At 45.0% G+C, this 246,939-nt stretch overlaps 1 protein-coding gene across 9 annotated transcripts; it reads left to right on the top strand.

Annotated features, from left to right (window-relative positions):
• The first annotated feature begins 12,198 nt into the window (after nucleotides 1-12,198).
• TIAM1 (TIAM Rac1 associated GEF 1) lies at nucleotides 12,199-206,221 on the top strand. Of its 9 annotated transcripts, XM_041124807.1 has the most exons (29): nucleotides 12,199-12,303; nucleotides 49,695-50,036; nucleotides 53,948-54,020; nucleotides 70,992-71,051; nucleotides 122,197-123,176; nucleotides 138,367-138,814; nucleotides 141,154-141,326; nucleotides 144,862-145,086; nucleotides 146,540-146,725; nucleotides 149,174-149,320; nucleotides 151,404-151,478; nucleotides 152,519-152,689; nucleotides 158,585-158,689; nucleotides 162,505-162,586; nucleotides 167,732-167,818; nucleotides 171,383-171,607; nucleotides 181,681-181,787; nucleotides 189,901-190,080; nucleotides 190,521-190,589; nucleotides 190,890-191,015; nucleotides 192,707-192,815; nucleotides 194,966-195,145; nucleotides 195,273-195,391; nucleotides 197,175-197,283; nucleotides 198,838-198,896; nucleotides 199,861-199,963; nucleotides 200,705-200,792; nucleotides 201,652-201,824; nucleotides 203,805-206,221. In XM_041124807.1, the coding sequence occupies exons 5-29, from the start codon at nucleotides 122,208-122,210 to the stop codon at nucleotides 204,287-204,289; spliced, it is 4,800 nt and encodes a 1,599-aa protein (XP_040980741.1). In that variant the 5' UTR covers nucleotides 12,199-12,303; nucleotides 49,695-50,036; nucleotides 53,948-54,020; nucleotides 70,992-71,051; nucleotides 122,197-122,207; the 3' UTR covers nucleotides 204,290-206,221. The 9 variants fall into 9 exon arrangements, with proteins under 9 accessions (XP_040980741.1, XP_029875969.1, XP_029875971.1 ...); XM_030020109.2 differs by lacking the exon at nucleotides 53,948-54,020; XM_030020107.2 differs by lacking the exons at nucleotides 12,199-12,303; nucleotides 49,695-50,036; nucleotides 53,948-54,020; nucleotides 70,992-71,051 and adding exons at nucleotides 86,853-86,966; nucleotides 116,100-116,279.
• Nucleotides 206,222-246,939: the final 40,718 nt, after the last annotated feature.

The following is a 246,939-nucleotide window of genomic DNA, read 5'->3' as shown; positions in this document are numbered from 1 at the left end:
AATGCCAATTGCAGGACCAGCAGTCTTGCAGAGTCACTTGAACCAAGTACTCCTCGAGTTTTTCCTGTGACTCCAGTCACTGCAGGAGGAATGACTTACCTAGAGGAGAAGAAGGAGTGGTGGGGAGAAGAAAAAGAGGTAGGAAGGTTATGAGGAGGATGTAATGGAGTAACGGAGGATGCAGAAATTAAAGGTGCTGAAGGGGTAATTTTTCCCTGCTGCTACCACCAGATGATGCTGCAGAGCAAGCCGTCAGAAGCACTGAAGCCTACGTCTGTAGGAGCCCACATACTTACAAGCTGAGTAATACCATTTTCGAGATAAAATGACTTTTTAAAATCCATTCTTATTATTCATACAGGTATTTCTTAGACGTCATCCTGCAGAACATCAGTGCCTCTCCTGAATTACTCAGCTGAGCTCTTCCCTAGGCCTGCCTGTAAGAGGGATTACTGCACAGCACTGGCTGCAAAACTTGCCATCACACATCCACAACCACCAAAGCAGTCAGGGGCGCAGCATGCACACGCACGAGAAGGATGTCCACGCCACTCACTGCACCCCTGCCCTTGAAGAAATAACATGGGGGAACCAGGCAACCACTAGTCACCAGAATTATCTCCTACAAACAGCCCACAGAGAAAGATGTCCCAAATTGAAAATGGGGGAGGGGGACATTTTGCATAAAACGGACACTCACAGGAACAGAACACTTTCAAAAGGTGAATCTGGAATTAATGACCTTAGTGGCTAAAAAGACATCTCAGCTATAAAGAAGGTACTAACTTTTAAGATACATTACAGATGGTCCCCTCCTATTAGCACCTCAGTATCCCACAAGCAGTATTACCTACCTCTCCTACCACCTTGCCCTTGTACTGACTAAACTTGTTCTCAAATTGTCCAGCTGATTAACATAATTCAGTTAAACCCAGAACAACTCATCTCAATCTGTTCTTAACATGAAGATTGCTGCTTCTGTTTCAGAAGTCCAGAAGGGCTTGTGTGCCTGAAAGCTGCTCTTTCTCAACAGTATCAATGGATCTAGTGAAGAAACCCAACAACCACCCAACACCAAACCAAAGTGCCTGTCCCTGCAAACACCTGATCTGTGGGCTTAGGCTATGCTTTTCTCAATGGCAATGGCACCTTGAGTGTCTTCTGGCTCCTGTCTACTTTGCCCACCCAGTCCTGCCTCCACCATCTCCTTTTGCTGCACTGACACCACGGTTCATGGTGCTACTTGCTGTACTCTTTACATTATAGTTAATAGCTATCTGCTAAGGGAAGGTTCTCCTTTCCTTTTTGCTTGTACCAGCACCCACCTGTCCATCCTTCCAGCCTGCTCAGGGAGCTAGACCAAGAGAAAGCTGATGTCTTGGTTTTGAAGAGTTAATTTTTGGGTGACTGAGCTTGCACATTGCATGGTCTGATTGTGCAAGGCAAGCAGTGAGGGAGCAGGACCAACACTGCCCTTTTGCATTGTCATTTGCTGCCAAGGGTGGCTTAGATGTAGTATCAAGCTGCATGTCAAGAGAAGAAGTAAGATTGGGTAACCTGCCTAGAGTGCCACAGAAATCCATGTTCTCAGCCTGTGTCTCCTGATGGCAAAGCGCACTGTCTGTCTGGTAGGCTGTCTTTCTTGTTCTGCCATTTATAAGGGGTATCTTTCATGTAAGTACTCCCCTTGCATCTAGTTTTCAAAATTTTGGTTATTTCTATCCTCTTAAAGTGCATCCTTGAGGTTTCATACAATGCTTGGTGCTCCTTATGAAATCGTCACTCGCGCACTCAACACACCAGTTTCTTGCTGGTTTATCCCACGCTTCTGTGTTTATGTGTTTGCAGACGGAAGGGTAGAAGAAGAAAATGCTGCCACAAAGCATGCCATCGCTGTCCTTTCCTCTGCCGACCTTCGTGAGTTCCTTGTGGTTGCTTTCACAAAGGCAAAAGCCAGACCAAAGCCTGCTGGCATTTTAGTGAGGTGGTCACAAGGACAAATGTCCCCTTTGGGTTTTAGTTAAGGACAGTGAATGATCTTCTGTCTGTGACCTACATCAGGGCTGAGGCGAGGTTTCCAGTAGTAAAAGGCTAATGCAATAACACAGATTTTGCTTAGGTTCACATGTGTGGGTTAGGCTAATCCAACAAGAGACAAATATTTTCAATGATGGTCCTTTTTTTTTTTTCCCCTCCTCATATAGGCTTTTTAGTAATGCCTTCTTTACCCATAAAGTGATGTCAGTGATCAGCTGAAATGTGATCTACTGGGGCTGATGGGGTCCATTTGTCGGAGAAAGGGAAGGTCATAGGCTTGCCAAGCTGGTGAAGAAGGCTTTCAACTGAAGTTGCTGGGGGAGGGGAACCTCAATCCATCCCACTCCTACCAGTTTGATGCCAGTGCCAGCAATAGATGCCCAGAGCCTGGAGAGGGATCACAGGTCAACAGGAGAAAACCTGAAGAGCAGCATAAAGGAATTCCAGCCACTCCAGCCAGTAAGTCAGCTTCATCGGCGGCCCAACTTAAATGCCCCTATGCCAATGCATGTAGCATGGGGAATAAACACGAGGAGTTAGAGACGTGCACATGCCTACAGGGCTATGATCTTATTGGCATCTCGGAGACATGGTGGGATGGCTCCTATGACTGGAGTGTTGGAATGGAGGGAGACAGGCTGTTTAGGAAGGACAGGCAGGGCAGATGAGGAGGGGATGTTGTCCTCTATGTCAATGACCAGCTGGAGTGCACAGAGCTCTGCCTGGGGATGGATGAGGAGCTGACGGACAGCTTATGGGTCAGGATTAAAGAGAGGGAAGGGACAGGTGACATTACAGTGGGGGTCTGCTGCAGGCCACCCGACCAGGAAGACTGAGCGGATGAGGCCCTCTATAGACAGATAGGAGCAGCCTCATGTTCACAAGTCCTGGCCCTCATGGGGGACTGCAACCACCCCGATATCTGTTGGAGGAACAACACAGCGGGGCATAAGCAATCCAGGAGGTTCCTGGAATGTGTTGATGATAAATCCCTTCTCCAAGTGATAGAGGAGTCAATGAGGAGAGGTGCTATGCCGGAACTTGTTCTCACCACCAAGGAGGGGCTGGTGGGGAATGTGAAGCTCAAGGGCAGCCTTGGCTGCAGTGACCATGAAATGGTGGAGTTCAAGATCCTTGGGGCAGCAAGGAGGGTGCACAGCAAGCCCTACCCTGGACTTCAGGAGAGCAGATTTTGGCCTCTTCAGGGATCTGCTTGGTAAAGTACCATGGGATACAGCCCTGGAGGGAAGAGGGGCCCAAGAAAGCTGGTTAATATTCAAGGATCACCTCCTTCAAGCTCAGGAGCAATGCATCCCAACAAAGAGGAAGTCAGAAAATGCCAGGAGGCCTGCACAGATGAACAAGGAGCTCCTGGACAAACTCAAACACAAAAAATCATATTTGAGAAGTTGTGGCAGTCCGGTGAAGTTCTCACTGACTGGAAAAGGGGAAACATAACCCCCATTTTTAAAAAAGGAAAAAAGGAAGACCTGGGGAACTACAGGCCAATCAGTCTCACCTCTATTCCAGGCAAGATCATGGAGAAGATCCTCCTGGAAACTATGTTAAGGCACATGGAAAATAAGGAGGTGATAGGCGACAGCCAACATGGCTTCACTAAGGGCAAATCGTGCCTGACAAATTTGGTGGCCTTCTATGACAGCGTTACAACATTGGTGGATAAAGGAAGAGTAACTGATATCATCTACCTGGACTTGTGCAAAACATTTGACACTGTCCCACATGACATTCCTGTCTCTAAATTGGAGAGGCATGGATTTGATGGATGGACCACTCAGTGGATAAGGAATTGGCTTGGTGGTCACACTCAAAGAGTTGTGGTCAACAGCTCAATGTCTGAGTGAAGAGCAGTGACAAGTGGCGTTCCTCAGGGGTCAGTATTGGGACTGATGCTGTTTAACAGCTTTGTCGGCGACATGGACAGTGGGATTGAGTGCACCCTCAGCAAGTTTGCCGATGACACCAAGCTGTGTGGTGCAGTTGACATGCTGGAGGGAAGGGATGCCATCTAGAGGGACCTTGACAGACTTGAGAGGTGGGCCCATGTGAACCTCATGAAGTTCAACAAGGCCAAGTGTAAGGTCCTGCACATGGGCTGGGGCAATCCCAAGCACAAATACAAGCTGGGTGATGAGTGGATTGAGAGCAGCCCTGCAAAGAAGGACTTGGGGGTGTTGGTTGATGAGTAGCTCAACGTGACCCAGCAATGTGTGTTTGCAGCCCAAAAGGCCAACTGTATCCTGGGCTGCATCAAAAGAAACGTGACCAGCAGGTCGAGGGAGGTGATCCTGCCCCTCTACTCTGCTCTGGTGAGACCCCACCTGCAGTCCTGCATTCAGCTCTGGGACCCCCAACATAAGAAGGACATGGACCTGTTGGAGATAGTCCAGCAGAGGGCCACAAAGATGATCAAAGGGCTGGAACACCTCTCCTATGAAGACAGGCTGAGAAACTCAGGGTTGTTCAGCCTGGAGAAGCAAAGGCTCCGGGGAGACCTTATAGCAGCCTTCCAGTACATAAAAAGAGCCTACAAGAAAGCTGGAGAGGGACTTTTTACAAGGGCTTGTAGTGATAGGACAAGGAGTAGTGGCTTTAAACTGAAAAAGGGTAGATTTAGATTAGATGTAAGGAAGAAATTCTTCACTATGTGGGTGGTGAGGCACTGGAACAGGTTGCCCAGAGAGGTTGTGGATGCCCCGTTCCTGGCAGTGTTCAAGGCCAGGTTGGATGGGGCTTTGAGCAACCTAGTCGAATGGAAGGTGTCCCTGCCTATGGCAGGGTGGTTGGAACTAGATGATCTTTAAGGTCCTTTCCAACCCAAATCATTCTATGTTTCTATGAAATTAGCAATGACATTGAAAGAAACCCTTTAATACTATAAACTGACAACAAAATGGGGACTGGAAGCAAGGGCTATTGCCTTCCCCATATGTGTCCTTATGACATGAGCAATCATACCCCCGGGAAAGCTCAGACTTTGCCATTATCCAAAAAGTACTCTGATTTTACATATCACTTCACTTGCAACCGGCAGTGAACACAGATAACAGCATTTTTCAAAACAAGAGGCTAAGGTGGGCAATAATTCATCAAACGCATCTCCTCTTTTACATAATCCTAGATGTGCGAGGATGTGATCCTACTATTAGCCTTGCTGCAGCCTGAACATTATTCAGACAAATACTGGCTGAAAAAAAGGGAAGGCATTATTAGTATTTTTGAAGCATGCAAAGGCCTGGGAGAGCTTCTTCAAGGGACTATAAGGGGTAATAGAGATTTTGCACTCATGGAAGCAGACTGTCCCTGCTAAAAGAGATACTAAGCAGGTATAGTTACTTTCTGTGTATGGAGTTCAGGGTCTTGGAAGCAGTCTGAGTTACATATACTTAAAAGCCAGAAAGAAACCTCCATTATTACATTGTTGTTCCTGTTTTCAAAGAAAAAAGAAGGCAACAACTTCTGGGTTGTGGTGAATATCTTTTTTAAGCTATGGGCAAAGCTGACAGGAAAATAAGTAGAAGGCATGAAGTTCGCCAGTACAGAACAAGTCCTAATTCAATCCAGTTTTGACGGCCTGGTTAGGACTTTGGTGGTAAGCAAACCTTCTGCTAACTGTGTGTAGGACATAAAATGTCAGCTTACATGCATGCAGCAGCACATCAGGATGTACTGGTAACAGTCTACAACTATTTTTCAAAGAACAATTTCCCTGATTTTTTTAACCCCTTTTTTCGACTTGAAATGTCCTCTGCCATTCCTGTCTCTCAGGTACATGAGTGCATTGCTCAGGAACAAGAGCATTCTTTTCTGTAGAGGAGAAATATCAAAACATGCATTACAAAGAGAAAAATGCTTTATTTACAGATAATTAATTTTACAAATGGACAAGGAATGTCTGGCATAGAGACAGAACTTTGCTTTTAAGCTTTCCTCATCCATACAAATTTTTTGATAAGCAAATGCTATTTCATGTTTTCAGTCATGGAATTACCAGCCTTGCAGTAAGTTATACTCTGTTCATTGTGTATTGCCAAGTTGTTTTTTTCTGAGTAAGCTACTCCTGTATGCCCCTGTCAAAAATGACTATCTTTTTTGCAACTCAATCATTCATAAACTCAGATAGAATCTTCATAGGAAGATGCTTTACTTCTGCTACATTACCTGAAAATAAGGTTTGCTGATGGTGGGCAAATGGTGTTTATCAAGGGCAGTTTTTTGCTCAGTCCCGCGTTCTGCTTCCTTTTAAAATTTTTTTGGAGGAGACCGAACTTTTTATGCACACAATCACTGCAAGCCAAAAATAACAACTCTGAAATTAGTACTGAGTAGGTGGAGGGGTACAACTAGCACACCAGCTTGCCATAACAGTCTGGATATATAAATGAAGAGATAGGACTTGACATGCAGAATAACTAGAACTGTCAGATGACTAATGGATTTCACTCATTATATGCTGAGGCCCTGGAAAAGTAGCTAATGAAGTGGGATTACTTAAAAATATGCCTATATTAGCTGGCATAAGACCCAGTTGCACGGTCAGGTCTGCTGAGATGCAGCCACCTGCCTACATGTGCCTGACCGCGGGAGCCGTGTTCGGTGTGTGTTTGGGAAGGGGGGCGGCTGCACTGAGGAAGGGGTGACAGTTCTCCTAACTGTTGTTTGAAGTGCACCTGAGCCTGCACCGCAGCAGAGAAAAGCAGTCCCTGCAGGGGCTTCAGCCTCTGGCCCCATTTTTCCCTGCCAGTGCTGACATGGGTGTCTGTAGAGCAGAGCGGTGAATGGGATGCAGGAGGTGGTCTGGGTGAGCGGCAGCCCCCTCCTCCCTCAGACACCTGGAGTCTTCCACGGGAACAGAAATATTGCCCGATTGAGTGTGATGGTAGACGTCACCTACAGGTCAATACCCCTGACCCTTTCATTTTCCCCCTGTGCTGGGGCAGCTGCTGAAAATCACACCAGTGTTTAAGCAGGGCCGTGCCAGTGTCGTGCACCGTGGCGGCGGGAGGCGACAGCACGTCTCTGGCGTCGGACTCTCGTACACCACCGGATGTGTCTTGCTACCGTTTTGCTTTACAAACTGCTAGAAAATGTCCCGGCCTTTCTTCACCGTTAGCTCTTCTTTACCATTCTTCTCCAGGTACTGCAGAGGACCTATAGGACAGAGTAGATACTGGGTGTGAGAGAAGCCTGGGGGCTATACAATACTCTGCTGTACGGTGCTCTGCAGGAGCCATACGCTGAGAAATGGAGGATACAGGGTGCAACAGGACCTGCTGGACGATTGCCTGACTTATTGCCTTGTGTTTGTCTCAAACCATGCTGACAGCTGCAGGATTTCTCTTTTGGACACATATGAAGGCCCCTGTACCAGAGGGAGACTGGCAGACTGGAGAGTGTCTGGTGGAAGGACACAGAGTTAAGGGCTAGAGCTCATGGTGTGCCAGGAGCACAGGCTGCCCAGAAGCTGTGAAACCTCCAGCTTTGAAGATATTCAAACCTTGATGAGGCAAGTCCATGCACAACCTCTCCGACTGAAATTAGTCTTGCTTTGAGCAGGAGATTGTTCTAGAGGCTCCCAGAGGTCCCTTCCGATTTCACTTTCCTGTGATTTACAGTCCCACTGATGCCAACGGTGCTCCACGTAATAAAGAAGATCATCTCCACCATATTGCCTTCCTCAGCCCTCCCTAAAATACCTCAACTCTCCGCTCTGTTTTTCTTTGCAGAATCACGTGAAGTAGGAGTGTTTGGCTCCTTGTCCTGTTTTTGCTCTGTGAGGACAGCTCATCATCAAAGCAGTCTGCTGCTGGATGGTATTGGCCAAACCTTGGAAGTGATACAGCCTTCCTCAACCGCAGCTTGGGCAAAGCAGCCATGCTGCATGGAGGATCTTCTGCTGTCTTTGGCAGCTTCACCTTGGTTGAGAATTGAAATGATATTCTCCATCTTTTTTTTTTACTATGTCTTTTCCTTTCCCTTTCACTAGAAGTTTTCCAAAATGGCAAATCATATCAGAGTTACAAGTCTTATTAACCATACAACTAATAGCCAGGCTGTGAGACCTTAAAGACTCACAAGTCATTGTTATAAAGGAACGTGTATCAAGTATGCCTAAACATTGGCTGAGGAGCCAAGCATAGCCTACTAACCAAGGGGACAGGTTTTCCTTGGGCTGTGTGGAGCTGCCTGCAACATGGAAGAAGTTGATCCTGGGCTGCAGGATATACAGAAATAAAGCAGTACTGTGCCAGGCACACCTGCCTGGTGGGACAGCAGATAACCAGACTTAGCTGGCATGTGATAACAAAGCAGCATTGCCTGGTCCCACTTGGCTGAGCCAGTGACTTGCACCTGCTCAGTGGCGAGGTTGCACTTGTGGCCAAAGGTGCAAATAAGGCATGCATCAGACATAAAGAGCCCAAAGTGGATGAGGTGCATATAATTGCAGGAGGGGAGGGAGGCCAGGGTAATTAGGATTTGGCCACAGAATCACAGAATGGCTGATGTTGGAAGGGAACTCTGGAGGGCATCTGGTCCAACCCCTCTCTGAAGTAGGGCCACCCAGAGCCAGTTGCCCAGATGGCTTTTGAATATCTCCAAGGTGGGTGTCGTGGTTTAACCCCAGCCAGCAACTAAGCACCACGCAGCCGCTCACTCACTCCCCGCCTGCCCAGTGGGATGGGGAGAAAATCGTAAAAGTAAAACTCGTGGGTTGAGATAAGAACGGTTTAATAGAACAGAAAAGAAGAAACTAATCATGATAATGATAACACTAATAAAATGACAACAGTAATAATAAAAGGATTGGAATGTACAAATGATGCGCAGTGCAATTGCTCACCACCCGCTGATCGACACCCAGCTAGTCCCCGAGTGGCGATCTCCTGCCCCCACTCCCCCCAGTTTATATACTGGGCATGACGTCATATGGTATGGAATACCCTGTTGGCCAGTTTGGGTCAGCTGCCCTGGCTCTGTCCTGTGCCAACTTCTTGTGCCCCTCCAGCTTTCTTGCTGGCTGGGCATGAGAAGCTGAAAAATCCTTGACTTTAGACTAAACACTACTTAGCAACAACTGAAAACATCAGTGTTATCAACATTCTTCGCATACTGAACTCAAAACATAGCACCGTACCAGCTACTAGGAAGACAATTAACTCTATTCCAGCTGAAACCAGGACAGTGGGGCACTCCACAGTCTCTCTCGGCAACTTGTGCCAGTGCTTGGTCACCCACATAGAGAAAGTTGTTCCTGATATTCAGAGAGAACCTCCTGTGTTTCGATGTGTGCCCATTGCCTCTGGTCCTGTCACTGGGCACCACTGAAAAGAGCCTGGCTGCGTCCTCTTTGCACCCTCCCTTTGGGTATTTATATACGTGGATGAGATCCCCCTGAGCCTTCTCCTCTCCAGGCTGAACAGTCCCAGCTCTCCCAGCCTTTCCTCACAGGACCGATGCTCCAGTCCCTTCACCATCTTCATGGCCCTTCACTGGTCTCTCTGCAGCGTGTCCATGTCTCTCTTGTGCTGGGGAGCCCAGAACTGGACACAGCACTCCAGGTGTGGCCTCGCCAGCACTGAGTAGAGGGGAAGGATCACCTCCCTCGATCTGCTGGCAATGCTTTGTCTCATGCAGCCCAGGGTACCATCTGCCACTTTTGTTGCAAGGGCACAAGGTCCTTTTCTGCCAAGCTGCTTTCCAGCTGGGTGGCTCCCAGCATGTATTGGTGCATGAGGTTGTTCTTCCCCAGGTGCAACAGTTTGTGCTTCTCCTTGCTGAACACCATGAAGTTCCTGTCAGCCCATTTCTCCAGCCTGTCTAGGTCCCTCTGGATGGCAGCACGACTCTCTGTTTTGTGTCACTCTTCCCAGCTTTGTGTCATCAGCAAACTTGCTGAGGGCACACTCTGCCCCATCATTCAGATCATTAATGAAGATGTTGAACAAGACTGGACCCAGTATTGACCCCTGGGGTACACTGCTAGTTACTGGCCTCCGACTAGACTTTGTACCACTGACCACCACCCTCTGGGCCCGGCTGTTCAGCCAATTTTCACTCCACCTCTCTGCTCATCCAGCCCATACTTCATCATCTTGTCTATGAATATCTTATGGGAAAGAGTGTCAAAAGCCACACTGAAGTCATGGTAGAAAATACCCACTTGCTCTCTTCTCACCTACGGAGCCAGAATTTTCTTTGTAGAAGATTATCAGGTTGGTCAAGCATGACTTCCCTTTGTGGTCCTAGTTGTGACTGAAGGGCTGAGGTGGCTGAGGGCCAGGGCTGTCCTCCTGGTCTGGGATGTTGTAGGAGGTGCAGCAGCCCTACCCAGGGCTGGGATGGCTCCTGGGCACATGGAGATTTTGACGTGCAACCCATAGTCTTATGAGATACATTTGTTTATAGCTGATGGATGCCCTGAAGATCTGGTTTTAAGTTACACTACTGATTGTGAGCTATAAAACAAACTGCACACCTGGGGTAGCTTGGGTTTGTATGATTATTCTGAGTGACCACTTGACTAGCTGAACTTTCCTAATCTGGGGCCGCAGCACACTATCAAATTTTCATAAGGCCTCCTGGCTGAATCAGTGGGGAATTTTACCTAAAAATCAATGTCAGGAAAGGACCTGCATTTAATCTTGCTGATTAAATGCTTTGGCTAAAGTGCTTCGTGTGGTAATGCCATTTAAAACCTGCCATTAATTGATCAGTGGTTTGATGAAGAAAACTGATCTTTTATATTTGGATTTGATTTGCAAACAAAATAGTGATTAGTGAGTAGATAGTTGAGATTTTTAAAGGTAGAACAAATACATAGTATTTGAAAATAAATATTCTTTATTCAATACACATCCAAGCATTAACAATGACGATTGATTTGGATTTCCCTATCTTGACTTTCAAAGTTGATGAGGTGCTTCCACCTTCTTGTGTTTAAAAATCAGCTTGTGTAGTTTGGCAGGTTTTGTTAAACACTTTCAGTTAAGACACAGCTCATGTTTTTTTATTAAAGCATTTTAAAATGTACTTATCCAGATTTGAGCTGAGTCATTACTGAAAAAAAAAAACCCCAACACTTTGGCAGCCAGGGCAATGCTTGTGACAAGGTGCTCTCTGGCTTCCCTGTGTCCCATTGAATGGAGCCTGCGTGTGTGATGCACAGCTAAAGCACTGGCTTAAATTCCCTCAAAATCTTTAGCTGCAGAAATAGCACAGGAGCAGGCTGGCACACGGGAAAAGCCGTCGCTCCTTGTTTGCATCTCTGAGCCATGTAGATAGCCGTTGGCACTTGGGGGTCTCCGGTAAACAGCAGAGAAGGAACATGGTGTGGGATGGTGCCCGCAGCGAGGGAAGCAAGCGTGGACAAGGCCCGGGTGAAAGATCTGGTACCACCAACGCGTGCCGGGCAATGGCTCCTTGTAAGTGTCTGGTGGCGAACATGAAGGAGGGAGAGACGAGGAAAGCTCAGCCCTGCTCCAGGGGACTTCGAGGGGGTCAGGAGCCATGAGAGGAAGGTGTGGCCATGCAGCGGCCAGGCACCTTCCTCTCATGGCTCCCGACCCCCTCGCAGTGGTCTGGAACCTTCTTCCCCGAACGGGTCGCTGCGGCCGGAGACACGGCGGAGGGGGTCGGGACCCGCGAGAGGACGGTTCCGAACCGCCTCACAAGTCGGTTCGACTTCGAAGTCGAGCTCTCCCTGCCCGCAGCCAATCCCGCTCGCCGCCGCCGCGCGCGCCAACTTCGCCCGTCGCCCCCCAGCCCCGGCCCGGATTGGCCGGGCTCCCCCGCGCGGCGGGCGGCCCGCACGCCCCATTGGCCGCTTTTGTTGCGGGATCCGCGGTGCGGAGGGGTGCGTGGGGGGTGGTCCGCACGCGGCGCCGCCCGCCCCCGCCGCCCCCCGGGGAGCGGCCCCTCCCCTCCCTCCTGGAAGCCGCGTGGGCCATTGTCACACAACATTCCAACTCCGAACGCCCCGCTGTTGGCCGCCGCCGCCGCCTATTGGCTCTCCCGGCCCGGATTGACGCATCGAGCAGCCAATGGCCACCGGTTTCCAAGGCGGCCGCCGGCGCCGCCCCTCGCAGCGCCGGCAGTAACAATATGGCAGCGGCGCCTATTGGTGGCGGCGCGCTGTGAGCGGCGGCGGCGGCGGCCGCGGGCGCCCGGCTAGCGGCGACGACGGGGAGCAGCTCCCTGGGCGGGTTGGCGGCGGCGACCCCCGGTTGCCGAGCCCAGCTGCGGCAGGTGAGTGGCCGGCGGATCGCGTCCCCGTCGCCCGCGCACGGCATCCCGCCTCACGCCGGTGCGCCCTGGCGGAGCGCCCCGCGCCGGGGGCGTTGCGCGGCGCCGGGGCCCGGCTCGCAGCCCCTCCGCCGCTGCCGCCGCCCGCACCGGGGGGTGGCCTGGGCGGGGTGTGGAGGGGGGGGCCGCGGCCGCGCTGCTCCGCTGCGGGCGGGTGGGCGCCCGGCCCGCCGGGGCCCGCTTTATTGTTCGCAGTGTGGGCCGTCGGCGGCCGCCGCCGCCGCCGCCGCTCCCCCCGCCGGTGCGGCGGCGCGGGGATGGCCCCGGCGGGATGCCCGGGTCTTCGCCGGGGTCCGGCCCCGCCGCCGCGCGGCTCCGGAGCCGGCCCTGTGGCTGCCGGCCTCCGGGAGCGCCGCTCCTGCGCCTAAAATGTCACCACCACCGCCCCCCCGGGAGGGCTGCGCGGGGTCCGTGCGGGGGCCGTCGGGCCCCCCCCCCCGCCGGAGAGCCCCAGCAGCCGGCGCTGGCCCCGCGCGGCGGCGGCCACCGGGTCCCTTCCCCGCCGGGTGATGCTGCTGCTGCTGCTGTGGGGGAGCCGTACCGGCCACGGTGCGGGGGCGCAGCCGGGGTGTCACTTAGGGACCGTAGGCTTAACGAGCGTGTAGCAGGTCAGGGTGGCGTGTTCCCGCCTGCGGGTCACTGCTGAAGGCAGGGAGGGCACAACCTGCCCGCGCTGCCCTTGCTGAAGTTGGGGACTCTTGACTGATGCACGCAGCCCTTGGCTTGACGGGAAGCGCTGGCACAAATGCGGTCTTTAATAGAGTTTCAGGAACGGGTGCGTAATTCCAGCGCGCAGCTCAGTACTAGCACTTTGGATTGGGAAGCGCTGGGAGAAATTGATTCTGTTCCTCCTCGGTCCTTCATCCCACTTCTCCCTCTTCGTGGCAGCCAGAGCACTCTGGGCTAGTGAAAGCTGGCTGGAGCTAGGAAATAGGTAGTACTCGTGACTTGTTAGTCATTTTGCTATGTATGAAATTCTGATTAAAAAATGTATTGGAATAAATTAGGGGAGGCTGAGCTCTATGGAGTGATTGCTTGGGTGCCTAATCTGTGATTAGAGCATCTTTTCCCCTTCCTGTATTATTAAAACGCTTCTGTCAATTTCAATGACACTTCAATGCTGTGATATAAATTATTGAACAAGGGCAAATGAGACGTCCTTCACCTTAGCTAGGGCCCTTAGTAAGGGCCCGATCCCACAGAGAACAACGTCCTTCCACCCCTCCTGCTTCGGCAGCTGTTGGAGCCCCTCTGCCGAGTCCTTGCTCCTGTCCCTGCGCAATCCCTGGCTGCCTTTCCCCTGGCAAAAGCTGCCTTCTTCAGGCAGAGTATTGCTTATTGGATTGCATGTAACGGTTGTCCTTGCTGCTTCCTGATGAGCCCACGTGGATGGGACAGTCCTGTGGGATTTTGAAGGTGCGAGTGACCTTGGAAAGTGCTGTGGTTTTCTCTCCTGGCGTTTGCCTTGATTGCCCTTGTATGCCACGAGCTCTTTGATTTGGGGACCACTGTGTGCAGAAGTCCTGGGAGGTGTCTTAAAACCTGATCATCACCCCTGTGGTAGTTTTTGTGTATATTTGGTAGTGGCAATGAATGTGCTATGCTAGCACCTCCATACTACTTGAGGTAAAACATGATTTAGGAGTGGGTGGGGAACGGGACTGCTTCTTCCCTTCTGGGCCCTGGAATGGTGGAGGTGGAAGAGGAATGTGACATACCTGTGGGGACTTGGCTCACCTCTGCTTTGGTTACAGGCAAATTAGTCCTGCTCCCATTTAGGCTGTGGGAACACTTGCTGCCCCAGAATCACGTTTCCCATGGATGAAAAAGCTGTTTCCTTCTTGAACAGCAAAGCAACTAAAAAATGAATTTTTTTAAAGTGATTCTCCTGACAGGACTTTAATCTTTAGCCTTTTTGTTATTGTTATTCTTGCATTAATGATCCAGTTATGCTTTCCAGTATATTAAAGACAATATTCTGGAGTCCTTAAAAAAATGCTTGTCACCTTTAATGATAACTGACTTTGGGATCTGGCCCTCCATAATCTCATGCAGTGCTGAATCTAATTTGCCTTAAGGGAAACAAGACAGACTGCTGTTTTAAATGGCCTTTTTGGCTTCTCTGGTTGCTCTTGACTGAAGTAGAATTCAGTGAATCCTACCCGATGTCTGTCCAGTGATTCATCTGGTCTTGCTTGGAAGAGGAAAGACAGTGGTTTATTTTTTTTTTCTGTCAGAGGTGATTACGCTGTGTAGTCATTCAGGGGCCAGGAACATCGGAAAAACCTTGTGAGGCATCGTTTGAAAGGATCACTGTGTGTAACGGGGCGAAAAAACACGTTCGTCTGGTACCAGAGCTCTCCGTTTCTCAGACGAAGTTCTTGTGCTGTAGCGAGGAGCACAGTATAAATAGCAATGCTAGGTTTTAGCCACTGAATTCAAAGTTATGGTTTCCACAGCAACCAGCACTCAGGCTGTCGTTTACGTGTGTAATATTTCCCCCTTTTTAAAAAAAATAAATGTATCTGGCTTCTGGTGTTGTGCTGTGTCCAGTCTTCCTCCGTGAACCCCCCCCCACTCATTCCTCCTACTCTGCTTTTGAGCATCCCCCTCTGCTTTCCTTCTCCTGATGGCCGTCGTCTTGCTCCATTCCCAGGTCCAGGCTTCCTGCTGCCTTCTCCTGGGCCAGGGGCTGAGGGCTTTGTGTACCAGATCCCGGCCTGTCCACCATGTTCATTTGTCTTCTAAGTCCTCCTTTTGGTACCAGTGTTTGCTTCCAGCTGTGCCTGCAGTGTGATAGGCACCACGCAAACACAGGAAGAAACAGCCCTGCTTTGAATCCTTGGCATATCCCTCAAATACCTACCTGTGTTTCCCATCTCGCCCTTATCTGGAGGGTCATTGTCTTGATGGTACGTCCGCATGCTCTCCTGGCTCTTGCTCAGTCATTTCTCTTGAGGCTTAAAGGAAATGCAGTCAGAGAACTGTGCCCTCTACATCAGAACTGTGCCTTCTGAAGATCAGGATGCAATGCTTGTTTTTAAAAATGTTTGTCACACATGTGCAGCGTTGCTAAAGTGTTTTCATTTATAGCCATGGGATTGATGTATCTACATGGTGGTGTCCAAGTTACAGTTTCCAGAGCAACTGGAGCTTTGTGTCTTGGAAGACTGTTAACTAAAGCATGAAACATCACATCAAATTTTCCTTTCTTAAATTCTGTAATTTTAGCTACTGTTAAAAATGCAGCTGTGCTTATCTAAGAACTTGTTCAAAAACCTTAAATGACCAAGTAGATCATCATCAGATATGTACCTCTGTGATGAGAACAGGAATGGGAAATTTCAGCCCCCAAAGTAATTATCCTTACAATTACAGTGTAAGGCACTTCAGGAGAAAAAATAAAAGAAAAAAAAAAAGGAAGTGCCATCTCATCTGTATCTCTAACCAGAACTAATGACAAAAGTGCAGTCTGGCAAAACTGAGTAAAAAGGCTGATGTCAGCTGAAAGCAAACATCAAATGAAGGATTCTCATGGCTGGAGAATTGATCCTAAGAAGGAAGGGGACTCAGGTTCCTCTGTACCTGGGGGCAGTTGGGCAGGCCATGGTGCCGGAGGCTGGTCTGATTTTTTTTTTTTTTTTTTTTTTATTTCCTTCTCTTTCCCCTTTCATTTGGCTGCTGCTCCTTGTGAAACTGGGTCCCTCTTGCAGTGTTTCACAGATGCTTTTCCTCTGGGCAGTAATGCCAAGGACCTTTGCATCAAAACAGGTCATTTTCCCATTATAATTCCATTTGAGCCAATGTTACTTTCAAAAAAAGTTGATGTATCTGTGTTGTAGGTTTTCTCCTTGCTCTGTGAAGAGTTTTGTCAATAACAGGCATGTCATTCCATTATAAATTACCCTACTGGATACTCAGATTGGTTTGAGCAATGGTGCTATAAAATGGTTTGCAGGTTACCTGGGGAATCTCAGCCAGGAGGCTTTAAGTGTTGGTTTGTGTAAAAAGGAATTACAAAGAGAATGTCTCAGGGGTTTTCCTTTCTATTTTTGTTAGTAACCTTCCAGCTCAATGTTTTTCTTTTTATATATTTTATATATATGTATATTTATGTGTAATGTTCCATTGATGTTGCCGCCTATAATAGCATTGTCAGCAGCCTCTGGTTTTTGCTTAATAAAATGGAGGAATGATTCTTCTCCTGCGAGATGGTTTTTAAATGAAACTTAAACCCAAACCTTGTGATCTTTGGTGTGCTGCCCAGATTATAGAAACAAAATGATCGAAACAGCAGCTGGCAATGGCTTGAAGTGAGTTGAAATACCTTGAACTTCTCTCTGAGTCTCTTTGAGAAAAGGTAGGGGTTTTGTTTTCTCTGTAGTCTCTTTGTGATACAGCACAGACCAAGAATGGATTTTAGCTTGTTCGCATAGGAGCAGGCTGTTGCTCAGTAGCCATAACCCACCTCCGTGGCAGGCGATGTTGCATGCCGGGTCGTGAGGCAGAGAAAGCTGGGAACAAGCTGGGAGAAGAGCCAGATTCTTTGCTGGAATAAGAACTGCTTGTTTATTTTCCTGCATGCTCAGAAAGTGCCAGTGTGTGCCATGCTATCAACTTCATTGTCTAAGTCTTTCTAAGTGAAGGTACCACTGCTGGGGTTCAGCGTTGTGTAAATGTATCCATCTTGGCAGCAGGACACCTAGTCTTTACTTTTACAGGACACCTTTACTTTTCTCCAGTGCACAGTATACATACAGCTCTTTCTTGACCTTCTCCATTAATTTCAGTGGATAAAGCCAAGTCTTCTGAGGGACCAGGCATTTGAGAGTTGGAACAAGATGCCTAATCCATTAACATTAAAGCAGACTTACTTTAAGAAGCTCTTCTCTTGAAAGAGCAGGCAGTAAGGGTGGTGGGAAGGTCTTGTATTCTTAACCAGGTGTCCTGGTGCATCACCACAGTCCTTCGATCCACCTGGGGACCTAATTTTGTAGTGCCTGACCAGCTGCTTCTGTGGTAACCATTGCTGGGGGAGTGATGTAACAAGGCTGCAGTGGGCTGGAGTGTCACTCCCGCCCTGTGTATCTTCCACCTGGGAGGTCTCCCTTGCAGCTAGGGTAGACCCTTGGCTTTGAAAAGCGAGATGGAGGAGGAGAAGGTTAAGATCAAAGAAGAAAGGCAAGAGGTTATTGTCTATGCCTAAGTGATGAGGAGGGACAGTCTGGTCCAGAGCATTGGATGTCACAATTATGGAAGAATAGTTCATGAAGTACTCTGTTTTTCCCGCGACACTGTTTTTGTTTTTGAAAAAACATTTAAAAAGTTCTGCTCTTTTAAACTAGGTAAGTACTAACTTTTGACTGGGGCTTTGTGCTTGTTGAAAACAATCGTTTTGCCTCACAGTTGGGAAACACGTCTTCTAGTAGCAGCAAATCTCTGTATTTTGAGTTTTGCAGCCCAGGCTGCAATAACAAATACTTGGAACACCCTTGGTCACAGTTATCCTGTGCATGAGAGGATTCTTTACTGCGTCACATTATTCAGCATGTCTTTATGTCTAATTGTTTTCCCCCTTCATATGCTCTGTTCCTAAGATTAGTACAGTTTTCCTCCTTGTGGATAAATAATTTAAACACCTGAACTGATTAAATGCATGCATCTGAGCTCAGAACAATCACGACTTTTTTTTTTTTTTTTTGTGTGTTTTGGATTCAAAGACTGACTTTTCTGAAGAAGATTAAAAGCAACTGAAAATAGCTTCATCACGGAAACATCAACCATAACTTGAAAATTATCGCTATCATGTCATAGGTTCTGGCAGTGTACATTTGCCTTCCCATTAGCAACATCTTATTGAACAATCAAGGGTTTATTGACAACTCATTTACTTTGCCTAATTGTATGACTTACTGGAGGGCAGGACTGTCCTTCCCTTTGCGGAATGATGGCAAAGACGTTGATGCAAAGTGGGTCTGTGTTGTGCAGTAACTTGATTGCTCTGTTGGAGGGTGTTTTGTGAAGACAAAGTTGACTGCAGAAGGTTTGAGGCAACCTCCAGCGTTGGATTTGACTGTGCATTACCTGCAATGTGCCCCTTACCTGGCATGGCATGGGAAGATACCAGGGTCCTTTGGGCCAAATGTGATGCCCCTGTGAAGTGGCAGGGCTCATGGGGGGTGGGTGGCTGCACCAGAAGGTCAGGGCTTGGCTCAGTGGTGCCAGGAGCAGCTGCTCAGGGGTGGCAACAGTCTGTATTGGTGTGAAGAGAGCTGTTGGAGATGTTTAGGAGCCAGGAGCTGTCAAGTTCCCTCTCTGCCATTGCCATTTCTGCTGCTGTGGGCTCATGTGAGGGCTCATACAAAACCCTTGCACTGGTGGGGGCAGATGTGCCTCTCGCTGGGGAGGGTGAAGGAGCTGCAGCAGTGCCTCCCTTCTGGAAGAAGTCCTTTCTGCTAATTTTCTTTCCAAAATGTCTTTTCAAAGAGGAACAGTTCTTCTGCTTTCCCCATGTAAAGCCATACATGCTCCACAGCCACCTCTGGAGAACTGCAAGCCAAACCAACTACCTAAGGAAAGAAGTATTTTTCCTTAATGTGAGAGCCATCTCATCCTGCATCCGTTATCAGTCAGTGCTCTGCCGTTTCATCTCAGACTGGCTGACAATAGCACTCTCAGATGACTGGAGTTTCCTCTCCCTTTGTTGTAAAAAATACTCTTAGGAACTACCTTTATAGAGCAACTGCATATCTCTAGGCTAAAGTTGGAAAACATTTCTCGTCTCTCACTCAAAACATCTTCTATCTAGAGATTTAAAACCTCATGCCAGAAAGCTGTGGCCTAATACTTTGCTTGTGATTTTCTTGTATACCAGTGCTACTCTACAAGAACATGAATACCTTGATTGCCTGTATCTTGTCCATCTTACTTGCAGAAGAAAGCATGGAGAAAACTAGTGATGTTATGAAAGTTTCACTTTGCATTTTGATTCCCCCCTCCCTTTTTTTTTGTGTGTGTGTGTGCAGTAACCTGGCCTATTTGTCATCACATTAGCCCTCTGTCTGGCTTTCCACCCTCTCTGATAAGCAGTGCTCAGTCAGGCACCAGGCTTTCAGCAAGGCAGGGCAATTCCTGCTTGGATCCAGTTACTGCTTGTCAGTCAGACCCAGGCATTATCGTAGCAGCAGGCGGTTTTTGTTGTTTTGAGTTATCTCTTACTCTAGTCCATCACAGTTAGTTCTCTTTGCTTCTCCTAAAGCAAATCCTATGCCTGCCTTTATCTTTTGGCATGGTTTGGGGAGAGATGTGGGTTTCCTCATTAACACCAGGCAGGCTTCCTGAGTGCTTTCCGTCTGACTTCAGCTCTTACCATCCTGATCTCAAAACAGGCCTTCTCTCCTGTTTGCCACCTCCTCCCACTCCAGCATTGCTTTGATCTCCTGGGCTGTGGAAACCCCCTGAGCTTTGAAAGCTTACTGTCCTGCTGCCAGTCATTCCTTCATGATGAATGGCCTCGCAACCGGGCCAGGCTCTCTGTGCTGTGCCCCACCGCTTGTTCCTGCCGCTCTCCTCTCTGTTGGCACTTTCCCTGGGACTTGCTGCTCTTAGTCCCCGGTGAAGCCTTGGGCAAAAGGTATTTCCCTCTGCATCCCAGCCAGCGCTCCAGCAGTGCTCTGTTCAGTTGCATCAGCTCCTCAGCTCAGTTTGCTTATCGAAAGCACGTCTTAAAACCTTAAGACTACTGCTTCCTAACCACCCAACGAGTTCCTGCAGAGTTTTTGTGCTGTTTGAAACTTTTATGAAAGCCTTAATTCAAGCCCTATCTGCATTTCTATCTGCACCTGCATAACTTGTAGGAGGCCTCCATTTGTAGCTTGCTTCTTCATCATGGACCTTCCCTAGAGTTTGGGTAGGTGCCTGTGCAACACGATTGCAGAGGCACTTTTAAAACTGTTCTCCACTGGCTATGTGACAGGTGAACCTGAGAAACACAGTAAAAAAAAATGCAGAGAGAACTGGCTTCAGTTAATTTTTCCACTTACTATCATGTTCTTTTATCATCATGCTTTTAAGAGATAACAGTGGGTTTTGATCCAGAGGGTCTGATACCTGCTGTGCTGGGAGACGGAGAGCTGTGACGGTGATGAAGCAGCATGACAGCTAGCGATACTTAACTTGTTCCAACTCGGGAGCAAAAAAAGATTAAGCATCTTCCCTAAAGAGACTTGGCTTCCCTGCGGTATTAGCCAAGACCAAGTGAGGGAGGAAAAATGCAAAACAATGCAGAAAGTGCAGAAACTGGATGATGTGAGAAACATTTTGAGCTGAGGCTGTTGCATCCCCACCTTGTTACTGGTTCTGCTTGAGTCACTTCTTGGCTGCTCAGATACAGCTGAAGCAAAAGAGCCCCGAAAGGATCTGTGCCACTGTTACTGCCTCTGGTGCCTGAGCTATCTCCTTCCAGATGAACCAAAGGTTTTCAGCCTGGCTCTGTCTTATGTTGTTGTGCATCGCCTGTGTCTGTGGGAGCTGGGACAGGTGAGACATGAGCTAGCTGTGGTGATTTCGGAGGCAGGAGGAAACCCCAGGAGCAGTCGAGGCTAGGCAGATGTTGTGCTTGTTGTTTAGCCCCTGGGAAAGAAAGCCTTCCGAGAGCCTGACTGGTACTGACCCCCATTTGTCCCTGGGGCAAGGGGCGCAGGATGTTTTAGGGAGGCACCGATTGATTGGGGCCATGTAGTTCTAAGTTACTTACCATTTTGGCAAGCCATTTTGGCAGGATTGTCTCTGTAGAAAGAAGAAAGACTGTCCGCATTAAGTGACTAATTTTTTTAAAGCTATTTGTCTTGTTTTGCTTGTAGACATTGATGGACCTGTGTACAAAATTTTCAAGACCTGTTAATGGGGTGGTGGTGTTGAAGTATAGTGTGGTTATACGGACTGCAGAAAGGGAAAGCCTCTTCTGAAGACTCAGCATGTGATGGTGGGAAAACCTGTTGCACTCCTACAGCAGAGGAGGACAAATGTAGCTTCTGTTTACTCTGTGCTCTCTGTATGGCACATGTTAAAAATGTATGTGTTGCATTTAAGAAAAATTGAATGTAAATCCTGCTACGTTTGCTCGTAAAATACATTTCCTCACTTGGTTATCATTGTCTCCCGGGAAAGTTGCACCAGTTGTATTAACTTAATGGCAGATCTGCTAATGAAGTCAGTGGGTTCAGGATTTCACCCCATGACTCAGAAAACTTTGTTTATTCTGTTGCTATAGGCTGTGGGGTTATAAAAACGTGATTGCTTCGTGCTCTCAGTTTGCAGAAGGGTAGTTGTGAGGAAGGAGACTTGAGCTGACAGAATTACCTGCCAAAATAATTAAGTACGTAGCTAAATGGATATAAAAAGACCAGACAAGTAAATTGCTTTTGTACAAATAGCCTTTTTTCTTTCTTTTTTTTTTTTTTAGGCTTGCTGAAGTGTGAAGATCCGTCTGTGAAAATAAGGTGAGCAATTAGTATTAATTGATTTGGTTTTTAATATCGGTTGGGATGAACTTGCTGAGGATTAGTGTGGAAATGTATGCAATTTCAGGAGAAATTGATTGCATTTCATCTCTTCCATGTGTAGCTTTCCCTTAAACTGCTAATGGAAGTTCAATAACTAATGAACAGAATGTTTCGTTAAATGTGCGTTCAGCTGAGAATAGTTAACAAGTGTCTTTTTGGGATTGCTTTTCCTTGCTAGCCCCTTCCTTTGCTGGGTATACAGTCTTGGATTTTTTTCTTTGTTTTTTTAAAGGTGTTAGTGGAGATAATAAGACTTTTGTGTCTATTCCTATATTCCTCTTTGGAGAGTATTTTGCATGGAAAGGCTGGGTTTTTTTTGTGTGTTTTGCCTTTGGTAGCAATTACTGCTGCTTGCAGTTGTGGCTTCCAGTTCAGAACAAAGCTGTTCTGTGTGCCTAGCCAGTAATAATTGTTGACAGTTGATAATGTTGGAGACTTCTTATTGTGGCTGCGATCTGAATTATACCAACTGCTACTGAACCCAAATTATAGTTTTTTTTAATTTTAGCTTCAGGGCTACCGTGCTGGAATATTCTCTTTCCTCTGGTAATAAACCAAATAAAAGTTGGTGTTAGAGGTCTTTCCTAAACCTACCAAGCGAGACGCAGAACTGAAGTGTCACAGAGACTGCCTAAATTTCTATTCTTACTCTTGTCTGCTCTCAGACTTTCTTGGTAACACCTAGTTATCGCATCCCATGGGGTGGTTAAACTCGTTCACTGCATGTTTAAATCTGCAATATATATGTTAGGTGGAATATATTGAGTAAGAGGGGAACCGCTGTGGGACTCTGTGTATGCAGTTCCTGATGCAGCTCATGGACCACAAGCCACTTAAAACCCAGCCCGAGCAGCTGGAAATGGAGGGTGGCTGCTGCGGCAGCAGGGGCGGCTCAGTGATGAGACCCCCGGCATGGGGGAGCTCTTGGTGCCTGCGCCAGTGACGGAGAGTTGCCGCTGCGGATGAGGCCTTGGCTGCGAATCTTTCTTGCTTGTAGCTTTGAATGAGGTAACTGGTGTTACCTGGGCATTTTTCAATTTGTTTTCTTGGTTAAATTTTCATGAGTAGGATGGTATGAAAATGAATGTGTCATTAACAAATGTCCGGGAATGCTGCTTGCTCAGAAGTGATTAGGAGATTAAGTAATGGATTAATTGTAATTATTCCACCGGAACCATCCTAATGTGTGTAGACACAAGGCATGTGTCCTCTCTGAAAGGGTTGTGTCTGGGGCTTGCTCACATGGGGGTGTGAGAGGGTGTGTGTGCATTGGTTTACTTTGGAGAATTATTCGTTGGCAATTCACATTTCATCCTTGTTTCGCAGATTAAAACTGTTTAGCTTTCAGCTTTGAATTGGTCTGAAACTTTTACTTTTCCTATTCATGTGGATGTTGTCTGTTGGCAAAATGTGATTTCAGGGAAATGTTCTTTTTGCATCACAGCAAGGCTTGAGAAGCTTGTGAGAATGATAAAACACTTTTTCTTTGGTCACTTGTGAGTGTCTGGAGGTACCTGCTGAGGCATGAGTTGAAGGTAAGCTCAAACCAGATGAACAAGGCGGTTCTTCATGCAGCCTCTTCTTCCTGTGGGGTCTTGTGAATATACTCTCACCATTGTATTTGATTTTTTTCTTCAATGAAATATGTCTGTGGAAAGCTGCTAAATAGTGCCAGACCCTTCTCTCCTTGGGATGGGTATAAGACCAGGGCAGATGCTACTGACACTTCTCTGAAGTGCTCTCCCAGCTTCCAGCACTGTGCAAGTTGGGGATTTCACAGGCCAGAAGCAGCCTCTTTGTGTTGAATAGCTTTTTCCAGAGGAGCCAAGCAATGTGTTATTTTGCCCTTCCTGTGAGTGGCAGTGGCCATGAGATCTTTGGGTGCTGTGGGTCCCAAAGGTGGCCCTGACTGGCATGGCCGTGGAGCTCACCTAGCTGGACCATTGGTCAGGTGCCACCTGGCCACTGCTATCCATCTCCAGTGCAACCACAGCTTAAGAATGGGGAAAAAATTATGGTTTAGATACGAGCGAAGGTTTACGTCACTACTACCTTGGGCTTTTATGTTTCAACTAGTTGTGTGAGCAGTGGTGCTTGAGTTAAACGTCTGCATAGCAGCTTGTGGTGGCATTGGCATGAAATCCCTTACGCCGGAGCATCTTTGTGGATGTCATGTCCTTGTGAGCATGTTTCAGGGCATCAGAGACTGTGTCCTCCAATTTAGAGGTACCCAAATGCTGATTCTCCTCTCTCACTTGATTTCTGATGGTCTGCACCAGTTTTTGTGATGACTGCATGCATTTGTCTCTGGATAGTGTGAACTCAAAATTTGGCAGTGTTGTCATCATATATATCACCTGTATTGGGTGTATGTGGTGTGTGAGGCTTGTGATGGGTCAAGGAAAGGCTTGGATGGTATTGACCAGCAGTTTTAGTTGATGACCAAATCCATGGTGTGGGTGGGTTTTTTTTTGTGTACTTCAGGTCAAGGATGAATTAATTTTGATGTTAAAAGCTCGGGCATAGCTGCGGTGGGCCATTCACAGCTTTCTGAAGACAGTCATTGAAGCATGTGACTGTGGAGGTACTTAGTGGTTCACTAATTACATTACTCACTTCAGCTTCCTTGGGCCATCTGTGGTTAATGCGCTGCTGGCTCTGTAGATGGCATTAAGGTCTGATGGCTGTAGATGTTGCTCACTCAGTTCTCCCATAGCAATGCTCAGAAAAAGAGCTGGGCTTCAGCTGTCTGCCTGGCCCCTACAAACAGACATCCTTCGACAGGGAGGTGTGGGACAAGTCTCCAAACATAGGGTGCTCCAAGCTTGTAGGAAGAAGCTGGGTATGAAAAAAATTTGCAAAATGCTTACGACTTGTTAAGACTTCAGACAAAGACTGGTGGTTTACTGAGGAAACTCAGTATCTTTTCTGTATTTGTTTGTCTGCTGGCAGACAGTCACTCTGTCTTGTATGCAGGTGTTGCTGGCCCGTGCCAGCTGTGGAAAAGTAGAGGGACTGAAGGACAGGGAACAAAATCCAGCAAAGAAACATGGGAAAGCTGCTATGGGAGCCCTCTGGTAAAAATGGCCCTGAGCAAGTGCAATTAGTGGCAGCTGGGGTATGTGTATGTGGTAGGTGAGCTTCTTGGAAGTTCTGGATGTATAATATATTAATAAGGTCTTCTGAAATGACAAAAACATCTCTTGCTGTACCTTCATTTCTATCTGTGTTAAATTAGAAAACGCACTCTGTTTTTAACAAAGCAGACCTTGTTAAAACAAAAGCTGTGAGTATGGGCACCCTTGAATTAAACAAAGCAGAAAAACCTACACGTTTGGTGTTTGGATGCAGTTGTGAAGCCAAATACTTGACTTAACTGAAGGATCCCACACGTCATCCCCTTCCCTCACCTTTTCTCCCTGTTGTGGGGTGGGATCTGCCCTGATGTCCTCCACCTGTGGCCTTGTCCAGGGGGTGAAAGAGGCTAGGGGACAGTGAGGAGGCATCTGGAGAATGTGATAAAACGATGGGGGATGAAAAAGTGCTTGTAGGTTTGGCCAACAGACAGTAGGTTTCCTTGTTTTGGTTTTGTGTTTTTTGTTTTGTTTTTTTTTTCTTTTTTTTTTTTCTTAACTAAGAGTGCCAAAAGGCACTCCCCCCTCCTTTCCCTTCCTGGAAAAGAATTAAAAACAGACCTCAGAAGGGACCCCCCCAGGGTATGATAGATAAGCTGTCTGCATTTTTGTGGCGAGGAATGGTCGTCTTCCCTTAGCCCATACCCCACACAGGCACTTATCCTGCATCTGAGCCCTGGTGCTCTCTGGTTTTACTGACACTTTTAAAGAGAACTAAACTGTTGGTCAAGTCCCACAAGCCTCCTCGGGCAGATGGACATGACTGTGGCTGCTGTGAGTGGGGTCCCAAAGTGCTGGAGGGCTTCTCCTGTCTTCGCTGGTTTTGCACAGGTCTGTGTAGGGCAGGTGTGTCAGGACAAGCACAGACCACTGCTGGAAGGAAAAGCAAGTCCTCTGCAAGTGCTCTTCTTCTTGCTGGACACCTGAAACACCAGCTAGTTTCACACAAGTGAGCTTGTGTGCTTGATTACTTGTTGCTGAGCTTCTGTGAGCTGGCCCTGGCCCCTGTAGTTTATTTTCTTGATGTGGCCTTCTGTTTGTGTCGAGCTCAGACATGAAATACAGGCTTGCCAGGGTAATATTTACTCTCTCTTTGCCTAGGATTGTTCCATTCAAATGGAGTAGTCTTACAAGTTTAATGACTCTTTTTGTAAGCCCTTTGCCTGTTGCCTCCTTTTGTCCTGCAGTGGGAGCAGGAGAGGCAGTAGCAGCAAAGATGACTGAATCCTGTGCTCAAAACCAAAACTTTCAGTGTGGTGTGGCTGTAGAAGGAAATCCATAATTTTTCTGCAGACTACCAGAATCATCTTGAAATATGGGAGGAGAGGAAGAAAAGTTATGCTTCAGTTTGCTCTGTTCCCCACCTTGTCCTGGAAGTGTGGGAGGTTGTCCTTGGGCTTGGGTCTTGCCTGACCTGTTTGCTCCATCCTGGGGTGGGAGGAAAAAAAAAAAAAAGGGTATCGATGAAACTCTGTACCAGAAACATAAAAGACCGTTTTTCCAGAACAATTTGAGCTGTGCCCTGTTGGCATGCTTAAGGGTTGGCAGCAGGAGTAAGAGGCACAGTTTTGCTCCCGGTGGAGAGAGCCCTCAGGATCCATGCCAGCTGAAACCCTAACCGAGGTCTGTGGAGGAGGTGGGGACACCCTAATGGGAGTCATCATGTGGCAAGATTGGGAATGGCAGCACATGAAATGCCTGAGAATTGCCTGCTGCAGATGCTTGAGGTCTCTGGAGTCAGTGAACAACTGAATCTCAGTCTGCTGGGAGGTAACTTATTCCTTCTTTTGATGGACAGGAGAGGGAAGAGCTCATCATGCATGGTGTCTCTTGGCAGGTGCAAGAGGGAGTGAGCAGCAGTGTAATGCAAGCATCTTGGGCTGGGGATCCTGCTCAGCGACTTGCACAGCCCAAGGGCCATGGTCCATGACAGCCAGCAAAAGCAGCAGCCCCGGGGGGAGCTCCCGAGGCTTCCATTTGATGCTGGGGAGCTGTGGCCAGCAATGCGAAGCAGGCTACCCATGTAACACCAGGTGGGGTAACAGCACTGGTCCAGGTGGATCACCAGGTGTGTGTGAGGGGGAAGGAGGCCACTCAAGGAAGTGTACAGACCTGCTCTAGAATGAGATTTCCTGACTCTGCCAATCAGCCAGAGAAAAAAGATGGATGGCGAACTGGGGCTGCTGGTGCAGGCAGAGCTGGGTGTGGGGTGGGAGGTCAGAGGGATGCGTGGTCTCTGAGCTATGCAGCCTGTAGGCCAAGACCAGGCTTGTTTATGTCAGCAGAGTCCAACACATCTTCAGGGGCTTTCACTCATGACCGATAGTAGTAAATGTTGCTTTCTTAGATCTGCCCAAATCCTTGTTGACAGAAGGAATGTGCAGATTTCTTGCTTTATGCCTCCTCTGCACCAGCACACCCTGCGTGTACATACAGAGCGGGACCCATTTATCCAGCTTTCCTCTGGACCACTGCTAATCTTTAGGTTTTGGGGCTGGGAAGCCTCCTGCTGGGTTTCAGTTCCTCTCTTGAATGAGAAAAGCTCATTTGGAGAGGTATTTCAGCATCCAGCTGCAAACATGGGGAGTCTTGCAGTGTTGTTGCTGGGTGGGGATCTTCTGAAGACATCTGTATTATGTGACCTTATTCTACACAGGCATGGTTTTCAGCTGCAAGGATGCTATCTACTGAAGCTGCTGAGAGCATGCCCTGTGTTGGAACGAGGGGAAAAAATGATGGAAATTATGAGGATTCAACATCATGTCTGTGATGGACAAAAGTCTCTCTTTAGGGCTGGTGGCTGTCCTTAAAAGAATATACACCTTTTCTCAAGCTGAAGCTGGAAATTGCTTTATTTTTTGTACTTTTGAAGGGTTTCCAAGGAAACAATAAGAGTCGTCAAGTGTTTTGAAAGTTACCCACGAGTGTTGCCCTGCCTGAAATCTGCATATGGCTTTTCCAGCACCAGTGTGCTTAGCTGATCTGCTAAGCTAAGCATCTCTTTTCATGTCACTAAACTATTTTCTTGGTCTTGGCTGTCAGTTGTACCTCAGTGGTGAAACTGCTTCCTTTAGAGAGCTGTGCCAGAAATTGCTTGGAGCTGAATCTGCAGTAAGAGAGGACTGGGTATAGTCTGTAGGAGTTAGTGAGAGAAGACTGATACCTTGATTGTACAATTACGGCAAGCGACAAACAACAGAAGAGTAAGATTGAGAAGGCCGAACTGCATGAAGGAAATCGGCCAGCACCAGCAGGTTGCAATGTGGGCATATGCGTGTTTCTGAGATGGGGAGAAAATCTGTGCCTGACTTGTTTTGTTTCTAGGCCTGCTTTGGTCTTTGTGAAAAGGAATAATTTAATCACCGTTGCCTTAGTGTTAGCTTTAAATGTATTGTTAGTCAGGTTTTCAGGTGTTAAGATGACCTTTGTTTCTGAAGTGATTATGAAAATACATAAGCTTGTCTTCCCAAGAGTAGTTAGAAGTGTCTTCGCCCAGCTTGGGCTGGCAACTCTGGATTTCTCCTCATTGTAGATAGAAAGAACAAGTTGTCCCAAGGTGATGACTGAGTCTCAATTTTTACAGAAAATAAGAAAAAACTTTTTTTTGTCTCTAGTATGTCTGTGCACTGAGTCATCACTTCATGTTACCTGGGTATTTATTGAAGTGCGGTCTTAACCTGAATAATATCAGAGGCAGGTATTTTACCATGTTTCTGTATGCCAGTTTCCCAGCGTTAGAGCAGTGCATGTGTGAAGCTGTAGAAGACCTTCCCTCACACAGGAGCTCTGGAGTCCCAAGTCCTCCGCCACCGCCCATGTTGTGTGCTGTGTTTGGTGAGGCCTGTTTGTTTTCACTCATGCATGGTAGTCCTAATTGTCTCTTTTAATAAATGTGAGTACGCAGAAGTGTTTATACCATCAAAGTGTCTGATGCAAATGTACAGTCTTCTCTCAGCACATCATTCCTTCCTTCCTTCCCCCGAGTATTTTAAAGCCTCCTGGAGATGGTGGGAGGAATTGTATGTGAAATGCTCTTTATCTTTCTAAGAGGTGTCTGAACCTGTTTGTACTTCAGGGGCAGGTACTATACCTCCTTCTCTTATCCCCATGAAAGACCAGCTTTTCTTCTTCTGTTTGCAGGATGCTTTGGGCTTTCTCTTTGCTTGGTGGTGTCGCAAGCCACACAAAATAGGAAGATGCCAGAAATGTGGGAAAGGATAGGCAATTGTCTGCATGTGTGGGTTGTTGTTTTCTTCTTCCCTGCAGTTGACTGTGGCAAGTAAAGGAATCCCTGATCCATAGCAGTATCTGGCCACTAAATGCTTGCCTAATGAATTTTAACCAGTGTGAAATTTGGAGATAACATGTGTTGAGAAACGTCACTTGCTTCTCACCCTCCCATCCTGTGGCTTAAGGGTGGGGGATGCCCAGGAGTGTCCCTGGAGCATGGGTGCAGTACCATGCACTCTGGGCTTTGGGAAGGCTGTGGGGTACCTGGACCTGCTGCTTGCCAGTTGCAGTGGCTGACACTGTAAGAAGAAAGCACCAACACATACAGGACAGGTTTTGTTGAGGGAGGGATGTTTTTGCTGTAATTCACTATTATGCCATTTCCAGTCTTGTCTTTGCAGGAGGTGCTCTCTTCCCTCCACACTGTACCTCATCTGCTAACTGCTTTCCTTCCAGGGATTCTTGGTGCATGTTCCCTTCCATCCCAGTCTTTAGATACCTGTTGAAGAAAATTGATACTTTTTTCTTTTCTCTCCCCAAGTGCTGATAGCTAAATGTTGCTGGAATGGCCTCTTTTTTGAGACATTAAAGGTGACTGCATTTCTGAAGGAATTAAGAAGTGCCAGGATCTGATCTGTCTGCGAGATCAAGTGGAGCATATTTCTTGCATGTGCTATTGCGTATTACAAGACCAGGACGATAATTGTTCCTGGTTTGACTTGGTGGCATATTGAGATGGAAGATTTGGCTGAGTCCATAGACTTTAATGCTTCAGTGGGACACACTGTTCCTAGCTAATACAAGCTCAAAACTGAGGTCATGTTGTGCAGCACCATAAAACAAGTCCTGGCTTCACGTAAGTGGGTAGGACAGTTGATATTGATGGAGTTCCTCTGGCTTGCCAGGAAAACTTAATCTAGGCTTAAATCTTGTCTTTCAACTTAGATATAGCAGTGTCACTCGTTAGTGGATGCTTTCCTTTAATATTGCTTCGGTAGTGCTTGGTGGAAGAAGATAATTTCTACCCTACTAAGCTTTTGAAGAGATTGAATCAATTTGTCTTTTGTTAACCTGTGCCAATGTTTTTTGTATTTGAAATACTGTTTCTTCCAGCTGAGATTAAAATGTTGAATTTCCCATTCTCATTTAACTTAAAAACATTCTAAATTTCAGGGGCTGAAAATGTGTGGCATTGCCAGAGGAGACTGAAGTAACTGTAGACTTTGTTGCAGAGAAAACAGCAAAGTAGAGTCATTTTGTGTAACTTCTTTTCACAGAATAAGATAAAACTTGGAGAAATCCTCAAGATAATTTAAATGCTGATACCTATCTGTCCATCTATATAGCTAAAGCTGCAATGATGTGAAAGTGATTGTCAGACCCTGGGTTTCTCCCTTCAGATTCCTCAAAGGTTTGTTCTGATGTTTGGGTCTGTTTAATCTCCCTGTCTTGTTATCAGAGTCCTGCTGCCACTTACGACTCTCTTTGTACTTGGGTTGTAATACCTGCTTCCACTCCAGATGCCTAAAGTAAACCTGCTGCTACTTTTGTTCAAGTAGCCTCTTTAGTTGTTTTTTTGGAGGTGAATATAACCTGGCATACTCTCAGTATTTATTTGTGTTAAAGTGGTGTCAGGCTAGTGACCCGAAGGCCCAGTGTGCTTAAGTATTTTACGTAAAATAGACCCTGTCTCATAAAGAAAACACTAATAAATGAAATAAATCAAAGTCTAAGCATGAAGTTGTGAGGATCGCAAGATGCTGCTGCCCCATGGTTCAGTTTCACTGCTTGTGGTACTAGGTAATGACACTGACAGGGGCTGCAAGATCACTGTTATACTGTATAATGAGAATAAGGCAGTCAGCTGCTTATACTGGGTACTTTTGTTATCTGCCATGGTGAGTGAAACTTCTAGTGGTACTTGGAATGTGGCTGCCGCTCCAGGTGTCGCAGCCAGCCCCAGCAAGGGCACGGGGGACTAAAGGCAGCTTCTTGCCTTGCCTGGAGCTGATGGGGGTTTGCATGGCTGCCATGGCTGTCAAGGGGATTTGGTGCAGACGAGAGTCGGGTGCCCTGCAGTCTTGGTGGGGCCTTTTCTACAGAAGGAAATGTTTTTTGTTTTTTTTCCCTGCTGTCTTTTGAAAATGCAGCTGGTGGTCACTTCAGTTCTGGAAAGGTGGTCTTAGAGACTACTGAGCTTTCTTAAAATAGCTAATTAAGTATGAATTTAAGCTTGTCTGTGTGAGAAACTAGCCAGCCTAGCTGTAATAGGATTGTTCCGGCTCGTTTTAATTGTGCTGATCTAACTTGTGTGGATGCTTTATTACAAGGTAACATTTGGGAGCAGGCTTCTCTCTGAAACCTGCCGTCAGACCAACCTGTTGTGACTATTTGAACCCTTCTTTGATGCCCGGCAGCTTTGAGACCTACCAGCAGTTATGGGTGATCCAGGTAGCAAAGAACATTTCTGATGCTCATTCTTACTAGTCCTTGCTGCTTGTGCTGTGGATCTGAATGTCTTCGCACTGCAGATGACCCACGTCAGGGGTAATGATAATAGTCTTTCATAAATATTTTAAGTCAGGAGTTACTCATGCATACAGTATTCAATTTTACTTATTTATTTTATTCAGTGTTAAGAGCAGAAGAGTTGAACACGCAGAAGTTCAGGGGAAACTCTGCCTGAAGACTGCCTGTGTGGATTCATCACAGTGGTCTTAAGTAAATGGTATGCAACTGTGTAATGAGTTTATTATTTTTTTTCTTCCTAGGACCTTCATTCAGGATGTTTCCTTTTAGCAAAGAATTTATAGGTTGGTTTTTTTTTTTTGAAACTTCCCTTATGTAACCTCCAAAGAATATTTTAGAAGCAGTTTGCTTTTTTTCCTTTTTCCTTATAAAAGTAGTTTGTGCAGAAATAGCAGGACATATCTTTGATGGGTTGTTGTTGCTCTGTTTTGCATCTCTCTTGTGGCTTTATGGAATTGCTCTTGCTCTCCCTTCTTGGCTGTGGGAATTCCCTTTAGAAATTATTTAGATGCTGGAGGAATTTGGGTTGTGCTTCATGTCAAATCTTTGTTGGGCTAAAGAGCAGGTTGTCCTTCTAACTGTTAAATTCCTGCGCTATGGGCAAGGAGATCAGTACTAACCCCTAAGTCTTAAAGCAAGGAGTGCTCGTGTGAGCACCTCACAGAAGAAGCTTTCTTTCGGCTTCTTCCCTGGGGAAGCAGCCTGGCTCTGTGGCTGGGACTACTGCCTGATGGAGTGGTCCAAAAATCTCCTTCTGCAGCTTAAACAGGGCCTCTATTGGTATTTTCCCCATTGGGGTTTAGATCAAGCTTTTGATATAACTGTGTTATAAACTGGGGAGAAAAAAGAATAAAAATGTAAAAAACCCCAAACTACCTCTGAACACTTCACTGCAAAAGTATTTGACTTCAGTGGCTTGTTTTAAGCCTTGGCTTCTGATCTCCTTTCAAATCAGGTGTATTGCTGAAACCGCTTTGCAATATTTATAGAGTTTTGCCACTGAATTTGCTGTGTTGGAGGGAATCCCTTTCTTTTTCCACTGCAAATGAATTGCTATCCGGTCGGTTCTCCTTTTTATGGAAGAAGGTTCGCTTCAAAAGTCTAAAAGTATAAATTCTCTATCTGATATTTGACTTGAGTGGGTAGCACTGCTAAAAAATTAATGGAATGAAATAGCCTGGATGATGATTTCTCTAATGATATGAAGAAATCTTATATTCTTCTTTTCTTTTTAATTGCCTGGTGAGCTTTCTTCTTAACTATCCATATATCTATCTATCTCATTTCTCTTTTTCCTTTGCATCCAATTCCCTCAAATCCTCGTGCTTGTAGTTGGGTTAGCAACTTACTCTGCCAGCACTGGCATTGCTTTTAGAGATCTGACTGGGCCAGCTGCTGACGTGTTTAATACGGCTCTGTACGTTTGATGTTTGTGCTGATAACCTCAGGCAGTTTGGGATGCTTCAACTATATAGAAATGGAGCTAAAATAAAAAGTTTTTATACTTGAAGACAGTTTTCTGCACAGGAGGTAACAGCGATTTCCGATCTTTTTTTTTCCTGGTGTGTTGGTGTGTCTTGGTTGCCCACTGCCACACCACAAGCAGCTGTGTTGGCTTTGCTGCCGGTCCCCACCGGAATTGAAGCGGACCCATGCCGGGTGTCCGAAAGCCATCCAAGGCAGCCCCGGGTACCTCTGTGACAGGCGGCATGGACTGGGATGGCCACAGCATTGCTGCTGCCCTCAGCCCACCCCTGGGTGCCCTGGCATGAAGGGTGGCAGGCAGTACTCCCATGGGGAGCAAGGGGCAGTGTGGCCCCTTGTGGGTGCTCCTGGAGAGGGGTGGTACTCAGCCCAGAAAGGGGAGAAGAGGCAACATCTCTGCCTTTATGAGGTTACCCACTTCCTTCTACTCATGTGCATGCACAGATTTTTTTCCAAGGAGTAATGAGGACAGGGCAGAGGCAGATTTTACTCTGGAACAGTGTTTTATATCACTTTGCAACAGCGTTTATTTCCCGTGGGCAAAACCAAATGGTAAATACCTTTTAGATTGCAAAGAAACATTAATTACTGTAGCATATTCTTCTCTGGCTCAACTCTTGCTGTTTTAAAAGCCTAGGTACAGCATTTTCCATAGCTTGGATTTGTTTGTGTGTGAAGTCAGAATTGTATAAATAAAACAAAAATGTTTTCCGGCAAAATGTTTTCCCTTAAATAAGTACTGTCTGTAGCTGGGTAAAAATAAGTAGTGTCTTTGTTGAATTTCTTTTTCTTCTTTGAAGTTTTTTTTCATATACTACACCTAATTGGCAATTTCCAATATTATTCTTTGTAATTGTTTTGTGGTCATTATCTGCTCTGGTTTGGAAAGGCTCATTAGGAAGGAAAGCATTTGATCCCCAGCTGAAGAGTGGTATTTATGATGTGTTATGTGTTCTTGGTTTGGTGAGGGTGGTTTGCAGAAGGTGTTTTTGCTGCTTCAGGTCCTGTCACTACCAAAAGTGGTACTGATGACAAAATTGCTTTTTCCCTGTCTACTGTGCTTGAGCAGTTTGTGTATGTGCTGCTTGTGAATGGTGGACTGTCTTGGATTTTGGCTTTCTGAGTTGGAAGGCAGGTGGCTCTGCTGCACCTCCCTTTCTTCTGGAGGACCTGACCCAAGGCTTGGGGCAGAAATTAGGATGGCAGCGCTATTACTGTGTTTGGACCAAACAGGGAGCTCAGTGGGTCCCTGAGCAAATGGGAGTCCACGTGGTTGGGATTATCTGGTATTAAATGAAATGACAAACATGCAAACAAAATCCGGGTGTTCTGCCTGTCACTTACTACTTGCACATCTTAAAGGCTTATGCTGTGCCATGGCAGGTCTGAGGACTGTATGGCATATCCATGTGTGGCCATGTTTGTAAGTAGTCCTATTAGGTTGTTAGGTTTGCGCACCGGGAATGAGGTGAGGATGTGTTTTGCAGGAGTGGGGTCTGATTTAAACCAGGCTTCACAAAACAGTGCTTTGCAGAAAGAGCTGTATTGACAAGGGAGCGTGGAAACATCTCACTTCTTCCCCGCTGCCTCCTGGGAGCAGGCAGATACCCAGCAAGCAGACTGGTTTGGTGTCTCTGGCTGAGGAAGAGGCTAAGGAAGGAGCTGAGGCAGTCCTTGCAAGAGGGCTGCTTGGAAGGCATGCCCTGGCCCTGCTGCGGTGGGGATCTGCCTGCGTGGCTAGGGGACAGGGCCAGCACTTGCCTAGAGTGGCTCTCTGGAGACAGGGGCTGGGGTCTGTGTTTGTGCAATGTGGGCACCTGGGATGTGGCTGCAACTCTTGGAGTCTTCAAGAGGAGGTATGCCTACAAATAATAATAGGGCTGCCTTTGGAGGGGCTTTTCGCTTTCCTCAGTGTTGCAGTGACCTTTATATGCAGTACACCTTTCGAGGTATGCCTCAGTTTTTCACTTTTCACACTTGTGTCCTTATTGTATAGCATCTTTTTGCTGGCATCAATTTGCGCCACCTCTTGTATAAAATTACGGAGTTCATTCCAACCAAAAACCAAGAGCTTCATTCAGCTCCACTGTGGTCAGCCAGGTCGCTGGAGCCATGTCATATTGGAGATACAGAGATAAGCTCCTTTGGGTATGGCACTGAAATACCAACTGCAGTCATGCTGAGATTTGGGCATCTGCTTAACTCTTACGCTTGTGGTGTGTAAATATAGACCATGCATAAATATGTAAAGCCAAGCAATGCCTTGGCCTCTGCAGGACTTAAACCATCAAACGCGATCTGGAATAGCCTGAACTGAAATGGGAAAAGTAACTATGTTTTCATTGTATCTAATGGATATGTTGCAAGAAACAAACTGTGGGATTTAAAAACTGGCTATTCCACAACATTTGCATTTCTTTTGGCGCTCAGTTACATACCTCTGCATGTGTGACTGTAGGCATTTTGGAAACGCTAGCCTCTGAACTGTGTTTATGGAGCAGCTACCCATCAGGAATTGACCCAGGGTCCTAGAGAGCTAAAGGCATGAATTACGACAGCCTGTGAGACGTGGATCCTTAATTGAGGTTCTGCATCCTTCATGCGTCAGTGGCAGAAGGGGACTTACCAGTTGGTTAGATTCACAAAGACAGCGGGTTCATGGAGATGGGTGCACGAGGAATAGAGACCAGACGGAGCAGTTCTTCTCGTTCCTGCTATCCACATTCTCAATCTTTTCAGAGCCTGCTTTTTCAGCAACAAACATGCCCATGCTGTTAGTTGGCTTGGTGGTTTTTGTCTTGCCAAGTGAAGAAGTGATCCTGAAAGGCTCCTGTGGGGTACTGCGAGGAGCTTCCCCCTGTTCCCTCTGTAAGGAAAAGTGCATACTGTTAACACAGGCATCAACTCAGCCCCCGCTGATTTCAGCAAGATGTGAGGGTGCTCGGGGTAGGGGGCAAATCTAGCCTTAAAACTTCCCTGTAGTTTGTGCATTGTTATTTTTGGCTGCACAGAATCGGAAAGGTCACATATATTAACCTTTTCTTCTTTGCTTAATTTTGACATGGCTATTACCCTTTCTGCAATCTGGCTGCCTGGCTGAGTATGCTAATGTCTCGGGACACATCTGTTTTCTGGTCTCCTTGAGTAACTGTATACAGACCGTCTTCCTGCCATCGTCTCAGCCTAAATATCCCTTTGCAACTGGGCAAACCAGTAGCTGAATATAAGGAGAAAAAGATCTTTTTACTCTCGTAATGGATTCTGATACTAACTGCATCGGTGGGCTATCGGGGATGGGAGGAATTTGCCTTTGAAACTGTCATCATCATCCCCATCACTGATTCAGGTGCTGCTTTGCCATTGCAACAAGAAGCAAAAAAACTTTCCAGAATCTTCCCCTTCTGAGTTAATGAGAAAATGTTCATGGTGTAGTATGCGTTACAGTATTTACAGCAGGGCTTTGCTGTAAATACAAGGCTGAATTCAATGGTGGCGTTGATCTGCAGCTTGCTCATCCCATCTCCCTCCCTGACTCTCAGCCCCTCAAGTGAATTATGCCTTGTGTTCAGTGCAGGGCCATCTGTTTCCCTGTATGTTCTCTCTTTTGCTGCAGCCTGATTTGAATGGAAAGGTGAGTCTAAATACATATGACGAGGAGCAGCTCTTTTGTTCTTCAGACAGCTTGTTTTCTAGCAGAGGAACCAAGTGATAAACGCTGGATTTTTAGCTGTCTTGCAAATGTGCTCCTAATGCAAGAGTCCAGGGGATTATTGGGAGCAGTACTGAGGGGCACCCGAGTTTTGGGATTAATTTGGCACCTCAGACATAAAAGTCTCTTGTGACTGGGCCTGAGCAGCTTTTCAAAGATGCTGAAATCTGTGTTATGACCTAAAGCTACTGCCAGATAGCCCCCACCCACACGTCTTCCTGATTCACGCAGCGGAGAGAGCTGTTGCTGCTATCTAGGTTTTTCTGTGCTATCTCCTTTTACACTCTAAGTGGTAATTTAATTTCCACATTTAGAGACCTTAATTAATTATGAATAAAATAATTTGTATGAATTTTAGAGCTGAAGGGTGATGGATTAATGGCTCTCTGCTGACGTGAGGCTGCTTTACCAGAAGGGATTCAGCACAGGAGTGGCTGCGCCAGCTCTGCCCCATTCTGCCCCATGTGCATCCCTGCAACATGGGGTGGGAGGAAAGGAGGAGGATTTCCATACCCTGGCATCCTGCGGAGGCTGGCACTAGGGAGTGGACAAGGAAAATGCTAGCGACCATGTGGTGAGATGTTCAGGGAGCCAGACTGCTTGAAACCACTCTTGGTAGGGTTGATTCTCACGAAGGGTTCATTTCCACCTGCGCACCCTGAGTTGTGTGGGTGCAGGAGCATCCAGGACTACAGAAGGCAGGGTCTGGCACACAGGGTGCAGATGAAAGGAGGAGTTGTTATCTCTGGCAACAGCGTGGGCTTTGACTGGCCCGAGACACCTGGAGCAGCATGCATCTCCGTCTCTGCCATGCTATAGAAGTGGTCTTGTGCACTCCTGTTTATTTTCTGCTCTCTTTTGTGGGTCCTCCTGCCTGCCTCCTCTGCTGCCTCAAGCCCCCGGCAGACTCAATCACCTGGTGCTTGCTCGTGTCGAGTAGGTCAAGGGTCCCCTTGATGGTTGGTTTTAATAGATCTGATGAAGAAGGAATTTGGTTCCAAATGCATATTGTCATATTTTATGCATGGTCCTTCCTGTCCAATGGAGTAGAGCACTGTGCAGATCAGCTCTGGTTGTTTCTCTTTGTGCTTTTTTTCTTTTTTTCTTTTTTCTTCTTTCTTTTGGGATCGCGGAGTTTGCTGAAACTTTTAGGCTTGGTCCCCAGGTCTCCGTACAGGCAAAACTTCCGGTGATCTTAGCAGTCACCTCTGCTTTTGGCTCGATGCCACTTGCTTGATGCCTGTGAACATCAATCATTTAACAACTGCAGCATTTATCAGGTGCTACTCAAATAGCTGTCTTCCTCCAAGAAGTGCTCTGCATTTTGGAGCTCTGTACAGTTCTGTCTTTCTTTTGTTACCTTTCTGCAGAGGCCAGTGGGCCTAAAATTACTTCTGCTGTCTGTCTCCTGGCTCCCGAGCAGCAGTGCCTGTTTGATGCCTGCATGCACACACATATTGCACTGTCCTGCTCTCCCTGCCCAGTCCTTTTTATTCTCGGGGACAGGCAGGGTAGAGCTGAGTCCAGGTTTTGTACTCCAGGCACTCCTAGGACCGAAAGGGGTTGTTTTCTTTTCCTAGAAGCTTTGCTTGCAAAAGTGAACAACGAGCAATCCAACTCCTAGCAGTTTTATTTGGCAAAGTTTCCTACTCTGGGTCATCTCTAGCTCTTCCTCTGCAGAACCAGTGGAAACATTATTGTTTAATCCCAGCAGCCTTCCCGAAGTCACTGGTTTTGTGTTTCTGGCTCGTCACCTTCCCATGTGCTGTGGGTCTTTATCTCCAGTTAAAGATATGTCCTGCTGGGTGATGCCTTGGCTTTGGATGCAGGTCGGGTGTTGCGCAAGGTCTGTCTGTCTGGAGGGCAGATTGCCATAAACAAGCTTCAGTATTTTTTCATGAAACAATACTTAAACTTCCAGGGGTCAGCTGGAGGTGATGGTATCATGTTGCTTGGAGTGACTGACAAGGCAGTGACAAAGCTTTATGCTGCATAACTTGTTCTAGTATTCTAGTATCACCAAGTGCGATAAACAACTTGCTCGGACCCTGAGAGCAGCAGCGAAAGCAAGCTGGGTTAAGGTTTTAAGTCCGTTGTAATGAGCTATCAAAAAATAGTCTAAACAGAAGTGGTCAAATCACTCATGGGGCCCCCTGGTTTTGTATGACTTCTTCATGCTTAATCATTTATTTTCTAAGCTAATAATTTCATAGCATTTCTTTCACAAGGTTATAGAACAGAGGCTAAGTGAAACAAATGCCAAGTGTTTGCTGAGCGTGTGGGTGAATGTGGTGGTGTAGGCTGATGTACTACACATCCCTGCCTGTAGGCTTCAGCTGGTGCTCAGGGGGGTGAAAATCCACCTATGGTGAAGATGGGGCCAGTCATAGGACTTCCCCATCAGTCTCCCCACTGCCCTGGCCCACCCAGCAGGAGGGGGGACACTTGTCAGGGGGAAGACTCAGCAATGGGGAGCCCTTTTTCTGTCCCACTGCCCTGTTGTGTGTCTGGCCAGAGCCTCACTGGGCGATGCCCACCAGCTCTGTTGGGTGGGTGCTCTGCTCAGGGTCCCTTTCTGTTTTATTGCTCTGACCTCTTGATCCTCATACCTCTGCTTTTTTTGCATGTGTTGTCCCTGGCAATCATCTGGTTGCCCAAATATTTATCTCCTCCTTTACAAAATACAACTTACATTGTTCTTTAACCCATCTCTGTTATTCCTAAAACCTTGGTATTTCAGCCCAGGCTACTTTTAATGAGAAGAAGATTCCTGATAGTAGAGAGAGGCACAAGCTGGAAACCTTTACTGTTTTTGTGTGTATTTACCCCAGTACTTGTTGGGCTAGGCTGATCTTAAAGTTTTCTTCAAGGTTTAAAGAAAAAAAAAGGCACGTTTGCATAAATATATTGAACTGATACACAGTCTATTCTGAAAACGAGACACGTTCAGCTACTTGAGTATCCACTGGCATATAGCCACAGCCTCTCTTACTGAATTGCTCTGCTGCATTGTGAACCTGATCATAAAGGTCTAATTTACAGTAGTTACACTAGTAACTATATTTACTACTGTAAACTACACTAGTAGGTTATATTTGAAAAAAAAAAAAACAAACAAAAAAACCCCAGAACTTCAGAGCTTTCCTGTCTGCATGTTCCTCCTGAATCCTGCAACTTTTCCAGTTCCTTCTTGACAATTAATGCAGTTGCTCAGTCTTGCTTCTATTTAAATCTGTAACATTTTAACCACTGGTTTCTATAGGACAAAAATCAAGTGTCTTTAACTAATAATGACATACCATAGTGGTTGTTAATGAGATGGTGATACATGAGTAAAATACCAAGATGAGAAGGTTGCGTTTCTCTGAGACGACATAACACAGTAAGTGTTGCTCTTCTTTTTCAGGGTGTTTTTTCAAAAAAGAAAAAGGGAGGAAAAAAATAGAGATGGGGCAGCATTCACAGTCCTCCCTGTGCCATCCATGTCCCATCCAACCTAGTTTGCCAGAAAGAGAAAAGTCCTGGAGTTACGAGGTCCCTCCTGATACATCCCAAGGAGTGCGGCAGCCTTGTGGGTGCGAGAGCCCCAGCCTGCCGAAGGGAGCAGCAGAAATAATTTGGCTGTGTGATGCGCTGCTCGTCAGGCCCACAATTGGGTGCTGGCAGGGTGTGTGTGCCAGTGTACTTGCTGGTGGGGGAGCTGGGAAGGGAAGCTTGCGGGGCAGCACAGACTCAGAAACACAGGCTGGGTGATTTCTACCCTCTACTTGATTAATTCTACCTGATTATTTGTAATCATTGGTCTATAGAAAGTCCCCGCTCTCCTGGCTGGGAGAGTGAAAGCTAATGGGAATATAATTAAAGAACAGCGTGGTTTTCCCTAATAAAACCCCGTGTGTGTTTCTGAAGGCTGTTCTTGTTCAGCGTGGTCCTTCGGGTGCCTGCAAGCGCTGGTCTGGAGGATGTCACCTGTCACCCGTGGGCTCCGTTTGAGCTGCGGATGTTCGGGCTCACCACCCCCGTGGGGCTGGTAGGTGGGCACAGCAGAGTGTCTGCTCTCATCCATGCTGGGTTGCAGCCCTTGCACCTCCCAGACGCGGGTGCGACTCCCCAGCAGGGCGAGGGTCTGGCTCCTCATCTTTATCTTCTTGTGCTGGCGATTGCACGGGAGTTTGTTCAGAAGCAGAAGGCAATTAATGTTGCAGGTCAGGAGGTGTTAAGAGCTGTGTTGAGGCTGCAGCAAGGCTTCTTTAAGGGGTTTTCATATGTAGCAAAGGGGCGCTGAATATTATTACGCTTTTGATAGAGGCGCGGGTTAGTCTCGCTTCCTACACTTCCACATGCACCTCGAATCTGTCCGCAATGGTCTCAATACTCACTTTGTTGACTTTTGGCCATTTCTAAACTAGCTTTAAAAAGTATCTGGAGCAAAAATGGGTCGCTTAGCAACCCGCTCCTGCCGAGGGCTGCTGGAGAATGGGTCAGCGATTAACAATTATGTACAATTGAGGTTAAAAATGCAGGGCAGTCTGCAACATCGCTGCTCTGATGGCTGGAATATTTCAGCGTTACGATGTTGGGATTTATGGTGGTGGTAAGTAAATTTGTGCCAGTTGTAGTTCTGACCTCATGAACATGATGATTAAAGACTTTAGTGTTAAGAAATTGGACTGAATTCTCTTTTCTTTACCGGTATATTACAAAAAAGCATTAAATAACCATCGGATGAGTAACATAGGCATGATCTATGTTTTACATATATTTTTTTTTCCCAAGGCTCTGGGCCTTCCCCTGGCCATGTGACTTCCCAGATGAACAGAAATAGAGCTGCACGGGAGAGTGGAAAATGCAGAGTCTAGCTATAGAGCAGAAATGTGGAGGGAAGGTGGGTTTCTGGTTTTGGTCATGTACCTGAATGTTGATGCACTGTTCTTCCAAGCAAGGAAACAACAAATGCCACATGAGCTTGATGAATATATTTTTCTGAGCCTTATTTTGGCAACATCATCGTTTTCCTAAGTCCTTGGTGGTTTTTTGGTTTCTGGATGAAGAGATCCTTGGCAGCTTTTTCTCCTTTCACAGAGTAGAAAAGGAGGTGGCTTGGTTGTGATTTCATTTACCCCAATAAATGTCCCAGTACTTATCATTTCTGCAGGAACATACAGTGAAAATATCAATCATTAAAACAGCACTCCATCTCTTCAATGTTTTTATAACTCTGGCAGTAAAATCAAGGTTGTTTTGCCAAGTCATTTACTTTCATTGTCTAATCAATTTCTAAAGGCTCTTGCCTATTTGCTTCTTAGTTTAATTAACCCTTCTTTTCAGCCTTATCCCACCTTAGTTGTCATCCCAAACTTGAGAAATAAGGATCAGCTGACAGCGCCTCTTCAGCAGTTACGGAAAGCGCTGAATTCCAGGAGCCCTGACTGGAGGTGATTTATATTCCTAAAAACTAATCTTCCATCACTGTCCGAAGCTGACAATGTCATGGGCAACTGAGCAGCTCTTTTTTCCTACACTCCCTTGACCTTTTTTTTTTCTTTTTTTTTTTTTTACCCCTGCTTCCACTGAACAGGCTTATTCCCTGCCAACTTGAAAAATACATATTTATTTTTAAAAGAGCCCTTTCAGGCTAATATTACTTATCACCTTACCTGCTACCACTGGTCCAGGAGAAAAATGATCTTAATGCCCCTTTCCACAAGACTAAGAGGATGTCTTAATGAATGCTTTCCTTTCTTGGTTTTGATCATTAAACATACTTTACCATTGTCGGCTCTTTATGGCTTCGGACTAAGTGGCAAAATCCATACTTGAGACTTTGCAGATGCTTTTAAGTGTCATTAAGGATCATTAATATGCAGAGCAATGCCACACAACAGAGGCTGCTAGGGTAGGAAATGAGACCCATCATCTGTTGTTAGAGCTGCAGGATGACTTTAGGTCAGTTACTGGGACTGGATGTGGGCAAGGGTTCCTCGTTGGTATACTGAGAGTGTGGGGGTGGAATGGGCATGGAAGAAGGCAAACCTGAACAGCTTTAGGGTTCCTCCCATCCTTGTACTGCAGTGTTGATTTGGAGCATCTTTTGAATCCCGTAGCTCTTGCAGTCATTCCAATGTCTCCTAACTACAGAAAGACTATGCCCAAACTTGATAGCTTGGACTACATTTGTATAAATTGAATTAACACACGGTTTCAAGCTATGTACCGCCTGCTTCCACAGGCCAAAGATTTTTTTTCCTTCCTTCCTGGCTTCTTGATTAGTGTCTTAATTTCTGTCTTCTGAGGCTTTTCCTGGTTTTGCTTGTTTGTTTGCCACTAGCGATTAGTTTCTACACCCACCTACCTGAGGCAGGCGGTTGCATGGGCAGTGCTTGCACTTGTTTGTGCTGGTATCGGTACACTCGGGCAATTTTGCTGCCGGATTGAATTGGCAGTGACCACTGCTCACTGCCCCATGCCCATGCATGGCAGCCAGTTGTGTGCTCAGCCTCATCCTAGGATGAGATGGGAGTTTTAATCCAACAAAATCCCTCTGTATTGGAAGGAAATTGAATGCTGCCACTGCTGCCTGCCATGTTTCCTGCTTGCTTTCAGTGGTACATCATAGTTTATGAAGGCTTTCCATCTTCTGCAGTACAGGCCCAGTTTTTTGTCAGGCAAGGACTTTGTGGCTTGCAGCTTAGGCTCCCTGGGGGTGCTTGCGATGAAAGGTCTGCTGCCCATTTACCTGTAGCTATAAGATGCTTGCTTGATAGCTGGCATGAGCTTTCTGCCTTTCTTCCCTTGCACTGAAAGGCCTGGGAGTATCAGGGCTGGGGGTGGCAGGGAGCAGGAGTGTTTCCTGTGGTCTGTTGTGGCTTGGCAAGGAAGGCAGACCAGCTGAACAGCGAATTATATATTTCTTCTTTATTTACTTAAAGAGCGTTTCTCCACCTTGGAAAGTTCAAAAGATTATTCTGTGTGCTGGTTTCTGATACCGAACAAGCTGGAAATGTTAGTGGTTATGATAATGTTGCTTCTGGCTCTCATGGCGTTCACTTTTGAGAAATAAAAACGGTTTTAATGTGCTTGGCGTGGGAGCTTTGGTTTGAAATGAATACTGTCAGCCATATTAAAAAGATGATAAATTACACTGGAAAAACGTGTGTTCGTTTCTAGTAGCAGCACTAGGGTTATGCCGCAAATAGAGTAAAAGCAGAATTATTTAAAATGCAGGTGTTTGCCCCTCCTGGCTCTTACCATGCTGTGCTGTACTGCTCTTTGCATGTGTTGTCCCATGGTTGCTTTTTGCTGGTGGTGAAGCCAGCTCACTGTGCGGTGGCTCCTGCTCACGTGGGGCACTGCCATGCGTGGCAGCAGGGGTTGCCATGCTATCCCGTGTGGCCTTTCCCCAGGCTCCCTGCTCTCTGCTGTGCTGTGGGGGGTTCCCCAGGCATCCTCAGCACATGGGCCCTCTTGGCGTTGCCACGTCGGACTTGGCTTTGCACCTGCAGTGGCAAAAGCCCTGCCTCCAGGCAGAGGGATGCCTCTGAGAAGGCCGCACCCGGGCTACTGGCTGCTGCCCTGGAGTCCTGCTTTTTGGGCTACTCTTGCCTGTTGCTGGTTGCTTTATGTGCTCATTAAAAGCAGTGGGAATTCGCAGGTAAAAGGGAAGATAGAAAATGTAACCCAGGGTAAGCTCTAATAGATTTGTAGATGAAAACCAACTTGACATATTTCTGTATTTGGGATTTATAATCTAATCATTCCTTCACTTGCACAGCAGGGACTGAAACAGCATGTAGTTATTTACATATAGGGAACATTAAACAGCCACCTCTTTAAACCATATGTGAACATAAAATCCAACAACCACTGCTGAGTAATGGGTATCTGTGAAAGATGAGAATAAGAATAAAGCAGAAACAAACATAATGAAAAGGTATTATTGCAAGAAGTAGCTGTGACAGCGGCATATTATATCCCTATACTGAAGTGAAAATGGGACCCTGTAAATCTGTATCCTCTTGCCTTTTGAATTAACACTATATACATTGAACACGTGCAGATGGTTTGCCTTGTATTCCTCTGTAGTTGTAGTGAGCTGGTGTGGGGGCTTGTGATGTCTTACCACTTTGCCATAAGGAACTAGAGAATGGCATGCCCATCGGTCCAGGCTGCTCGGACTTGTTGTCATTGCTCCTTTGGGGCAGTTGTGATCCCTCAGAAGCCTGAAACCTTTTTTTAATTTACCGTCAGCTAACTTAGGGGCTGACTTGGTTGCTCAGGGTACTAACCTCCCAGCCAGTGTAATGCCTGCCTGTCCTTTGAGATTGTCATGGTTTAACCCCAGCCAGCAGCTAAGCACCATGCAGCCGCTCACTCACTTCCCCCCCCCCCCCCCCCCCCCAGTGGGATGGGGGAGAAAATTGGGAAAAGAAGTAAAACTTGTGGGTTGAGATAAGAACGGTTTAATAGAACAGAAAAGAAGAAACTAATCATGATAATGATAACACTTATAAAATGACAACAGCAATAATAAAAGGATTGGAATGTACAAATGATGCGCAGTGCAATTGCTCACCACCCGCTGATCGACACCCAGCTAGTCCCCGAGTGGCGATCCCCTGCCCCCACTCCCCCCAGTTTATATACTGGGCATGATGTCACATGGTATGGAATACCCTGTTGGCCGGTTTGGGTCAGCTGCCCTGGCTCTGTCCTGTGCCAACTTCTTGTGCCCCCCCAGCTTTCTTGCTGGCTGGGCATGAGAAGCTGAAAAATCCTTGACTTTAGACTAAACACTACTTAGCAACAACTGAAAACATCAGTGTTATCAACATTCTTCTCATACTGAACTCAAAACATAGCACCTACCAGCTACTAGGAAGACAATTAACTCTATCCCAGCTGAAACCAGGACAGAGATACAGTGCCAGGTAGCTGGCTCCCGAAACAGCTGTGGTCCTGCAGGAATTAGGATTAATTCGTTCAGGTGCTGAGACACACTCCCGTGACTGTATTGCCTGGACTGTGATGCTGCCCGAAGTGCTGACATGGGCACCTTGGCTTTACCATAGTTACTGTGGATACTTGACAACTCCCGTGGCTATTGTCAGGTTGCTGCAATGTAAGGGTATGTGCTTTGGATGTTTTAGTTTTGAGATTGGCAAAAGGGATTAGGGGCTGTTAGTGGTCTTTCCTTCCTCTTTTGGAGAAAAATGTATGGAGGGGCATCCTCTTTGGAGAAATCATGGCTGTCTGTATCATATGAAATAAATACATGTAGAGGCTTTCCCTAAAATACTATGTTTTTATGCATTCTTTCCATTGGTTGCATAGTTTCTTGACATATACTGCCTACTCTCCTGTCCTTTTCCAGTTCTAATGCTAATTAGGAACAGGAACTTGAAAATAATTCCCCCATAAAGAGGAGGCATCCCCAAATGGGTGCAACTGTATCCTGCAGAAGCCATGCTTATCCCATAGGCATGTTTTGATGGTAGGTCTAGATACTGGGGTCTCAGCATGCGGGTTAGATACAGAGAGCTGTTAGTTCTAAGTGAGAAATGCGTTCCCTCCTGATCGATAAATGCGCATCTGAATTTCCTCATTGCTGAAGTCCTCTGCAGTACTGGTGATGGTGATCCTCGGAAGAGTAACTTTTGTTGGTTTTTAGAATAAAAGGAGAAGCTAATTTCTGTGATACGGGGGGATAAGACAGTAGGTTTCTGTCACAGAACTAAACCACTGCTTCCTACTACTAAAATACTGTTTCTATGGCATTTTAACAAAATACTGTCCTTTGCATCTCCCTTGTCTTTTAACCTTCTGCATTCCTGTGCCTTGAAGGGAGGGTGATGAAAAATGTGGATAGCGGGAGGCTTAAGAAATTTTTTGTTCGCAAATCCCCACTATTTTTAAGTAGGGTTTTAGAAATTGCAACTGTATTTTAATTTGGTTTGTCAAAGTATAATTACCGCGAATGAGGTAAGAAACTAATTTAAACACAGCAAGTATAGTGGAGAATCCAATTTTCAAAAATCAGTGAAAATGTAATTGGAGTCATTAAGTGCTGACTTCATTAATTAAGAGTCGGTTTTTGACGTTTCAAGCTTGCATTGCTAATTGTCCGTGGAGAGGGTAGAAAAATATTTTGTTCGCTGCAAAATTGGTCACTCCCTAGACCTGCGTAGCCGATGGCGTGAACACTGCCTGGTGGCTTGGGCGAAGCCACAGCGTTCAAGATTTGCTTCCTCAGGTCCCAAGCCCCTTGTCCCTCCCTGCCTGCTGCTGCGCACAGCGAGGGACATGTGGGAGCACGTTTTGGGGCCGCCCTGTGTGCTGGGGCCCGTGCTCCCTGCTGTGTGGGAGGCTGGCGCTGCCTCTGCTATTAGCTGGGCAACCCCTCATGCTGGGGCTCGGAGGAGCCCCTGGGGGCTGTACCCTGTGCTGGGGCACTGTTGGGGTGGAAGAACCTGTCTGTGGCTGGGCAGCCATGGGCTTCAGCTGCTCCTTGTCTGGTCTCGGCCAGGGAGGGCAATTCGGCTGCCCCTGGGTCTTCTCTGGCCCAGAGGAGCCCCTGGCGTAGGAGCTGGACCAGTGCAGGATCTGCTCTGTCTCAAAACGGGGCCTGGCCACGCTCAGCCAAGGTTTTGGTAGCTTGGCGAACGGCTACCAAGAGGCATTGCTTCATTGCCAGATGATGCCGTGCAGTGTCGTGTCACAGAATACAGAGCAAAAGTGAGTCCTTTATGATAGTTTTCAGGAGAAGGATTTTACTGAGTCAGAGATGGATGCCCAGCTCCTTAACCTATCTTGCTTTCAAACTTTGATCTTGGATTGCAGGTCCATCTTGATAAAATAAGTGGATCTCTCTGCAGACTTAAGGTGCTGTTAAAGTTATTAATAAAAGAAATCAGTCATAGAACTGTATCCTCGTCACTTCTTGTTTGCAAAATTGTCTCTAAGTAGTCAGGATGTTATGCATTTTTAACTCCCGCAGTTCAACCAAGATGCTCAGCACGCTTTTGTTATGATAATGGAGAAACCATAAAAAAACCTGACATGCTGATAGTTATCATCATATAAAACAAGCCTTATGTTTACTTTCCTATTAAAAATGCTAATTTATAATTAAGCAATGGCATTTGCAAGGCTTTTTTTCTTTCATTTTGTTGTTTTCCAAAACCCCAGATAATGCTGCTGTTTGGGCCTCCAGCATGGAAGCTGATGTGATAGTTTTTGTGCTTTTGAGCTTTCACACCCACAAACAAATCCATCGGCAGCTGCGATCTCTTGCACTGTGTTTGAGTTTATAATTATCTTACAGCCCAGCGGAAGCCAGAACTCGGCTAGGAAGTTGCTTAAAACATGTTTTTAAAACTTTGGCTGTGCTCATTTCTTAGGTGTGTGAAAACCACCAGCAGTTAAACATTTGTTTTAAACAGAAAGCCCCTTTTTGCAGTTGTAGTGTTTTTCACAGTGCCTTGCAAAATTGCGTTTCCCTTCTCTTCCCAGGGGTTCTGACCTTTAAAGCTGAATGGGTGGTTTCTCTTGTACTTGTTCATGTTTGTGCTAGATGTGGGGCATCCTCTGAAAAGCACGCGATACTCTTTGCCGTTGGGCACCTGGTGGGTTGGGCAGCTGGGGGTGGGCACCTCAAGGGAGCACTCGTGGGAGTAGCCTCTGCCACCCAGCTGTGTTCAGAAGGCATCATCTTCGTGTCCCTCCCCTGTCCCTTTGCAGCCATGTGGTTTTCTGGATGACGCGCTTGGAGTACCTGGCAATGGCTGAATGCAGTGCTACAAAAGCCAGAGAAGTGCCTTAAATAGCTAGAACAGGTTGGAGAAATCACGCCAAGCTTTATTGACTAGGCTGGCTAGAGACGACTGTCTCCGCTGCCTGGTCTTCCATACACCCAGCGAGCAGCTCTTGTGTTTAGTGACGGGGGATTTCCAGGCTGGAATGTGAGCTGGGCTTTCGGTAGGTTGTTCTCCCCCTCTCCCAGGCGCTGGGCACCCAGCTAAGCTCCTGCTCGCAGCTGCGGATTAGGGGAGTAATGAGGATATGCTTTGCTTTAGGCATAATTTCTTTCCTGTTACTTTTCCCTTCCCCATTTCCTTTTGTTTTATTTCTTTAGACAGCCTGTGTTGCTGCCTAATTGGATTACTAGGTCACTTACTGACTAACTGTGGGCTGTACATGATTGGGACCGGTCCCTGAGGCTTAGCAGTTTGGGGGGCTGATGTAGGCTGGCAGCCTGCTAAGCCGCTACTGTCCTGTGGGGCCTCAGTGGAAAATGGTATTTCCTGCCAAACCCTGTAATGGCCGCATAAAGGAGTGGATCCTTTCCTTCATTTCACCTGGCTTTTTAGCTTTAGGGAGGAAAAATTTTAAAATTCTTTGTTTTAAAGTGTGCCGTGCGGTGCATAGTCTCCAAGTAGGACTGGCCGTCTTCTGGGAATCTAAATGTAAAACCTTGAATGCAGTTAAGATGTTTGCATATTAGAGATGAACAGCTCTTACTTAAAAAGTGTGCTCTGTATCTTAAACAAAATACCTCCTTGCAGTTTCCATGGTAAGCTCTCCTTCATAATTGAATAACAGTCATAAATGGTTACATAAAACACAAGCAAAACGCCGCACCGTAGCTGAAGGCTGCACTTGTCAGCTCTGTGTTTGCTCTTCGCGCAGGGGAGCGTGCTGGTACCTGACGGCGAGGCTCGACCCGGGGTGCAGCCATTTGGTGCATCAGCCCTGCACCACCCGATTGCCGGAGCCCAGCTCCCTGGAGAGGCTTCTTGTGTTTGTCCCAGAGCTGCCCAGCAACTCATCTCCAGACCCTTCTGCTAAGGAGAAGCCAACTGGAGGAACCGTGATGCTGAAATCTGTTAATGGGTCTACACAGAGAAAAACTCAGACCCTCTGCTTTCAAGGTATCTCTCTGCAGATAGTACTGTCAAACTCTCTCTTTCTGGAGCTGCTATATTCACCCAGAAGCTGTTAGACCTTTGAAAAATAAGAGATCTTGCCAAGGTGAGTACAAATGTTGTGTCAGACCATGTTTTTAAAACTTCATTCTTTTTTTTTTTTCTTTCTTCAGTGACTGAGGTGTTTTCAAGAAAGAAAAAAATAAAGCTTTGCTACTTCTGGGACAAGAACTTATGTGCTGTTCCACCTCTTAAGTTTTTACAGTTTAAGTGTGTGGGTGTCTGTTGTGTCGTCGTGTTGTGTGTTGTCGTCCCATGCCCCCAACCCCCACCCACCCCATTTCTGTGCCTCTTTAATTATGAGGATTTAAATCTTGCTTGCATAAAATTTGTCACGTGGACCCAGCAGCTGTTAAAACAAACAAACAAAAAACCTGCCTTGGAAAACCCCAGGTGTGAAGTAGACATCAAGGTTTTGATGCCTGAAGCTTGGCAACGCTGTATTCCCACTGGTGGAGCTCCTTGCAGGGAGGCGGTTTCTCCTCCCAGGCAAGAGGATGCTCATCTCTTGCACCTGGTGTGTGCATCGCCGACCCCTGCTGAGGGCTGTTCTGCCTGCACCCTGCTCTCCTGCCTGGTGCAGGTCCCTTTCAGTGGCAATCCTGGAAACGTGCCAATGGGTTTCCCAGCCAGAGGCAGAGATCCCAGGGGTATGGCTGTAGGCTGGGGGGACGAGGCAGAGCCGCCGGGTTCGGTTGGGTGCATGGCACGCAACCAGCCATGTGTGCGGTGCCCTTGGGTCTGCTGCCCAGACCCTGCCTGTCACCATGTGGGATGATGGCCCCCCAAACCCCTGCCTGTGGGCCGTGTGGTGGTGGATGCTGCATTCTGGGTTTATCACCGCCAGCAGCACTGCACACGCAGGCAGGTGATGCCAAAGCGTGCCCTGTGTCCACACGCCTTTCATGTTGGACTGGGAGCGTGTCCAGGGGCATTATGTCACCTTGGAAAGACTGTGTGTGACAGATTACTTGTGGATGTTGTTTTGCTGCTTCTCCCTCCCCATAACACCGCTGATTTGCAGGCAGTGGCTGCTCCTCCAGCTCTCTGCTCTCGGTGCTTCCCAATTGCCGCACATATGGCGTGTGAAATTACCCGGCACTCGGCGGCCCACGTGGCACTGGCAGTGGCGGTGCCAGCTAGCAGCGGAGTGGCAGACCGAACTCTGAATTTTCCTCTCTTCTCCGGAGGGAGGGGGCGAGAGTTTTTGTTCTTTTGTTCATCTGAGTTTGTATCGCAAAGCATGTTGGAAATAAGCCTGCTGCCTGCATGTGGAGGGGAGAGAAAGGGATGCAGGGGATGTGACAACAAAGCCGTCATCTTGCTTTGCTCCATCCGGGGAGCAAGATGTGGTGGTTTCCTACTTCCTGCTTCTGCAGTGGGTGCAAATTGCCCCTGTGCTGATGGGTTGGACCGGAGCATCTCAGCGGGAAGCCTGTGACACTGGCATCTCCGTGCAGTGTGTCCCTGTGCCTTGGGCCGGTGGTGAGCTTGCCCTCTGGCAGAGGATTTGTGATTTTCCTATGGCTGTCACTGGTTCCATTTCCCCATGCCCGTTCCGGTGCCTATGCTTGGGCCCGCTCCTGCACTCCGGGAAGGCGAAGGTGGCTCTTGATGGTCTCCACTTTTTAAGGTGGCTGGTCCCTACATGTGGTGCCAGGGGCTGGGTAGGGAGGGGGTGCAAAGCAAGAGGTTTGCAGCCTTGGATTTGCTGCGTAACCCTCACCCCTCCTTTTTGGGGGGGGGAAGAAGAGGAGGGAGGTGCGAAGGAGGATGGATGGTGTTACCTCCATCCATCTTGTGGCTGTTGTGGTCTCTCTGCAGTTCTGTGTGCCCCTGGGGCACAAGCCCTGCCAGCCTACCCCAGTGGCAGAGAGGGGGTCTGGGGGCTCTGGAGGACATCACTGTGTCAGCTCACTCTGTGGAGTTTTCTGCACAGCCTGAAAGCGTGGAGGCCTCGTTTGTTTCTGATGAAAGCTGAAGCCCTGCTGAAAAGGGAGCATCCTCTGAGGATGCTCCTGGCCCTGGACATGTCTGAGAGGGGCTGCTTTCTTCTCCCGCTCCATTCCCCCCTTTTCTGGTTTTCCCTCGTGTTTTTGCTAACTGTGAAGCTGCTAATGTAAAATGAAGGCATGGAAATTTCATATTGTAGCAATTAATCAGCCCTCCCTAATACTTTCCAGTTGTAAATTGCCAGCGCTAACAGATGCGTGCTGTTGCAGCCGAGCAGCTGATCCTGCCAGGAGCCGATGGTGGGTTATGTTTGGTTGGTTACCGCATCCTAGGAAGCTGTAGCACGCCCCTACCCAAGCGTAGTGCTCTGATTAGTTTAACAGAAAGTTTCCAGTTATTAGTTAGACACGTTTTTACTAATTTTTTTTTTCTCTCCTGTACTTAAGTGAAGCTAAAATAGAAGAGGTGTTATATTGTCACGAGAAAGCCAGTGCAAATGTCTAGGCTTTGGCTTGGTCCCTGCAGCACGTGAGAGCTGGTCAGTAAATTCGTGTTTGATTTTGATAGACGTAGGATTATTCTGCTGTGGGCCATACACACACAGATCTCCTTGTCAAGGATTTAGGAAAAAAAAAAAAAAAACCTGAGGAATTTTCCCTTTAACAATGTCTTGTTGCACAGAAGCAGGATTTCTTGCCCTCTGGCATCCTCAAGTCAGAGACCTCCAAGTAGCAGAGGTCAGGATTTGGGGAGGGAGGGGGGTATTGGTTCAGGCTGCAGCCTGCTGATGTGACTTGTCGAGCGCAATCCGCACAAAGCGGTGCTGTTCCTATCCGCCCCGTGTCTGCTGGATGTAGCTGGCTTGCACGTTTTGATTAAAACATTGCAGGGAGGGGAAAATAAGGAAGAAACTAAGCGCATTTCCTATCTTAGATTTTTAGGAGACACTTAAGGGAGTACACTTGGATGAGTAAGGGCAAAGGCGAATTGCAAAAAGCACTTACTAAACTTGTCTGGGGATTTCAGCCCTGTAGTTTGTAGCGTGAAAGCTGGACTTTTCTTTATTAAACGGCAATAAAAGCCGACAAGCCTAAAGACCCAGATTAATTTAGAAACTCTGCAGTTGGGGGAGGAGGGGTGGAAACAGAAGTGCAGCGACTCAGACTGTCCTTTCCATCAACTCCACAGCTCTTCCAAAAAAACGCATGTGGCATCCGAGCTGTGGTCGAACTGCAGGGTCCCCTGGACAGCACAGGACAGGCTGTATCTCAGACACTGGGGTACCACCTTGCTCCCCAAATGGCACCGGACCTCCGTGTGTGGGGCTCTGTGGCCGGCGTGGGCTGAGGCTGTCCGTCAGTCTGGCCGGTTGGCATGGTATGGCGCTGCTGAAGTAGCGGCGCCAGAATCTGTCCGGAAAGCGCCGAGCAAGGCGCAGAGGTGATTTTGCAATACGTAGCAGCTCTTTTGTGCAACTTAGAGAAGTTGGCTCGCAGTTATACGCGCTGTCTGACGCGGATCGGTGGCTATTATAAAGGATTTAATTATCCTGATGACCCAAAGTAACAAAAGAAACAGGCCTGTTCATGTCAAGCCGTGATGCTGAGTGTGGTTACTTTACTTCCCTCTTTCCTTCTCCTCCCTCCTCTCCAACATAAAGCTACAAAGTGAAAGATGATACCAGTATTCCTCTTTCCCAGGGTGCTATATACAATTGTTTCTATGATCTTTGTTTATATAGGTCTAAGGCACATTAAAGCGCCTTTTAAAATCAGAGTACTTGTCAGGAGACTGGGTGAGCCTGTGTATGTATCTCACCAAAAATATTTCAGACCTCCTGGTACCTTCCATCCTCCTTCCCTAATCTTACATTTGTGCAGCTGTGCATTTTGTGTCCTCCCCACAAGCTTCCTGCTGCTCTAGGAATATTTTAACCATTTATGTAGTCTAGTAAAGCTACAGGCAGATTCCCTCCCAATATTTATCAACCTGTATTCCTTTCAGCGGGAAGCAGAGAAGAGAAGCCAGCTTATCTGTCTGCGGGGCCCTTTGGAGGGAGATGAGGACCTTAATGCAGGTAAAAGCTCACACTCATAGCAAAGATAAGCCCTTTCCATAAATAAGCTGTCAGCCTGCCTGTAAGACAGTGACTGAAGGAGCGGCAGAGGCTTGGGGAGTTGTAGTGGGGCTGCCCAGAAGGAAACAGTGGTGCACGAAATAAAAGCTTGGTCTCCTCATTCCCTGTCTGGTCTTTGTTAATAGGATGGGTCTCCTGACTGTGGTGGATTTCACTTGGATTAGAGATTATCTTTCCCTTTAGTCTTTTCTGTACAGGTAGGTCATCGTATGAACAAACACTCTCCTGAAGTTGTTTAAAAAAACCTGTACATTGTGTTACATTTATATGTTCAGATACAAATATCACATGTGCATACATATTGTAATTTATAATGGCATTTTATCAGCTTAGGAAGTTATTAGATTACTTTTGTGCCAATGTTTTTACCTGTGTAGGATGGGAGTATTTACTGGCAAATTTGTTGAAGTCTTTCTACTGCTCTTCAGTTGATGATGGTTTATGTAAAAAAGCTTTCTTTAGGAGCATGTCAGAAAAATCCTGTTTTGAAAAGCTGTTTGGTTTCTTAGGAGCATGTGCACATGTGTTTTTCTCTTTATGATCTTAGGTTTCAATGGTATTTAAGCCCCATTTTTCAAAACTGAGTTATTTAGAAGCATTAGCCTCTTTAACAGTTCCTAAAGTGAACACAACCATTTCTTAAACGGCTGCATGTGTGTACCCACGTGCACAGTATGGTCCTTACAGGGCCTGAGTAGCATCTTTGGATCACTGCAGAAACTCGGGAGCGCCTTACTCTTGCTTGTGCTTTGCCTCCAAGTGGTGCAGGTCACTCAGCTGGAGCTCACACAGCAGAATGCACTGCGGATATGGAGAATTGCCAGGTTTTTGTCACTGGCTATGGAAATCCCACATGCAAAGCAGTCCCATTTGAAGAGGTTTTCGGGAGGCAGCTGGAAGAGTACAAAACCTTGTGTTTGGTGTTATGGTTGATAAGGGTTTGAAGGCAGTTGTAGTTTGAGCTCTGAATAGTTCAGCCATGTCCTTATCTTTACTTGCCCAAACGCTTCATCAAGTAAGAGTTGATTTGTTTCCTGAGCAGAGGAGCAAAAGGAGGGCAGGTGCTGCAGCTCTGAGTGGCATTGAAGATCTGCATGTTCAGTAGAAATGGGGAGGGCTTGCTGCCTGGTTTGGTGTGCTGGCCTGTCCCTTGGAGCCCTGTGTCCATACCTTCTGCTGGGGCTGTGCCACCCTATGGGCAGGAACAACCCTTGCAGGGCATCCCTATGTCACACGCATGTTCGTGAGGAATCTGCAGCCCAAAGGTAAATAAGTCAGATGGACCTTCATCTGAAAACTGCTCTTTCGTAAAGGCAGGGGGCTGGGGGTGCACTGTGTTGGCACAGAAGAACGAATTGGTGTCTTTTGCGTTGCCTGGTTCGTGGTTATTCTGGCGAAGAGAGGTGCAACCCCTGCTGACCAGAGGCCTGTGAAATCTGCCCAGGACTGTGGTGGAGGTGTCTGCCCCGCTGGATGTCCATCCATCACCTGTGGCACAGGTTTCTGCTTCAGTCTTGGTGGTCATTCTGCTCTTAGTATCACTCCTGCAGATTACAGCAGTAATCTTTAAATCTGGTGGCTCTACTTAGTTCGTGGTCTCTGCAGTGTTGAAATTTCTCATTGATTTGAACCTTTTTATTTCAGAAGTCAAAATGGAGGAAGAGAGCATACTAATTCAGTTTTAATGCCAGGTTGTGTTGGGAGTACTTTCTGTTACCAGCGAGGTACGCGTAAGTTTGACTAAGTCTTGGTAGGCACTGTTCATCTCACTGTGAGGCCTAAGTGAGATTATTATATAAGCCTCTCCTCAACAGTTTAAAGTCTAACTAAATATTCTCTGTTCTTAGTTGTAAAGGAGATACTATTTTAATTACAGAAGCTTTCCTCTGACACACAAAGTGCTCAGCTACCAAGAAGAGTATGGTGGTTTCCTAAACTTGATCTGCACACTTTCTTATAATTTCAGTTGAGTTCAGCGCAAAGCTGACCAAAAGATATGGTGGTAAGATATAAATTATACAACGTTTTCCAGTTTGCGTCATCCAAAGCTGGTGTTTTTGAACATTAGCGTGCAGTTTCCATTCTTTGCTGTTCGTGGAGAAAATGGAAAATAGTTTATAATCCCTCCCTCCTCACTTTGTCCTTTCTTTACCATCTTTGTCCTGTTAACTTTCAAAAGACATTTTTTGAGCTGAAAGCTTGGAATTTGGATAGAAAAACTGCCATGGTCTTTTAGAAAATATGTAAGACTGTCCAGATGTGTAACAGGTTGAAGTGAATTGAGGCTCCAGTAATTTTGAAAATGAGAAGATATCCATGCATACAGCTCCTAGGAAACTGATTCATCAGTTATTTGTGGGTTTTTGAACATCCGGAATGATTTCCTAATTTTGCATGAGACTTAGTGTGCAATTGAGGGCTAACTGCTTCACTTCTGTCTGCCTCATTTACTCCCTTGTGTAAAAGACAAATAATATTGATACAAGAGGGCTGTATGAACAAATGCTTATGATTCAGTAGTGGTATGCCCTGCATAAGGTACTGTTTAGATATAGTTAATCCTGCCTTGGAGGCAGCAGGATGCCTTGTACAACCTTTCAAAATTTCTTTCAAGCCTGTGATCCAGGCTCTGTTGGCTCAAAACAACCAGGTGTATTTCACGTAGGAGTTCAGCTGAGTCTTGATGGAAGTTGTAACCATATTTCTGGATAGCATGGCATTTCATTTGGTTTCTCACATTACCCTGGTTAGTCATCTCTCATCTTCATTTTTCCTCCTCTCCTGACTTGCAAACCAGATTCTGCTTGGTGGATGGTGCATATCGTTAAAAGAATTTGCCCTAGCAACCAGATAGATTTCCAAAAATAGCTTCTCCCGTCGTTGCAGAGCATCTCTGAACCTCAGGATGTTGTACTGCAGTCTCTCTGAGCGGTTAAAGGCTGTTGTTTTGTTTCTGATAGTCGGACGAAAATAAACTGTGCCATGAGTGGACTTGACTTTGTGCACAGAGTAATGCTATTTGAGACATAAGAGAAATTCCTGCAATGTTTACGTGCTAAAGAAAAATGCCTTTGAAGCCAAAGTATTTCTTCTGTGTATCCATGTGTGTGATTTTGTTTGCAGCTTGTTATCTGAACAGTCATCTGCTCAGTGGGCACCTGATCTTGAAAGATGTTTAGTGCCTGGGTTGGCCATGCCAGGTTTGAAGTTACCTACTTAAGTAGCTGCTCTTGGACCTTTTGCCCCTGGTACCTGGAGCAGCTTGGCAGCACGCTTCCTAGGCTGAGGAGTGGGATGGCCAATTAATGAGATCTTTCCCTGCTGTGAACGTGACATGAGTCTCTGCTACTATTTGTTTTTTTTGTGCTACTCAACACAGGAAATATTTTAAGATGCTTCTGGAGTGTGGCCATTTTCTTTTCCCTGTCTCTCCAGTCTAAGAAAATTCCAGTATTTGGGATAGCATTGCATTTCCATAGCACTGTAGGAGCATGAGAATTTATAGAGATGTGTTCAGCTGCTGATTATCTTCTGCTGTGGCAGTGCTTTTTGCAATGATTATCTTTTCATTGCTTTTGGAGGGCATTCTGCAGTCTGGTGTGTTGTTACATTCCCCTTTTCTGACTATCAGCTTCAGTTCTCCTCCAAATCCTTTCCTCTAGCCATCTCCTTTTTTGCTATATTTAAAACTATCCCTTACAACTTGTATATTTTTTAAAAAAATCTTTCCCTATATGTTTTTTCTCCTAATGCGAAGTCGAAATGAGGAATTTTAAATAACTTGACATCACCCCTACGTTTTATGCATAACTTTTAATTTCAGTTACATTGAAGATGTAAATGCTTTCCTATAAAGCTTCAAGAAATCAGAAATGTTCTCACTATGCTTGGGTTTAAAACTGGATTTGAATCAGAGAGGGAGTAAAGAGGCTGCTCTGGACTTGAATGATGAGCATTGCCTTGGCAGTGATCAGGGGGCTCGGCTGGAAAGTGGGAGCCTGGGTTCAGGTTCCTGTTCTTCTTCCCAAGACACATCTGATCCTCCCGGGTAAATGGCCATGGGATGGATGGGTCTTTTGGGATCTCTCTTCTCCTTTGAAAAGAAACTTTCATCCCTCAACTGGAAGACTTTTCATATAAAAATTTTTTTGTAGCTCTTGTTTTCCAGTATCATTTTTGACAGTCACCTTCTGGTTTGCCTGGAGGGGTGGAGGGGTGCAGCAACTTGAACCTGCAGCTGCAGCTCAGTCTGTGAGCAAAAAAGCCAAACCGATGAGAGTTTGATGGTGGAACCCATTGCAATGTGCATCTTTGCGGGGGAAGCGATCATGGAATATACTGTACTGAAACGCCAAGTGTGAGGCTCTTTGTGAAGTCAGAGAGCATATTTACTCTACAAATTTTGCCCTGCACTGTCTCTGGGAAGCAGCCGTGTTTTGGAGGAATGGTTTCTCTTGCCTGGGCTTGCTTGTATGCTAAGGGAAATAGCTCACAAAGTAACTTGGCTGTTTAAATAGCTTAGCCCTCATCTTGAATGAGAACAACAGGTGTGTTCAATGAAAAAATAAAATAAGGGCAAGATGTGCTAGATACCAGCTTCTATTTAGTGTCATATAAACCAGCTTTATACTAAATCCTTTTTTGATCATGCCCATATGCCTTTTTTTATGGTAGACTTTGCCGAAGAGTCAGCTGGTTCTCTGGACATTTTGCTGAGAGGCCTCTTTGGCTTTATCTGATGTGAATTGTGGACATGAATTTCATGGTGCAAAAGGATGTCAGTGAGAAATGACATTACAGGCTTGGGCCAAAGCCAAGTGATGTCCATGGAAAAATTGTTAAACTTGTGTTGGTGGGCTCTCTGTTGTGTCCAAATCGGTTTAATTTGTTTCATGTTGACCACTGTAAATAGCTTTTAGATGATACAAAGAATGATGAGTTTATGCTCATTTTTCTCTTCAGTGTGATAGGTCTGGGACAGAAGAGCATCTGCTGTTAGGAACTGAGAAAGGGAGACAAATGTGTAGTACCTGAGGGCTTTGCTTCTGATTTGATCAAGCTGTACCATGCAAGCTTTTCTCATTCTTTTTTTTGCAAAACTAAAAATGTTCCTTTAATACCATATGCTTATTTATCTATGTATATTCCTTTATAGTACAGCTGTGACCTGTTTAAAAAAAACACAGCCCAAAACTCCAAAGTGAATTAAAACAGTGGCAGGTAATTCAGTTTGAATGTGTGATGACATGCAAGGTCATAGGTTCTCAGGGGCCAGAAGTTATGTAGATTGTTAGCATAGAAGATGGAGTACTCCTCACATTAAAGTGGGGTGCCAGACATTGATTTGCTTGTATGCATGTGGGAGAGAAGAGACAATCAGATGCAATATTTACACTGAATTACATAGAGAGGATTTTTTTATTATTTGCATTCTCTAGAGTATTCTATATTCTCTAGTGTATTCTTGCCATATGTGTTTTAGTTTCCAGAAGTTTATACACAGTATCTGCTTTTCGTTCCAAACAATATAACATCTATTACTAGTTTCATGAGTTGTTGTTTCAAGAGGGAAAAATCTGTACAAAGCTGCCTTTGAATTCTGCTCTGGCACCATACCATACACAGTATATGCCATCTGTGTCAAAGAGGGTGATAAAAAAAGCCCCACATATCGACCAAGTCCCTGTATAGTTGTCTTAAAGTTATTCACGGTCATGAAAATCTTTTTGAGTAGCATTCCTGATGCTTTGCTGTTGGTTGGTAAGATGGCTTTTAACCCTTAATCCCTCCCCACACTGCAGCAAGAAAACAAGGCTCATGTTTTCGAAGTGCACACTTGCTCTGCAAGTGGTTACGGTGACAGTCAGCCCGGGTGCTGTTTTGGGGACTGTCATGGTTTAAGCCCAGCCAGCAACTAGACACCATGCAGCCACTTGCTCACTCCCCCCTCCCAGTGGGATGGGGAGGAGAATTAAAAGACGAGATAAGAACGAATTAATAACTAAAGTAAAATAAAATATAACATAACATAACATAACACTATAATAAAATACAATAATAATTGTAATGAAAAGGAATACAATTAAAAAAAAAAACCCCAAACCCAAGAAAAGACAAGTGGTGCACAATGCAATTGCTCACCACCTGCTGACCGATGCCTGAGCAGTGATCGGCCCCTCCCAGCCAACTCCTCCCAGTTTATATACTGTGCATGACATCCTATAGTATGGAATATCCCTTTGGCTAGTTTGGGTCAGCTGTCCTGGCCGTGCTCCCTCCCAGCTTCTTGTACACCTGCTTGCTGGCAGAGCATGGAAACTGAAAAATCCTTGACTTAGGATAAGCGCTACTTAGCAACAACTAAAGCATCAGCGTGTTATCAACATTATTCTCACACTAAATCCAAACCACAGTTACCAGCTACCAAGAAGAAAGTTAACTCTATCCCAGCTGAAACCAGGCCAAGGACCTATCTCTCCCTGCCCCTCCTAGAAAGCCCCCGTGCTCTGCTACCTGACAACCAGTGCCGGAGGTGGGATTCAGCCCTGGCAAGAATCTATAGAGAGCCAGGGTCGGGTTGTCCCTGAGGGGGTCCTGCGGAGCTGCACCATCCCCTCCCTTAGCACCGCACAGACGGGTCCTGAGCGAGGAAGGGTGGAGAGGGCAGCGGTGCCGAGGTCACTTGTCTGCAGAAACAGGGGCAAGGAAAAGGGGGTGTGTGCACGCGTACGTGAAGCAGCCCAAGAGGGGCTGGGTAAAGCTGGGGTGTGAGGAGATGGAGGAGGGCATCTTCTGCACTGGGGAGTTTGTAGGGTCCCTTCCCAGCCTCCTTCCCCAAGATGGGGAGAGAGTGTCAAAAATGAAACGACAAGGAAATGTTCTGGGGCATCGCAGAAGGAAGCTTCTTGTTGAGAAATTACTCTGCTTATGGGTTGTGTGCTTGCAGCCTTATGAACGATGGATAGAAAGACTGTACTGGACATAATTATAAATAAATAGAGGAACCACTGCAGTGCCGTAACATTGCTTTTCATGCTCACTTTTTTTTTTAATTACTTACACTTGATTGTTGCAATTGATTGCAATTGTGAGAGCTAATTTTAGTGCATAAATTTTATAATGGAAGCCTGCCAAGTGTTTGTGTAATGGAGGATAACAACTGCACAGAATTTGGTACAGGATATGCTTGTCTTCCTTTCTCTACCAAATGTTGGTGACTGTTTCATGGGCTGATATAGTTGTATATAGCCAGTTTCTCAAAGAAGAATATTCAACCAAACCCCGCTGTGAAAACAGAAGAGCAATTTAGAGAACTGTGATGAGTTTTAAGAACAAGCTGATGATAAAGTGATCATTGCCTTAGTTTTAGGATGAAGAGCAAAACCAATTGAGTTCACTTCTAAACTTTGCATGATGGAACAGAGGGTAAATAATGTTATTTCAACCTTAAGAAACAAATCCAATATGTTTAGCTGATGAAGTTAAAGACCAGCATATGGGTGTATAGATCTGGGCCCTTAGAAAATGTCACGGCAGTTTTTCTAGCAGCCTAGTCCAATTTCCATGAAGTTCAATGTCAGGACTTGCAGGGAGAGGAGATTTAGTTGCCACAGGATAAAAATCAAAGATTTATTTCTGAGCGAAGTGTTAACTCAGGAATAAATTTTCTTTCCACATCCATATTTCTATATATCCTGGATTCAAGATACAGTAAATCTGGGGCTGTTTTTTAGGGTTTCCTCTTCTTTTAGGTGCATTTGTCCAAAGAGGAGGAAAAAGTTTGGAGGGGTAGAGAGGATGTGAAGAATTCAGGTGGGTTTGTGATGTTTGAGGGACAGTTTTTATATGGATTGAAAATTGATACTAAAAAACCCCAACAAATCAGCTCATCTAATAGATTAGTTTTGGTACTCAAATTATTAGGTGAGCTCACTTGTAAGATAAGGTACCAAAACTGACTGGAACTCATGTCATCTTTCTCCCACAGGTTTTTGGTGTCTCCTCTCACTTGTTTTTTATACTGTCATTCCAGTTGTGATTTGTCTTACATGCTTGTTTAAACACAAGTTACATTTTCAAGCTCCCGTTATACAAACATTCGTCTGGGTCACCCTTCCAGAGTTATTCACAGATGTATGTTTTGGCAAAGTCAGGGCCAAGTATGATGGCAGGTGGAGGATCCACCTTCCTGAAACATCAGCTTGCTCTTTTGTGTTGGTTTTGGGCATTTTTAGTTTAGCTCTGTGCCATATGTGTTTTACTTAAGGAGATAGCTTGTCCCTGCAAAAGCATCCTTAAAAAGGATAGAACAGTTTAAATATGTTCAAGAGAATTAATTAAAATGCCTTTTAATTGAAAGGGAATGAGAGGTGGTTTTTTTTTTTTTTTCCAAAATAAAACTCCAGCCTTGTGAAATATTTTGCATCAATTACAAAAGGAACTTCAGTACAATTTTCTAAAATGAGGAATGAGCCAACTGCATCTGCTAGGTGTGGGAGTGACATTTCAAAATCCCACTGACAGTCACATTATCAAACTAAACATCATCGCTCTCTTACTGGTGCTAACTGAAGAGCTGTCTACTTTCTAGGGGCAAAATTGTCCTTTCGGAAAATGCTGGTGGAACGCACCAGGCCTGAAACAAGACAAAGCCTGCAATTGCCTACCATGGTAAAATTTGCTTTCTCCATGAAAGTGAACTTCAGAGCTTATTGTCCTTAACTACACCTCAGCCAGTGCCAAGAGGGGTTCCTGAATTTTGTTTGCCAGGTCAGTTTGGTAAAGACACCTTTGTCTTCCCAGCACCGAAGAGGCAGCTGTGGCGCTCGGTACTGCCGTGTTGCTGGTGGACCCGGTAGCTGCAGTTGGCCTTTCTGCTCCCACTGCCTGCGGCTGCATGCTGGGACGGGGCCGAGGGGCTCAGCCTCCAGCCCACGTGCCTGTCTCCGGTTTCTGCGCTAGTCATGGCCAGCTCCAGTCTCTCCAGGAGGCTGCTGAAATGGCTGTCAAAACTGCCTAATTCAGATAGCATATTCACATAAGTCAGCCCTCCTTACCCTATCAAAGAGGACTGAAGAAAGGGAAAAGTATGAAATATTTTTTTCAGCAGTGAGGGCTTTCACTGTTGGTTTATATTTACAAGTTTTTTCAGGTGATACAATAATAATATGTTATACTGTAGTGATGTTCCTCAGTTTTAAGCATAGTAGCAATTATCTACTTATTTACATCACAGTTTTTCATTGGTAGATTACTAGGTGCACTGCAAAAGACCTTTGATGTCATATTTTCATTAGTGGGAATGAATTGTGATTTTTTGAGAAGTGAAATGTCACAGCAAAGGTCACACTGTGGCCCTATGGTGGAGCTGGGAAGAAGACCTCTGCTGTATGCTGTCAAGTGAGCAGTGCCGTTTCCAGTTCTAGTCTTTATTGTTTTCCTTGCAAAAAAATGACTGAATCGTAGAATCGTGTAGGTTAGAAGAGATCTCTGGTCCCACCTCCCTCTCAAAAAGCATTTACAAGTATTTTTATGTATGTGTATGTGTATAAACAGTGATCTGGTGCAGGAACATCATGCATATTGCCACCTTGTTTGATGCTGTTGCACCTGTTCTGAGAGGATTTATTTGTGACATTGGTCTGGAACGGATGTGCTCAGTCCTGTAAAAACTCAGATCTCGCAGCCCTATCATAAAGAAAGCAATAACATGAACTGGAAGATGGTGTCTTTGGAGAAACTGGTGCAAAGAGTGAGTTTGAAGGAAGAGAAAGGCTGGGTGGACACAGAGAAAATAATATTGGCAATGTAGCAAACAGCGTAATAGAACTCCAGAGCCTTGGACAGGACCAGTACACAAAAAGAGCAGTAAAGAAGGAGAAGCAGTAACATTGCAGAGGCTGATTTGAAGGCAAAGCTGGAAATGCAAGCAGAGGGGAGGTTGCCCTCTGATCTATTTGATACGTAGATTCATAGAAACTTGAGGATAGAACAAGGGTGGTGATCATCTGCACCTGGTGATGATCATCTGCCCCTGTGGCTCTTTGTCCAGGAATCCTTGGGAATGTCTTTTGAGAGGGGATCTTCCAGAGGTACCTGTGAAAGCAAGTTCATGTTGCTGTGAGCATAGATGAGCTTGTTCAGCCAGGAGGCATTTCTGCAAGGGCTGCTCTTGCTCTGTAGAATCGCTTGCAGAACAGAAACCAAAGGTGAAGACCTCGATCCAGTCTGGTCTTCTGCATGACAGCTATCACGGCACATCACGTACTTTCTCCCCGAGGCTTGCGAGGCTTCAGTTCAAGTCACGGCATATCTTTTCAGATGTTTGGCTTCTTTCACCAGGGCCTTGTTTGATGACAGTCTGCTGTGCCCCTGGGTGAGCTCCTCCGGCACCATGTCACTTCTGTTCTGGAAACGCATACTCGGTTTGGCATGCATGGCGTGCCTGCAGTAACGCCAGAGCTGGCTGGAGGAGCTGCTGTTTCGATGTGGTAACAAGGCAGGAATCCGGCAAAAGGGTTTGTGGCTGCTGCTGTCGCTGTCTTGTTGCCCAATGCCTGTGCTGCAGTACTGCCCAGAGGCCCTCTTGGAGTTGGGGCCGTGCACGCATATGGCTGCCGGAGGAATGATGTTGGGATGGGTGATGGCTGGTGGGAGCCATGAGGAAGGCAGGCAGCGTGGGGCGCGCTGGGCGATAGGTGAAGCAGATGGCGAAGAGCTGGTACCCTGGGGAGGTGTAGAGGAGGGCATGAGGAAAGCAGACATAGTGGTGGCAGGTGGCCAGCAGCCAGGTGAGGGGAGAAGGACTGTATCTGCAATTGCTGGTGTCTAGATTCAGGTATAAGCTGTGTTTTAAATAAAACCGCTCGGCATACGCGCAATGGCTGTTCCACCCTCCCACCCCCCCAACTTTTATATGGTCCTAAACTTACAGTGTTTGAATACCACAGTGCAGTTAATAGCCCCGGGTGACGGGGGGAGCAGGGGTGGGGAGAGGGCATGGGGATCAGTGCTGCTCTGAGGAGAAGACAAAGGCTGGGTTTGTAGGCTGGTGGGAATGTGCCAGATAAGAGAGGGAGGGAGAGGAAGAGGATGAGAAACAGATGTCGGAAGCAGTGGGTCAGGGGTGAGGGGCTGCAAAAGCCATACCTCGGGGTCCAGCTGCAGGGGCAGAGCAAAACAGCATGATTAAAGGAGTTCACGATGCTCCAAGGGTAGAGAGAAGATGCAGCTCAGCAGAATAGTCTGGGATTATTCCTAGGCACCTTGTAGCCTTTTTTTTTTTAATTTTTATTTTTGGTAGGGCAATGTCATTAGTGAAACTCTGGCTTGGTTAATGGAAATGGCTCATTGTGGGGTGGGATGCTGTGCTCGCAGGACAAGATCGGATGTTCCCCACAGGTGCTGAAGCCAAACCAGCAATCTGCCTTAGAGGCTGGTTGGGAAAAACACAGAAGAAACTGTTCTGAGCAGCGTTGGTGGTGTTGAGGCAGCATGGCTGGGGCTGACTGCAGCCTGCTCCCTGTTTCTCTTGGCTGACTTTTCAGGAAAAAAAATTAAATTACTTTCTTGAACATCTGGGTGATTTTTTTTTTTTTTTTAATTTTTTTTTTTTTAGTGCTCCAGGACTGAGTTGCTGTTGAAGGGGACGGTATTATCTCACCTCTTCCTTTGCTGGGCCCCATGTTCCTACTGCCTTGCTTGTGTCAGTAGCAGCACTCCTAGGCCGCATGGCTGAAAAATGACCTGGTTTTGTCAGATGTGGTTTTGGGCAGCTTGATTTGACTGACACGTGGGTGCAGCCATGCTCGGGTGGTGTGAAGGAGCCAGTGGGAATGTGCAGCCCTGGGTCGTGCTGTCCCTTTCATGGTCTTGGTTTGAACTAATGGTGAAAATGTACTCTAAGTGACATCTCCTGCCCTTCAGTTTTAGTATTAATGTCAATATTTAGTTGGTGGGGTGATCAGTGCAGACAAACCCACCTTGCAGATCCCATTTGTCTTAATCCTTCCTTTCCTCTCATTATACGTTCCAGTTAGCGCTCCCCGAGTGTAGCTGCTGCAAGATCAGTCAAAAGCATCTGTAAGTGCCACTGTTACATTAATACTTGTACATAAAGGGCAAGTTTCTCGAGAGCGCTGCCTGCTCCGTGGGCTGTCCCTGGGCTGCAGCGTCAGACCTGCTGAGAGCTGTGTATTTAAAAAGCCGGGCTGATGTTCTCACGGAGATAGAGCTGTCTTGCTGGCAAATGCTGCATAGCCGGGGTTTAGACTTGCTAATGGTGACTAAACTATGCGTTGTCAAGAATGTGTTGGAGGCGTGATAGGAGGAAAAAAATGGGATGAGGTAAGAGACAGGTCTTGGGCAAGAGCACAGAAGCGGGTACCGCAGTGAAAGAGAGAGAATATCCCTAGCAGGTGAATGGCAAAACAGCATTAAAACAGGGTTTCAGTATTAGATGTAGGAGATGATGATTCAAGAAATGTCTACGCTTATCATGGAGGATAGGCCTGTAGGAACAGTGCATTTGAAATAAATGAAACAGAAGTGTTTTAGCTCTAAATTTTTTTTATGCAAGAGGTGGGTGTGTTGCTGAGACATGGAGACAGCTCGATGGTGGCTCAGTTTGCTGATAAAAGCAGTGAGTTGGCATGAATAGTGTTGGGCACGGGAAGGGCCATGGGCAGCTGGCAGTGGCTGTGAGGTAAGACGTATGTGCAGGTTGGGGGTATCAGAGCCAGAAAAGAGCAGGACAGGGTGATTTCCCCCTGCCAGCAGCGTGGTATGCTGGTGTGGTTTTACCCTAACAGCCCAGCCCCAGGCTTTAGGGCAAGTCACTGAAATATAGAAGGTGTTTTTTTCCATCTGTGCACGTGTCTGTGTTTCTTGTTTTCCCCTCATTTTGTTCTTTTGCCATGTGTGCTCTTGGGAGCTCCCCTTCTGACTGCTCTGGTCTAGACAGGCTCTTTGCCCTTTAGCTTGTTAGACTCGTACTGCCATCACTTCTGAAGTGACTCCAGTCCTTACGAGCGTGACACAGGTTCCCTCTGCCCTGCACTCCTTGGGAGAGGATTGAACAGACCCTTTGATTGCACAAGTTGTCTTTTTGATAGCATCGCTTAGAGACGGGATGCTAGGGAGATAGCATAACCGGCTCTTTCCACTGCACTTCAGAGGGGTGGCTATTAAAAGCTGAGCTAGGAAGCTTGACAGGGTAGTGCAAGCTACGTGACGGTAGGTTTTTTTTTCCAGATTTGCAGGAAGATAGGAGAGGCATTTGGACATGACCTGTCTATAGCCCGAGATAATTTCTGTACTGGCAAACACGGAAAGAGATAAAGCAATGGAAAGCTAAGAGCTAAATCTCTTCTGTACAAATGCTAGGAGCATATGTAATAGGATTGTTGAATTGGAGTTACATGTTTTCAAGGATAAGTACTGTATGATGATACTATACTGTTGCAGCCATTCTTAAATCAGAAAAAAGGACTGGGGATTTACAGGAGTTGTTCAGGATGTTTGGGTTTCACTACGAGCTTCTAGAATAGCGAAAGAGAAGAAAAGGCGTTTGCAGATAAGACAAAATGGATCCCTAAGAAGGCTGGAGCTCCGATTGAGGGGAGTTCTGAGTGGAGAAAACAGGAGTGTGCTGACCTTGGTGTAGTCAGGTATCACAGATTTTTCTTACACAAAATACAGAGGTAAGGAAACTGTTTGTAGATATTCTAGCCAAACTTTGGTTAATTTACATGGAAAAATTTAAATTAAAAAAAATAATTTCATTTGGTTTTCTGTGGACCTTTCAAAAGATGTTAAAAACTGTGTGCATCCCAACCTCTATGTTAAATACATATTATTGAAGCTACAGTTGTAAGCAAGCTAAACTGAGAAGATGCCAGAACTGAGGTTGTCTGCCTAATCTTAACTTGTCCTCTTTACACGTGAGCGTTTCGATGCAGTGTTTAATTACAGGATGCCTCCCACCTCTCCCACAGCACATTTGCTTCCCGGCGTGGCTGGTGGCGATGCGCACAAAGTGAGGGCTGCCTCCAACCCTGGTTTTGTTGCAAGAGGGACTCGAGGATGAGGAAGAGGGGCAGGCTTTTTGTTGCTGTTGCTCTCTAGTTTGGGAAACCTGGGGTCAGCTTCTCCTGGGGACTTGCTTGCCTGGATGGATAAAAGTCTGGTTGGGCTCAGTCTGGTTCATGGTCTGTGTGTGCTCTTCAGCCCCTAGCCAAGGTGAGGGAGGGAAATGCCTTATGTCAGAGGGAGCTGCTTTTGGGGCAGCCTTCTGTGGTAGGGCAGGGGCTGGCTTTTGTGGGGCAGGAGAAGGATTTTGGCACACGTGCTCCATGAGAGCAGCTGGTGTTTGGTGTGAGCGTGCTCGAGGAGCCAGTCTGCAGGGAGCACATGGCGATGGCAGCTCTCCGAAGCTGCTGCCGGCCTGAGCGCTGCACTGAGGCCAGTGCAGCCTCTCTCTGGGGCTTTCTGCACCTCTCCCGAGGTGGTGGGAAAGGGGGGAAGCACCTGGCCTGGCCCTGGGTATCGATGCCGATTTTAATCGTAGCGGAGTGACAGTTCTGCCCATCATTAGCATTCATGCTAGCATGTTTTAAGACTTCCAAGCTGATATCCTTCGTGCACATGTGGTAATGCAGATAAAATTTCCCAGAAAGGTTGCTGATCTACTGCTGGTCCTGCCTGAACTCCTTATAGACACAGTCCCTCTCCTGCCAAGTCCTTGCTCCATGAGGTGTGTGGGGACCCTATTTTTAGCTGAGTTTCTGCCTGTTTACAGGGAAAGCATTTCTTTCTTGAAAACCTGTCTGTGCTGAGAGAAAGCGACAACCAACACAAGGTAAACAAGACTTTTTGGTAAATGGCTGAGTGACTTTGTCCTGGCCCAGCAACTGGTGGGAGCCTCTCTTAGCTGGCGTGAAGGTGGATCAGGACCTGGGTTGAATATTTGAAGCTGCTGTCTAATGCCTGATGAGGGTCCTGCTCCAGCCTCTGCTCCAGCCTTGCCTCCTTTCTCCCTGGGTGGCATGGTGGCAAGCAGGCTGCGATGAGAAGCCTGCCTGCTTTATTTCTAGTTCGGCAAAGGGAATTGCTACAGTTTCTTGCTTTTTTGTTGTTGCGGTTGCTAATCCTGCAGGGAAGCTGATCATTCCCATGTGTTCTTGGCTTTTGTTTTTGTTTACTTTTTGATGAAAATCCCCTTTTTCTGTTTTTTGTTTTGGTTTTCCCCTCCCCATCCCTGCCTGCTGGTGTGAATAAATGGGAAGATGCCTTATCTTACTGCAGCATACTGAAGCCTTACTTTACCTGCTGTATAGTGAAGGGAGATGCTTTTATTTCTGTGACTGGGTTGCTGGGAGAGGGGAGGTGTAGCTGTGCATCTGAGATGTGGATCTGGGCCCCAAATCTACCGCTGGGGTGAACTGGTGTCCCTCCAGCGTTGTTGGTGGAGCTTGTGCAGAGTTTGGTGGATCCTTGCGGAGCAACCCCAGCTCAGAAGTTTTTGACTGAGAGCTACTGCATGGGACAATGCTGCGGGATTCAGGCCGTTTGCTCTTGGCAGCTCCCTCCTCTCTTTTCAGCTGCGTTGCTCTTTGACCGTAGCTGATATATTGTCAACTAGTGAAAGATCGTTCATGTTGAATTATGGATGCATAAAACAGCGACAGGCTTTTAATTGGGTGGCTATTCAGAAAGCAGGTGCTTCCTCTTGGGGTTTAAGTTACCAAATTCATCAGGGCATTTCAACTTCTTGCATTTTAAATTCCCTGATCCTAAAGACAAAGTCATTTTCTCAGCTTTGGAGGCTGACATCTGCTTATGGGGATTAAGCGTGTTCCTGTAGCAGCGGGCACAGATTTTCTTTGTGGAAGGGGATATAGTGAAGAGAGTATTAAAGCCCGGTACAAGTTCCCGTACTGGGATGGAAATTGCTTTGCAGGTTTGGAGGGAGGCATGTTGGAGCTTGCTTATTTATTTGGCAGGTGTCTGATGATGTTACATCATCTACAGCACTTAGAGCCTGGGAGGGTTTTGAAAGGACTCAGTGCGTTGTGGTGGGTCGAATGGCAATGGGAAGCTCTCCTCTTCCCATTTTCTTGTTGTGGGAAAACAACCATTTTAAATGATGAGCCATCAGCAAGCTCTCCCTCCCACAAACCGGTGTTCTGAGGTGATGTGAAGATGATTGGTCAGGAAGAAGGGCTGTAGAAAATCTCAGTTGGATGGTGCTCAGGGAGTTGTCAATCAACTCACATTTCCAATCTGAACAGCGTGTGGTGATGATATTTGCTCCGGATAAGTGACCTTTTACTACTTTAGTTGGACAGGCATTGTAGAGATTTATTTTTTAAATGCATTCTGTTTTACTACCTTAAACCTACGTCAGTGCTTCCCATTTATTGGTTTGTGAGATCCAGACTAAACCAATTTGGCCCCCAAGAGTAATTTTGCTGACAGCATGCAATCGGGAGCCAAGCTTTTTATAAAACTCAAGATCAATAGAAATGGTACAATTAGCTAAACCCAAGTCCAGTGGAAAGAGTTGCTTTTAAAGAAGTAAATGTTCCCTGCTGGACTGGCAGCCCCAGATACTTCAGCCCTGAATGCCTGGAGCTGACCGACTGCAAACCAAAGGGAAACCAACCTAATTGGGTTTTGTGGCTCTGGCAAGATATAAACAGTAACAAATAGTGAGAAGGAATTTAGATTTATTTTCCCCCTTGCATTAATAGGTCGAGGTGATGTTAGTGATAAAAACCTGGCCAGCTCTTTGGCTGCCATAGTTTGGCAGAGGTCTGTTGCAGATAATGAGGGTCATGCAGATTAACACCAGCTGTGTGCATCTGGCTTGATGTTTGAAGTTGACCTGTTAATCTTTCTCTTCCATTCCAGAAGCTACGCGGGACAACAAATGTTTCCCTTCCTTCCTACTTACTTCTGTAACGCCCTCATATGAATAATGACCAGCGTGGTTTTGGTAAAGACTTTTACTGTTGTATCTGTTTGCAGCTCCTGCCCACCCTCCTTCTGCTCTGCTAACTTGTCCCTTCCTTTCTCTGTCCTAGGGCGATGCTCTATAGCCCGCAGAGGAGAATGTCTCTTAGAAATAAAAATGTTAAGGCTTCTTTGAAATACGCAATGTAATACATAGTGAAATGTTTATATGAAAAATCATGTCAGCAGCTGCATGTTTTATCAAAGAAAGTATGTTCAGAAATGTTTACAGAAACATGACAGCACTAAATCTGGATCATTGGTCACTAATCTTTGCAAAGATACAAAACTGATTAAATAAAAAAATTCCCCTGAGGCACCCTGTAACTTGCAATATATGTATGACCCAGGCTTTTAAAGGCTCCTCTCCTGCCCTTATTCTTCTCCACACTTCCTCCATGTGGTCACTCCAAATTGCTGCCAGCTGGCCTATTTGTCATGTGTGTTTGCTTGTGCTGCTTCTAATTTTTGACCTTTCAAAGAGACAGACAAAATCTGTGGCTTATGCAAATCTTTGAATCTGCAGTCAGCCTAATAGTGGGAAGGAAAAATACAGGGAGTTTAAGCTGCAGAAGGGAACAGATTCTGTTCTCTAGTGCCTCAGTATTGACCCTAGACCCTAGCGTGCCTATAAATGAGTCAAAGTCTTGCCTGTTGTGTTTGAGGTTTTCTTACCTCCATGTTGCCTTCTACCCTTATTTCAGATGTCAGGTCAGGTTCCTTCTGGTGTGTTTTCAGCTTGACAAATATGATCCATTTTGTTTGTTCCAGGGTAAGTTTTTTTTCAACTGAGTGGTTTTGTAGTGTGGTACCTTCACAGAGACAAAAACAGAACAAAAAAATTGATTTAAAAAAATGTCAGCATTGTAGAGAAAGAAAAATGAAACTAGAAGACTGATATATCATCAAACTGAATATGCTGGTGTGCGAATACGTGGCAGAACAGTCAGTTAACAGAAAATGATAGTGAAATTGGGTGATATTTCCAGTTTCCCTAGAGTGAAAGCACATGCAGTTTACAATGGATAATGAAATGTTATGGTTTTTATGTCTAATACGTTAATTCTGCCAGTGCAGTAATCCCGAGGTTCCAATCCACTGCAAGGCTGACATTTACATTATAAAGAGATGCACAGACATTTATTGAGGATATAGACTGACAGTGCATCTTAAAAAAAAAAATAAAAGAGAAAAATGTAAAAGGTCTCCTTTTCATTCTCTCTTCCTTTCTCTCCCATTCCACCATATCAAATATTGACTAATGTCAAAGGGGCTGCTGCTCTTAATGCTGTTGCACCTTTCACAGCAAACCCAAAAGTTAATTCCTTTTTTTTTTTTGTGTGTGTGTGTGGAAAGGGAATATCACGTGTGACATTTTCATGCTTGTGTATGGGCTTGGGTTTTGTAAGAGCAAATCTTCGGCACTTCCAGCTTGGGGCATCCTGCCCTGTCACACAGCTGCATTGCCAGGGTGGTTGTGAATCAGACCAAGGTACTGATCCAGTATATAAGCCGTGTATTTTTCACCTGGTTAGCCATAAGCTGGCCCCGTTTCCCTTCTATACCTCATTGCCGAGTGGTGGAGGCACGGCTCTGAGCTTGAGCTATCCTTTTAATCAGGGCCATGTGTTCCTGCTCCCCTCCTTGCACTGGTACTGGTGCTTTCCTCATTGCACAACAAGCAAGTTCAGGAGGCCAAAATGGCCAGAAAATAAGAATGTGGTTTTTTGACCAGCTGTGTTTTGTGAGCCAGGGTGCTAGAAGAGGGCTGGTGGGTGGCTGGAGGTGGAAACGCGTAGGCAGGACGTGGCAGCCCTGATGTGGAGTAGTTTAAGAGGGGCGAGGAGGGGCAGGGATGGGGGGCAGGTGGCTGCCTGGGGGTGCTGTTGGCCAACAGTGCACATCCCTCCTCTCTTTTGGTGCCTGCTTGAGTAAAGACATGTCACCATTCACTCGTAGGCAGAAAAACCTTTAAGCATGATGATCAGCTTTAAGCAGGTACCAGAACTCTGGTTAAAATCAAGGGTGTTTTTAATGAGTCTAAAAACAATCCCATGGCTAAGTCTTTTGCTGAGGAATGACGGACAGTTTCCGAGGCTGCCTGAAAGGCTTTGCTGCACCTTGCTGAACGAGAGCAAAAAGGAGAAGTGGAGGTGATGGGCAACCCACAGAGCACAACTTCAACAGGATTTCCTCTTGTGCAGTGCCACTTTTTCCTTAGTTCATCAGCGATGTCCCTTGGAAGCTTTGACATAGAGGGGGAAAAAGCAATGTCCCTTGGAAGCTTTGACATAGAGGGGAAAACTCTTGCAGCCTGGTGCTTCCTACCACTGTCTGCAATCTCTCCTTGCCAGTGCATTGGGACAATTTATCCTAGTGCTGGGAAGCCAGCCACTTCCCAGTGCTTTTGGACTCTGCTGAAGGCTGATTGAAGAGAGGGAAACAGTTTAGTGAAACATTTTGCAAAGCTTTGACCTCTCCACAATGTACTTTGGACCAGTCCTTCTTGATTCTCCTGGTATTGCCTGGAGGTCTGAGGCACTGAGCTGCTGTGGAGAGGGCTCCTGGTTGTAAGGGGCTGCTACTTGTTCTGCAGCACTCGTATCCTCTGCTTGCAGCACCCTGCTTCTGACACGGGTGTCTCTCTGAATGCTGTAGTGCATCTCGCTTCTGAACTGTGCATCTGTATGCTGCCTGCAATAAATAATTTCTCAAGTGTTGTTACTGCATAAATATGCAACCACTCGCAGGTCTGCCCCTCCTTTTCCCTGTTCTAGGGCACGTACAGCTGGGGCTTCCTGCTCTTTGGTCTCTGCCCTTCTGCATCATTTGGCTGTGTCATTTTTGAGGAGGTTTGAGGAGAAAGGAGGTGTCTTGGAACCTGTTTAACATTCCCATGGCCTCAGCAATCTGTGTTATTAGGATCCTTCACTCCAAAGCCCAGTGATAGATGGACATCCTTGATTAACCCTTCCTTGCCAGCTATGGGCTTGTGCTTTTTTGCTGTGGATTTTAGAGCTTCGTCACTTGTGTCCTGCAAGATGATATCACAGGAGATACCTGCTTTAAGGAATAGCCAGAGATCCATGCTGGGATTGCAGTGGAGAGTGAAAAAGAGGAGGCATCTCCCTGGAGAGGCTCTGGATCACTTGTGCTGCAGGATCAACTGATGTGAAGAGTGCAGGAGACCTGAGGACTTCGGTGCTTTTTATTCTGCTTTTGCAGGGGTCTCCGCAGGACTTTCATCCATGGCTGATGTAGGAGGCTCCCTTTTCCTGCAGCCGACTGTCATTTAAATGGGTGAGAAGGTTGGTGCTCACACCCTCTGTTCTGGCTCAACTTCATCTGGCCTGACCTCAGCTGGCCTCCACATAGCTCAGCTGGTTTTTGCAGAACCCCTAAATGTGCAACATGGTCATTTAAGTTCGAAGAGTTGAAGAGTTTCCTGATCTGCTGAATGCGGCTACAGTGGGGGAAGTGGGACAAGTTATAAAAGTAATTTCTTCAAGTTACTGAGTGCAGCGTTCTTGACGTACTTAAGCATCCAGTCTCTGATTACTGCTTTTGTGCAATTAATGCAGCTGATGAAAATGAACTATTTTATTTCTCTGCAATGTATTTCTATGTTGTCCCTGCCTTTGCCCTATTTATTGCCACTTTAATACATACCCACTACTATTCATACCATGCAGCTATCCCAGTGTGTATTAATCACATTTTTGGGGGTGGGGAATAGAATAGGAAAGAAATAACTTTGGTCACACAGACTTATGCAGAGAAGGATCTGCCCTGATACGCTGATATCTCCCAGAGCTTCTTACAGTTGGAACAGTGACAGCAGGCAGCATTGGAGTCCGCCTCTCAAATGTTGTGTTTAATCACAAATGAGGCTTTAACATTCAAGTAACAGACAAATACTGAAAAGCCTCATAAGAAATAAAAGGAACAGGCAGGTGTGGCGGTTTGACCCTGGCTGAATGCCAGGTGCCCACCAAAGCTGTTCTATCACTCCCCCTCCTCAGCTGGACAGGGGAGAGAAAATATAACAAAGGGCTCATGGGTCGAGATAAGCACAGGGAGAGATCACTCACCAATTACTGTCATGGGCAAAACAGACTCAACTTGGGGAGAATTAACTCAATTTATTACCAATCAACCTGAGTAGGGTAATGAGAAATAAAACCAAATCTAAGAACACCTTCCCTCCACTCAGCGGTGCAGGGGGACGGGGAATGGGGTTTACGGTCAGTTCATCACACGTTATCTCTGCTGCTTCATCCTCCTCAGGGGCAGGACTCATTGCACTCTTCCCCTGCTCCAGCGTGGGGTCCCTCCCACGGGAGACAGTCCTCCATGAACTTCTCCAACGTGGGTCCTTCCCACGGGCTACAGTTCTTCACAAGCTGCTCCAGCATGGGTCCCTTCCACGGCATGCAGTCCTTCAGGAGCACACTGCTCCAGCACGGGCTTCCCACGGGGTCACAAGTCCTGCCAGAAAACCTGCTCCGTGGGCTCCTCTCTCCACAGATCCGCAGGTCCTGCCAGGAGCCTGCTCCAGCGCGGGCTTCCCGTGGGGTCACAGCCTCCTTTGGGCATCCACCTGCTCCAGTGTGGAGTCTTCCATGGGCTGCAGGGGGATATCTGCTCCCCCGTGGACCTCCCTGGGCTGCAGGGGGACAGCCTGCCTCACCATGGTCTTCCCCACGGGCTGCAGGGGAATCTCTGCTCTGGCGCCTGGAGCATCTCCTCCCCCTCCTTCTTCACTGACCTGGGGGTCTGCAGGGTTGTTTCTCTTATGTGTTCTTACTCCTCTCTCCGGCTGCTGTTTCTGTCTGTCCCAGAAACTTTTTTTTCCTTCTTAAATCTGTTATCCCAGAGGCGCTACTACCATCGCTGATGGACTCGGCCTTGGCCGGCAGCAGGTCCGTCTTGGAGCCGGCTGGTATTGGCTCTGTTGGACACGGGGGAAGCTTCCAGCAGCTTCTCACAGAAGCTACCCCTGTAACCCCCCCGCCACTACCAAAACCTTGCCACACAAACCCAATACAGCAGGACTTTAAAAGAGGGGAAAAAGAGTGCAAATGAGGAAAATTAATCAGCAGTTCTAGAACAATTATGATTTTCAGAGTATGAGGCTTTTGCCAGTGAAACAGACCAGGTCTCTGCCCTTGAGCTTGCTTAAGCAGTTAATCTGTATATGAACTCTTAGTCTTAGGGATCACTGAGAGAAATGATGCATCTCTGAACATTCAAAAACACATTTGGGCAAGTATAAAGGCAAGGTCACGTGGCAGTGGCGTTAGAAGCTGCAGGCTCAGGTCAAACCTTAATGCGGGTCTTCCAAAGGTGAGCATGTAACACCATGAATGTATACTATGTATGTATTGTCAGTCAGTGTTGCCACTGGTTTGCAAATACTCAAGAGTGGGCTTGCAGGAGCAGGGCCGTTGTTTGAGTATCACAAACCATATATTCTTTGCCTGCTTTGTCTGTGGCCTTCTTCCAAATAGTAGTTTGGAACAAGATTTGGAGACTCTATTTTCTTTTAAATTTACTGGTATCAAAAGAAAGCCAAAGACTTTGGACTGCAATTCAGAGAAGACACTTCCAGTTGCTTCATGCTTTTCTCCTGCTCTTGTTCTGCACCTCCTTACCTTGCCTGCTAACCGTGAAAAAGAGCCAACTTTTAAACAGTGTTTCCTGATCATGATTCGCAGTTTCTTGTTTTGTTAATAAAGGGAGTCTGAACATTTTCCTGTAATTTTGATGCTTTTCAAAGCAAAATGCACCATGGCATTTCTCAATACTATCCTATTGTAGCATGCCTCTGCCATGCTTTGCTCTTGGCTTCCAAGCTACGTACAGAAATCCCCCAATTTGCTCTGCTGTGGGTTGGGAACGAGAGTGTAGACAGAGGTGTGCTTTGCAGACTGCTAGGGACTCAACAAGAGGTTACCATCCTGCTGCCACCAAGTAGTACTATAGAACTCTGTTGGAAGTCAGTGGCTTTCAGGTTTGCTGGTGAAAGTGTTTTTGTGAGTGCTCGTGGTATTTCGGCACTTGCTGTCGTCCAGTTGAGCAGGGACCTGTTTGCTTAAGTGTGTCCTCAGCTCCGTTGGACTGAAATGGGTTGGGGGTGCTGTGGCTGGCCCTAGAGCTAAGTTGGTAGGCATGTTTGGCAGCTGGTGTGGAAGGAGGAGGATCTAGCTGTCACGGTCATAGGCATGGTTTGACTGGATCAAACCCTTCCACAAGCTGTGAGGAAACTTCAAGGCAGCATAGCTGGGTGGACCCAACGCTGATGAAAGGCTTATCTCCCCTTGATGTGGAGTTTTACCCTGTCTGCCAGGCATGGTCTTGGGCATTTGATTGATGATTGTTTGGGAAGGTGCCCCTGAGCCTGGGGTCAATGAGTCTTTGGCACTGGGAAGGGACATGTGGGGGTCTCCGCTCCAACCCCCTGCCCAAAGCAGGGCCAGCTCTGGGACCACACTCAACTGCTCAGGGCTCTTTTCCAGGCAGGTCTTGAAAACCTCCAAGGATGGAGCCTGCACAACCTCTCTGGAAAACATGGTCCCACTTCACTTTTCACCTCCAGCATCTTCGTGGTGAAGATCTCTGTATATCCAGACAAAACTGTCAGTGATTCACACTTCATGACCACTGTAATATGGCATACCCAGACTTGGCATGGGCAACACCAATATGGATGCTTGACAGAGACTGTAGATGGACACAAACTATGCCTTGAAATTAAAGATTTGTTCATTATGAGGAGCACAGTACTGGCAAACAAGTAGACGGTAATATAGTTATATGAGCTGTTGTGTCCTGGCAGTGGATGAGGGGAGTATAAATAGGAAAAGTAGAAAAATAGCATGTACTTTCTGATAAAATTGTGTTTGTCTTTCAGTGTAATAACTTGATGTGGGTTTTTAAAAGGGAAAAAGACCTCTAAAGTAGCTAGAACAAGTTAATGGAAAAGGAGAAAAAGGGAAAGCACTAAGACATAAACCAGAGGGCCATATCTCCTTAAATCTCTCTGAGACCTCTGGGCAATGGCAAGTCCAGTTGTGCCAGCCCTGCCTGCCAGTTATAGTGTTTATAACCTTGAGTCATCCTGTGAAAGTCAGTGGTGGTAGCCCTCTGGGCAGAACCTGAAGTCAAGATCTCTGCTCGTGTCAGAGGGCTTGGTCAGGTTGCAAGTGAGGGCTGTCAGGTCGGGGCCCCCTGGGAGAGAGGTATTAACTGAATGGTGTGATTCCTGTGTTGTGCACTGGTCCGGGGAGGTTGAAACCAGGTTGGGGCTTCTTTTCGTTGTGGTGACATTGAGGGAAATGTGTTTACTGTCTGGCTGTAAAGATCTGCAAAAAAAGAGAGGAAATAAATTGGAGCTTGTTTTCTAAAAACAAGAACACGCACAGTCAACCAGCATTTTATTTTTATGCAGCACGTCTGAAATAGATGCAGGTCTGCCTACTTTCTTAACATGCATCCAGCAGACAGTAACAGCAGCAGTTTATGTTTCTGTACTGTTTCTTTCTCTGAGGATCTCGGAGTACTTCATGGGGAGGACCAGCCGATGGGAAACCGTGCCTTTAGCCTGGATCTGCCCAGTGGTCTGGTCTGCAGCATAGCTGGTGGTGGGAAGGTGGTGTAAGGGCTTGCAGCAGGAGCTTTCTGCGCCAGTCTCATTCCCAAAGCCTGCTTTGGGCTGTGCAGGCAGTTGTGCAAGAGCATCCTCGATTTCGCTGCATGCTTTCATGGAGAGTTTGAAGAAGCAGAGTGCATGCCTCTGCCTCCATAACTGTTTGCTCTCCTGCCCGTCCTGTCGGCCGGATTGTTCCCTTCCCTGACTTGCCTGTTCCCACTGCTTGAGAATAGTGAGCTGTTGAGAAAGTGATGTGGCTTTGGATGTGTCAGTCACCCCTGCACTGTGAGGGTGGAAGTGTCAGTGACAGGAGGGGATGTGTGCAGATGGCATTGATGCTGCCGTAGTCTTCTCCTTCAATATAAAGCTCAGTGTGGGAGGCAGGGAGCAAGGACACTTGTGCTAGCCTGCTTGCTCCAGTGAAAGGTGAGAGTTGGATGCACAGGGAAGTGCAGCACAGACAGAAGAATTACTGGAAGGGTGCTTTCTGTTGTGCCGGTGGAGTTAGCAGATACTTATAGTCCATGCTTGAAGCTGCATGCTCAATTTGCTAAGTCTGGAAAGGGGCAGTCGCTCAGAGTTTTTTCCTTTGGTTCTGCTGGGGGTGGAGGGACTTTTCCCCCGGTTCCTGCCTCCAACACATTAGGAGCCCACGGGGACTCACCTGCACATGATTGCAGTCAGCCTTTCTCCACCCAATGGGCAGGTGAGCGCTGGAGAGAGTGGGCAGCACTGTCCCTTCCAGTGGTGCGCCTCTGGCTCTAGAGGAAGGATGGCAGAGCCATGGGCTGCAGTCTCTGCGGGCAGGGTGGGAGGGATGGATGGGGATGGTGAGGTCCGTCTGTGGCTGGTGCAGTCTCTGCTGCCCGGCCTCCCCCGGCTCTGTGCCTGTGAAGCAGTTTCTCCATGAGCTGTGAGAAGATGCCTCCTCTGGGAAGAGCAGGGGGAGACTGAGCCATTGAATAAACTTCAGGCTTTGGTGTGTTGTCTGCCGCACTCCTCCTGAGAGCAGGGGAAGAGGCTGAGTCTTGGTCTCGCGCTGGTGTAAGCTGGAATTTATCCCTAGAGTGAAAGGAGTCATGCCCGTTTGGGCCAGCTGCTCAGTCAGCCCTGAATTCAGCCCCCAAGTTCATGGCTGTGAGTGCATTTCATCCTAGTGGCAAGGAATAGGAAAACACAGCCCGGGCCAGTACATGGAGATGCGCGGGTCTGGGGTGATAACCGAGGAGCCCCTGCTTGGTGGCTGGAGCAGAGGTCTAGGAGAGAGGAGCAGCGTGGCTCACGGTCTGACGGCATGGGAGATGTAACCAGTGGGCTCCCAGTTCCCTCTTCCTCTTTGATGTCCCATCCCTGTGCTCAGGCAGCCGTGTGCTTGGTGAGTGCAGGGGACCCATCTCTGCCCAAAATCTGCCTTTTTTTTTTCCAGCAGGGCCAGTTTTCACCTCAAGCTGTCCCCTGAACCAGCAAGCCACTGGCCTGCCGTGAGCACCAGTACATGTGTCGAGAGGGGAGCTTGTGGCTGTAGGGTGAGGTCTCTCCTTAAGGCAGCAGCATGGACTTCAGTAGGTTTAAGCCAACTGTGCCACCGTGCTTTTTTCGGTACTCGTGGGCTTTATGCTGGGACAGGTATCTTCTGTCCTCTCACCATTGGCATAAAAACATAGATGGCAGGTCAGGTGCTCTGGCTAAATTAACATGAGCATGTTTTGAGTCAGGTTTTCACTGTGGGTGATTGGGCCATGCCTGGATCAGGTGTTAGTGACAGGGAACCAGGGCATCAGTTGTAATCCCACCTCTGCTCAAGGACTGTGGCCATGACCAAATCACTCACTCTCCGCTTGGCTGTGCAGAAGATGGGGATAATACATGCCTCACAGGGGTATTGTAAAAGTTAATTTGCTAATTATTTATAAAGTACATTGGAGTGCTGCTCCACACTTCTACACAGTATTATGATAACATCTAATTAGTAATTCCTTATGATGCTTCATTTTCTTTCTGCTATAAATATTGGCCTAATATAGGGACAACTCTGCCTGTGCTAGTCATCTCAGTGACTCAGAGGGAATAAGCAAGCTGGATTTGGTTTGTAAATGGTCTGTCTTTCCCCCCCTGCCTCCTGTGCCATCTGACCCCTAAAAACAACGTCCCCTTTGGCAGCCTGCTGCCTGGCCGGTGTCCATCAGCGGGTCGCTGCTTGGGGAGAAGTCATCCCTTGAATGGAAATGTCAGCCCTGAAGCAACCTACTTGCTTTTCCTGGACTTTCCCAGAATTCCCCAGCCTTGCGGCTCTGGGCCCTTTCTTGTTGGGCTGGGGCAGGCAAGGGATGGCCGGAGTGTTGTTTTTTCTTCTCAAAATAAATAATGCTCAGAGACCTCTGCTGTACGTCACACCTTGCTGGTTTTACCTGGCTTTGAGCTCTTTTGAAGCTATGAATAACCTGTATGTTTAATACTTCAATGCAGTGAATCCAAAAGCTTGTGATACTTATTTTTAGTGTTGAAAAATTTTGACAACTAATGTAAACCTACGTTATCCATCACTTGACGGCATCATCACCAGCGTACAGCTTGTCACTCTCATTTTGAGCTGATTTTTTCCAACGAAATTAAAACTATTGGCAGGGATGTGGTGGAAGTGTGTCAGAGTACAGCATGAAAATGACAGCAGCTACCGCCTATTTCTTTCAAAGAAATGAGAGGAGGTGTTTAGATTAGAGGTCTTGAATAAAATGTTCCTCCTTGAGCCTTCCCATCGAAAAAGGGAACAGTCCCTGTTTTGTTAAACTCTGGCTCATCATTGCACCATGCGGCGGTTGCGGTAAGGACCAAATGGGCTCGCGGGTGCTGCTGCAAGGCTTGTGCAATGCGGGGTGTTGCAGTGGTACCCACTTCCCTGCTCGGGGGCAGCTGGGTTGGAGCCACCATGTGCAGCCAGATGGTGTTGGGCACCCTATAAAACCATCCCAGTGCTGAGGAGGTGCAGAAGCTTGTGGTGACTTCGGGTACGTCTGTGCGTGCGTGCTTGCGTCTGTGTCCAGAAGAGCTTCACCATTGCAGGTATTTTCTTGAGGCTAGATGACTAGAAGCAAGCCTCTTCTATAGATATTAATGCTGTATACACAGAGGTGTGTATTTTACCTGCACGTACCTGGAGGGTCCCGGTAAAGAGAGATGGAGCCCTACCTTTGCTTGTGAAGTTATGCATGGCGAGTGTCTGTGAGCAAAGTGCCCGTGTACACGCTGCAAAGTCAGTGTGAGAACTGCCAGCCACAAGCAGCACGATGAAATGCAAACCTTGAATTTTAACTTGTACTTGCTCCAGAGGTAGCTCATGCCTCTTGTCATTTGTCTTGGTTTTGCAGGCAAGGGTGCTGGCTCATCGCCAGCATCCACTCCCCGTAGCTCATTAGAAACCTTTTTCAACTACCCTTGCAGTGTAAGAATGGGGATCAGTTTTCCCATGAGTTGATATATCTGCTGACCTCTCCAAAGGGAAAAAAAACACCCTGTAGTTCATTACCTTACTTTTGTAGAGGCTGAAAGGGAACTATTTGTGGCTGAACAATACTTGCCTTTCACAGCTCCCTTCCTAATCCCAAATAGAAACATGAGGCTGAGAAAATCTTTCTGATAACAGGGACTATGGATACATTCAATCTAGTATAATTTTTCATGGTGTTAATGTTCTTTAATTGTCAAGGGTTGGTTTGCAGGTTTTTATTGGACAAAGTGAAGGCAGGTAGCATTAAATGTCAGTTTGAGGGGGTAGAAGTGATTCTCATGGTGGTGTGATAGTTTTCCACCAGTGCCCTCTTGTGAGCTTCTACATCACAGAGATCCAGTTTGAAAGCTGATGCTTTAAAAAAAAATAATAAATGCAGGCTAAGTTGACTTTCTTCCTCAGTTTATTATTGAATATAAGATGGCTTGAGCCAAACTGTGTCCCCACCTACACAGAGACAACCCTTTGCTTTAGCAGTACTCTCGGTCACAGCCCCTCCTGCGAGATGCATGAGACTGCACAGGCACAAGCGTGGGTGTTGCTCCCAGGGGAGGGGGGTTACCAGGGTGAAAGCCAGTGCATAGCTTGGCCACATCATCCACAGTGATGTGCAAGAGCTGGCTTGAACTCTGAAGCCCAGGTCACGTTTGTAGGGCTGCAGTGTTATGTGAAAAAGGGGCGTAATGTCGCAGTAACATGTGCTGGGGTACCTGCCTGTGCCGACAGATTGGTCTGTGGTTACGGGATGTTTGGAGTAGCACCAAAACTGGTGTTGGCATCAGCACCTTCGTGTTCCCCTGGGGTCATTCCTGGCAGATAAGTGCCTGGTGGGCCCTGGGTCATGTCCTGAAACATGCTTGACCAAAGCAGGCAATAATCACAGTGGCTGGGACCATTAGAAACTCCACCATGGCTATAATGACTTGAAGAAAGACCTGAGTGGCTCCAGTTGTCTGGAGGATGGAGACAGGACGCTTCTCCAAGGCCACCTGTTTGTGCAGGTGGAAAATAAGACAGATACAATCATGAATTTTTGAAGCACCTTGTCTTTGTAAAGTAAGCCATAGTTAAAGAGATATGGTCTGCGTAGCCCTGTGCAAGCGGCGGCCGATGCTCTTTGTATCTCACCTTGCTGCTGTGCTCGGGGTGAGTCACTGTACTGAAGTGACTCCCATTTTTCTGCCCAAAGTGATAATCCATTGTTAAAATGATATTAACTCATGTGTGCTAATTAGCAGGTGTGCCAGGGTGTGAGAAGATGGGGATGTTAATTAGGGTTGATAAATACACCTTCATGCAGGATACAGACTTGGCTTGTGTCTGATGGGAGTCCCTCTCCCTTCCTTTCACCACTGGGAAGGTGCTGTCCTGCAGTGGACTGTGCTACGCTGGGGGGACCTTTCTCCTTTGGGCTCTGTGGTGGGGTCTCTGTGTCTCAGCTGGATACTTGGGAGAGCCTGTGGACTCCCTGGAGGGTTGCTGGGATTCGTCCTGCTGACGCTGGAAGAAAAAGGGAATTTTCCCAGTGGTGTTATCTTTACTCAACTGAGAAGGGGGGGGTAAATGCGTGCCCTCATCCAGCCACAGGGGTTAGCTGATGGCCATTTCTTCAAGCTCCTGGAGGCAACGGCCCCTCCAGTCATCCAGCTCAGTGGCTCGCCTGGTTGTCTCCAGCCCGTTTCGGGCAGAATATGCTAGGTTGTCTTAAAACACGTTTCAGTAGGTCTTCGCTAATCGCTTAGCGCAGGAGAGCATTAAGATTTATATAAGTTGGCTCGCACGCCTTCAGAGGAAGCCCACATCAAAAGGCGTGTATCCAAATGCGTCAGCCGAGCTGGGGTGACGGGGCCGGGGCCTGGAAATGCCTGTTCTCCCGCAGCGGGCAGGCGTGAGCTGACAAGCCGCAGCGCTGCCCGGGAGGGCTCTCGGCGAGGCTGTTGTCAGCCGGCCGCTCCACACCTTCCCCGAGCGGCCGGGGCCATCTGCTCCCTGCAGCCCGGACCCTGGCGGCTCGCTCGCCCCAGCCAGGCTTCCCTGAAGGCCCATCGCCTCGTTTCTCAGCAAAGCTTTGGAGGAGGGCAGGTTGGCTGGTATGTGGCTGGGGAGAAGGCTTCCCTTGCCTCTTCCTCCAGTCCCCCCTGAGGATTGCAGCCACAACCAGATCGAGCGAATCAAGTGCTGTATCTGCAAAAACCCCAGATCTTAGCTACGTGATGGCACCTGTAATTCTTCCGTGCGTCTCTCTCTCCATATGTCAGTCTTGCTATTTTTTACTTGCTGTTTCTTATTCTGGTGCTATGGGTCACGACAGGAAGGGGAAATCACTGCTTTTCTTTCATCCGTCTACACTGATTTAAAATCCACTGGTAGGCAGATCGACTTGGGACTTGCTGACTTATGACTTGGTTGTCTGAAGCTTTCTGAAAGGAGCTCTTACAGAGAGGGGGGCACACATACTTCATGTTTTCCTGGGAGTCCTGGCCGTGCCAAGGATTTGCTATAGGTAGCAGCAAACCAGCAGGAAAAGATGCCCCAAACTGCTGTGGCAGAATGCAATCGACCTGATGCTGGCGGCAAAAGGGTGTGCCTCCTTTAGTCCTCTTAAGCTGAAAAATGCTTCAGACAATCACTTGTGATCTGTTGTAGTAAGCATATATGTTCCTCCTTTAGGACTGGAGCGTAATTGCTTTGTATCTATGGGAGCTTGTGTGCATGCACGCCTGTGTATACGTACACATCGGTTTCCGTGTAAAGGCGAAGCTGTTTTGATGGGAGCGATTAAGGGTGGGTGGCATCGGAGCTCTGAACGCAGCTTTGCGGGCTGTTCGAATGGGCTGAAGATGGCGAGTGCTGGCCGTGCCCGAGTGAACCCGAAGGCAGGTAGCAGCAGCCCCCGTCGCCTTCTGAGTCACTCGCGGCTTGCCAAACCTGCTTGCCTGCTCCGGGATTTGCTAGTTACCGGTGCGAAAACTTCGGGAGGAGGCGGTCCGCTCCTCTGGGCTTTTTCCTGTTTGTTTCTCTTGCCTGGCCCGCAGATAGGAGCTGTTGGCTTTGCTCATTTGGTGTTTACATTAACTAAGGCTAAGGTTCGATTGTTTCAGTGCTTTCTAGTCCAGACAGTACATCTGATGCCATCCCGCCTTCAGCCCTTTTCTATTGTCGAGGTGGAGGACTCCGGTGCTTATCAGGAGTGCCTGTGGTCATGGGGGGACCTGGTGTTTTCTAAGCGTGGGCAGATAAATCGGAAACATCTGACGCTGCAAGTACTCAGATGTAAAGATAAACCAAACCTGCTGTTTGAAGTGGGCTAAAACTAACTGCTGTACCAGGAAGCTTGGCTTGCGTGCCTGTTTCTGATAATGGGGTATGTAAGAATGATTGTGCTGCATCAAATCACTTCTCCAACTGTCTTGTCTCTGGCTGCCCCAAAATAGACTCATCTCCTCCCATCCTCTCCTCCAGCATCCGTAGCACCCGGGTATGTGGAGCCACATAGCCTCACTACAGCTATTTAGTCACTGCAGTCGCACAAAAGTGTGTATAAACCTGTGGGAGAACTGGGCTTCTGCACATACCTTTTGCCTTTTTATTTTTTTTGTTTCCTAATGTTTTTGTCCTTTTTCCAATTCGTGGTCATTGCTGGGTTGCAGAGGGCAGAACTGCAAGGATATGGTTATTGCTTAATACTCTGTATTTTTGAAGTATCACACAGAGTTGTAAATGTTAATTTGTTAATTAATTTGTTTTCTGTGTGTAAAAAGTATTTCTTGTGTTGTCTGCTGCATTCCCCACATAGTCTGATACCTGTTTTTCTTCTCCCATATAAACGGTGCAGAGTCAAGGTGGGGGAAGTTGGGGGATAAACACAGATGCTTTAGGTTTTGTATTGGTATTTCTTATTTATAGCAACCATTAACCAACCTTGGTCTTGAAGATGATGCTGCTCAAATCCTAATCCAGAGACAGTTACATGGAAGCAGCGAATTAAGTAAAAACAGATCCATGAGTAATTTTTAAATCTCTGTGGTTCTTGATCTTGCCATCACTTCTGCACCTGTGGACAGCTTAGTGGGAGGCAATTGCCTGTGCGTTTTGAACATGCGTCCTCTACAGAAGCACCGTCAGATGCGTACCCAGGGAGAAATCCTCTGGGACGTAAGGGAGTTGAGGGCAGTGGCAAAATGTGCAGAGTAGGTCAGAATTTTCTTATTTTATGTCTTGCTGGTGAATTGCTCCCTGAAAATACAATGAAATGCCAAGGACGATGCAGTTTAGCAGCGTGAGGAAGGGGACCACGTGGCTGGTTCACATGTAGCTGATACGCAAGTCACTTCTGTGGGTTGACTGGCTATTTTAGTTTCTGGCTCCTCTCACAGCGCGCCAGGCTGGTGAGTTAAAGTCAGCCCGGAGGGGTGTCCTTAGGAATTCAGATTTTGGGAGCCAGTGGGGCTGAGTGGCAGCTCGTTTGAAGCCTGCGACGGGAGGAATTAATCAGGAGAGGGAGGGAGGGAAGGAGGGAGGGAGGGAAACATGGCAAAACCCCAAACCTTCAAACACACCCAATTGACCCATCTCATCTTAGCATGAAACTTAACGAGTTACACCCACTCTGAAGCAGAAGGGGAATGAAACGCTGGTGCTTCCTCCTCTCTGTTACAGGCAGCTGGGGCTTGGGAAATACACCAGGCAAAGATGTTTGTGCTGTTGATGATGAGCGGTAAGCTACTTCACAAATGACATTAACTTTTGCTTGTGTTTTACGTGCCGGCCTGGGGGAATGAGAGCAGCTGAAGCTCAGCTAAAGCTGGGAAAATATGTTTGTGGGGTATAGCATTGTTGTGTTGTCTAAGATGCCATGTGTCCAGGAAGCCCTGTAAGGCTTTCTTCTCCTAACTTTTGTCATTCCCCAGTGTGGATGGGGGTGTTGCTTTCTCTGAGTTGCATTTAATCAGGTCGTGAAGTGTTGTTTGCTTTTCCAGGGTTTGTGCTGCTCGCAGGTAGCAGAAGTACACCGGGTTCATTGCAGACACCGAGAGTTCAAACTGATTGAATGGGAGCTGGGGACTTAATAGCTAAATTCCCTAAGAGGGAAAATGTAGTATCAAGTTACTTATTAAAGATGCTTCCCTTCTCCAGCTGTCTGGCTTTATTTTCCGTAATTACAGGTTGCCATGTTCTTTAATTGTTGAAAATGAGCCCCGTGAAAGGTTTCAACTTGAATTGAGCTCTGTTAGGTGTTTCTGCGGGTTGGGGAAAGCTGAAATGTTGTGAAGGGCAATGCTGCTGTGCTTTTCAGTAAGGGTGGGAAGGCTGGGTTTGGTGGGGTCTCGCACTTGCCGAACATCTGATAATGCTGCAGAAGCAGGGGCTGGGGGAAGCTTTTCCATATCGGGTTGCTCATTTTTCTCCTAGTTACTTCTGCGATCTCTTACCAAGTTATTTTATATACCGGTTACTATCTTTCAATCTAAATTGCCTAATTCTTGGGTTGGTGACAGGAAATGTGAGTACAGAGCCCTGGCCCTGCAATTACTGTGACTAAGCATTAGGGCTAATAACCAAGCCGGCAGAGTTATCTCCCAGCCCTGCTCTTCCCCCAGCAGCTGGCTGCTGCCGAGGGGCCAGCTCACCATCCTCTCCCAGCTCGCCATCCCGGCCCGCTGTCTTCAAGGCTGCTGTAGAAATGTCGGATATGGCTTCTGCTTCCTGAGGGGCACGGGCTTGCTTTCTGATGGGCAGGGTTCAGGCCTGATTCAGAGCTGCGCTGCAGCCCATCAGCCATGAGTAATCGTCCCGTGCAGAGGCAAAGTATAATGCGTACTTTTTTGGGGGCATTAAGCCACGCTGTAGCTGTTGGAAATGTTAGTGCTTTAATCGTTTCATTTAATGTACCAGAAACCCATTGTCAAGGTGACTATTAATTCCTTTGATGGCATTTTCATATTGCGGGAGTGATTCAAATTTTCACATGTGATTAGTGCAGTGGAACGAAGGAAGCAGGTTTTGTGGGTGTTGGTGGGTTGCTTGTTTTTCCCCAATCCTTTCAGAGTTAAAAGTGATCTGCGCATTACGGAAAATGTGTGGAAAATTGCTGTGTTAATCACGACAAATGGAGCTAAGGAATCAAGTGCCGGAGTGTGGTGTGCCTGGTTATGCTTCCTAGGGGAATTTGCTCTTTAAAGGGTGCACTTCTGTTTTTAAGAGGTTTCCAACTTGTTTTGAGGCAGAAACACTTTATTTTTCCAGAATGCCTGTTGGAAAAAAATTTGCCAAACTGCAAATTTGCATCATTTAAGCGTTTGCTTGAGCTTTATGCTTTTGCTCTGGGACATCAGTGGCAGGATTCCTGCTGGTGTCGGCAGCGAGGAGAGGCGTTGGTTTTGCACCACTGCAGCAGTGGGAGCAAGCCTATTAGATATCAGTCTTCGGAGCAGACTCATTTACCTTTAAATGAAGTTACACATTATGGCTTGAGTTGTAGGAAATGGCTGTTTGAAAATGAACCCCGAGGAAAATCTGGATAGTTTCCTGCAGGATCAGTGATCTGGACTGGCCCAGCACAGGGTCCAGTGAATGCCTGGGCATCCTCCTGCCAGAAGCTGGGCCAGGAGGATCGGGGGCAGAAATGGGAGCTCCCCACTTGGGGCAACAGATTGGCTGGGGTCTAAAGCATGGCTCACCGTGTGTGTCGAGGCCTAGTGGTGAATGGCAGCAGCGAGCCCTTTACTGCTCCCCCTTCAGTTTGGCTCTGATTAGTTAGCCGGTGCTGGTCTTTTGCCATGCTGTGAGGATTAATAGCACAAAAAAAATAAAGGGTCTTTGGTGGGTGGAAAAAAGAGGTCACTAAAATAAAACACCGGCTCCTAAACAATTTATTAAAAAAGAAAAATCCAATGCAAGAGTAATGGTGGTGTCAAATCTTTAAAAGAATTCGGCAAGAAAGAGGACGACTCTCTACTGATGGTCTTTCTTAGTATTATTTTGTTAAACTGGTTACTGTGTGGTGTGTTCCAGTGAGTTTTATGGCCCAGTAATCCATTGCTGGATGAGGGGAATACATTATTTATAGATTAGAGTGTTTTAACATCCTAGCATGGGGTTGTTTAAGGAGGTCAGAATACAGAGCAGTGGAAATGGGATTAGCCCAGCTGTGCTGCTAACAGTGCAGAAGCAGAGGAAAAAAAGGGAAATTATCATGTAGATATTTTTATTTTTACTGTGCCTCACAAGGCATAGGTCACAGAAGATTTAGGCGTTTCTAGAACCAGAATGTAGTTTTTCTCTTTATTGGTTGCGACATCTCAAATTTTAATTTAATTGTAAACAAACATGAACATCTTTTTTCCCTGGCTCAGCAGGCTTGCTGTCTGCTGCTTGTTTGCTTTCCCAGTGGGATGGTGTCAAAGGACTTGACGAAGGGGGAGTGTTTGTGATAGCTAACAAACCCCTCTTCCTTCCAGGGGGAAGCTGTTGTGTTGTTCCCGTGCACGAAGCCTTCCTCTGTGCTTAGCTCCGTGCACGCGTCCTGAAAGTACAGCCCCATCGGCGGGTGCTGCGGCTGGTGCGAGAGGCTTGTGGGCAAACGGGTAGTTAGTTGATTCACTGCAGAGTGCTTTTAATGTAATTGCTTCTTGAGACTTCCAATTACGCTTTCAATAAGAGTTGGAATGCAGTGTTCTCAGGTAGCTTAAAAAGCCTTCGTAAAGCAAAGCAAATAAATGATCCCAGCAGCGGCCAGTGGTGTAGCGGGGTGCCCATTAGGCAGTGCATGCATCTGGGTGCATGCAGACTGAGGGGTCCCGTGTAGCTGCAGTCCTGTGAAGGGTCTCTGCGCCCAGCCCTTGCCTTGGTTCAAACGCAGCCCACACAGGAGGCTTGGTGGTCTCACTGCTGCCAGCGCCCACAGCAGTTCCTGCTCTCCTTCTCTGCCTTTGGTGGTCTTCCCAGCAGCGAGGTCTGGGGTGGTGGATTGGAGGTTAGCTCGTGGGAGACCAGCAGTGGTTTAAACTCTTGCATTTTCTATTATTGTCTAGAGTTGGTCTAGATTACGGGGTAATTAAGAGCTCAAACTCACAGTGATGTTGACGGAGTTTAACAAATTGCCAAGCATTAGCTGGGCTTCAGGAACTGTGTGCGTGCTCTTAGGAGCAGCACAGCAAATGTGCCATGGTGCAACTTCACCAGGAGTGGTATAAGATAAATTGCATTACCTTGCATTGCCATAGGCGTATCTGAGTTACAGCTAATGAGCAGTACCTCTGTAAGCTGACTTGGGCCTGGCTGCAAATCACCTTGCATATACGTGCACGCCACTGTAATGGCATGAGTGTTTGCAGTCAGGGACATTTCAAGAACAGTTTGCATCTGTCCAAAGATCAGGCATATGGATTACTTGTGGACATACGAATGTGTGAAAGTCACGGTAGGTGTGCTTTTCTGCAGACGTAAGGGGATAGAGATGATGCTGGTGGTGGGAATGGTTGTGTTTGTTTCTGAAGAGGCAGAAACATTTTTTCTTGTGCAAGTTGCTCTGCATTTCTATTTTCTCTTGCAAACAATTTGGAACTGGTGGGCTCCGTTTCATATGACTAGTGCAAAGGAACGCTTCACTTGTTTGGGGGATTTTATATTGAATAATAAGCACAGAAACAGCACTTGAATAGCATTGTCTTTATGAAGCAGTCTTTTTTTTTCTTTTTCTTTTTTTTTCTCTGTATCAATACTTGCAGCACTAGTATGGTTGCCTAGATGCATTTCAGCTTATAGGGATGGCCATAGGGGGCTGCACAGCTGCCGGCAGGACAGGCAGGGGCTTAGGACCATGGCAGCTGCTTGGTAGAGGTGGGTTGGTTCTGCTACGCTGGCCTCTTGCTCCATAGAGCCAAAGCCTCCTGTGTGCTCAGGGAAATGTCTCTTTCCCATAGTGCTGGAGCTATCAAGGCAGTTGTCCTGGGTGCTGAGGGTGACCTCTCTGAAGATAAGGCTCTCTGAAGTAGGCAGCGTAGGGCAGCAGCGAGTCATAGCTGCAGATGGATGAATCAGGGGAGTTGCCAGACCTTGTCTGTAGCACTTTGTTGGAAGCCGGAAAGCGGTGCTTGGAAGCCTATAAAATAGCAGAGGTGGGAGGGAAAAAAGAAAGCGTGTAGATTTTGCATTAATACCTGCCTCCACCATTTTTGGAGGGTGGACAGAGCCGCTAGTGCCGGTCTCTCCTTCCATACACTACATTGCTGTGTGGCTGCCGAAAATACCCTAGCAGCAGTTGGGCTTTTGGTGAGAGGGGGCTTCACAGATCATATTAGAAACTGCTGTAGCAAACTCTGAAAACCTGATGACATGACTTTCCCAGGTGAGCAAACAGCACTGTGCGGTCCTGCAGCCAAGTCCCTCTAATCCTCAAGTCAGAGGGAAAACAAATAAGCCTTCTGCTGTCTGCTTCCCAGCTGAAAATTGCTTTGTTATTCATTTGCATTAACCTGGGTGGGGAAGGTATATTCAGAGTGTGCTCCAGGCCCTTAGACGTTGAAATGGAGACAAAGACTCCCCATTGCGCAAGGCCACCGCCAGGAAGGGAGGTGGGAGGCTGCTGGGTGCAGCCACCTCCCTGTTCCTGGGCAGGAAATGGGACCAAATCCTGGTCGGGACAGGGCGGCTTTTGGTCAAGGTCTGGGATGTTCAGGAGAAGGAGTATGTAATAGTTACTAGAAAACAAAATTCACTTGAAGAGCACTGATTGATAGGCACATTTCTTGCACGTTAACTGATGGGCCTAGCTGGAAGAAGCTAAAATGATTTTAACAGCCTGCATGTGATTATGCTAAATATTGCCAAACCCCCCAAATCCAGTGTGTCAAAGGGCATTAACCGTGTGGTATAAACTTCCCAACCTGAAACTAGTGAACACAAGTGATCAATCTGAGTTTTAAAAAATGCAGCCATATGATTGCGGCTCGCCAGCTCCGTGCCCGCGGCGAGTGTCTGAGAAGACGATTTTTGGGTTATCCCAGTCATGGGAAAGCTGCGTCTCGACGCTGAAGTCTTGTCTCCAAAGGGATCAGGCACGTCCTTGCCCGTGCCCAGGTTTTGCATGAACACTAGCAAAACTTGGAAGACCCAAACCAGAGGTTGTCTGCTGCTCCTTGGCTGCAGGGAGGCTGCTCACCTGCCTTTGCGAGTTGCTTTCCACCTCGCTTGGTGAGGGGGACCCACATGTGTGAGGCCCCTCTGCAGCTGGAGGGATGCTGCGGCACAATGTGGCATGGCTGCAGCCTGGGGGTTGCTGGAAGAAACCTGCAGATGAAGCGCCACGGGATTTGAAGCGTTAAATACTCCCAGGTTTCCTGGGGGAGGTATTATTAAGTGATCACTACAGGTTTATGCAGTGAATTAAAGTGGTTACTGAAAACCTTTGCCAAGCATCTGATGACTTTCACTGTAAGTGATGTGTAATACATGCCAAAGGTTGTTTTGGTTAAAAATGACTAATATGCTTTTTTTAACAGTAACAAAGGACTCCTTTTTTTTTTTTCCTTTGCACAACTGCAACAATGAAAATGCCTTTTTATATTTTTTTCCTTAAGTGGGAGGAAAGTTGCATTTTTGTTGACTTTTATGGCATCCCAGAGTGGAGTTAGTGAGGCGCTGCTGTAAGAGGTGTGAGCATAGGCAGCACCAAGCACCAGAAATGCACATAGCCTTGGTGTAAGACTCGAGGCAGAATACAGAAGTCAATTCAGTTAGAAGTTGCAAGATGGAACTTATGACAAAAAAAGCCAGCAGGAGTAATTTCCTCACTGCTTTTATTTTTCTAAGCAAATTAATCTTAATACTTTAGTAACATTTGGATGATTTCTTGGTAATCTTTTTCTGGGAAGCAATTTTTTTGTGTGTGTACTTTGTTGCGGAATGATAAATCACTGTAATTTACCAGCCTGTTTTTTAAAAATTTGGAAAGTCATGCTATTTGATATGTTCCTTCAAGCTGTCATTGCTGGAGGCATATGAATGAATACATGACATTTCAGCTTCTGTTTACTGTTTAAAACAGGTCTTTATGCTTGACATGGTTACCTGAGCATACCTTCAAGTTTGGAATTTATGGGGTTTTTTTAAAGGGAAATTAAATGGAACAGAAGATTTTTGAGGAGGAAGTAAATGCAGTCAGTTGTTTTGGGCCACCTGGACTTGGTAAAACTGTATAAATATCCAGAGCTCCATGAAGACTTTGGACCCATTTGCAGTGTCTCTGGGAGCCCCTTGTCTTTCCTTGGCTGCAGCAGCTGGCAGCACGGGCTGTCCCCCCAGCCAGGGGACAGCCGGTGCCTCTCTGCTGAAATGTGGCCTCCAGCCTTTTTGCAGCAGGTGGTTGAGGCCAGAGGAGGGCAAATTTGCACATCTGCATAGGTACTCAAACAGCTGGAGTCTGTATTTCGAAATAACGTTAAGTAATGTGGGGAATAAGCAGAACACGACTGTCTGGGAGTATGAGAAAACTGCGGTACCTACCATAGTCAGCTTTTGATTCATGCTTCTGGGCAAGCAAAAAGAAAGAAATTGAGGCTTTTTTGGGACCATGGCTTTGAGAGTAAAAACGTCTGCAGGGCTGAGGGTGCGTCTTTGGGAGAAGGGGGCAGGATTATTTGGAAATAGAGGCTTTGTGGGGAAGGTCTACCTGCAGCCACATTTGGGCTCATGGGGCTTCACAGGTAATGAAGAAACCTCATGTTTCCAAGGACCTTAGAGCTGTCCTTGCTGGGATCTTCTTTTCCAGGGAAAGGTATTTGGTAAGGAGGCAGGGAGAAGCTGGCCGTGAACAGACTGTGGGGAAGGGCAAGGATTTGGGATGGGATGGGGCTGGAGGCGAGAGGGCTAGAATTAGGGGTTGGTCTCTCTGCATCGGGCATACTGGCCAATGCTGCAGGGGCTGGAGTCTCATCAGGTGTCCGTTGGTTAGTCCTCCTGGAAAACAGGAGGCTGAGCCACTTTATGCCTGCTGATAGCCTGGTCTCCATTGTCAAATGGTGTGGGCTGGTTCCCCCAAAGTATTAAGTGCCATGTGAAAGGGGAGCTGGGACTGGACTATTGCATAGCTTCCCCTGCCAACACCAAATAAATGGCAACGAAATAATTGACAAGCCTGAGTCTACAACGATACAGAAAACAGCTACAGCTTTGCGTGAGCTCCTGGACCAAGGATCACATATCCTTGTGTGACTGTAAAGCAGCTGGGAGCTCCGGTTTCAGTCCACACTGGAGCTTTCAGATACAACTGTGGTATAAATACAGCAGGGTCCATGATCACTTCTCAGAAGGTGATTGGGGTGGATGGTGTCTCAGAAGAAAAACGTTTCAAGAGAACATGCCCCTTGTGTGTATAAAACATAGATAATAACAACTTGTAAACCGTATAGGAAGTATGTCAGTGGAGTATGCTATTTTTGCATAATTCAGCAATATAGAACATCAGAGAAATGTGTCTTGTTAAAGTAAACAGTGAAGTGCTCTAACAAATGTTTGTTTGGTGCCAAGTATAAATGTGCAGGGGAAAAAAGGTTGGTGTCTTTAAAGGTTAATTGAAGGAGCCCAGTAAAACCATAGCTCCCAGACAGTGAGTGGTCAGGCAGGCAAAACTGCAAATAAATCTATTAAGAGAAAAAATAACATCCTATATACTGAAGTACGCAGAGCTATAGAAATGGCACGATAATAAAAGGCTGAGAACATTGTAGTAAGTGGTTGATGTAGAATAGTAAAGAGCTATGAAGTTGCTATCCAGGGATGGCATCTTACTCCTAGGAGACTGGCTTTCCTTCTGGAGGTGCCAGTGGAGGCTGTTGTTAGCTCAAGGGTTGGGGGGGTCACTTTTCAGCTGTAGTGTTTTTTGGGGAGGTAGAGCCTTGTCCTCATGAGACAAGCACATAACACTAACTTAAATGTACTAAGTGAGGTTATGCAAGTAAACCTTCAGGTTCCTGATCTGCATTTGGGGCTTTGCTGGATTCCTTTCCTTCAGCAAAAGCTTTATGTTTAAGTTGGTTTCAGTGTTGATTTTCTGAAGAGATGAAAGGGGGCTGCCTCTAGCAGGGAGCATAGTCTGGTGGTTGGAGTAGGAGAACGGTTCCTGCCACTGGCGACTTGCCCACAGTTCAGGCATGGTTGCTTGGTGCCGCAGTGCCTCTGTAAAGGAAGATGGCTCCTTACACATAAATTTTGTGGATTAAGGAACATTTACAAAGTTTTTCTGATGTTTATTGAATATAGTTTGCACATTTCCAGTGCATTTTACCCTAAGTTGTTTTAGCCTAGAGCTGTTGTCTACAAGAGGAACAAGAAGTCTGAGGAATTGCCTTTGGAGTTGGTTTTGGATTCAGCTGACCTCATTTCCAGGACGTAGACCTGCCTGCCAGCCCCTGTAAATACATGCACCCTTGAAGTGGTATGGGGTCCTACTCTGAGCTCCAGGGCTTCCTGGGATTAGGGGGCCAGATCCTGCTTGCCACCAGAACCGGCTCCAAATTTGTGGTGCTTATCACAAGCCTGCGAGTTGACCATCCTGTCTTTGAAATGGTTCCCCAGCCCGTGTTGCCTGAGATGACTGGATACCCCCCATCTGACTGGGATTTTCCTCCACACAGCAGGTTTAGGAGAAGCACAGCTGGCCATTCTTAGCTTGCCTGTAATTTAGACAAGATTACAGGCAAGCTGCAGATAGCCAGCTTTTTAAGAGCAATCTCAACCTGCTTATCAAGAGTGTGCATCTCACTTTAAACTTACTGAGACCAGCCAGCTGTGGAGAGCTATTTCTGTACAGGAATCCCTTTAAAGTTTAATGCACTTTTTGCTCACTGAAACCCAAAATAAGTCACTTAAGGGAGCGGCATCAGATTTTCAAAACCTCTGCCCACCTGTTGCTTCCACTGACTTTTCTGTAACACACTTTGGTCCTAGATTTTTCAGAGAGAGAAGTAAAACAAATCCAACAGAGGACAGGTTTTGGCACCATATAATACTGATGAAAAGGAATTAAGGATTAAAGCATTTTCAGCAGGTATTTAGAGTTACACTTTTACCAAATTATTTTAAAAAAATGTATATTTGAATATGGGAAGAGAAAAGCTTTTAGAAGGTTTTGTTCCTCCCAGAGCTACTGATTCATTCTCCAAATGGCAATAAAATTTCTTGCCTTGCTGCAATCTGAAGAAAGGTGTTACTCACATCTTAACGTTACTCAGAATTTGGTACAGAAGGGAGAGACAGCAACTTCATGCATTCCTGGTGATGCTTGCTTTTTCGCTACCCTCTTTGCACCAGAAGGTACCAAAACTTCTTGCTGTGAGTTTTTTAGCAAAATTCTCCGGAGGTCTCAGAAAGGAATATATATGTGCAGAGGCCTGTCCAGCCTCTCTGCTCACCTGCTTTCTCAGCTCCCCACTCAAAGGGCTTTCAAAAGCTGCGAGGGTTGGCTGGGTCAAGCTGGCGGGTGCTCAAGGCTGGATCTACCCCACCGCTGCCTCCATGATGCTGTGGGTGCTCCTGGAGCTCAGTGAGGCTCCCAGCTGCAGCTCTTGGGAGGCAGAGGTTTGGGATGTTGGCAAATGAAACTAATTTTTTTATTGCTAAAGCTGGACCAAATTTCACATTTAGAGTCTCTACTAGTAAAACTGATAGAGCAATAAGAGGATTATCTTCTTCTGACCTCTCTTTTTAAACCTAATAGATGAATGCTGGAGGCCAGGGATTCATATTCCACCATGCCTGACCTACAATTTATTGCAGTATTATCTTAAAGTAACTGAGAGAGTCCTACAAGTCTGTATATCAGACTAATTCTGGTTGTCTCTTAAGGAGGTGCATATGATTCCTTTCACTTCATTTTAGAGAGGCCTTTTATGTGAAGCAAAGTGACGTGTTTTTGGTGCTCTGATGAAATTATGCAGTGTTGAGCACAGTCCACTCTGTCCAACTAGAGATATTTGTCACCACCACGTCACCTGCTTGAGCACCTCACCTATATAAATGGATTTATTCTGACTTTATTTCAGTGATATAGGAAAGTAATTTCTCTATCTGTAAAAGGAGATTTAAGATACTTGCCTGTGAATCTGTGGAATTAAGTTTGAGAGTGGAGCCCTAATCTAGTACCTTCGATATAAGATACAGCCTTGCTTAAGCTTCACAACTGAATAAACTAATAAACCTGTCAGAAAGCCTGGGTGCTACACGCCAAAATTCTTGGCTTGCAATTGAACAGAATCCTCTAGAATTTAAAAATTTAGAAAAAAAGGGGCCTCAGCTCTAAAGGCATGTGCCCTTCTTTGAAAAACATCCCCCATGCGGCTGATCTGACTGTTCACTAAAATCTTGTTGAATATGTGAAAATAAGCGATGGTGGTAAGTGTGAAGAAAACAACAGTAACATGAACATGCCCAGTGTAAGTACTGCAGGTTATTTCATCAGGCTAATAACAGAAAATAGGTCTACCCGATAGGACAGCATTGTATAATGTTGTCAAATTTATTCAGTAGTATAGAACGTGATTTGAAATGCTACCTGTTAGCATTAGCTGTTTCACTGTAAATTGTGGATTTGAGGACTTGGGCTTTCTGATTGTTTCTGTCTGAACATGATTATCTCAATAGCTACGCTTGAAAGCTGTTATTTTGTTTTCATTAGGACATTGTAATAGTGCTCAAAGGATTAAACATAAATGTATGTGAAGAGCTTGATCCCTAAGAGCGTGAGGCATACAGATCACGTGCCTGGGCCAGGTTATCAAGATTTCGTATAGAAATTGAGTGGGGTTTTTTGACTAAATGACCATTTATACTTCCAGCTTCTCACAGACCAGTGCAGATAGCCATTTTCTTTGGGTTGTCATCAGGGATGCGTATGCACATTGGACTGTGCCATTGGAGTTGGGCAGCCAACTTCTGAAGTCATAAGGATGCTCAGAGGGCTGAGCCAGTGCTGCATCCCCCTGGAAATGCCTGGAGGTCCGTAGGCTCTCCAGATGAGTGTTTCCTTGCTTTCGGTGAGGTTTCCCTTGCCTCCTTCAGCATGGTCGGTTTTGGTGGTACCAAGAACACCAGTGGAGTTAATTTTCCTGTGCAAAGAGGATTCAGCTGCAGCAGCAGGTCATCTGTACATTTTTATCACCGCATCTGTCTCTCTACCAAATCACAGTAGAACTGACGTTTTTTGGTTTTGTTGCCAAAAAGGTTGCATGGGGACCAGAGTTTAGATTTCTTCATGCCTCTAAAGCTCCCACTAGCTGAGAAGAGTTTGGGGTGTGCACCGGAGTAGCCACAGGGCCACAGGATCCAGCTGGTGCAACAGCCATGCGTGGAGCGCTCAGTCCTGAAAGCGCAGGACTAAAGATAGCTAAGGGTGTTGTCTTCTGTAATACCAAATTAAACTGGGCACTGAGTCACTGAGTGCCTGCAGCCGTCCATACCAGTCCTCTATTAGAAGTTACCTTCCCTGCAGCAGCGATGGTGAAATACGGCATTAAGCCATATGGCTCAGCCTGTATGTCCGAGTTAAAATCAGAGCAGTGCACTTGGGTACACCCATGGGGATGGTTTTAGCTGCCCCACCCTAACCAGCCCTCCTGTTGCTGTTTATGATCCCTTGCTAATAGGTGAAAAGATTAAGACAATGCAATGAAATCACAAAATGTAAGAGGGACGAGAAAGGAGAAAATACTGCATTATCTAAATTCCATACTAGTAAAATTTTATATTTGTAGTATTTTGAACTTCATTTGAATGATGTGATGAAGTTGTTTTAGATGTTCTTGATGGAGCGAACACTATCACGTTTTTTCTTTGCAACAGAGTAATCCATAAAGCTGTACCAGGTTTTTCTTCCAAGTCCTGTAGGTTATTCTTTTAATTAAAAATGCAGTAAATTTAAGTGCTTTTTAAAGTAAGAGAGCGTTGAAAATATTCTAAATACAACTCTTTGTTAGTCCAATGCAAGACCATTTAAATTTAAAATCAACAGATGTTTCAGCTGGGTTTCCATAATGATTATTAGTTTTTAATTATTTCTGCCATTTTTCCCCGATTAAAAGTGGAATTGCTACTCTTCTAATTCTAAATCTACTTCTGTTTACTGACTTGGCATGTAGAATTGCTTCCCGGCTTCTTTCATGAAAGGCACTGTAATCTGCTTGGAAAAGATGGATGGCTGTTTCATCAATGTTTCTTTATCTAAATGGCTTTGGGAAACATTGGTAGAATTTTGAGGTTTTACTTAAGGCTGGTCTAACTAACAATATGTTAATGTATTTAAGCCTGATGCTGAAGCATCAAGTTAGTTTGTGCGACATCAATCACAACTTTGTAGTCAATCTAGTCGAGGATGTCATGTTTGGTATCACATCAGCTAAATTAAAATTTATAGTTAGCTGTCATGAAATTGAACGTGATTTATCCTGATTTATTCTTCTCTATATGCAAATTCACACCCATTCCAGTGTGCATAGCCTGTACTTTCGTGCAGTGGCTTTCAACATCTTTTGGTCAGTACATCCCAAAAAAACGTTCCAGCAGAGGTGTGAATCCCTTAGAAGAAGTCAGTGGGCAGCGTGCTGCGTACTGTAGCAGCTGTGGCCATGCTCTCCTGGTCCCCTGGATTCCCATGGGCCACTGCAGAGACCACAGCTCAAAACCCACCAGACAGGCTGCCATGGCGTTTGAACACACGGGCTTGAGATACCACTCCTGTGCCATGGGCTAGGCTGGCTTTAGTGTTTCAGATTGTCGCTTGCATACCTCCAGGTAGTGCAAGAATGTTCCTTGTGAATTATATCCTTTCTGTAGGAATTTATCCACCTGTTACACTTGGCACAGCAAAGTAATCAACAAAATTAACAACATTTTTGGTTTTTAATTTTATTTTAGTACTAAGAACGGTGTTCACTGTTGTTCAGTTTTGTTATTTAATGCTTCCCGTAAATACAGGCTAAGTTAGAAAATATGTCCAGTGGGACATCTTATTTATCTGTTCACACCATGTGGCATTCTGCTGAATATTTACCTCAAACTCCATTAATGAATTAATTGGGCAAAATCACCATGGCAAACAAAAAATTCTTTTGTTTCATTTTGATGGATAGCATCTTAAGTGATGTATACTGCAAGAAAACATCTAAGTAGTGTTCTTAGGGGATCAACAATTCATAATTCAATTTAGTCCGAAGTCACTGGCTGACAGTTAAACTGCGAGCTGTCCTCATGTCTCCATTAATCTTCATCTGAAAGTTCACTGGAAAAAATGCTAGCCCAGGGATGGCTTCATTGCCAATAGGCGTGCTAGCAATCCTTGCTTCGCATTGATCCGTGCTTCAAGCTGCTCACTTGAATTATGGGCTAATTCTGTCTGGAATTCTGCATAATTTTTTAATCTTGTTTCTTTTAATAAAGTTACTCGTCAGGGTGATATCTGAAATAATGACCTTGGTGTAGCACTGCGGGACAATACTTAACTTCAGTCATGTGAGTGTTCATATAAAAACATCCTTTGAGTCTGGTGGGAGCCAACTTCCATTGCAGCAGTGCTGAGCTTTGCTCAGGTCTCATATTATAACGTTTAAATATCTTCCTTGTGAGTGGACATCAGATTTCAGTGGGGGAAAAGAAGATGGATTCTGGATATCTTGCATAAACAAATTACACTTGGCAAGCGGGATGCTGCTGTGTTTTCCCTGCTTGTTAAAAGTTCCAGTAAAAAGGTCTCTTGATGATACAGAAATATCCCAGAATATAGGCTGGGTCAGAAGAAACTGGGAGCCAAAGCAGGGCCGTACCTTTTCCTTTTGAAGCACCATTCTGCCTGTGTTTGTATTTTCTGCATTTTTCATGATGTATTGACAGAAAACTGTCAGGATAAGCTTCCTGGAAACAAAGGAGTGAATGAATAAAGTCTTTTTCTTTCTTATTCCTCAAACTAGTTATAGGCCTTTTTTTTTCCCTAAGCCTGTTAGGTTAGGCTTTAAAAAACAAAACCCAAACAATACAGTAAAACCAAAGCGCTGGAGCAGGTGTTGTCCACTTGTTAAGACAAGTATAGAACTCGTTTCCTTTTCAAAACGCAGTTGGAAGCCAGGCTTTAAGGAGGAAGATCAAAATGGAACTATTGAGCATAAACTTACAAAGTTGGCCCTGTGCCCTAAAATTGCATATTTACGTGTGGCATTGTATGAAAAGCAGGTTATTAACCTTGCTGAGCTCCTGTGAGCGCGTATAAGTCCCCACACAAAACCTTCCTTGAGTGTTCCCAGTCTTTTTGCTCGTTAGGAAGATTAACTGCAATCCCTTTCCTTTCCTCTCCCATTCTGATATTCCAGATCGTGTTAGCTGCCTCATGATCTGGGTTTTTCTCAATGCTTTGCGCCTCAAATTAAGCACCAGCTTTCATGAATGGCTCTGGAAGATGCACTTGTATTACTCGGCAGAGAGTTGGCATGGCTTTCTGCCTGCCCACAGCTAAACTGTTCTCGTGAAGATTCTTCCCCACCAGTGTATGCACCTCCATGTTGCAGTATTGGTTAGAGCCATCCAGGTAGGTTTTCTTGGCATTTCAGTACATGCTAAAAATGCAGCACTTTATGTGTGTCCTTCCTCCACGTGCTGCAAGAGTTGTTTGACTGAAAGCCTGAACTCAGCAGCCTAGGATGCACTTGGATGCATGTTTGGCTGGACCTTCCTGCATCTCCTGTGTAAACAAACACTTTTTTTTAATTTCACGACCATATTCAGATTTCACCAGGGCGTTTTTCCTTGTCGGTATGGGAGCCGTCAGCAAAAGCCTCTGCCTAATTTGCCGGTGGGGCTAGGGGAAGTTGTTTCCCTTGAAAAGTTCGAGGTGCCCATTGTGTAAAATGTTTTGCATGTCATGTTGCGCTGGGAAGAGTACATGGCGGGGCAGACTCTGCAAGCTGGAGCGGAAAGGTACCCTGCAAAACCGATTATACGTTCCTTTTCATGTTTTTTTTTTTTTTTTTTTTTTTTTTTTTTTTTTTTTTTTTTTTTTAAGAGGCAGAGAATATGTTCAGGCATGTTAAAACCTGTGTGAGAAGTGATAATCGAGTGCCTCCCTCCTTTCCCACAGCTGGGCGTAGATAAGACATGCCAAACCTTGTGTCTGGCTTCTTTTGTTCGCAGCCCTCTCCTGCGGGGGCTGCTGCATGGCCTCTGTTTTGAGATGGAGAGGGGTGAGGTGGTTGAGGGGCAGTTTACCTCTTTTCCTCTGCCTGTGGCACACACACAGCGCTGGTACCCATGAGCAGTGCCGGTGCCTGTCCCTGTCCCTGTCCCCATTCCAGGGGTCTGCACTCTCCTCTCACCATGGTGCTTGCTGTTGACTCCTAAATTGCCAGGCTGACGGTGCATGGGTCCCTTTCCCCACCCCATCACCCCATCCCAAGGAATGAGGTCTGTGCCAAAAGCCACCTTCTTCCCCCTGTTCCTCTGTCCGGTGAATCACTCAGACTTTTCAGGGTAAAGCAGAGCTCCCAGCAAATGGAGGTGGTAGAAACTGGCCTCAAACCACGTTTCCAGCCATCGCTATAGTAGTTTGTTTCATTTCAAAACTGTTGCAGACACGGCTGGTTTAAATTACTTTTCCCTTGCAACCTGCTGTGCTGATAAGTGGTCAGGCTAAACAATATCCCGCATATTAATTGGTGCAGTGGGATTTTGGGTGATGCATAGAGGAGTGTGACTTTTGTTTTTAACATTAAGTTACTCTTCAAATGTTTTTATTACCTTCAAAAGGGATTTATTGCCAGTGTACATGATTATTAATCTAATAATTAAACCTGAAATGAACCCTGAAAGTTGGTGAATCTGTCTGAAACACTGCAAACAAAGGCAGCCTGTCAGGTTTCTCTATATTCTATAAATATAAGCCTCTGGAACAAACGAACCGACAGCAATCCCACAAAAATGTCACAGTTAATGGATTTACTGTTTGCTACACTATATAAGGCTACAGAAATACTGGTAGCTAATTGCAGCCTTACAGATGTCACCAGTAGGATGGTATATTGGATGCTACAGCCTGTGAGATCCTGAAAGGAGGGATGATTTTTCTCCAGCCTGTGCTGTCTTTGTTTGGCTCTCAAAAGTTTAAAGCACTGAACACTTTTTGCAGAGGAACAAGAGTGTTTGGTCACTTTTTGGGTACCCTGCCTGAAAGTAGCTGCTGTGAGAATTTCAGGTATTTTAAAAAAAAATATATATATATAAGATGTTAACAAGGGTGTTTTCAAAATGCTTACTGCGAGTTTCCTTTGAAGGACACTTTTTTTTTCCAAATGGGAAAGTGAGATGTGCTGCCCTGGGACTGCTACCTGGGGCGATGCTGGGAGCCAGCAGCTGGGGAGAGTGGCAGCACTGCCTGCCACTGCCTTTGCTTCCTCCTCCTCCTCCTCACTAGGGCTGTTGGATCTCCTGGGCCAGAGCAGGGAGAAGAGGAGGAGGAGGAGAAGGAGCCTTTCTCGAAGCCAAACCCTGGTAGGACAGCCCCTGAGAGAGGAGTGAGTGGAACCGGCTTTAGAGGCTCATGCACAGCCCAGCTGGTGAGGGGACAGTGGGCCAAAGAAAAGGGCGCTAAAAATGGCTGCTGAAGAAATGGTTTTTAGAAAAGCCAGAGAAATAGCATCTTGTTTCTCCGAGGTTTTTTCCCTTCTGTTCTTTGCTCCCTTGTGCCTTTTCCTTTTTGGTGTGAAAGTTACATGCATGAGGCACAGAATTTCCCATTGCAATTCAGAAACGGTGGAAGCTGGGCTAAGGTTTTTGGTTTTGTGTGCAACTCTCCAAACCTCATCACTTCTTCAGGGGCCTGATCCAAAGCCCATTGAATTAATTTTCCACTGATTTCACTAAGGCTTTTGGGCAAGGTGTTTAAGAGAGCTGTTATTTCTGCAGGCGGGAGGCTTGCTGGATCACTCGTGTGGCGGCTTGTTCTGAGTGAGGCCGATATGCATAAGCTTGACAGCTTCCTTTTGAAGAAAAGGATGGTGTCAGCACTGTGGAGGGAGACGCTTTCTCTTCCCCTGACAGACCTGAGGTTTCTGCCCACCCTTGGTGCAGCCAGAAGCTGGCAGCCTCACAGATGAGAAGCAATTGGCTGCAGTATCACCAAAAGGAGAGCATTTGTGTTGCTGTGTGTTGCAACGACCTGCGGCTGCTCGGAGCAGCCCAGGTTTTGCGTGACAGGGACCGGTGCAGAAAAGAATGACTTTCCCCTCCTAGCAAGGTGAGAGCAGCAGGGCTGGTGGAGGAATGAAGAAAGGCATCACATCGCCGAGGGCAGGTGCAGGACTGGGGTGCAGCAAGGCCAGATACGTGTTAATGGCACATCGCTGGTGTGCTGCACCAGCACAGCCTCTTTGCAGTGGTACAAAGCCTTCATGCGGCTGGCACTTATGCCTGCAAAACAGTGCTTTTGCTGGAAGAGCTTATTCTAAGCTTGTTTTTCTTTGGGGAAAAAAAAGTGTTACTATAAGTCATGTCACAGTTTTGCTCCTATAACTGTATTGCAGTGGCCTCTGCAGGCATAATCAGAGGTCATGCTCCATCCCATTTGTGACTGACATAGCTGTGCTGGCAAATATTTGTAACGTAGATCTGGCCTCAATTTTGAGACTGTGCTTAGATTCCTGCACTGCACAGAGCTGTCTTTCCTCCTTTAATGTACAGGGGGTAACTTTTTGAGAAAGATCTTGTAGGAGTTGGTTGAAAACTGTAAATGATAAAGTGCAAAATACTGGCTTTTTTTTCCCCTCCTCATCTTTTCATGTAGGTGTGTCGACACTGAAAAGTGGTGGAAAAAAACAAGTAAACAAGTGGAGGAGGGAATTGCATTTGAAATGTTTTGATTTCACTCTTGGGTGACTTGAAAGGATGTGCAGCCCATCAATGCTGAGTGATAAAGTGATCTTTTAAGATGGGAAGACTGTCTCTGATGGCAAAACATCCAGAGGTTGCCAGAGCATCTGTAGGGCAGACTTTGTACTAGCGATCTGAAAACTTCAACGGTAAAGACCTCTGAACCAGCACAAAGAATAGTCTTCCAAAAAGAAGTGCAAAGGCTGGTGCAGCACTGCAAAATCAAGGAGTCTTTGTTTATCTCAGTTGTAAAGGTGTCCTTTGCTTCTCTCTTTTGGGCCCTCTTTAAAGGGCTTGCCTTTAAAATTCCCCTTTAAAATGGCAGTAGTCTTTAATTTGTCTTTGAGGTATATCCACCTGCTGCAAAAAATAAGTTACTCCTTGTGCCCTACGTCTGTAGGATCAGTGTGGAGATATGGTGAGGCTGTGGCTGCTGGTGGAGTGGAAGGCACGGGAGAGTCACCTCTCCTGGTGGCTTTGGCACAGAAGGGAGGAAACGTGGCTTTCAAGAGGACTGAAATTCTGGCTCCCTGATATTATTTTTAACACCTGTTTCAGTAAAAATTACTTTATCCAGTAACACAGTGGGGGCTGTGTGCATATGGACAAAAACAGTGCTGGCAAATTATTGGGAAAGTGTGGTCTTTCCTGCAGCTTGGAGATCATTCCATTTGTCAGACAGATGCCATTCACGTGAATTCAGGAACTGTTGTGAGCTCAGGTGGGCTGAATAATTCACTTGTAATGTGGGCATAGGTGAATATGGTCAGTGTGTCCACAAATATACCGTGTGTACATTTAGTGCAATTTTTATTTTCATTTGGGCTGGGAATGATGCCACAGAAAATATCAGGAGCTTTCTCAGCTACTAAAATCATATACCACTCTTTAAATTTAAAGAGGAAACTGGTTATTTTCTTTTAGGACTATTTTGGGCCACATACCAACATCAAGCATTGAAATGATGGAATGACACTTACTACTGCTGAAAATATCAAGTGCTGTGTAGATTTACTGTGTCTTTGTTTGATGGGGTGGCTGATATTTCACCAACCCAGCATTTTTGAAGAGGTACAGCTATTGTTTTGTGAGAAGTTTGCATTTCTAATGCATACTTTAGAATTCCTAAAAAAACTCCACATAATACTTTAGCACCATATAATGTTTCGTTTATGTGACTATATCCCACAGTAACTGCTACAGGTAAGGAAAATATTCTTCCTATAAATATTAAGGCAGAACATTTTATTAGTGACCTTCTTTTATAAAAAAGGCATTGAACCAGAGCTGACAGTAAGCAGTTTTCCACCAACGCTCTGGTTGTGCTTCAGTCAGGCGGCATCTGTAGCGCTCTCTCTAATAAATAGCTCTACTGGGTGACTTTCCAGTAATGTTTCACTTCTGGCTAGGCAATCAATTTTTCTTTTCTGGTGAATGGTTTATTCACTGAAATGCGGTTTGTGAGTTTGGGACAGCTAAGAAACTCTGGAGCCGGTTATAAGCTGTGGAGGGCCACAGTCAAGTGATACTGCGTCATTGGAGATCCAGGCAGGATTAGGCAGATGCGCGGCAGGATCTGAGGCTCTGAGCGATTGCTGCAACTATGGATTTGTCTCAGTATTTTCAACTGAAAACTGAATTTTCCAGATAGACTAATAAAATAGAGAAAGAGTGGCTTCCCCATCCTCACTCCTGCACTTGTGCACGCACCCGCATGCTGCTTACCATCCTGTACCCAAGAGTATGTCACTCCTCCAAAACCAGGGAGGTCCAGATGAAAGTCCTCTGTCTGATGAGCCTAAAGGCTCCATATTTCACTTCTCCTGTGGGAGGCACCTTTGCAAGAGGCTTTCTTGAGTTACTACATTATCGGATGTTCCTGGAACAGTTGTCCTCAGTTTGTCTCGTGATTAGTTGCTTATGCTTTTTATATAATATTTAAATACTGAGGCACTAAGAGAAAGTGAGAGCCTGGTGCTGGAAAATTCCCATCTAGGATTTGGAACACATCTCCTTGCTCCTACTCTGGTGATACTTTTTGAGTCATTTTCAAAAGAAGAAGAAAATTAAAGCTCTTTTTGGCAGTCTGCTCTGTAGGATGTTAGGAGCTCAAAGGTACAAGACCCACAGCTGGTCATCTGGCAGTGCTGGCTTTGCACTAATTACAGGTAGTTTATGTGTGCCAGGAGCAACATTTTACCTTTATTGACCATAGTTTGCAAAGTCAGAGAAGAACTTGAACCAAATATTGTGCCTGCCAAACTATGGAGGATTAGTCCAGCAGAATCAATATGTTACTTTTTTCATGTTGCTCAGGAAGGGCTTGAGTTTCACATCTTTTGAAAGGACGACCTCTATCCCTTGATGCGGCTGCGGTCCATGGATCCCACCAAGGTTGGTCAGTTCATGAAATCCAGGGCAGTAATCATCTCCTGAACAAGCCAGCTGGATCCACTGGGGTTGCTCGGTGCAGAAAGCTGCCTGTTTGCTACATGCTTGTGTCCCATTTGACAACAGTTTTGTTATTCTAGAGGCAAAGTTTAATCTGTCTAAAGAGAAATTATTGTGCAAAACTTGTATAGTCTTCAATCCTTGCCCATTGAAATGCGTCTAAGAGAGAGATCACCCTGGCTTGCTCCCGCAGCTCCTGGGGCCAGCACCAGTCACACTGGGATGGTGGGGACCTGCCTGCTGTGCATCTCTCTTGTCCTAGAGATCCCATGCACACACTGGGGGCTGGCTGTTTTTAGGCAGGTCTCGCTGCTTGAGCTGAGTACCAGCGACCACTGCCTGACTTGAGGCCATTTGCGAAGGGGAGAGGGAGTGGGAGGAAGGCACAGTCTATTTTAACCTTGCCTTGCTTGTTTTGTCAGGATGAAATTACTATGAATACAACTATTTGAATTTATTATTTTTTTAACCTACCCTTTTCTGCCTGTGAACATAAATCATGTCCTTTTGCAGCCTCTCGTTTTGCCACATGAGACAGTCCTGTTGTTTTCACCTTTCAGAGTGAAGCTCTTTGCTTCATTGTGTCTGCCTTGCTTTTCTTGAAGGTAGTCTGGCCCGTATTAACCTTTGCCAGGGATGATGAGGATTGCGCATGTTATTCCAGATGAGGTCAATATGTTCTGTGGCAGCATTCACTCCTGTTTCTGCTGGGCAAGTCTTGCTTGGTGTATCTTTTGATTACATTTGCTTTTTTGTCATTTTTATGACATCAGGAGCTTATGGTCCTCTGGAATCAATATGAGACAAAAGGTCTCTTCTGTATTGTGACTTTTTCTAGCTTTGTGTCATCAGCACAAGTCACTGGTACATTTTTTTCTTTGTGTTTCATCACTGAAAACATTAAAAAAGCCTGGTCCCTTGAACCAGATAATTGTCCTTTCAGCACAACCTCTTTGCAAAGTTTCTTATGTATATCATAATTCCTATGCCAGTTTTTGTCATCTTCAGCTTAACTAGTAGTTTCCTGGAAAGATAACTTCTGCCCTTTCCTCCCCTGGAGAATGGGTCATCTTGTTGGAGAAAGCAATCAGAGTAGCGTGCCACAATCTGTATTGCATTTTATTGAATTTCCCATTTCTTCCCGTGTCGTTCCCTGTTCCATCTCTCAGATGTGCTCCCCAGCCTTGTGTGCTGTTGAGGCCAGATGGATGGGTATGTCATTGCTGGGATCTCTTGTTCTCCAGTCCCAGGCAGGATCCTGATCCGCAGGTTTTAATATAAAAAATTTTGTCTATATCCCTGTGGTTTGTTGCCCCATTTCTCTCATAGTTTGGGGATGCAGATTCAAAATGCCTGCTGACTGGCACATTTTAAACTCTTTGAATTTTGCTCCTCAGATACCTCAGACGTGGTGATTCACATGCCTTGCTCCCCCGTGCCCTTACTGAAAATGACAGTAAAGCATTCATTTTATTTTGAGGCCATGCTCAGAGCTGACGGGTTTCAGCTTTCCATCACAAAGCTACCTTAGCCTGACTTTTGGTAGTTTTGGCTTTTCCTCTCAAAAAACATTTGCTGATTGGTCCTTTTCCCCACTCCGTGGCAGAGCTGTGTGCTCCCTGCCTGCTTCTTCCCAGGGTGGAGGCTCACCCCCTGAGTCCCGAGGGTGTCTTCCCCCAGGATTACCATCTCTCATGGGTTTTGCCCCCTCTTAATTAAAGAAGCAACACCCAACGTGCGGCCTTTGGTGTTGTGTGTTCCTCCCGTGGGGAAGAGCTATCAGCAGGAGCTGTGTCAGGAGATGTGATGTACGAGTTGTGACTAAAACCGGTAAACCGAGATAAACTTAACTGTGGTGCGGATACATCTCTGTGACGGTGTTTGAGTGATCGGGTTCTGTCAGGACGTGCAAGATAAAATCTGAATGCTTAATTTAACTTTGACAGTGCCAAGCTGGTATAGACCAGCTGAGTTTTGCATGAATGTTTTCCTTTTTATTGCGTGCTGGAGAAATGGTGAGGGCTAATACTATGGTAATGCCAGGCTGAGAAACCTGCTCTGTTGCAGTCGATATCATCACACTAAGTGAAAACAGCAGTCGTTTGGTCATATGCTTGCTTGCCTCTCCTCCCAGGCTCTGAATAAACAGTAGTTGTAATTCCCAGGGTCGGTTTTGTGAAGCAGGGCTGCCTGTTCACCTGGGGCTCCTTTTTGTTTCTCCCGTCCTCTCCGGCAGCCCCGGCGGGAGCGCTCTATGCAGGCTGAGGCTGGTAGTCCTTTGGTAGTCCTATTTTTTGGCCTGGGAGAACTGCTGTCTCAAGCATCTCCACCCAGCCCCGTCCCACCAGAGCAACCTGGCCATGGCATCGCCGACATATCAGGCAAGAAGCTTTCTTATTTTCAGGCAGCATGGGATGTTTAACGTGTGCTTTCTGCTGGTTCAATGTGGGGCTCCTCTTTGGAGTCACCCAGTGCCCTTTTAAATTGGGGATATGGCCATCTGGGGTCTTTCTGCAGTTGATGAGAGCGCTATATTCATGCTTCACAGAGAGGAAGAGGAGCTATGGGGAGTCTCCCCAGGGTGCACAGGAGACAGGCTGCCAGGGAGGAATCGAGCGCTGCTCTGCAGTGCTGCAGCTGCTGGCCTCTCTGTCCTAGCCCAGCACACCAGTCCTGGTGAAGGCTGAATCTTGCGAGGTACTGATTTAAAAGTAGGAGCTCACAGAGAGAGGTACTGGTGCCAAAGCTTTTGCAAGGCATGCTATAAACTTAAAAGCACATCCTCTGCTTCAATACTTTTCCTTATTATGGCTCCCTTGAGGCCTCAACATGGAAGTTGTTGTTACTTTTACATCCTTTCTACTAATTATATAGCATACCTTATAATGCTTTTGTACCTCAGTGAGGTACCTCATTCTCCATCAGAGAGAGTGTGACCAAAATGTGAAAGCTACTCTGACCGTGCATTTGCCCGTGTTTAGTTTGCCACCCATTTTTCTGTAGAACTCTGGAATCCCTCCCCGGTACTTAAGTCGGGGTATCTAAAATTAGATACTTGTCTTCATATCTCAGGCACCATCTTAATGATCTGTGTGAGGTCTTTGGCATTGCTTGAAAATCAGATTACTTACCTCTGTGCTTAAATGAGGATATACACCGAACGCTTCCTCTCCAATTCCGCTCCCCCCTCCCCCGCCAGTTATCGGCTTTAATTTTTTTCTGCAATGTTTTAATACTTCACATCCTGCCTCAGTGGCTCCCCGGTCACTCCAGCCAAGGGTTTCAATTTTTATTGCCAGAGACCATGGTGCTGGGTGGTTGTTCTGTGCGTGCGTGGTCTCCTGTGTCCTGCTCTGCTTCTCCCTCCTGCCCATCCTCGACTGTGCAGTGAATGCTCTGATGGATCTGTTCCAGGCTCTGTCTCGTGGTCTGAACATTTTCTTGTTACTTCTAAATAAAGTTTTTTTAATGCATTTGGCATGTCCCATCCTCATTGGGTATCAGCAGTTCTCTGCTCATTTCGCACAAGGAGAAAGTCTTTTTCAAGCAAAGTGTAATAACAATAAAGTATAACCTAAAGGTAAATAAACAAACTGCACCTTATTTTTATTTCAGCTGCATTTTGGGTATTCTTTTTATTTTTTAAGTAACACATAAATGCACACGCAATCCTCGTAGCTACTTTTCTCATTCTTGTCCTCCATGGAGGCCAAGTGGGTTCCTTCTTCCCTGCAGCTCCCTTGTGGCTTAGTGCTGGCTGCAGCTGCCCAGAGCGGGTTATAAAACCCCTCTGCTTCCCAGGATGCAGCACGCAAGCTGCTGTTCGTCTGCCTCACAGGCTCCAGGGAGTTGCCCTCGTAGCTTCCCATAGATTTGCTTATGTCTGATGATCTGAAATTAGAATCCTTCCCCTGCTTTGCCCTATTCTGTAAACGTGTAATACCTTGCAGATTTCCCCTAGGGAAGAAAGGGGGATTTTCCCACCATTAAAAATAAAAGGGAATGGAAGGAGGAAGACTTAAAACACGTTCAGATACTTGTAAAAATGATTAAAAAACAAACAAACCCACAACCATGTCAATTATTCACATCCCCTCGTATAAATATAGAAACCCTGAAGAGGGGGCTTTCCCTTGGGATACCTGCTCTTCTCTTCCATTAATTTATTACCAAGGCCCCACAGTGCTTTGTCAGTGCCATGCTTCAGTTTTGTTTTCTTTAGCTGTGATTTGGGGATGGTTGACTGTCGGCTATAGGGAGGTTTTAGGTCTCATGACAGACCTTCCTCCCTCCCTCTCTTTTTGCCTTTTCTTCCCTCCCTTAGAAATTCTCATAGGTGTGGTGCTACAGCTAGAGGAACAAGGCTTCCCACATCTTTCCTTTATGACTTCTCCACAAAGAGAACGTGGGTTTATTTTTCTTTCCCCTCCTCTTCATCTGGAGCGTTCACCCAGCATTGTTCTCCTAACCATGACAGACACAAAGGTTGTGTGTTAGTGAGAAAGCTGCAAAGAGGTTTTGCAACTCCAGCTCTGCTGGCCAGCTCTTGTGGATGTGCGGATTGTCCTCCCACCCTTGTCTGGATGGTCACTGTTGTCAGACTCCAGTTTCAGGAGCAGCCATTCTCTTTGTCAGGTAGTATAAGCCGCGGTTGGTTTAAAATTAATTTTTCTCACAAGCGAAAGGTTTCTATGACATTTTATATGTTGTAGAAAGAAAACACAAAAAGGAGCATGTTTGTCATTTATTTTCACTGGTTTAAAAGTCAACCAGCTTCTGTAATCCGCTAGAGCAGGTCTCTGATCTCAGTGTCGTATGTCGTTTCATTGAGAATGGGGGAGCTTGGAGCATTTCTGAATTACATTTCTGAACCCATGCGTGCACCCAGCCCTGTCACAGAAAGCCCTCTCAGACAAAGATCTGGGCATAGAGCAGCCTCTCTCCTGCCATCCATCCATCCACCCACCCACCTATCCATCTCCTGTGGGTTGCAGTGTTTCATGTTGTGGAGGACAGCCGAGGGGTATGGGATGGTGAGAGCCAGAGTTGTCAGGACACCAGGACCCTGGAGCATACTAGAGCATTTACCTTCTTCTCAGGGTAGGTGATTTGATAGATTGATTTCGGCAGCAATTCATTTTAACTAGAGGTAATAAAGGCTAACAAAATGTGGCCTCCAGTTATAAATAAAGGGCCTGATTCTCCATTTCAGGAGACAGGATCGAACACCGGAGTTACAGTGGCGTGGAACTGGGATCATGGGTGGGGAATACAGCCCAGAGCCACTGATTAATATTAAATAGTTTCTGTATGAAATGACTACTGCTTTCTGTCAATGTATACACATCCTGATAGTTTATGGTAGAATTACTAAGGGCTTCTCAAAGCTGGATGAAGATTTGCTTAATGACCAACTGATCTCACATCTGCAGTTGCATTTGGAATCTGACAAAAACAATGCATCATGAAATCAAAAAGTAAAAATAGAATTGAAGGAGAGCTGTTGTCCTTCTAGCCAACTTTTCATGTTCATTGGACAAGGGGATATACTTGCATAGTAATTTTTTCTTGCTGGAAAGAAGGGTTCTGCTTTGAAAAGGAGGCTTTTAGAAAACTACAGCTTCTGTATTTTTCATCCATTAATGTTCATGTCAAGTGTCTGCAAGCAAAAAGAAAACAGGTGTGCTGCTTTTTTTCCTAATCTCTTGGCATTGCAAACTGCTCCCAGCATGTGAAAGTCAAACCTCTCTGCTGTACCTAGAATCACAGGTAGCAGATGTGATGAATAACAAGGTGCTCCTTTAATGTATTCTGCTTCCCTACTATGCATTCATTTAATCCATTCATGGTGGTTTGCTGTGAGCTTCCTCAGTTTGGATTGACTTAAGTTGCTGTGTGATGAGCCCTGTGGGAACTCCTTGGCCTGATTTTTCAAGGCGCTGTTTTGTGGCTATGAAATAAATACAGCTGTGCTACTTCCAAACCTTCAAAGAACAAGAGGAGTTGCATTGACATATGTAGACTTTGGCATACATGCATGCATACATGCATCATAGATGTATATATATGTGCATACATGTTTGCAGGAGTCAGCTCTAAGACTGAATATTTTGTCTTGAGCATAGAGGTTTGAAAATCTTTATTTGATGTTTCTTTTTTAAGGAGATGAACTGTTCCATGTGTGAGTGTGTACAAATGTCCATCTGCCCTGAGAACAGTTACTGGTGAGTTACTGGTGGTCTGAGCACATGGTCAGCTTCCCCATCGGTTAGGCTCCACTGACAGAGCAAGTGTCCACAGGAGCAAATGCATCCTGTGCAGGGAAGTGCTCTGTGCTGGGAAGCAGGCTATAGGGCTGTGCTCATGTTTGCTTCTGCCTTTTCTCCTGATGGAGGAGCACAGGCATCCCCTTTTGCCAAGGCCTTGATGGAGGGAAGTCCTTGTCTGAGGCTGCTTCAGCGCTGCAGACCTCCAGAATTTCTGCTGCAGCAGAGCCTGGGCTGCTGAGGTGAACCGGGAAGCATGGGGGTGAGGACCGTTCCGGTGCATATTCATGGCAGACAAAGAGAAATATGAAAAACTGATGTTCTTCTTGAAAAGTATGACTTGGTGTCATTTGGGAAAGACTCTCCAAGTTGTAAAAGTTAATAGGAACAAAGCTTTTCAGGAAAGAATCCATGGGTAATGATAAATCCTTCTCTTTTGGAGGAGCTGTGCGTGCACAGTACTCATCTGTGGCAAAGGATATTGCCAGCCCTTCAAATGTACTGGAGTGTAGTGAGGATTCGGATAATGTAGTATCCAGTTGTAAACATCCACTTTGGGTCTTCCCAGGTTTTTAACAAACGCGTGCAAGAAGAGAATGATTTTTGTTGGCGGAGCACAGGCGGCGTGTAGAGCGGGCGGCGTTGTAGTTGGTTTCTCACAGAAGTGACCAGAGTTTGCTTCAGCCCGGAGCAGATTTTTCTCAGTTCCAAATTCCTCAAAAGCTGCTTCAGGATGGAAAAACTGATAAAATGCTCAGCTGCATCTGTTTTTTTCTTCTTTTGGACAAGTTTTCTGGGGCAGCAGCAGGCGAATCTGAAAAAAGATGGTCGCAATTCCTTTTTCTTTGGAGGTGAGGAATGCGCATCGCAGGGCTGCTCACTGTGTGGTGGATGCAGGTGGGAAGTCTCATGCCTGTAGGACCTTGTTTGTCAGCAAGATTCTCGTTTTGCAAATTATTGGCAGCTGGCATGGTAATGAGTCCATTTCAATATAAATGAGCTTCATTTTATTAATTTCTGCCAGCTCCTGAGCAATTCATGAACTGCTTTTCAGATCTCAACCAACAGCTTGGGGGAAGAGGGGGAGGTGGGGACCGGAGAGGGGAACATGAAGGAAGAGAAAGAAAATGAGAATGTTTTTAATGTAGAAAGGAGCCGGTGACTCTCATCTCTTTTGAGAATCCAGCCAAGAGTGAGGATCACAATTTCCTCACCAAGCAGCTCTAATAACATGAAGGGCATCATTAATCTCTTCCAAGGTTTTTGTTCCTTGAGACTTTTGGAAAAGTTTATAATTCTCAAAACTCTGCATGCAGAGTTTCTCAAAAACTGCATGCAGTTTCACTGCTGGTGTTTGGCCGGGAGAAGGGGGAGTTGGGTGACTTGAGAGCTGGCTTGGGCAGCGTACCCAGCCCTCCGGTGAGTTGGTGGTTCTTGGTGTCTCACAGGACTGGACCTTGAGCTGGTATACTTGCAAGGGAGCTCGCCAGTGGTATCTGGCTGAGAAAGGGCTGGAATTGGGTAGCCACACGAGTGCATGCATGTGTGTAACTTGAGGACTATTCTAATGACTTGTCTTAGGTCTAAATAAGCACAGACTGGTCTCCTGTATCTTCACCTTAGTGAATGCAATTAACCTGATGATCCTTCCACTGTGCACAAAAATGTATGTAAATGCTCTGCCCTACATGTCTGATTTGCCCTTGAAAAATGTTAATGAAATCGCTGCTTGGATAACTGCCCTTTTTGTAAATTAGACAGTCTGCGCAGAGAACTCTCTGAGGTCTTCCAGTTTCGGGCCTGTTCCCTGGGCAGTTGGGTCCCCCCCTGCTGCCAGAAATTAAACCCTGGTTTATTGGAAGATGCCTTTCTTCGCTGTTGTCTTCGGATACAGGCATGGTTTTGGACTTGAGGTTTTCTAGCCCTACCTGAGACAGACCGTCCTCAGCAGGGGCATGTTAATGTCCGTGGGGATTTTTATTGTACAAAGTGGTGGGGAGAGGAACTCTCCACATTCTGTAGTTTGGGCTGGCGGTGCTCGACTGGGTTTTTCATTTATTCTGCCATCATCACATTTCATCATTCAAATTTAAGCACAGCATTCGCATGCTGTATTGCACAGTGTTTCATAGGTAAGTGATGATAACAGGACCTGGCAGAAGATGTCCTCCTGTATAGCTGTTCCTGCTAACCCTTTGTCTGATTCTTTTTTTTTCTCCCCTCTTTCTCCCCAGGTTTTTGGCATATAGTCATAGACTCTGACACGAGAGTAATGGAGTCGCTGAGTGGCAGGTGCTGACAGCTTCTGCAGTCCCACTTAACTGTTCATTTTGGTATCATTTGCAATTCTATACCTCTAAATGCCACAGCTCTCTTGGGGAAGGTTGCGCTGGATACCAGTACTGCCTCGGAAGGTACATGTGTGTCCATATATTTTTCTTTAGGAGTTTGCTATGTTGTATAATGGTTCACGGGAGGGGAAAAAAATGGATAAGCTGCATGCGGTTTATGGTCACACCCGTTTAGCAATACAAAGGAATTTGAACGGCTATCAAGCAGCTACTGATGACATCCCTTCCTCCCTCTCTCCTCCTCTTATTTGAATTGCCTGCAGGGCCTTTTTGGAGTCCATCCCATGCTTTAACATATGCAAGAGCGGCTTACAAAAAAGAAATGGCTGGTTAAAAGGTTTTGATTTGAAAACAATTAAATATGCTGCTGAAGTTTCCAAGAAACTCAAATACTTACTATGGAATTTCAGCCTCTCTCTTGCCCTTTCCAAAAAGCACATTTTAATTACAATAAAATGTATATGTTCACACTTGGTTATTAGTCTTGTACATTTTTCTATGTGGTTTTGTGAGTTCAGTAAAAATCTTTGTTGTTGGCTGGCAGATTTTAGAAAAAGTGTATTTCTGTAGGCTCATTGCTCACTGTGGATTTAATAATTGTTCTGGTTCTCACAGCCTTCAAGCTCTGCTCCAGGAGAAAAATACAGATTTGTCACCAGGGCCTCCCACTAGAATCTAATTTTAAATTTGCAATCTGTTGTCTTGTGAGGTGCTTCAAATTTTGTTGGAAAGTTAATATATTTCAGATTTTCTTCTGGAATCTAACAGCCCAGTTTTTTGCAAGTTTGAGAGTTAGTAACTTAGGTTTAATTGAAATGAGTTATTTTGGTTTTGTAATTATTTTAAGAAATATTTAATATTGGGGGTAAAGGAAGAGAAAGGAAAATGACTTTTCAAAAAAATTTACATTCTTTGAGGGGGCCGTCATCAGCAATCATCCAGAATGTGATTGCCTTTTTGTGGAACCATTTAATCTAAGACTCATCCAGCAAAAACTCAGCAGTTCAGCTAGAGGTCAGTCTGCTCGACTAGGGTAGCTGATGTAGGGAACACTGGTTTTTCCAAAGTTTTCCTGTGAAATTTGTGTTCTCCCTGCTGATATCCTAATGTTGATATCAATCTTAAGTTTTGGGTTAAAAAAACCCCCACAACTCAAAGCCCTGTACTGTCTCTTGATGTGCAAGCTGGCTAAAAGGTGACTTTCCGGGCTCCTTGAAGACTTCCACAATTTTGACATTTTCCCTGCTCTGAACCAGGAAGGAGCAGATCTTCTGGGAGAGAGAGCCCTTTCCCAGAGCAGCTGATAGCTCGATGGTCAGGTCACCTCTTGAGGATGTGGAGGAACAAGTTGCCACCCCTCGTTTGCCTGACTTGGGCTGCAGATATGAATCTTGATCTTCCGCGTCTTCGGCAAGCAACTGAGTCACTGAGCTGGTGCCTCTTCCAGGAGATGTGCCTGTCTCCCTGCATCGGTTTTCAAATCTCTCCCTCTTGGAGTGGAGGAGCCTTTCATCAAAAGCGGTCTATTCCCACGAAAAGTTTGGGTTTTGATGAATCAACATTTTCTGCTGAAAAATTTCCAACTAGTTCTGCTTGCAGTGCATGGTCTGTGTGCTCTAATCTCTGCTACCTTCAGAGAATAATTCAGAACAGATTTCTGACACGTCGCAATCCTTGGTTGAGTGCGACAGACCTGTTTAAAGCATCCAGATGTGTCACACTTGATTTACGTTGTATCCTGGTGGTACCTTGATAGGTCTTTAATGGTCACCTTTGGATTCAGCGGGTGAGCTAACAAGGGGAGCCTTTGTCCTACCAGCATTTGCGTGCAACTCCCACTAACATTACTCATTTTCTTAATTTGATACAGATTTTTTTCATTGAGTGTGCTAAATTCAGTTAAGCTGTAGACAGGCAGCATCTGGCAGTCGTAGCTGGAGCAGTTTAAGATATTTCTGCCCCAGGGTGTCTGCTGCTGCCCCTGGGAGGGGGAGGTTGGGGCTCCCCTCCCCTGCCCAGCGCCTGCTCCTGCTAGCTGAGGGCACCGGCATCTGCTTCAGTGCGAATTCACATGTTTCAGGGCTGCCTTTCCACATCTGCCTGAGCTGGCCTAACAGCTCACTGCTGCCAAAAAATGGGGGAGGTGCCACTCGCTGTCCCCTTTTCCCTGGCTCCCACGTCGCCCTCAGGCCGCCCCCATCCTTGTCCCACTGTGTCCCCAGACAGGCACCCTTGTGCTGCCTTTGGCACGTGCCAGTTCACCTCACTATCTCAGCAAAAATAAACTAATAAAGTCGTCTCTTTTTTCTGGATTTATTTTCTGCTGTTTTAGTGGACTTGGCTGCATGAGCACCTGAATTGGTTCAGGGTAACTGGTGGAAATGCTCAGCCAGGAATGCAGAGAGGAGGCAAAAACAGGGGTGAGAAGGTAGGATGGGGGTCCCTTCCAGGGGGAGCCATCGGTCTCAGGCACCCCACAAATGGTCACCCTCACTCAGCTTGACCCGGCAGGGTTGACTGTCCCCACCTGAGGCAGGCTCAGCCCGTTGTGCCCTGCATCTCCCAGGGGAGATGGCCTCTGCTGGGGGACAGTGACAAACCATGGGGATGGCGCTGTCTTGCATCGCTGCAGCTGGATCAGCTGCACCGTGTCTGCCTGCAGCCCTCTTGCACCCACCACGCAGCATTCATGCAAACCTGCAAAGGAATGCTGGGGAAATCAGTGGGATTAGGGTAAGGCCTCTTCCTGGGTGAAGGAGTGAGGTACGGGCTAATTGCAGGATAGATAGCCGTCTGCGGGGTTTGCAAATGCGTTCTCACCTGAAGCGCCAATCCACGGAATTGAAAAGGGACAGCTCTTTACTTAGAAGTCTGACACTTCTTGCCAGTATCTAGCAGATACTTCTCATTGTGTGAAATCACTCAGTAAACTTTCCTGCTGCCGCCTGCAGAGAAAAGACTTTCCTCCTTCCATGGGAGTGTTTCTAGCAGCGTTATTTCCTCACGGGATGCAGCCTGAGCTGCTGCTCCTTTCCTCGCCAAGTCACTTGTGGTTCTCTTACTTTTTCGCTGGGTGAAATTTTGCCCGGTGTGCACAGAGACTACGTTGAGGTGGTGGCACAGGGCTGCTTTCCGTAGCCACGCTGCCCAGCGTTTTCATCAGCAGGTGTGCCTTGCTGTGTGGTGTGCGGGGGACGCTCCTGCCCTTCGGCAGCTCTGTTTCTGAAGGTAAAGAGCCACTCTTCATCTTTCAGGGTTTCAAGAGGACTTCTAAAACTGCTCTTTCTCCTTAGATAGGTACCAAAGTGATGGCTGCATGGCTGGAGACTGGGCATAAATGGCTGTATGCTCTGATGGGCTTTGCAGCTGGTGGAAATCCTGTCAAAAGAAGGTGCGGTTAGAAAGAAGCTCAGAATCAAAGCAGCTAAAAGCATTACCCTGAGAGGGTTTCTTTTGCAAGATGGGGAGTGTTGAGGTCTGGTTTTAGACATCAGTGTGGAAGACAAAATGCAGATTTTGTGCTTTAAAATGTTTTAGAAGCAAAAGCTAGCTGATGTTTGTTTTTCAGTCCAGTCCATATCAAAGGGCTGTAGCTTTTAAGGGATAATAAACCCTGTCTAGGGATTTATAATGCTGTCATATTTTTTAGATTAAAACCTGCCCTCTCTTCAGTGCATATATTTTTCTAACCGATGCATGATAACCAAGTCTCGTGACAGTCAATGGGAGTTCAGCCATTAGTTTAGTAGACATAGGGTATTTCCTGGTATAGTCTTCACATGCGATTATATTTATTTTAGATACAGAAAAGCCCAGATATTTATGGAGGTGCCTGTTGTGCCAGCACTGAACAGATTTTTAGTCTCAGACACGACCTACTTAACTGGGTAAGAAGAGTAGAGAAGTGCAGTCCTCTGACTGTGGTCAGAAGTATCACTGCAGAAGTTCAGTTCTACCATATGTACCCATGGCAGCCCATGGCTGAAGTGCTGTGCCTGTGTTTAGCATAATCGATTCCTCTCTTTCTATGTAATTTATATAGGGCTAATTCAGTTCTGTGCAGCAGCGATAGCGTGTATTTAAATAGCAAGGGAAAATACAGAATCCCATTCATTCTGCCAGCATCTGGCTCAATACCCGTTGGTGCAGCCTGTTAAAGGAGAGGAAATTGCCCCAAGAAATGAAAAACTCCAGATTATTTTACTGTCAGGGCAGCTTTTTTTTTTTTTTTTTTTTTTTTTCCAGCCAAGACTAATAGAAATACCTCAAAATGAGGAAGTTTTGACTTGGAATTTTTGTTCACGATTTATGGATTATTTATCTAGATAGAATTGTCTTGCATGTAATTCAGGGAATGGCCATGCACTTTAACATTTACTTTTCTTGTTCTTCTTGCTCTTTGGCCAGAAGGAGCCAATACTACTGATAAAATATTTCTGACATTTGTTGAGTGAGATCACAGACCTCAGAGTGTTTTCCAAGGTTGAATCCAGATCATCACTCCCATCTTCTGGATGGGAAACCTGTTTCACAGTGGGATGTGCGCAACTGAATAATGCAGGAGGCTAGGTACAGAGGTGGGGACAGAAACCCAGCCCCTCCGTTCCAGCTCAGTTTTCCCTTTGCTAGATCAAAGCACTTAGGTCTAGCTATCTGCTTTAGAGTGAGTAGGAAGGAAAGGTTATTTTTGTATAGTCTGAGTCATTCATGCTAATCTATTTTTCATAATATGGCTTTCTTGTGTGGGCCTCTCTGTACCTGCTTAATGTTGCACTGTTTTTTTGTTCCAGAAATCAAACCTATCATTAGCTCACTGCTGAACAGTTGAATTTGTACTTTGCTATTTGGTGATTCAGTCCACAGTTCCTAGCAAAAAGAAAGTGAAATCTCAGATAAAGGTGTTGTCGTGGTTTAACCCCAGTCAGCAGCTAAGCACCATGCAGCCGCTCGCTCACTCCGCGCCCCGCCCCCGCACTGGGATGGGGGAGAAAATCGGGAAAAAGAAGCAAAACCCACGGGTTGAGATAAGAACGGTTTAATAGAACAGAAAAGAAGAAACTAATAATGATAATGATAACACTAATAAAATGACAACAGCAATAATGAAAGGATTGGAATGTACAAATGATGCGCAGTGCAATTGCTCACCACCCGCTGCCGATCGACACCCAGCTAGTCCCTGAGCGGCGATCCCCTGCCCCCACTTCCCAGTTCCTATACTGGATGGGACGTCCCATGGTATGGAATACCCTGTTGGCCAGTTTGGGTCAGCTGTCCTGGCTGTGTCCTGTGCCAACTTCTTGTGCCCCTCCAGCTTTCTTGCTGGCTGGGCATGAGAAGCTGAAAAATCCTTGACATTAGTCTAAACACTACTTAGCAACAACTGAAAACATCAGTGTTATCAACATTCTTCTCATACTGAACTCAAAACATAGCACCGTACCAGCTACTAGGAAGACAGTTAACTCTGTCCCAGCTGAAGCTAGGACAGGTGTATATCCATCTACTTTTTGGCATCTTGTTACATGCAGATAAACAATAGCTGTTGATTTTTTGAGTTTGTAGGGTTGTAAGCTAATGCTAAGAGTCAAGTGAACGTGTGCAGAGCTGAGATTGCCAGTGCACTTTGGTGGTAAACTGGCTCCACTTCACATCAAGCTTCAAGGTTCAGTCCTTCCCTCTTCTGCACTCTTCATTTGCACCAGCATGGCTATCGTCAGGCTTTTTCCTATGTACTGATTTAACTGAGTCGCATTTATAAGATTGCTGGTACGATCGCTGGCTCTCTTAATTAATTCTGTGGTATTAGTTGCCACTGTTAAAGCATGTCCTGTGAGACCCTGTGGAAGCTGTGGTGTAGGTTTTGGGACAGGTTCATTAAAAACAAAAAGCTCTTTTGGGTGTACTGGGGCATCCGTGTGTCTTCTTGCCTGCGTGTTTGGTTGCCACCTGTAACAGTCCCCGCTCTCTCCCCTTGCAGACTGTGACGCCATGGGAAACGCGGAGAGCCAGAGCGTGGAGCACGCCTTCTACGGAGACAAGCACACCAGCCTGGGCCGCAAGCACACTTCCCGCTCACTCCGCCTCTCCAATAAAGCCTCTCGCCGGACGCGGCATGCTTCTTCTGGAAAAATTATCCACCGTAACTCGGAAGTGAGCACCCGCTCCAGCAGCACCCCCAGCATCCCCCAGTCCCTGGCGGAGAACGGCCTGGAGCCCTTCGCCCAGGAGGCCAACCTAGAGGACTTTGGAAGCCCCATCTGGGTGGACCGTGTGGACATGGGCCTGCGGCCTGTTTCCTACCACACTGACTCCTCCGTCACCCCCAGCGTGGACAGCAGCACCGTCCTCACCGCCGCCTCCGTCCAGAGCATGCCCGACTCGGAGGAGAGCAGGCTCTACGGGGACGAGCCGCCGTTCTTGGCGGAGAGCGACGGGAGGTCACATCGATACACGGCCAACGGGACAAACTTCATGGAGACGGCCAGCTTTAAGAAGAAGCGCTCCAAATCGGCTGACATCTGGCGCGAAGACAGCTTGGAGTTTTCGCTTTCGGACCTCAGCCAGGAGCATTTAACAAGCAATGAGGAAATCTTAGGCTTGGCCGAGGAGAAGGATGCCGAGGCCGCCCGGGGGACAGAGGCCAGTGGCAGCCCCCAGCCACTGGTCGCCTGCCAGCGCTCCAACTCTATGAGTGACTTGTATTCCCCCAAAACTCCGAATGCTACAGTCAATGGAGGCCCGCGAAATGCCTTTGGAGGGTACTGCCGGAATTTAGTGTCCGACATCCCGGATATTGGGAGCCATAAGTTGGCATCGGTTACTGCTGAGGATGCACCTTCCTACAATAATTACAATACACTGCCCTGTAGGAAATCCCACTGCCTTTCCGAAGGGGCCACCAACCCACAAATTAGCCATAGTAACAGCATGCAAGGCAGAAGGGCAAAAACTACTCAGGTAAGGCAGCTTTCTTCTATGTAAAATGGAAGCGTGTGGCATTTGCTAAGCTGTGTCTGTAGATAAAGGTATTCCAGGTTCTTCCAGGCTCTGTTTTCCTTCAACACCCCCTTTCCAAGAAGAGGGCTGTACCCAGGAGAGAGCTGAACTAACTGGTCTCTGGAGCTGGCTTGATCCCATCTCTGCTCCCTTCCTTATCTGCAACTCTGTTTGGGCCTTTTCCACTCTTCACTGCTTCTGGAAAAGATAAATCTGCATTTGCCAGCTAAAGAGTTTCCTGTGTGTTTCGCAGTGCTGACGGTGCCTTTTTTTCCAGGGTAGCTGCCAAAACCGATCACTCCACTCGAGGAGCTCATGCATGCTGGTTGTGTCTCCCCTCTCTGCCCTCCCTGCCCCATTGCCCTCCCGTGCCTGCACACATGCAAGCACTACTCGGCCTTTGTGGCTGGAAGCAAAGAAGAAACCTGCGAGTATTTCACGTCCCCTCCACTGTAAACACTCGCTGGACTGAAATTTTACCCTTCTAATTAGCTGAGGTTCACATCTGTGCAAAACATTACCCAGAAAGAGTGCTGTCCCCTCGCAGGAGACTGCCAGCCCTGCAAGTTGCGGCACTCACCCGCTGTAAACTGAAAAATGATGGGGGATGTAGACGTATGGAGAAGATGCTGCTTCTCCTAGCCAAGAGGACATCATTCCTTTCAACATTCCCAGACAGCACAGAGCCAAGATGAGCTTTTCTATCTGGTGCCCCTCCTGTGCTCCAAACACGAGTCCTGGTGACCTTTGCTTTGACTGCTGCTGTTGGGTCTTTATTATGTTTTGCTCTGCCTTTCTTGGCTGTGTTCTGCCTGATTGAGTTACACAGCACTGGCTTGCACTGCAAACAGCAATTCTGCTTACAGTTAAGTGGCAGACTACTCATATAGCAGGGGAAAAAGGAGTTACAAATCTGCTCACCTGTACAAGCCCCGTGTGGCATACACATTGCGTGCATACTGCACTCATTTTAAGTTCATTCGTCTGGCTTGCTGGACCTTCTCAGAGCAGTGGTCTAGCCGTCTAATGGAAGATGTTGTCTGTGGCGTTTTTTACACGCACTATTTTCTGGCTGTGGGCACCAGCTCAGAAACATGGCCGGGGGACACAGAACAGCCTGACGGCGCAGGTCAGAGCTGTGCACCAGATCGCACGCTTCAGCAGCTCCCCTGATTTCATTGCGTGGTTTCTCCTACATATGCCATGCAGTGTACACACGCTGCGCCATGTGACCCAGAAAAAGAAAAAAGCAGCACATTGCATCAAGGTCGGAGGCCGGCAGGCTCACCTCCTGCTGCTGGGCTGAGCTGTTGGCAGGACACCAGCATTTAGAGATACCAGGCTGGGCAGCGTAAGTCAGGCAGGTTGCAGCATGCCGCAGAGGAGGTGTGGGGCTGCAGAGGTGCAGAGGGCTGTTGGAGAGCTAGAGGAGCGTGTGCCCCCCATGTCGGCTGGCACTGACTTGTGAGAGCTGATGGGAAGGGGTTGCTGAGTGACTTACCGGCTGTGCTTGATCTTTGGAGATACGTTGCTTCTAAATATAAAAATGACATGCTAAAACAGATGCTGCAGAGTCCCACAACAGCAGCTTTGTACTTCAAAATCAGCTCTTTATTTTCGAAGGTATTTTTACGGTGTGAGCGCAAAAACCCTTTGGTGCTCCATCAAGACAGTGCAGGATAGAAAGCAAGAGAACAACAAGCGAAAAAAAGGATGTTATTTGGCAGCCTTGAACATAACAGCTTTCATGGAGATTGTTAGGTGCCGCTGCTGCCTCTAGCCCTCTTTCAAGTGTATTTAAGAGAGAACAGTGTCGCTGGTGAACAGCAAAGCATTTGTTTTTCTTCTTGGAACCTATCTTGGCATTAAGAAGATTCCTCTAAGGCACTTCGTGAAAGTCACAAATTTGCGTAGCATTTTGTGAGGCCTCAGCCATATCCAGGGAAATCACTTTGTGGGGCTGGTTTCACTAGATGTATCTCCTGAGCTTGGAGATGGTGGCTATAAGGAGTCTCAGCAGTGATTATTACCACATATAAATTCAACAAAATTAAAGCTTTGGAAAGTTCAAAATTCCTTCCAAGTCTTTAATCCTAGCAGCATACAGTAAGATACTTGCCAGCAATGAAGTCATGTTAGCCCAAGCCTACCTTTAGCAGGCTTAGGGAAATCACTATCATTATGTGTTTGATAGAGTGAAAAGGAAGTCCAAATTTGCACACAAAGTAAAAGGACTAGTTCCTTGGTGAACCTGATTAGGTGGCTTTGAATGGGATGAGAGGACAGAAGCTACCAACCTCTCTCTGTACCAGGTCCCCAGTCTGACAGTATCTCAGCACTTTGCTCATCTTTGCTCAACACCCCTGGTGTGAAGTAGAGCGTGATGGTTACCCTACCTGAGATGGTGGAAGCTGAGGTGTAGAGCTGATGGCCTTAACTGCTTTGCTGTTAATGTGCTCCTTGGCACTGCGTTGGTCTGTGCCAGCTGGTTTGGGCACGGTTTGGGAAATTTTGTTTCTCTCTGCCCTTCCCAGTCTTTCAACACTTTCTCAATGGGCTTCACACTCTTCATTACCATCTTGAGCATTGCCCCAGAGCCTGCCATATGTGTCCTCATGCTGTAAAACATTTCATGCTATAAAAACAATTTAGTGGACTGAGGCAAAACTTTCATGTTTTTTCCAGCCTTTTGAACTGCCTCCCCCCACAAAGTAACTCCCTCCCAATCCCACAAAGTAATAGTTATGTCTTAGGACCACAGGGGCACCACACAAAGGTGACCCAGGGCCAAGTGTAATATGGTGTTGGACGCAGTTTTCCCTCTTGGCCTCCAGGCCAATGACCTGTCAATGCACCTGTGTTATTTAACAGGGTAGCTCCTTTGTTCAAAGTCACCTAACTGAGCCTCATAGCCAGGAGTGAGGTTTCTGCCCAGATCACCATTGCCCATCCTCACAAGAATTTGGGTTTGTATTTGCCATTGGGTTTTTTTCAGTTTTTGGAAAGTTGTAGCTGGGATATTTGCATGGTTTTTTAGTCTGACCTGCCCTAGTGCTAGAAGTACTGGAAGGTCCTGATGGTCACTTGTAGGTATCTTTTGACTAGTCTAGTTCCTAAAGAAGTCCCTGAAAGCAGAAGACACCAAGCGCAGGGTAAGTCTGAGACCACAGCAATGGGCTTGTGCCCTTGTGTTTGATTCCTGAATCTATCCGCTGTTACATGCATGTTCAACTCCATGCATGTACATCATCATATTTTCTGTATGGGCTAAATTTATTAGAAGTTGTCAGTAGCTGTAATTTTTGTGATGTGCTGACCACTGCTACTGGAAAAATGCATCCTTTAATGTGTCACAGAAAGGAGGTGCCAGAATCACAGCCGTGCATGTTCTGTTATAATGCCTTATCCATGGGTTCTTTACAAGTATGTGGTTTACGTTAAAGAAAAAAAAGAAAAAGAAAAAGAAAATCTCTCCCTTCCAAATTTAAACCTTAAATTGAACTGTGGGAGTCACTTTCCACTAATTGAGAAGGAGAGCTTTTTAATACTGGAGAGACAATTATATTCAATATGCACAAGCGATTAATATTCACAGGGTGGCTTTGGGGCACCCACGCAGCAGTTCTGTTTTTCGTAACATTTTAACATTAAGGGTTCAGATCTGCTGAAGCGAGACTTCCCAGAGAACTCTGCTGGGATCATGTTTGGCTTTTGGTGCTGATGTGATGTAGGTGGAAAAAGCTTAATTGGCTGACATTTTCACCCATTTTTGCTTGAAGGGAGACAAGATCCGGATGGATACAGCTTGTTCTGACTGTGGGCTGTGAGATCTCCAGGATCCTACAACCTGCTTGTTGGGATCCAGATTTTGTGAAATGGCTAAACACCTACCTGCAGGAGACTCCCTACTCCTCTTCCTGGTGGATGTTCAGAGACAAATGTAACCCCATGCTCCGCTGCTGCTATGAGCCCTAATTGAAGTTTCGGGAGGGGAATTAGGGAATGGAAACCTTGAGACAGGGTTTTGTGCCACTTCCAAGCCCATTGTGCCACCTCTTTATTCCATGTTCCACCTCTGTGGATAATTTCTGACTGCTCTTGTCTTTAGACCATGAAACGGGGGATAGAGCCTCGCGTAGGGCAGGAATGTGTTTTGACATTTCAAACTCCACTACAAGGGCAGTCAGGTGAAGACATCCAGCACATACAGAAGAAGTTCTGGTCACGTGGCAAAACCCTCTTGCCAGGCCATGGTGCCAGCAGCGTGTCTGTTCATGGGTGTCTGCTGCAGATTGCCATGAGCGAGCTCTACCTGATGCTGGCTCTGGCCCTGCAGGTCCCGCTCCTCCACCTCCGTTTTTTGTGATGGTCGAGGTCATGATGGCAGTGGCCATCAAAGCCAGAGACCTCCATAGGCTTCCAGTGCTGGTATTTGCTTTGTGGGGGAAGACATTAGGTGTAGTTCCTAGTAGGTGTGAAGCTATGATTGGACTGTCTTTTCTAGGGGAGTGATGGTGTTTTACAAGCAGTATTTAGAGCACGGCGTGGCTCCTGTGTGCATTAAAATCCAAGGAAACACGGTGGCCAAAGCATTTCTGCATGGTCAGCCACTCACATACGAGAAGGGTGGCTCATTCCTCTCTGAGCTTTATAGCCCGATTTGTGATTTCCGGCAGAAAACTCAATTCCAGTGTTAGCATTACAATGGTGCAGTCCAGGTTTTTAACATAACTTTTGAGAAGGAGCAGCAAGAAGATGTCCCTCAAGTCTGCAGGGAAAGCAAAGGTTTTTTACTGTGTCCAGTCCAGTGTTTGTTGTGAAACTGAGCAGGGGGAGAGTGAACAAACTTCCTGCCTGCCTGACTTGGAAACCGCGCTGCCTTCAGCGCCAGCCCCAGAGTATGTCCTTGGCACGTTAAATCCCCAGAGTATGTCCTTGGCACGTTAAATCCCCTTTTGTCCGACTTTCAAGTTTATTACTATTTTTAGGCATCTGTAGGTAGCCTGAAGGAATTTGGGATCTCTAGCCTTAAAAAAAAAAAAATCCTATATAAAAAAATTTTGCAGAATATGCAGGAGATGAAACCAAGGTTTTTGTGGGAATTAGAACAGGATGTACAGAGAAACCAGTCTAAAATTAGAATATCTTTCCAGTCGATATTATTTTTTTACCATCTCAGGGAATTTTATAACAGGTTATAGTGTTTCATTATGCTCTGTAGGATGGCTAAACTCCAGAGAGCTGATACTTGTTTTTACGTTGTGTAAAACTTTTTCACAAATGGTTTTGTGGCATAGAGGATATAACCTCAAAATGTAAAAGGACCACACTGGGTCAGTCACATGAAGGCACCGTCCAGCCCAGTACCTTGTTCCCCAAATACCAAGCGCTCAGGAAAGGAAAGAAAGAATCTGGGATAGTATGGGGTGAACTTTCCTTTAGGGCATTCTTCCCGATGCCAGAAGATTAGCGATTTGAGTGTTCCTGAGTGAGGAACGCATCCAAGACTGTCGGGTTGACCTGCCCCTGTGAATTCTCTTTTCTGAAATAATTTTATGCTTCTGGCTTCAACTGCATCCTGTTCAGTCTCTGCATAACACTTGTGACCTTACAGTGTGCTCTTATAGCCCTCCTTGGTCATCGATTTTCCAGGCAGAGTATCTTCAGCAGCTGAAGCTCTGCTCCTATTAAAGTAATTCTGTACATCTCAGTCTGTAGTCTGGAAAACATAGCTATTTTCAACCTAAGTATGATTCTTAATCAGATTGACCCAGACTTTTAATCTTAGTTGTTTGAATTCAGATGGAATCGAGGAAAGAAGTAAAGACAAATTATAATTAAATTATAATTAATCACACATAGTTTAGTGAGTGCCTAAAAGTAAGATGTTACTGGTTTTCAGCGGTAGTGTGCATCTCACTGATCTGAGCCCCTGTTCATGCAGTTCCATAGTGCCTTTCCGATGGAGGTTGTTCCCAAGGTCTCGGATATAGCCTGAGCTGTGCCTCGAATCTCCAAAAGCTGGAGGTCAGATGGTTTGGCTTGGGTGACTCAAGGGGCTAAATCCTACCAAAGAGCACTGGTCAGCCGGTCACTTTGCTGAGTCTCCAGGCAAATAACCTTATTAAAACCAAACATCTCTGTTTTCAGCTACTAGCCACAGGGCTCCAAGTTAAAGGAAGGGGTGGAAATGGGCTTGGGGAGGAAGGGGTAACCACTCATTTTGGTGGCAGCCCAAGCTTGCACCAGTGTAAACTGTTTGTGAATCCGCATCTTGGGTTGTGCTGGCTGCCGGTGTGGCTGCTCTCAGTGGGTCTGAATGACCAGACCCATTTAATGGCTATATCAAATGAGCTGTTTATAGCCTGGCTAACTAGAAGTGGATTCAGCATGAGCCTGGAGGAAAGCTTGAATGGAGGGCTTCAGACCCAAACTCAGAGGTCTTCCCTGCTCTGTCACCAGGCTGCCCTTCCCAGATGGATGAGATTAGATCAGGTATTGCCTATTCAGGATATTTTAAAGCAAATAGCAGTCACTCCCTTCAGAGCACACAGCTCTGCCCCAGTATTGTCAGGGAAAGGAGTATGTGGAAATGAGTGTTTTGGTCTTCCCTGGCAAATATTTTGATACTCTTTTGAAGATCTTAATTTGTTTTTCTTCCTTCGCTTTTGGTCTGAAGCCAATGGAAAGCAAATCAGCAGTCCTGCTATCTGATCTAGTTCCATTCAGGCATGTTTTCTTTAAACAGTAGGACTTTGTCATTTATACATCTGAAGTGCTTGTACCATTGGCAATAATTGTATTCTCTGTAAAGCTATATACACTGCATGTTTTTAGTTTCAAGTACTTTCCACTTAAAAATCACAGACAGGTTGCCCCAGCTGCTTGTTTGCTGGGCTGTGCTTACTTAGATGGATGCAATTTGCAGTAGTGATCCTTTCCAGTGAAGTGCTCTATTGAAATGTTTCTTTTCAGAGAGCTTCAGCATGTGATCCTGTGACTAGTCATCACCCCAGATGGCAGACATTTCCCTGTTCCCTTAAGTTAGGTGATTGTTCGGGTGAACACCTCCTAGATGATATGTTTTGATTTCGAGCTGCTGTTCTAGCAGCTTTCCCCCTTCCTCACTTCTACCTGCTCTGTTACATTTCTCAGGGAGAATTGCCTCTTCTTGGCACCAGGCGAACAAAAAGTAACCTAACCCTGTATTTTACTTTGAGAATTTTGGTTAGGCGTGTTGCCATTTGTTTAACTCAAGCCCAGTTACGCTGCTAGTGTTAGCTCAATCCCTCTAGAAACTTTCTTCAGCTGGGTGGTCCATTGGGATGAAAGCAACGTAAGTTTTGGGGGGTCCTCAGCATATCATTTGGGAACAGAGGGATTAAACACTGCAGAGCTTAACAGCTGAGACTTCCTCCCACTGCTGAGGATGGAAAGCGGGTGTCCACCCCAGATCTGCGCAGGTATTGGAAGCTGTGTGCAGGGACCACACTGCAAGAGGCTTTACTGGATTATGGATTGATTCTCGTTCATGTTATTATATACTTTAGCACCCCTTAAAAGTCAGCGCTAAAGCCAGGGAAGAGCTGGTGTGCTCAGATCCCATAGTAGTGCTTCATGCTGTTTCCTTTGTGTGTTCTCTCAGAGGCTTGGATTTCTCTCATGTTATTAAAAAGCAAAATCAAAACATCCTTCCCCTTCTCTTTACCCAATACTTTAGCTCTGAGGGATGCAAAAACTAACTTTCTGAACATGAACAGATCACAAACTGATGCCACAACTGTCCTGAGTCAGTGAAGAGCTCCGCACAGTACCTTGGACAGAAGGGTAAAGCTGTCCCTGCAGCTTTATGGGGGACAGTTTAATTTTCAACATTTTCTATCTCACAGCTGGTAAGTCCTCCAGGATTGTACTTTCCTGACTGCTGCAGGAGTCCCTGTGGGTCCATAATTTGTCTTTAAGGCATCTAAGTCAGGTGAGAAAACCAGGCTCCTTGGGGAATCATGGTGGTCTACAGAGAAGATCTTTCTGGAAGGGCCCACATATTAGCTGGAAAATGTCTGGGGAATCAGTGAACCAAAAATGTTCCCAGCCCCTGTGTTAGAGGCACCAAGCTAACGTGATAGCTTAACATGGAGCAAAGGAGCCAAGTGTAATACTGAGGTAACAGCCGTATATATCAGGCAGAGTTGCCTGCAAAGGAAATGGGGTTGATGGATGCTTGATACATTGGTGTTTGCTAACTGCCTGACCCACAGGAGCAAAGTGGATGCACATCTCCTTCCCATATTCAAGTATCTTCTGGGTGCCTGGCACCCAGTACCTTGTCTGGTTTTCCAAGGTGCCAAATTACACTGTACAGCATTCACCAAGACAAGTTCACAAAGGAATCCTGGAACCAAAATCCATTGAAATCCATGCCTTAAGACTTTCCCAGGGATTATTGCCCAGAAACCTGTGACTGTGATTCATCCTTTCATAATGAGAGTGAAGCTTACTGCTAGGAGAAATATCTAGAGGTCTGGGCTAGTACCTTTTTTGTCGGGAGTAAATTTGATTTCAGAGAACCTTGGCCAAAACCTGCTTGCTTATTAAACCACTCTGAGCAGCTTTAATAACACATATAAGGATTTGTTGTTTTTTTTTTAATTTTGATTCTTTCAGACATCTGAAGAACTGTTGCACCAGTACGGTGAGTGCACAGAAGTAGGAACCAATGCTGCTTGTACATACCAGTATCTGATCTCTTTGAATTCCCAAAGGTAACAAACCCAGCATCTCAGTCTGGTATCCACATACAAATTGCGGTTGGCTTGTAACTGTACCTCACTCAACTTGGGAGCCCTCCTAGGAGGTGTAAACAAGACCCAACCAATCCAACAGAAAACTGCAGTTGGCCTGTGTTGATTTGTGGCTGTCAGTTTAGTTCTCCAAAGCCTGCTGTCAATCTGGTGCATCCTTGCTCCTTCACGTATAATACTGTCCTGTTGTACACAGGCCTGTAGGTATCTTTAAAACCTTCTTTCATATCAACTCCCAGCATCTGGTTGAGGGGCTTTGTTCCTTGCTGCGGTAGCAGATCTCCTTCATGTCATTATTATAATCCCTCTGACTTTACAGTGAGTTATGTGGACACGATTCAGTATGATTGTTAACAGTCTTCAGGACTGTATTCCTCCCAGAGAGAACGAGCTATGGAGTTCCTTTTGCGTTTCTTCACTGCAGCTTTAAAACCATTTCTCCCGCTCAGGTTTCAGTTGCAATTTATGATTTATCTTTGCTTCTTGGAATGTTTTGACTCTTTTTCAGACAGATAAGTCTTCTAATGCATTCATTACCAGGTGTTCACGTTACTCTGGAGAAAGGTTTGTATTTTGATTTGGAGCAAGTCATACCTTAACAGACCACCTTGACCATCAAATGATGGCGAAAGTCAGTACTGAAAAGAGAGGAAAAACTTATCAGGCCAATCTGTTTCAACATAGGAGCTTCAAAGAGACACCAGGCACATAAAAGCATGCAAACCATCAGGCTGCTTACCCATGTATTTTAAATGTATTCTGTGGTGCTTGCCTAACTAGCAACCAGACAGGTTATGTGCAATTTCAGGCTGTTGCTGAATGTGAACACCTTATTGTTCTGTTGCTAAACAGGACGGGGAACAGAGGATATGCATTCTCTTGGAGGGAGCCCCTTCCAAGAAAAAAACCCACTCGGTTGCCTTTTACTAATGAGTACTTTTAATCTAATGGTTAATTTAGAAAGAAGTATTAACCACATAAGGAACTGTTTATATTAGGGAAGGAAGAGTTTTCCTACTAAATCAGACCCATGTGTCTAAAGTGCCCATGAATCACTGCTGTCAGTCAAGCAGGAACAATTGATTCACCACGCCATTTCAATAGTGTCTGTAACAGGGCTGTTGGTGGGAAGTTTGGTAAGTGCATCGTTATTGCAAGTGCTCTGAATGTGTTCAGTCATGAGCTGCAGAGTTGGGCAAGGCTTATCCCATCCAGTGGTCTTTTGCTAGCAGAGGCCAGTACCAAATATGTTCAACAAGGGGACAAAGATACTTGGAACCTGCCCCAAAACTTCTTGCCTTATTTTTGCTAGCTGAAGGTAGACCTTTTTTCTGAAGCAAAAGGTTTTTTTCTGTATATCTCCTAAATCTAGCAAGAATTTTTTAACAAATGTGGCTGTAGGGGACATATAGAGGTATGAGTATCATGTAAGTATGCAAAAGCTACTGCACCAAGTACATTAGCTTGATGTAGCTTGCATTACAGCTTTATTCCCCACTGGCTTGCTTCTCATGAAAGCCAGTGTTCATGTGAGGAAAAAACATGTATTTAAGTGGGTTGCTAATACTTTCACTAATATTTTACCCAATTGGTTCATCAGTTAAATTGTTCTCTGCATTTGATGGGGCTGTGATAATTCCACTTCATTACACTTGAATGCTATTAGGGCTGTTACAGCCGTCCTGGCACGTGGCCTGCTTGCTGGGCCTCGCTGTGTTCTTGTCGGTAACAACAGCACTATTCAGTCCGTCCCTGGTTTCTCATTCTGTGGCATATCTCTCTGGCATCGGACATTCCACCTTTCCCTCCTCTTTCCCTCCATTACTGTCTGCTGAACCTCCTTTCATAAACCCCGGGCATTTACAACCGATACGGTAGCACTGCCAGTGTAAGAAATGGTGCCGCTCCTCCGCCATCTTCAGCAGCAGCAGGGATCCCAGATCCTGGTGGAAGCTGTGCTACTACTTACCACCTCCCCATCAAGGCACACAGTGCAGCACAGTCTCTGGAGCCTGTTTAGTTCCCTTCTTCAGCCAGTGGTCTTTAGGCAACTTTCTCCCTGCTTTTCCACAGAGCAATCTTAAATCGAAGGGACAAAGCCCCCTCTTTATTCAGTTTGTTGTCTCTATGGACTAAGACCTGTTGTGTTTGCAAAATGCCAAGAACTGCTATTCCCACGACTTCCCCCATCCCTCTGTCTTGGACGAAATACGCTTTCTTTTCTTTGCTACATGCTTTCTACTTGGTGTGACCAATTTAATGATTTCCACCTCCCTCTTGCTTTGCCCTCTTGTCCTCCCAGGCCCAAAGCTAGGTAAACACCAGTGGGAAGGCTAAGCGGGACAGCACAGATTTTAGTTCCAGTCTTGCATTTGGTTCCTGGGATCGTCTCTCCGGGCAAAAATATTCCTCTGTGTGGAGGCAGCTGTTTGCCAGCCTGAAAATACAAACCACAAGATCTCTGGTGAGGTGCAAAATATCGGTGCAGTGTCCTGAATCTTACACAGAGCTGAATGAAACTTTTGGGGGTTTTAACCAGTGAAATAAAACAGAGCCCCTTGATGATAGCAATTACAAGTCCAGAGTAATGTGCTGGTGATTTGTTATAATGTCTGTATAATGTCCAAAACTGTGGGCTTCAGAAACGTGCATTCTGCAGTCTTCAGCTGTCTCCCAGCTCCTCTGATGTGCCTGGCCATCGGCATCCTGGTGGAGAGCTGCAGGGATGCTGGGCAGGAGTCAGAGGGGTAAAGGCTGAGCCGTGTCTGCAGTTCACTCTTGGCCTCAAGAGTCTTTGGTTGGGAACTCCTTCTGCCGAGGAGTGAAATGCCTGTTTCATTAGCAAGCCTCTGTGGCGTATCGCGTCAGGGACTTGGGATGGTAATAAGTCTTCCTCGGAAGAGAGAGACGTTGCTGTTGCCCGTGGGGCTCTTTGAGAACCTGAGCAGGAAACGTGAGTAATTTTTAAATAGCTCTCATCAGGGTTACACAATGTTTGCTTTGCTTCTGGGCAGTAGCCTGTGGTGGCCGTGCCAGTAGGTACTTTGAAGCTGGACACCAAAGCTAGGGGCCCGTGTATCCACATTGATCTCATCAGCGAACAGCCATGCTGCTCACAGTGTGACCTGGGATGTTTAACTTTCAGCATCCTCGTTTGAAAATTTGCAGGAGTATTTCTGTGCCCCCAGTGATGTGTTCATCAAACCCTGCTATGGTTTGTTGCTTGGCTTGGGAGTGTTACTGCTTCGGCCTCGGCACATTTCTACAGAAGCACTATACTAAACCTCTGTACTTTCTGCTGAACTCTTAATTGAATGCCCTTTAGTGTGTGGATTATAGCACTGTGAGACAGCCAGAGCAGATGCCGGCTGCTTCTTGAGAGCTTTTGATACCCTCCGATGAGAACGAGCTGACATTGCAGCAGGAGCTCAGAAGTCAGAGACCTGTGCAATGAATGCTCTTAACCCTACTAACCCCGAGACTGATCTTCTCATACAACAGACTTCCGAAAGTGCTAAACTCACTCAATGCCACATTTCATAATCCATGAGCGTGAACAATATTAGCAGGCTGTAGGTTTTGAACAGTTCTGACCTTTGTATGCTCAGACCCTCCTCCTACCAAAGGGCTTGCATCAGTTGGCAAGAAGTCTTTGATAGGGGATATTTAAGAGAGGAAGAGGGAGTGCAGGGAGCAGAGGGAGATTAGGGACAGGGCTGCAGCATTATGCTGAAAAGATCTTTTGACCCATCCAGCCTATCACTTGCATTGTGGTAAAGATTATAAAGAAATTTGCAAAATGTGTTACAATTTAAGCTCATGAGCATATATAACATTCACTCCGAGTTTTCCATCCTTTAATTTTTTTATAAATAATAAGCTGTTATGCCCATGTTATCAGTTAGTGAGTATAATCCCCATTTACGGACAGGGAAACTGAGGCCATTAATGCTGTGTCTCACTGAGGTTACACAACAAGAAGGCTGTGTCACACTGGGCACAAGGAACCTTGAGAGCCTGCACTGCAGCGCTGTGCTTGAACATCTCTAGGTGCACTTCTGTTTTTGAAAAAATACTCCATCTGCTAAAAAGCACCAAGAAAGTTTTGTGCATACACTGGCTGGCAAAATTACAAATCCTATCTCCCTCAAGTTGGTGGTCTGTTTTAGTAGCTCTTTATTTTTTTAAACTGACTAATTCTAGTTAAAGCATGAGATATGCTTCCTAAAAGTTACATCAGCTAAAATTTTGGAATTGACTCTACACTTTTTGTATTGCATGGCTAAAATAATTATGAGACAGATTGTATATTTATTAAATCATTAACCTAAAATAAAGATCTCAAAATCTCAAATAATTTCTGTTGCCACCATTACATAATGTTCATTGCAGAATGCAGATTTGTTTATGCTCTACGAGTGACACACTTCTTCCCTTTAAAAAAATTATGGAGGAAGAAGGCCCTAGAAGACAAATGCAAACCCCAGTCATCCTATGGGAATAACTATCCCAGTGAACACAGGGGATCCAGTTCAGTTCTTTGGTGCTCTGGTTTTATGCCAATGTAGCTTATGTTGGCAGAGAGGCAGTGCCTTGGGAGTGTGAGCGTCAAGCGGCCGTGCCAGTCCTGGCTCCCTGATGCATGGGGTCTCAGATGGAGCACTGTGATCAGAAGTTGCACCATCCAGCTTTTCATGATGGAGTGCAAAAACTTGCTTGCGGCAGTGTTTTGTAAACACCGGTTTCTGAGCAGCACCAGTTCTCCTCTCCAGATATTCCTCCTTGTGCTGCAAGAGATGGGAAGATAATTGGCTTCCAAAAAACAAGTGAATTGGAACAGCAGAAAAAACCACATGGTTGTGAAAATTGCTCTGTACGGGTAGATGACTGCACTTACAGGAAGCCCTGCTCAGCTCATTCGCATGCAGTGGGAGTAGAGGAATATTGTCCTGTCCAGAACAGCTTGTCTATCACTATGTGCTGCATTAAACAACCAAACTGACTAGCATAACTGTGCTTATTGCGTGGGGAAGGAAGTGCTTGTTCTTCCAACTGGACTCCCAAGTCTCCCTCGAGAGGTAGCTTTTATAAAGAACGAGCCCATCCGTTACAAATTAATGCCTTAAAAGTTAGTCAAATTCAGCAACACCCGTCCCCTCCCCCTAAGGTTTCCTCATCCAGCTCTTGCTCCACCAGAGGAAGGTTTCAAACAGAGCTCAGTGGAGGGTTTCTCGGTTTCCGCAGAGCTGCTCTTGGATGCATAGAAAACTCGTGCTTTAACCAACACCTAGAAGCTTGTTTTCTCCCAAAATAAACACTGCATTCTGCCACCTTTTTTCATTTTTTTAAAAACTTGTAAATCAAGCACCAGCTGCTCTTGCAGGAGAGGTAGAGGCTGAAATTCCTGTTGTTTTGGCCGTATTTCTCACCTCTTTGCATTGTCTTCCCTGGCTCCCTCTTCTCTCGAGTATCTAACATAAGATACTTCTCTCCACTTACAGGTCTTAGCCTTTATTTGTCCTCCTTCAAAAACTGCCACAGATGCCTCTGAGTGCTGAGATTGTAGTGGTTAGCCCCGTTTGGGCACTAACCTTGTTGCAGGGGGCAAGCTGAGCCACTAAGACTTCGAAACCTGAATTCGGTCATGTTCTTTCCCGTCTTGCTCAAGCTGGCCATATTCTTGTCTCTTCTGACCCTTCAACTGCAAGTTGTTGGGGACCAGGAAGGGTCTTCTGTTGTTGCGGTATTTTGGCAGGGTTTATCACCATGGGATTCTGGCCCATCATTAGGGTTTGTGATGTAGAAGTGACACATAACAGAAATAATCTCAAACACGTTAACTTCTCAGGAGAAAAAAAAGTACCTTTTTAGTTATATAATTTGCAAATGACAATCTTGGGATGTCTAAAATGTATCTTCAGCTGTAGGTGTGAATGTACAATATCAATGTTTTCTTTTTAAAATGCGTAGGTTGATTGCTGCTTTTCTTGACACTGCCAGTTTTTGCTACCATATGTTCTCCTTTTGCAAAACCTTTAGCACTGTCAACTTAGCTTAATGTAAACAGATGATGCTACATGTTATATTCCAAAATGCTAAGGCTGTAGAGGCACCACCTGAAATCGTGTGTGTGTGTGACCGATCTTTCCTAAACTATGCTGGAAGTTCTGCCTACCCTACCTTTTCTTCCATTTGTTCATCTTCAGAAGAAAAAGAGATGAGGGATTTCCAGTGCCAGATGAAATGGCGGTGTGAAGAGATGTGGTGCCACTTGGGCATTTTGTCACTGTCTCCCGAAGGCCAGCCTTGGCCAGGCTCTTCATCTCACGCTGTGTCTCTCTTGCAACTAGGACGTCAACGCAGGTGAGGGGAGCGAGTTCACCGACAGTGGAATTGAGGGAGCAGCCACCGACACAGACCTCCTTTCTAGACGCTCCAATGCTACCAACTCAAGTTACTCCCCGACGGCCAGTCGGGCTTTCATCGGCAGCGACAGCGGCAGCAGCTCGACGGGCGATGGGCTTCGCCAGGGGGTCTACGAGAACTTCCGCCGGGAGCTGGAGATGAGCACCATCAACAGCGAGAACCTGGAGGAGGCCGGGTCTGCCCTCAGTGACGAGCAGAGCAGCGGCACCCTCAGCTCCCCGGGGCAGTCCGACATTCTCCTGACGGCTGCCCAGGGCACGGTACGGAAAGCCGGAGCTCTGGCAGTGAAAAACTTCCTGGTGCACAAAAAGAACAAGAAAGTGGAGTCGGCCGCGCGCAGGAAGTGGAAGCACTACTGGGTTTCCTTGAAAGGTACAGAGCAAGCGTACAAGGGTTTATCCAGATGGGTGTCTGCGGTGTCCTGTGGGTTGTATATTGCTGCAGATGAAGAAACCAATAGCCTAGACTCTTAACAAAAGCTGCTGTGAACTTCAGAATAATTAACATCAAGTATGAGGAAGTGGTCCTGATGTTTTTCGGGGGGAGTGTTATTCGATGGTTGTTGATGTGCTCACATTATGGCATGCGTGTAGTCCAAGACACGTGACTGTGTAGGTTCATACCCTACTTCGAGTCCTGCTGGCACCACCTAGGGTGGCTTCTCTGAGCACTGGGTGTTTCCTTTAAGAAGCATGTCTATGGCTTGCTGACAAACTAAATACCTGCGTGCAGCCGCAGGCACATCACAGTGGGAGTTTGCTAGTGGTGACACTGGCCTGCATCAAAACAGGGGCTCTGTCTTTGTATGCATGTGTCTTGTAACTCTTGTGCTTAGTACCATTGGCCCGTCCTTCTCTGAGATGTGCTTCACAAGTATAAACACCCAGCGAGTTGCAACACATTCACGGTATGGACAGGAAGCCATGGTTTGGTCATCGAGGCTGGCTTGTGACTTGGGAGATGTTGGCTCTGGCTGCGTCACCCATCTTGTGGTGGGCAACCCTTGGCACCTGGCTGCTCTGCCAGCCTCCTCGGCTGCCTGGGCCACATACCCTTTTCTCTTTGAATTTTTGCAGTTCCTCCTAGGAGCAAGCTCCAGCCCCGTTCAGGGTCTGAGTGCTTATAAATGCACATAAATGTTAACGGAGCAGCGAAACTCAGGAGCCGGCCTCCTAAAGCGACCTCTAATCTTCATGCGGTTGCATCAGCAGTAAAACGGGAAGCAATGCTTGCAGGGTTTTGGGACTGGCATCGCTCTCCTCCACCATGACGGGCCATGTCTGTGAGCCAGGGGAGGCAGAGCCATGTCTCCTGCTGTAGGTGGGATTACCAAAAAGCTCTGTATGGTTAAAGCCCTGTCCTCCCCACAGAGTGCTTTTTTTAGAGCACCTTTTCTTTTTTTTTTTTTTTTTTAATTGGCAGGACTATTTTACAACCAACAGCAAAGTTAGGTGCCAGCTCTTCCTTGGGGTGGTTAGAGAGATTGGGGAAATGAAAGAGGAGAGAGGGAGGGGTCAGGGGCAGCGGGGAGCCCTAATCTCCTGGGAGGGGGGTCCTGCGGCAGGAAGGTCTTGCTGTGAGGCAAACAAAGGGCCATCTGGGAGGAAAAAGGGGAAGGATGAGCACGGAGGCAATGTTATTTTGAAGTGCTTTGACTCAAGTGGAGTGTTTGCTCCTTAGATTGCTGTGCCTTAATAATGTTAGTGTTTAAACGGGGCTTTGAAGTTAACAGCTGCTATTGTTTGGCTGCAAATAGTTTTCTGAGGGGCTGGGTAACAGGGCATCCCTTTGCACCGAGAGGGCTGTTTCCAGTGGCAGAGAAACAATGTGCCAGTTTTAGTTTAAAACAACTGTAGATAATGTGGGAAGGTGGGAGGGAGAGAAGGAGACCCTTTTTTGGCAGTCTCCCAAATTGCAGGCTTGCTATACCTCCCCCGCCCCAGAGAATTGTAAAGATTATTTTGTAAAACCAAGCAGGTTGTTTGCTGTCCCCAGCGAAAATGCGTTTTTGGTTTTGGCCATATCGCCGTGAGTCAGAGCTGAAATGTTACAGTGGAATAAAGATTTGGTTTATGCTTTTTGTTTGTTTGTTGGGTTTTTTTGGTACATCAGTCTTTCAGTAAGCACAGCTCATTCCAGTCCATTTTTCTTCCAGTTACTCATCTGCATCCAGTAATTAAATTGCTTGATCTTTGCCTTGCAGGGACTGTAGCAGCTGCAGGAGGCTGAGGCAGGGCCATGAAGGTTTGCCTGGGGGCTGTCTGCTCCGCGGCTGGCTCCCAGCTGTCCGGCACTGCCAGGGGAGGTGGGACCGGGTGGCCGTAGAGGACCCCTACTTTGGGACTTATGATGATGTTTCTCATCTGGGGCTGTATTTTACTGCCCATGACTTTCTAGGCTCGTGTCTGTGGCTCTGTTTTAGCAATCCTAGGGTGAACAAAATGGCCTGCTGGGGCACGGCTCGATGTACCATACAGCTCATGGTGTGCCCCCATGGTGTGGAAACCACCACCTGGTCAGGCTAAAAACTGGGCCGTTGCTGGTGCTCTCCACTGTGGGGCTAAAAACCTGAACAGGCCCTGGCAAATCCTTCCTCATCCCTGTGACAGTTTTACAGATGATTTATAGTCCCAAGTATTAATGCTGAATAGATGCAGGACAGCCGTTACGTTTAAATGTGTTGCTTGCTAATACATGATTGTCTCTTTTAGGATGCACGTTGTTTTTTTATGAGACTGATGGCAGATCTGGCATTGACCACAACAGCATCCCAAAGCACGCTGTCTGGGTAGAAAACAGCATAGTGCAAGCGGTGCCTGAACACCCCAAGAAGGACTTTGTCTTCTGTCTCAGCAACTCCCTTGGGGATGCTTTCCTCTTTCAGGTTGGTCTGGTTCGAGGGTTTTACAAATTTGTTTTCTTTTTCTGTCTCCAACCAAGGAGGAAGTCTTAGCTCTGGTTGAAATCAGTGGAAAAATCCTGCTGCCTCCAGTAGGTTTGGGATTTTCCTCTGGCAGCGCTAGAGGAAGGACATGATATATTTGGTAAATGCCACTCAAGAGACACACTACCACATGTGAATCACTGTCAGATCTGCTGTTTTTGTTGACTGACTGGACCCTCTTTGTGTAGATGGTTGGAACAAAGTAAGACTTAAGAAATATTCTTACATCCCTGTAAAAACTGTGAATTTTGCATGGTTTGACAGCATGCTTATAACACACAGACCAGGCCAGTTACCATACAGGACATACAGCAGTGCATTAAATGTGCTGTGACACTATCTGCGTCTCGTAAGAGACGTATCAAAGATGGGACCTTGCGGAGAGGCTCAAGGAGTTTACAAGACCAAGAGGAGTTTGAAGTGCAAGGGGATACTTGGACCTCCAGGTGCTTTCCCAATAGCACTGCAGAATCCAGTTGCCCCTTGTTCATACAGACCTTAGTCAACATCTTGCTGTTGCCCAAGAGGAGACTGAAAGTGCATGTTTAGTTTTTTCAATCAGAAAATAGAAATGTCTGAATTTCACAGAGTACATCTGAAAAAAATCCAGTACTTATATCAAAGACCATACATTAGTTGATGTGTTTCACTGCAAAAGATTTCTGTATTTTGGGACCTGCTGCTTCCCTAAGTGATTTTTAGGTTGGCATTCCACTTATGGTCTCAGTGTGTGCTTGAAAGGTTGTGGAGCACCACCTCCTCTTGATCTACTGATATGAACTGCAAAAATCTTTTCCATACAGTTTTCTAAGGAAAAACCTTCATTCTTATAAAATTAATGCCAGTGGATGCTAAATGCTCAAAAGGTCACATTCAGTACATTTCTTTTGTGGCATCACAGTGCCTTATTCATTAAAAGCCCTGTGTCATTATGCCATGGGTAGATTTTCATGTAACGTTGTGGGAAAAAGCAAAAATGAGCCTTTTCAAATGAAAAACAATCATTTATATTGCCTTGCAGAAATTTTTCCTTGATATGTCCCTTCTGCCATAGAACCCCATGCATTGCTAGCAAAGGAGAAGAGAAAGAAGGGATGGGTTTGGGAAGAAGGGAAGGAGACCAGCTGCAGTGGTGGAAGTAATGTGTGAGTGACTGTGCTGTAGGGCTTGCTCTGCTGCGCTTAGAACAGCCAACGCATGTGTATGGCTGTTGAGCAGTGTTACCTAACTGCTCATGTCATACATGTCCGTCCACACATAACACAGTGCTGTAGTAGCTGTTTTGATGAGAAGAAACCACAGACCTGCACAAGGCTATTTCTGTCCTATGGAGACTGTGTACTTAGGGACAAATAGGGTTGCTTTGTAATGCATACAGATACTGGACATCTTGTAACAAGCCTTCCCACTGCATTGCACCTAGAGACATCACATACCTCCTACATGATGGTTCCTCGCTCAGTCAGTTCTTATTGTGCCTACACAAATCCATTACTTGCATATGTCACATGCATTTTCCAGGAGCTCAGAGCAACATTTGACACCACATACTTATGTATCAGATGTTTGCAGCTTGTTTATGTGGTCCTTTCTTTTGAGGAGCGGAGTGATTCCCCTTGCCTACTCATCTACCAGAAGAGTCTTCAGCTCCTAAAATCCATTCCAGATTGTTTTTTTCCCTCCTCCCCAGGAGACTAAAAAGAAAACTGAATCTAATGGTATACAGATAACATTTTAAATAAGATAAAAATATGACCTCTGTTAAGATTTTGCTAGGAATTAACAAAACATACCATCTCATTATAAGTCCAGTGCTACTCTCTTATCTACTGGGGACTAGGTTTCACCACCTGACTGTAGGCAAAGTGTCTCCCATTCTGCAAATAATTTCTGTATTTTCAGCAGAAATTCCTCAGCAAGGGGGGCTCAACATGTCTTCAGTAGTGGTGATAAGACACTGTAAGCCCCTGTCTATGAATGAGAGCTTGTTAATATTATTACCTGGGCAGGGAGCTTGACCAATTTAAGCAATATACATTGTACAGTGCCAACTGAAGACAAGAAAATTGGGAGTAAGAGATTGGTCTTTCAGGTGTAGACCCTATCTTCTGCTTAGGACTGCTAACCTGAGCTAAGGAAAGTGATGTCATTCTGGGACATGTGAGTTTCACCTGCTTCAGTACCACAGAAGTTTTGGGAGCATCAGCCTAAAGTCCAGCCTGTGCATATGTGATTTCCAGAGTCGGGCTTCTGTGGGAATCTCTCCTTGGCTTCAGTAAGCCATGTCCTTTGCTGTTAGTTGTGACCACCAGGAGAACAGTGAGGATGACCTTCTTTATCTATGCTAGCAACTGGAGAAGTCATACTGTGCTGTCTATTAATAGATCACGTATCATCAGAAAGTTTAATTAGAACAAGGTGGTTTGGCACCTTGCTACTTTTTCAGTGATGAGCCAAATACCAGTGTGATTACTGCTAAAGGCTGACACTCAGAGAAAGTCCGCTGCAACCCTGAGTTGGCTGTAAATTTTGTTTTGCAACCTACTGTAAAAAGGAGTGAAGTTTAGTAAGAAGGCTAAGAAGATTTACTTTTTATTTTGAAAGTCTGGAAAAGGAATGCTTTGAAATATTCTTCTTTCTGTGTCAAAAGCCGCTACTCAGAATAGTGCTCTTCCAGCAAAATGTGCTGGTGTCCCATGCCCCAGCCTAGTATCTCATAGAATCATAGAATCTCATAGGATGGTTTGGGTTGAAAGGGACCTTAAAGATCATCTAGTTCCAACTCCCCTGCCGTGGGCAGGGATACCTGTTGCTCAAAGCCTCATCTAACCTGGCCTTGAACAATTCCGGGGAGGGGAAGTGTTCCCTTTTCCCAAACTGTCACACAGAAGCTTGGGAAGGGACAGTACTAGAGCTGTAAAAATTGTGATGAGCCTGCCTTTAATGATAACAGGGTTGTCTTCAGAGTGCTTTGGGACGTTCAGAAGTGGAAAGCTTTTCTGTCTGTGCATCATAACAAAGGTACTCATAGATATCATGGTCAGGTTTTATGCCATTAATTTATTACTAACTGTTGCATGCCAAAAAAGCTCTCCATACTGTGAAGAGCACAGAGGCTGGTACATTCCCTGCCTTAAGGAACTGGGAGTTTAGAAAACATCGCTAAATGTTGAGCTACAAATTATGGCAGCATTGCATTGAACAAGGAAGGTAATTCCTGAGACCTTGCTGGGAAATGCTGTACAGCTGCAAAGCACAGATATAGGTGTAATTCCAAGTGCTGAATGCCTAGTGCTGAGTTAAAAATGGCCTGCTTAAGAATGATGGGGTTTTTATTACTTCTCTCGTAAGTGGATTTAAGGCTTTGAATCTTAAGATCAAAGGGAAAGGAAACTCCTTGGAATTGCATTTGTTAATCTCCAATCAATTTTAAAGAGGATCCTGACTTTTTTTCCCCCTCTTTCCCTCTCTTCAGACCTCTAGCCAGACCGAACTGGAGAACTGGATCACGGCAATCCATTCAGCTTGTGCAACTGCAGTGGCAAGGCAGCATCACAAAGAGGACACTGTCAAGCTCCTGAAAACAGAGATAAAAAAGCTGGAGCAGAAGATTGATATGGATGAGAAGATGAAGAAAATGGGTGAAATGCAGCTGTCCTCAGTAACGGACTCCAAGAAGAAGAAGACCATATTGGATCAGGTAATTGCTTATGTGAAGCTTGCTTACGTGAAATAAGCCCCTAGCAAATATTTAAGGCTTTCTTCAGAGTAGCGGTACCTCTGTCTGCTCCCACTGTGGCATGTGTGTGCACTGGCAGAGCTCCCCAGAGCAGGCAGGACATGTGTTGGCAGGAGAGCTGTGCTGGCTGTCCGAATTGCACCATTTCTCCAAACAACGTGCACTAAGATACAGCATGGGCTGTCTTCTGGCCTGCGTGCAATGTATTTGGCTAGCTGCTCGGAGGTTGAGTGAGTGCTTTAGGGGAGTGAAGAGGCTACCAGGCCATGGCAGCAGGATGCCTTAGGGGAAGAGCTGGTCATAGACTGACGAATGCTGCTCTAGCTGTTGTCTTAAGTGTGGAAGAGCCTGGTTCATCTTCTGGCAGATGGGATGAAGAAGCCATCCCCGGTTTCTGCTTGTTATAAGGGCTTGCCTTGACCTCATGGCTGCAGCCCTGCCTGCCCCTCGGGACCGCTCCTTCTGACTTCAAGTGGACAACATAGTTGCGTTTCAGAAGCAGAGAGCCTAGAGCCAGATGTCTCTCCTGCTGCCGCAGCAGCACCTTATTTTAGGAAACTAACATATGGCTCCTGCTTCATTAGTTTGTAGCTCTTTTACCACGCCTGCCAAACGCGCCTGTAATGCAAACCATAGGGAGTGGCCAGGCCCTAATGCACTAAGCTAAAGAGATTTCGTACCCCCCGGAAGCCTGTGAGAAGGGGGGAGAGAGGGGGGAGATGCTTGCTTCTCTTGAAAGGGCTCCACTCAAAGGCTGTCAGTCACAGTGAGAGGGCAGAGCAGTCTCTTTCTTAATGTAACAGTTTTTCTAAATGCTTTGAAACTGTTTCCTATCAGCAATTTGAATTATTTAAATAAGTCCTTACATAGGCTGATTATAGTGCTCTTCTGCTGATAAGATTAATTATCCCCAGAGTACTACACTTTTTCAAGTATGGCGAGCTCTGTTGATGCTTACAGCAATGCTGCTGCTGCGGTTGCTGATTTGGTATGTGTAATTTGGTGGGGTTTGGTGGTCTTGTTTCTCACATGTCCTTGATGCATGAAAGAAGCCTCTTAAGGGACTACTTAGAAGAGAATCCTGGAATACAAAGAAAATTAAAAATGAAATTTTAATCCTATTAATAGCATTGTATCAGTGGAGCTGTTATCCCAGGAGAAGAGATGCCATGAACATAAAAACGTTGTTTTCCATCTAATGAAAACTTTTTTATTATTTGTATCCTTTTTGGGGTTGGGAGGGGAGGGGAGAGCGGGAAAGAAGGGGGATCAAGGTTTCTTGAGTGAGATCAGCATTGGTGAAAAAGGTATGTTACTGGGAACAGTAGAATTTTTTCAAGGTATTAACCTCTGTCCTTCCCCCTCTCCCCTTCTCTTCTTGTGCATCTTGCTCCTCAATCTTTGATGTACACAGATCTTTGTTTGGGAACAAAATCTTGAACAGTTCCAGATGGACCTATTTCGGTACCGCTGTTACTTGGCTAGTCTCCAAGGAGGGGAGCTCCCAAACCCTAAAAGACTGCTTGCTTTTGCCAGCCGTCCAACAAAAGTTGCGATGGGTCGTCTTGGAATCTTTTCAGTCTCATCGTTTCATGCCCTGGTAAGTTTGAACAGAGGCCGGGGGTCATCTTTGCCAACCTGCAAATCGCTTCACATGTCCAATGCAGAGATCACGTCGACAAACAGCAGTCTGTGCCTGGGAGGTGAGCCCTTACCTTAGTGTGCAAAATATTCTGCTTCCTGAAAGGGGTGTGTGTCCTGGATATAGATTAAAAAGCAGATGCTTGCAAGCCATGGCCTTATGGAAGAACTATGTTTCTCCTAAACGTGTGATTTTGAATTTCCAGATCTGTACTATAAACATGCTTTCTATAAACACATCTTTCTGTTACAAGAGCAGGCTCACCTCTAATGTCCATGTACATGGGCATGATCCAAAAGTCCTGTGAAGTCAGTGGGACTCTTTCTGAGGCCCTCAGCAAGTGTCGGCTCAGACCTTCTTGGGCATGGCTTGCTTTCTACCATATGGATGAAACTACTGACCAATTAGTCTAATATCCGGTCTGCAGTGATCAACACCTGATGCTCCACAAGGGAGGGGAAATGTTCTTCTCTGCTACTTATGGTGTGGCAAATAATGTTTAAAATGGTTGTTTAAATTTAAATAATGTAACAACCCAGCTCTTAAAAATACAGGGAAATGTATTGCAAAGTGGTGTTTTTTTAACGAATTTAAATCAAGTTCCCGTAGTTTCGGCTTGGACTCCTGGAGCTTCACAAAAATAGCTGAGCTCCATTGTTGTCTTGTAGATGTCAGCTGTACCCTTCAGTTGAATCTATAGCTGTAATTCAGTCAGGGGCGTTTTTATTCTTTTATATATGAAAAGATTAACGTCATCATCCTGATAATTGCTGGTGGATTTATATTTTTTTTTAAGTGGCGGGCTGTAATTTGCATTTATGCTCATTTTTTTGCATCTAGCAAAGCACTGAGCATTAGCCTGAAAAACAGTCTGCCTCTTCATGCTGGTGTCTCTTGAGAGCCAAGTGAAAAAAAAAATGTTTTGAGTATGTTGTGTTGGAAAAGACACGTGCTTTCTTCTCCTTTAAGCAAACTCTCGTGTCCTCCTTTGCCCTCAATAGCGTGGAGATGGTGCAGTGAGTCTCAGACTCGAGCTGGGTGCTGCATGGTGATAGCGTGGCATCCCTAGCTGTCCTGAAGATGTTCCTCAGTACATTAGTCAGAGCATGTGCTAAGTCTCCCAGGTGCCTCTGCACAAACGTCCCAGATACAGTTAAGAAACGTCTCACAAGTCCAGGCTCTGGAAATGGAGACGCTTGCAGTAGTGTTTAAGTTCTCGTTTTCCTTGATTTCTCCACATTTCCCAAGGAGAACACAATTACTAGTATAGCGACAGTTCCCTTGCTACACAAGCCAGCCTTCTGTTTGTCCTGTCTTTATATGGGTTTTTGTATCTGCTGCACCCAAACAACCAGTTTCTCAGCTCTGTAGCTTGGGGCATCACTCAGAGATTCGGGTGTTCCCGCTGAGGTTGCCAAACGACAGTCACATTTTGCTAGTTTCGGCTGTGGGAATCCAGTACAAAGGTGTTCCAGGAAGCATACAGCCAAGTCGGCAGGGTGGGTCGGTCTGTCTGTCTGTCTGTCTAGCTTCGCCTTGCGCTCCCGTTCATACCTGCCATCTCCTACCGCTCCCTTTTTCACAGGAGAGGAGCTTGCTCTCCTGAGGCCACCTCCACATGGGAAATCTGCTTAAACTTTGGCCTAAACACTTCACCTCTGACTAATGTCACACTAATTTCTACCAGAGCTTCCTCACTTGGGAAACACTCCCCAGATATTTGGTCTCAGTAAAGGCAAATATCTTTTCGCTCCAAAGGGGTTGCCACAGGCATTTTTCAAGTACCCAAGCAGTTAACACTGCTCCAAGCGAAAGGATCATTTCAGCTTTTTTTCTTCCTGTGTTTTGCTCAGTCCTTCAAATGTTGCTATCTTTAAGGAAGTGCAGGTTTTAAATACCTTGACCTATTTGCAAGCCTTTATCTGGCCTTGTAGCAGTTATTAGTCAGTTCCAGGATGCCCAGAGTGCTTCCACAGGAAGGACCAAAGAGAAAGACAGGGCTTTTCGGAAGCAACAGATAAGTTTGGAAATCTCAGGTTTCATGTGTCCAGCTTTGAAACCTTGACAGAAAAAAAAAAGAAAAAAAACCCAAACCCTTCACTAGTGCTGAGGCTTTGCTCTGTGATGATTAGGCTGCTTCAAAATATCTCAGATTAAATGCCAAAAAATGGGAGGGTGGTACTGTCCATTTTAATTTTTGATGTTTGACATTGGAAGAAGTGAGTTGAACTGCAGTGAGAAGGAAGTAGCCTGGCAGCATCACCATTGTCCCTGTTGTGAGTATACATTGTTGTCATAGGATTTGCCTTTTTTTTTAAACCAGATTCCACTGTTTGTTAGATTATGTAAGCCACGGTGCGGTGGGATGCTGCGACCTTTGATTTTAAAACCATGTGTCATTGACAGGTGGCAGCTCGCACAGGGGAGTCCGGAGTGAGGAGAAGGACGCAGGCCATGTCCAGATCTGCCAGTAAACGGAGAAGCAGGTTTTCTTCTCTTTGGGGGCTGGATACTACCTCGAAGAAAAAGCAAGGGAGGCCAAGCATTAATCAGGTAAGTGTGTGAAAGTTTGTGATATTGTTATTTTCAAGGCTTATTTCTTAGCATGCAGAATGCAGCTCATGCAAAGAGTCACTTGCATCAAGCACTTACACATCCAACTTTAACCTTACCTGTTTAATCTTTCACGGTGTATAGTCATCTCATTCCACATCCTCTTCAAAAATCAGTGACTGTAATTACACATAAGTATACAGCAGCTCCTATCAAACAAGGTTTGGAGTTTGCACCTTCTTTAGCTGAACTGGTTGCATTTCTACTGTTGTTGCATTTCTGCTGCTTCTGCTTTTGCTGGAGGTACTTTCCCTAAACTCAGGAGTAACAAAGCAGCAGTGTAAAACAGATACAACTTTGGAAGGAAAAAAAAAAGTGCAGACTTGTTTGTTTCTTTAAATTAAAATTATGACTTTGTAGCATACTTTAAATGTAGCTGAGTTTGGGGAAAACTTCCTGAAGTAACAAAAGCTTTGCATTTAGTAGAGACAGTCCCTGTTTTGCTTCAGATTTTTAAAAAAGCAAAAGCTGAAACATTTCCACCTAGTCACTGCTCAGATCTTTGTCTAGAAAACATGTTTCAGTGCGGTAGGAAGGTGCTTCCCTGTTATTCTTTCCAAACATCCCTAATTATAGCTTTCAGTTTTTGAGAGCCATACCTCATCTAATTGCAGGAAATGTAGGCTTTGCTTTTCTTTCTCTTCTTTCACTTTTTGGAGGGAGAAGGGCTTGGGACACATGTTGTTCTGCACCCTGCGATTTCTTCTTCCTTCTGTTAAAGCAGCCCTGGGTGTTTGTTTTGTTTAGCAGAGGATGAATGCTGCAAAATCATTTAGCTTGTTTTTAGCGAGACATTAAAAGTTCACCTAATATTTAGTGGCTGAGCAAAAGCTCAGGGTTTTGCTGGGAAGCAGCAGATGCTTCTGTGAGTGCATTCCCAATTCTTTGTGCTGGTGCTATGGCATCCCTGTTGCTTTGTATTTATTTTCCCCTAATCAAGTGCAATCCCTTGTCCTGAGCTAGGATCCTGCCCATGCTGTGTCTTCAGACCTGTTTTTTTTCCTGAACTCACCCTTTTTTTTCTTTCCATGCGGATAAATGCATTCTTCACGCTTCCTCCCTGCACCCCTACCCCCTTCACTCCTCAATAAGCACAGGCATGAAAAGGGATTTTGTTCCAGGTTAAAGAAAAGTCATACTGGAGAGAGTCAAAGAAAAAGTAAAGTTTTGACAAAGTAGCAGAATGTCTAAATGTAGTGCCTGAACACATTTCCCCTGCTCGTGTGTAGTAGCATGCAAAGTATTGCCAAGTTGAAGCAGTAAACTGTAAATCTGTAAAGGTCAGTGACCTTCTCCCATCCTGCATGGTCCCTGCTTCGTTTTACGTACAGAATAGTTAACAGCCAAACCCAGCAACTTGATCATAAAGCTGTGCTGATGTGGAGCTATAAAACTTTTCAGTTTTAATTATAAGCTTCTGCTGCAGTAACAACCCTGTTTGCCTGTCTGATGCAGTCCTGTGCTGATTTGGGGTGGATCCTGTAAATATTCCCATTCTGTCGTTCCTCCTGCATGGAGTCCTGTTGATTTTGGCTCTCTGGCTTGTGCTGGGTTACCAGCTCTTATTTCATTAGAGAAGGGTTACACTGACTTGTGGTACTTGAATGTTTGCTAAGTACTTTTTGGAAGCTGGTTTAGTGCAAAAACAGCCAGAAGCGGAGCGCTGCTTCTGATTTCTCAGCCTTAGAAGAGGTGGAGAAGTGTTCATTTCCCCCACTTTACAGGTGAGCAAACTGAGCACAAAAGGAGATAAAATTTGTCCAGCTCCACCAAGAAAGTCAGTGACAGACCACTAAGCCTCTAATCTTTCAGCATGGTGCCCCATCACCAGTTTGTCCTTCACCCCCCCTTCCCTTTTAACAAGCTGATATTTTCCTTTTCTGTGTTTTGAGATGATTGTTTTTATTTTTCAGTTTGATTTCCATGCTAGATGTTAGATACACTGTTCACCCCTTAGCGTGTGCTGCAGACAGCGCGGAGGCACCTTCATCTTTTAAAGCAGAGTTGTTCTGTTGTTCCCCAGGTGTTTGGTGAAGGAGTTGATTCAGTGAAGAAATCTCTCGAGGGAATCTTTGACGATACGGTCCCGGATGGCAAGGTAAAACACCAGCTCTCCAGCTGCCTCCTTCCCCACCATTTGCATTCAGCCTAAATGCAGCGTTGACTCTGGGACATGAGAGGGGATGCAGAGCCCCCGGGAAAGGAGAGGACCCTCTGTGCGCACTGTAGGGCTTGTAGCTGCTCTGGGAGGGTTCGAGCTGGTTGCCCATGGTCACAAGGGCTCACTGTGTGTGGCATCCTAAGCGCAGCTGGAGGTGCCAGACCCAGAGGGGTGTTACACTGCACACCAGGGAAATGCTTGCCCAGAGGAGGACCTGGATGCCGCTGGTTCTGGAAAATGGCTCCTTGTGGCTGCCATATGGGGTTTTCATAATTTAGGGTTGGCACAACTATGAAGTGCAGGGCTTTCTCTGTTTTGTTCTCATGCGCTTCTGTGAACTTCAGCGTTTGCAGGCACAATTACAACTGCTTTCTCTTTCCCCAGAGAAAGTCATCTATAAAACAGCATTAAGACAGGCACATTCTTCATGTAGCGAATATGGGTTTAGCTGCGTGAGCCCACTTGCAGCAAATAGAGATTCTGCAGCTCCCACTTCCTGGGGATTTATAGCTTGGAGCACAACTTGGATGTATAAAAGACAGTAAATTCAAAATAAATGCTAAGACTTGCTATTTTGCCATTTCTGGGTATAGGAACTGTAGCATCTACAACATTTTTGTTGGCCTTGGATTGGTTTACCCAGAAACACAGTGCATTTAAGTTTTGATTTTAAATCTTTTTATCACTATTATTTTTTGTTGCATTCCTAGCATTCCCAATAGCCATAGGGTGAAATCCCAGGAAAGGTGCGTTGCACCAGTGTAGCTGTGTGGGTGGCGTGGGAAGGCACACTTTATACTGCTCAGGTAAAACTGCAGTTTCCTGTCCAGGCAAGCCTTCAATCTAGGCTTATGAATAAAACGTCTTCTCTATAAGAGGGCTTTTTGATATAGCATATAATGTTCCTTACACTTGTTATTGATGAAGAAGGAGATCATATTTGGCTGGTAGAGTCATAATGGGTTTTGTCTATTTAGAGAGAAAAAGAAGTGGCACTGAGCAGTGTCCATCAGCACAATCCTGACTGTGATATTTGGGTTCACGAGTATTTTACACCGTCTTGGTTCTGCCTGCCGAACAACCAGCCTGCTCTGACAGTCATCCGTCCTGGGGACACCACACGAGATGTGCTGGAAATGATTTGCAAGGTAAAGGCTGCGAGTGTGCCCTGGAACGGGGTGAAGTGTCTACAACCCTGAGCCCTTTCAGTTGAACCTCATAGTGACTTTCTCGTATGCCAGTGCTCAGACTGCGGTGTGCTGGGGGATCAGTTGTATGTTAGATGAAAAACATGAATTACACTGAAATTTTCACGGTAGCACCACACAAGTAAAATTCCTAGCGCTGGAGCTAAACTTGGCATGGATATAGGGAGAGGAAGGCAGACTAGTTTTTGCCTTTTCCACTCTGGCCACTGTGCATGAGCCTCAGAAGTGCCTTCACACCCTGACTCTGCCGCTGCTGCCACCTCTCATGTACCCACCCACCCACTCCCCCTCTGCCGGAGACCAAGCTGTGTGCGGGACCCTTCTCCTCTCCCCATCTGCCCCCCAACATCCCGGCCCCCAGCCCGCTTCCTTTCGCTGGACGCCCCACAGCATGGTGGTGCAGTCGCCCTGTCCTCGCCCGACCACCCTGGTTCCCCCACCTCTGCCAGGCCCTCCCATGGCCCGGTCCCTCCTCTGCCAGGCAAGCGGGGCGATCTCACCCTTTCCCAGGTGCCAGGTTGTCCTGTTTCCAGGTACCGTTCCTCCTTCCTTCCCCCTGCTGCTTCCTCCCCTCCGGCTGGCGTGGGGGAGAAGGGCACGGAGAAAACAGCAGCACCAGGAGTAGGAGAAGGTGGCTGTGTTTGTTGTCTGCATTGCGGAGTCAGGCTCGTCTCGTGTAGGTGGCACGAGAGAAGAGCGAGGAAAGCTTTTATCTGCATTTGGGGGGGAGGGAGGAAAAACCACCTGGATTTCTTTGCAAGATGAAGTATCAGAGACATTTGGCCATTAAAGAGAGTTACATCTCAGCAGAGAAGTTGAAGGCTTTGACAAATTAAATACAAGCTTTCAGTTCTGGCAGCTACATAATGTATGTTTTCTGCTAACCGGCTGACTGCAAGCTAGACCCAACTCACGTCATGTGCTGTTCTGGAAAGTGAGACCTCTTTTGTACAACAACAACAGTAAAATAAAAGAAAACATTTATTACTATTAAGAGCTTAACTTTGGGGACTTTTAGAACATGTTGCATGTGCTTCCAGAGAGGGAAGGTAAGAGAAAGGCATTTGTTTGCAATAATTATACAGTGTGCTCATCTCTCTGCCAGGTGCACTATTAAAGAGTGCTGCAGCTTATGAAAGCTCTTCATTGTATTCAGGAAAAGATGACATTTTTGGAGAGAGACATAATAGGGAAGCTGGATGACACATTATTAGTAATGATTTATTTTTAGGATTTATATTTTCCTTTGGGTAAGAGTGATTAACTCAGTGGGCCAAATCCTTAGCTGGAGTAAATTGGTATAGCTCCACTGGTTTCAGTAGGTACCTGCTGAGAATCTGGTCTCTCACTATGTGTTTGATTGTTGTGGGTGGTGGTGTATAAGGAGAAGGGGAGGTGGGTGAGTGTTTGTTTTTTGAGGAGCTATTATCTGTTTCTTTCTTTTCTGTAACAGTTTTCAGTCTGGAAAACACTGATGGATGTCTTCCTTTCTGTAGCATTTAATAATCAATCTCTTTCTTCTGTCTCTTGCATTCAGCTCATTTTTTCCCCTTTAATATCTGATCCACATCATTTCACATCAGTTTGCCATCTGCCATCTGAGAACCAGTCAAGTTCTGGTATAGTAAACATTTCAAGATCTACATTTCATATAAACCTCTTCATGTTTGTAGATGTGGTTAAATCTATCTGTGCTATTAAACTGAGCTTGATTATTCTGTTGGAGATCATTAAGTGCACTCAAGTCATTGTAGAAAATGTGTTCTTATACTAACATTGCTGCTTTGTTTAGTTAGGTTTTGGAGGCTGCTTTGTGACACTTTTATGATTCAAGATTGGTGGGAGGAGAGTTTAAAGCATATTTTAAAGTGGTTTCTCGAAGATTTCTCCTAAGATTTAACTAATAACAGCACTTGGAAGGCAGGAAAAGTCAGTGCGTGTGCATTAAATTGTTTCCTATTGGATAATACTGATCAGTGTGAACGTGTACGTATTACTAACATTTGCATAATGGTATGTCTTAAAATTGAGTAGAAACACACATGCTGTATATGGATTTAGACATAGCCAGTATGGAGAGAGTAACACCAAAAATCAAGCATAGAAAACTACATGGCATTTAGTCTTTTGACTGAACTGGATAAAAAGCAAGAAGTGAAAAAGGTTCTGTTTTCTCATGATTTGCATTTTTCAGATAGACCTGTGTGAGGGCCAAGAAGCAGATTTCCCCTAGGTCCCTGGGCCTGTGCTCAACGTCTCTGAGAGGTTACTTAAGCCTGATGCTCTACGGGCTTACTTTAATTTTGAGCTGGTGTTTTCCTACTGAAAAAGCTTTGGCCACAGAAGTGCGAAGCCAGAGTAATACAGTGGGATGGCTAGCATGTTTCCGTGATGCTGTCATTTCAGTGCTAATGAAGGTCTTCCCCCACCAAGCTGAAAGAATATGCCTGTCCCTTGCTTTAACTAGAATGGAGCCGAAACGGATGAATAGTTCGGGTTGTGTGCCAACCCGCTACACCACGCGTGGCCTGTTGAATCGGATCACACCCCAGGCTGTAAATTCTTCTTCAAGAGCACGTCGGTTAAGCTGTCGGGTTGTGCTTTAAATTGGGTTAGCTGCTTAATTTAGTCCAGACATAGCCAGAGTTATTAGGAGAGAAATAAATAAACCAAGAAGCTTATTTGGACTGCTAAAAGGTGTTTTGGGTGGTCTCGAAAGGATATTAATATCATTAAAGCTGCCCTGTTTCTGCTCCCACCTTCCTGCATATGGATGCAGCTAGACCAGCAACAAAAAAAGTGGGTTAATGGTATGGCTTTTAGGGCAGGCTGGCTATGTCCACTTTAAGAGGACCTTTTCCTTTCACTTCAGTAGAAGAGCATGCCCCTATTTGAAACAGTTTAACTAATGTGAAATTTTGAGGTAGACAAAGCCTTGCTGCAGCTATACAAATGTTAATTAACTAAATGGGGTGGCTCATGTGCTGCACCATCACAGCTTTAATGGAGATGACTCTCATTGCCTGACTTTGATGGGATCGCAATGTAGTGGATGAATGGCATCCACCCCGGCTGATGGAAGAAATGAGTGGCTCAGAATACATGTGAGTTTTATCCAGTGACCTCTTTAGACGATGCTGTGCTCAGGCACAGTTCAGGGCTTCAGCGCAGCATTGGTCATCTTGCGTTTGGCTCCCTCCTGCTCTCTAAAATGGCCAGCGCGCAGGATTTTCTCGTAAGCAAATCTCCCTGCAAAGACAGGTGTGAAATTGGAGGCGTGGGCAGTCACCTCCACGCCCGATGCAGTGCCCATATCAAAGCAGGCAGAAGCCCTGTCGTTGACCACCGGGATGGTAGATCAAGCCGTCGCCTGCGGGGCGGGGGGTGGTGGTGCTCTTTTAAGATGCTGTCAGGGAGCAGGGGGGGGGTTGCTCTTTTAAGATGCTGTCAGGAAGCGGGGGGGGGGGGGGTGTGCTCTTTTAAGATGCTGTCAGCCAGGGCGCAGGCTGCAGCGCGGGCTGCAGGCAGGCGTGGGCGCGCCCTGCCCGGCCCCAGGGCGGCGGCGGCGGCGGCGGCCCTGGGCCGGCGGTGGGGGGGGGGGGGGGGGGGGTGCCCCCAGCCCCGCGGGGAGCCCGGGGTGGCTGAGCGTGGGCTGCCTGCCCAGCCAGTGCAGCTAAGGCAGCTCCTGGCCTGCGCCCCACGGCTGGAGGCCCCAGACTGGATAAATTCGCATCCCTCTACAACAGTTTGTGAGTTCTGCTGGCCTGGGGCAGGCTGGAAAGCATCCCTTTGGGTCTCCGCTGCAAGGGGAGGACGTTCGGAGTCGCTGTTGGAAGCGACACGAATACCCGGCTGCGGACGGGGGCTCTCTCAACCCTGGGCTTCAGTCGATGACGTGTAGCTTGTCAGCATAGGCCTGGCTGGCTGGCACGGCCCGGCACGGGAGACCGGGAGAAGATAACACCGTGGTGGCAGGAGGAGGCTGCCGGGTTGCCTGGCTCCTTTTTCTGCTCGTATGGTTTTGCCACGTAGAATTTTTTCCCCGCTGGCTTTGCTGTAAACGGATCAAGCGTTTAATGGACCTTCAGAGACACTTATCACAGGCTTCTCCCTCTGGACGTGGGGTGTGCAGTCTGTAGGTTTATGTCTCCTCTGTAAGTTTTTGTTTAATGGGTGTGCAAGGCGCTCTACAGTTTGTGTCTAGGGGCAGTAAACTAATCTGACGAGAAACTAATCTAGGACTCCTCTTTATCATTTCTGAACCATTAAAGCCAATTCTTCTTCCCTTTAATTTCTGGGGTGTTTGTCCGTGTGTGCATGTAAGAGAGAAAAATAGTGGAAAAGGACAGTAAACAATGAGCAAAGCATGCAAAATGCTTATCAAAAAAGAAAAAAAGGGGAGAGGGCAAGGATCTCCTACATTCAGCTCTTTTTATCTTGGCCCTTGATAGATTTCAAATTCTTTATTTAATTAACTAGATGTTTGTCCAGATTACGGAGGTTATTCCATTTCAGATACTCAATTTCATATAAGGATAATTTGATCTTTGAATTGGACGTATTTGAATGTAGCACTACATAGAGTGCAGCAATAGATCTTTTTTTTTTCCTTCTTATTCGTAGCTCTTTTTTATTCATGGGCTAATCTAGACTCAAAAACGTTCACTGTTCTCTGAGTGTTTGCTGAAGGGTTTGCTAGGTCAACGTGTGATCTTTTCCACAGGTCACTCGGTGTACGTTACTCATCATCTGTGCTGTGTGATCAGTCAGCTGAGTCCCGGTGTATCATTGTCTTGGCTTGAACTGGATAAGTGAGGCTTTAAAAAGCATAATAAATAGGCAATAATGACGTTCTTGCATGAATTTTCAGATGAGCCATTGTTTTTAGTACAACGTAGGAAACTTCAGTAATTTGCTTGTATAAAATGAAAAGGCCAATGTATAAAAGCATATAATAATAGGATTTCAAAAGTGACAGTGAGGAGAATTTACCTCCTGTATTTGTGAATCACTTTGGGGCTTTTCATTAGCTTTAGTCAACAGTTTACAAACTTTGAAAGTAACTTCTGAATGACATCCTTTGTGTTTATCATAATTCTAATGTGTTTTGATTACACACTGCATTAACCTCTGCTTAAATCAAGCTTATTAATCATGCTGAGAAAAGGTCGTTAACATCTCCCAGACCAAATGCTGTATCCTCAGCTAATTATAACTAATTCATTAAAATGGTGTGACCTGTTTCCACTGGGATGTAATCCAGTATGCATCTCTTGGCTTCTTTTAGCCTTAAAAAGGCAGTGTATCCTGAACTGTTTTGAATTTAGAGGACATACTTTTTTTTTTTATATTAACCTTGCTTGAAATTTACTGCATCATACTTACTCACTAAACTATGAAGATGCTAAGAACCCCAAAACAAATAGAAAAAACTTTCCTGTTATATTTTTCTCTGTTAGCAGAACATTTATTTTCCTCCCTGCAATTTTAAATGCCCTTTGTATACAAAGGTATGCTCTGAGTCTTCTGCTGTAATAGTGTTTGCTTATTTCTGCCATAGCATGGGAGGGAGCAGAACTGCCAGATAAGCAGAACCAAAGAGGGTGCTTAGAGTACTAGCACTGCCCTTGACATCCTGGTCAGTGGTTAAATGAACGCTTATTCCTTGGGAAGAGGAGGAGGTTCAGGTTCTTGTTCAGGTTAGGAGATCATGGGCCTCTTGTGAAAGATGGTGCTAGGGCATTTTTCTTCCTACAAGTGTCAGGCTGTTCTCTAAGTATAGATGATGTGAGCCACTGCTTTTCTCTTCTAAAGCCTCTTCTCCATTTCTTGCAGACACACCAACTGGATCACTCTGCTCACTACGTGCGTCTTAAATTCCTGATAGAAAACCAGATCCAATTTTATGTACCAAAGCCAGAAGAGGATATCTATGAACTGGTAATGTTACCTACTGAGCAAAATTAAATGACACTTGGTAGGACACTATTAATTAGTGTTTATCTGACATTTGTAATATGCAGAGTTCTGCTTTTTAGCTTGCAATTATAGTGCTTTGCAGACCATAGCAAATTGGCCTACAGTAAAGTAATCTCTCCAAACATTTCATCTTGTTAGCTTATGTTTGTGCATGCATGTTTCTGTGTGGAAGAGAGAGAGAAGGAACAGCCACAGGTAATGTGTGAAAGTTGCTGTAACATACATTCTCTCAAGGTTGCCTTTTTCTGTTGTTTATGTTGTCTGTGGTGGTTTTAAAGACATGGTGTTGAGGCCTGAGTATTTCTTGTTCAGATCACTTTGCCTGATTTTTAAAGAGGGGAGAAATGCACAAGTAGTTGGGGTCTTTTTTTGTTGTTTGTTTGTTGATTTTGTTTTCCTAAATGGGAAGGTAAATGCTGAGGTTAAAAAGCTCTGGAGTTATGTGTGAGAATATACTTTCCTAATTGCTTCAGTTGGATGTTTTCATATCATTCATCTCAAAAGCAGACTTCAAAGGAATTTTGAAATAAGAGATTAAAAAAAAGACCAAACAGAATTAGTGTCATGCTTTAACTCTGTGATTTTACACATGCACGCTGTAAAGCTTTTTAAAGTCCTTTTCATTGGTGGCTGTTTTATTTATAAAAAGTAAAACTTTGCCAGCTATGGATGCTTTTGTTCATTTAGTAAAGAAGTTCTAGGATTTGCCATTAACACTGTCAACAAAAAAAAAAAAGGGTGAGAAAGTGCCAGTGGACTACTAAGACTGGGAAGTCAAATATAGTTGGGAAATTTAAAACTCAGAGGAGACAGATTTTAGCTTTCATTGCCTGGAAGGAGTTTGGTGACATGTCTTATGTTGAGAGGATGTAGGATTGACATAGTCATCAGTTATTGTTTATTCTCAAAAAATGAAATTAAACCAAACCTCTACAGTCAGTGGGACTGTGTACATGCTGAAAGTTTATAATATAGATATGTGCTGCAGGGTTATATCTAATGTAGTAACATTAAAACACACATTTGTGTGTTTGCTTGTGTGTGTGTGTGCTTGTTTCATGAGAAAATTTGAGTTATTTAAGTGTTTAATTAAATGATTCTGGTGCAATATGATAAAACTAATGCCTCTATTTTTGTACTCTTGCTGAATAGCTGTTTGTAATATTGTCTAATGCTGATGTCACCTTGCTAGAGCTATCTGCCATCTACTAAAATGCTTTTACAGACATACATTAATGCAGAAAAGTAATTTCTCAGGATGATACTCCTTTTTCTTGCAGAACGTATCAGACATATTTACATAAGAAACGGAGATTAAATATCCATATTCCATTCCTCTCCAAAACGTTAATGGTGATGCTTTGTACACTGACCTAGTCTTTCAAAAATTCATGAGCTCAGTTTATTATGTGTTAAAAATGTTATTAGGGGCTCAGGGGAGAGTACTATATAGGTGCTATACCAGGCAGTTGTACTTTAAGGACTTTTTATTGTAAACTAAGTGTTGGAGTGTTTTGGCTGAAGCTTGATGTGCCAGACTTTTTACTTTGGATAGGATGGCAATTTTAGATGGAAGCAGGGGGCCAGAGGCCTCCACAAAAATCTTGCAGGTAGGATGAGGCTGGGGTGAAGGCATTGGGGCTGCTGGAAAATATAGCCCTGGGAAAGGGTGCTGGGACAAGACCAAAAGTGTTGGAGGAAAAAAGGGCAAGGAAGAGAAAATCTTGAGGGGAAAAAAACCCTGAAATTTTATCATCCCACAGCTGCTATGAGAAACACTATGAGGGATTCGAGCACCTCAAAGGGGCGATGCTGTTGCTGTCAGGAAGAAATCCTGTCCCCGGGCACTGCCCAGTGCCTAACAACTCCCCTGGGATGCTCCTGGTATTGCTATCAAACCTCCCAGTGCAGACACCAGGTCGGAGGGCGTTTCCCCAAGAGTGCATGGTGCCTGCGAGGCTGGCAGCTTCATGGCGAGAGCCACCATAGCCCAGATATGCTGCCTGCCTTTGGTGTTGGGTCGGCAGGTCCACGGGGCCCAGAAATGCAAGCAGCACCTCAGGGCTGCTGTCGGACTGGCTCTCTGGTCTGGGCAGCTCAGCTGCAGTCTGTGCATCCCAGTTATTTGCCTCCCATTCAATAGAGGGTCTTGCGTGAAAACAGCGCTTTGGGATACAAGGCAGCAAGTGGCTCCTGTATCCCTGCGAGAGCTTGTTGGCCGTCCTCCTTGGTTCTGGTCCTGCACACTCAGTTTAGATGACTGTTGGGATCAGACACAAATTTTGTTCTGAAAATAGTGCTATTTTTGCTCCTTTTTTTCCTTCTCCTCTTTTTTAAAACCCTTGCTGAAATCTGGCTGAGATTTTTGTAAATGTCATTTGACTCTTTTTCAGGTTCTGAACAATACATTCCTATATTTGAAAACTGCATTTTAAAAATATTGCTAAAATGGCATCCTCATTTAATTTTACATTTTATTTTACTATATACAACCATTTAAATGGGTGTATAACTGTTCTGTAATACCTAATATTTGCAGTTAAACAGATGTGTAAGTGCTGATATAAGCAGGAGGTAAAATTATATTTTTAAGGAAACCCTTTACTAATGAGTTCTCTTCTTTTTTAAAGAAATTATTTAAATACTTGAGTCCAAACACTGATGTCACTTAGTTTCAAAATGTTAATTATTGTGAATTGCTTTTTTACACACTCATACCAGCATGTAAACAAAATGAATATTTACCTGTGGGCTCTCACTCACCTGTGGGTATGATTTTTTCCAAAGACGAAAGGATGGTTTGTTACTTAAGTGCTAGCCTATGCTATGGAAAAACCAGCTTCAAACCTGTGCTGAGCCAGAGGTTTCCGGTCTGTCAAGGCTGTCTTAAAAGGAATAAGTCAGGGCTGACTCCCAAAGATGTTAGCTCAGAGCCTCTAAATATCTGACTTTGTCTGGAAAAGCAGGATTTCCCTGCCTTGGGTGGGATAACAGGCCCCAGTACAAGCTCCCTTGTTCAGAGCTCGGGGCAGGACCCAGCTACAATAGCGAGCCACACAAGGCAGGAGATAGTAAGTGATTTAAAAGCGCAAAATGTGTGAGCTGTGGTGGAGGTGTGTAGCCCTGCTGAGGGGTTGCTTGGCTCCTGAAAGGCAGAGTGGATTGCACCTGTGTGCGTAGGCTTCTGGGTTATTACCTAGGTGTGAATTTGTGCTGGTGTCCCAGGAAGGATGTTAATGACCATTTCAAAGACTTGGGGGCTTTCCTTGGTACAAATAAACATAAACGTGTTAAAGGTGAAATTTCATGCTAAGAAAGAGCTGCATATCAAATCTGATAGTCTTCTAACAATTAAGAAATGTATTTAAGAAACAAAATCCCTCTTTGTGATTTTAATGCTATCAAATAATTGAATTCCTGCAATGTCTTAACCAAATAATATAAAAACATTAAATGATGACTACTCATAAAATATGAAAACAGGAATAGAAGCTCTGTTTCTTGTGCACTCAAAATGGTATTGACCGAGTGAAATAGATGTACCCTTTTATGATGGTGGTAGTAAAACACTGCTTCTTCCTCTTTAACTGTGTTCTGACAGTAAAGCTTAGTGACACTACTAATACATCTCACACATGTGGAGAAAAACTGATAAATAATGACCACAATCCATTTCTTCTGCCTGTAATTAAAAAAAAAAGAAATCTGTTCAAAATTATGACAATTTATGTGTCCTCCCACAGTGACATATTTTTGTGTTTTTTTTTTCTATTCAGCTGTACAAAGAAATAGAAATCTGTCAGAAAATTACACAGCACATTCAAATAGAGAAGTCTGATGCATCCTCTGACATTTATGGTGAGTTCCTCCTTGATTTGTTTTTATTTTTCTATTAAGTCAATTCTAGTGTGAGCAGGTTCTTGCTTGCTATTCATTGATATACCTGAAAGGCCTGTTGAACACAAAGAGAAAAACACATCTGATTCCTGTGCCATCCACAGAAAGCTCACTCCCCTGCCCCAAAGCAGGACAGTTTTATTTGTAGTGCACTGAACACTGTTTTTCCTGGTGCTCAAGCTGTAGGATGTGCAGCTCTTTGATGAGAGCTACAGTGGCAGAAAGGACAAATGTTTTCTTGTTCTTGTAGTTTCTCAAAACACCACCTACAGAGGCTGTGCAACTGAGCGCCGGTGGAAAACAGCATCCTTTGCCAGTTGTCACATCGTAGATGAACACCTGCATCGCAGCGTTCACTGGGGCCCTGCAGTGGGGCTTCGGAGAGGGCTGCGGCTGTGGCTTGCTGCTGCTAGCAGGCTGGAAGGCTTTCCACCTCCTCACTCCTTCCACCAAGCATGATGGTAGGGATGCAGCCAGGAGCATCGCTGTGGGTGGGAGGCATCTTGAGGTCTGCGGCCAGGCAGCTGTCCCAGGAGAGGCTGCTTGGCCCCTTTCCCCACCTGCCGGGGGCACGCAAAGTGGGTGCCTGTCTCGCCTTGACGTTCCTGAGGCTGGGGGAGCCTGGCCTCAGTGCATGCCCAGCCCTCGAGGATGCCCCATGGACTTCTGGAGCCAGAATCTGACATATACAGATCCGTGCATAAAACATAAAGCAGGGGAAGTCCTCCCTGTGTAATTTCAGCAAAATCCCTAATCTTCACGTGGGAGTGGTCATATTTCTTAGCTTTCAAGTATTTCAAGTTACAGACCTCCAGCCTGGTGAGTTTGCCCTTTGGTCTGGCAATTACAGTTCTGTAGTGTATTTTAAAGTTATTTGTGCAACCTACCCTGCAGGAAGCCAATTTGCATCTTTTTACTGTTTATCTAAATATTCTGTTTTATTGACTAGAATAATTCCGAATCCCCAGACTGCTTACTATATGGCTGCAGGCCATTTGAATATTGAGCTCTGCTACAAAGTAGTGGTACTGACTGCAGTTTGAATATTGAAGGCCTAAGAAAGAAATATTAACCAGCACAGCGATGGCCCTAGGTTCAATAATTATGCTGTGCCTGAAAGCACTGCAAGAGTTATGGGTATCGTGGCATTTCCTGTTTATTTCTTTTTCTTCTATTCTTTTAAGTGATAGATGGGAAAGACCGTGAAATGCACTGTCATGTCCTATGAAATGAGATCAGCTGTGTGAGACATGGGATGTGTCTGTTCAGTGGCTCCAACCCTGTAGGGAGTGAATGCTAAATGCACCCCAAAAAAGCTGACTTTACTCTCATTGAAAGAAAATGGCAAAACTTACTTTGACTCTAAATGGCAGCAGAATTTCTGGAGTCTGTATGTGTCTCATAGGAACAGTACTATGTGTTCATACAGTGACAAGTGTGTGCTGAAATATGTGTGTGTGGGAGCAGAGGTGAAGTGTTGATCCTGTCTTGGTGCTGGGGAAGGCTAGGGTTCTTCCTGAGATCCTTTCCCATCCTGTATGTTAGGTACATTTGAGGTTTTAGTTATTTTAATCTCTTTACTGAATTAGCATTGCCAATACGTACTTTTACAATCCAGAGAGAAAGATACAGCACATTCACAAGCTATGGCAACATGAAGATCAGAGCTTTAAAGTTTCAGTATAGGTTCTTTTTAACAGGGTTGCTTAAGGGTTCTTGCTACTGGTTTTGTTTTGAAAAGAACCTAAATCAATAATGTGACCTCACAGTCTTCAAGCATCTAAGCACCTGCGAAAGCTTTTGCGTGAGCAGGGCTGCTTTTGAAATCAGTTCTCAGTCAGCTGGGCAGCACTTGGGGCTCAGCCCCTCACAAGCACTTCAACAAGTGCTGGGAACAGGGTCAGGAGCCAGTGCTGCAACCGATGCCTAGGGCGCTAAGGGACTTTTTATTCTGATGATTACTTGTTTTTTCTGTGCAGCTTTATTCAAGCCTTCTCATACTTCTTGCCCATTTTAAAAACATATGTCCAAATTGCCTGTGCCTTGATTCCTCCAGCAGAAGTAGAAAAGTCTTCATTTTGAAAATGGATGAGATTATGAAAATCATTAGTGACATCACCTGTTGCGGTTGCTAGTATTCCAGCTGTAGCAATAATAATAATACTTGTAAATCACCTTGAATTTTCAAGGTACTTCACAAGCAGCTATTCATTAATCCTGACAATGTAGACTTAGTGCTGTTATCTCCATTTAACAGACATGGTATCAAAGGCAGGGAGGTGAAATGCTTTCACTAAGGGTGCAATTAAGACAGGCCAGTTCAGCTCACTAGCCTGGCAGAAAGATAATAAAATAAGTTAATAGCCGTCTGCTGGCTTTACAAGCTGTTTTGGGCCAGCTAAGAGATCCTGGTGCCAGGGAGTGGGCAGAGGTGCTCCTTCAGGTGTTAGCAGGCCTTTGGAGCAGCTTCGCCATCATGTCTGAGCATACCATGAGTTCAAGTGATGTAAAGAGGACGGAGCAGAGTGTTTCAGGGAAAGCTCACCCAGGAACATTTCGTAGTGTTTCTGCTCCCACCAGCATGCCTGTGGTAAGAGGCACTCCTGGAGTGTCTGGCCAGTGTGATGGACCTTGCCAGCGTTACATCTGTCAATGTGATGCTGTTGCTGATGCCTGGGCAGATATGTTCTTGCCTCTTTCACTGGTACCAGCCTCTTTGCAAAGGTTGTGTGGGCAGGAATCAGGGCACACCAGCAGTAAGAACCTATTGTTTGCAGCTGCTGTGTGTACCGGGAACATACTGGCATTTTTCTTAGCAACTGTCTATCTCAGGGGGCTGAGGTAATTTTTCTGGAGGCGGATTTGTTCAGGTATTGTGCTGATTTGGTGAGGCCATGTGCTCTCATAGACGCAGACTTTTGTTCTCTTGTCATCAAAACTTTGCAGTGATGAAAAGGGTCTGTCTGGGTCACCACCCATCTCTTCGCACCTGTGTTTCAGAGTCCATGCACAGTTTGATAATAATCTTTTTGGCAGTGATGCCAGCTTATGCAATCACTGTCACTTCCACCCACTCCTGCCCTTCCTCTCATGCAATGCTAGTACACGTGTTCATGTGGAGCACCTGCAGAATTCAGCAAGATGGAAACTGTACATTCGTACTATACATGTGTATATACAAACTACACATACATATATATACACACACACACTTGGCTGAGGTATTTCTCATCTGGATGAGTTCCCTGCTCTGCTTTATTGCATGGCAGTGAAAGCACTGGCACTGGCACTGCAGTGGGACAGGCATGCTACTTCAGATTGTTTACGAGATCCAACCACTACCACAACTGCGGAAATAAAACAGTTTATCTATGGTTGGGGTATGGTCACATACCCTGTCCATGGAGGTGTTAGGTGTATTTGTGAGATGACCATTTCAAGGCTGTTGCTAGTTGCCCATCTCCCATTTCTGAAAGCTGATGACAACATGTAATTGCTCCTTACACCCATTCTGCCAGTAATTACTGCTCAGGATTTAGGGGGGGGTTTTTTGACTGAAAGATGAATTAAAAAGCAGCTACCCATGCACTTAGCCCTGACAGATTGGAGGAGGCAGAGGTCTTCTCATGGAGGAGAATGGGAGCTTGGGACTGCTTGGGCATGCTAATCTCTTCACAGTTAGCCACTGTGAGAAACTGAGCTGCAGCTCAGCCTTGTTTTAACTGTGTGATAGTTGGCTGCAAAACAGCATTTCAATTGCAAAAGGGTGATGGTATTAGTAACTGATAATTTCTGCTGACTCAAACTGCAGTCTTGGGCATGCTCCACTGTGCTTCTGGTTAATGGTTTTCCAGGTAGGCTTTGTGGCGATGACAACCAATAACTACTATATTTTACAGCTGCTCTTTTGTTTAGTCGAGAGTTTTTCTCTCTGCGAAAGTTGGTGTGTTGAGTGAGCTTCACAAATTTCATTTTATTCAGGCTGAGGAGCTTGCATACAGATTCCAAGTAGCTCAGTAAGTCAGGAAGGGCCATATGCTCCTCGCTTCTAGACTGCTGCATTCTTCCCCCTCCTTTCTTTTTTTTTTTTAAATGATGGATGAAAAAATAACTTCTCATCCATAAGCATCAACTTGAAGGGAGTCCTAAAATCAGAATAGGCTCCCAGCACATCTGCTTCCTCTTGGCTGGTCGCTGATTCCATGTCAAACAAGTGTCTCCCCCCCAGAGGTTTGTAAATGTTTTTCTAGTCAGAAAAAGAGAGAGCAAATGGTTGCCTACACCCGTTTAGGGAGTAATGAAGTTTCAGAAAGGCAAATGTTCTGCTTTAGATAAGTCTCAACAGTAAATAAACAAACCATATTTAACTAACCACACTGTATTTCCTTTACACATTGTTATCTTGCACAGTGTCAAACACAAATGGCAAGAAATTCACCAAAACCAAACATAATGGTACCATTTGCACTGTTTAAATTAAGGCTGTGTCAGTACTTCCATTATAAGGCTGTTATGTGGGTCTCTAACACAGCTAGGAAATGTGCACTGAGCTGAGACTTGGCAAATAACAGGTTGTGCCAGGAGCAGCTGAGAAAAGAAAGGGGAAAAGGGAAAGTGGCATTTTTACAAACTTGTCCAGTCCAGGAATTTCAAAAAGCAAAAGTTGGCATTCTGCTTTAGCAGGAGCTGTTATGCCTTGTCTGAGTTCAGGATGGCATGTCAGCCATAGCTCTCCGTTTCTTGGCTTTTGTTGGTTTGGGTCACAAACCACAGCTCCGTGCAGCTTTTGTCTGCAAACAGCAAAACTTCTTGAAGTGACCTTTTGTGGCAAGAGAATTGCAAGTCCATTCCAATGTTTTGCAGCTCTGGTATCCTCAAATAAAGCTGTAGATGATTTCTTTATAAACTCAGAAATTCAGTTCCGTTTTTTGTTAAAGCCACTTTCATTTTTTAACTTTCCCTTTACGTTTGTGGGGAAAGGAGAAGGGAGAAATTCCTGACTGCTCGCTGCAGGGACAGCACAGCCTTACCTGTAGTGTGTGCAGTTGTTAGGACGTGCTGGAAGTGGTTGGCTTTTTCTAACTGTCTCACTGGGTATCTCTCTAGGTTTCTCTCTGTCTTCCGTGGAAGAAGAAGGGATTCGTCGGTTGTATGTGAATAGCGTCAAAGACACAGGCCTAGCTTTCAAGAAAGGTAAAAGACTTTGTAACGTGCTTTTGTTATTGTTTGTTTAATCCTGGTATAGACCATGTGCTTGTTGGGATGGGAGCTTTACGAACACACCAAACGAGGGTCCCAGTCCAAAAGAGATCGTGGTCTTTTGGGAAGAACCTGAGGTACTGAATACATGGCTGTTCTGCTCTTGGGATCAGCTATGCTATATAGTCAACCTCTTTTAATTTTGAGTTGCTAGATATGTAGCAGGGTCAGCATGTCCCTTGCAGCTAGAAAGAGGAGCAGGGGCCCTCTCAAGTCAGTCACTGCAAGATAAACAGGTACACTAGAAGTCATCATAGTGCTCTCTGTGGCTAGGCTGACTGCCTCTAGTTTTGCTTCCAGCCTTTGCAGGAAGCATGACAGCACTTGGACCAGAAACTGGCAGAGATAACTAGGCTGCCAGGCTTATCCCAGGGCAGAGCAGGATACGGTTTAACTGCAGCTTACCCAAGCTGAGGTCAACACTGGCACTGCCATGCCCTTACTGCTTTTCCCATTCATTGCCCTTTCCAATGTGCCGGTGCTGCTGCTCATGCAGTTACAGGATGGGCTGGTCAGGGAGATGGGCATCTGAAACCTAAATAGATTTTAAAGTATAACATGGGGAGCATGAAGAGTGAGAAGTCTCTCATCTCCTCATAATCCAGTCACTGTCCCTGGAGGTGTTCAAAAAACACATAGACGTGGCACTTCAGGACATGGTTTAGTGGGCATGGTGGTGTTGGGTTGACGGTTGGACTTGATGATCTTAAAGGTATTTTCCAACCTAAACGATTCTATGATTCTATGATCAGTGTATGCAGAGTCCTCAAAAACACCTTCAGAGTTTTCTTAGCGAGTGGTTATATGGTCTTGCAGAGCTTATTCAACAGTTAGCTGTTGCCAAAAGCTATGGGGGCTGGTCTACCCTAAACTGTGCCAGCCCTTTGCCTTGTGCTGACCCTGGCACTCTGCTAAACCGATTCAGCTCACTGTCTTGATAGAAGACTGCTGTGGCAGAAATGCGTGGCTGGTTTTCTGACCTGCTAGCAAATTGAGTTGGCTTGTGTTGCAGTGAACTGAGTGGCAGAAGTGGCACAGTAGAGGGACAGGACTGTGCAGACAGAAACTGGGAAGGAAGAAGCAGGGTGCAGGGGAACAGTTCTGGCTGCTGGGAGCCTGGGGTTTCGCTCAGCTGTTGCCTCTAGCCCTAACTTAAGAAACCACGTAGGTGGTTCTGGAGGCTGCTGTGTATGTCTATTAAGCTTGAAAAGGTCATCTTTCTCTTGCCTGTCCCTCCTCACCCACCTCAGCCCCATACGATTCCCTGGCTGACAGGATGTATTCTGCCAAAAGCCCTGAACGGGGGCTGGGGGCGGCTCTCTGCCAGCCTGCCACAGGGAAATAAAACCATGTGGGTTTCCTGTGGGGAGCAAAGAGAATGTGACAATGAGGGTGGAGGGGTTTTAGCAGGGCTTCCTTATTTTGCTTTTAGTTGATGTTTGAACAATTTAAATGAATGCATGAACACAGACTGCCTCCTGTGGGGCTGAAACGCTAAAACATGCTTTCAGTGATATGTTGCTCTTCATAATTGATATAAAAAGCCACTTCTGTATGAACAGTATTTGGCAGGATATTGTGACAAGATACTCAGAGTTAGCAGAAGCAGGGAGGAAAACTTGCTCTTCCTCCCATTATTTATAGGCATGTTTGCATTTGATTGCACTTCCTATAGTAAGTTTAACCAGATGAGATACAGTATTTCATTTTCAATCTTTTCTCCAATTAGAAAACTTAAATTTTATTTTCTCCTGATAATTGTTATGATTTATTTTTTCTGTTGGTCTGCATTAGCTAGACCATTGTTGGAATTTGAGGTGCTTGATTGTACTGAGATAGACATGATGCTTTATCCCAAATGATTCAAGACAAGGATTACAAAGAGTAGATGAAGCCCCAGATAGGATGTTTATGGTTGCAGGCATATTAATGTGCTACTATTATAAGATGGCATCACTAAGTAAAATAAATGAAATAATGCGAAATGCTTGACTTGCCTTGTTTTGTCCTTGTTTCAAATATGATTTTATGGTCCATTTACTTTGTAGCTATTCTATCTAGTTCATTTTATTCTCTCTGAAACTGCGTACCACACTAGAGTTTCTGGGCACAATTACATGCATTTAGAAAGATCTCAATTTTCCTAAAGAAGACTGAAGCTCTTTAGCCTCTTCCCTTCCATGTTTCTTTCTTGAATGCGGGTAGGTAATCTGTTCCCTGGAGGATGCAGCTGAGCTCTGCTCACAGCTCAGGCTCATTGAGTCAGGCCTTTCATCTGGGCTTTAAGGGTGGCAAGACTCATCCTTCGCATGATTGCCCAGCCAGAGGACTGCATGGCATGAGGGCAGGTGACCCCCACAGAGCAGCTCTTTCGACCCTGTAAATTTCAGCTTTCATCCCTGTAAATGCTAGGACGGAGACAGGGATGCCATGACAGTCCCATTGGTGGGCCGATGGCCATTGCAGAGTATGTGTTCCCACTGGCCATGCCCAGAGGGCTGGCTCCTGGGGAGATGTCTGTGGGGGACTGCCAGCGTCGCCCTCAAGCGGATACAAAAGCTGCAGTGGCAGGAGCAGCTCTGATGATCAGGGCTGTCAGCACCAGCATGCCCTGGTGCGCTGCTGCCTGCCTGACCCTAAAGGTTATTTGGGATTAAACCCTGGCCCAGCTTGCTGTTTTTAGTCGGAGAGTGGGCCCGGCTGGCTGAGGGGAAGGTCAGGTCTCCTGCAGCACCTCGGAGGGCTGCGCGTCATCTGTCGGCATCGCTGTGTTGCCCCTGAAGTGAGTGGGAGTCAGCTGTTTCCTCTCTGCAGATCCCCTTTTCCCTTGGGCGCTGGTACTATAAATAACTCCTGAAATCAGATCGGAAAAAAAATATGACTAACTTACCAAGCGCTAAAATTTGCCTTTTGAAGATCTATGTCCTAGGACACGATTCAGACCGGGCCAGAGAGGAGGTTATCTGAAGTCCTACACCATACGCCCCAGCTGAGTGGGAAATGTTTTTTCTCCTCCTAGGTGTATGGGTAGGTGACCACTTCAAATAAAAGCCTTCACTTATATGGAAAGTTAAAAGCAAGAATCAAGGCAGCCCAGCTACTCCATCCTTTCCCCGTCCTGTGTGCCATGCCTCAGAAGTCTGACTCTGTCCTTCAGTATATATTTATTTACAACCAATATGTTGTGTCGGGTGGCTTGCTGTACAGCAGCTGTTCCCTTGCACAGTGATGTGAAGAAAAAGCGGGTATCTCGTTGCTGGTACGTTGTGAGGGACTTCCTGGGCACCGCACTCTAAGGATGGTACTAGAGTACCAGCCTGATAACAGATCTCGCAAAAGTCCATCAAATTTCAATATAATTTGCAGTCATACATGTTTACTTTATGTCTAGACATAAAACTGCCTGGCACTTCATAAAGACCCATCTGAGGTCCTTGATGTCTGTGAGTAACAGAAAAGTTACTGTGCAAGTCTTACCCGTTCCTTTCTGTGTTGCAGGCCTGAAAGCTGGCGATGAAATTGTGGAGATTAACAAGAAAGCTGCTGAGGATCTGGACTCAGCCTTGCTGAAAGATGCCCTTGTTCAACCTTCGCTGTGTCTTACTGTGCGCACCTATCCTGAGATAGAGGAAGGGCAGAAACTAATGCAGTCACCACCACGTCGCTTGGAAAACCCATCTGACTTGAGTGACAGCACACTGGCATTTGCTGGGAGCAGCCAAGGTATTGGGTTCAGTGCAGAAATTACCAGGAGGAAGATTCATGCCTACAATGTGCTGGTGTAATCCCATTGATCCCTGCATGTAACTTCCATGGTGGAAGTGAGGAATTACAGTCTGAATGTGCTGGGCAGATAATATGTGGGAGCTCTGGAAGCTGTAAGGTATAATCTGCGTTAGCAATGAAAGATGACTGTGTACACGGTTAGGCTGTGAAACGTGTGTCATTGCCAAATGCATGTCACATCATCTAGCTGTGCCTGCAGCAAGTCGCAGAACTAATTGCTCCCTTCTGGGCTGCTCAGGAGGTGCCTTTACCTCTGGATTTGCCCACAGGATATATGTATGGCAGGGAAGGAAGAGGGGATAAGCATCATCCTCTCTGGGATTAGCCAGGAGCACAGGAGCCCTGTGTGTTTGATGAGACACATAAATAACTCACAAGGACAGTTCAAAACACCCTAAGGTAGGGATTGACATTACAGCTAAACGTATGTAACTGGTCCCACAGCACACTGTGGTGGAAGGGGCATTCCTGCCCACCACGCTGCCCTGTTCAGAGAATCCCTAGCAAATGTGAATTGTTTGCCACTAGTTCAGCTTCCTGAACCAGCTGAGGACAACCACCCATGCTGGGATAAGAGAAATAGCTGCAGAAGAGCAGGACTGTCTCCTTGGCGGTTGCTAGCCATTACCTCTGTAAGACAACAGTGTTGGAAATTGCACTGGGATAGCAGGAAAGCTCCTGCACCATGTCTGCTCTTAACTTGTCTGCTTAGTCAAGTCTTACTTGCCCCCCTATACTTGGAAACAGAAGAGGATACTGGACGTACCTGCTTGCTTTAGTTTCTTGGAATAATTTAAAATACAGGAAAAAATAATAGAATGGCCAAAAAGAAGTAGTTTCTAGATAATCAAAACTATTCTGAGCTGAGGTAAATTTTGATTTTGATTTTCAGTCAAAAGTAAATGGTGTCTGAATATGTCAGAATACTTTGTTTTCTCCCCAAAATGAAGGTTTCAGACAAGTAAAAATAATTGTTTTGACAGCTATGAAATGGTTTTGTTTTGGGCATTTGGAATAAAAGGCTGGAGTAGGAGCGGGGCTGTTAATGCACTTCGCTGATGTTCAAGTCAGCCTTCTCTCAGGACATGTCTGTCTGCTGCAATCACTCGGTGTAGGGGTTTCTGGGATGAGTCTGGGTGCAAACTGGAGCTAACCCAGGAGCAGTGTTGAGTGCATTAGCATAACGCTGAGCTGGAGCAGATGAGCCACAGTGAAAGATAGTTTGCTTGGGCTCAGGACCAAGCTGACTCATGTCTGCCTGCAAAGGGTCAGGGAGGTACAGCCTGCCTTTCAATGTTTCTGGATGCTGCTCTGGTTTTGCTTAAAATATTTACTGAAAGTGATCTAGCAAAAATGCCATTGTTCAGGTGATGGGAACATGTAGTGGGGAAAGGGGAAGCTGGACCCCTAGTCTGACTTTGGGGAGTGTGATATTCATAGCAAGTGGAATAGCGTGAACAAGAAAGCTTTAAAACAGCTTATTGCAAATACCTCTGTGGGGTATAATAAAAAAAAATAAAAGCAACCTCATGTAAGATGTGGGATAAACCCCCAAAGGCAGTTAAAATTAAACATTTTCAGAAGTACATTTTCCCCTTTTAATTTGCATTGAACTTTTCCCAGTTAGGCTTTTGTGCTGAAAAATTGAGCTCATCTTGAACATTTTTATAGCTGGCCACAAGATGCCCCCATCTCCTACTTAACAGCAGCTCTTCACAGGGCCCCTTCCTTTTGTCCTTGCCTGTGCTTTTTCACCGAAACGCCGAGTGCTGAGTCCTCGTACCCTTTTCACTTTTCGCTGAAGTGAGTGTCTGCCCTGGGTGCGAAGAATTCGGAACTGGGACTTTTGTATTTACACAATGTAGTGATTTCTAGGGCAGAGCAGTCACATTTTGTAACACAGGGTCTCAACAGCTCGGCTCAACAAGCAGTTTCTCTGCTACTGTCAGTTCTCTGCATCATTATTTTGAGGCATTTCGAGGGGTCCTTTTCCTTGCTGAGGGTGAGATGGTGCATGATTTGCCAAATGTGTCTGAAGAGCCTAGCGTTTGCCTTTTAACATTGTCCAGTAATAATAACCCTGTGTGCCCCATGTGAAATGAAGACATAGGATGTGGCTGATGGACATGTCATGGCAAAATCAGACCTCCTGCCTCTGCTGCTTTGTAGACACGACTTCCTTTGTGCTGCTCTCAACTGGAGTCATGTCCTCCTTTGTAAGCTTCTCCCAGGCTGGGTTTTTGTGGTGATTGCAGTGGTGTGGAACGGCTGCTTGTTTTTCCATGTTCTGCAGTGAGCATTTGAACTGTCTGGTGGGCCAGAGTACCTCCTTCTTAAATAGCTCCCTAGGACTTGGCCTCAGCTTCGGGGCCTCCTTTTCCCTTCAGATTTCTCTTGGTACAGCTGCCTTTCACTTTTGGTGTGCTGTAGTCAGCAGCTTCATTCTCTCTTTCAGGTGACAGGCGGCACAGAAGCTAGAGCTCTCTTGACATTTGCTTTCCTTCAAAACGCAGCAAACGTTGAGGTGGGAATTGCCCTCATTCCTCCTGAAAGGGGGGAAGAATACTTCTTTAACCAACAGAAGCAACACAATAGCTCATCAGCAGATATGCAGGTGTCTGGCAGCTTGTGAAAGCGCCTCTAGTTGCCATATGAAATATGCCCCTGAGGAACGACGTTAAGATGGTGTTTAAAGCTAAGCAATGCTGATGCTCTAATTTGGAATGACTTAGCCTGAGGTGGGAGTAAAATCAAGGATCTGCACCCAAGTGAGCGATTGGGAGGCACGTGTTTTGATCTTGCCCATCAATTTCTCTCTATTTAGGTGTTTCTAGAACACAATGTTTTACTTAAGCCTTTCTTCTTCTCGCCCTGTGCTTTTTCAGGGATTCATTACTTAAATTGGGATCCATGTGAAATTTTAAAAAGGAGTACATGCTTTTATTTGGGACATTGTGGCTGTATCTTAGATTTTTTGGTCTTGGCTCCACAGCTTCTTGTAGAGAGCAGTCAAGTATGAAATACCACTGACCCATTTATTTGTGTCCTTGTTGATTACTGGCAGTTTGGCTGGCTAGACAAATCAGCTCAGTGATTTCTGTTGCATGCTTTATTTATAGCATGCAGATTTTTTCTTCAGTCCTGAAGTAGTGTAGCCCCCCCCCTTTCAGCAGGGGGGGGTGAAACACTGCTGGGCCAGAATGCCAGCAGGTATAAATCACCTGTATGCACATCCCTCCTCTAGAAATTCAGGGTTTGGTTGACTGATCATGCTGATGTCCTATCATTATCTTCTTCACTAGCAATTCTTCATTGGCTATGAAGGCAGCAAAGGGTAGATATTTTGTGTGAGGCAAATCATATGGTGTGTTTTCAACAGAAAGCTGCTGTGTTACTTTTTTTTTAAGGAAGCTTTCCTAATGCTTTATTACTCAGTGGGAGGTCTTCGAGGAGCAAAGTGGGGCTGTGTTTCTGGGATTTGACCTCCCTGAAGTGACTGCCAGAGCTCCTGTTTAAATACGACATCTCTTACAGCTGTTTTATTATCTAGAAGTACCTTGTATATACTGAGGTTGGAGCTAGAGCTGCAAATCAGCTCTGTGGCAGCAGTTACTTCATTGTGTTTACTTAAAAGGTTATTCTTGAAATGACCTTGGATTTTATATCTCTAATTGATGTGAAGAATCTCATCTTGGGTATGATACATACTTTCCCCTAGGAATTAGCGCTGCATCAGCCTTGCAGAGCCACAAGTTTTGTTCCTTTCATTTATTGTTGTTTTTCCTGGCTTTCAGTCTTCTCTCCTACTAATGCAGTCTGCATAAATCTGGTTGAGGAGGACTAGCTCTCATTCTGTCTGGAGCCCCACAGCATGTTTTCCTTATTGCCTAAAAGGATCGGTGAGAGCTGTCTCCCCTCCCCATGAGCAGTGTTTTTTCTCCTCATTCTGCTCCACTCAATCCAGGGAATGAGAGGCTGAAAGCTGGAAACACAGAATTGCATCTCCCCCAAATCATAAAGAAGGTATTTTTTATTAGAAGGGGATTTGGGAATGGAAGTAGTATCCATATTTGTTTGTGGTCTCCCCACACTTTTTTCACTCTGGGGTAGAGTTTCTGAGGTTTGCACTTTGCATGCTCCTGTATTTTGGAGACCTCTAGCATGAGGGATAACTCTGCAGGGATAACTGTGAGCTATATAAATCACCGTGCAGAAGGTATAAATGATAAAAAAGAAAGTATACTCTGTTTTGAATGGGTATATTAATCTTCTAGATATGAAGCAGCTAGCTATTTTTTAGGGGTCTATTATTTTGTTATTCAGAAAACAGGAGAACCAGAGGCTGAAGTTAACACACACTCTAAAGACTATGGTATAAAACTGAAACAAACTTTCATTGCACTGGAAGAATGGCCACTATTTTTCATTCCATCTTTGTCCTGTCACAGGTCCCCTTAGGCTAAGTAATTTGGATTTCAGAAGAAGCTGAGACTAACAGTAACCTTAATTTCTTCAGGGTTATTTTCCTGAGGCAGACAACTAATTTTATACCTTTTGTAGCATGTTAAAAAATATTGTTACCATTCAGTACTTGATATAACAATTCCAGGGGCATTTACTGCAGCAGCAGTCTAAGGGTCTTGCATATAATTAATCAAAGACATGCAGAACTGTTGTTCACAAGCTCTATTTTCTTAGAGCTTAAAAGCCAAAGCTCAAGGATGTTGCTTCGGTCAGAATTGCATTCAGAGGTCTCATTCCTCACTTTTCTAAAGACTGCCTGAGCTGCAGTTGAAATAAGCAGCATGGCTATTAACACGTTAGCTTTTGCATTGCGGCTTTGGGTTTCTGACCCTTCCCATTGTAGCTGCAGTGAGCATACCTGCTCTTGGCCTTTCTCGTCTTAATATTCTTGCTGTGTTGCCGCTCCCCCTGCCGGCTCTGCCAGCCCGAGGCTGCAGCACGCTACTTGCAGAAGAAAAGGCTATTTTTTCCGTTCTCAGTGTCCCTGGTTTACAAGGTCCCTGAGCACTTGCTTCATTTTTAAGGCTACGAAGACTCCTGTTTATTCCAAAGGGGCTACTCAAGCGTATTACAAGTCTTTGACTAGGCTGCTGACCTGGGGAGCGTGAAAAGTGACTGTGGTACGGTTGGTACAGGGAAGGTTACACTGAATCTGCATTTTTTCCCAAGAAGAGTGAATGAACTGAATGATGTTCAGCATAAATTTCTCTGTGTTTGCACAATTTATTACCTAGTTGAAATGGAAAGGAAGCAATAGAGTTATGTCAAAAGGGAAAGAGAATTATGAGTCTTGTTCTGTAACTCTCCAGGAAAGGCAGAACTCCACAGTTCATTCCTATACTGTTCTTTGACTGGACCTGTGATAGTTGTAGCTGGGTTTTACAGGTCTTTGGAGATGTTATCAACTCTGTGGGTTTTCCCAATGGGACAGAATACCCCAGTGTAAAAATGATGTTTTCTTCTTTTATGTTTCAGTGTTTCAAAGCTAACCAGAATTTTCTAAAAAGAAAAAAATGCATGCTTACCTTTTTTATTGTAGATTTATAGATGAAATTTGGTCTCAAATAAAAATTTAATCTGAGAGACGGTTCCCTAACAATTTGTATTAAAATTGTTCCTTTTATGACAGATTCTCTTTTGAAAGGTACTCCATTGTCATAATGGGGCCGTTCCCCAGCAGCATTTAGAAATGACACTTTCTGTTTAAGAAAGTTGCTGTTGAACTGTCCAAGTGATACTCTTTTCTTTTAAGACCACAGTCAAACATGAGCTGCTGAAAGCACTTGGCCGCTGAAACCTTTGCAGCACTTCTCGCAGGAGCACAGACACCAGAGTGTCTTGGCTGGGATTCAGCTGGGGTAGCCACATTCTGCCTGGTCCATATTTCTTCCACGGTTTCAGCTCGGATGGGGGTCAATCCTTATTTCCCGCTGAAAGTCATTAAGCAATCGCTGTATTTGACTTCCAGGATCGCTGAGTTTCAGTGGTGAAAGAAGTACGGAGGAGTACGATGCACCTTTTGCAGAGAGGGAGCGGTGGCAGGCGGGCAGGGAAGGACACCGGGGTGAGCTCTGTGGTCCCTGACACTTAATTGCTGGCTGGCTGCAGCAGTCCCAGAGCTCTGCCTCAGTTGTGCAGTGAGGTGTTGTGTGGGGCACTGAGATGTGTAAAACAACCTGCTTAGGAGACTAAGGCACCTTAAAGTTACAAACCAAAACTTTCAACCATCCGAGCCTGTTGTTGCTTCTGACCCACAGCGCGTAATATGCTGGCAGATGGCTGCCCTTGCCAGCACTTCCCCGTTGCTGCCACTGAGAGGACTAAGTTCAGTATTGCCTATTCCATGTACTCGGAAATAAGGCATTGAGATGCAGGGTTTTCTGATTTGTATGCTGCTTTTTGTGTTAGTAGGATGTGCACTTCTGAGCTTTGCACCACAGCTGACAGAGCTTGGCTAGGAATATTTATTTCCACTGCATTAAAAAAACAAATAATCTGGCACCAAGAAGTGGGCTTTAAGAGTGGTATCAAATATCGTGGAAGTCTCATTAAAATCCTGAGTGACAGCAACCCTGCAAATTGGAAGCAGCAGCCATGGAAAATTTTAGCCAAGTGTTGGCATGGTGCTTAAGCTTTACGTGATTCTCCAGGCCTTTAAGCCCCAGCACCTTTGCTCCAGTGATACAAGACTTCCTTTTGTTTTGTTAGTTCTAGCCATAAGGAGGAGTTATTTAATGGGCATTATTCATAATGTCACGGATATTACACTGCTGAGGCAACTTGGGAGCTCATTTGACCTCCATCTGTGCTGGTGGCCACATGGATTTGACCCCCTTTTGCTGCTGCTTTTTGGATTTCCCTTTCTAATTCCTTAATGTCAAATGGAGCCCACATGTTATCATCCCTAGTAAATGGTAGTGGTTGGGCAGTGTTCAGGTGCTGCAGAAGGAAGTGAGCACATTGTCCTCAGAGCTCCTTGCAGAGCTAAATAAAGATTTACAGGGCAAAAATAAAATGATGTAATGAACCTGACAGAAATGGGACAGTAACTGGAAGGTATTAAAAGGCAAGAATGTGCGGCATTATTGAACTGATTGCCTGCGTTTAACAACCAGCAGATAAACCTGCTAAAGTTGACATTGGCTTTGGCAGCTTAAGACATTAGAAATACCCTGAGCACACGTACTGTGTGACTGCTCATTAAGGCGTAAGTGAAAGATTGCTGTCTACTGGGTAAAAGTGTTTATACTGCAGGAAACAGATTAAGTGGTGTTTTAATATACAGGAAGAGAAAAAGTGGTAGCTTAAAAGCAAAAACCAAACCCCCCAAACAAACATTATTTGCCTTGGCTTGGGGTGAGAAACGGCTGTAAGATGTATTTCACACAGCTTATAATGGGAAATTAATTGCAGTGAAAAGAAAACAGTTTGCTCCAAACAAATTATGACACATAGCATATTTTTTCTCTTGTTTTTTAATGGATGGCTTAAGGGTTTTAAGAATCTTTTCACATATTAATAGAGAGACCAGAAAGCTGATGGTCCAAGTTGATAAAATCTGGGGAAGGCTCAGAAAACCTAACTTCTTACAGAAAAAACTCTTCTTCGAATAGATTTTGTGTTGCCACACAACCCCTACAGGCACATCTTTTTAAAAGGTAAACCCTATCTTTTCAGAAGAGAGGCAAGTCTTCCAGAAGCTCAGCTATGAACTACCTTTTATGTCCTTTTAATTTCATTTGATGTCCAATTTAGCTCCATCCCAGTATGCAGAATATGTTCTGAATTTACTTCTGGATTTCTGAATTCCATTTTTTTCCAAATTATTTCCGGACTCAACAAAGTGGAAATCTTGTACAGTTGTGCAGATTGTTTTTGGTAATGATGGCTGAAAGCTTGCAAGAACAGCAGCTGTAAGTTGGGTACTGAGGAACCCAGACCTGGATCTCTGCCCTCAGTCTTGATGTAGAGAACCTTACCTAGGATGTGTTTGTGAACTAACATTGTGCATTAACATGAAACTCCTTCAAAGAAGAGCAGTGGCTTTTCAGTTGCAGCAAAGGGGCAGCAGAATTTTTCTTACTCATTTAGGAAACATATTTCTTAGAAACTATCATTTCTGTATCATGAGATATATTTCATTCCAGTATAAATATAAACAAGTATACTAGATGTGTGTAATCAGGGTTTGTTTTTTCAAAATCTCTTTATTTTAAAGCAGCTTGCCATTTTATCTGAATTAAAAAGACCATCCACGCTATTACAGCCTTTTTGGCCAAATCACACAGTGTTTAACTGAAACATATCAGTATAACAGATGTGTGCTATCATCACTATGGCCTTTTTACTCACAGCATTGCTATCTAGCCAAATGCTCCTTATAGACAAATATATGTGACTTACGTAAATTGAAACGTCTAATTGAAAAATAGCAAGTAACCTGAGAGTCAGCATGGGACTAACATAGAAATAGTGCTGCATCTGATGTGCTAAATGACTGTTAACCTTTGTAAAACATCTATGCTTCAACCTAGTAGTGAATAGGAGGGGATGGCTGCTGGACCACTGGCTGCTGACAACATGATAGTGTGCTGTTGGGCAGCTTCTATTCGTAGGGCTAGCAAACAAAAAAACCCAACACTGGTTTAAAAAAATTTCTGTTCTGGTCCAGAAAAGTGTCAGTTTTCCACTAAAATGTTTAAATGCTACATGCTAACAATACAACCAAAAAATATGTTAATATAGTCTGTTGAGTCCTGGGTTTTAAAAATCAGGGATTTTCTGTGTTGCTGCATCCGTTGAACTTTGATTAGGCTTTTCTGCATTACCTGAAGACTAGGGGTAATGGAATATAAGGTATAATCCCTGGTGGGACATTCACTGTCCTATTTGTGTGGCAGGATGCAGGCAGGCAGGCATACTCAGAAACCACCCTTCTCCATCCAGCCCCAGAAGTGGCACCGCAGAAAAAACTCTTCCTTATGGGATTGAGGGGAGGAGAGGGGAGAGGTAAAAGGAATTATTGTCTGAACTCAGCTGCTCTAAGGTATCTCTTTATGCTGCCTTGAAGGTCAATTGAGGCATGCAGGAGATTCCTGGCAGAGTTCAGTCCATCACTGGTCTTTATAATTTGCCATAGCTAGGAGTTGAATGTATATGAAATCTGTTTTAATGTGAAGACTGGCTAAGGTGTAGTAATACTGCTTCTTACAGCTATTAGAGTCAGAGAATGAGGTCCCCAAAAACATTGTGCACAGAGCTCTCAGGCTGGGATTAGTTCTCTTCTTTCTTTTGTCGCTTGCAGGTGATTCATCATTTACTTACAAGAAGTCACAAAGGAGTTATTAGCTGTATCAACAACATAGTCTTAAGAAGAGTGCTCAGGCATAGGGGTGCATAGTTGTTGCCACGTACTGATGGAAATGAAATTTAGTTTTCAGTTAATGTAATAGACTCCTAAAAGCTGCTGAAACTGAGGTTTGTTTCCTTAAAAATCAACCTGGAAGCTCAGTAGTGGGTGTGCTAGGCCAAAACTGCAAGCAATGTAAAATCATCACATTCGACTTAGCTTGGAGGAAGGGCTGACCAAGACTTGCTTCTTGGCGTGGCCTGCCTGTTCACATACTGCAGTTTCCATTTGAAACCACTGAAGTATAAAGGTAGGCAATTGCTCAGCAGCCAAGAAATTAACATTAAATGAAAGAATTTCAATGTGGCATTTTAGCCTTATCTCTGAATTGGGTTCTGTAGTTTCCAACTAAATGGCCATAACCTGTTTATTTTTACACCTGTAGTTAAACCTGGCCCCTGCTGTAAACCGAGGTAGTCCTTTGAGTTCATTGAGTGCCTCTGGCATAATGTCTTGTTGGCATGTACTTGTGTGCAGGATGGGGCCTGGCTCTCCACGGGAACTCCATGTCTGTTGTGCCCAGCTTTTTGAATTTTTGGAAATTATGGTTGTGTTTTCACACACATCTCAATTTCAGCAGGGCACTCTCTTTGCGGCGACCCGGACAGCTCTGTTGAGACAGCTCCAGAGGAGGCAGAAGTGCAAGACTTGGAGTCATCTGATGAGGCCGATAAGATGAGCAAGGTGAGAAAGTTTCATTTTCACGTGACAAGGAGTGAAAGCGCAGTACGGTCACAGCTGATGTGCTTGCTTCACAGCTGCATACAATTAGAGCATCTTTCCTGGGAAAATGTTAATCTTACTTTTAAGGTGTTTACAGATGATATTGAATGTAACAAATTACAGCTTTGATTATGGCACATCACTACCTCTTACGCAAGACTAGTGCCCTTTTTCCAGGGTTGGTTCACATCTTCAGTTATCTTGTGATACTATTCCCACATGGTTTTCAAATGGGCTGGTTTATTGTCTCCTTCACCAGAGCAGGTCAGCTAAACCAAAAGATCAGGTGGATTATTACGATTTCTTATTCTTTCTTGATTTCTAGGTATAAGAGGAATGTAAGTTAAACAGTATTTCCTTAAATCAATAGCATAGTGCACATGTTAATTTTTAAATGCAAACTAATTGTAGCCAATCTACCTTGAACTGAAGCAAAACTCTCCAATTATAGCTAAGAGGTTGTGCAAATGGATTGCTAATTGCCATCTATTAAGGGATGGGTTTCACAGTGGTTGGTAGTTTGCACCTGTGCTGGTGCTGGGGAGCTTTACACAGCCTTAGGTGTGACGATTTGTGGCTTTTGAGGCAGAATCGAGTGAGATTATTTTAAAGACACTGATTGCTTTAGGTATTTGTTGCATGGGTGATGGTGAGAGCTTACAGCTATTTTTCTACAGAATTAACGATCTAACAAGAATCGGATCTCACTCAGTTTGTGCTTATGTCCAGGTGTGTTTTTTCTCAGCTCTTGTAACTAAAATGTGTTATAGTGAGCTCTGAGTTGGTCTCTGTGCTATTCTACTCGTCATTGTAGTGAAAGGAAGGAAAAGACCTTGGCCTCTTGTTTCCTGATCTCTTATGTCATGCTGGCCTGTAGTTTTGTCTTTGATAGCCAGAGAGTGGAAGTCAGATAAGAGAAAACGTTCCTTTGCGTGAAATATGTGCAGAGCTTGCATGCAGAGAAGGTGATTACTCGTACAGTTTGTCTCTAGTTTTTATTATGAAACTTCTTGTAAGTACAAGGAATTTCTTCTTCTGTAAGTGGAATAGTTTGTTGATACTTTGGGATTTTTAACTGTAAATATGTGGGATTTTCAGATGCTCTGAAAAAAATCTCTTCTGTTAAACACTGAAGCTGTGGAAGAGCACTGAGCATAACACATAGGTGCTTGGGGAATAAATGTTCTCGCTGTGTTTTCTCTAGCTTTCTATTTCTGAACTGTGTGACAGGCTGTAGGGTTCCATTTTGCCTCCTGGATCTTCAGAGCTGTAATTGCCTGAAGCAAGGCGTAAGGATTACATGATTAGCCCTGTGGCTCAGCAGATTTAGTTAAACTGAGAAATGTGCATTAGCAGCTCTAATGCTTAATATTTGTATATTGGAAGAGTAACTCGTAACTCTGACAAGCCTCGGTTTCCAGTAAGAGGAACATCTGTCCTTCTGTAAATGAAATGTTGACATCAGTACATGTTTTCTTTTAAAATTCAGAAATATGCCTTGTTTTGTTTGTGTGATATAGAGGGGAGTGAGGCATTTTACTTTGCATTCTGTTTGTTATGGGACAAACTTCTTGAAATGGTCTTCCATAAAAAAAGGAGAACACATGTACATATAGTATATATACAGTGTGCTCAATTTGGCAAACTTGTGGATGCTGCTGTCCCTGTTCACATAAAAGAACTCTGTACTAAGTGGGCTTTCTTTGTGGTTCCTCTCTAACAGAAGCTATAGAAACCCCCAAATAATTCTGCAATGCCTAACAAGAATTCCGGGACGTGGTAGAGGGGAGGAAAAAAAGCTCAATCAATGGTAGGGTTTTCCTAATCCCTTTGCTTTTCTGCGTGCTTGGGAAAGCTCATCTGCGTGGGGAGTAAGAAGTCCGCAACGCGTGTTTTTCCATGGAAAGTCACCACCTGGCTAGTACGGAGAGGAAAAAAGCAAAGGTGTTTCCCTGTCCATGCACTGCCACACCTTTCCATGCTCTGAGGATTATGGCGCAGAAGATTAAGCTGATGTCCTCAGCACTGTTTTACACAGGTTATTTTTGTACGTGGGAAGTGAAAAACTCTGCCTTCGTTCCACCAGGAGGGGCATGTTCCCCTGTATCGCCATTACTGCCACGGCTTCCAGTCTCCCTCGGATGGTGGAGTTCAGGGGAGACTTTCTTTATTTTCTGCCCTTCTTGGCAAAAGTAGGGCAGGAGCACTCTTATCCGTTCATCGCTGGGCAGCATTTTAACTATGCTGGAGCGTCCCAGCTAAATGCAGAGTTCCTCTTCTTTCAGTGCAGATGCAGCATTAGCAGCTGAAGATCCGAAAATAGCATTTGGGTTGTCTTTTGCCTTGCGATAGCATGATCCTGAGGCAGGGCTTAATCCTGCAAACACCGCCACTCCGTGCCGTGGTGCTGGTGGTCTGCTGATGCCGGCAGAGCGCTGCAGAAGAGGAGAGCTCCGAGCCTTTCTGAGGAAACTTCCCAGCTCTCCAGCCAGCAAAGCGATCCCAGGGGAGAGTTAATAATTCATGGGAAAAGGAGAGGAACACAGTGCCGCAGCTTTCCTTCATCTGCTTTTATAGCACAGGCTGGGTACCTTTTTTATGAAGGTAAGCTGTGTGAAATCCTACCAAAAGCTGGGCTTGGGTCCCTTCTGACTTACCTTTAACTTTATCATGTAGGTGATAGGTGGATGTATAACTCAGGAGGCACTCGAATGTGTCTTTCCTTCTGTGCCTCCTCCTGCCCAGCTGACTCTTTCCCTTCCCCCAGCCCAGCATGTGTGCATGTGGGTGTGCATTTCCTTCGTAGTGGTGCATTTGTTTCTTAATCTGCAAAAGCCTCCAAGCTGTTGTTGGTGGTGAAGGATTTGGAGGGTACACCATTAGCTCTGAGGATTCTTCCCTTTTCTGAAAATCTTATCTTCTGTATATCCTTAAGACCTGATAATGTAGAGTTTACTTCTCCATCACTATTGTCAAAGGAATCATAGTAATAATATTAAACAAAAATGAGATGTCTGTAGAACTATTCTGATAAAATACTAAAAACCTGTTTCCAAGGTGGGTTGGGGCATCGGCAGTGCAGTGGTGTGGGACAGTTGTTGTTCTCTGAACTCACTCCCTATCTAATTTCACGATGTCTCCCTTGCGTCGACCAGCCCTCTTAGGTACAGTATCTCTTGGGTTGAAATCTATGTAAACAGTAGCAAGCGGGTACGCTTTCTAGGAGCAGCTCTTTTTCTTTAAGCCACGCATCTGGCAGTGGCCTGAGTTGTGCTCCCGGTTGCTTCTGCTCTGGAGTGGGCTCATGACTTTCCTTTCTCTCCCCATTTTGTGTGGGGGCCGAGATGCGGAGAGAGCTGGGAGGGAGAAGAGTGTGGGAAAGGAAAGCCTGCTCTCTGCCACCTCGTCAAGCTTGTTTTCATCTAGTATGTGAATTCAAATTTCAGGCTGTTTGTGAAATCTAGATGATGCCCCACTTTCAGTCTCCAGTTTAACAGAATATTGGGAACATTTCATATCAGAGTAATTTCTTAAATGGTTACATGCCTCTGTGCTGACCTGACTGTTTTGGCCTTTTAAATATTGTAGAATAAATTGAGGTTCAAAGGAGGTACCCTGAAAACTGAGTATATGTGCGAGTTCTTAATGTTGCAGGTTACAAAAAAACTAAGATGGGTGTTGTGCGGCATCTTGGGATCAGTCTTTGTGTGTATTTTTTCCTGTAATGGTCTTTTGAACTTAACTGGGGATGTGTTTTAAAAACTGTCATCAATTAAAATACTGCAGGACACTCATTTCTCCCTGTTTCTAATTAAAGACATCTGCCTCTTGAAATGAAAGCTCATTACCTTGCAGCACTTGTGCTTGGGGGAGCATGCTGTAATGGGCTGTGTGTGTACATGCTTATACCACTTAGAGGTATTTTTTCACAGAAAATAGGTCGTCTTCTCTCTGCAGCATTATTCAAGACCAGAATTAAGTCTCAAAACCTTCAACGTGTTGCAATAGATGTGAAAGGATTAAAACAGGGATTTGAGGGGTAGGTTTTCCAGTAGTATAGCTGGCTTTTTTAAGTTTTTTAATTATGTGCCGCTGTCCCTTCAGATGTTTAATATTCTTTAGCAGTGCTGTTCGTAGCCAATCGGCTCGTGCTCAGCCACAGGCAACAGACATTTATATTCCCGGGCTGCCTTCACCTCTGCTTGCTGCATTTCAGCCTCTCTGCTGAAGTTTTCCTCTTAACGAGTCTATGAAAAGGAGCGCTGAGTTCTCAGCTTCAACTGGTAGCCAGCTCTTAATTGCAGATGATGTGGTGAGCGAACGAGGCCGGCAGCAAATGACACATGCAGAAAGGCTTTGCTTGGAGAAATATGGTCACTGCCCTTCTTTATTAAAATGCAGCCGTCTTCTGTGTTGCATACCAAGTAAGCAGCACAGAGTACCTGTCTGGAATGGGAACGCCTTTCGGATCAGCTGAATATGTGGAGAACTGGGATTTTTTTCCTAAATGAGTGACAGCTCTGGCAACACTGCCTTTCCAGCGATGTCGGCTCTTTGGAGAGTTAACCGTAAGCTCAAGAATGAAAACACTGGGAGAGCCGGCGACTCTCTGTACCGTATGCTGTATTTGGTGAGCAGATCTACTGTGCAACGCGACTAGTCTAAGTAATTAGCAGTTAAATGAATTTTCATGCTGTTTTAATTTTCAGGTTATAAATTCGAGGCTGAGCTGTAACATATATACCCTGTAGAGGCTTTCTGTGATTGTGCAATGTCATTAGCAGTCCTGGCAATGCGTGAAAGGATGCAATTTGCCTGAGTTTTGTTTGGGAGATCAATACTGCTTAGAGTTTGCCATCCGTGGTGAAACAGAGGTGCTGCATGCCATTCAAGGGGACAATCTGCCTGATGCCCAGGCACCCGTATGTCTTTTATATGGTAAGTGCAAGAGGAAATGGCACTCTGCTTTCAAAACTATAGGGTAGGCAGCCAAAACTCCCCACTGTGGGCAGCATCAATGTGCTTGATGAGTTTAAGGACTTGCTCCTCCTGCATGGCAAGGATGTGATCTTAGCTCCTCTGCTGAGCCCCCTGCAGAGGAGGGGTTAATGTACTTGCAAAGCAAACTTCGCTTTATAGCCCAGTTGTGCCAGCCTTCCGTCTCATTTTAAGGTTGCTAGACAGGATTGCTTGCAGAATTGTGTCTGAATTGTGATGCTGTAACTCTCCTAGAGAAATCCTGGTCAGCAGTATCATTGTCGTAGCTGGTAAACAGAGCTGGTACTGGGAGATAAAAGGATCTGTTTCTGTTCCAGACCTTCCCTACTCTATCCACTTTCTCTAGGAAAATGGGGACAGAGAGGCTTTTGTTAATACTGTTTGAGAGTTTTCAGCAAAATAGCTGTGTTCTGAACCTCCCTGGGTGCAATATGCATCTGCTTTCTGTCTAGAAATTGATTTTTTTTTTTTTTTTTTAAGTAAATATAAGATAGACAGGATTGCGTTCAGGAATGAACCAAGACAGTTTGTTCAATGAACAAGCAAGAGAACAGGTTTATGAACATTATTGTGCTTGAGACTCTTCATCTGTCCAAAGAGTATTGTGTGAGTGATACTTGGGAAATACGTAAAAAGATGTGAGGCACGGCAGTGGCAAGGCAGAGGTTGGTTGGTGCTGGCTGGATCTGGGCATGGCTGAAGTCAGCGAGCGGATTATTAAGTGTGCACAAGTGGAGTTAAAGCTTTTAAAAGTCTTCTACACTTCCTTTTTGGCATATGGGTGTAACTATTCCTTCTGGGGCAGACTGCGTGCCTGTATGACAGTTATCCAATTTTCAACTACTTACTAGTGTTTAGCTAGTGTTTCATGGTGTAAGTGGATTTTCGCTCTCTCTTTCTGGGTGACCCATCTTTCCCTGCAACTTAATTGCAAGTGCATGCATGGGACGGTGAGTTGTCTGGGGGTATTGAGCATGAACTGCTTAAAACACTTCGTTTATTTTTGGAGTTTGAGTCCATACTGTGTTTTATACATAATAACTTTTAATTTGTACATTTGGCTCTTAAAATGCCACTGGATATGTCTTCCTCAAAAATTCTTTCACAAAATAGTCTTAACAAAGCTAAACATTTCTGAGCAAAATGCTGCATGTCCTGGGCCTTTGCAGGCTCAGATTAGCATATATTAATTGTCAGCTATTTGTCCTTTTCCAGCAGAGCAGGTAACTTGGGCAGGATTTTTGCCTGAGCTAAAGCCAGGCTTTCACCTACTGCGCTTTGTGGATTTGGGGCTGTTGGGATCAAGATCACACCTGTTGAAATCTAGTGCAAGCTTAACCCAAAAGTTTGGGTGTGGTTTATGCTTAAGCGTACAGTGAGTATAGGTGGAACCTTGCTGAGAAATAAAAGGAATTACTTTGATTAATAAATCTTAACTTTTCGTGACATGTGCCGTTACCAGAACCTGAGTTAGTTGGAAATGGACTCGTTCAACTCACTGCTTCATCGTGCCCTGAACTTACAACATTTTTCCTTTCTTCCTCATCGGAGTTAAACCTGAGATACTGAAGATGAATATTTTTCCTCTGATAAACTGTGTCCAAGAGGCATTTTTTGTATAGACAGTTTGTTTCTTACACTTGTGTCCTGAAGAAAACTATCCATTGCATAAAAAGCATCTTTACTGATATGCCTTGCAGTGATATACTCAGGTGAGCATTTACAGCCATAAGATACCTTTGAGGAAAGCAACTGTATTATGGCAGGAAATCCCTTGTCACTAGCGTGGTTAATGCTCCTCTTGGGCTTCATCGCATTGTAGGTGCACTGAGAGGGGAAAATTGCTGTGTGAGCAGACTGTGCAGCTTAAAAAGTGTGGAGATTTTTTAGCGCTGAGTCATCAAGAAGGTGTGGGGTAGTGCAGGCTCCAGATGAGGTTGTTGGTACCAGCTGGTGGGAGTGAAGTGATCTGCCAGGGGCCAGGGCCCTGTCTCCAAAGTGCAAGGTGGCGATGTGCTTTTTTCTTTCTTTTTTTTTTTTTCTTTATTCCTGCCTCCTCTTGTCTCTTTGCATATTCTCTGTTTGAACAGGCTAATTTGGGGTCAGTTGTTTTAGTATGAACTGGAGGGCTGTAGAGGCAGTGCTGGGAAGTCACTAAATCTGGATTAAGGTACCATGGCAGGATTATACGCAGAAGGTTAGAGAGGTGTGATCACATACAGCAGTTCTTTTCCCTCCATGCCGCCTCCAGGTTTCTGGGATGGAGACAGGTCCGCTGCTTTGGCAGCCCTAGAAGCCTGGGGCTGTCATTGCTGACACTAGAGACTATACCAGCTCCAAACTTTTCAGCATAACTGAAGATGCGAGGAAAATGATCTAACATGAGGAGGTGAAGAGAGGATAACTGTCTTTATATATAGACAGCTAATTAAACATTAAAGAAACCAGCTACATGTAGCGGCTCCGAAAAACCTGACTTATGAGGAAGAAATTCATGCTGCGAGGCATGTTTCCAGACACAGAACAGATACCCAGCTACTTTCCCAAAGAGCTTGTGTTTGAAGCCTTGAGAGGCTTTGGTTCCCCAGATGGTTCTGCTTCCCTGAAAAACAGCTTAAATGGTTTCTGTCTCCGCATTGTCTCTTGGCTGTGACACAGCTATTCACAGGACTGTTGCAAACTAGATTAGAGAACTGGCAGAGGGCTGGGGTGTGTGTTTTGTTGGCACAGTAATTTTTGGTTCCCATTCTTGGGCCTGTTTGTTTGTTTTTTCAATTTCAAGTGCTGGACAAGCCTATTTAATTAAAGTTTGTGCTTATCTGAAAGGAGGAATGTTATCGAACAGCACTTCAATTAACTTGAATTGTGCAACTCTTCCCCCCTGTCCCTTATACCCTGTCACTGAGAGATAGGATAGACAGATATATGAAACGATGTGTGCACTTCTGGACTTTGGTGACTGGTAAAAAGTGCCCAAGCTGCACCTGCTTAACTGTAAAGGTTTCTCAGCTACATCATTCCTATAGCTCTTACTTAAAATATTACTGCTGGTCTTTCCTCTTCCTTCTTTTTAAAGAGTACAGAGCAGGTCGCTGCTTTCTGTCGCAGTCTGCATGAAATGAACCCTTCTGATTCAAGTGCTCATCCTCAGGAATTTACAGGACCACAGCTGGCCACCATGAGACAACTCACAGATGCAGATAAACTGCGAAAGGTTATCTGTGAACTTCTTGAGACGGAACGCACCTATGTCAAAGTAAGGGGTCTCGATGTGTTGTTTCAGTCTACTAATATTTATCCTCCTTCTGGCAAATTTTGTTGGTTTCTTCTCTAATACTTCAATTTGTTTCATGCATGTATCTCTTAGTTAACTTACATTCAGTTCTACAGTCTGCCTCTAGAATAGTAACTTAAACCTCTGAAATAAGTAGACTTTCCAAATTCTTATGCTGTCATTTTGAAATTACTTAGCTGGTGTGCAGAGGAACACTGCTCAATGAGATCTGGTATTGATTTTGTAAGTAAAACTGTAAATGTTTTCTTTTACTATCTTAAATTCTGTGAACTCCAACTCTTTTGTCTTACGTGTGAAAGGGATAAATTCATAGACTAGGTAAACGCTGATCTTTGCCACTGCAATAAATATTCGGGGGCAGTTTGATGAACCAACATGGGAATCTTTTTCTGAATTTTTAGGACTTAAATTGTCTAATGGAGAGATACCTGAAGCCTCTACAAAAGGAAACATTCCTCACACCAGATGAGGTATGTTAACTCTTGCTTATCTTTTTGCTAGATAGCTTATGCACCATCCCTCTGCTCTGCCCACCCCCCAGCTTGACTTGCTTGTCTGAGCAAGGGGTATGGAGAAATTTTGAATTCCATTTCTTTTAGAAAAATGGATTGAGTAGAGTATGAAGGTACTGCTCAATAATGTATAGTCTGTAGGGTTTTTTCCTGACATCACACTAATTATACAATTGGACTGAGAATTACTGAAGTTCTAGAAAATGCAATTTAGCTGTAAAGTGATATTTTCAGCATCTTGCTTTTTTCTCTTATTAGCTGGATGTTCTCTTTGGGAATCTGACTGAAATGGTAGCATTCCAGGTAGAGTTCTTGAAAACTCTCGAAGATGGAGTAAGGCTGGTTCCAGACCTGGAAAAGCTTGAAAAAGTTGAGCAATTTAAGGTAATCTCATTGCTTACATTCTGAGTAGTCCTTTAACACTATTCATCATATTTGTCTGACTGCTGTCACTGTTCATGTAAAAACCTACATCTACTTACACTCGAGATTAATTTTTAGGTAATACTGGAGCTGTTTGAAAAACATCCCACTACAATTGTAGTTTATACTACATTTAGCCATACAGAGCACTAAAAATCTGTAACGCCATGTGCTTTTAGATGCTATTCTTGCTCTTCTGCCAGATTTCTTTTCTTGGGCTGTCAGGAGAAGCTAGAAATGGAAAGTTACATAAAATCTTTGTTCTAACAAGTCTAATATAGTAGTTCAGAAGCCCACTAGGGCTACAGATCAGAACTGTAAGTTGAATTCTGTATTTGGGCTTTTGATGCATAGCAGAACTATATGGCAAATACTTCCAACTATCTGCAGATGTGTGTCAAAGGTAGAAATGTAAACTAAAGATACATGAACTTCATTTAAAAAAAAATAGGAAGATATGGAAACAGAAATTTTGTTTTATTTCTAATGCAGTCATGTACTGGATATATGGCAAGTAGCTAATACAATGTTTTGTCTTTGGTGAATTCTACTCTTGCTTTGAGCACTCATCTTGGTAGAGGACAGGATGTCTTGATGAATAATAATAATAATTCCACTGGGATTGCTCTTCAGCTAACATACAGCCCTGGAAGAACTACTGAAAGAATTTGTCGTCTTGTGCATGTTTGGCTTTGCCATCAGGTGCTTGTTTAAAATAAGCATCAATCGTGAACACTGCCCTCGCATAACTAGAACACAGCTTTTCATTTGTAGGAAATGTGCCCTTAATGGAGAGCACAGAGACACTTTTTTTAGTGGCGGAAGCCTCTGTGACCACTGTGTGCTCTGAGCTTGAGAGGAGTGTGGAAGAAGCCTCCTTACAGAGAAAACTCTGTCTTAGAAGTACAGCTGCTTCCACCTCTTTCCATAAAAAGAGCATCAACTTCACTTTCAGTTCTATCCTATGGGCGTAGTCTGAAAGCAGTGTGCAAAATGGGACTTCAGGGCTTCGTGGTTTCAGTTCTGCAGTTTGCTTCCCTCTGCTGACTGTAGGCAAGCTGTCTGTGTGTTGTCTCACCCACCCCACCCCATGTTGTCTTGTTCTTAAGTGGGTAGCGGAGCAAATGCTTGACTGTGGCATAGACATCTTAGGGAAAGATTGTGTTTGGCCCTTAACACAAACTCATTTTCAAGAGACTGAAGACCTTGGTGTGTTTGTGCAGAGGCATAACAGTCTTGCTTGCAGCTCCTTACATTATCCATACATTACATGATCCATTACAAAGTCAGATACATCTAGTCCTTTCTGTGGCCTCTGGTCAGTATGTAGATCAATAAGGTTTTAAGCTCAGGCATTTAAATATAGTTCTGGAGCTGTGAACCTACTTCTCTCTATTGTCAGTGGTGTCTCCAGATAGTCCTAACTGGAACTTGGCTAATGATGTTAATCACATATCCTGAATCCAGACACCAAGGCTAGGCCTGTTTCCTGCTAGATGGTGTGAAAACATTCTAAAAAATCCAGTGTCCTGTCATCCAAAAGCTAGATGGAAACTTCAGGTGACCTGGCAGAAGGGAAAATAACTTGCTGGCTTTCATGTGCTTCTTTTCCTAATGCCTTTTTTTTTTTTTTTTTTTTTTTTTAATCCTAGAAAGTGTTGTTTTCCTTGGGTGGATCCTTTCTTTACTACGCTGACCGGTTCAAGCTGTACAGTGCCTTCTGTGCCAGCCACACAAAAGTCCCCAAAGTACTGGTGAAAGGTAAGAGCCATGTGCTGGACAAATAGACCTGGACATGCAGAGAGAAAGATGTCGCAGTGACATGTTCGTTTGGGCTGGTGCAGGTTGTCCTTGTGGATGACGAGAGGTGGCCACTGCACCCCAAACGGTGCAGGGCAAGTTGTGGTGGAGAAATGGGGGCACACGTGTGCCTGGTTACTCTCCAGGAGTCTTTGCAGTAAGGAAGTTAAGTCCATCTGGCCTGAGAGGCTTGCAGAGAGCTCTCTGTCTTGGGTGTTCTTGGACCACCATCGATGTAATGATATCTGAGTAGCTCATTACGAGAGATTGTTAACCTTGCATGTAGTTTTCCTCCACACACTTAATTCATTCTCCCCTGACATGTTCAGTTTCTTTTCAGTCATGTGGGGAGTGGAAAGATTTCATAAATGGGCAATGTGGCATGTGCTAATGGATCACTGTGTACTTTGGAACCAGGAGTAGTGACGCTTGTAACGACCTCTGGATCCTTCTATAGTTTGTGCCGTGAATCCTTGCTAGTGGCAATCCCACTGAAGCTCCGACCAATGTGGTTGAATGCTGACAGCCACTAGGAAAGGATCAGCCTGGGAGAATGTTTTATGGAAGCTGTCTAAATATTTTAACTTCACCATGCTCTCTCTCTCCTCTCTTTTTCCTCTCACCTTCGTTCCAGTTTGCCTGAGAAGTTTCCATGTATGAATTCCTAGTAGAGCTTGGCTTGCTGAGATGGAGATAAATTAACTGTGGTCTGTCTTAGAAATGCTCATGGGCCTCCTTGCCTTGAAGCGATGCTTTTTCCCCTGTGAAAGTGTTAATCTCTTAGAGTTAGCAGTGCTTCATGCAATGCATTTTTGGCCAAGACATTAAATTAACAAATGGTTCCAGTTGTAGGAGCGATGCCATTAAGGGAGGGGCTCTTCTTTTTCAAAGAACATCTGGATGCCTGACAATCAACAGTTTGGGGGTTTTTTGTTTCTTGGTTGGTTTGGTTTTTGTTTTTTCATGTGCGCATTTTTTTTTTTTCATTTCTGCTTGTAAATTCTTATTTACCATGCTGCAAAGAATACTTGGCAGCTCTGTGGCATACATGAATAAATGATTTGTTGCTAGTCACATCCATGCTTTCTTTCAGCATCATTTTGTTAGACCTTAAGGTTAGGCTGTGGACTAGGTAGATCTGGTTGTTTTGTTTTGCTTTTTCATTGCTGACTCTATTTATAAATGAGAAATGCTTGTGCTTGAATGGTGGCACAAACAGAACTTAAAATTTTATTCCGGTGATAAATCTCTTAAAAAGCCTGGGAGTGTATTTAAAGTGTAATTTGGTGACCTCAGCTGAGGTGCAGGTGGTTTTTGGATTTGAAACTGAAGTTGCTTTATTGAAATCAGGTGACTGACTGCAAAAAACCAACCCAACTTCAGCAGGGGACATGGGTCTAATAAAAGCAATTTTGTGGAATTGTCCTTGCACTAAGTAACTTGTATGTCTAAAAATGCCACGTTCTCCATACTTCCCTCCCTGTACAAATTTATGTTCTAATAGAGGGAGCAACAGAGACACTGGTATTTTTATAAATTCAGTAGCAGTCAGGTAGAAGAGATGATAGCAATCAGGTGTCCAGTTTGTCTGTGCTCCCAAAATACGGTGTAATGTCATAAGTTTACTGCTTCCTGCCTCCTTACTAGCTCTTGATTTTTGTTGTTGTTCAGTACTGCATTTTAAGGTTTAATGAGGAAACAATAACCAGACTCGCCAATATTAATATTAGCCTGTCAGACTAGACTCATGAGTAGTGATTTCTTACAAATATCCAATTTGAGCCTTTTTTTAAAGGGAACAGATGATTAAAACAATATATACTGCTCCAAAATAGTTGCAAGGCCAGAAATACTGTGGATAGTGAAATCAAAACTGCAAGTATTGGTATGGTAGGTGCGTGCCTGTTGTTAAATCATATATAGCATATCTGTGGCAAGGTGTCAGGAACTCAAAACCTGAAGTGCATAAATCATAATACTGTGGACCTGATAAATCTGCACTTCCTTGCAAAATGTCTCTGGATAAATGAATTTAAAGCTGGAAAAGTCGCTTTGTCAGGGCAGCTGTTATGATTTTTGATTTATCCAGTTGCTTCATTTTAATCTTCTAGCCAAGACAGACACTGCTTTCAAGGCATTTCTGGATGCTCAGAATCCACGACGGCAGCACTCATCCACGCTGGAGTCTTACCTCATCAAACCCATCCAGCGGATACTGAAATACCCTCTCCTGCTGAAGGAGCTCTTTGCTCTGACTGACGTAGAAAGTGAAGAACATTATCACCTTGATGGTAAGGAGCTAACCTATGTTGCTCTTCCTTGTTTAACCTCTGATCTGGAACCCTCCTCCTCCCCCTTCCCCTCAGAGGCTTAAAAATACCTTTTGTCTCTTCCTCTATCTCTCTGTCTTTCTTATAGTGGCCATAAAAACAATGAACAAGGTTGCCAGCCACATTAATGAAATGCAGAAAATCCATGAAGAATATGGGGCAGTGTTTGACCAACTCATAGCAGAACAAACAGGGGAGAAAAAAGAGGTAACAGATGATCAAATTGAAGAGAATCAGGCTGTTATTCTGGTGCCTGTAGCATGAATGTTTAAATTGTATCAAATATTTACCTTTTGTGCTGTGTCATTTAAGTGGATCGTGGTGCAAACAGATAAATCCCAATCCAATTCAAAAACTGCTTTTCCATGCATGGTTCAGTGTACCATGGTTCATGGACCAATGTAAAGAAGGATTCATTCATCAGCGTTGTGCTTGGGTCAAAATCACATCACAGCCTGCAGTTCACTATTTCAATGTCCATGTCTCGGCTCTCCTCATTCCACATAAATAGTCACCCCACCAGTCTGAGTGGACTGGCATGCTGAGGCAAGTCTGTACTTAGCTCTTCAATCACTTTAAAGAGATCAAAATGTGAGGTGTGGTATGTGAGAAACTGCTGTTTCTCTTTTAGGAAGCGTGTTAGTGGGCTTTATGTGAGAGAGCTTTGGTCTAGATGTCTCATATGGCGCATCTGCAAATACATGAAGATCCAGTGTGGCTCAGTCCTGGCTGACCATCTTAGAAACCAGTGGAAGGTGTCTTGAAGTTTCAGACTGAGACCAGGACTCTCCATTTAACAATAAAACGTGGGTCTGCAGTCTGGCGGTGCAGTGAAGGAGTGGTGGGCAGTAAGGGGGGAATGAAGTGAGGTCGAGGGGGACTCAAGGAAGAGGTGGACACACTGAAGGGCCAAAGGGAGCAGTGATGTGGGTGAAGGCTGGAGAGAGGCGTGACAGTATGAAGTAATGGTAATGGGGTTTTGCCAACAGTCAGGATGAAGAACAAACATAAGACGCATTGGTCTACAAAGCAAAGGAGGTCTGGGATTGAGTAGTGTTGAGGAAGCCTTGGGTGTGAGAGCTGGATGGCAGCGGCGGGGAGGGAGGATCAGATGGTGGGTAGAGGGCAGAGACTAGGGTTGGTGCTGGCAAGCAGCGGTGGAGAGAGCATGTCAGGACATCTGTTGGGGGAGCAGTCATGGTTTGCTGTTAATCTGGAAGAGGAGACAGTAAACACATATCTTAGTGTTGCTCTTGTTATTGGGGAGACCTCAGGTGGTTGTGCTGATGGTATCTGTAGCATCCTTTAGCAAAAGTCAGACTTCACTGAGAGGAGGGTGGAGGAATGGGATAACATGGCCCCTAGACTGGGGATAGTCCTTGATTTGTCACTGTGGGAGACCATAAGTCAAAGTGAAAGATTTGGTTGCTGCAATATTAGTAGGTGTCTCCCAACAGTTGTTAGAACTCCTTTATTAGTCCATTTTCAGCAATGTGGTTTCTACAGGTGAGCCTTTGGGCAAAAATCAAGAGCCATAGCAACTGTGACGAGGAAGTGCTTTGACTCCTTTACATGATGCACTCTCTAAACTTTACCCCAAACTGAGTGTGTGTGATGGGGGCTATGCTTAAATGTTCAAACAAAATAGAAAGAAACTAGTAGGGAGAAGGATGGACAAAGGAGCAAAAAAATGCATGGAAGACATCTGGGTTTTGCCCTGACTTCCCACCAGGTTACGAGATCTGGACTCTGAGTTTGACTTCTCCAAATTTATGCTCATAATTAAGGATTTACATGCATCTATTGCCAACTGTCACAGTCTGTTTGCACATGCTTGCAGTCATCTGATTAAATATTCCAAAAGTTTGCTTGTGGGGCATTTGTTTGTTTAAGAATAAAGTTCAAGCGAGTTTTCTTGAACTGAAAATTCAAGTAAGCTTTCTTGAACTGATTACATGTTGTGTCTTTGTGCATGTGTTTGTGTTGGCAGGTTGCAGACCTTTCGATGGGGGACTTGCTCTTGCATAATACAGTGATATGGCTGAATCCTCCTGCTTCACTGGGGAAATGGAAGAAGGATCCTGAGCTGGCAGCATTTGGTTTGTATCCTAGTAATTTTATTTCAGATGCCTAAAAGACTGTCGACTGTGCCTTGGCAGATATTTGATGAAGGTAGTTAAGCATTGCCTTCTGCAAAATTGGCTGGAACCTAAAACCATATTTGTCTCTTTGCTGCAGTGGTCAAATTCTGTTCTGTGTTGATCTAAATCTGGTGACGAATTTGGAGATGGCTGCTGTAATAGTGCAAGAGTTTCTTAAACCCACATCCAAGGCTATGAATTGAGGGCTATATAGAAGGGTATTTGTCTCTGAAAAGATATAGTTCTGTAGTCTGACCAATGCCAAGTAACTCTACTTCCCATCCCGTAGGATGGGGTTGGGGGCTTGAAGAGGTTTTGCCTTTTTCCTTTGTGCCTTTTGCCAGAAACGACTTGTATATCTAAGCTTTAAAAAGTGCTTAAAAGTTAAGCCAGGACTCCCAATGAGTTGCTTTGGAGTGGTTTGTCTCCCTCCGAGTAGTCTATCTTGAGTGGCCAAACTAGAAATTGAAACTGCTGTTGGCATAGATCTCAAGGTCTTTCCACTGCATTGGAGTATGGTCCCTTGGAAAGGTACATGATCACTTGTATTAGCTAAATCGTCTTTCATACTTACAGAATTATATAAAGTAATGCAGAGCATGCTAGCTTTTCTTTATTTGTTCCAAAATTTCTTTACGCACAACGGGCTTTTTCCTTGTTGTTTCCAGAAAGCAATACTGGTTAGGAAGCCAATGATTTTTATTTTTGCTTTTGCTTTTTTTTGCCAAACAGGTAGCAAATGAAGACTCTTTCAGCTTTGCTCTGGAAGAGCATATAAAAATTGACTGCTTTCCTGTAAGCTGGGAAAGCACCTGGTCATACTGTGAAGCTGAGGGCCTCATGAAAGCTGCTAGGAATGTGCAGCAACTCTTAATTACTCCAAAAACCTTTAAATTGGTTTCATAAAATGTCCAAAATTAAGTGTCCATGCAATTCAATCCTAAAACAAAGGGTACATTTGAGGCCTGAAGAAAGATCACAAGGAAAACTGGAGCCTTGAAAAACAAATTCCAGCTCTATGTGGATGTTATGTGGCAAAAGAGGAATTGGATTACACCTCTGCCTGCTAGTGGTGTTCGCTTTTTAATTCGGCATAGACTGCTGTCCCACCTGGGAGGCGTTCAAATTCTGTTCAAGCTCAGTCTCATCTGCTTGACTGGCTGCGTGTAGCTGGATGCTGCTCATTTGTCTGAGGTGAACTTAGCCAGAAGGATTAAAGTTTTCTAAATTTTTGTATAGAACTGTTGCTGCTTGAATAGTTGTTCCAATAACTGGTAACTCTTAAGTTTCAAGCGACTATGAAGTAACTTGGTTTTGTGTACTAAAAGCAGTTAAGCTTGGGGTTTTGGGGAAGAATGTGCAAGAGGGCTGGTAGGTTTACTCCTGCCTTCCCTCCCTGACTCAGGTGAGGGCTGTCTGAGGAGTTGAAAGGTCTGTGTGCTACGGGTATAGGGGAGACCTGTTCCCAACCTTATTGACTACATGGCTTTTGTTTCTAACTTTCTCCTCTAGTGTTCAAAACTGCTGTGGTCCTTGTATACAAGGATGGTTCGAAACAGAAGAAGAAACTTGTAAGTTGCATGGACTGTTTTGGTGATGCTGTGTGCATTTGTGGTGCTATAATCAAGATTTGCTTTCAATAAAGCTGTGGTGCTAGAATGTGCTTTTGCATATGTGATTCTTGTTCCCTGCCACACAACTGAGGTTTTGAGTAAGGCCAAGTGGCCTGCTGTTTGGCCTGGGGGCAGTGCTCTGCAAGTGTTCATTTAGTTTATCCTTTGCTCTCTGCTGGACTAGTCATTCCTGTGGCCTGCCTCATCCATTCCATGCTGTGGAGTGGACCTTCATGAAACAAGGTGTCGACTTGAATGTCTCTCTTGTGTTTGACTCTTTGATTAGTCTATATGAATCAAATATGAGAGCTGATGCCTGTCAACTTTCTTAGTGAAACACAAAGCCCTTGCTTCAGTTCTGGCTGTTGCATGCCACTGAGCAAGTGCTGACTGCTCTTAACTAAATTTGGTGTGCTTACAGTATGTATCAAGGGATCCTGCTGGAGTTTGGGATTAAAAGTTAAAGCTAAGCTTGACAGTAAATACATGTCTTGCTACAATAGGGAACACAGTTTATAGTATTACAGAAAACTTCTTGATTCCCACGTATGGCATAAACCAGAGTGTGATTTGAAGTGCTTGTATGGTTGTTTTCTGAAATCAACTGGCCACAAAATAACTTTGGAGTGTCTAAGGCAAAACTTACACATGTTTGTGAGTGTATGTGCACTTGGAGGAGAGAATGCGGCATTGGTCTCCAATGACTTTTGAAGGCATTGGGTCTAATGGTTGGTTTTGTCTACCATCTTTATCTTTTGATGATAGGCACATCAGTGATGCTGGTTACTAAGATGTTGTAGTGAGAGAACAGGAATTGCAACAAGTCTCTAGCTGGACGTTCTCAGTGCAGAGGAAAGGAGACTTTTGTGTCTGACTATCCCAAGGTGTCTCATTACCTAACAGTATTTTGAAATTCTTCCAGGGAGGATCACATAGAGCTTCAATTTATGAAGACTGGGATCCGTTCCGCTTTCGCCACATGATACCTTTAGAAGCACTGCAGGTTCGAGCGTTGGCAAGTGCAGGTAATGTTCCCGCTGCATGAATTTGGCAGGGTTCTTAATGTTTGGTCTGGGGGCGTTCACTGACCAACGTTTACCATTAGTACGTGTGTATGCAGCTTCTGGGGCCTGAGCAAGGAATCCACAACCTCAACATCCGTAATAGCCCTGGAGAGAAATGAAGGGGCAGAAGCTCCAGTTGTGTATCTCCAGCTCGTCAGTACTTTTCTGAAGCCAGTCAGGGTTCTGAAAAAACAGGACAAAGTTGTTGTTGACTCTGGTTTGCGCTGTTCCTCTTCTGGAGACTAGAAGGAAATCTTGCAGCTGTGAGACAACAGAGCTAGTAAATTTTTGTTCTTGTCACTGATGGCTTCATGTGAAGTTTATAAGAAAAATTTCAAAGTTTTAAACAATTTGCTCCCTTTCTAACGCATAAGTGAAAGTGGAAAGAACATAGGAGGTAGCTGTAAGATGTGACAGTATTCTGTGGAATACCTGAAAAGCTGGGGAGGGGAGGTTTCATATTTTTATGGGACTGAGTGAGTGCATCTAAAATACTACTAGATTTTGGGGAGTTTAAGTGTCTGTTTCATTAGTCATTTGCCCACCGCTGCCTTTCAGCCATGAGTTCATATTATTTGCAGTGTATTATCTGTTGTCCCAGATGGTCTTAAACCATTTTTTCCAGGATTATGGAATAAATACCCTAATCGGGGTTAAACATGAGAAACTGTTGTATGAAGTGCTGCTTGCTTTTCACTTTAGATGCAGAGACCAATTCTGTGTGTGAGATTGTCCATGTTAAATCTGAGTCTGAAGGCAGGCCAGAAAGAACGTTTCACCTTTGCTGCAGGTAAGTGCATTTTTGTATTTTCAATGGCAGCTATGTCTCTGGATCCCAGCTTGCCTATGCCCTTTCCTTTAAGGCAATCTGGGAATAGCCAGTAGGGAAAGTGGAGAGAGGGTATTAAAACCTTGCTTCTGGCAGGCAGAATTTTGTAAAATCTATTAAAATAAAAGCATATATTTGATCAGCTTTGCACCTTTATGGGAATATCCTTACTACAATTTTCCTTTCACAAATTTACATCCAACTCCAGCATTGGATCTTCATGTCAGGTAGCTGCTCAAGTGTCTTGTTCAGCTGGTACCTTTCATGCCACCAAGTTCCAACCTCTGCTCTTACAGCACTGCCCTTTCCTTAAGTGATCCTTGTCCATCTTCATTGTGGTGGTTGCCCTGATGTGTTTTAGAGTCCAAATAAAAACTTAGCACACAAGTTCACGAGGGTCTAACAGAGCTGATACCAAGCCAATTCCTACTACTAGGTAGTGGAGAGTTGCAGGACTTCTGCTTGGTATGTGTTTACAGGAGACAAACTGAGATTTAATTAGCCACCATAGGTCAACTTGATGTTTGAGAGAAATGCATGGTTGATATTGGAGGAAAAGAAAGCCTCAAGAGGGGTGAATGGCTAAATATTTTGTTAACGAACGTGTATTTGTTTCTTTGGATGTCCATTGCAATGATTATAGATTCACCTTTGCTTTGAAAATACTGTATTAAATTGAGTCTTCTCTGGGGGAAGTGCATGCCAGCCAGTTTGCACCGTCTGAAATTACGGAACTGGTCATTATTTATCTCATTTACAGTGAGCTTTTAGCAGTTCCCAAGAGATAATGCTGCCTTTTGTACTCTTGCCTGTTTTTCAGTTCACCAGAACACAGGAAGGACTTTCTGAAGGCAGTGCACTCGATTCTGCGGGATAAACACAGAAGACAGCTTCTTAAAACTGAAAGTTTGCCCTCATCCCAGCAATATGTTCCTTTTGGTGGAAAAAGATTGTGTGCTCTAAAAGGTGCAAGGCCAGCCATGAACAGGGCAGGTACTGTAGGGCTACAGACTTTCAAGATCCCAGTAACCCTAGCACCATTGTAGGACATGTGGTGGTGTCGATGTTACTTGTATATTAGGATTAGCATTCTCTCCTGTGTATGTAAAAACTGCTGGTTTTCCATGCTTCACCTCCTTGAGAGCCTTAAATTGCCTCTATTTACCTTGCTTTGCACTCAAGGCTCAGCTTCAGAGCGGTCCTTCTGGCATGGAAGGAAGAAATGGGATTCCTGTCAATACTGATTGGCTGTGCACTTTAATCTGGAAATGGGTTTCAGCTGAACAAAGCAGAAGCCTGCTGCATATTTCTTAAAAGCATGTACAGAATTTTGAGCTAACCCTAGCACTTTTAAACTAAGAGGCACAAGAAAAATCAGCTCCCCTGAGTCAGTGGCTTGGTTTGAAGAGATAGCTTTGTATGTCCTCCATTTTAGCCTTTTCAGCTCTATTGCTAAAGGGCATGTGCTTCTACTTCTCACATTTTGAGAAGCATGCATTTGATACTATTATTTTTGTAATGGCCTGTCCTAAACCATGGATTTTCCTTTTCAGTTGACTTCAGGCAAAAGCAATGAGAAAATCCCAGGGAAAAGCAGGTTTTCATTTTCAGAACACTAGATGATGGAGGGAAGAAACATTTGCTTCCAACTGAAAAGTACATGGCACCGCTGCGTGTTTTGTTATGGTCTGTTTTGTTTTGGTTTTTTTTTTTTCTGCTCATTAGATCCAGCAATGTAGACAACCAGGCTTTCTGTTCCTCTTCTGTAATGGGCAGGCCAGACCAATAACATTCGCAGCATGGCTTCTCACTTGGGGTGTTGCTAGCCATCTGCCTCAGACACTTACAGTCATAAGGAAGAAGAGTCAAAGGAGAGCCAAAATGCAACTGTTTTACCACAGTGCTTCCTCAATCGGCCTGTGGGGCTAATCTGCTGTTGATGCCAAACCATCTTTCGGTTTGGCTCGTTGGTGCATTTGCATGATGAATTCTGCAGAGATTAAATTATCCTCTTAGAGTCCAGACCTCTCACTACAGTTAAAACTTGCAACTGCTGAGCTGTTGTACTTAATGCATGTTTTGAGGCTCAGGGATATTAAAATGTAACCCCATCCCCAAGCTAGAGTTTAATAAATGCATACTGAAAGTGCTAAGGTGCTGTTTAGTGGAGGGGGACAAACTATAACCTCGGAGTTCACCTGCTTGCTGTGGAGCTATGTGTGTGTGCACGTAAAGCACTGGAATGCCTGCAGGTCCTTCAGCTGCAGGATTCGTCTCCTGCTTTGCCTCACAAGCCTCTTCTGAAGATGTTCCAACACAGAAGATGTGAATTTGCTAATTAGGCCAGTTGCAAAAGCTAGTAGACCAGCTGGTGCTGAGTAAGGAACTTCTAAAAGTTTTTCTGGTTTGGGCGTTTTCTCCCCCCACCCCCCCCCACCCCGAGTAGGGAGGGAGCAGAGAAGGGAGTAGCAGAGCCTGGACAGGGAACTTACTTCCCCATAAATAATGCAACAATTGCAGCATCTTCAGTGCCAAGGTAGCTACTCGGGAACCTATAACGTTGCTCTTACCCGAGACAAAGCAATTTCCTGTACCAAGGTGTAAGGCTAGCTGGTTTTTGCGGTGTGCTGACAGCAGGGCACTGCGTGTGAGAAGCTGAGCTGAACAGATGCACATTGTGCTGGCTGGCTGGCTGCCTACCGCTTAGGAGGAACAGTAATTGTGGGCCATTATCCCAACTGTGGATCTGAGTAGCAGAAACTCCTTTTTCAGCTGGAGAGAGACCTGTGCTGAGGAGCTGAGTGAAGTGTGACTTGCCTGCAGGGAGGATGCCGAATGACTAGGTCATTCATGGGAGACTGCCTGCTTTGTGCCTGGCGGTGTTAAATAAAGGGCCCCTGGAAGACTAGCTTTTTAAAGAGAGTTGTACCGTGTGTAAAAAGCCTGTGGGGTTTTATCTTTGTGTGTGCGCAGTGTCAGCCCCAAGCAAGTCTCTTGGGAGGAGGAGGCGGCGGCTGGCCCGAAACAGGTTTACCATTGACTCAGATGCCGTCTACACGAGCAGCCCTGAAAAAGAGCCCCAGCAGCCCACGCACAGTGGGGACACTGACCGCTGGGTAGAGGAACAGTTTGACCTTGCTCAGTATGAAGAGCAGGAGGACATCAAGGAAACGGACATCCTCAGCGATGACGATGAGTACTGCGAGGCCATGAGAGGTGCTGTGGCTGACCGAGACCTTCGGGAGCGGCTGCAGGCGGCCTCCATCACGAGCAGCCAGCCGTGCTGGGGGGACCGCCCGCGCCCGGCCATGGACACGCACGCCTCCAGGATGACCCAGCTGAAGAAGCAGGCGGCCTTGTCTGGCATCAATGGTGACATGGAGGGCCACGGCGAGGAGGTCATCTGGGTTAGGCGTGAAGACTTTGTCCCCAGCAGGAAACTGAACACGGAGCTCTAAACCGGTCCCCTTCCCATGCGTAGGATGCATAGGTTTCCCTGTCCCGCCCTCCATCCCTCCCTCCCACCCCCACACACCGTGGAGAGCCGATCCTGATAGATTGCACACTTGCACACACCATTTCGGCAGCTGAATTGGTCCGAAGCCATGCGGCCACACTTTAGACAACTGTAAAACGCTCAAAACCTGGAACGGAATAAGCTTAAGGTCCTGTCTTACGTTACCAAGGGCTTTCACACTATTTTATTTATTCTAAAATAATCAGGGGCTGAAATTAAGTATGGGGAGGATATCATCACTGGAAAACAAATTACTCTGGATGTCTTAACCTACGTGCAGCGAACTAGCTTAAACAATAGCACAACGAACAGAGGGTTTTATAGCCGTAAAATCTCAGTCGTAGGTTCATCTCCATATTGAGGAAACTGCCTTTTTAATGTGTACAGTTGCAGTATTCTTATTACTTTTCCCTCTTTAAATGTAAGAGAATATACATGTATTTTAGGAATGTGTGAGGAAAGGTTTGGGATTTATGTTGTGTTAAGTCCTCTTGGTCTGTGGCTGGTCTAATTTAATGTCAATGTTGGAAGCTCTAGTTTTACAGAATATTATAAATATGCCAAACTCTCTTAAAAGAGACCCAAATTTAACACTTGAAGAAATATTTTTTTGTATTTTACCTGAGATGCAGGGGCACAAAGGGATAAGAGTTTTACAGCGTTAGCGTAGCTCCACGTCTAGGATACAAGGCTAGCTTTTTGCAGAGGGTTAGGAATGGTGGTTTTATATTAAAATATGAACTGGAAACACTTATTTAGGTATAACTTTCTTCAGGAAAAGGATTATTGTATATGTTTGAGACTGGAGTTTAGTTAGATAATAAAAAGAATAAAATAAAATTACATGACAGTTGCAGTGGACCAAACTGATCCATGGTGTAACCTCGCTGGAGCCAGTGTAGCAACATCACAGATCCGTTTGGTCCACTCTCTCTGGCAGAGTTTGGGCTTAGGGGACAGGGAATTCATGGCCAAAAAACTGACCTCATCCACTCTCCTACTGTGGGTGAAACTAGTGTATTTTAATTCCTTTATAAAAGCTTTTCCACTGCAATAGAGTATGAACAAGTTCTACACAAGCAAACCTCTTTAACATTTTAAATCTTTTATTTAAACATCTAAAACAGGGTAAAACATGACTAAAATCTTGTGGTTTCTAAGTAGACTTCCAAATACGAAACACAAAATAGCACTTTTTTTTTTAAGATTTATATAGCTTTTCCCATTTCAGTTTCACCTATAGGAAAAAAGGAAGATTATATGAATTTTTTTTTTGTTGGTATCTATTGATGTTTGACACATTAGTAGGTACTTTGAAAACCTGAAATTTTATAATAGCTTTAGGATTATATTTTATAAAATCCACTCTGACTATATTTTAAAACATAACAAAAATTATTCCCCCCAAAAATCCATCACTGTCTTTGTGTCCCAGCTAGCATTTTCCCCTTGCCCCCCACTTTCTGGTTTCTGGTGCACTATACTTGATCTTATGAAAGCTTTCTCTATTAACTTTTTGCTATCTTCTGATTTCTTTTCGTAAAAGCTTTAGAAAGGTTTCTATACCCTTTGTATTATCACATCATTGTTTTATATCATCTGCCTGTCAGTTGTGTCCCAGTGTATTGGAGAAGCGGAGGTTTTAGCTGTCCTGTGCTGTACCCAGCGGAATACAGTCAGTGCTGAAATTCTAGAAGGCTGGTACTGGGAAGGTACCGTTGTTCTTGTACATAATGTCATGACATGTCTATGTCAAAGGTTCTTATATATTTCTTTTATAAGCTGAAAGAAGGTCTATTTTTATGTTTTTAGTTCTATGAATGGAACGTTGTAAATGCCTGTCAGAAATAAAATACTGGAAAAAAAAACACAAGAGAGTGGTATGTGTACATGTGTGCTCCAAGACAGGTGCCTCTCTCAGTGGAGGGAAGCAAGTCCTACAGTAGATGAAGCTGTTGAGATGACTCTCCTGGCTTTTGTAACCTGTAGGGAATCTCCATAATTGTAAGCTTTCTACCCTTAGCAGTGTGTGCCCTGTACTGTGTGCAGATATTCCCTTAGAACAGCTTCAGCCTGTCTTGGCTCTGCTTCTTGGTGGGGTCTCAGCTTTGGGGTAAGTAACTGCTCCTTTGGCCAGGATGTGCTGAGCTTCAGACTGTCCCATGTGAAAGGTTGGGGCAGGCTTTTTGGCCTCCCTTCTCTCCTACTGAAACCTCATTTTTATTTATTTATTTTCCCAAGCGAAGGTCCAAGCCTAGAGCCTTGCCTGCTAGAGGTTGGAAAATGACGCAGACAGGAGATCAAATGCTAGAGGCACGTTATTTGCCCACAGTGTGCCTATTTGACATGCACTTTGGCACAAAATGAAGCTTTCCTTTAGTGGGACCGCTGACTTTAAAATGGGATGTTCAAGTCTGTAACTAGCAACACTGTTCCCCAAATCTGTGGAACTGCATCGACGTCTACTGAAACATGAGTGCAAAGTGTGCTAATGCTTGCTTGTCTGCTCAGCAGAGAGCAAATGTGAACAAGTATGAACTTCTATTTTAAATGTCACAGCCTTTCTTTCGATGGGTTCACGCATTCGTCTCCTCCACAACTTAGTTTTCACTAGCTACTGCAATGTTTCCAGCAACTGACTTAAGCTTTCAGATTGTATACAAAGCTGCTTAAAAGAGTCTGTTCTACTGCAATAACATCATGCCTTGCATGAAAAATTCATATTATTTGGCTCGTTTATCACATATCAAGCCTTACACAGAAGGTGTGATAGGTAGAAAGTGTAATGCTCTGGAGTAGTTCTTGTATTCTCACCTACCAGTTGCTGTAGCTTAGGAAAGAGTCCTCAGGTAGGGCGCAGCTCATATTTTGCAGAAGTAAGAGTTGCCATTTTCCTTATTGCGTCCATAACTAGTCATGCCTGTTTTCTTCTGTGCTGGTCACAAGGAACCTTAAGTGCATATTTTAAAAAGAGAGAGGAAAAAAGTAGCAAATTCTGGAAGAATTCCAATTATGTTGGAAGAGCTCTCCAGTCTTGCCGTGGCTCGTTGTTTGGTCAAACCCCCTCCCCTTGGGGTGCTGAATTTTAGTCCAAATGTAAGGAGCGCACCATGGGTTAGTGTTTAGTGCAGCCTGGGCAGGAGCTTCCCTGGCCGGTGGGTGAGACCGTGACTCGCACCACTTTTCTTTAGGGGAACTAGGACTGGTGATGTACACGCAGTTGGGTTATGTGTGTGGATTCTGGCAGATTGTCCCTAAAACATGGGCTGGTGGACATTAGGGAGCTGGTTTACTAGAAAACAAGGTGTTATTGCCAGAGCTGCGAGAAGAGCCTTGCACAGCTCCTTGGTCTTGCCTGCAGTAGAACAGCAGTGGTCTTCTGTGAGGAGAGTACAGGCACCCTGTAGCACTGGGGTTTGGGAAGTACTTTTCTTAACTTTAGTTTTACCAGTGGGTTGTTTTTTGTTGTCTTCTCTACCAGACCTGCTTTGCTTGCACCCGCTTCAGGACAACACAGGAAATGCTTTGTTTCTGAGGCTATTGTCTCTGCAGATAGCATGTCAGGAATAGCATGACCCCGCTCCCTGCATGTGGCTATTTTAAATGTGGCCAGATAATCGTGGAGACAGCAAACAGTGCTTCCCACAGCTCATGTTCCCACTCCTGGTGTCTTCCGCAACTTGCTTTCCTTTTAATTTTATTCTTAACAGTTGCTGAGGTACTTCTGCTGAACACTAAATGTGTATTTCTCAATTTTGTCAATTATAAGACCTGTCTTGGATGTTGATTGAAGACAGTCAGCGTGTCAGTATTACTGAATGAATCCAGTCCAGTATTTTGGAAGCTTGCTGTGGCTTTGCCTTATTCTGGGCGGAAATGAGGGGAAAGCAAGCCTTTGAAAAATTGCTTCCTCTGTTTCTCTTTTCCTTCGGCCACATCCTGTTAATATATAGTACCTCTGTGTTGTATGTGGGCATGAGCTTGAGTAGGTTTTTGCAATAATGAAATCTTATAGCAGCCTTAGGGCCTGGGTAGATTGTTCCCATTTTAAGCTCGACAAATGAAGGCAGGAGGAGGATTACACACAAGGTCACGCAGCAAGCCCGTGCTGGTGAAAGACTTACAGAAGGCTGTTTAGCCATTAGTCTGGACGATGTTTCCTTTTTGTTAATGTGAAGGAGTAATTAGCTGTAGTAAGGAGTCCTTTCTTGTGGCAGATTAATAAAGTGATCAGAAAAGTCACACAGACTGCCTGGGCAGCAGGGATTTGTTTGTCCATTACGTACAGCTGTGGTATCGAGTTTGCTTTCTCCTTTCAAGTCTGTGTTTCCAATCAGTTTAATAAGAGGGGGAGGGATGATGATGAGTTAGGGAATAATTGTAACTAATGAAGTATTTTCGAAGTGACCTTCAAAATAAAGCCATGGTTTCTGTGGCTGTTCCCCTCCACACACTGATGTTACAGGTGGTGCTGACTGCACACAGCCTCAGGGGAATACGCCTGGGTGTGCCTGGAAGGGGAACGGCTTGTGCTGGCTCTGTCCGTGGCGGGTTTCAGGACCCACTTGGAGAAAGCCCTGAGCAGCTTGGTCTGATGCTGGAGCTGGCCCTGCTTGGGGCAGGAGGCTGGACCGGAGGCCTTACTGTGGGTCCTTCCCACCTGCGTTATCCTGTGATGCTGTGACTCCTCCTCTGCACCCCTCCATGGCTGGTCACACAGGATCAGTGTCAGTTTGTTCGTTGGGTTTTTTCCAGTCAGGAACAAACTGCAAAATGTATCTTGAATTTTGTGTCAGAAGATGAAAATGCTGCAATGAAACCAAATAGACAAACTCCCAGGAGATAAAGCTTGGTGACAATCTTCCATAGGAAATGGCTGGAGGAGAGATGTACTGTGGGGGTGGGACAACTGAAGAGGCTGTAAGTCACCTTCTCCTGATCCTCTTGCCACCAGTGAGAAGTGTTTGGTGCAGATGTAGATGTATTTCCTGGGATGCCCCAGGTCTAGTAAACACAGTAAATAGTAGAAGTGCCTGTTTGCCACTAATCCTTGGGTCCTTGCTGCAAAAACCTCACTGGACTTTTATCCAAACTGTGTTTGGGTATGCAAAATAATGTTTTCTACTCCTCTCTTCTCCCAGTTGAAGCAAAATATTTGAAACGAGAAAATCTCCCCTTAACCCCCTGTTTTGGCACATCAGAGTTAAAGGTACTACCCCCTCCTCCTCGCAAAGCCCAGTAGGCATTTGAAGTCAGCATCCTACTCAGAATGTGGCTCTTCTGAAGGAGGGATCTCTTGGGAAGGGTTGACTGCAAGGGGCAATGGAGGGTAGGGTATGCCTCAGGGCTCCCCTACAGACACGCCAGTGTCCTGCTTCAAACAGCACCCACAGGCATATGACTAGGGAAGGAGAACAGAGCAAACGTTTGTGATACTTCGACCTCTGCGCTCCCAGCTCCTAAACACAGGCATGTGGTGCTGTTTCATGGTGTAACATCTTAAGGCACTTCAGAAGATCCCAAGGTCAATTCAGCTGCCCGCACGTAGTCTGTAGTAACGCTTCCTTCAGACATCTGAGAGGTCCAAGACATCTATCTGCGTGGGGGTGCAGGAGGACACAGGCGCTTCAGGTGAGCTAAGCTGTTATGGAGGAGCAGCTGCAGTATGGTGGGTAATCCTGGGGCAGCTCAGATGGCATTAAAGGCAACTGAATCCCATGCTGTGGGTTTAGTAGCTCTCCAGTGACTTCTGCTCCAGCAGGCTGTCCGGTGTGCCCTTGAAGCCAGGTAAGATTTTTGCATCCAGATATCCTCTGGCAAGGAATCTCACAGATCTGGTACCCAGAAAGGGATGTGCCACCTTCTTTTGCTCGTTCTGAATTTTGATCCCACTAGTTTTATTTGCCACCTGCTGACTTTTTACATGGGAGGAAACTGTGAAGAGTCAGTCTCTACTTACTTTCTCTACATAATCCATAACTTTAGAAACTTCTGTCATATTCCTCATAGCCAGCTTTTTTTTCCAGACTGAGCCCTTTCAGGTACTCAGAGCCATTAATCCGTCTCATTGATGCCACAGGACTTCTTTTCTTCCATCCCCAAAAGATAATAAAAAGTATGAAGTTACAACAGTGAAAGGAAGTAGAAATTAACCATCTTGAATATGTTGCCAGCAGGCCTGACAGGCATTACTAGAGTGGTTAAATTTTGCCAAGGTCCGCGTCTCTCTAGGGGATGACAATAGAAGGCACAGAAAGGAAGTGGCATGAAAAGGGTGCATGGTATATGCAGCAGTTCCTGCAGCAGTGGCATCTCTTGCAGCAAGTTAAAGTTCGCTACTTAAGGTAGGATTATTTTCAGCTTGTAATGCTACCAGACTAATCCAAAACCTTCGGGAAGTCAGTGAAGTAGTGAAATGAAGAAAGAGAGTCAGGGCACCAAGCAGAAAGCAGCACACCACCAGAAGAGCATGCACACAAGCAGTGACAAGTGGCTCATGTATGCCAGCTCGCTGTGCGCTTCACTGCACTAGCACTGAAATCCTTCCCACTGCTTTGGCTTAAAAACTCTCCGCTACCACAAGCCAACTGTCTCTGCATGAAACAGAGGAAGACAGAGGGAAACTTCCTCCTGCAGTTCTCCCGCAATTCTATGCACAGTTTGGAGAGGTGAATACCGATGCTAGGTATTTTGAGTGCTAGGACAGACTCCAGTAGTCTGTGCTAGAGAGGTGTGCCGGATCCCTGTGTCACTTCTATGCAATTAGCTGATGACCCGTACACAATCACACATTGTTACAATGGCCAAGTAATCTGCTCTTGGGGAAAATTTGTTGGAAATGAAATAGGTAACCCAAGGAAATAAGAAATAATTAGAAACAGCATATTGAAAAAAAGAGGGAGCAAGAGGGCCTGAAATTAATTAATGTTGCAGGAACCGGATCAAAGCCAGAAACTGAGACTCATAAAGCTGCAGAGAGGTGTGAATAGAATATTAACTACATGCTACGCTGTCTACGAAAGGGGAGCAGGCTCTGAATCAACACCTGGGGTGCTTGGAGTGTGGTAAGGAAAAAGCCAAGTGCTCTTCCACGGCCAAGGGCCAACACGCAGCTCTGTATTTTTAAAAAAGCGCTGGACAAACCTTTGGACTCACTGCATCTGCCAGAATTGCTCTAGGTCCCGTCTTGCACCAGATGCTCTCCTGCTTCTCAGGCCCCCGAGGCTCCCCCACGTTAATTCACGGGGTAGCACATGGACACAGGAACATTTTGGTTGTGGCCACAGTGTTGGGGAGGCTAAGGGAGCTCCACAGCACAGGCATAGGCTGTTCTGGATCAGCTACTGCCAGTGCCAGAGAGTAGCTTCTGGCGCTACTTTTTAAATCTAATTGGGCAGCCGTAGTTCCAGCAGCTTTCCTACCAACTCCTAGAGAAACCGCTCATCGCTTTGTGCAGTCGTCGGGGCAGTCCAGTGCAAGTCCTTGCTGCTCGGGTTTCCTCCATGGAACCTCGGTGAGCCTTGAGGCTCTCCTTCCACTGCACGAGGCCAGCCCTGCGTGGCTCCCCCGGGCGTGCTGAAGGCTTCGCCCCGCTCAGCCGAGGCAACGCGCCGTACAGCACACCTGCCGGGTCCTCCCAGGTGGTGTTTCAGCTCAGATAGCTCTGCCGTGCCCCAAGTGTTTTGTGATGGACAGCTCGCGAGAAGCCGAGCTGACAGTCAGCCACCGTGTAGGAGCCCACGGCCCGCTTGCTGGAGTGACGGATGTCCCGATGACCACAACGTGAGCCTCGTCTGTTGCCGGTGGTCAGGGCTAACCGTCTGGGAGGGAGGCAGCTCCAACATCAGCTTCAGCGTGGAGCCAGAGCCCCGGCCGACTCCTGAGCCTCTGCCCTCCCGGTAGCGCCGCACCGCTGCTGGCGGGCGGCTGGGCGCCTCGGCTCTGCGGGAAGGAGCGGAGGCTGAAGGGGTGTTTCTGCAGGCGCCGCGACAGCAATTGCCCGCCCAGTGCTTTCCCAGGGTAGAACTCCCGGGCACGCTCTGCTGCCCAAAATCCCGGGGCCGGCCTGGGAACGGCCGCTCCGCCCGCGGGGCGAAGCGGCGGTGCCGGGGCAGAGGCACAAACCCGCAGTGAACCCGGCGGCTCTTCTCTCGGGGAGCGGGGGGAGAGGGCGGAGGAGGACACTGCAACATGGGCCTCTTCCTCCTCCTCCTCCTCCTCCTCCTCCTCCTCCTCCTCCTCCTCCTCCTCCGCACAGCTTTCGGGGGCGGTGTGCGGCCCCGGGCCGGGCGGGGGGTTCCTCCTTCCCGCGCCGTGGCCAGCGGGGGTCACTCTTCCCCTGCAAACGGCACAGCGCCTGGCTTCCCAGCAGTCCTGGTTAGCCAGGTCGTGCAGGAACCCGGGGATTTCCGATTTAATAAAACAAATAGAAAATAAACTAAAGGCAGGCGTGCTCTGGAGGCAGTCGAGCACCATCCCCTTTGCTCGCATTACACAAGGCGTCCCGAGCAGCTGCAGGGCGGCCGTCGACCTGGCGCGGGGTGCTGGCTGGTTTTTACGTCATTCCATTAGAGAAAGTAATTTCCAGGGATAGATTCAGATTCACTTCTTCTCAGCAGAGATTAAACCCCTTTAATTAATTCCTCAATGGGTATTAGAGTGTTTAGTAACTTTGTAGTTGTTCAAGCACTAATAGCGCTGGGACCGATGCTCCTGATCTGTGGGTATCATCTCCCCCGATGAACGAGGGCAGATTTTGCCTGAATCCTGTCTAGTGTTTTGTACTTACTCTCCAAAAGGACAGAAGGATCCCATCGGGAATTTAGGAAGGAGGGACAGGATGGGGACAACACCTCCTAACAGGCAAAAGTATCAAAGACAGCCGCTGGTCAGCACCGTCATGAGGCCCGTGTCAGTGATTTAGATGATAGGCAAATATAGCATAAAGGAGGAACAGATTTTGTACCTGCAAATCTTGAAAGTGACATATATGTCCCACCTCCTCTGTTGCTTTTGCAGGTTCTGCAAGGCTGTGTGGGAGACAGCAGCCATTTGCCAAGACCATTTACAGATTTGTATTGAGAGTTTTTCTGGCATGCCCTGGCTGGGCAGGTCAAGACGAGAGCCTACCGTCACTGAAGTTTGCTTTCAGAACTGCAGCACTGTGCTTAAACGTGGCAAGTGAAGAGCTTTCAAGAGTTCTCCATGATACTAGAGAGTTTTGGGAAAAAAACCCTACTGTTGGAGAAGGCAGAGGGCTGTGGAAGCAAGCTTTGGTAGAAATGCAGTTCAGAAGAATCTACTCCATCCTCTCCCACAAGTTCCTAATACAGCATTTAAAAAAGCCCTTTAAAGCTCCAGTAAGAAACTAAAAGCCTCAACTAGAGGAAGAGTATCAGCTTGCTTTGAGGTCACTGCAATAGCAGGCTATTAGTTGAATTATACACTGGAATACTCCAGGAAAAGGAGATAAAGACAGTAAAAAAAAAAAAAGTAACTTAAAAAGATAAGAAAATCCAATCCTCTGCCCCCCTCAAAACCTCATGAAGCATGAGAAAATGAGCAGTTGGTAATGAAATGATTTTTTAAATGACCCTTTTTTCTCTGCCTTCCCTTTAAAAAGTAAAGAAAGAGCTGTTGTTAAAAGGAAAATAAAACTGAGAGTGCTGGGATAAAAACCGCACATTTGTACAGCAAATGTACTTTGAAAACAGTGGCTGAGTCTGGGAAGATTTACCCCAGTGTGGTACAGGCAAGTTGGAGCTGTGGGGCTCAGCTCCCTGCATTTCCCCGGGGAGCTGGAAGAGCTGATTTCGAGGAGATGCAGGGACAGGCCCCTAGCAGTGAGCTGTGATTGACATTAGTTTTGTAGATGGCCCGAGAAGATGTTTCATTATGTTGGGGCAAGAGCAAGGGGTTGGAAGGTCATAAACATCAGTGTGGAAAATTAGATCAAGGGGCGGGGGGGTGGGTGAAGTGAGACAATGCAGTTGGGAAATGGAGAACTTCAAGAAAAAGGAAACAATGTGGTGCAATCTTACTCAGTTGTGGGATAGTTACTAGAGGGGAGGACATTTTTATTTAGGATATTTAGACTGAATAGCTTGCATCTGCAGAGTGCTGCCCTGATCTGCAGGGAGGGCTGTGGGGCATGGCAGCACAGACACCCCCCCCCCCTACAGATCCAGTCTGTGCTGGCAAGGGGGCTCGCCTGCTCCAGAGGGGCTAGTCCACTTTTCTGCTTGCTATACCTGGTTCTCACAGTCGCATGTTTTAACCCTGTATTAGGCTGAGGTCTGCAGTACAGGGCAAGATCTGTTCTGATGTTGAAAATCTGCTGGGACACTGCTGCTTTCACCTGGCTGGTTTCATGACTGGGCTCTAAACAAATGACATATTGTGGTACCAGCTGGGTAACAGTTCCCTTCTTCTAAACCTATATCTGCTTTTTAAAACCGTGCACACTTTAAAATGCTGCCTTATGGCTCTACACTAATAAAGAAGTACAAAATATACAGCAGCAGTAGGTGAAGGGTGTGCTTAGTGTGAATCAAAGGAATTAACATTTTGCAAACTATTATCCCAAGTACTTTGTCAGTCCACGAAGACGTCCCATCCCTGGAGTGACTGATACTGGGGAATGAGGAAGACACTTGCAGGATAGTAAAACTTTGATCCCAAACATGTGGAAGATTAGAGTAGCATTGTGACATAGACAAGTAATCCCCACAGCAGTGTGTAAAAAAAAAAATGCAGCATCAGTGTGCAGTGTTGATATCTGGCTGGTCCTACCACCTGCCAAACATTCACCCTATTACTTATTAACTGAAGTTACACCTGCAGTGGCAAAAGAGATCTGTTTGTAGGAAGCATAGTATATCAATTAAGCTTTCTCTTGGATTCTTGCTCTCTGGTCCTGAAAGCAATGAAATCAGGGAGAAATGAGGAAAGATCATCCCCAAATGTAACTATCTATGTTGCTTTTACAGCTGGGAAAGGGCTTCTCTCCAGTTTCATAAAGAACTGGACTTGTTTGGAGTTGACAACAATAACAGTTTGGTTTTGATGGAGCATTTTCTTCCTACAGCTCCTCCATCACTGTCCTAGCAACTAGAGCCAGCCTCACTTGCAGGCTATTGATTGAACATCCTGGAGACATTGTATGTGATATGTGTTTCTGAAAACTACTGATGTTAGTCATGTGAAGGGACAATGTCGCTTTGCTAATATAATTAAATTCAACTGAATCTGAGCCTGAAGGGACTGTTAATACAGCACAGTGTAAGGGCGAGACAGAAACGCAGACAAAACAATCTCGTGCACATGTAAACGCCTCTCATGCTCAGGCGCTAGATAGTAAAAACCCATTACAACCATTTCTATTGGCGGCTCTCTGTTATTTTGGTGACAGCAGAAGAACCCTTCCGGGAGCAGCGATGGGGTTTAAGGTGATGAGGAGGTTTTGCATTAGTTACTTTCAGGTGGAGCTCCAGAAACTAAGTTCAGGCTGCTCCCCCGGGCGTGCTTGCATTTTCTTGGTTGCTGCTATTCCCATGTGCCGCAGTGGTGACGCTGTCGATGGGGATGCTCTAGCCTATTGCACTGTGAAAACTGCTGTCACACCATCTGGCAAGAGCTGGAAAACACCATTAAAAGTCAGCAGGCTCAGTATCCCTGACAGCCTCGATTTAAAAAGAAGTAAATCAAAATCAAATGACACTGGTAGCTTAATTTGCTCAGGCCTATTCGTGGCTGGGGAAAGTTCTTCCCACTGTAACTTCTTCACAGAGAGCATAAATAAATTTATCCTGTCCCTGCATGGGACCGTTTTGGAGGCTGGGATGTGCAAGTTTCTTCAATGCAGAGAGAAAACAGGCTTGCTTTTCTCCTTTAAAGACAAAACACAAAGAGAGATGTGTTAGAGTTTACGTGAGACTACATTTCCAACAGATATGCCTTTTCTTCAGTGTGGTAGGGGATTCCTGTCTTTTGTCTGGTTTGGTACTTATGGAAATCACTAATTTCTCGTAATACAGATTTGTCTTTCCTGATCCTAGGTTTAACTTTCCCTTCTTGCAGAGAAACATCAGTGCACACATAGGAACTAGCTATGGCTCAGTTGCATTGCTGGATGAAGGCAGCTCAGTCCATGGTGACACAATATACTCTGAAGTTCTGAAGGAGCCTTGTTGTACCTTCAGATAAAATGGGACCTGGGATGTATTTGTTTCCTATAATTGCTTGTTAAAGAGGGGTGGATGTACCTACTTGACAGTAAGCTCTGCACCCTCTGAATATCTCTCTCTCCTGCTAATGGAGGCACTTCCACATCAGTTCTCCTGGCAGCACCACAGCTCTGTGGCTTGCTAATGCAAGAGGAATAAAGGAGAAAAAGTCTTGCTATCACAAGGGTGCCGATGTATGAGCTGTTGAATGCTGAGCACAAAGCCCTGCAGCTTACGGCACATCATACCACACCTCTCTTGTGGCTCGTCACATCACATTAGTGGGTTTTAGCGTTTCATCTGTCTGTTTTTCCTGTGCTGTGGCATTGGACTGAGTATTTAGTTAGGAAGATGAGTCTTGCAGTTTTCATTTATGAAAGTTTCAAGAGAACGATTGGTGACTGCTGGCTGCAGTGTGTGACGAGATTTCATAGTCAAATGTCAGGCCTTTGTCTTTGAAAGGCCTGCCTTCAAATAATGAAGATGAACAAGTTGTGAAAAACCCCCCTCATTTCCTTCTTTCCTTTCCCCCTCTGGACTTTGATTCAGCTCTGAGTTTCAAAATGTGTAAGAAAAGACCCTACACCACCCTAATGGACTCCACAACAAAAATCTCTTCTGAGGACCAGTTAATCAATGCTTTTGGTCCATACAAAAGTCCTGTTTCGCTTAAAAGCTGGTATGCTAGATCAGCCAAGAAACAGGTGCAGAGCATAGCCCTCAGTGCACATTTGCATTAGCGTTTTAGCTGGCTCTGGAGTGTGCTTTCCACACAAACATCCCAGTCACCCCCACTGGCCCTGCCTCGGTTCACGCTGCAGGGAGATTCTGGTGTCAGTGACCTGGCACCCTCTTGGATTAAGTGAAGCTGGAGGATCTGCTCCAGAAGCACACCTCATGCACTCTGGCCTTGAACAGGGACACGAGGGTCTGAACCAATGACTCAGCCACGCAGCTGTTGAGACCTCCAGGACTTGCTGTGGATGCATGCACTAACAGAGGCTCTGGAAACACCACGAGGTCACACAGGACTCTGAAATGCTTCTCGGGCAATGGAGAAGCCAAATATACCTTCAGGTTTGCTGTAAGCCTCCTGCATTATGGAGGAGGAGGGACGGAAAGGATGCCCTGCCCTGAAGTTGGACCATGCCCTCTCTTGGCTCTGCTGCATCCCTGGGCCTCATCGATGGACCTTAGGTGCCCACATCAACCCCAGGCTCTGCTCACAGGAGGATGACTGGAGCCATCTCTTCTCAATGATGGAGCATCATGCCTGCCGCTTCATTTAGGTGATGTGGTGCTAGTCCCCACTGGGATGTGCCAATCCACCAAGTGATGCTGGTGCTGTTGTCCTGGTTTGCCCTCTTCCCTCCCTGCCTGCTTTTCAGATCAGTCTTGCCCTATCTCAAAAGAACTTGGGCCTCCCCACCAGCCCTGCTTGTCTCCCTAATGCTTAGGGGCCATGCTGGCCCTGCTGGGGACTATGGTTTTGTTGTGCTGTGAACATGTTTGCTTCTCTGTAGCTGTGGCTGTCTCACTCCCTGAGCTGCTCATCCATCTTCCCTCACCCACAGCCCCCAAATCCCCTGCCTTCACCCTGGGAAATGGGGAGAAAGCTACCACCCGAACTTCCCTTTGCCATCCTCTGTGCAGCTGCTTTGTGATGTGTTTTTCCCCACTCAACCACCCCCCGAGGCCGGTGAGGTCTCATAGGGATGGTGGAGGCCATGCTCGTGGGCACTCCACAGTGTTTCAGAGGGGACAGGGCGGGCCCTGGAACATGTAAGCAAAGGAAACGGGCTTGCCCAGAAGATATCTTGATCAAATGCTGCTGAGGGCAAGAGAAGAAGTTGAAAAGATAAGCCTGGCTTTTCATTCATCTTCTGACATTTGCCACCCTGCAGAGGAATCTGTGTCCTCACACAGCCCGTCCATCCCTGTGCCCCTATTGTGGCCACACTCCTCTCTGGTGGCAGCCAGGATGTGGCTGGCCTGACTATGTGCTGTGGGGATGGAGGACAGGGCATAGGGCTGCCAAAAAACCCAGTCCTTGCTGCTCTGGTCATGATGGAAAGACTCATAGGGGCTGCACGGAGCAATGTTCACAGTGCTGCTTCCAGACCTTTACCCTGTGTCCTCAGTAAGAGGGCTGGATGCATGCCACACGTAATGCATGCTGTAGGACCAGTGGGACAAGTGCCTGTGTCATCACAGCTAATTTGGGTTTGGAAACCCCCGGAAAGTAGAGGCTTAGGTGATTTTGTTGGCACCTTCTAGTCACCTAGTCCAAAGTTCGAAATTTTGGAGGAAGGCTGTGGAGATCTATGTCAGGCGCATGGTGGATGCGCCATCCCAAAATGTTTAACCACTGATTGGTGGGTGTAGGGAAGTCACAAGTCTTCAGAGGGCAATAGCTACCTTCCTGAATGCAAGTATGGGCTCCCAAAATACATCTAGCAATGACAAAGTTGCAGCAACATCTTGTGCCTTGGTTGTGCCCCTCCACCCTTGACATGTCACCATCCACATCCCAAGGACGATGGGGTCCAAATACCTCTCGGCACCTAGGACCTCTGGCTGACCAGGGGCAGTGGAAGGACCCAGGGAAAGTCTTTGCTCTACCTTCCTTCTCAGCCATCAAAACACCTATGAAGGCCAGTGATGGGCTATCTGATGGGCCGTCCTGATGTGCCTGCCCCAGACACATGACTAAGCCTGCCACGTACTCCAAGGAAGCATGCATGGGGCTGATGACCAAAGCTGGAGTTGCAAGGTGGTTCAGGAACTTGACACTGTGGCACCAATGATCGGTCAGTAATTTCCCTTTCTTTCATCATGCATTTATATTGAGCAACTGAGCATCTCTTGTCAACCCCAAACTTTTACTTCACTTGTGTCCTTCCACAAGTGCTCTGCCCTTTCTTATCTTACATGTGGCCTACGGAGACTGCACTATGTAGTCTTTCATCTGTGATGGCATTTTAAATACGGGAGTTGACAGGCAAGCCCTGGTCATATTTGCTAAATAGCTTTAAAATGTAACCAGCTGTGACCCCTTTGGTCTGCCTGCCTGTCAGCAGTCGCATTTACTACCACAGAATAAGCAGCAGGGAGTATTCGTCCGCAGCCCCTTCCTCCATCCGTCTTAGTGTAAGCTACAGAAGCAAGAGGGTTTCCTGAGCCTGTCCCACTGTGTGGCGGTGGGACAGCCCACACAGCCATCTGCTCTGGGGTGAGCATCCTGCAGCCAGGGACGGCTGGTGTGGGAGCACCTTAAGGTACCAACAGGAGATTTGCCAGGACTGGTCTGCCAAAGCCTGGGGGAACCTGAGGCAGGGCCATGTACTAATACCGTGGCAATAGCTTGTTTCTGTGATTGTGCTTATCTATGTCAAAGAGACCATCAACATCTTACTTCACTACAATTTCGGGTGTCTCTTACCCTGATGTCCTTTTGTGACACTGCAGTTGGGACTGCCACCACTTCGCTGATTTGATGGTGGCCCGAGGGCAGTTCTGATGCCCTCTGTGAAAGACTGCAGCTGAATATTTTTCCAGTGTACAGTATTCTGTTTAGAAAATAGGAAAAATCCTTTTTTACTTTAAGGTTGATTGACACTGGAACTGGTTGTCCATAGAGGTTGTGGAGTCTCCATCCCTGGACACACTCAAAACCCAGCTGGGCACAGCCCTGGGCAACCTGCTGTGTGCAACCCTGCTCTGAGCACGGGCATGGACTAGGCAGTCTCCAGAGGTCCCTTCCAACCTCAGCTTTTCTCCTGTGATTCAATGAGTCTGTATTTCTTCTCCCAGTACCACACATTAATAGCAGCACAACATGGTGTTGCCGCCTTTTGGTTCTGTCCTACCAGACCATAAGTATTTCCACACTTTTGTATTATGTTCTAACATTTTATTTGCTACAAAGCAAGAGGTATTTCTGTGTCTGGAAGGGAAATGTTTTGTGTTGACAGTTTAACTTAATTTTTCTGTTTAGGAACAATAAATAGTTTGTTTACAGCAGATTTAATATACTGGACAAATAAAAGGAAAAACATAACAGAGGAAAAATACACAATTAAGACTATTTCATTTTAAGGCACCACTGTACAGATGTTATCTAAAATATTATGACAGTACATTAGTCGGATTGGCTTTGACCATGAAATGATTTCAAGCAATGTTTTAATACGATTTTGCAGCTGATTTCAGTGAGCATAACTTAGGAAACACAGCAAAGCCTCAGAGACCAAGTATTGAAGCATTCCAGATAATATCAGAAAAGTTTAAAATTGGAGATAGAAAATCCCTAGCCAATTATCTCAGTTCAGCTAGGTAAAACAGGATGGCTTCCCGCAGGCATCTGCAAGTATGTTGAGCAGAACATTTCCCGAAGGCAGTAATTCTATTTCCAGAGATCTAGGTTTCTCTCTGTGCCTGTGTGTATAGGCAACATCTGTCTCACACTGGAAAAGCATCTCATTAACCAAATTAGCAAAATAGCTATCACATAATTTGATCCTGCTGATAACTTCTGTACTACCTCTGAAGTTGAGAGAGCAGACTACCTCAGCTGATACAACAGGTGAGGTCTGTGGGAACATTGAGATGATCGCTCATAAAAATGTCATAGCCAATATACTTAGGGGACAGCAGCTACCTAATAAATGAGAAAGCCTTGGCTGTTAAATTAAAACTATAACAAATCTAAAGATTACAGCACTTATCCACCAGGAATTCAGCTTTGTAGATTCTGAAGACTTGGGTCTCAGTCCAGCAAAGCCCCTAAGCACGTACTTAAACACAACATTATTGATCTTGCAAGGAACACTTGCCAGCTTAAAGGTAAGTGTATGCCTAAGTACATTAGACATTCAGCTCACAACTGTGATTCACAAGCTACTCTAAAACAATGCATGACCACAGCAGAGGGCCAAAACACAGAGGAACCAAGACAGATTATTTTCCAGCAGAATAGAAAAAAAAAAAAAGTTTCTTAAAAAATGAAAGGAGCTGGGTATTTCTTAATCACTGCAGGCATAAATGGAAGAAAAATTGCTAATCAGGAACCCATTGATAACCACACAATTCACAATCATTCTATCTGCATTGCGTGGAGCTACACTGTTGCCTTTTAGACAGTGTAAGGAGAAAAACCTAGCTACTGGGAGCTTGAAAAAGAAATGTAGGTATGCAGTCTGAAGGAGGCTTAAATATGGTGAAGTATAATTTGAGGCTTTTCCTTGAATGTTTATTGTAAGCATCCTTTTAATTCTTTCTATTTTTTTTTCTTTTAATATGAACCTCTTAAATCTGCTACCAAATGTTAGTCCCAAAGATAAGGCAAGTGTAGCTTTGTAGTAAGCAAGTAGCTAGGATTGAATCTCACACGGCCCTGTGCCCTGACCTGTGTTTAAAGTCTGGTCTGTGGGACTTACAGTACTTCAAAGACTGGTGGTGTCCTGCTACTTTCAGGGTCCATAAGGAAGCTGGAATGGACTCCCAAGTGACCACTGTGAAATGTCCATCTTCTAAAAGTACACCTGTGCTTAGTTCTAACTCAGATTACTGCACACAGTAGTTCACATCCAACTTCACCCTCCAGAGTTATCTTTATTCTCACTGTGAGGAAAAGAAGTGCTGCCATGGCCCTTTCCAGATGGACACTGAAGAAAAGGAAACGTGGAATGCGCAAAGGTTTTCTCTGACAAATCAGAGATTGAGCTTTTATTTGATAAATCTCAGCCAGAATCCTTTCTATAACAGCCTTTCCATTCAGCAAAAAGACAATGCCAATCTGCATGCTTATGTATAGTGCTGTTGGCACAAAGTAAAATAGGCATCTTTAAAGGAGGACCTTCCTCAGAGGATGAACAGAGGAGCCCCTGACTTTATGCGACATGGCCAAATGGGGTGCTGGAGGTGTTGCACAAACGCTGTGCCCATGGGAAAAAAAACATTGAACTTCTGCATGTGGGTTGCTGCAGTGGCCAGAAGGGCTGCTGTCCTAATATATATGCATCCATGGGTAGTAAAGGAATTGCTGCAGTGCTGTTAGTGGTGGTCCTGCCCTGTATCTGTATCCCAGCCCCATCTGAGCTCATGGAGGCTGTCCTCTACAACAGTCTGCATCATCTGCTCTCATACTTTCCGGTCCCAGGCCTGCTGCAGAGGAGCCATCCCAGTGCCAGGAGGAGCTGAGAGAAACCACTGCTGTACCTTAGCCTCCAGGGAGGCAGGACTGACTACTTCGCTGATTTAAAAACTCATCTCATAATGTATTTCACCTCTTCTGAGGAGAAGGGGGGAAAAAACCCCACTACCCCAGTGTAAAACTTTCTTTCTCTGTGAATATGCAGCCCACTCTTAAGGGCTTCAGTGAAACCTGAGGTCTCTTTGTGATGAAATAATTCCCCAAAGAAGTAATGATGTGAAATTTGAACCTCTAATTTTCAATGGCTGTAGGAAAAACCATGCATGTGAGAAGAGAGGGACTTTCCTTAAGGCATATGGAGGCATGCATGGATAGCTGATCTCATTTAGAAACTTGGAGCCCCAAAACCCCTTGTGTTCACCAATGACTTTGAAAGTGATTTGGTCTGTAATAGCATTAAGAAGTGCCAAGAGAAATCAAGAGCTTATTGTTGGTGCTGCAAGAGCACAGAGGGAACCCATTCCTTTCCTTTTATGTTATAAAAATAAACACACAGAGAAATGATGGTCCCTGACTCAGGGAACAGACCATCATGGTACAAGCACATAACTACAAAAGGTTCTCTGCAGAAGCCCTGGTCCAGACAGACAGAGGGAAATACAGGCACAAGCAGCTGCAATAACTTTCCTTGTGTCACTCAGCAGAGCCCTGGTAAAGCCCGTGTGTCCTGACTCCCCCCACAAAATCATGATAAAATAGCATGTTGACAAGAAGGATTTTCCTTGGCGTAAACCACAATGACATCAAAGACTCTGAACTAATTTGTTTTTTGTCAACTAGATAAAGATATTAGGTTAATAACTTTTGTTCCTCAACAGAATGTTTTAGTCAGTGAACAGCATTAATTGTGCTGACATAATGGATTTATTGTTTCAACAAAATGCCTGTCTGTTTTCACGCAGTGGATAAGGGATTTGACAAAACTAATGCTGATATCAGGGAATTCTTATATAGTTGAATTATCAACCTGATAAAGTGCCACTAGTGTAAAAGAGAACACGAAGGAAAACAAAGAGTCAATAGCCCAGAGGCATTAGTGATCATAATGAGTACAGAAAGAATACATTAAGTTTTACAGTTCCTGTGGCTTTTTGTGATGAGCAAGGTGCTATGGATACAGACCATATGCTCCCACAAACCCCTGCTTGCAAAGGTGAAAGCCCTCTCCCCAGAAACCTGTCAGCCCTGCCTACAGTCAGGATTTGTGAGTAGGGAAAGCACTCAGCCTGGGCCAGCACCAGCCCTGCTTGCTCACCGCTGCGGCGGGCCACCCTTCTGCACGTCCCTGGGAGCAAAGCAAGGAGCTGGAGCAGACAACAGTGAACACTGGTGGTGGTGAATAGCCTGCAAAATCCAGCTGAGAAGCGCAGTGTTTGCAACGCAGAGGATTTCTATGGAGTCAGGATACGAAACCTGCTTATGGTCAGCCAGGCTGTAGCCTTTCAGACAGCGTTCCCCAGACTGAACCATGTTTAGGAAGAACCATCAAACTTTTGCACTTGTGTCCAAGAAGAGGATGAGTTGCATTTATGTGCTAAGCAATGTAGGGCACAACCTGTCTACGCCAACCTTGCCCTGCACTGAACTCTCCTGCCCCAGTTCTGGCCTTCTGTCAGCCCCAGGGTCTGAGTGGAACCAGGCTGGAGGGAGCGCTGGTGATGTGCAGGACCAAGGAAGACAAAGACGAGGGAAGAACACAGAGGTGAAAAGATTAGAAAAAGAGAGAGGTAAAGATGAGAGAAAGAAAAAAAGAAAAAAAGATTAAGAAAAAAGATGAAAAGGTAAGAAAGCAAAAAGCTCTTGTCATGTGATTTCTTTGTCCAAATGTAAGTTAATGTCTTGAAAAGTTAAGAAATTGAGTTTCCTATTTTTCTTTATGCCTGCTAGAGCTCATCTTCCTTCAAAGGAGCCTAGCTAGTGCAGAATAGTTTTCCGGTAGCCCCCAAGGCCCTCCTGTACATACAAAATCAGTAGGTGCAGCTGAGGACACGCGTATGAGGCCGGTTGACCTGCTGCCAGCAATTTCTGCGCTAGTGCAGACCAGGCGTTGAGGAACGGTATCAGCACTGGAGAGCGTGTTGCATCAAAGCAAACAAACTCTGTTCAGTAGGTGTATTGTCTCGGGAGCAGCACATTCAAACCAGAAACAAAGTCACTGGCTGCCCCAAAGAGGTAAGGAGTAAGTAATGAATCTGGGACATGTAGTGAAGGCGTGAGGGAGCTAGGAAAGAAAAAGTCTGTGCAGATGGGTTACAGGGAAATAACAGCAGTCAAAAGGAGCATGCAGTTTTGGATGCACAGAAAGATGGGTGCTCCAGAAATGATGTGAAATGGAGAGGTCTTCCTTTCTGGAGAAGGACTGGGTTTCTGTCTCTGACTACAGCAGCGGTGCTCAAATCCTACAGCGGTCAGGTCAACTGCCAGATAGATGGCCGAGGCCAACTACTGACTGACCTGTGTTACCCAAATGTTTGCTGGGATGCTCTTACCTTTGCTGTTCAATTTACGTTGCCACAACACATCGCCTTGTTAATTTGAAAATATACCACAGAATAGCATGCTGGATAACTGCAACAGGAAAACATGTTTTGCAGCCAAAATTGAGCAGTGGGAACTCCTGTTTCTTTCTCTCCTTACTGGCTGTCTTTTTTCCTGAAAACTTCTTTCAAAATAAACCATACATCTGTGAATGGTGTTTCCTTTCTTTTCCAGTCGGACTCACTTGCAGTATCGCCCTGGGGAAGGAAAGTGTCAGAAGTAAACAGAGCCCATATACTAATCTGTCCTTCAGAAGAAAACACGCTCGGCTCTGGCGCTGACACTGGTGGTAAATATTGCTGCGGGTACTCGGCCGCACAGTGCCGGGAATTTGATGACAGGCGGCGAAGGGTTTCTGTGAAGAGAAATAATTGCAGCAGCTGATAGCATGAATTGAAGGAAATTAAGTCAAACTAACCGCATGTAGATGAAAGAGCTCTTCATCTTCACTCACGAAAAGAGCCTGCAAATAGTTTTGGCAGAAACTGTGAATAAAAACAGGAATACGGAATTTTCTTCTTGCTTGAAAAGAGTCCTTTGATATGAGGCCGTATGGTGACTTGATGTAGACAACACTCTTCCTCAGCAGAGAGGATTAGGTCAAAGATATCTCAAAGTCGTTCCTATTTTTCCTGATTTGTGAGTAGGAAAAAGGGTCTTAACACTTCCTCAGGTTAAAAAAGAAGAATTTTCTGTTCCTGCACGTATTTTCCTCTGAAATTTATGCTGACTTGGAGTGGCACAGAGCACTGAAAGTCCCTTCTCAGCAGCCCATGTGATTTCTTGAACTGCCCAGGGGGCAGAAAAAGGAGGTAGTAAAATTAAAACAAAACATGACAAAACAATTTGAGGGGAATGTCATCCTCTTGACCGAGACAAGATTAGCTTGTTTAACTGAAAACCCTGTAACCATTGGATTTGGAGATTATTTTCCATGCTTCTATATGGAAAAAAGTGGGGGACCCAACTTTCACGACCTTCATTTATTTTATTTATGTAAAGCATAACCTTCCTTATCCAATGCTTGTTTTGGTTTTGTGTTTTCTTTGTGCTTTGGAATTGGTTGTGTTTATTATGATGAACAGCTGAAGTGACCCAGTAGGTACTAGTGAGCTGCTGTAGTCCTTCAAGCATGGTTTCCAGCACTTTCCCCAGAGCCTGCGTGGCTTTTAATGCCTATTTGACTTATTTTGTGCAGCTCCAGCTGCACAGAAGTCATGCAGGAGGGGACTTGCCTTACACAGGTCACCCTGAGCTTGTGGGTTGCCTTGGCAAGGGAAACCTGCCCGACACAGCCCAGCAAGGGATGTTTGCTGGCACTGGGAGTCCCTCTTGGGACCGGCTAACCCTGACCAGGCAGGGCCAGAGTCAGAAACAGCGTCAAGCTGACTTTGAGGGGAAACGTGGTTAGATTCAGGGAGGTGAAAAATTGACACTATAGCTGAGCCTGGGTGGGCCAGCTGGGCTGATGTAACCTGGGTGGAGGCTAACTCATGGGGTGGGTGTCCTTCTGGATCCCCTGTGTCTCACAGGGCTCTGGGGAGGATTTTGGGTTGGCCAGGGGCAAAGGGCTTTGCTGCTCCCTGGTTAATTTGGAACTGTGTGGTCAACTGAATTTTTGAGACGTTGCATTATGTTTACTTTTGCTTCCTCCCCTTTTCCTCAAATAAAAGGTACTTTTGTTGTCAAAAGCTCTCAGTGCCCATGAGAGGAAGGGAAAATCATGCCTGCTAAGGTGACAGGACAGATTCATTTTCATTTACTGGAGCCAGAAATAGACCAAGTGTGATAAAAGCTACCTATTCTATTTCACATTACAACAGATTTGGAGCATGCATATGGTCAGTTCACTCATCTCGTCACATCTACAGGGAGGGAACTTCTGGCTGGGGGAGAATAATTTCAGCCATTCACATTGGATCAGCAGCTGCATGAATCCCATACACAGATTTAATTTTATTTCACAGCACTGAGAAACTACACCTGAGAAATCAGGCCTTCCGAAGGTATCATCAGCAACATATCCAGTGAGGATACAAAATAAATCTAGTGACATATCCAAAGTTGCTAATTGTACTCGAGACTTTACACTTCCAGCAGTTTGGCTTCATTACATATTTTTTATATGCGTTGCCCCTGTCACTCTATATTATCTTTATTCCACAATTTGTTGTCTCTTTTGGTTCTTTTGACACACAATCAGGAGAGAGAAACTGCTATAAGAATGACTAAAGCTTTGGCAGGAAGAAGGAGAGACTGTCTTTGTATTCTGTATTGGTACAGCACTGAGAAAATTGGGGTCTCACAGAGAAAAGGGGCTTTTAGGCATGGTGACCACAGAAATAAGAGAGAGGTTGTCCCATGAGCTGCAGAACTGATGAAACCTCTAGCTCCAGTAGCTAAGTTTCTTGTAGGTTTGTGTCCTTAAGGCCTTTTCCTTGTGATAATAACCTCTTTTCCCTGCATATACTCTTATGCCACCACAAAGGGCAAGGAACAGTGCAGGCAGAGGTTAGGCAGGGACCCCGCTGTGCCAATGGGCAGATGAGGACATGTTGGCCAGGTAGCTGCTGCTGGGTGGAGGACAACTCAGCTCTGCCTGCCTTTCCCACAGTGGTGACAGTAATTTGGGTCTGTCTGTCTCCTTTGCCTGACTTTCATTTTCATGAAGCTTGTTAGTTTTCAGTTTTAAATGTTTCTGTCAAATGTCATGGCAACTGGCCAAGACCCAGCACTAGTTTTGGGAGGGCTGGGGAAACTGTCAGACAGGCAAATGGATGGATATTCAGTGCAAATGCAGAACCTCGTTTCCTTAGGGAAAAGAGAACAGCAACAATGGACAGGTGTCAATATTAAGTAGTTGCTGCTAATGTTTGGGTAGTGTGCAAGTAAGAATTCATATTGTGCGTGGGAAATAGGATGCTATAAAATAATAAGCCATCTGAGATAATATTTTTATACCCATATGGTGGAATCCATTCCAATTCAACTTTTTCTCTGTAAACAAGGAGCAAGAATATTGTAGGACAAATGCTCAGGAATTGAATTAACAGGAATATGATTTGTTACAGTAAGTTCTTTACTCGGGGATGAACAAAAGAAATCTGTAACACTGACTACATAGCAGAGTGTTAAATTCTGCCTTGAAAGTCCTAAACTCTGCTCTCGATTACATCCTGGAGAACTGATTAACCTTGCTGAGATGTTGAGTACAGGAAGAGTCCAACCTAGCTTATTTGATCCAATGAACTTTCTTGATTCCTCAGCTATAGGTAGCAGGGAGGTGAACTGGAAAAGATTTACAAGTGTTACTGTTTTTGAATGTTTTCCCAAAATATTTTCTGAAGCTCTGCACTGAGGAAAGTCACAAAGGATCACTCAAAGTTTCCACTATTTCCTATAAACTTTGTAGAATCAACACAATGTCCCTTCCAAACCCCAAAGTATAACAATAGAGAGAGACTTCTTGAAAACACCAACTGAATCAAAGGGAAAAAATCCAAAATCTCATCAGATTTTGGAGCAGGCACTCTGTTCTGAGGAGACACCCCATGAAAGGGGAAATTTATGCAGTCGGCCTCCTTTAGCTAGTTATCTCTGGATCAGCAGAAATAAAGAGAGTTTCCACTATGCTGGAATCATGCAGGAGCCTCAGTTGCCCCTTCAACTCTCTTTTTTTAAGAGGAAGACAATTTTCATCTCTGATTCACATGTTTTACCAAGATTTCCATTGCTTTTTGTCCAGGAAAGCATATCAGCTGCAAAAGGTGGAAAAGTAAATGTTACTGCTTTTTGAGATATCTGTAAAGGATAATGGTGAGAAATGGCATTTGACAAAGCAAATTATGTAACAAAGTTTAAAAAAAGGGGGGGAAATCCCACAATGGTGGGACTCTGTAAGTCATCTGTTCTTCATATCATCTCAGAGAATGCCCAGTGCTGATCAGGGAGGGGCTTCCTCATGTGGACATTTGTCCTCCAGAAACCGTGAATCACTGCTTCATGCTGAGGACATGAGGGTGATGTTACAGTCTCTGCTGATCTCTACAGCATGGGAAGGGCCGTTCAAGGCCAGAGGGCTCCCAGGTTCTTGAGCCAGTCAACCCCTATTGGCACACTTCTCCAGAAAATTGTATCTGGCTTGAGCTGAAATGTGAGGATTCATCAGGAATCATTGATTTTTCCTTATTACTATCCATACCTCCAGTCCCCAAGGAAAAGAAAATTAGAGTTCAAACAGGGAACAAGAGCACTGTTAGGAGCTCAGTTCACTGCACCATTTCGCTCTTGCAACACAGAGTTACAGAACAGGACAAGAGGAATAGCCAGCACACACTGAAGCAGTTCCTGCTTTAGTTAAGGATAAATATAAAGATTTATCTCAGATCCTAACAGTTAATAAGATGCATGTTTTCTGTGCTCTTACATCAACACATTTATTGAGGGGTTCTTAAACAAAGGTTTTAGGAGCTAAGGCTAAAATTTGCCTGATGAGATCTGATTTAATATCTGATGATGCATGCTTTGTTTTATTGTCCTTTTACATTTTCAGGGTGCAACCTTTTCCCTAACAGTGTATTCTGGCTGCAATCCATCTGTAACAAGAAAAGTCAAGGCTTCTTGAAATGAACTTGGAGAGGTACCGCAGAACCTTATTTACCACTAGCCTACTCATTCAGTTCCACCCTGTTGCTCTAAAAGCTAGTATGTGTAACATGTCTAAGTCTTAAACTCTCTTAAACTAAACCATTTTTTAAAAAAACTTTCTGAATTCTTGAAGTCCAGATAGGTTTCTTTCTTTACTGTCAAAGGGTGACTCATTAAAGAGTATTTTTCCATCTGTCTGCAGAAACAATTTTGATTCTTCTCCTGAAGGGTGTAGGGTCACTGGAATAATGTTTTTTTCTTCTAATAATAGGCTCCTGATTGCTTAGGATGGTCTTTTTTTTAACCTTAATTAAGTTGTTCTATGCATTTGGCAGCAGTAAGTGATTTGATGGATGTCCTCAAAATTTCAAAAGTATGACTTTTATGGCTTTCACTAACAGTGAATGTATGGACTGAAATTAATTTCTAGCATGGTCTAGCACGCAAAGCTCTGCACAGGCGGAGTACCATACAGTTCACTGTGTGAACTTCAACCTTGTTAAACCCCGTTTCAGAAACAGCTTGAACTTCCTTTGGAAATACTGTTTACTGTGAGCAGAAGGCTCTTGGCTTTTAACATCTCTATATGTCTATATGTCTATAACATCTCCCAGAATTTAACACATAACAGTGTATTAAGCAACAGAAAGGAAAGCTCAGTTTGGAGACAGGAGACTTCTGTGTTGGAAACAGATCCACGAATCAATTAAAACAAGTTTTCAAAATCCTTGCTCACTTTTTTTGGGGAGGATCTAAAGTTTCTATGTACCTATGCTTTCCCAGTGGTCACTGGGGTCTTTAGGAAAAAGATGGCATAACTTCTGTGGCTGTTTCACATCTCTGTCTGTGCTAGTGATTCATGAGTAAAGCGACCATGTAGGAAGAAGTTCAGGGTTTCTAAATCTCAGAGGGAGGATAATGTGGCTGAACAGCTTGGGTTATCATGCTGATGCTTTTGTCTACATCAGCAAGTATTGTGGTCCAGTGGGAACAGACGTACAGTTGAAAATATTTGCTGCTGTTGATATCCACACTACGTGCATTTTGGAAGGGTTACATCAAATTAAGGTGAGCCCGGTCCCATGAACTGAATACCATTAGCAGCCAAGTACATTAGGTGCAATTCTGGAAAGCATCATTGTGCTTAGCCTGACCCTTTGTTAGGAAGCACGTCCACAGATCCAACTGCAATATACTGACTCCTTTCCTGAAGTTGAATAGGATGCTTGTGTGACTCACCCCAGGTTGTGAGTTCATTGACTGAAGCAGGCAGCTATGAGACTGGGTCAGCCACTGCAGAATTGTTTCACCAATGTCCTTTGGTCGAGCTAGTCCTTGGTTGGTCCTCTTGAACTGAAAGAGTTCCCTGAGTCATGGAAGAAACTACATTTACATTCCAATGGTTGGCTTGTTGCAGAAGACAAGTCCTATAACCATTATTTTCTCAGCATAAAGAAAGAAAAGTGCAGATAACTAAGGAATGCATCAGAGCAACAACCAAGCAGAGCAGCTGCAAGGGTGGTTTCTCAATGGGATAAGAGAAAGGACATAGGACGACCAGCTGCATCAGCCTGGTACTACTAGAATCTGCCATTTGCGCCTCTGTCTAAAACCACAAGAAGCTGATGCTAAATTAACTTGCTGCTTCTGCAGGTGGCTGTGCTGTGTGGTGGCTTCTAATGCATTTTGTGTCTCAGTGCTACTTGTTACCATGCATAAGCAAACAGGAAAAAATGTACGGCTGTAAAAAGCTGCCTTTTAAATATGTATTACATGGCATTAAATTTCTTTAGACTGTCTTCCATGATCACAATACGCTGATTAGGGATTTTGTTTTCTTTTCTTTTTGGGGAGTTCTCATCTCCAAAATCTAATTTCATCTCCTCTGAGTTAGGGTTTTATATTTTTGTAGAGCTGTGCAGCATGAAGAAAGAAAGTGCATGAGAATACACATGTACCTCTCTTAATAAAATAAAAGGGCAGAGCAAATAACCCATCATTAGTGTCTCATGGAGAAAGCAACTTCAGAAACCCACAACCATAATTTTTTCTTAGCTGGTTCAAAACCATAAGTGATTCAACCAAGGCATGCCCCGAACAATAGGAAATTTTAGGCTGGAGTTGTGAGGAGTGGTAAAATCACTGGGTCCTGCATACCAATACTGTGTCCCAGCCAGGGCTTGAGGGAAGCAGCAGACCTTTGCTGTGTGTACATACATCAGGGAATCTTTTGTATTTTTGCCATGTCCTTTGCCTCAATTTAACCTGCAACAAGCAGTTGGCACCATCCTCAATATGCTCTGGCTTCATGCCTTTAATGAACATCTATATTAAATTTGCTTCTTGACAAGCAAAAAAACCCCAGAAACCTCCTTCAATCCAATTAAAATACAGTGCTATTTATTTTGAATACATAACGATCAATGTAACAGGGCTTCAGAAAACTTGCAAATAACAATGCACTGTTTTGAATGCACGCAGTGAGAAGAGAAGGGTACTTTCAGAAACACTACACTAGAGACATAAACTAAACGTACCATAAGCATAAATGAACCGATGCATTACCAATGCAACACCCACACACTTTAAACTGTGTAATACAAGCATCTTTATGCCCACTAACAAAGCCTCCGTAAGATCTAGCAGAAACATGTGTTTTGAGGAGAACACTGTATGCACAGGAGGCAACCAAAACGCACCCATAATTCACACACAAATTGATGGCTTGGAATAGATGAAAGGATAGCAAGAGGTGGGATCCATTTTGCTGAACTTGTGTTAGGATTTAACCTGCTCTGCTACAGACTGAGATCATGTGCACTGAAAAAAAATCTAGCATCGCTCTCATTGCTTTCCTGAGTGAAGTGCAGGGTTTGCTGCATGAGGACACCCACGATTTGAAAGGAGGATCATCGACAACCGACCAATCTTGGGGATCTGGCTTAGAAAATTAAAGGTAACTGACAAAATGTCTCTCATACACACTTCCTAAAATGGCAGCCATTCAAATGCCCTAGCGATGCTGAATGCTGCAGAAATTTCACAAATAAGATTCAAACAAGAAATGTGAAAGTAATAAGGAGGATGAGCTCCTTGCTTTCCCCTGGGCTCTTAGCACTGGACGAACAGGTGAGAGCAGTTTATTCCTATCCTAGCCCTAACCAGGTATTAAAGGCTCTGGATCAAGCTATGGGCTGACTGCACAGACAGGATGTTTATTGCCTTTGGGGGAAGCAGAGGGGCTGGTGGAGGAGGGGTGGACAAGGGATGCAGTGAACCGGTGCTAGAGAGATTCGTGCTGATGCAGCTGTAGCCCACCTGCAGAGCGAGAGGGATGGTCACATAGAGCTGCCTGGGTAGGTGAGGGGCTACTGAACCTCTCAGAATTGGTGTGGATGTATTCCAGGAAAGACACTTATTCTAGCTGGGCTGTTCACAGCCATCAGATGTTGATACAAACAAACAAATAAATATTTTGAACTGTAAGTCATTACTAGATAGATATGTAGTTAACAGAAATATGCATCTGGTAGTTGTCTTGTGTGAAATGTTGTTTGTAATTCAAAAGTGTTTCATTATGTATATCTAAACTTGATTTAACTGCTTTCCAGTGTAGATGGAGTGCAGGAAATCTTTGTGATATACAGTCCTATTGAAAACTGCATACAGATTTTGTAGGTACTTTTAATATATCTTTTTGTTCTTCTCTGCAGATAGTGCCCAGCAAAAAAATTCAGTCTCTGTATAAAAGCATCATGTCCCAAAGTTCTTCCAGTTCATTGAGTTAAAATCTAAACTGTGAAAGTCACAAAGTAAGATTTAAAAAGTCAGCAGTCATGAAAACGTTAAGGATGCAAATCCCTCGTATGAGTTCATAGGCAGCTTCCTTCTCTAGTCATCTGTCTAGATGCTGTGTTGCTATTTCTTCTTTTAGAAGAAACTTTGAAAGATAAAAACTTAGAGAATCATTTTTAGGTAAGTTTGAAACAGAAATAAATATATCCATTGGCAATGATAGAACTACGAAGTTAAAATCTACAAAAGCTGCTATAACTGGGGCATGATAGCATTGAGTAGATCATGAAGAATTATGCTTTATAATATTATTGCACACACTTAAAGTATGGGGAAAAGCGGATTTTTGTACAGTAAATTCTCTTGAACCTGGAAATGTTATAGTCTTGCAAAGCTAAAGTAGATTTGCCCGCATCACATAAAAACTCTTAAAGTAATCCCCAGCCAAAATCTAAGCTTTTCTATGGAGAGCTAATGTAGGTTTTTGTAGCTTGTCATGTAATCAATACAGTAAATGGTTCATCAAGACATCTGCAGTTAGGTGTTGTGCTGGACTGTTTCGTTAGGATGTAAGCCTTTCTGTGGGATTCATAAGACATCGAAGTTGTTCTGTATAGTACTGCCATTGACTTTTAAGGTACCTTCTTAGTAAACAGACGTGGTGTACATATGTGTGTGCATGTATATGTATATACATTTTTTAAGAAGATTTTCAGAAGTCAGTTCCTTTACTGTTTTCTCATGAAGACCTGTAGACCAAATGACCTATTATGAGGATTGCTTCTGTGCTCTCTCCATCTCTTCTATGGCACTCCTGGAGCGCAGTTCCCAAAAGTATGTACTTCTGCATAGTAAAGATCATGAAATGATAATTTTCTTCTCGAGTCTTATGGACAATAATCCTATAAACGCATGCTAGGAGAAGATTTCCTCTTTCAGAAACAGCATCAAATTATTGATTAGTGAATAGTTTGTCATCTTTTCCGGCAGTGCTTCCCGTGTAGCCGGCTACTCCCCATTTTTTAATGGGCATTTCACCTCTGCTTTCCAATTCATGCACATGCCAACACTATGGGTTTCAGGCACGCAAACTAGTGCAGAATGAGACTTGACAGATCTTGATGAGGCATATGAAGGAATGTGCTTTCTTTTGCTTCTGTGATTTTCAAACTCCCTTTATAAAGAGAGCAATTCAAGGGAAAAAAAAAAACCCAACAAACTGGCAAATTTCCTTATACTTGTAATTTGGGGCGGGGCGGGGGGGAGGAGGGAAGACCTGATTTCTCTAGAACAGTAACTGAAACTGATAATGTGTTTCTCAATCTCATATTTATTTATCTGTTTTCAGACCACATGTGCACTTTGGGAAGAGTTTTTAGTTTCATTGTTGCAATAACTTTTCAGTTACCTGTTCCTGCTTAAACAGAAAGCTTCACATATTTTAGTAAATCTATGGAAATCTGCTTTCTCAACAGCATGTGCAGTTACATTTTATTAATGCTTTGAGACAGAAGAACTATACTGCCATATTGAAAGCAAGTTAAATGTTATGTGAGTAATAGGTCTTGTTTTTCTGTAACTGTAATAAAAATAGAGCTTTTTCATTATTATTGTTTAGATATCACAAAGTTGCATAATTGTTTTTGTCTCCTCTGCATACTTAAGCATTATGTTAGCTGGAGTGCTGTGGGCAGAAATCAAATAGAAAGTGTTACTGTTGGTGAATAATCCCTGGAAACACATTAGGTGAATTGTATTTCACATTTAGTAAAACTTTTTGCTTTCTCCTTTGAAAAAATAGAAGCCTTTTGAGAGCCTTGGTGTGCTAAACCCTGCAGACTTCAGCTAGGGCTGCATCCCAAGGGTGGCTGTGCCGAGCGGTGAGAGCAGGCAGCACAGGCAATGCAAGGCTGCTGGAGGAAACATGCCCTTGCACAAGAGCTGCCCTTGTCCTGCCAGTCAGTCCAGGTCAGGCCAGCTCTTTGCAGTAAAAATAACCATATGAACACTACCAATTGTTCCATTTGTCTTAACAGACTTCTACCAGCTGCTGGCCCAGGCCTCTCTTCTGACCTTGCAGGACAGTTTATGGAGGTGCAGTAAAATTAAATGTACTGGCCAAACCATAAGCTCACGTTTTCTTTGCTTTCTCTTTGTTCTCTTTAAGCAGGGCCTGTGTGGATAAGTGCTGTGGTTGCTAATGAAAAGGCACAACTTAGTCACAGTCATGACACAGTGGAGATGACACAGCCTATCTCAAGTCTAAATGCCTTGTTTACTCTTTGGCTTATCATCTTTCCTTATGCTTTCAGAAGAAGAAATAATGGCTGTGTCTCAAAGCCCAAAGTCATGGTAAATATGGGACGGTGTCCAGGGTTATGGTTGTCACACAAGCATTGCCCAAAGTGCTCCTCTTGCCTCCCATCTGCGTCACTCAAAGAGCAGCCATCGCACTGCTGGGTGGCCCCTGTATCAACCAAGTGGGTGTACCTGTCCCCGGCGGCTGACCTGAAACCCATAAGCCCTGCATCTATATCACAGTGATACTCGCTGCTATGAAATCTTGTTAGTTCACTCCTGGCTTTGCTAACGCGAAGATAAAATTCTGGTCCAACTCCTTAGCTCTTTCATTTTCCTTTTTTCTTTCTTTCTTTCTTTTCTTTCTTTTTTTTTTTTTTTTTTTTTTATGCTAACAAGTCATTAAATGTTTCACCAGTTGCCTTGGAGCACCCTCCTGGTTTGTATTAGAATGAAATTACAAGCTTTTTCTAAAAAAACTCCTTTATCATTCTGATTAAAACTTTGCACCTTACTGGAAGTCACTGGAACTGCAGAAGAATGTTAAGATCTAATCCTTTTTTGTTTAAGCTGACAGGATGAAACCTCGACAGAATAATAATAATAATACGAACTTCTGAAGTACTTGGGATGGCTTGTATTTTTCCTCCATCTTTTTATGTTTATAGTTTGGTTTCCTTGTCAGTTCCCTTTGAGACATGCACTTCATATTAAGTGAGCATTATCCAGGACCATGCTTACTTTGGGATTTATTTGAAGGCAAACTGTGTTAAATTATGTGCTGCATTATTAACAGGCCATATGGGCATCAGGCTTGAGAGAGAGAAGCTTAACGAGAACACAGGAAAACAATCTTCCAGATCCTTCCTTCCTTTTCCTAATACATAATCCTGAGTGCAGGAGAGAGATAAAATATTTAAATACGGTGGTGGAGGACAGTAAAGGATAGCATGTTGTTAAACTTATCTGAGAGCGCTGCGTGTCCAGTCATCACCTCTGCTGGTCTTGCCCAGCACTCGTTTAAAGCAAGAATATTTTTTAAGTGTTCTCTGGCCTGAAATAAGCAGTGAAAAGCAATTTTCTGTGGTTTTTGTCAAGTTTATACACTTATCTGCTACTACTTACTTCAACAGTTTTATTCCACTTCCACGAGACATAACGAGAGCCTTAACAGGAGGAGTGGTGGAAGCAAACGCCCTTTTGATGCGTGTGAGCCCACCCGAGTTGAGTCTGATGGGTCTTGCTGTGGTGCAACCCTGTTCCTCACCCACATGTGCCATGCTGGCAGCCACGGGGTCAGCCTTACTGCCGAGCCATTTGCGTGGAGGGGAAGAGATGCTTTGTTTAACCAAATCATATTCTCTGCAGTATTTCCAACCCTGCAGAAACATCTTACTGTACAGCCTGGGATGGCAGTCCTGGGGACACAGAGCCACCACAGCATCAGAGGTGGCTATTTTTCAATGGATGAATTCAAAAAGCTTTTTGAGCTCCTTTGTCCTTTCTTGCTTTGCAAAAATTTTTCATACCCCTGAAACATTCCCCACACAATTGCAAGGTTTATCTACTCAGTGTGCGATGTTAGAGATTTCACAGTAGATATAATTTGATGTGTACTGCAGAAATTGATTCCTTAAATTTAACTGTTTCTTTCTTTGAGACACAATTTAAAAATCAATGGCAAGGTAAAGTTTATAGAATATTTAAAAAATTTATTTCACAATGTCAGACTAGATTATAAAGCGATAATATAAAGTAGCACATTTTTAGTGTCAACGTTTTAAACAAAAGGCAGACTGCTGAGCTGGTGGATGGTTACTGACTCGTTGAGGTGCCAAATAAATACTGACAAGAGTAGTCTTTTCTGACAGTAGAGGGATTATTTTTTTCATTTTAGTTTATTCAGCTAGTTCAGGTCAGTGTCTGGTTCACCCACAATGTGGCAACCAGTTGGTATTGGAAGAAGCAGAAAAGCTTGTTTTCCACTCTTTAGTAACGGGTAGAAGCTGGGCCCTAGAGTTTACAAGCTACTGGCTTTAAAATCCTCAAAGTGCTGGGACCACAAATCACCAGTTCAGATCCTCTCCTTATGTACTTTGGAGAACTGATGTATTATTTTTACTTGCGATTTGCCCAAAGCTGGATAAAAAGAGGTAGTTGATTAAAATACATGAACCCAGACTTTACAACAGTTTTATTGAACTAATAGAATCAATCAGTTAATTAAAAAATGAATGAACCACTCTCAGGGCAGTAAGAAGGCTATCATATATGTATGTTTAAATAATTGCAAAGATATAATGTATTGCCAAACGGGAATGCCAAATTCAAACTGAAATACCAAATATCAACTTTGGCATAAAATTTTGTTTTATTTGCAGGTTACAACACCTGTTCCCAGTTATTTCCCAGTTTATTCTTGTGTTTCTTATGAAAGCAGCTCTTTCAAAGTGCCCAGACCAGCATAAACCATGCTGAAGATCAGGGATTCATTCTGCAATTACAGAATTACTCAGCTGTAAAGCTGCACATGTGAGGACAGGGAGAACTTCGCTGTTGACATTTGGTGAATTACTGTTAGAAATTTCACTGCCTTGGGATGTGGCTTCACATCCAAGATGACTAAAAAACCATATCTACTTACACACTTTTATTTACAAGCACGTGGATAAGGGTGATTCTTTTAATTGATAACTTTCTAAGGTTGTTTTTACAAGGTCCCTCACCCTCAACTGTTGCAGCACTGAACAGCCATCAGTAAGTAGGAAAATCTGTGCACGGATAATTAAAAGGAAACAGAAGGCAAAAGTTAATGGTCAGCTTTCACGGTGGAAGAAGATCATGAGTGGAGTCCTGCGGGGATTTGTGTGGGGAGCTCATGCTGTTCATTGTGTTCCTCAATTATCTGAAAATGGAAAAAAAGAGGTGAAAATATTCACTGATCATACTAAGTTATTCAGAGCAGTGAATGCAAGGCTGATTGTGAGAACTGCACAAGGATGTTATAAGAGTGAATGATGAGATGATGAAGTGGTCAGTGAAATTTATTGTAGGGAAACATGAAGTCGTGTACATGGGAAAACCAATCCTAATTTCATATATAAAATGATGGCCTCTAAGGTGTTTGCTACGTCACAAGAATGAGCTGTTACGTTTCTAATAGTTTGTTGCGTGAAAACCTCATCACAGAGTTATTGATCACACTAGCACATTGAAAATTAGTGATTATTAGGAAAGGCGTAAAGATCAAAACAGAAAGCAGCATGTTGCCATCACACAAACTCATGCTGTGCCTGCATTCTAAATGTGTATTCATATCTGGCCTTCTCAGTTAGGAGGGGATGCAGCTGACACAGAAACAATACCAAGACAGACAACAAGGATAATCGGACGTATGGAATAGTTTCTGTATGAACAATGATTCTCCAGGTTGAGAAAGAAATGACAACAGGGGGATATAGGAGAGGTATATTAAATCACTAGTGACAAGGAGAGGGTGAACAGGGAACGGTTGTTTACAGACTTTTCCAACAAGAGAGCTAGAAGAGGTCAAATGAGACAGCCATCCAAGGAGCTCGCTGCAGAAGGAGACAATCCTTCACACAGGGTGCAGTTCAGATGTGGGACTGTGAGCTGCACAATGTTATAGCTGGTTACATTGGCTCAAAGTGTTATTGGACAAATGATTGGGAGAAAAATCCATTGAGGGCTATTAAATACAAAAATACTGAAAGACTCTAAGCTGAAAATTGCACAAAGGGGACTTCTGGGAATATTCTGGGGAAGGATACCACTTGGCACACCATTACACAACTACATCACTTAGCCATTAGCTGCTTTGGAAACAGGGCAGTTGACTAGGTGGACCTCTGGTCTGATGGATTATGCTATAGTTATGTATGCAGAAGAATGTATTGTATCTGACCTTTCCAGGACAGACGGAAGAGAAATGCATCCCTAAAAAGCTACTTTCCCTTCTCCATCTTCTCCTGTAGGAACCCTGGCATGAAACTGCAGTGAAAATCAGTGTTAAACTTTGAAGTTCACAGCCAACTGTTTTTGTGTATGGAGCAGCTGGTGGCACTAAAAGAAAATCAAATCAACTCGCAATGAAAGCAATGAGATATTAAAAGCACTTGGGGGAAATTCAGTGAAATATTTGGATGAAAGTGTGAGTTCTGCTGCTGCCCATGTCTCAGCTGCAAGCGGGGACGTCAGTCTTCCTCATCAGCAGCTCCTGCATAAACCATATTGCAGTGGGCCTCGAACCGCAAAGATGTTCCTTTGCAATTGAGGGAAGACTCCAAATTCCCCCTTTCCTTGTGTATGATCCAGCGTGCAATAACCCTGTGTCACACACCCCTGGCTCTGCAGCGACATTCTCCTCTCCTCGTTGGTATTTGCCCTCAGCCAGGTTGATACTTCTTCATTAAGTTCTCTCTTTACCTTTATATTACAAAGGCTGATCCCTCCTCCTCAACTATTAATTGCAATTTTGGTCTATTCATCAGTTTATGCTGGGAAGACAGAGGAGAAAGGATGGCTTGCCTGGACTTGTTTGTATTGGGAGAAGAGGTGCAGAAATCCCCCAGTGTTGCCTAACGTGACTTAAAACAACACCTGACACCTTGTTTAGACACAGTTTAAGACCTTCAGCCTGGTCTCATTTCTCATCTTGTTGCTGTCCTATTTATAGGTGAGGACAATAATGTTACAAATCTACCTGAGAAGACAGGTGTTAGGATTAATGTTTCTGCAGGTGCTTGAAGATGATATATAGCTGATAAGTATTAAGAGACAGGTGGACCAAGTCAAAAAATCTCAGGGCAAGACTAATTCACACTGTCAGGATTTTGGAACATTTGAGGGCACCACCCTCCTCCTCCTCCCTCTCTGTGGGACTCTAGTTTTTGCTGCTTTCTTCCTTATTCTGCTCTTCCTCTGAAGATTTAACCCCCTCTTCCCTTTCTGAGAAGCCTTGCCACCTTCCTGCCCATGTCCTGGCCTCCCCTCACTGCCACTTTTTCTCTGCTTGCCTTAGAAATTCCTGCATTTCTAATTTTTCTCAAGGGTTAAATATTTTCTTTCTTTTTGTTCTTCTCTGTTGCAGGTACAGAAGCTTCATCGTACGTAGGTCTCCCTCCCCACCGTGTCCCTGGAGGGCTGGGCAATTTTGGGTGACCTATCATTCTTATGGAGGACTTCAGGCCTCCCTGTATTTCCAGTATATGGACAATGCATTTCTTTTTGTTTTGACTTCTTAGGTGAGTGGAATGAATAGGTTTTGATTTGGCGGCACCATGCAGTCTGGAGAAACACACAGTGACTAACTCTCAGCCTATATTTTGAATGGCTTCGTTGTTTCCTTTATTGATATTTTAATACATGTGTTTTATATTCCACCATGCCTACTGGAGCTGACCATGGTCCCTTATATCCCTGGGCTGATTAAATTGCTCTCTATACATCCGTTCTGTAGTTCCCTATTCATTACAAACTCACATTAGCTTCTAAAGCCAGGCGTCCTCAGTAATTGCTATTTGTTGTGAAAGAAACTTCCATTTCCATTCTGTGCTAATTACTATATTTAAGCTGGATCTTTCCATAATTCAGAGAACCAGTTGTCCATCTTTTATGAAAGTGATGGTAATTCCTATCTCTGCTGTCATTCTTTCCCTCACTTGCACAGTAAACTGGAGAACAGTGTAACCTCACATTAGCCTTTCTTCTTTTAACCACGGCTTGGCAATAGCCTATAGTTCTGTTATGTGTGCTTACCCTCTGATGCTGGTTGTCTACACAAAAGCAAAAAAAAAAAAAAGGTTTAGAAATGGATTGTACTTCCCCAGGGAGATGTAGAGTTTTTATTTTGCTTTGCTTCTCTATTGTTGCTGCTTTGTAATGAATTTGTGGTAAGGAACATCTTGTCTGCAGAACCGCATTTAAAATTAGAGAGGGGAGCAACATATCGCTCGTACCTTTTGTTTCACATTTCTGGGACGTGTTAACAACAAGCAGTGGAATTATTTGTTTGGCTGATTTGCTCTCTGAGACCGCAGCAGGGTTTAATAATCTTTTTGACTCACTTTATTTTAGACTATGGGTGGTAATCAACCAGAGACCACATTCATCGTGCTCTTCCTGCTTTCATGTGGGCTCCAGGTCACCACTGAAACAGTCATTAGGCTTGGAGCTGTTTTTAACTTCCCAGCGTACACACACCTTTATTCCTCCCTGCAGCTGTTCCTAGCAAGACAGCCTCTCCTGGCTACTTTTCTAAGCAGCGTTTGACACACAATGGTTTATGTAGCCTGGGCCCATGCATGGCCCTGTGCTGCTCCAGACATAGGCATTTTTCTTTTCATGGCTTCAGCCTTCATAGCCTAAACCAGAATCTGCTGCCATGTGGTGTGCTGATATTCTCCGTCCTGCTATGACCTTTGCTGGATGCTCATGGGGTGGGCACAACTCGATGCCTTTGGCTGGGCTTTGATTAAGATCCCTTTGGAGAGAGAAGGTTTTCCAGGAAGATGAGGAGGGGAGCCCCTCTGCTATCTCCAGTGCTGCTGGTCCCGCAGGTATAGGAAGGATGAAGCTGGAGAAGGGACCATCCCACCTCTCCCCCTGCCCCCAAGGCCTGTGTAAGCTTCAGTCACCAAGGACCTTCAGCCTGGTGGTGTCAGGGGAATGGGCAGGGAGACTGTTTTCTGTTCTTCCCTGCCATCCCCCTGTCTAGCTGCTGACTTTTATGCAAAGTGAGTGTGAAATGATGACAGGACAGAACTGACGTGTAGTTGGCACAGATAGCTATAAGTGCTCAAAATGCAAAGCACTGGAAGACAAGTCCTGAAATAATGAATAGTTTGTTGCTGGCATCAATTAATCAAAATAGACTTTATTAAAAAAATTACACTACTGACCAGAACATCAGAGATCACATACCTAATTTTCCATCATGTTGTGCTAATCCTACATCAATAAAAATTCAGTGATTTCACTGAAGCAAATCTAGCAATAGCTGGCATGATGCACTGCCGTACTCATGCATCAACCTTCCATGAGGGTCTGCATTAAAATTTGTGACATACACAGATGGGAATTAGCCTCAAATTCTTGAGCTACCTTTCACTTAAAGATCATTTCATCAGGTTATACCCCAGGGCTGAAATGTAGGGACTCCTCAGTACTCAGCTTTGTAAGGGATCCTTTCCAACCTTTGGCTGGACTGAAAAAGCTTTTCTCAAGTCAATGCTATTTGAAAGACAAAGCATAACAAATGATCATTAAAAAATATATATAGTAAGCACACAAAGTAATAGGGTGACAATGGCAATAAGAGGTGACATTGTGGGTGCTGGGGGCAGGAGTTCCCAGTGCAGCTCTTTCATGGCTGAGGTGGAAATTTCTCTTCCCATTAGGAGGACACCCAGCATTGTAATCAGGAGACAGCTGGAGTCCCAAGAGCTAAGAGCCTATAAGCTGGTTCCCCAAGGAACCAAGCCAGGAGAAACCAAAACAAATAAACAAGGCAGCACGCCTCTTTTGAGACAGACTTTGGGAGTCATCTTTTCTGGGAAAGGATGGCTTCCAGAGAGCTTTCCCAAAGCAACAGCCTTTACACTCATGGCTTCAGCCCAATGCACCATTGGGAGTGACAGGGAAACAAAGCACCCAGGACTGCAGAAAGCGACACAGGGAAATCTGAGGCCGTTCGTTTGCAGGGAGAAGAGAGCAAGGCCATCAGTGAGCAAAAAGAAGGGTTCCTGGAGGTAGGCTTTCCTGCAAGGGCTCGCTTCAGGAAGAGCAACGTTGCGGAGTTGACTCATTTTGTCTTTTCTGTACTAGACGATGGTGCAAGATTTTGTCATATTCATGAGGGATCAGGATTGCACTCCTGCCCTGAACCGGTATGTGACTATGTGTTTTAAGTACAGACTGGTACAAATAACCATGTTATTAAATCTAAAGAAGAGACATTAAGTCCTACAAGCCACATTTGACAAGATGAAGATTGGCTTATTAAAACAGACTTTTCATGCAGTGTCACTACTGAGACTTTCATATTCATTTTTCATACAAGAAAGGAAAACAAAGGCAACTGTTAACTGAATTTGCCAAGATATTACATATTTTTTAAAAAGCAACCACAAAAGTCTTAAGAATGTGACACACCATCTCACCTTGAGTGTGCTCGATGCTTACTTCTACGTTAGCTGCAAGCTTGTGCTTATCTCCAGGAGTACAACACTTCAGCAGTTCAAAGGGACCCTAGAAAAACAATGACAGTTTTCACTGCACTTAAAAAAAGAATTGATTATATTATCACCTGAACTCAGGTGTTCACCATTTCACTTTGATCTGGGACATAATTAGATGTCCTGCGGCCATTTCTGTCTCCTTTAAAACTTGGGCTATAACTGCAGCACTGCAAACTCAGCAGGGCTCAATTTGTGGAACTTTCAGTTAATTAAACCCTACAGCCTGCATTAGTTGGAAGCAAACATCCTATGTGGGTTTGTTTGGGTGTTTAACAAGAGGAGAATTAATAAATATCCAGGCTGAATTCATTAGAGCATATTTTTTTTCTTTCTCAGCTATGCCTGGCCCCGGTGTCTTCATTTTCTATTTGGGTTTTGGAAACTTCAGGCAGCATGGTGTGAGGGTGGCTAAGTGGGAGGAGGTCTCTGTTATAATTATGAAGCCAATAAACCTGAGGCCAAGTTCCTGGAAACATAAGCCTGAGGACTCATCACTCACTGTAAATATTTTGAACAGCTTTTGCAGATAATTTTGTACAATAATTGCCATCTCTACTCAAATAGAAATGTGATTAAAGCACTAGGACACATGCCGATTTTTTACTTAGCTAGCAAAATAATGGCAGTAATGGCCCATCAGTGGCTTGGGCTTCACCATGAGCTCCCAAACTGAATCTGAGGTTCTTGCTGAGCCTACACATCTCATACTAAAGTCTGTGCTTGCATTTCTCTTGTTATGTGTGGCAGCCAGGGTGAATATAGCATGGCTTTCCCTACATGCTCTACAGTTGCAGCTTTGCGGCAGTGGAGCTGTATTCTGAGTCCAACTGTTTTGTATCGCATGATAAGGTCAAGGTAAATATATAATTGCTAAAGAAAAGGGTTTTTCATGCCAATATGTATTTATCCCACTCCCTAATCTGAAATATGTGAGGAAAAGGAAAGCCAGTTTGGTATGCAGGGTCTCTTGGCAATGGCCTTACAGCAGAGAAAGGCCACCACAAGAACCAGGGTTCTGCTTCTGCTCTGAAAGGCACAGTGGTGAATCACCTCCAATGTTCAGACTTAGCTCTGAAAACCAGTTGCTTGTCCACCAGAAGAAACTCAAGTGGCAACAGAAAATGTGACGTCTTGATTGTCTTATAAGGAATTTATGATTGAATACACATTCTGTGGTATTTGGGGATAATGAGAATTAATATTCATCAACAATCTTAAATGAGGATTTGTAACCAAAAAAAAAAAAGTGTGTTTGAGATCTGTAATGATAATGTTCTTTCACAGCTGCTTTTGTGAGGGGGGAATAATTTAGCAACACTATAGCTGATGTTGACTTTCTAGTTTGTGGTGAAATTATAAAGTAAATGTTTCCGCCAAAGAACTCCAGAGCTGTTTATGGGAGCTAGAGGCACACTCTTGAGACAGCAGGCTGGAATCTGATGCATTGCAATATTGTAAATTGGTGTAATTTCACTGCAATGCCTTCAGCATGCCTTCATCCTATGGAAAATATCATTATAAGAAAAAAATTATGTGACTTGTCTTGTCTTTACCTTTTAGGAAAATTAATTTGTGCTAAAATGTCTATATCTCTCCCCCCCCCCCCGCCCCCCACCATATAATATTAGATCCTACGTGCTTATTTACCCACAGAAATACTTATATTTTTTCCTACTCCTACTCCTAATGGGAAATTTCTGCAGAAAGAAAATCCTTAAATGTGAAAAGGCCAGAGGCTGGTACAAGCTAAATAGAAGAAGATTAAGATCAAATACAAAAACATGGTGTAAAAAGATAACAGAAAACATAGTTTCAGAATAAAGTATTTAGATAAGGATTATTTGGGACACTGCAGAGGAGGGAAGAGAAAGGATTAGAACTAAAGAGGTGTGCTTTTCATCACACTGAATTCTTCCCCATATTTCTCATTCCCCTTCATGTATCTGTATCACGTTTGTTTGTTTCGTCTCCTTACAGCTACACATAGTGTCTGTCAGTTAATAAGGACAGTGCTGCAGAAGGTACCGTTGCAAAGAATTCCAACCTGGCTTGTTTTTCACAAGAACAGAGTCATAATTGTACACTCCTTTCCTACAGAGGGCAAATTCTGGCTTAACAACCTGTGTTTCATACATTTATTGTAGAAATACAAAACCAAGATAGATGAGAATTTGCCATCAACACCACTGGGAACAGGCAGCTTTTAAAAATGTTTTTCAGCCATTACCTATTTCATCTTTAATTTCTGGATAGAAGCCAAAACTATTGATTTTGCCTAAGGTTTTTGGTCAAAAGGTACATAATTTTTTTTTTAACTGCTCAGGAAACTGATTTTAGGGGTAGTACTTTTGTTTTAATAATTTGAATGCAATTTGTTAGTCAGTGTTGCCAGAGTAAGTAATCTTATCATTATTATGTGACAGTGAATTGCTCTAATATTTGAGATGTAACATTTCAAGGCATAGGAATTTTTACTTGTAAGAGACTAATCTGATGGTCAACTTAAAAGCTAATAGTAATTTTTACAGCTGCAGTATAACATCTTCCAAGAGCCCAGCAAGAGCCCTGATACAAGATTTATTTTGTATTAAATGGTTGTGTATATATAGTACAAATG

Source organism: Aquila chrysaetos, chromosome 7 (assembly GCF_900496995.4).
Source record: "Aquila chrysaetos chrysaetos chromosome 7, bAquChr1.4, whole genome shotgun sequence".
NCBI classification, from domain to species: domain Eukaryota; kingdom Metazoa; phylum Chordata; class Aves; order Accipitriformes; family Accipitridae; genus Aquila; species Aquila chrysaetos.
The sequence above is the reverse complement of the archived record's forward strand: the minus strand, read 5'-3'. Positions and strand labels throughout refer to the sequence as shown.

Excerpts from the sequence above, each read along its gene's own strand:
- TIAM1 (XM_030020105.1), top strand. The coding sequence starts at position 86,942 with ATGTTTGTGCTGTTGATGATGAGCG. Across the intron at positions 146,726-149,173 it reads TCTCATCGTTTCATGCCCTG|GTGGCAGCTCGCACAGGGGA; the intron begins GTAAGTTTGAAC and ends TGTCATTGACAG. Across the intron at positions 201,825-203,804 it reads GCCAGCCATGAACAGGGCAG|TGTCAGCCCCAAGCAAGTCT; the intron begins GTACTGTAGGGC and ends GTGTGTGCGCAG.